Here is a 251,009-nt window from a genome sequence, read left to right as displayed (position 1 = left end):
TATAATATTGGGTGAATTAATATTTATGATTAATTCTTTTTGACCCCATATATAATCAAATAATGGTCTTTTCTTTCCTTCTTAAATCCAAAAGTATATTTTGTCTAAATAGCTATCCCTGCTTTTTTTAATTTTCTGTTTGCATAAAATAAATAACTTTTTTCATCTCTTTGACTTGAGCTTGATTTATTTTTAACTCAAAGTGTCACATTTTTTACCAGATAATGGTTTTTTAGCCAAGAAATCATGCTATGCCTTTTGATTAGTAATTTAGTGCATTTGCGTTTAGAATAAGTACTGATAGCTAAGTACTACCAATGTCATCTTATTTTCTGACACTTTCTTGTTCTCTTATTCCCTTCTTTCTCTCTTATAGCCTTCTTCTGTGATTAACAATTTTGCGTAACTGTTTGCTTTGATTCCCAGATCTTTTTCTTTTGTGTTTTTACTATGTAGGTTTTTGGTTTACTGTTACATCTTGTACATATAACATAATCATATGCCAATAACTTCATTTCATGCAAACATTACCCAGTTACTCCCTCATTTGTTTGATATTTGAGATACAATTCACTTTTTAAATTAGGTCAACAGTTTATAAAAAAATAAAAAGGCCCTCCCGTTGATCGTCGATTTGCTCGAGCGGGCCCAGTAACGTCTCCATTGGAGACTTTGTTGTTACTGTGTCTGGCATATCGAATACTCTCGGTAGCTTGCCGGGCTCTCCGAGAGGGGCGGAGGAATTGAACTCGGGTCGGCCATGTTGGCCGCTTGTAAGGCGAACGCCCTGCCCGCTGTGCTATCGCTCCAGCCCTCAACACTTTATAATATCTATATTTTAGTATCTTATCCTTCACGCTTATTTTAGAAGCAGCATCATATTACAGTATTAAAGTCATCCAAATTTCACCATGTACTTATCTTTACCAATGTCTAGCACATTTTCCTGTTTTAATAATATTAGCATTTTTTTATATTCAATATGCCAAACACAGTAACACCAAGTCTCACGATGGAGACGTTACTGGGCCCACTCAAGCAAATTGATGAACAATGGGAAGACCGTGACCATGACCATTTTAGATTGAAGAACTTTCAGTATTTTTTTCTCTCTCTCCTTTTTTTTTTTTTTGCCTTTTGGATCATACCTGGCGATGCTCATGGGTTACTCCTGGCTCTGGTAACTTCTGGCAATGTCTGGGGAACCATATGAGATGTCTGAGATCAAACCCCAGTCAGCCTCATGCAAGACAAACAAACACCCTACCCACTGTATTGGATATGCCAAAAACAGTAACAAATCTCACAATTTGTTGTGAGACGTTACTGGTGCCCGCTCGAGCAAATCGATGAACAATGGGATGACAGTGTTACAGTGCTACAATCACACTAATTTTGTCTTCTATTTGATTAAGTCTATAGTTGATGCTTTCTATTACATTTTTCAGTTATAAATTGTATCCTTATTTTTTCCATTTATTTTTTAAAATTCAATCACAGTTACATTTTTAAAAAGTGTTATGATTATACTTACTGAATTCTTCTTCTCCAGAATTTCTTTTTGGATTTTTTTTTAAAATGGCATCTCTTTGTAAACTTTGTAAACATCTTCTAAAATTTACGGTTGCTGTTAGCTTCTATTTTATTTATGTTTTGTTTTCTTTATTTCCTTGGAATTATTTCTGTCTTTTTTTTGTACCTCATTCAGTTTCTTTTAAAAGGCTGTTTCGAATTCTCTATTTGGTAAATCATAGCTCTCCTTATCTTTGGGCTCAGTTACTGTAAGATTATTGTGATCCTCTGCTGGTGTTAAGTTGCCTTGAGTTCTTATGATTCTTTGTTTCTTGGAGTTTGCAGTGCTCCCTTTGCACTTGAAGTAGCAATCAGTTCTCCAGAGCTTATTATCTTTGGGGCAGAACTTCTTGCACCACCTCTACTGGAGTGTTTTGAATAAACTGCTCCATGCTTCTTGCTCCCTCTTGTGGAAGAATTCTTAAGATTGTTGCCTTCTCTCAATGGCAATATACTGTCAAGTACTAGGAGCCCCTCCTTTGTTTTCCCAAAGGGTATATTAGAACTTCCATCTTGCTGTAGCTTTGTGTAAACTTTGCGGTCATACATACTAGATGTCTTCTAAAATTTACGGTTGCTGCTACCTTCAGAGCCTGTATGCAGGAGGCCAGTCTCAGAATATGGGGAATTGTACATCATGCACATGATGTATTGGCATTGCCTGTTAACCACTTAAGAGTTTCATAGTGGGGTTTTCCCATGGCCCACTCTGAATCCCACTATAAATCCCATTTGGGGATTAAAGCTTCTTGACATGGTTTAAACAGAACTAGTTGTGTGCCGTCCCCCTAAAACCTTCCATAATTCTTATGCGATGCTTTTTGAGACTCTAGCCATATATCCACCCCTACTCATGGACTGCTGTGGGTATGAGAGCAAGATGAGCTTCTTGGCATTAACCAACCCCTAGGAAATTTTGTGCTCATTCACATGCCATCAGTGATAAAACTACATCTCCTTCTATTAGCCATGTGTTCTACCACTTAAGACATCTCCTTGACCCTTGTGGTAATTTTTCTTATTACAGTAGCCTCCAAGGGTAATTCTATAAAACTGTCTAGTGCTCTTAAATATAAGAAAACTGTTATGTGCCTTATGGAAAATATGATGTGTTCTGAATAAGTTTTATTCAAGCATGAATTATAATGCTTTCAGTTCAATGATAATGAATTAAAAGTGACCTAAGGGAAAAGAAATGTGATCTTTCACATCAACTGTGATGTTTTAGAACTTTTGTAAATAATGTTTAGTCTTTTTGAAGAAGTTCCCATCATTCTTAGTTTTTTGGATGAGTTTTCATTTTAAAATATGAAGTGAAAATCAAATTTTGTCAACTAATTTTTTGCATCTATTAACATGATTATATGGTATTTTATGTTGCTGTCGATAAAACATTCCTGATAATATTGTAAGTGCAATACATTAATTTTCAAATGTTACACAAATTTGCATTTCTTGAATAAGCCCCACCTGATCATGCTATATTATCCTTTATACATGTTGTAGTATTTGCGTTGTAAATTTTCTTTGAATTTTTGCCTATGTGTGCATGATTGATATTGATCTATAGTTTATTTGTGATGTCTCTATCTGGCTTTGGGTTTCAAAGTCATGCCAGTTTCCTTCAGTTAGCTGAAATGTATTCCCTGATTTTCAGTTTTCTGGAAGAATTTAATTGGAATTACTAGCAATGCCAGCTTGGAGTTTGTGAAAAGTGATAGATAAAAAACAAACAAACAAACAAAAATCCTTATTTTTTTGTTGTTAGTTATTGCTAGCACGGTGGGAATCACTCCAGGCGGTGGTGGAGATTGGGGCTGCCTGAAGCCATGCCGAAGGGACACCGCAGGTAACTTGTGAGGGCCAGGGTCACTCCAGGCTGTACTCCAGGGGTCAGGGCCAGAGCCACAACCACAACCAGCAATACTGGATGAGGGTATGTAGTGCTAGGGATTCACTCATGCAAAGCATGTGCACTATCTCATAGGTCAGATGCCTGATGTACCCCTCCCCCCAATTTTATTAAAATTGACTTTAAACATATGATCTCCAAAAGAAAAAGATCAATGTATTCAATTCCATTAAAATAAAAAACTTTTTCCCTTGAAAAATTGAATAAAACAGAAATGAATTTGTGAAAACATGACTAGAGATTTGCATTTAAAATATCCAGAGAGGGAGAGAGAGAGAGAGAGAGAGAGAGAGAGAGAGAGAGAGAGAGAGAGAGAGTGCCTTCCACAGATGCAGACTGAGGTTGAGAGGTGGAGAGGGAGGTTAACCCAGGGACATTGGTGGTGGGAAATGTACACTGGTGAGGGATGGATGTTGGAACATTGTATAACTGAAACCCAATCATGAACAGCTTTGTAACTGTGTATCTCATGGTGACTCAATAAAAAATAAAATAAAATAAAATATCTTTCAAGATGCAATAATTTAAAAAAAAAAAAGAAAAGCCCAGTAATGGTGGAAAATGATTTAAATAAACATTTAACCACAAAGGGGGTATGGTGCCGCCAGCAGGTCAATCTGTACTTGTGAGGTGAGTGCATCAGCAGCCTGATGGCGCCTTCAGACTTCCAGATACCCCCAAATTGCTGCTGTGCCTTTGGCCAGACCCCAAAAACTTGGGGCAAAGTTTACCAAGAAAGTAAACAGTCAAAAGTTAGGTATGTGGGAAACACACCCACAAACCACCTCCAGCTCAGCTATATAATTGGAGTCATGGCCTTTCTGGTTCCTGATTGAACTGCTCAATGGCCATGATCCCAGAGACTCAGAAACGAATCTCGGAACCCAAAGGCTTTTGGCAGATATGCGTCTGGTCCCTGCAGTAGGTTACCGGTGCTGGGCCAACCCAGGTGGGAATAGGTTTTGTGCCTTGGCCTGCTCCCCCTTGGCAGCTCGGTGGCCATCATCCTCTAGAGGCCATTGGACAGTCAGGCTTGGGCCAGCAGTGACGAAACTTGTTGGGCCTCATGGGATGGGGGTGGAGCCAGTCCTGTCCTCCCTGTCCCAACGAGACCCCAAGTCATCGCCCACAAATGGTCTCTCAGCTCCTGATCAAACTGCTTAACGGCCATGATCCCAGAGACTCAGAAACAAATCTTGAAACCCAGCAGCTTTTAGCAGAAATGCGTCCAGACCCCGCAGTAAGTTTCTGTCGCCGGGCTACCCCAGCGGGGAAAGGATGTTGTCCCTCCGCCTGCTCCCCCTTGGCGGCTCAGTGGTACTCATCCTCCAGAGACTATTGGACAGTCAGGTCTGGGCCCGCAGTGACGAGACATTTTGGGCCTCACGGGGTCGGGGTGGAGCCAGGCTTGTCCTCTCTACCCCAACGAGACCCCAAGTCATTGCCCACGAATGGCCTTTCTGGCTCCTGATCAAGCTGCTTAACGGCCTTGATCCCAGAGACTCAGAAACAAATCTCGAAACCCAGCGGCTTGTGGCAGAAATGCATTGAACCCCACAGTAGGTTACTGTTGCTGGGCCTCCCCAGGGGGGAAAGGGTGTTGTCCCTCTGCCTGCTTCCCCCTGGCGGCTCGGTCGCTGTCATCCTTCAGAGGCCATTGGACAGTCAGGTTTGGGCCCACAGTGACGAGACATTTGGGGCCTCACAGGAGAGGGGTGGAGCCGGTCCTGTCTTCCCCATCCCAATGAGACCCCAAGTCATTGCTCACGAATGGCCTTTCTGGCTCCTGATCAAGCTGCTTAACGGCCATGATCCCAGAGACTCAGGAGCAAATCTCGAAACGCAGTGGCTTTTGGCAGAAATCCCTTCAGATTTAAGTGTTAAAATTTCGGAATTTCAAAATCACATGGCCCTACTGCAGTCACGCAACATAATATGTTATTCATAACCAGCAATAGAAAAAAAATTGTCTACTGTTGCCTTTTCAGCAGATCTGAGTGTTGGGGTAAAATTTCAAATAATAATGGTGGGTCTGGTGTCAAAATATTGAATGTAATCAAAGTAGAGAGAGAGTACTGTGGAAATCATCTGCCCCACAGGTAGGGGGAGGGTGTAGGATGGGGGTATACTGGGGATGTTGGGGGTGAGAATGGGCACTGGTGAAGGTATGGGTGTTTCATTGTATGACCGAGACTTAGACCTGAAAGCTTTGTAACTGCTCTCACAGTGATTCAATAAATAAAAAAAAAAAAATTAAAAAAAAGTAAGATAGAGTTCATGCACAATTCAATCAGCTAACCAGTGGCTGAATAAATAGCAGTACTCCTGAGGCTGGAGCGATAGCACAGCGGGTAGGGCATTTGCCTTGCACACAGCCAACATGGTCGACCCGAGTTCAATTCCCAGCATCCCATATGGTCTCCCGAGCACCGCCAGGAGAAATACCTGAGTGCATGAGTCAGAAATAACCCCTGAGCATCTCCGGGTGTGACCCAAAAAGCAAAAAAAAAAAAAAAAAAAAAAAAAGGAAAAGAAACAAATAGTACTCCTACATAAAAAATAAGCATAGGCAGTGATACCAACTGTTAGTCCAGGGAGAGAGCACCTATGGCTGCTGTGCTTGCATTGCAACCTGGAAACCTGCTTTGATCCCTTAGCATCTCTGGAAGTGAACCCTAAGCACTATACTGGGAGTAGTGCCTAAGCACCACCAGGTATGCAAAAAAGGAAAAAAGGGAAAAGCACTATGCCAGAATTTGTTAGGGAAATATAAATTACAACCATACTAAGATATCACTACAAACTTTGCTAGAATGTCTAAAATTGAGAAAGATTGGATTATGCTGGAGACAATGTTCACTCATTGAAACTCTTATAACTATGCTTTTAGAAATGTAAAGCAGTAGAATATCTTATATAAAAACAATTTGACATCGTTACTTAAAATTGAGAAATACAACCCAGCTTCTTACTCTACATCTACGTAGTTAGGTAAATAAATGCATATGCTCATAATGAAGACTTGTATTTAAATATTATATATAATTAAATATTATATTAGCAAAAAAAAGACACAACTTAAATAGTGGTCAATAGTATAAATATAACCATACAATAAAATATATTAAAAGAAATAAAATCAAATTTTGATGCATGAAAAAACAAGGATTAATCTAAACATAATTATGCCAGATGAAATAAGTCACTCAAAATAATACATGACATGTGAGACTATTATATATAGTTTTATGAAATGTGGACTTATATATAGCAACAGAGAGTAGATAAGTCATTTCCTGGAAGTGGTTTGAAAAGGAGAAGCAGGAGAGAGAAGTTATAAATGGACATGGTTAAATTTTTTTAAGTGATGACCATATTCATGATCTTCATTGTGTATGTGTTTATAAGTGTATTATAAATTTTAATATGCTATGGATTTAAATATAATCATTTATTATATATTCTCCAGAAAATTCTATTCAAAGAGAGAAAAAAACACTTTTTCACAGGAAAAAATAATCATTGCTTAAGTACAGAGGATAGGGTGCTTCCCTTGCATTTGGCCAACCTGGGTTTGATCGCCATTGTGAGTGGTCCCTGATCACAGAGCTGACCACAGAGCCAGCAGTAGGACTGATCACAGCCATGTATGGTCCAAAAAAGAAAATGAAAAAAAGAGGAAGGAAAGGCGAGGAAAGAGGAGAGGAAAGAAAAATGTTTGAAACATATTTCAAAATAATTCTAAAAATAGTCTAACTATTCATTAGAATTACAGTACTATAAAATTATTCATACATTACCACAATAATATATTCATAATACAAATAAGCCTGCAAAATGAATGAACTATGTATAGCACACAAAAACATGATTATACTTCGAAAACAATGTTGAGTGAAAGAAGCAAGTTACAGAAGAGTTTGTACAAATTCTCAAATTTCTAAAGCAGGCAAAATTGAAGAACACAGTTTAAAGACCTATATATTTATTCAGCAAAACAAAATCAACAACTCCATCCACATAAAAATTACAGAGGAGAGCAGGCTAATGACTACCTGATATACTTTGGATGGAGATCCTAAGAACGCATTGCTGAGTCTGATGATCTTCTTTCTGTGTCTTCTATATATGTACATAGATTGGGTTTTGCCATCATCATCTTCCTTATCATCATAATCACTATCATAATAGTTATTGAATTTATAAATTTATGTTTTGTAAGCTGAGTAGAAATGCACTATTTCTATTTCACAAATTCAAGACTACTAACTAGAAAGGACGGAAGAAAAGATGAACAATAAGAGGTAGGTTACAAGGTTAATGCAATTATCTACACACAAAAATCTGAAAACAAGAAACTGTTCTCTGAAAGTCAAGTGGGAAGGATAGCTATTATAACTGTTTAGAATTAAAATGAGTTTATGTAAATGTCTTGCATAACATGGCCCAAACCAACTCTATAATTCTTTAATAACTTTTTTATATTTTCTCATTAAATTCCCATTCCACAAATGCATATAAGTGGATTTAGTGGATAATTTTATATATAGTATGAATTTAGTAGGTAATATAGAATAGTAAATAAATTTTTAGTATCAATTTCAGAAGTCCAGTATTGTCCAGAGTAATCTTAAAAGGTTTCCCAATACAACATGTATTAGACTATTAAGTTGGAGCAATTAAAACTTTGATTGCAACATAATAGGGGAGAATTTCTTAACCTTTTGTATGCATAATAATCAAATGTAAGCATATAAGGACCACACACACACACACACACACACACACACACACAGTTAGACCTTGTTTAGAGGTAAGTTTTTTAGAGCCCAAACAAAAGATTCTGATTTAATAACCATTTTAAAACAAGCATTTCTAATCACCTTATAAGGTGGTTAGGACTACACAGTTGCAAACAATGATTATATGAAATTATATTTAACTGATTAAAGTCCTGGGAATAGACTGATTTAGGTTCAAACAAATTATATCTACTATATCTAATTCTTCATTTCCTAGATATAAAATATTTTGGGTCAGTCATTCTACACTTTCTACATCTCACTTTCACTTTGTGAAATGCAACTGTAATAGTTTCTATTTCATTAGAGTCTATGTAAATTATTCTGTGTTAGTGAAAATTGGTTTTGTAGCCCATCCAGCTACTTTACTCTCTCTATGGGGTTAACTCAAATCCCTGTTAGTCCAAAGTCCTTATAATTTTACATGTTTACAATTGGGTTGTATTTTCATGGACTCCAACTTGCTCTAATTTCCTTCTTCTGTGGAATTTCTGTTCTTTGTTCTCTATCTATTCAATTATCTGCCATGAATGTTAAAACAGAAGAAAATAGTTCCTTATACTTTATCATTTTTTCAGAGCAACCACATATACATAGGTGTTGCATGTAGCAGAAATTTAGCTGACAATTTAGGGGCTACATGGGAAATATTTTGCAGTCATATGTAAACTTTAGCTTCCCTCGGTTGCACCATTCCATAAATACCATGAGCCACACCATTCTTAGTACCCTGGCATACTGCTGATTCGTTCCTTTCTTCCTCTTCTCTCTCCTTCACTTCTCTTTTTCGCTCCCTACCTTCCTAAGTTACTTTGAAATTTTGCATTTATGTTTAATTAGATTTAGCAATTCACTCTTTACAATCTTAAATTTGTAAAATTATTCATAACAAACCAGCGTCTCTTATTTAGCATGATTCATAATCTCTTAAAGAATAATTATGGTTATAAATAATGTAAAATATAAACTAGACAATTCTAAGTGAATATTGAAAAATGGAGTTGCTTTAAAGAAATTTAATTTACAGAAAGGACCAGAAAGATACCTCAAAGGGCCAGTCATCCAAATTCAATTCCTGGAACACCCTGAGTACATCTTGGAGCAACCTCCAAGCACCGAGCTGCAAGTAACCTCTGAGCACTGCTGGGTGTTTACCCAGAATCAAAAAAAGATAAGAAATTTGTAATTCTCTCCCTTTAGTCCTTTATTCTACCACATTTTACATACTATTTAAATTACCTATTCAGAGATGCCTCCAGACCCCATGTCCGGCTGAACCTCATATCCGGGGCTCTGTAGAGGGTGTGGGTGAGTCCCACCACTCATCCTAACAGAGTCCGGGGAGTGTAAAACTTCGAGAACCCAATTGCCGTCATGCTCATGGTTGATCTTCACAGGCTCGGATGAGCCTTATCCATGAGTGAGTCTGCTGAAAAACTCAGGTATGCGACAGAAATATCCAGGCTCTCATGGAGTCATCAATGAGGTGACTTTCCCCCATTCCCCTGTTCTTCTGGGAGTCTGGCAGTCACGCCCACAAACTGCCTCTGACACCATATAAGCTTATTAATGGCCATGATCCAGAGACTGACAAATAAATCTCAGAAAAGATCGACAAGCTGCAGAGATGCTTCAGACTCCAAAGTCGCCATCCAGTTAAAAATTTAATTCCAGCTGTATCACCTTATTTAAAATGTTAGAATTCCTGGAGACATCTCACACTCTATGCCACTGTTGTACCAAGGGTATCACACTTTGGATTGTATGTAAGGTTGAAGGCAAAAAATCTCAATTAAAAAAATATTAGCACACAAGTATCAACCTGTAACAGGCTAGTAATCTCTAATACCAGGGCTCAATGTCTCCAGGGTGAGATACAACAATCTTCACACACTTTCTTCTAAGGAAATTTTTTTAATTATTTTTAGAGAATTATTCATAATAAGCAATACAAAATACATTAATTCGGGCCTGCTCTTGGAGTAGGCTTGGGTGGTGGTTGGGAAAATTCCAAAGAATGGTGGTGGGTGGGGCTGGAGCGGTTGCACAGCGGGTAGGGCATTTGCCTTGCATGCGGCCAACCTGGGTTCGATTCCCAGCATCCCATATGGTCCCCTGAGCACTGCCAGGGGTAATTCCTGAGCGCAGAGCCAGGAGGAACCCCTGTGCATTTGCTGGGTGTGACCCAAAAAGCAAAAAAAAAAAAAAAAAAAGAATGGTGGTGGATAAGGTATAATGGTGGTGGGTTTGGTGTTGGAATATTGAATGTAGTAAATTATTGTGAACAACCTTACAAAAATAAAATAAAATAAATTATCTCTTCAATTTTCAAGTCATAAAAATGAGAAATTATATTTAACTTTATTCACTTTGACAATGAATAATTATTTAACAGAATAATTATGTAAAGAAATTGCGCTTTCTTCTTCTTCCTTAACCTGTTTCCAAGGAAATCAGCTTTTTTGTCTTTTTGTTCAAAGAATTTCAAACGCACCCATGTGAGAAACAATAAACACTGACTTGGAACTATGGAGCCTATATTTTGGTTCTTATTTTGCCTCAGACAATTCAGCAAGTCATTTAACCTCTGTTTTCTCTATTTAAAAGAATGGGGTCAGGTATATTGGTTTTTTATTGATGCTGTAACAAGTTACCATAACTTGGCAGCTTAAAAAACATAACTATCTCACAGTTCAATACATGAATTGTCTGAGTGTGTCTCTCTTGATTAAAACCAAGGTCCCAGCAAGAATATACTCCTTTCTTGAGACTAGGAGTGATGGCTATCTTACTCTTTTCACGTTTAGCGGCTTCCCATATTCCTTGACAAGAACTTGTTTCTCTTCATCTCCAAAGTCGTCAATGATATCTAGTCCTCACATCACTGCTCATTTCTGACATCCTATTCTTCCCTATTTCACTTCTGATTATGATTGTTGTTTTGGGCGCATGGGGTAGGGTATTAAACTCTGGACTGCTACATACGAAACATGAATTCTGTCCCTTTGAGCCATTACCTTGGATTCTCTTTTCCTTTTATCTTTTTTTAGGGGATGGTGTGTTTTGACACACCTGGGGTTATTCTTAGCTCTGTGCTCAGAACCACTTATGGCAACTTATGTGGTTCTGGGGTTAGTCACAGGCAAGGCAAAAGTTCCTTGACTTTAGGTTATTTCTCTGGCCATTTTACATTTTTAAGATAGAGGTCAGATCTGTTGGGATCAGGGAGCCTAGGGACACCCCTAGAAATGCTCAGTTGGGCAGAATGCACCTGTGGTTCCTGTGCCCATCCAGCTTGGCTTCTGGAGGGCTCCCATGCTGGGGTAGAGAGCACGTGGTGGCAACTATACATGCCAGCCTGTGTTTTATCACTTATGCTATATCCCAGTCCCCCTTATTTTACTTTAAATTATCCTTAAGAGTAGATTGGGGCCATTAATATAGTCCTGGATATTTTTTCTATTTTAATAGAAATTATTAATTCACAGCCTTAGCAACAGCTAACTCAAAACCTCTATTTCTTCCATCTTTAAACTTAATTTCACTTGTCAGGCGAGATGACATTCACAAATACTGGGACTTGTGACAGGATCATCTGGGAGGAGGAAATGATTTTGCCTACTACATTAAGAGAATATTTCTGGTATATCAAACCAAAAATAAGCCTGAGCTTCTGTTTGTTTGTTTATTTGTTTTTCGAAGAGGACGGGGCCCTGTACATACTATTGACTGCTCAGTCTGTCCTGGTGAGACTAGGGTAGCCTTGTGTGGTGCTGGGAACCTAACCTGGGTGGGCTGTGGGCAAAGCAAGCTGGTATTCCTCGCTGCAATACCATTCTGGCCTAAAGTCTATATTTTTATGATTGATGAGGTCTATTTTTGTTGTTGTTATTGTTGGGCAGGGGGGTACTTTAAGGCAGTTCCATGAAAAAAAGAAATCCTTGTTTTCACTAACACTGTTCATATTCTCTATAAAGGACACTGTTTTTTTAATTGGGTGCTCAGCTTCTGTTTCATCTGTTCTTTGTACTGAGGCAATTCTGCTTTGTGGCTGAGGATTCCTTTTAGAATCTGAGCATGACTGAAACAATCTAGGTTTTTTGTTTGTTCCATTGATTCCTTCGGGGTTGGATATCAACTACTATTTCAAAAGTTCCCAAACTTATTTGGTGTGCCATCACCCTTTCAGAAAAGTGCCATCACCCTTTCTCTCAGTGCATCTTTGAGAGAAATCAATTCTTTAAGGGAATGAACAGTAAGTACTCCCAATTGCAGACTGTACTCTAGGGTACCAACATCCTGACCCCCATTATTCCAGAGTTCCCCATAGGACTGTATCACCCACTTTGAGAAACTCTGCACTCTTCCCACTTTTTCTGAACTTCCTGAGTAAACTGAGTTGGATTCTTTTACTTTCTTTTCCTCTCTACAAGTATCTTTGGGGCTGGAGCTATAGCACAGCGAGTTGGGCATTTGCCTTGCATGCAGATGAGCCGGGTTCGATTCCCAGCATCCCATATTGTCCCCTGAGCACCACCAGGAATAAGTCTTGAGCTCATGTGCTAGGAGTAACCCCCATGCAATGCCGGGTGTTACCCAAAAAGAAAAAAAAAGTCTACAAGCATCTGTATAGACTTTCAGTAAACAGTGCTACTTATATCACTTTTAGTCAATTTCTCGAATCGTCAATCTAATTTACTTCTTTCTCCACCTCAATTACTGATAGTCTTGATGCTTTTTCAACATCGCTGAGCACTACAGGTTCTTACCACACCAGTCTTCTTTACAGACTCTCCCTTTGTCTTCATTTGCCCATTTTTAGTTGCTTCTTTTTCCTTTATGCTTTTTGTTCTTTGAGTTCTCATTCAGAGTTGTGGCTTCGACTTATATTTATACTGAATTCACAATTCCAGTATTAATTTAACTTTACTTTGCCTACTGTTCATCATCCACACAGAGTTGTCACATTGCTGATTTGAACTCAGCGTAACCCAGGTAATATATTTTTCTTTGATTAAATAATCGGTTTTATTTTCTTCATTCCTGACCTGTTATTTAATTGCTCAGGAAGAAAAATTTATTGAGAGCTTCAAATATTTTTTATTTCCACTGTGCTGAGCATCTGTTGTTTTAACCTTCCCCGTATGAGTTTTTTTTCTTCTAGAAAATAATACTTCATTCATTCCATGTCAGTCATGATACTCTGCATTCTCTCTTCAGAGGACTGGCCTGGTCTACACCGGGCAATTAAAATACGTGGATAATGGGAAATAGAAGGCTTTTGTTCTTTGAGGTTACGCTGGAGGATGTATATCCATGAAGCAGAAAGTCTAGTTGGCAGAATATTGTCAATATAGAAATGTAATTGGGATAACTTAGCAAAGTCACACAGACTTGAACTCTTGAGTCTCAGCCAAAATCATATAAGAATTAGATTTTCAGGTTTCTGACTAAATACATTCTGCTATCTATTTAGTACCAGAATCAAACCCAGGGATCACACATGCAAGGCATGACCACATAGTCCTATCCCCAAGCCAATTCTGCTTCTTTGTAAGTTAGTTTACTTTGGATTTCATCACTTGCTGAAGAGCCATAACAGTCACTACATTCTATTGATTTTTATATTAAATGTCTTACATACACTTTTTTCTTCTCTCATTGTTTTTGTATAATTCAATAATTCTAGAAAACATCCTGTTATAACAGCTAGTTTATAGATCAGCTTGCTTCTAAATTATTCTTCCAATTTTAAGTAAATCCTCACTTAGGATCATCGTTTCTTGGAAAAGGCAATTTTAAGCAAACAAACAAACAAACAAACAAACAAAAACCCTATGGAATTCAAGTCCCAGAACATTATTTTGTTAAACTTAGGCTGGGATTATTTTTTCTTGTGAATTCTGTCATTCTTATAACATTATTCTAATCCATTACAATATTATAAAAAAAAAGAATAAGGAAATGTTGAGGACCCATGGTTTCCATCACACTGCTCATAATAGCTTGCTTATTAATAAAATGTGGAATCTGATTACTCTTTTCTCAAATATCTTCATGGCTCTCGATTGCATAGAGAACAGAGTCCACATTTCTTAAATATGTTGGAAGATTTTTTTAGAATGATGAGTATGATCTAGTTAGACTACCACTTGCTTATTTACTCACCTTGTTCAGAAATATATATCAACATCTACTATGTGTCAGACATCACTCAGGAAAACCAGAGTGATGACGAAACAGCTTACATGCTAGCAAGGATTACAACTTCTTTCCGCAATTGTCATGTTGTTCTTTGTTCTCAATAATCTTTCCAAATCCAATGCTTAATTCTCTGTGGGGTTGTTGACTTAACAACACTTCCCTTTATGCTTCCCCAGTGATTTGCTTGTATTTATTCAACAGAACATATTTGATTTGTCTATTTTACATACTTGTCCATCTTCTTTATACAAAAACTTCTGAGTCAGGAAGCAAATTTAATTTTTCATTGTATCTCCAAAATGCTTTGTTGCAACACACAAAAGGACTTTAATTTTATACATTCATATTTAATTGTTAAAGGATTGATAAGCATAAGTGCTGGAAAACACTAAATGTTACTAGGAATGGGACGCATGGTGGCATCTATTGAGTATCTATTATATAACTTTCTTTAGGTGCTTTTCATAGATGATTCAATTTAATCCATATAATTTCGCAGTCTGGGAAATGTAGGCAAGGAGAGTTTTACATTAAGGTCATAGTAATGGCTACACCAGAAAATCAACCCAATTTTCTGTCACTAAGGTTTAAATCCTTTTTATTTTACTACACATTCTTGCTTGTCTCTATACTATCAGGGATATGATTTTAATTTAGTGGGACAGATACACCTCTGTCAAAGTTGTACTTCAATAGTGAAAGCTGAAATTTAATGACAGATTTTTGCCCTATCTGTTTAGTGGTAGGGGATATTATAACCAGATGCTTTATAAATTTGGGTACTATTTTTTTGGTCTATGGGTACTGTCAATACTCTTATAGTACAACACTGAAATAAGGATTTAGTCATAGTTTTTTTTTTTTTTAAAAAAAACTAGTAAAAGGGCCAGGGTGATAGTACAGCATTTGCCTTGCACAAGGCCAAACCAGGTTCAATCACCAGTATCCCATAAGGTTGCCCAATGCCAGGAGTGATTCCTGAGGGCAGAGCCAGGAGTAACCCCTGTGGCCCAAAACAAAAAACAAAACAACATCTGCAATAGTAAAATCAGAACAACTGAAGTTCATAGTTTTTTGAGAGTACCTTACAATATTAAGAAAGGAAAATAAGTTGTTGGTTCTGTTCCCAGCTTTGTTTTCTCCTTTTCCTGTTAATGTTTTCAGTTTATATCCAAGTTCCTATATAAGACAGGGTACACTTCTACTCTGAGAGCATAATATTGTTCATTTTGAACAATCTATTTAAGCAGTCAATTATCTAAGTGGCTCTCTCTGCAAACGAATACTCTAAAAAGATTAATGCTTCAGATAACAAATTTGTTGTTGAACAAGGCAATTAAAATCATGCCCAACCTAGAAACTTTGTACTGTACTAGACGATTTGAACAATTATCATATTTGTAATTTATTAACTATGAAATTACTTCCTCCTTTTTGGAAGTATTATTCTGACCTTTGCCTGATATCTAATTTAGGACATATGAAAAAAATGGTGAAATATTTGGCTTGGTGAATTACTAGTTATTCAAAATAATCATAATCTTGGGTCAGGGACAGCAAGTAAAGCACTTGCCTTGCATACAGCTGACTCCAATTCAATCCCTGCCACCACATATGATCCCAAACACTGCCAGGAGTAAAGCCTCATCACAAAGCCCTAGGCACTGCTGGGTCTGACCAAAAGATTAGACAAAAGCCAAAGCAAGCTGTAATAATTTTGTGATGCAGATATAAAGCATAAACTTATTTTTTAAAGCTAACTTTCATAAGGACTGAGATTACATTAGTCTCAGACAGTGGTGGCGCACTTTTTTTTTTTTTTTTGGTTTTGTGGAACCAGATACAGAACTCAGGGATTCATGCATACAAGGCATGAGACTTAGACTGAGTCATATTTCCTGCCCAAAGCAATTTCATGTCCTCCGTATACATTTGCTATTGTAGTTGTTGAATGCTGAAAGACCTAGGGATTGGACCTATGGTATTATCACTGGAGGCCTTCAACCTGCAAGGATCGTCCTCTACCACTACTAGCCAGCCTGACCCCTGGGCATATAATTTTAAACTCTGCCACTTTACCATTTGAGTGACCTTGACCTAGTTACTTCACTTCTTTGAACTTTGTCTTATTTGTAAAATGAAGCTAACATAATATCTCACTTATTGTGAAATTTCGATAAAAACATGGCCCGTTAAGATGTTTTTATAAGGTACTAGGAAAATGTAAAGGTGATTCTTTTCAAAGTAACTACCAGCATTATAATTTTCCTTACTACACATGGATTGAATGATTTCTATTTGTCTACTTGAATGCGGTTTACAGGATACAAATGTTTCTCAAATTAATTTAATACTCTTGGCAATAAGAAAAAAGCAGGAAGAGACTATTGATGAACTTCTACATTTGCAACTCTGTTTCTGTCAGTAATAAAAGATACTTTTAAAAACATTCAGAAAAGTTTCCTTGGCTTACTTCCAGGTCAACCATTAAACACAGTGCTTAGTGCCTTGAGACACAATAAAATTTATGTGGTGCCTGCCCCTTTGGAAGTTAGCTTCTACTTGAGATCTGAAATAAATGCACAGTTCAAGGGAACATGCAACCCAAAAAAGTGCCGCACGGATGACCCGATAAACTATTTGCAAACTCAGGTGCTCTGGGACATATAGTAATAAAAACGCAACCACGGATTGGTAGTATTTTTTTTTTAATATTTTAACATCTATGTACAAAGCAACTGAATATGATGTTAACAACATTCAACATCAACGGACATTGGGCTACAACAGTAGCATTTCCCTTAATCTCCGCTCGATATGCCTGCGAAATCAATACTGCACAAATCAGTGCGGACCGCGTGGGTCACACCAAAGGGTGTGCGAGTTCAGCGTTAAGAACTCGGGCACCATGCGGCCGGCTCCTACCCGACGGCAAGGCCAGGCTGGAAAGCACGCGGGTCATCGGGCCGGATTCCCGCGACTGGTGCCGAACCAGGAACGACACCGGGGAGATCCCCTCGCGTGTGCGCGCCTACCCGACCGTGCAATTCTGTCCGGCCGGGGCAGGGGGCTGATGCGGCGTCGGCACGAGAATCCGCCGAAAGCGGGGCACACGGGGCACCGCGAGCCCCCGGCCCGGGTCTCTCGCCGCCCAGGTCAAGAGCACCGGGCAGAGATGACGGGATCCGACACGCTGACGCTTCCCAGGTCTCCTCCCCCGCTCTCGGGGACCCCTCGGCGAGCGCCGGCCCAGCAACCGCGCCCGGATTCTGCGGGAGACCATTCCAAGAAGCGCTGCCCGCCACGCCGGCCCGCAGCGCCCGCCCCGCATCCCCCGGGCTCGGCCCCCCGGGGTCGGAGCCCGGCCAGCCGGGCCGACTCGTCACTTCCGGCGCGCGCGCTCCCGCCCGGAGCGGGAGGCTCGGCCCGCACGCGCCCGCCCGCCCGTCCGTCCGCTCGCTCAGAGGGACCCGGCCGGCGCGCGCGCCCGTCCCCGGAGGCGCGCAGGGAGGGCGGGGCGCGGGAAGGGGGAGTGTCTGCCCGCCGCTGCCACCGCCGCCGCCTCCGCTCTCCCGCTGCCGCTGCTGCCGCCGGGGCTGAGGAGTTCGCCCCAGCCCTGCCCTCCGAGCCGGCCTGCGCTTCCCGCCCGGACGGAGGGCGCTCAGCCCCGCGCGAGTCGGGCAGGGACGCGGGAGTCGCCTCGGCCCGTGGAGCGGCGGGGACGGCCCCGGCACCCACCCCTACCCCCGCCCCCACCCCTTCTCCCCTCCCTGACCCCTTCTTTCCATCGCCCCAGTCATGGGGAACGCGGCGACCGCCAAGAAAGGCAGCGAGGTGGAGAGCGGTGAGTCAAGGCCGGGGTTGGGGATCGGCTGAGCGGGCCGGCGCGGGCCACCGAGCGCCACTCCAGGTCGCAGCCTCGAGGCCGCGGTTCACGGTCCAGGCCTCGCCGCGGCCGCCGGGAACCGCTCGCGGGGGGCCCTGGGGAGCGGCCGCCCGCCTCCAGCCGCTCCCCCGGCCTCCGGCGTGCGGGCTGAGCGCCCAGGGCTGGGGTGGGGTGGTCTGGGGGGGGGGGGGACAGCCTGGGGGATCGCGCTCCCCGGTCTGCCCCTTCTCCCAGGAGAGCAGGGTGGAGGGGTGGGGAGGAGACACTCATCCTGGAATACTCCCCCCCCCCCCCCAGCCGGGTCCCGATAAGGAAGTGCCCGGTAGCATCCCGGTCCTCGCTTCTCCGCTTCCCCCCCGCCGCACCCCCACTTGGGGAGCCACAGGTAGTGAGTGTGCTGCGCGCTCCCCTCCATCACCCGGGGCGCGCCCCAGCCTTTGCACTAGCCCGGGGGGGGGGGGGGTGGGGTGGGGTGCAGGTTTTAATCTCTGCACATGAGGTCAGTGCTGGGGAAACACAGCTGTGTTTTTAAGGGGCTCCCCCAGCTCTTCAGTTTAGGAATGAGAGAATAGAGGGAGATTTAAAGAGCAACTTTATTCATGGAGGGGAGCAAGGCATGTTTGCCTTTTCTTTTCTTTTTTTTTGAGCCGTTCAGGAATGTCAGTAAAACTTAAAGGTCATCTGGAACTGAAGTGCCAGAATTCGGGGGCTTTCTACTGACACCTGAAAGTGTCCCTCCACGCCCCCCCTCCCCTTAACTACCCCCCCTTAACTACCCCCCCCCCCCCTTTACACGAAACCGCGAATTACTACGGAAAATGGAATCTCTGTAACACACTTGGCGGTGTGTTCGTATGTATCAAAATTGGGTTTCCTTGCGCAGGTTCTCAGATCTTAGAGCTGAGCATGGTCTTGTAACAAGTGGTATTCATCTCTATCATACCAGGAATAAATGACACATCCTATCCCCTGGAGATATCTGAGTACCAGTTGATTGATTCAAGTTTGTGTAAATTGTATCATTGCTGTTTCTAGGACTATAACACGGTTTAAGATAATTTTGTAAAACTACCATGAGAAGCGGTTTTTCAGTGTCGATAATGCAGAAATTTGTCTAGAAGAATTTAGTCGTTCATTATGTTTAATATGAATAGTAAGATCAGGTTTTATGTTTTGTTTCACCAATAAAGTTTTGATGTTTTTTTCTTTTGGAGTTCCTGGAAAAGTTGATGTACCATCATAGAAATTATCTTTTACAAGTTTTCAGTACTTTTGTATGTAATTAAAAAAAATTGAATAAGCCAATGTAGAGTTAGAACTTCTGTCATCTAAAAGTTTTAAATTGGAAAAAACAAACATGCAGTGACTGACTATACAGAACATATAAAGAATGAGGAAAGTGCGAAGAAATATTGATCCCCGATAAATTGTCATTTTTCTCTTTTAGGTCTAAACGTTGTTTGCTAATTGTATTATAATCGAGTGCTTGCTAATTGAATTAGTGGTTTCCATTGGCCTGTACAGTGCTTACATTTCTATTTAAGTTATTTTTTTTTATTTGGGGCCAAACCTGGTAGTGCTCGGGGACAATATGGGATGCTGGAGATGAAGCTGGAAAGGGTGGTTGCTTGCCTTGTATGCTGTACTATCTCTCAGCCCCCTACAGTTTACTTTTTACTAAGATAGTAAACTCTCTGTGATGTATATATTTCTGTAAAGTTATGAAACCAATCCTTTTGTACGCAATATTAATTCAGAGTTCAAAGCTGTGGGATAATCTCGAAATAGAGAAATGGGATGGAAATTTTAAATGTTTATCTGAAAATTATTCTTGTCAATATAAGTTCCTTAAGTATGCAAGCCAGTTTTCAATGTAAGTTTAAAAACTGTAGTAATTTGAATAAATGTTGTGATATGATAAAAGAGCTAGGAATGTTTCATAGGAACCATTATTTAAAATATTCCTTTGATCTGTTTGTAATTTCACCTGGAGCAATATTATGCATACTGCTGTTGACCTAATGTAGTACATGAAGAAGATATTGCTATGTCTAAAATTTAATGGAAAAACAACTTCTACAAACTCTCCTGGCCCTGTGTGCTTTTTTATTGTTGTTTGAGCCCACGTGGTAGTTCTGGGCTATCCGGACTTACACTTTGGTGGTGCCTGGGAAACCACATGGTACTCAGGACTTGACCTGGTGCCTTGTGCATACTGGGCATTTGCTCCAGTCCCTTGAGCCATCTCTGATGCCCCTGCTCTGTGTACATTTAAAAATTATTTTCAAAAATAAATATCTTCAATAATCTGGATGCAGTTATTTAAGCTTCAGCTAATACATAGGCTAAAGAAAAATATTAAACTCTTGTTACTAAAAGTGTACTTACCCAGCCTCCCCCTTTTTTAAGCATTGGGGTCAAGCAGTGCTCAGGAGACCCTGAGGCCCTACAGGCAATTATCTGCTAACTACGGTTGAATATATGGGTCCTCAGTTCTTGGGCTCTGTGGTTCCAAGGATTGCCTAGGCCATTCCCATGATGCCCTGATACCTCTAGGGCTACCCCCAGGGAAGGGTTTTGACTGTTTCAGTGGGGAAAAAAAATTAAAACCCACGGGTGTGGAAGGACTTTATAGGTGTCAGGGCCTGTGCCTGGGGTGCTGATAGAGATTTGGGTATGCATTCTCCTTTGGCTGCAGCGATTTATATAATCGAGTTCTTGCTTGATGATCTTTTAATGCTTCCAGTATCTCTTTGCCTTCAGAACTTGAATCGAAATTAACCAAAGTTACCAATAGACTAGGTTCAACTAAAGTGCAGATTCCATAACAACATTTTTAAGGACTTACTATGTGCTAGGTTCTCTGAGCACTTTGCAAGCATAATCTCACTTATTCTTTTTTACCTCTACAAAGTAGTTATTGATCCATTCAACAGAAAAGGAAGTGAACAGCCAGAGAATCTAAACCACTTGCTTAAGTTTGCACATCTAGAAAGTCAGAGCAGCATTCATTCTTTGGCAGCCCAGTCCCAGAGCCTGAGATCCTGACAATCTCTCAATCAGTGGAAAAAAGGATTCTGAGACACAGAAATAGTTTGCTTTTGTTTCACTTTATTGTTAATATAGTAAGTTTTGATTGCGTTCAGTAGTGACTTTAGATACCATAAGTATCTTAACTGGAGAATTATTTTTCATGTATCATTTTCTGGGTTCAGTTTTCTCATTTATACAGAGTGGTTGAAAGATTGATTTCCTTTGGAAGTCCTTTCAAATTAAAACAAATGAAATTAAACTTATATACTTAAAATCCTTTACCATTTTTATTTCATTATTTTTCTTATCCTTAAATATATACTTCCCCTTCCCGATTAATAGACAATCAAAAAATTATCAGAATGTGCATTAGCATTTTAAAGGTTTTTAGAAGTTAGCATTTTGCCCTGGTTTAGAATAGTACTATCCAATCAATCAACTTTCTGTTGTGTTGGAAATGTTTCTATGTTGTCTAATGTGAAAGTCAGTGGCTGGACTGTGAATGTCGTTTGAGCGCTTGAAATGTGATTAGGTTAACTAAAGAACTGATTTCTTCTTTGTTCTGTTCTTGGTTTGGAGGGCACACCTTGTAATACACGTGTAGTATACCACCTTACATGCTTGGGAATCACTCCTTGTCATGCCCTGGGAACCAGACAGTGCTATTGATCAAAACCGGGCCTCCTGCATGCAAAGCTTGCATTTCAGTCAGTTCAGCTTTCTCTCTGGTCCAGACTGAAATTTTAACCTACATATAAACCTGTGGCTTCTTTATATAACTTACATTGTATTTGAACAGGTTTAGGACATAGCTTTCTTTGCATTTCATAAACCAATCTTTCAAAAGAAAATAAACGTATCTTTCTATGTTATCTCGATTATTTGTAGATCCTTACAGATGTGTATGTTTATGATCGAAATGCTGGATTTGTTTTATAATAGGAGTTTATTTCTTCAGCATATCTCTGAATAAGTACTTAAAAACTTAGTAAACAAATGGTCGTAGTCTGGTAATTTGTAAATGAATAAATTGTAAAATTAACTACCAAGTTAATTTGCTCATTGTACTTTAACAAAATTTAGACTTTATAGTTTTAAATATTATATATGGTGGTAAATTTGCTTTTATTGAAATTATTGTATATTTAAATTTGTAAATATTTTTTCATATTTTACTCATGTAAATGTTTTGTAATCAGAATTAAAATTTTTTATTAAAGTGTCAAATTATTGTTTAGGTAAAATGTTTATAATAGTTTTGACATTTTTGGTTTTGATATATAGTTTATCATGCCTTGCCACCACCAGAGTACCCAAGACCCTCAACCATTGTCCTTAGGTTACTTCTAATCCACCTCTAACCCCCACACCCCAGTGCCCCATGCTTGGTAATCTGAGTTTGTCATCCAAGGCCAGGAGTTTGTCATAACTCAATGCTGTCTACTGTCTATTCCCTTGTTTTGTTTCTCTATATTCCACAGATGAATGAGATCATCTGGTATTTGTCCTTCTCCCTCTGTCAGACTTTTTAAAAGAAAAATCAGCAGCACATATTTGTTCCAAATTGGTGGATTGGCAGAAGTACTTGGGGAATCTTTCTTAGAATAAAAAATACAGGAAAAGAAAAAAGAAAAATCAAAACAAGTAAAACACGTTTAGATGATAAATATATTACCAAGGTTCATTCTGTGATTAATTTTGTGCAAATTATCTACTATATCAAATCATCTCATGTTTAGGAATGATTTTCCTATTTTCCTGGTTCTCCACCTAGGGTATGGACAGATTGTTGCTTTTCATTCCTAGCAGCAGGATAATTAGAAACATGAAAGTCAGCTTAGATAAGTAAGCCAGGGATGAGTGGCAGAAGTAGCACAGGGGAAGATCTAGATAAGCCAGGATAGCTATTAGGGTCCTGTTAGATTGTCAGCAAATGGTTATAAGCTATTTTTGTCTTCCATTAAATTAATATAGCAATATGATTTATAAAATTATTGTGTATCTAGGAGAGAATATTCAGATTTATTTGTGACCAAATTTCCTTAGAAAATACATCTTGATTATTTCTAATGAAAAAATTGCTAAATAGAAAAATGAGAACTGTATGGGAGGTAAATATACCTAGGAGTATAATACTGTTCTGAGTATCTTATTTTAATTGCCCTTTTCCTCATTCATTCGTTCTACATAAATGAGCTCCTATTGTGTGACACTGAAAGACAATTGGAATCAAGATTGAATAGAACAAAGTTCTTGTCAACAAATAAATGAAAACAAATACTGTTACAAATGCTTTCATAAATGTTCAGTGAGAGAAACCAAGGAAAAGTATGGTTATTTCCTCAGGTGACGTTCAGGTTCAAAAATAACTTCAAAGAGGAGATGAATCTTTTTTCTTTTTGTGGGCCAGTTTGTGGTTGGGGACCACACTAGGTGTTTCTCAGGCTTACTCCTAGCTGCAACATAATGAGCATATTCGATGCTGGGGTTTGAGTTTGGGGTGTTGACCACATGAAAGGCAAGCTCCTTCACTCCTGTACTAGCTCTCTAGCCCCAGGAGGTGAGTCTTGATTTGAACATTGAAAATGGGAAATGTCCGACATTAGTTACAGAAGAAAGTATGTTTTAGCTAGAAGGTGAGCAGAGTGAGCAAAGACACAGAGGATTAAAATATTGTGGCATGCTGGGGGCTGGAGTGATAGCACAGCAGTTAGGGCGTTTGCCTTGCACGCAGCCAACCCGGGTTTGATTCCCAGCATCCCATATGGTCCCCTGAGCACCGCCAGAGATAATTGCTGAGTGGAGAGCCTGAAGTGACCGTTGTGCATCGCCGGGTGTGCTCAAAAAACAAAAGCAAAAAAAAAAATATTGTGACATGCTTAGGCAAAGGAAGTTACCCTTTATATCTAAATTGATAGAAGGTGGGGGTTGGTGGTAGGAGAAGAGGGAGACAATATATTAAAGGCTTAGATGAAGAAATGGCCAGAAGCCTCATAATGGGAAGAATTTGAATTTTACCCTGTGGACATTAGGGAACTCTCAGTAGGCTTTGAAATAGGGTGGAGAAATGATGACATTTGAGTTTTTGAGCTATCACTAAGTGATGTGAAGCTGAGTCACAGTGGAGTGGAGGCAGGGGGCTTAGTTAGAAGACTCCCTCCTTCCAGTGTAGGCCTTTGAGGTTTTGAAGTAGAGGAAGTAAGGATAAAGGAAAGGCCCTGAAATGTGAGAAATTTGGAAAATAAAAACAGACTGATCACGTGGGGAATGAAAAAAAGTGAATTGGAAATGACTCTGAGGTATTTTAGCTCTAGGGGAATAACAGATTGATGGCATTCAATCTTGGGTGCTTATGGCTATCTGAGAAATCATATCTGATTGGTTGTATTATCTGTCAGTTATCTTTTATTCTTCCAGCTGTTGGAGGAAAAGGACCTTGGAGAGCAAAAATATATCAAATATATCCACATCCCCCCCCCATCTATACTGTACTGTCTTTTAAAGGCAAACTGTTTGTAACTATAACATGATATAACTTCTATAAGTTAAGAATTACAGTCACTAAAACTTAAGCATTTTATTTGTTTTGAAGAGAGTAGGCCAGAGAACTAACAGTGTAACTTTTAAAGAACCAAAAACAAAATAGAAGATACATTACATTTATAATGAAACATCTTATATAAATTATTGGGTTTTATTGAGTCCTTTGGAAAGAATATTTTAAAAATATAGTTTGCCAATATAGGTTACACTAAATAGCAATTTTATTCTAGGATCCTTTAAAATAGATAATGAAAAGTTAAACTACAATCAGTAGTATGAAAAAAAGTATATTTTTATAAGGTGTGAAATTACATAGTTGTTTCTAATACATTCCATTTGCCTCACTTTAGACAAATGTCTTAATGTCTCTAAACTATGATATAAAATTGAGGGAGATGGATTAGATGAATCTACTTTCTCTTCCAACTGTATAGCCCAATGATTCCAGTATATTTATTAAAAGAGCTAATGTACAGTTAGTAAGCAAAATCTTGGACATAAATTATAGAAAGCTTTCACAAACTTGTCTGAGGAGAGAATTAAGTGACCTTCCATGTTTGAAAATATAAGGGAATGTATTAGGTAAAATTTGTTTATTCAAACCTGAAGGGAGTGTCAGAATTTTGACCCAGGTAATTTATGAATCACTGTGTTGATTTTTAAAGTGTTGGTTATCAAGGGAGACTACTGGAAATATGTAATGAAACATTCTGTTCTTAAGCAAAATCATTAGCATTTATTTTTAGTAATTTAAAAATTGCTAGAAAATGTTAATGCTTTTGAATTTTGATATGTTTTATGACCTGTCATCTCTTAAAGTTTCCAAAAATTCATGAATACGCCTTTTCCTTGCAATATTGAAGTTTATTACAGTGGTACACATTGTAAATGGTTTTTGCAATATGGAAGTACAGCTTAAATTACTTTAGTACATTTTTATATTTAATCATTATTAATGAGTTATTTAACTTCTTGACAACTGAGATGGGGAGGTTAAAGAGTTGTCTTATAGCTCATAGTTAGTGAAAGGTTTTGCTAAGTATAAACACAGTCACAAGAATGTTGTAGGAAGTATATGAAAGGATGTTTCCTATGGTAAGCATTTATTTTACTTTTCTTTTGTAATGTAAATTAGATTCCAATAATGTTCTGTATCTATGCAGATGATTTCTGAATCAAATTTGGGAATCTTAAAAAGAGAAATGCGCTAATTGACAATTCACAGTAATGAAAGATGCACTAGCATATTTGACAGTGCTGCCTTAGAAAATCCAATGTAGATTCTGTATCTTCATCTGACTTGCTGTAACCATTATAAAGTCCCACACTTTCTGGCCGTATTTTAAAGTTGTATTCTCTGTTATCAACTATATCATAAATGTTAATTTGTAAGGCAACTATTTAAACCTTTATTAAAGTTCTTCATGAGTCTGTATTCTCCATTTGGACTTTGCCCTAGGTATACTAAGAGCCATTATTTTAGGGTCCTATTTAATACAGTTTGTACAATTTCTGTGCCATACTATTGTTTGTGTATAGGTTTTTATATGAGCATAAATTTTTGTGTATTTGGGATAAATGCCCAGGAGAGCAGTTATGCTAAGCACATTTGTAGTGTGTTTGCCTTGCACATGGCTCTCTTGGCCAATCTGAGTTCGATTCCTTCACCCCTCTCAGAGAGCCCCTGGCAAGCTACTGAGAGCATCTTGCCCAAACGGCAAAGCCTCGCAAGCTATCCTGAGGTATTCAATATGCCAAACACAGTAACAAGTCTCACAATGGAGACCTTACTGGGCCTGCTCGAGCAAATCGATGAACAATGGGAGGACAGTGCTACAGTGCTACTATTGTTTTAACTAATTTTATTGTAGTTGAGGTAACATGTTTATAACAGTATTTATGTTGATGCTTGTAATGTACAAAGTCACTGCCCCTCTGCCACCACTGACTGGCCAAGATCATCCACAACTGTCCTGGTATCACTTCTAGGCAGCCTTTCCCTCTTCTGTACTCAAAAGTGTTCTTACCAATAGGTGATGTCCATTCTGTTTATTTTATATACTACATATAAGTGAGATCATTTGATGATTGTCCTCTTTAACTAAACATGGCCCCTCTAACTATCCAAATTATTGCAAAAGGCAACATTTTACCTATGGCCTAGTATTGGTCTATTGTACATATATATCATGTACTACAACTTCTTTATTCTCCCTTTTTCTGCTTATTTTTCCTCCTTTATCCTTCTGGCTGAAGTGATAGCACAGCAGGTAGGGCGTTTGCCTTGCACGTGTCCGACCTGGGTTTGATGCCTCCATCCCTCTTGGAGAGCCCGACAGGTACTGAGAGTATCCCACCCACGGGGCAGAGCCTAGCAAGCTCCTCATGGTATATTTGATATGCCAAAAACAGTAACAACAGATTTCACAATGGAGATATTACTGGTGCCCTCTTGAGCAAAATCGATGAGGACAGTGCTACAGTGCTATCCTTTATCCTTCTCCTTTATCCTCCCTTTTCAAATTACAGCTTTTGTGTTTTTAATATAGATGTTAAGAATTGGAATTGCTGGGTTATACAGGAGTTTTATTTTTAATTTTTCTTGTATGTTAAAATTTAATTTAAGTAATTTTTGGTAAGATAATTGTCTTAAAAATAAACCTATCACAAGGCCAGGGAAATAGTATAGGGAATAAGGTACTTAACTGGCACATTGATCACCCTGGTTGGATTCCCTGCATCAAATATAGTCTCTTGAGCACTGCCAGGATTGATCCCTGAGCACTGAGCCAATAGTATGATCTGAGCACCCCTAGTGTGGCTCCAAAACAGGTAAATAAGTAAGCCTAATAACATTGTTATTAAATAAATAAATTTACAATCACTCCTTTATGTCATCAATTATAAAGCCAACCCATATTTCCAAAATTTTATAGATGTTTTCATTTTGTTTTAATGACTCTTTAAAATTTTTTTAATTTTTTATTTTTTAATGAATCACCGTGATATACAGTTACAGACTTACAAACTTTCATGCTTACATTTCAGTCATACAATGATGGAGTACCCATCCCTCCAACAGTGCCCATTCTCCACTACCAATGTTCCCAGTGTCCCTCCCATCACCTGCTATTTTTAATTTTTTGAGAAGTTTCTGTATAATTTTCTATAGAGACTGATCAGTTTATATACCCAGCAATAGTGAATGAGGGTTACTTTCTCACTGCATCCTTGCCAACAATGATTGTATCCAGTCTCTGTTTGATTTTGGTTCTTTGAACACATCTAGGCCAGTGCTCAGGGCTTACTCCTGGCTCTTTTCTCAGGGGTCATTCCTGGTAGTGCCCAGGGGACTTTATGCGGAACTGAGGATTTAACTGGGTGGCTATGGGAGGCAAGAGCCTTCACCCTTGTACTATGTTGCTGGCCCTCTAGCCCCCCCCCCCCCCCCAGTCCTCAAAATATAGACCATTTGTCCTGGTCCGAGGTGATAACTCATTGTTTTAACTTATATTTCCCTCGTAAAAAGTGATGATGATTCCTTTTGATCATATGCTTATTGACCATCTATATATTTTTTTCTGAAATATTTCCTAAGGAGGCCATTGGGTTGTTGCTAGGACACAAGGATGTGGTACATGGACTCTGCCATTCTAGAGACCACAAGGACCACCTTGGTCCTTCATGATCATCTCTGGAGATAGTTGGTGGCCTCTAGGGCTACACTCAGTGATGCTAGAGGGGCTATTTGGTACTAGGAATTAAAGCTGGTTTGCTCGCACCCTTACTCCTATACTGTCCCCCACTCTGATATTGGTAAGCAAATGCCCACATAACATCAGCAGACTATTGTGGTATATGAGCTATCAATTTGAGAGAATGTTTGTACAGATAATACTAAATTTTGTAAGCCATCTCTCCTAATAAGTTAGCACCTCCATTTCTGTTTTTAAACTAAGGTAGTTTTATTTAAAGAAGTCCACTTCAGGAAATATAAGGGGAGAGAAAGGGAGAGAGATACATGTTCAAGAGAGAGAATGGGCTTCTCTAGAGTGGGAAAAGCCAGCACCTCTGTTGGCACTGAAGTAGGGGCCATCAAAATGAAACTACAGAGGAATATGAATCTTACTTTAGGATGTAGTCTCGAAGTTGCTAAGGAAGGCATAGTTCACCCATAGTATAACATAGAAACTAACATTATCATTTGTTTAGTCTTTTAGTTCTTCTTAATTGGCATCTATTTGGAGTGTCTGCTTTTTTTAAATCAGGTGCTATGTTAGTCTGTAAATGCAAATATGCAAATAAAAGTAAGAGTTGACTCTGGGCTCTTGGTTCCTGTCCTTAAGTTGGAAGACAGATACTTAGATATATATATATGATAAAATATACAGTGCTAAATGAGTTCTTGAGATTGATACTAGGGTGAAACTTCAGCATAGAAGTTTATAAGAAATAGCAATAGAATTTCAGCAGTTAGGGCTTTGCATGTTTTTATCTGAAATCCTGCTTTAAATGTAGTGTTAGTAAAAAATTTTGCCCATTTTTCTTTTGGCAAAAGAAAATTAGAATCCTTTTTTCAGGACTATACACATAAAACAGCATATAAGTATGTAATTTTCTTATATTTCTGCATATAAAGATATATGCCAGGTGTGGCTCCCAACCAGAAGGAAACAAAAGTGAAATAATAGTGCAAGAGGTAAGGTGATTGAGCTGCATGCAACTGATCCAAATTTGATCCCTGGCATCATATCCCCAGAGCCCTGCCAGGAACAGTCTTGAACATAGAGCCAAGAGTAAGCCCTGAGCACTGCCAGGTATACCCTCCACCCCCACCTTCCCCCCCCCCCCCACACACACACAAACAAAACCAGAGGAGAGAAGAAAGAAAAGAAGTTCGATCTGAGGAATTCTGTCTACACCTGCTATACCTAATTTAGATTATATCCTGAAAAGAATTGAGTCTATTTTAAGTGGAAACTTGTAAATACTGTGTGCTGAGTGGGTAGACTGTGATAGCGTTAAGATGGCTATAAATTCATAACCAGCTTTCCCCTCCAGAGACATTGTTGATGGCTTCTTCCTTTGGATTTGCTGAGCTTGTGGTGATCATTTAATTAATAAAATGAGGTGGAAGTGATGCTGGGTCACATCCAAGCCCATGCTCTTGAGAGGACTGACAACCCCTGCTCTATAGAAGGTGGGTGCTGTGTAAGATGTCCTCATGTTCAGAGTCCGCATGTTAGTCCACTTGCCCACTTGGAGGAAGAGAGTGATGGTAAGAGAGAGGGAGAGAGATTGGCACTTGACATAGCTGGCACCCAGGCTCTTGGGCCTTTCTGTTAGCCCAGACTTCAGTGAAGTGGGAACCTCAGTGAAAGCTGGTGAGATGTCTGTCTGATGCATGACCTCAGAGCAGCTGTCTTAACTGTGTGACCCACCTTGTTTAGAATATCAGCCTTTATAAAACAGAGATGAGTAATTCCTTCTCTACCTTACCTAAATTATCAAGCCACAGGAATGTTGGCAAAATAGGATTATTATTTAACTAAGTTTTGTTGTTTGTTGCGTAGTAATCAATAATTGAAACAGAAAGGAATGAGATGAAACTAAATTCTGTCACCTGCCCAACTTCAGGAAGTAAGAAACATTGCCTTTAATCATATTTTAAACTGCCTGTTTTCTTACCAGAGGACCCTCTGGGACTTGTTTTCTGTCATTAGCAAATCTGTACACACCTGCATGTTTTTCACATGGTGCAGGTTTATTTTTTCATTTCTCGTCTGAAAGTTGGGCAGTTACAGTTAGCATATCTCTTTGACTTAGTTATAGAGTAATGAAATAATCTTAGATATATCTAGTGCACTATTTTCAGTTAGGAAAAAAAGTTTCACGGCACTTGCTCTTTTGAGTTTTTTTTTTTAAAAAGAATCCTTCACACAAATGCATCAAATTAGCAGATTTTTGATAGATCATATAATACATCGAAAGTAAATAATTCAGTCCTTTATTTATTTAAGCATTTTTCAGTTCTGTAAAAATTTTTCTTAAATATCCTCCGATTATATTGTTCATTCTCTAAAACAGAATTCTACCACTGTCACTTCTTTGTTCTGGAACATCTAATATTTTTCCCCTTTTCTTTGAAACTCCAACATGACTAGAAGGACATTTGCTTTTTTGATAAAAACCAAAACAAACTCAAAAACCAACCTAGAGTAAAAATATCAAACTGCTTTTAGCAAAAAAAAAAAAAATTCATTTGTGGGATTTATGACAAAGGTTTCAAAATCACAAATCACAAATCATCCTGTTATTCGTCGATTGCCTCGAGCAGGCCCCAGTAACGTCTCCTTCATCCTAGCCCTGAGATTATATTCAAGGCTCTTTAGGAGAATGAGATCCATCATTATGTTAATCATAATGATGTTAATCATTATATTAGTCATAATCATTATGTTTATGTTAATCATTATTTTAAGGAAAAAAGAAGAAAAATACCAACACTAATTTGTGAATGCAAGTAACCACTGTTAACATCCTTTCCTTCACTGTAATGTTTTTAAAAAATATATGTATGAGTTTAATGTGTAGACTACAGCAATCAAATGGTATGCTTTTTCTGTGACAAGCATTATTATACATGCTTTAATTTGGTTTATTTCATTTATTCCCCCCTTACATCTTTATTAGGTTTGAACTTTTATTAACTTCAGTTTGAAGTGAATAAGGCAACTGGAACTTAAATCTAAATAATCTTGAATAATCTTGAATTTAGAGTGGTTTTAATCATAATCTTAAAGTGGTAATAAATAATTTAGAGTGGTAATAAATAATCTTGAATTTAGAGTCGTTATAACACTCTCCTAATCTGCCATTTGTTTTATACATCCGATTGCACAGCTAGTGGGGCATTTCCCTTGCACGTAGCCAATCCGGGTTCAATTCCTCTGTCACTCTTGGAGAGCCCAGCAAGCTACTGAGAGTATCCCGGCCAGCTACTGAGAGTATCCTGGCCACACGGCAGAGCCTGGCAAGCTCCCTGTGGTTTATTTGATATGCCAAAAACATTAACAACAAGTCTCACAATGAAACGTTACTGGTGCCCGCTCGAGCAAATCGATGAACAACGGGAGGACAGTGCTACAGTGCTATATTAATATATTAAATTTATCATAATAAAGTATATAGTGCTCATTTTTAGCTAACAGTAATCATTCTTTCTATTTTCAGTAACATCAGTAATCAGGAAATTATTTCTGCATTATGCATTCTTTTGTTTCATTTTGTTTTGGAGTCACAGCCAACAGTGCTCAGGGATTACACCTGGTTGTGTACTTAGGAATCACTCCTGGTGGTACATAGGGGTCCATATAGGATGCCAGGGGCTCAAACCCAGGTTGGTCGTGTGCACGGCAAGTACCCTATCTCTCTGGCCACTACATGTATTCGTTCTCACATGTTTGACTTACTTGCCCGGTTGGGTTCAGATTCCTATTATTAACTATGGTTAGAAAAGATATTTCCTCTTTGCTGCATAGTATTACATTGTTTGTGTTTCTTATAATTTATCCATTTTGCTATTGATGGCATATTGTAAGTTTTCATTTGGAGATGACTGTGTGAGGGGTTCTATAAACATTCTGGCACATGCATTTTTTTTTTTTTTTAATTTATTTATTGAATCACTGTGGGAAAGGTTACAAAGCTTTCAGGTTTATGTCTCAGTCATGCAAATATCAAACACATTTCCCTTTACCAATACTTATTTTTTACCATGAAGAACCCCAATAAAACCCCACCCCCCACCCCTCCCCGTCCCTGTGAAGCAGATGAATTCTAGTTAACACTCTATCTGCTTTGATTAGATTCATTGTTTCAATAAAAGATTCACCACTATTATTTAGAGTTTACCCCCCCCCCCCCCAAATCAGACATGCTGAAAAAGCATTGTGAAGTGATTTGCTTTCTACGGCTGGGTTCAAGAATTAAATGTTGGTTTTGGATTTCTGCTCTTTTACCTATTGACCCTGGAAGTATTTCTACTGAAAGTCAGATAGTTAAGAAATTGGTTTCTGTGTTCTGGAGTCCTGGCCGTGCTGGAGAGCCGCTCGCGGGGGGCAACCGGTGGCCTCGGTAGGGCGTGAAGGGCGGACCGAAACGCCCCCCTTCCCATGAGGTTTTAGTCGCCCCCACACTCCCGGCTCATACCTGCTGTCCACAAGGCTCCCATGTGGCCGCCATCTTTCTTTCCAAAGAGGAGAGGGCGAATGGGGCAACACCCTTTCCCCTCCGGCAGACTTGATGGCCTGGATCAATGCAGAGTCCGTTCACTTTTCTGCTCCAAGCTGCTGGGTTCTGCATTAAGTCCTTGTGCTTCTGGGGCCGTGGCCGTGCTGGAGAGCCGCTCGTGGGGGGCAACTGGTGACCTCGGTAGGGCGTGAAGGACGGACCAGAACGCCCCCCTTCCCATGAGGTTTTAGTCGCCCCCACACCCCCGGCTCATACCTGCTGTCCACAAGGCTCCCATGTGGCCGCCATCTTTCTTTCCAGAGGGAGGAGGGCGGAAGGGAGCAACACCCTTTCCCCTCTGGGCAGAAATGATTGCCTGGATCAACGCATAGTCCTTTCACTTTTCTGCTCCAAGCTGCTGGGTTCTGCATTAGGTCATTGTGCTTCTGGGGCTGTGGCCGTGCTGGAGAGCCGTTCGTGGGGGGCAACTGGTGGCCTCGGTAGGGCGTGAAGGGCGGACCGAAACGCCCCCCTTCCCATGAGGTTTTAGTCGCCCCCACACTCCCGGCTCATACCTGCTGTCCACAAGGCTCCCATGTGGCCGCCATCTTTCTTTCCAGAGAGGAGAGGGCGAATGGGGCAACACCCTTTCCCCTCCGGCAGACTTGATGGCCTGGATCAATGCAGAGTCCGTTCACTTTTCTGCTCCAAGCTGCTGGGTTCTGCATTAAGTCCTTGTGCTTCTGGGGCCGTGGCTGTGCTGGAGAGCCGCTCGTGGGGGGCAACTGGTGACCTCGGTAGGGCGTGAAGGACGGACCAGAACGCCCCCCCTTCCCATGAGGTTTTAGTCGCCCCCACACCCCCGGCTCATATCTGCTGTCCACAAGGCCCCCATGTGGCCGCCATCTTTCTTTCCAGAGGGAGGAGGGCGGAAGGGAGCAACACCCTTTCCCCTCTGGGCAGAAATGATTGCCTGGATTAACGCATAGTCCTTTCACTTTTCTGCTCCAAGCTGCTGGGTTCTGCATTAAGCCCTTGTGCTTCTGGGGCTGTGGCCGTGCTGGAGAGCCGTTCGTGGGGGGCAACTGGTGACCTCGGTAGGGCGTGAAGGACGGACCGGAACGCCCCCCTTCCCATGAGGTTTTAGTCGCCCCCACACTCCCGGCTCATACCTGCTGTCCACAAGGCTCCCATGTGGCCGCCATCTTTCTTTCCAGAGAGGAGAGGGCGAATGGGGCAACACCCTTTCCCCTCCAGCAGACTTGATGGGCTGGATCAACGCAGAGTCCGTTCACTTTTCTGCTCCAAGCTGCTGGGTTCTGCATTAAGTCCTTGTGCTTCTGGGGCCGTGGCCGTGCTGGAGAGCCGCTCGTGGGGGGCAACTGGTGACCTCGGTAGGGCGTGATGGCACATGCATTTTGGTGTATGCATTTCTCTTGTTTACATACTGATAGCTCATTTTCTAGTTTTCTAAAATTGTTGGTATAGTATATAGTCAATATACTAAATTGACCTTATATATAATATATATGTGTTTGTATACATATACACACACATGTGCACACACAAAACCAAACAACTACTCACTAGTTTTCTAAAGTTGTTCAGTTTAGACCACTACCAGCATTAGGTTCTTATTGTTCCACATTGCTGGTTCCCTACTCTTTTTGCTTTAACTGTTCAGCTATAACCTTTTCATAATAATAAATAAAAGGTACTCTACTGTTTGGATATGTACTATCTTTTAAAAATGCAGCTATTTGGGAGACATTTAGGTGTTTTTTATTCTTTTTTAAAAATGAATGTGCCCAGACTAATACTATTATAATTCATGAACATGATTTTATAATTGAGTGTTTGTTTCATTAAAACATGAAAAGTGTTACTATAATTTATATAACTTTAGGGGCTGGAGCGATAGTATAGGAGTTAAGACACTCATCTTGCAACAAAGATAGCCACTCATTTTATTTTTAATTTATTTTAAATTTTATTTTTATTGAGGCATGTGATTTACAAAGTTATTCATGGTTGAATTTCAACATGTGCCAACACCAATCTCTTCACCATTGTCCACTTATCTCTACCAGTGTCTCCAGTTTCCCTCCTCCCCCCCAACCTGCCTCTGGTAGGCAACTTTTTTTCCCCTTTTAGGCACTGTGGTTTACAATAATGTTACTGGTATGATTTCACACATAACACTTGACCACCTTCTACTGCCCTCTCTTCCTCCAATTCCTTCCCGCATTGTCTAGTGTTACGCTACCCATCTTAGCTCCTCCTCCTCCAGAGGCAACTGACCTTTGCTTTTTTTTTTTTTTTTTTGGTCATACCTGGCGATGCACAGGGGTTACTCCAGGCTCTGGCTCTGCACTCAGAATTAATCCTGACGGTACTCGGGGACCATATGGGATGCTGGGAATCGAACCCGGGTTGGCCACATGCAAGGCAAATGCCCTACCCGCTGTGCTATTGCTCCAGCCCCAGGCAGCTCATTTTAATTTTTTAATTTTTTTTTAACTTAGATTTATTTCACCTTTACCTATTTTATTTCAAGCAGAAGTTGAACATTTCGGCAATTTTTATACATATTTACAAATTATCTTTTTTCAGCCTGTGTCTTCATTGCCTTGTTGCTAACATTTTTTAGTATGTTATATATTTTTCCAGTTTTATAAAATTGTAAGTTTTTATGGGCTAAAATTTATATTTTATGTATTTTGTGTTTGGCATGGTGCTTTTAAAACTTGTTTATATTTCTGACTCTTCCACTGTTATCTCTTCATTTCTGTGTATGCATCTATTTATGTGGATATTTGTATTTTCTATTCTTGTGGGCTGATTTCCATTTCTACCTCTCCTGACAGGCATCATCAATAAGCCTAGAGTTGTCTCTGTTTCTGAGCTTTTCCTTTGTGCTATAATAGAGTTTCCCTCCTCTATAGTGTTTCCCCAAGTGAGTAATACCCTCAATTATTTCAAGTGCTGCTACTTCCTATTATTTCTTATCTTGTGAGCAATACATATTTCTCTTTGTTTTTTAGGCATATCTAATTTTTATTGCTTGTTTTCCCTAGGGAGTCAGATGGAGGGAATTATGCTTTGTGTTTCCCATATTTTGGTGAAAGTGGGAGGATTTTCGTAGTCATGGAAGTCAAGTCTTGGAGTTGTCATAGATTCCTTGGTTTTTCTTATTGGTGAGTGGGTCTTACCAATGATTTGTTCTCTTGCCTCTAATTTCATCATATCTAGATTACTTCAAATTCTTACTCCCTTTTTTCAGAATATCTAAGATAATTTCTTAATCTTCATTGTGCCTTTATTTTTCTAGCCATCTGCAAACTCATCTGGTTACTCCCTGCTTAGAAGTATTTTTATTGTGCTCTACCATATATAGGATAAAATGTTTATAGTATGGCATATATCGTATCGCATGATTTCGCTCTTTTAATGTATTGATTTTCCTCTTATCAGACATATTTTTCAGACACAACACGACATTATTATCACTGTGATTATATTGCTATTGTTACTGACTTTACTATGCTAAAATCAGCATTCAAAAGTACTCCCAAACACAAAAACACCAAATATTTTTTCTTTACTACTAGCTAATGATTTTAGACTCCTCCTCCTCCTCCTCCTCCTCCTCCTCCTCCTTCTTCCTCCTCCCCCTCTTCCTCCCCCTCCTCCTCCCCCTCCTCCTCCCCCCTCTTCCTCCTCCTCCTCCTCCTCCTCCTCTTCCTCCTCCTCCTCCTTCTTCTTCTTCCTCTTCTTCTTCTGAAACATTGAGGAAAATGTGCTGGGTTAATTTAAAACTAATTGAACGTTATTTTTTCTGCTACTTCCTGCCTGGATTATCTGTATTGTTAACTTTTATACACTAATTTAGTGTGGCTTATTGAATATGTTTCTTAATATCCTAATGGAATTAATGAAGAAGTATCTTAATGGAATTAACCAAAGCTTTAAATAGTATTCATATGTTATTATGGAATTCTGTAAGTATGCTTTTTTAAAAGTTATACATTTCACCCCCAGATGTTTCTTTTCTTTTTTTTTTTTTTCTTTTTGGGCCATATCTGGTAGAGCTCAGGGTTTATGGCAGTAATGGGGGATTTGGGGTAGTAGCACCATATGTGGTTCTGGGTATTGAACCTGGGTAGCTCCTTGCAATCAAAGCATGGCTGCTCAATGTACTATAATTTCTCTGGCTCCACCCATATTTTTATTTTCTAAGACTCATGCTGTTTTTCTGCTTGGATATCGCTTTCTTTTGTTTAGTTAATCCTTTATTCTATATTTTACAGCTTCTTTCAATCATTATGTTCACACAAGTGCATTTTCTGATCTTCTCTCATGAGATTAAAATCCCCAGTTAGGTATTTTTTACGGGAATAATGCCACATTTAAAAGTAGTTCCCTTTCCCACTGAAGTAAAATATCTTTATTTGTTGCTCATCATTGTAATCTACCATGCAGTATTGTATGTGGCACACTGTAAGGACTTGGGAAATATTTGCTGAATAAAGGAATATAGAGTCTGATAGGAACATAGTGTAAATCTAAAATTTTTGTTGAATAGATGCTTGTTTTTAAAATATTCACAATAAAATTGATAGACCTAAAAGTAACTGTGGAAACTATTTGTAGGATGGATTGCCACGTGAAACTTTTAGTACTTCACTGTCACTATCCTCCCATACCTCCACTACCCAGCCGCCACCACACTCCAGGATGCTTTCCGGACCCGCGCGGCTGCTTTGCGGCCGCGCGACACATCATAAGACACTAAATACCCATCTTCCGGAATTGTCGTACCATATTTGATAGGGTTCAAATATGGTAACACCTACAAGGGCGATTAGCGGTTGCCCCAAAAGCCTCTATCCCTCTCAGAAAGACTGGCAAGCTACCGAGAGTATTCCGCCCGCACGGAAGAGCCTGGCAAGCTATCCGTTGTGTATTCGATATGCCAAAACCAGTAACTACAACTGGTCTCATTCACCTGACCCTGATCAAGATCATGAACGATCGGTTTGAGGCTCTTCATGTTCCCAGAGTGAACAGATGCCATTGGGCTACACTAGCACGCAACAGGGACAAATGGAGACGTTACTGGCGCCCGCTCGAGCAAATCAACGGCTAACGGGAAGTTAAGTGATTAAGTGATCCTCCCATTGTTCACCAATTTGCTCGAGTGGGCCCAGTAACGTCTCCATTGTGAGACTTGTTACTGTGTTTGGCATATCGAATATGTCACAGGTGGCTTGCCAGGCTTTGCTGTGCGGGCGGGATACTCTCGGTAGCTTGCCGGGCTCTCTGAGAGGGGCGAGGAATTGAACCTGGGTCGGTTGGGTCAGCTGCGTGCAAGGCAAATGCCCTACCGCTGTGCTACCGCTCCAGCCCTGAGTATTTCCAATTATTATATAGTACCTTGAACTTTTAATTATTGATATCTAACTCTCACTGTACTACTTAAGCATTTTGCAAAATACACACACAATTAAATATCACTTCAGTCAGCACATCTAGTTCAAAAACAAAACACAGTATTCTTGCCTTCCACACAGCCAACCCCACCCACCTGGATCCCCAGCACTTGGTCCCCAGAGCAACACTAGAGTAATCCCTGAGCAGGATGGCCCCAACATATAATAAAATTTTGGACTTCTGTCAATAGTGGCATCCATGGTATTTGTAAAAAAGCTTGTACATAAGGACCAGGAATGTGGCTTACCCTTTGAGCATTTGTTTTGTATGTCTGGGGGCTTGGGTTCAATTCCAGACACTACAGTGCCTCCTGATACTAAGCTGGGATCACACCAACAATCTTTCCTTAGGACCAAGGATGTAGCTCAAAGTGGTGGCACACAAGCTTGGCCTGGGTTCCATCATTACCACCCATACTGCCCCACCACCTCCAGGGTGTAGCCCTGGTGACCCTGAGCAGTTGAATAGCTGCTGAGTACCCCCCACCCCCACCCCCACCCCCACCCCAAGCACAACTGGGTATGGTTCCTATCAAGAGAAAAGCAAACCGGACCAGGGAAATAGTTCAAAGGCTGGAGCCATCCTCAGCTGGCAGGAAGCCAAGACTGGCTAAGGCATGGGCCCCCAAGACCTGAGTTGGAGTAGCCTCAAGCACTGTTGGGTGTGGCCCTCTCTAAAACTCAGGAACATTTCCTTCCCATGCTTCCAAAACAGTAACCTGTCTTTGCTATAGCTAACTAGCGATTTAGAACTAAATTAAGTTTATTAACATGATGGAATATAGTAAAACTAGGAAGAGAAACTAGGCTTCTCAGCAGTTAGTTATGCAATGATCAGGTTACAGAGAGGATAGGCCCTTGTTTGATTCCCAGGACAGCAGAGTCCCTGAGCATAGCCAGAAGTGACACCCATAACACCGCTGGACTTAGTCATGCCCCCTCCAAAAAATGTAAAAATCTTTCTGTTATATTTATGGTTTAAAAATATAGAGTAGATGAGGTTCAGAGTATAGTTTATCATGGTAGAGTACAAGCCCTGTTTATGTAGATGTCCAGTCCCAATATCACAAACATAAAGTATACAATACTCTACCATACTATCATCAAACACATATTGAACAAATCTCTCTTAAAGAAAAACCAATGGGCCAGAGAGAGAGTACAGTGGATATGGTGCTTGCTTTGAATTGAACAGCTGACCCAGGTTCAATTCTCAGTAACCTATATGGTTCCCCAAACACTGTCAAGAGTGACCCCTAAGCACTGAGCCAGGAGTAATCCCTGAGCACTTCGGAGGGTGGCCCAAAATCCAGTCTAAAGAGACAGAGAAAAAAGCAAAAGTTGTAGCTTCTAGAAAAGGAAATTGATGACTTTCTGTTATACTGAGCATCTTTATATACATACATGTTGTTCTTTTGGGTTTGTTGTGCGCACACACTTGGCAGTGTTCTGTGCTTATTCATGCCTCTTTGCTTAGGGACAACTCCTGGCAGTGCTCAAGGGATCATATGTGGTACCAAGGATTGAACCCAGGTCAGCCAAGTGCAAGGCAAGCACCTTCCTCACTATACTATGTCTCAGGCTTATTTTTCTTTTTTCACAAAGTACTTCTTTGGGGGGAAAGGGTTTAGGTCACACTTGGCAGTGCTCCGGTATTACTCCTGGCTCAATGCTAAAAGGATAACTTCTGGAAGTGCTCAGAGGTCCATATGTGGTACCAGGGATTGAAGCCCAGTCAGCTCGGTGCAAGGAAAGCACCTAAACCCTCTATACTATTTCTCTGGCTCTCTTTTTGTGTGTTTTACAAAATACTTCTTTTGGAGAGGGAGTGTTTAGGTCACACCGGCTATGCTTAATACTTATTTTATATTTATTTCTCATAACGTTTGGGAAGATAGCTATCATAGCACTTCTGTTTTGCATTAGAAAAGACCGATATCTGTGAAAATTATTACAGATTAAGTACTTCAAATTTAGACCTAGGTTTACTTGTTATCTTAGAAGCAGTATCTAATAAGAAGCTAATGTTGCTTTGTGAACTTAATTCAATGACACAAAATCAAATGAAGATTATTTTACATAGCACTGTCCACTGTAACACTGTCCTCCCATTGTTCATCGATTTGCTTTAGCGGGCACCACACCAGTAATGTTCCATTGTGAGACTTGTTGTTACTGTTTTTGGCATATCGAATATGCCACGGGGAGCTTGCTGGGCTCTCCAAGAAGAACGGAGGAATCGAACCCGGGTCAGCCACATGCAAGGCAAACGCCCTACCCTCTGTGCTATCACTTCAGCCCATAATAATTGAGAATAATTATTCTCGATTATGTAAAGTAACAACAATAATTAGAATATCCATTGATGGCATTTCTTATCAGAATGGAGCTAAGTTCCCATTTCACATAGTCAGTGTCCTGGGTGGGCACTTCACAGCTATGTCTTGCCTTTGCTCCCTGCTATATTTATTACACTCTAGAGTGTACCCATCTAATAAATCCTTCTGTGCTTAAATTGATTTTGTTCGTTTGCAACTAATCACTGCACAAATACATGTACCAAGGAGTATCCTAATTCATATATCCTTCTATGAAAGAAAGATATTTATATGCATGTCTCCTAGAACTTCCAGGAAACAAATGAGAAGTACTCAGGATAGATAATTAAGCATCAGGAGCATGATGACTTGTAGAAAAGTTTTTTTTCATGGAACTCTGAAAGTGAATCTAAATCCTTTAAGAAAGGATATGACAGGAAACAATTTCAGTGCCTAAAACTGACCAAATTTATATTCAGAATAAAAAAATGTAAGTCAACAAGAAGGTAACACCTGAGGAAGAAAATTATTATGAAGAATATAAATAAATTACTGAAGATTAAATTGTGTCAGTTGGCATGAAAAGATATTTTACTTCACTAGTCAGTAAGATGTGATTTAGAATGAGCTATGTTCTTTCAGTCACCACATTTTAAAGATGAATGGGTCCAGACTGCCTAATCTGGCATACATATTGAGTATAAATGTGATAGCCACATCTGAGATGATTTATAGTTGTATTTCTTAAAACAAAATGGATATGAATTGTGACCCAGGAATTTCCCTCTAGGTTTCTTCTAAATAGATACTTATTTTTATTTATTTATTTATTTTTATTAGTGAAACACTATGAGGTACAGTTATAGACTTACAAATTTTTGTGCTTGTGTTTCAGTTATACAATGATCAAGAACCCATCCCTCCACCAGCACCCATCCTCCACCACCGTGGGTCCCAGCATCCCTCCCACCCCACCCCTCGTCCCCCCATCCCACCCTGCCTCTGTGGCAAGGCATTCCCTTTTGTTCTCTCTCTCTCTCTCTCTCTCTCTCTCTCTCTCTCTCTCTCTCTCTCTCTCTCTCATCTCTCTCCTTTTGGATCCTGTGGTTTGCAAGAGAGGTATTGAGTGGCAATCATGTTTGGTCTATAGTCTACTTTCAGCATGCTTCTCCCATCCTGGGAGGATCCTTTTTTACAGCAGTTAAGACATAATTTTTACTTATATAAAACAAATTACAATATGTTGCTATTTTGTTACAGGGTTGTTTTTATCTTGTGATCAAATGCTGAAACACTAGTTTCAGGTATCTGTCTTTGATTAAATAGTCACTATTAGAGTCTCAAGTTAAAGATGATATATTTTGCTTCAGAAAAGAATTTCTTGCTCACAGTACTCTGTATATTGAATTAGTGAACAGCAACTACTAGTGATAATCACTTATCAAGCAGTAGGAGCCATTTAAGATTCTTGGGAAATAATTGATCTCTTTATTAACCGAGATAAAAATGAACAGCATATCTTCTTTTTAAAAATCATAAAATTGAAGCTCAGAGTTTAATTCATTTATATAAATTATTAATTGACAGAATAATTACTCAAGCTCATATTCCAAAGTCTTTATGTTTCTCATGAATATTTTTTTCAAAGGTGAGTGAATGGTTAGGTACATGATTAATTTTCTTTCCATTCTGGACATTTAAAAAATTTGGAGGGTTGGGACACAACTAGCAATGCTCAGGAATTACTCCTGACTGTACACTAAGGGTCACTTCTGGAGTGCTCCAGAGGATGTATGGGATGATGAGAATCTAGTACCCTACCTAGATTCTCATCTCAGTTCTGAGTAGTTCTTTTCCCATTTATTTATTTATTTATTGTTTGGGGAACACAAACAGCAATACTCAGGGTTTACTCTGGTTTCTGCACTTAGGGACCATTCCTAGAGCTACTCAGTAGATCGTGTGGGATGCCAGGGATTAAATTTGGGTCGGCCACTTGTAAGACAAACACCTTACCCAACTATACTATTGCTCTGGCTCTCAGAAAAGTTCTTGATTGCAAACAGATGAGAAAAATGAGTAAAAATAAAATATATGGTTAAAGAAAAATAATTAATAATGCAATAATTGTCACTGTCACTGTCCTCCCGTTGTTCATCGATTTTCTTGAGCGGGCCCAGTAACGTCTCCAGTGTGAGACTTTCTTGTTACTGTGTTTGGCCTATTGAATACGTCACGCGGAGCTTGCCAGGCTTTGCCGTGTGGGCGAGATACTCTCGGTAGCTTGCTGGGCTCTCGGAGAGGGGCGGAGGAATCGAACTCGGCCATGTTGGCTGGGTGCAGGGCAAACGCCCTACCTGCTGTGCTATCGCTCCAGCCCAATGCAATAATTAATTAGTAAAAATAATTAACCATATATTTTATTTTTATTCATTTTTCTCATCTGTTTGCAGTTAAGAACTTTTCTCAGAGCCAGAACAATAGTATAGTTGGGTAAGGTGTTTGCTGAAGCGATAGCACAGCTGGTAGGGCGTTTGCCTTGCAAGCAGCTGACCCGGGCGACCTGGGTTCGATTCCTCTGCCCCTCTCAGAGCCCGGCAAGCTACCGAGAGTATCCCTCCCACACGACAAAGCCTGACAAGTTTCCTGTGATGTACTCGATATGCCAAACACAGTAACAAGTCTCATAATGGAGACATTACTGGCCCAAATCGATGAACAACAGGAGGAAAGTGCTACAGTGCTGTCCCTATACTAGTATATTGTCTATAATTACATTCATGTTGCAGTCCATATAATGAACTATTTAATGTTCCATCTTCTTAACTGTGTTATTTCTCATTATTACTAAATGTACTGTGAGTTCTCTCAGGACAAGTGATTGTAATTTATTCATTATAGCTTACCACATGGTATAAATGAGAAAATTTTTTGATCAAGAAGGTGGTGAAAGACAAATAAGAATAATTCTGGAGCAAAGAGCTGAAATGGAGACAAAAGTGTACTTATGGGTTTTATTCAAATGACTCAGACTCAACACTCAAATGTCTTTAGACTAATGCTGAACATTTAAGGGAATAGTATGTTAGGCATGAGACGGTAAGAAATAGCAAATAACTGGGGTTTACAGAAAGTGTGTGCTATTTATCAAGAAATTTATGTAAAAGAGACAGTTAAAACTACATATTAGCTTAACAAATTGTGTTTACTGACAGGATTTGCTTATGAAGGGTAGTGTAAGCACCTTGGATGCAATTCCTTAAGCATAGGCAGAAATAGAGGTGATGAACCGGCCACCAAAAATTTGCCTATTATTTGAACAGACAACTGTGTATTTTTTCTCATTTTGTAAATATTTTTAGGTGCTTTATATGTGAGGATACTGGACTACACACTTTAGGGAAGTGGTAATCTACTTAATGGTTATTTCAGAAAATACTAAAATAAGAATGGGACATTTGTCCTCACATTTTAGTCTAGGAAATACAGAAGCATTGTGATAAAAGTGTTGAAAATTTTGTCTTTACCACTTTATTTTTGTGATTGATTTCTATTTTCATGGCATTGTAGTCTGAAAAGATGTGTTATATGACTTCTGTTTTTGAAACTTTTTGAATATTTGAAATGTGCACTAATCTGTGATTTATCAAAATATGTGATTTTTCACATAGAGAAGAATGCATATTCAGTTTTGGGGGTGTGGATGTGGCAGCTCCTTTATATATCTAAATAGGTACTCTTATACATGTTTAAAAGCAAATATAAATTTTGTTAAATTGGCAAGGATGTGAAGAAATTGGAACCCTTATTCATTGCTGGTAGAAATGTAAAATGGTAGAGCCAGTTTAGAGTTTGGAAGTTTCTCAAAAATGTTAAGCATCAAATTTTCATATCTAGTAATTTAACTCTGAGAAATCTGTCCAATAGAGATATAATGCTCACACAACTCATTGTTGAATGTTCATAGCAATATTATACATAATAATACTTGTAAAGGGAAAACAAGTAACGGGAACAGAATGTGGTATACTATAAAATGTAATACAGTATTGCACAGGCTAAAGGGTTGATAAACCTCAGAAACAATAAATGGAAGAGAAATACATAAAATGCCACATCCCATGTGCCTTCTTTATATGAAAAGGAAAAGCAAATATTCTGAGACAGAAAGTAGATTAGTGGGTACCAGGGCTAGAGATGAGAATGGAAAAGATCGTTAAGTGGGCTTGAGATCCTAAAATTAAAAGTAGTAGTGATTGCTCAACTCCACAGATTTTTTTTTTAAACCTTTCTGAATTGTGCACTTAAACCTGATGGGTATCATGGTATGTAAGCTACTCTCGATGAAACAGTTTAATAATTGGCAGCATTATAACCATTGTAGCTTGAGATGATAAACTAACATTTGTGTGAATGATAACTGGAAGAAACAAACAGAGACATATCATGACATTAGGTGGCAAAAGAAAACGGAAAATGCATGCACATACAGAGAGATAGATGTGCATTATGAGCAGGGAGCTAGATAGCTCAGAGGACTGAGTGCATGCCTGAGCATCTGCAGGAGTCACCCCTGAGCACAGAACTGGGAACATCCTGAGTACTGCAAAGTGTGGCCCCAAAAGTAAAAGATTTATTATCATATTCTTTGTAATTAAAGGCTCAATAAGTGAGAATCTTCTAAATAAAATATGTCATATTGGTAAAATAACAAAAGAATACATGGATCCTGATGCCATTTTTAAAGAGCAGTACTATATTTGGTCTCTCAGGAAATATGTGTATGTTAAGTTTAAAACAGACTTGAAGACTATAATACAGAGGATAATACAGTACTTTGTGTGAACTGTTGACCCTATCCCTGATGGATTTGGTACCTGGCAACCACGTGGTTCTCCAAGCATCACCTGTCACAGCCCTGGACATAGACCTGAAGGTTCCTGCACGTCCTAGGTAGCCTGTTGTATGCTTAGGTCCCTCTACAGAACTGATAATCCATTTAGTTGATAAGTGCAGGCCCCAGGACTGGCCAGTGCATCTTGAGCTTCATTAGGAAGCCCCCTAACCCTCCTTTCCCGCCCCCCCATAAAAAAATTTAAAGACTGCAGCCAAATTCAGAATAAGAGCTGTGGAGTGTAGCATTGTGTTTGTGAGATCCTTAGGCACTGTTGAATTCCCAGCACCACAAAACAAAGAAGAGCCCCAAACACATCCATGAACAGTACTTGCTTCTAGGGTTCAGAGAAATCAGGGTGAATTTCTTATTTCTACAGCCCGGATGTGTTTTTAAATACTGCATACAAAATTATATGTTTTTAATGTACTTTTAAATTTGTATAATAAAAAAAGTAAACAGGACACTAAATTTGAAGCAATTAATTTGAAAATATCACCTTTTTTTTTAATTAGTGAAATACCATGAGTTACAGTCGTTGACCTTGCAAGTTTTTGTACTTAGGTTTCAGTTATACAATGAACGAATACCCATCCCTCCACCAGTGCCCATTCTCCACCACCAATGGTCCCAGTAACCCTCCCACCCCTCCCAACACCCCCATCCCATCCTGCAACTGTGGCAGGGCATTCCCTTTTGTTCTCTCTCTCCTTTTGGTTGCAGAGGTTTGCATAAGAGGCATTGAGTGGCAAACATGTTCGGTCTATAGTCTACTTTCAGCATGCATCTCCCATCCTGGGAGGATCCTCCCAACACCCTTACTTGGTGCTCCCTTCTCTGTCTGAGCTGCCCTTTCCCCTACCATGTGCGGTTAGCCTTCAAGCCATGGAGCAAACCTCTTGTAGCTTATCTTGACTATTCTTGGTCGTTAGTCTCCTATTTTGTTACTTTATATTCCCCAGATGAATGTAATCTTTCTATGTCTGTCCCTCTCTTTCTGACTCATTTCACTTTGCATGGTACTTTCCATGTAGTACCACTTGTATATAAATTTCGTGACTTCATCTTTTCTAAAAGCTGCCATAGTACTCCATTCTGTAGATGTACCAAAGTTTCTTTAACCAGTCATCTGCTCTCGGGCACTCAGTTTTTTCCCCCAGATTTTAGCTATTGTGAACAGTGTAGCAATAAACATAGAAGTGCAGATGTCATTTCGGCTATAGTTTTTTTGCCTCTCCAGGATATATTCCTACTAGTGGTATTGCTGGATCAAATGGGAGCTCAATTTCTAGTTCTTTGAGAATCATCCATACTGTTTTCCAAAAGGGCTGGACCAGTCGGCATTCCCACCAACAGTGAAGGAGAGTCCCTTTCTCGCCACATCTGCACCAACCCCGGTTGCTTTTGTTCTTTTGGGTGTGGGCCAGTCTCTGTGGTGTGAGGTGATATCTCATTGTTGTTTTTATATCACTCTTTCTTAATGGGGGAATAAAAATGAGAAAATAAAATCCTAAGAAACTAAAGGAATTATTTTATTATATCTAAGCTATGAAAAATAGAGAAAGTTAAAAAAAATCCAAAAAATGTCACTGACAGCCCTGTTATCCCAAAGTAGACCCCATGGAATGAGACTGTACCCTACCATCAAGGTCACTGATGCTGGAACAGCATATCAGCAATTACAGTAGTAAACCCAAATGTTCATTGACAGTGAAATTTGAGGAGCTTAAGTCTCATGTAAAATGGCATAATAGGGGCCTGAGCAATAGTACAGTGGGAAGGGTGTTTGCCTTGCACGTGACCAATCTGGGTTTAATCCCCTGCGTCCCATATGGTTCCATGTGCACCACCAGGACTAATTCCTGGGTGTAGAGCCAGAAGTAGCCCCTAAGTATTGCTGGGCGTGATCCCAAAAGCAGTAAATAAATTAATAAAATGGCTTAGTATATGTTATTTGTTAGTATTTGGTGGTGGTGGTGTGGGGAGTGCTCAGCATACTCCAGTCCTTATCACTGCTGGTGATATTGAGACAACCAAGGTGGCCAGAAATTCATTTCTAGAATTTGAGGATGCGGTGCTTCTTGGACCCTATGGTGTTATGGACCACCAGGTCCACCTAGTACTGCTCAGTGACTTTCTGGACTTCCTAGCGGTGCTCCAGAAGTCATGTGGTGCTGGAGATTGAACTTGGAGCAGGTGCCTGCCTTGAGCCTTAGTCCCTATACTACCTCTCCCAACCTCCTTCCCCACCCCAACTCGCTTATATTTTAAGTCCTAGTTTCTTAAACTTGGTGTTGCGGCCCATGTCTGGTCAGAGAACTGAATATGGGGGTTGAGAAAAATTTAACCACAGTAAAAGGTTTTTGAATGTACAGTGGCCAAAAATTAATTTGTCCATGTAATACATCCAAATGTGTTTGTCACAAAAAGGGTTCCACTTCTAATTTTTTAAATATTATGGCAGGGTGTTTAATGGGAAGAACTTAATTTACATCTGAAACTTTAGGAACAGAGAGCATAGGCAACACATTACATATTTTTCCAGCCCCTTTTATAAAATTAAGGATGGACAAATGTATTTTATAGTTTTTTTTACCTTCCTTATAAATATATAATGAGAAGGATATTTGATAAATCAGAATACAACATCCAGTGTGGTTCATCCATTTGGCTTTTCTTCACCTATATTTGTATATCCTTCTACTCCAATTTCAAACAACACAACCATGGGAGCTGGAGCATTAGTACAGTGGGTAGAGAATTTACCTTGCACGCGGTGGACCCGGGTTCAATCCCTGGCATCCCATATGGTTCCTCCAAGCACCACTAGGAGTAATTCCTGAGTGCAGAGCCAGGAGTAACCCCTGAGCATTGCCAAATGTGACTCAAAAAGAAAAAAAAAAACCCCTAATGCAACCACAGTATGCTACATGTAATCTAGTGCTCCGTAATATAAATGAAAACATATTCAACTTCTATTTAAAAGTGGATTCAGAATTTCATCATTCCCTTTAACAGTCTCTGGATGATATTCACTCTGGATGATATTTAGCTATACCACAGTGATTTTTATTTTTGGATCCTTGGTGCTGCAGAAATATATAAAAATTATATAAATTTTATATACCATGTGCATAAGTTAACCACTACTGTTACATGGTATATAAAATTATTGCTGGAAGGAAGGAAATTAATGAGTCCATGTACATGCACACATATATGCAGATGCATAGAACACCATAGTATTTATAGGTAACCGCTACAGTCTTACTGTGTTTCCTGGAAATTGAGATTATTTATACACACACATATATTATATATATTAAACTTTGCTCATAATTAGTTTATAATAGCATAAAATGTGGAAGGTTTTTTTTTTTTTTCAGTGTTCGAATCATCATGCTTTAGTTATTGGGACCTTGATAGCCTTCCTATATTGGATTACTAAAGTGACTTTCCCTCTCACTACCTAATATAGATATTGAGAGGTCACCAAAAGATGTCTTTTGTTTGGTTATCTTTTCTCCTCACATTCTACATCAAGAATCTTTGATATAATCCCTACACAAAATTAATTTGAATTAATCACTATCTGAAACCATTAAATTATCTTTTCCCCCTTTTTTTTGTATGAAATGTCTGTATGATTTTCTCAGCTTTCAAATCGAGGGTTCATTATGTGCCCTTGGTAGAAGTCGCCCTTCTGTGGGTTCTTAAGATTTTACATCACCGTACTCTAAAGTCACAGGGGCAGGAAGCTGACATTTTTCAAGTGAATAAGTAAGCATGATATTATATTTTGTTGTAATACTTCACCTATTTTGTAATTGGAGCCACCACCAGTAGTATTCAGGGAGCCTTGGAGTCACTTGAACAGTGACTAGACCTCTGCCTTTGAGGGGTTCTAATATTTTAGCTTCTTTAACTTCATAGTAAGTCACCAGTGGAACCTCTGATTTCAGTTTTCTTTATGAGGAGGGCAGCAGCTCTTTGACCACATATGACACCATTGTTTTTTTTTTTTTTTTTTTTTTTTTTTTTTTGCGAGTCCATGGGGTACAGATACATTTCCCCTTGCCTTTTGGAAGTGGAGCTTCTTCTCAATACCACATTCTGGTTTTGCCAGTATGTGAGCTATCTTCATCCACCATTTAGTCTCTGCATCTGGAGGTCTCCTGAAACAGCTCTTCTCTCTTTTAGAGTCTAGAGGGACGTTAGGCACTGTGTTATCCTCTGGAAACCTTTCATACACTTAAGGTGAAGATGAAACACCTCTACACCAGTGATGCTGAATAATCAAACCATTACTTACCTCACAGTATTTCTGTCCGGTAATCTTCCCATCTATCTCCGACCTAAGGTGGCTAATATTAGCAGATGTGGTATATAACCACCAAATTTGTCTCTGTAAATGTTTCTTTCCCCACGTGAGAGCAATTAGCACGGAGTTTGTGTTCACTTTTGAGGAATTAGTCACCAGATACAAAAATAAGTACAACGATTTTAATAAGAATAGTGTCTTAGGTATCTATTTGTTTGACCCCAATTTTCTAAGGTCTTAATACTTCACTGAACATAGGTATTTATGATAGATACTGGAAATATAAAAATAAGCAGATTAAAAAAATTAAAAATAAGCAGATATGTTGTAAACATTCACATGTAATATAAATAATAATATGACTAACCTGCCGTATATTGCACCATAGTGTTCAAATCCAATTAAAATATATGTAAAAGAATATAAGTTACACTAGATTTTGTAAAAGATTTCTATTTGCCGCATATAGTAACTATGACTTTATGAAATTTAATATATTTAATGATTGAGCATATAGTTCATTAATTTTTTTGGTGAGCTCAAATCTGATAGAACATGGGAAACCGGGGAACTTCAGTTTTTCCAAGTGGTGTAAATGGGGCAAATTTCTGAAGGGAGAATAGATTAAGTTTCTAAGTTGGTATGTGTGAATTTTATTTTTAGAATTGTATGGTTTTTGTTGTTTAACTTCTCTAGAATAATTCTTATTTTCAAAGAATTCAAAATTGTGTTTTGCATGCTGGTGTAAACTGAGCTAATAACAATAAAAGATTTTTTTCTCAATTTGTAGCTGAAGGCTAAATGGCTCCACTCTGCCACCTTCTGGCTAACTCCATATATTCATTCAAGAGAGGTAAATGTCTTCTAATTCTTACCAGAATGGTTGGTACAGGATGATTTTGTGGATGGTTGGGAGGTTGGAGATTTCCAATTTTAGGTGGGATCAGTGTAAGCTATAATGTAGTTCTAGAGTGTTTGATTTACACGTGTGTAAACTCAAATGTAACTCAAACTTCAGTGTCCAAGTTTATCAGAAAAGGATACTGCAAGATAAAACTATTCTTATCTTTTTTAGTTTCTTGACATATTAATATTAAACTTACCAAGTTTGTTACTTGTTCATCACTTTCCAGTAAAAAATAGTATTTGGAGAGTGATATAGAAATGGATATTACTGAAATCACAGTCTAGTTATTAGACAGAAACATGTTGTTGGACTTGGTAATTACTTACCAGAGCTTTAAAATGAATGGAGAAACCGTATGTGAATAGTAACCAAAATCTTACTACTTTATATCTTTCGTTTTATGATTTCACTGCATTTGTCTCTATTCAAAAGAGAAATCTTAAAGACTCAAAACTTTTAAAAAATGTACTTTATTTGGAACCAATGCGGGACTCTTGGGTGGAGGTAGGAAGAGAAGCTGAAATAGAGTATATTGTAGTTTTATGACTTTACCTGCACTTTGCTCTGGGAATGAAATGATAGTCATCTTAAAGGTAGGGTGATGTAAGGAATTATATATGCTAATTTTTCCTCAGAGGGCTAGATTTAAGGGCTGGGGAGAGTCACCCGATGAGCAGGATGCATGAGATGCATACGGGAGCCCCAAGTACATCAGAGTCCCCCCACACCATTTGTTGTAACCTACCACTCTCTTATCAAGCAGATGTATCTTTTAGACTGTATTATATAACCTGATAATTTTTCTCCTGGCAAAGCCTGGCAAGCTACCCATGACGTATTCAATATGCCAAACACAGTAAACAAGAGGTCTCATAATGGAGATGTTACTGGGCCCGCTTGAGCAAATTGACAAACAACAGGAGGACAGTGACAGTGACAGTGATATATTTTATAAGTAGATTCCAATATATCCCAGTCAGTAAGGCATATCTTTTCACAGTTTACATCCGGTATTAAGTTAAACAGGAAATTTAAAGTAAAGAATAGATAACCTCTTAAAGCAATGTAGCAGTATGTGTAAAATGGGGGAGTGCCCTTAAGGAGCCATAATTTCTATTTATGACTTATCTTTGACTTGGGACACCTGTGGTTATCTGTAATTAAACTAGAAATTAATGACATAAGGAAAGCTAGAAAAAAGGTTTCAGTACTTGAAATTTAAAGAATACATTTATTAAAAACACGCTGCAAGAGAACTTTTTAAAAATTACTTTGGGGCTGGAGAGATAGCACAACGGGTAGGGTGTTTGCCTTTCATGCAGCCAACCCGGGTTCGATTCCCAGCATCCCATATGGTCCCCTGAGCACCGCGAGGAGTAACTCCTGAGTGCAGAGCCAGGAGTAACCCCTGTGCATTGCCAGGTGTGACCCAAAAAGCAAAAAAAAAAAAAATTACTTTGAATTAAGTAACAGTGAAAAATAGAATTTGTCAGAGTCTTTGAAATTTTGCAAAGTAGTGCTCAAAGAGCAATCTATATTTGTAGGTGCATATTTTGAAGAAGGAGAACTAACTAAAATCAGCCAATAAGGTTCCATCATAAAGCAATAGAGGAAGAAAAACAGTTTAGGTTAATGTAAATAAAAGAAAATACACTATGTAAATTAGAGAAATCGGTGAAACTTAAAATGGTAGGCCTTTTAAACACTCAAAATTTATTAAATGAAAAGATTAGTAAAATTGATTAACATCAAGCCAGTATAACCAAGAAAAGAAAGTGTAATACATTAATCACCAGTAATAAAAGTAACGGCTGGAGCGATAGCACAGTGGGTAGGGCATTTGCCTTGCACGAGGCCGACCTGGGTTTGATTCCTTTGTCCCTCTCGGAGAGCCCGGCAAGCTACCAAGAATATCCCACCTGCATGGCAGAGCCCGGCAAGCTCCCTGTGATGTATTCGATATGCCACAAACATTAACAACAAGTCTCACAATGAGATATTACTGGTGCCCATTCAAGCAAATCGATGAACAGCAGGAGGACAGTGCTACAGGACAGTGCTACGGTGCTAATAAAAATAAAACTTTCAGCACTGTTGCATTCCTCATTGAGATTATAAAGCACTACTATGAAAATCTTTCGATCAACAAATTTGGTAATATATGACATGAACCAATTCTTATCATGTGATACTGTTTAGTTTTTGTAATCAGATATATTTCCCAAGATGTCATGACAATAACAAATTTCTCAAAATGTTTTTTTCATTTGTTGTTTAAGAATCATCCAAAGTATTCCTTTTATTTGTTTCATGCTTAGTATTAAGATGTCATTTCGGGGGTTGGATCGACAGTATAGCGGGTAGACTGTTAGCCTTGGGTTCAATTCCCAGCATCTCATATGGTCCCTTGAGCACCACCAGGAGTAATCCCTGAGTGCAAAGCCAGGAGTAACCCCTGAGCATCGCCAGGTGTGACCCAAAAGGCTCTCCCCCCAAAAAAAAAGATGTCATTTATGTTTGACAAATATTTTGTTCTCCACAACCAAAACTTCATTGCAAGTTTAGTAAATACAGTTTTTGCGCTATCATGATTGTTAGAAAGAAATCCATATTGCAAAATGATTCAATATCTTTTCTTTTTCCTGTCAATTTAGGCATACTAGACCCTGTAGCAAACACTGTGCTTTATTGTAATCGGGATTTTTCCATCATCTGTATAAATTGTTTACTTATTCATAACAGATACTTTTTCTAAAATATTAATATTGAAAATAATTTCTCAAATAAATATTAGCTTTCTTTTATGAAATTACTTTATACTTAATTCTAAAAATTGGTGTTCAACTTGCACATACAATAGTGATGATGAAGTAATTTTAAAGAGCCTTTATCTTGCTTGCTGCAAGTAAGCACTTAGGTCCCTAAATGTAAAAAAAAGGAGTTAATAGCAATTTTTAAAATCTAACATTCTTACAGAGTTTTATATAATGATATACTGAATTGATACAAGCTGAGGAATGGTTATCAGAAAATATAGAAAACTCATATGTACTGGTAGAAAATATAGAAGACGTAATAAGTACAATAAAAACACTATAGTTCATAACATAGTCATAACAACATAACATACATCATAACTTGTAACATATCATAACATACTCAGTCTCGAATCTGAGGTGAGGTGTTTGTGTGAGCATCTGTTGGCAGTGTGTGGCGTGATGCTTGTGCAGTGCAGACTGCACAGGTTTTGTGTTCTGAATCCAAGCTGTAGTGGAATCATGAGAGGCAACACCAGGGAGCACTGCTAGTAGCACCTTGCATTCATTATATATTCGATTTGAATTTTTTTTGGAGCGGGGGAGAGTGAGAGCAATTAGGGCATTTGCCTTGCATGCGCTGACCTGGGTTTAATGGCCCAGTGCCCCATATAGTCCTCTGAGCCACACCAGGAATAATTCTTGAGTGCAGAGACAGGAGTAACCCATGAACACTGCCCCAAAACAAAAAAAAACAAGTTTGTTTTGGTCATTATAAGTTCAAAAATTAATGGTTGGGACCAAATTTTCCTCCCTACATTGGGGTCATGACTCACAGTTTAAGGAGCTTTGATCTAAGCAGTACCCAACCATATATTGTGTGTAAGAAACCAACTTTAAATATACTGATAAAGGATCTTTTAAAGCAAGCAGGCCTTTAGAGACAGAGATAGTGGTAAGCCACATGCTTTGCCTGTAGCCATAATGTCTGCGAGCCTGGGTTGAATACCCTGAACCACATATTGTTTACTGAGTACAACCAGGATTTGCTTTTGAACACCGAGCCAGGAAGAGACCCTTAGCACTACTCGAAGGTGGTAGTACTCAAAAAATCGAGCAAAAAATAAAATAAGGTAAAATAAATTAATAAAGGAAAAGAAATAGGCAAAAAGCTGTGACTGTATATAAATACTCAGGAAACAACAGAAGGGTTGAACTTTATAAAGATATGGGACTCTTTTTTTTAAAGGGCTGGAACGATAGCACAGCTGATAGGGCATTTGCCTTGCATGCGTTGCATGCGGCCAACCCGGCCGACCCGAGTTCGATTCCTTCGCCCCTCTTGGAGAGTCTGGCAAGCTACTGAGAGTATTTCGCCCGCATGGCAAAGCCAGGCAAGCTACCCATAACATATTTGATATGCCAAACACAGTAACAAGTCTCATGACGGAGATGTTACTGGACCCACTCGAGCAAATCGATGAACAATGGAGGACAGTGCTACAGTGCTACAGTCTTCCCAAAAGCTGAATACACATTATCCAGTGCACCTGAGTCATTCTTCAAGATAGACTGCTTGCTGGGACATAAAACAAGGTCCATAAAATAAAAAAATCATAACAAATGTTTTCTCAGACCACAATGGAGGTGGAAATATATCGCAGGAAAAAAAAAACTGGGTAAGACTCAATTACTTGGAATTTAACCTACTTTTAAACAGCTGCTGGGTCAAAGGAAATCAAAGAAGTAGTAAAAAGTATCCTGGAAACAAAATGAGTGAAATGAATGAAGACGCTGGTTACCAGAAGATATGGGATGTAATAAAGTTTGTTTTAAGTTAAAGTTCTTTTCAACAAAGGCAGTAATCATTAAACAAAGAAGGTCAAATGAATCAAACTCATTTCAGCAAACTAGAAAAAGAAGAACAAAGGAAACCCAAGTAGGAGTAAAATAATAAAACTCACTTAATCACGTAATCACTTAACTTCCCGTTAGTCGTCGATTTGCTCGAGCAGGCGCCAGTAATGTCTCCATTTGTCCCTGTGGCGTGGTAGTGTAGTCCAATGGCATCTGTTCGCTCTGGGAACATGAAGAGCCTCAAACCGATCGTTCATGATCTTGACGAAGAAGTCTGACCATCTGGTAGGTGGGCGGCCATGCGGTCTTTTGACATCCCGTGGAATCCAGTCGGTAACAGCTCTAGTCCAGCGGTCGTCTTTAAATCTCATTATGTGACCAGCCCATCTGATTTTTGACACCTTGGCAAATGAGACAGCGTCCCTGATTCTTGATCATTGATGGATGTCGGAACTCCGGATTCTTTCTCTCATTTGAGTGAAACGTGATATTTGTGAATAAACGTGAATGCAACAGCTATGTGTGCCTAGGTCGAGAAGTCAACATGACAAATGACCTGGCACCCAAGCTGCGCAGGAACAAGAGAGCGGCTTGGAACGCCTTCAAGAACGTCGAAGAAATAACTAAGAGGACGAAGAACCTCTGGCTCCGGGCACATCTCTTTGATTCCACTGTTCTTCCTGCATTAACATATGCCTCAGAGACCTGGGCCCTACGCAAACAGGATGAGAACGCTATTCAGGTCTCCCAAAGAAGAATAGAAAGAGCTATGCTTGGAATAAAACTCAACAGCTATAAATAATATCACTGCATCACTGATATCCCGTTGTTCATTGAGTTACTCGAGCGGGCACCAGTAACGTCTCCATTTGTCCCAGCCCTGAGATTTTAGCAGCCTATCCTTACTCATCTTTCCCAACACTACCATATTGAAGACTCTTTCAGGGTACACAGACTCCCCAGAATTAAACTTAGTCTAGATGGGTTTCTGGTGAATTCTTCCAAACATTCAAAGAGGACCTTCCTATTTTTTTCAAGCTCTTCCAGAAAGTTAGAGAAATAGCAATTCTCCCAGTCAGTCTTTGTGGGCAGTATTTTCCTCTTAACCAAAGCAGAAACATCGCTAAAATGAAGAGAGAGACAAAAAAGAAAAACAGAAAAAAGAAAAAAAGAAAATACAGCAGATAGGGCAGTTGCCTTGCACCCGGCCAATATGGGTTTGATCCCTTGTACCACATATGGTCCCCAGAGCCTATTAGGAATCATTCCTGAGTACAGAGCCAGAAGTAAGCCCTGAGCACTTCCAGGAGTGGCCCAAACATCCCCACCACCCGACAACCAAATGAAACAAAAACTCTTCAACCCTTCCTCAATATAATGAATACATGTATCATAAATCAATAGCTAATATGATACTCTGTGACAAAGGACTGACAACTTTTTCTCTAAGATCAGAATCACAACTGGGATGTTCATTCTTACCACTGTAATTCAAAATAGCACTGGAAGTCCTAGCCACAGATATTAAAGGGATTCGTACTGGTAAAGAAAACCTATTACTATTTACATATGGCATAATACAGATAAAAAACTCCAAAAACTCCACTGAGAAACTTATCGAAACAAGCTATACAGTAAAGTAGTATGCTTCAATATCAATGCATAGAAATCTTTTGCATTTTTATATGTGAATGATGTTAGAAGTGAAATAATGTTTTAAAATTGATCGTGACTCCCAAAAATCAACTACGTAGGATATAAGAAAGAAGTTTTAGGGTTTCGTTTTCCTTTTTTTTTTTTTAGTGAAGACTTTAAGTCATAACTGATAGAAATAAAGACATGAGAAAAAGGAAACTTTCCTTGTTCCTGGGTGTAAAGAACTGTTATCACACACTATCTACACTTAATGGAATGCCAATCGGAATTGGCATGGCATTCTTCAAGCACAAATACTTCTGAAACTTGTATGGAACCACAAACTCCCTGAATTTCAAAGCACTACTGAGAATAAAAAGAAGGTGGGAGACAATACATTTCTTAATTTTATACTGTACTGTAAGGCTGTGATACTGGAATAAAGACAGATTCTCAGACAATGAAATGGAATTAAAAGACCAGGATTAAACTCTCAGATGTATAGCCAGTTAATTTATAACAGAAATAAGTGCATTACATAGGGCAAGGAAAATTTTCTTAGTAAGTGGTGTTAGCTGCATGAAAAAACTTGATCACTTGCTCACTTGACTTCCTGTTAATCGGCAGTTTGCTCAAGCGGGCGCCAGTAATGTCTCCATTTGTCCCTGTCGTGTGCTAGTGTAGCCCAATGGTGTCTGTTCGCTCTAGGAACATGAAGAGCCTCAAACCGGTCGTTCATGATCTTGATGAAGAAGTCTGACCATCTGGTAGGTGGGTGGCCACGCAGTCTTTTGACATCCCATGGAATCCAGTCGGTAACAGCTCTAGTCCAGCGGTCATCTTTAAATCTCATTACATGACCAGCCCATCTGATTTTTGACACCTTGGCAAATGAGACAGCGTCCCTGATTTCTTGATCGTGGACGGATGTCGGAACTCCAGATTTTTTCTCTCATTTGAGTGAAACATGATACTCTAAGCATAAGCATAGCTCGTTCAATTCTTCTTTGGGAGACCTGAATAGCGTTTTCATCCTATTTACATGGGGCCCAGGTCTCTGAGGCATATGTTAATGCAGGAAGAACAGTGAAATCAAAGAGATGTGCCCGGAGCTGGAGGTTCTTAGTCCTCTTAGATATTTCTTCGACCGCTCTTGAAGGTGTTTCAAGCCGCTCTCTTGCTTCTGCGCAGCTCGGGTGCCAGGTCATTTGTCATGTTGACTTCTCGACCTAGGTACACATAACTGTTGCATTCGGAGATGGTCGTTTTGTTGAGAGCGAATGGGGCGTCAGGAACGAGGCTGTTTCTCATAAACATTGTCTTCGTGAGATTCAGATGTAGTCCTACCTTTCCACACTCACGGTCAAAGTCGGCCAGCATTTGTGCCGCTTGGCTGATGTTTGGTGTTATTAAAACAATGTCATCAGCAAAGCAGAGGTGGTGTAGTTGCCGACCATCTATCTTCACTCCCATTCCTTCCCATTCCAGTCGTCGCATGATGTTCTCCCATTCCTTCCCATTCCAGTCGTTGCATGATGTTCTTGAGGGTGGCATGAAAAAAACAAAGAATAAAACCTGACCCCTGTCTCACACCACACAGGAAATGTAAATTCAGTGGATCAAAGGTCCTAATATTATACCTGAACTCATAAAATTTATCAAGGAAAATATACACAGAACTTCACATAATGATCTCAGATGAGTTTTCAATGATTCAACCTCATTGACAAGGAAAACAAACAAAATGAACAGTGATTCAAATTTAAAATCTGCACTGTAAAAGAAATGGCTAAAATCAAGAGACATCCAATTGAATGGGAGAAAATAATTGCATGTCATACATCTGGCAGAGGGCTGCCTAATAGCTAAGATACATAAAGTACTCACAAAGGTCAACAACAACAAAAATCAAATTATTCCATTAAAAAATCGAAAAAAGAGAGACCGGAACCATAGTACAGCTGGTAGTGTGCTTGCCTTGCACAGTGCTGACCTGGATACAATCCCTGGCATGCCATATGGTCTCCTGGGCATCACCAGGAGTAATTCCTGAGTGCAGAGCCAGGAGTAACTCCTGAGCATCGTCAGATGTGGCCCAAAACCAACCAAATAAGTGAAAAAGAAAAAATTGAACAGACAATTCCTCAAAGAAGAGAAAAAGATGGCTAATAGTCGCGTGAGGTGTTCATCATCATTGATTATCAGGAAATGTAAATCAAAATGACCTCACACAAATGAGAATGGCCTATATGAGTAATTCCAGAAACAGCCATTGCAGATAGGAATGTGATTTAATAATTAAAAAAATTTTTTAATTTAAAAAAACAAAGAAATTTCCATTCATTGTTGATGGAAGAGTTGTCTAATTGTCAGGTTTAGTTTTTACTTAAAAAAAAGTATAAGGACTACTCAAAAAGTTAAATAGAACTTTCATTGGACCAGTAATTTCACTCTTTGGTATCTTTCTGAAGAACACAAAACCCGGGTCTGGAGAGAGAATACAGTAGCTAAGGCACTTGTCTTGCATGTTGCTGACCCAGGTTTGATCCCTGGCACCATATATGGCTCCTCAGTACTCACTGAGTACTGAGGAGTGATGCCTAACACAGAGCCATAAGTAAAACCAGAGTACAGCTATGTGTGGCCACAAACAGAAAAATACAGAAACAAAGAGAACACGAAAACCATTAATTTGTAAAGAGAGGTGCATACCTGCAACTCAGGTACTCAAGAACAGATGAGTGGATAAAGAAATTGTGATAGTTCTTCAGTGTGGTATACTGCTTGGCTATAAGAAAAAGATGAAATCTTTCTTTGGGCTGCAACTTAGAAGGATCTAGGAAGATACTGAGCTAATTGAAATAAGTCAGAAAGAGGGCAAATACTAAATGATCTCACTCATATGAATATATGGGGTATAAATAAGCCAAGTAAGGAAATAGTGGCCAATGGAAACAAACCCTGAGATTCAGTGTATGGAACTGAACTTAAAAAAGCAAGAGGGGTCAGGGTCATGAGAAGGGATCTAGGGACAGTGGGAGAAGACTTTTTACACTCCGTGGGTTTGGTGTAGTAACATCGTATACTTAGAACGATACTGTAAATCATGGTAATAAAATTAATATCAACTTAGAGTTTCAAGTGGTAATATTAGTATAAACTTCAGAACTAAATTAAAATAAAGTTTGTCTCTACTTGTCACATCTGCTTAAAATGTCATTCAGAAGGAAATGCGTATTGCAAATAAGAAAAGATTAAAATTGCGAATGGTCCAACTGTGGAAGCCTGCCTCAAGGGCTGGGGGAGAGGGTAGTTGGGATAGAGAAGGGATCATTATCACAATCAGCTTGGAAGGGATCACTCTGGATGGGAGATGTGTGCTAAAAGTAGGCAAAGAACCAAACATGATGGCCTCTCAGTATCTGTATTGCAAACCATAATGCCTAAAGGGGGGAGGGGGGATGAGAGAGAGAGGGAGGGAGGGAGGGAGGGTGGGAGGGAGGGAGGGAGAGGTGCCTGCCATAGAGGCAGTTGGGGGGAGCAGGAGGGGTATGGAGAATATTGGTGGTGGGAATGAACACTGGTGGAGGGATGAGTGTTGGAGCATTGTATGGCTGAAACTCAGCCGTGAAAGCTTTGTATCTCACGATGATTCAATTTAAAAAGAAAAGATCAAAAATGGTGATCTATCTTCCACATTATGAAACTACAAAAAAATTAAACCTAAAAAAAAGTAGAGGCAAGGGGGAAAAATGAGAGCAGGGTAAATAAAATTGAAAACTGAATCAATGAAAATAAAACTGGCAGTTTTTTTCCAAAAAGAAACAATTAAATATCAACCAGGCTATCAAGAAAAAGAGAGAAAAAGTTACTAATATCAATAAAGTAACAGCAAATGTAAGTACAGATGTCATATTCAAAGAGTAATAAAGTATTAGAAACTACTTTTGTCACAAAAATTTGACAGTGTGTTTGAAATAAATCATTTCTTGAAAGATGAACTTTCAGTACTAATTAAATAAGGATCATTTAACTGACTTGTTGATGAAAATGAATTAATCTTTATAACCTTTTAGAAGGGACCTGTATTCCAGATTTCCTGACAGATTTTTTTCAGGATTTGAGGAAATAATATTAGTTCTCTGTAACCTTCCAAAAATAGAGTATTTTCTAATTTTTTTTCTTTTTGGGTCCACCTGGCAATTCACAGGGGTTACTCCTGGGTCTGCACTCAGGAATTACCCCTGGCAGTGCTCAGGGGACCATATGGGATGCTGGGAACTGAACCCGGGTCAGCCACATGCAAGGCAAATGCCCTACCCGCTGTGTTATTGCTCCAGCCCCCAAGTATTTCCTAATTTAAGAGACCAGTCTTAGGTCTGGTGATAGTACAGTGGGGAAGGCGTTTGCCTTGCACACAGTTGACCCGGGTTTGATCCCTAGAATCCTATATGGCCCCCCAAGCAAGGCGAAGAGTAATTCCAGAGTGCAAATCCAGGAGTAACTCCTGAGCATCTCTGGGTGTAACCCAAACAACAACAAAAACAACAAAAAGACCAATCTGATTTAATTGATAAAATCATGTGGAATTGTATGTGAAAATAAAGTTACAATATAATATCTCCTGTAAATATATATGTAAAAATATCCATAAATTGGATTCAGTAGTGTGTTAAAACTATATACAAATTCAAGAGGTGTCAATTCTGAGAATTTAAGATTAGTTTAGTATTTAGAAATTAATCAATAACTATACCTATAGAAGTGGGCTGGAGCAATAGCACAGCGGTACAGTGTTTGCCTTGTGCGCAGCCAGCCCGGCCAAGCCGGGTTCGATTCCTTTGCCCCTCCCAGAGAGCCCGGCAAGCTACCGAGAGTATCTCGCCCGCGTGGCAAAGCCTGGCAAGCTCCCCATGACGTATTCAATATGCCAAACACAGTAACAACAAGTCTCACAATGGAGACGTTACTGGGCCAGCTCGAGCAAATCGATGAACAATGGAAGGACAGTGACAGTGACAGTGGACCTATAGAAGTAAAATCAGATGATGTGATTCTATTCTTTCAGATGCTAATTTCAGTTTAGTATTAGATAATCGTTCGATTCCTCTGCCCCTCTCGGAGAGCCCAACAAGCTACCGAGAGTATCTTGCCCGCACAGCAGAGCCTGGCAAGCTACCTGTGATGTATTCGATATGCCAAACACAGTAACAACAAAGTCTCCAATGGAGACATTACTGGGCCCGCTCGAGCAAATTGATGAACAACGGGAGGACAGTGACAGTACATTAGATAATTAATATTTAATATGTTCTGAGAAGAAAATGTTTCAGCTAGGAACATAAAGAAACATACTTGTACCAATAAGTATTATCTACCAAAAATATTTATTTGATTTTAACGCTACAGCTAACATAATTAATGGTGAGAAACTGAAAACTTTTTAACATCAGGAAGGATGTTCATTTTCAATACTCAAAATTGTACTAAAAGATACTGCCTTTTCTATGTGGCAATAAAAATAAATAAAAGGCATGGAGATTTAAAGGGAAAAAAACCCAAACCAAACAGTATCTGTTCAAAGGTAGTTGAATTGCTAATAGGAAAATCCCAATAAATCTCTTTTTTAAAAAAGGGGCTCCTAGGATTTAGTGAGTTTGGCAGATTTTGAAGTGTACAGTTAATATTTAAAAGTGTCATATTTCTATATAGTAGAACAATTATAGCACTGTAGCACTGTCCTCCCATTATTCATTGATTTGCTTGAGCGGGCCCAGTAATGTCTCCATTGTGAGACTTGTTGTTACTGTGTTTGGCATATCGAATACGTCACGGGGAGCTTGCCGGGCTCTCCGATAAGGGCAGAAGAATCAAATCTGGGTCTACTGTGTGCAAGGCAAACGCCCTACCCGCTGTGCTATCACTCCTGCCCAAATTTACCAACATAGTATGGTTTAATGAAATAATTAACACATTGATCAGTGGAATAAAAAGGAATTCCTAAGTATGTTCTCTCACTCAAATATGGTTAATTGAATTATTGTGAAGATACAGAGGCAAGTTAATTGTGAATAGAAGTAAATTGTGATAAAATTATCATGGAATACTCCTCAGCAATGAAAGTGAATAAACTCTTTTTTTTGCTTTTTTGGGTCATTCCCCAGCGATGCTCAGGGGTTACTCCTGGCTCTGCATTCAGGAATTACTCCTGGATATGTGTTTGGAGGACCATATGGGATGCCGGGGATTGAACCCGGGTTGGTCACGTGCAAGGCAAACACCCTAGCCACTGGACTATCACTCCAGCCCCTGAAAGTGAGTGAATTTTTGAAACACAGAATATGGATTACTCAGTTGCTTCATATGCTAATTGCATAAAATCAGTAAAAGTTCGAGTTCACTTAAAACGTTATTAATCCATTTATAATATTTTAAAATGGTAAAGCTGTTTTAAAATCTTTATGTGAAGATCAGTAGTCATGTCCATGTCATTTGCTGTTTACATGAACAAAATATATTATTTGCATATCCTACTTTTAGAGTTTTCTTTAACCTTCAAACTTTGAAGTACATAGATCTACTTGGTTTCAGTATAATTGTAAACATAAAGGTGGATAATAAAATTGCATGGCTAAGATATCACCATCTTGCTGAAATGAAGTAAAAACATTCTTGTAGGAGATTCTTAGACTTTGGACCAATCCAGCCTCTTACTATCCTTTCATCCTCACTTTCCTTGTTTGAAAAATACTGCATTTGCAAAACCTTATTTTGTGGTAATGGCCATTTTGCACTGGTTCAAGGAGCCTTGACTTAGACATTGGAAGACCAAGATGATTTGGGGCAAGTCACTTATTGTTTATATTTGGAAAATAATTAGCCAGTGAGAATTGTTTTGTATGCTATAAAGTGCTCAATAAATTTACATATTGTTACTATTAATATAATAAATTTGTTGTTTTATAATAATCATAGAAGCCTCAAATTTTAAAACCAGGGCAGAATGAATAGTGATTTTACAATCTTAAAACAAATGCAGAATAACTTTATAACATCATATGTTGATTACTCTAGTATTATTATACATTATTTAATTAGGTTATAGCATATGAAATATGCTTTATATTTTTGGGTACATGGTTAGAAGAAATACAGTCCTTAAGATTGGTTTAATTTTGAGCTTGTTAAGGATGTAGTTGTTACTTTCTAGCAGTAGATGCCAGTAGAGTTCTTTAATAAAGATTAAATCAAGTACTTTCATAGCAGCAATTTCATGATCATATTACCATATATAGAAGCATTGTTCTGAGGAGTAAAGAATCTTTCTTTAAGGAATTTTTAGTATTAGAAATAGATATATTTAAATAAGGGGGAAAAGATTGCAAATGCATGTTTGCACCCGTTAAGCAATATTTGCTTATTTTTTTCCTTTTATGCTATACTAATTTTGTTGTAAAGATTGTGCTTTGTTTTAAGTAAGTTAATGCATATTTTGTAGCGATCTGGACTATCTGCACTAGACTGAAACAGTAATGACTATAAGTCTGGCTAGACAGCTCTCTCTATATGTTTGTTTTTGTTTTGGGGCCACACCTGGCAGTACTTAGGGGTTAATTCTGCCTCTGCTCTGAGGGATTACTCCTGTTGGTGCTGTATGGAATGCTAGGGATCAAACCCAGGTTAGCAGTGTGCAAGGCCAGTGCTTTGCCTGCTGTACAATCTCTGTGGCCTGTGTTATGATATTTTTACCCATTTTGCACAGGAATACCTGGAACATAATATTTGGGATAGGTTAATATATTGAAGATGAGTGATTGGAAGGAGTGACTGGAAGCAGCGAAAAGACCTTTTATTAGAAGTTCATGTTTATACTAATAAAATAAGTGAAAATGGAACTCAAGCACTGAATTTTATACCTGAATATAGAGGAGTCTGCAATATTTATAATATATTCTTCTTTCTGAGTATGAACATCTTAGTGCTTGCAGATAATTTACAAATATGAACCTGTCTACAAGTAGAGACATTTCAATTATTTAATGACTCAAACCTTGTAAAAAATGAAGAGCCACTTTCTTCAGCTCTACTATATGATATAGGCATCACATTTCTGAATTCAGGTAATGCAAAATTTAAGAAATTTATAAACAAGAAAATTTAATAGAAACTAAAAGATCAGTGCAAACAGAGAACTTTTATTTCCCTAGGAAGTATGTGGGAAACTTTAGTAAAGACTCACATTTATGATGAGTCTTAAGGATGAATAGAATTTTTCTGAAGAGAACAAGTCAAATAATTTAGAAAATGAGTTCACTTCTGCCCATAGTCAATTCAAGATCTACAAGTGTTTGCTAAAGAGTATAGACACTTTATTCGATGTTTGTTTTGTATAAAGCACTGTCAAAAGATAAGCAAATCATTATTGACATACCAATTCTTATATGCAAAGGTGCATATTCATATTTTGAGTCGCCTAGATATTGTTGCATATTTGTTGAGATTGAAACACAAGATAAAACCAAAGTGAACAGAAATGAGCTGGCAAAATGTACTAATATTTTGGGTGTGTGTTGTGTTCTAATATAATTACACTGTTTTACATTATTGTTCCTATCCTATTTGTCAAGAAGCTGGAACTCCTTAAGATTTTTCTTTTAATCAGATAGGCACTATTAGGATATATTTTTTAAAAGGCTCTCTTGCCCCATCCCTACTTTTCTTACCGTTATTTAGAACTTCCGAAACAAAACCGTACAAATTTTTTATCTTTTAATTAAATATTAAAAAGAAAGTACTCAAGTCATTGTTGCATGTCATAAGTTATCGTGTGTGTGTGTGTATGTGTGTGTGTGTGTGTGTGTGTGTGTGTGTGTGTGTGTAAATGGATGAGGACATTATTTCAAGGAGGTCTTTCTAAGTGAGAGTACTAATTCAAACAATAAGTTAACTTTTAGTTTTAAAGTAGTTAAATTTTTAAAATGAATGTATCTCAGTTAACTAGAGCTTTTCATCTCTTGATTTAAATTTCTTGCTGTGTCTGATTTTATTAAAAATTTTGTATGTACTTTTTTCTATTTTAGTGTGTTTAAAAATGTAGTGTTTGTAGGCACTTGTCAGCAATTTTGACAAGTCATATTGACATGCTTATTTTTGTAGTTCCGGTATTTATTAGAATTAAGTTAATGAGTTAGCAACATTCAGTTCTTATTTTTGAGTTCCAGTTCAGATTTTTTTTCTTAGTTATAACATATTTCTTACAAGTTTTGCTTTTCAAGTTTTGAAATATCCATTCCGTACTACTTTTCATTGAGAAGTTAACTACTTTTAAAGATTCATAAAATCTGTTTATTAGCTGATTTCCTGGAAAAGACAAAACCCAACCTTTTAAATATGCTATGTTTAGAGAGTGGTTTGACCTTCTGCTCTTTGCATAAGGTTGTAATATATGTTTAACTGGTTTTCCTTTTATAAAAATTTGTCAGCCTGCTCTCTATATGCAAAACTGTCGTTACTCCGTGTATTTACAGTAGAACATTATTAAGCCCAGAGCCTTTGAGATAGGTACTACAAGTCCTTAAATTTCCCATCTTTAGTTGACTTTTAGTTGACTTGAAGAATTTTGCTAAGAAAGCCTCAGTAATGTACTGTTTTATATTAACAGGAAACAGAACAGCAGTAGTGGTTTGAATACCCTGCAAACAGGAAGTTTGACACATGCAGAGCTCTTAGCTTCTGTTTAAGACGTTGTTGAACTCCCTTCTGGAAATTCTTTTTAGTTACTTTAAAGTGTAAATACACATGAATGGCAGCTTATAGAGAACTGCCCTGTAACCAGTGTACGGGGACGACAGCTCTTCAGAAGTTGGAAGGTTTTGCTAGCCGATTATTTCATAGACACTCCAAAGGTACTGCACACGATCAGAGAAGTACTCTGGAAAATGACAGTCTTCATTTCTCTGAACATACTGCCTTATGGGACAGATCAAGTAAGTTTTCTGTGATACATTTTAATTAGAAGCTAAAATGCTAATTGAAGTTTTAAAACTAAACATAAAGGACTATGTTTTGTTTGTCTTTTTATGATTTTCCCACTGCAAGACGAAGTTGGAAAAAGTTACACAAAAACTTCATTATAGTTTAGCCAAACTGTGTTTCTTGTTTTATCTTACAGGATTATTCAAATTAAATAACAGAGGCCAAAGAACATGTACAAAATTCTTGCATCATTTCCAGGGTGTGCTCCTGTTTCTGCTTTTATAGAAAAAATAAATGCCTAAACTTTAAAAACAATGATTACTTACTTTTAAAATTTTCCTAGACTTTGAAAATGGCAAAGAGACTCTTGAAATTGCAGTCAGATTTCTGTTATGTTTTCCATCTTTTATTTTTACATGTGCCCATGAAAACTTAGTTTTATAAGCAGTTTTATAATATAAAAACATAGTATAATTACTCTATCTAGTTTGTATGCTTATAACGTATTCTATACTTTTAAAAGTAAATTTTATGTTATAATTGGTTAAAGGGAATTATTTATGCATATAACACATTCTTTCCAGGCATGTTAAAATATTGGACTTTTTTAAAGTTCAAATGTATCCAAATGTATTACTGCTTTATTAAAATTGTGATACATATGTACATTATGTGTATATATGTCCAATTTTGGTGGCATACATTTTACAAGATAAATTCACAGTAAACAGTACCAGTGCCTCCATTTCCACCATTCACCTTGGATCCTCCCCAAGGTACTTTTGTATTCTGATTAAAGGAACAATAGAATTGCCCTTGGAACTCTTGCCCTTTTTAGTGTGTTTATTTGATCATCAAATAGTTCCAGGTTTTGTCTCTGTTTATAAATTCCATTATGGTTGAGAAAGAAAACTCAGTGTAAGGAAAAAGATAAGAATACATGTATATACCCTCATCATGTTACTGAAGGGAGAAAATAAAGAACATGTATTTGTACAGTTTTTTCCACTCTTAATGTTTTGACTATAATTAATCCTTTACAATATTGATGGGTAAGAAATCTCAAATATCTTCAAGGTAATAAACTGTTGGATATTGAAGTAAACTCATTATTAAAATTTATGCAACTGAAGTTTGCTGTTCATTCTGCTTTGCCCTATTTTGTTAAATGACTTCCGAAGGTCTTCTCAAAATCATTTTCTGCAACTCAGAGCTCTTTTAATTAAAACTTAAGGGAAGAAGATAATGATGTATTCCTATTTTATCAGTTCTTTCAAAGAGTAGATTTTGAGCAGGTGTATCTCAAATTGATATCATGGGCATTTAATAATTGGCAAATATGTATGAACTATATCCATCATTTTCAAAATCTAATTTTTTAAAACTTAGAATTTAGCAATAGAAAATAATATTTTGAGTTGTAATTTATTTTGGAAAAACAGATAAACTGGTAAGAATTTTCTTTCATTGTAGTGTCACAGAATTAAATGAATAGGATCATTGTACATAAAATTAGGTGCAAACCTTGTAGTTCTGAAATAATAGGAAGATATGCTTTAAAAACTGACCGAATGTTCATGATTCAAGTATTTTCCCCTATTTTTCCTCTCTTTAATTCTCCCCAAATATCAAACACCGTTTTATACATCTAATGATCAATGTGGTGAAGATGGCATTCTAATTTCATATTATGGAATTTGGTGATACTGAGGAGAAAACACTACTACAACAAAAACAGGATTATTTCAAAATTCATGGTTTATTTTTCTGTTGAAAACATAAACTTCTATTCATTTGTAATTTCTGGGGAGAGTTTTGACTGTGTGATTTTTTTCCCCCCCGTATACGCCACTTAAACATTTCTTAAAGTAGTTTTGCTTGTGTGACTTGTTTGACAAGGAAAAATGAAATTAATTCCCATGATAACAAACATGGTTAATATGCATATTTCAAGCACTGTTATTTTAATATATCACCTTAACTCAAACTGCATGTTATTTTTTTTAAATTAGATTTATGAAAAAAATTTTAAAAAATTAGATTTATGGAATTTTAAGTGAAGATGACCAATTTAGGCATATATGAAATGTAGGAAGATTTAATCCCAGTTTGTTTCTTCTCCAGTGACAGTAAATACAGGAAGAAATACAGAATAAAGGCCACAAAGTGGTTCCCAGATGCCTTTAATGTGTTTCATCTTTCACTACTAAATTAAGTAACAGGAATTCCTGTTTGGTGTTTTAAATACTTAACTGATTTCATGTACATATAAATGCATGAGTTCAAAAGAAGAGCATGGAGGAATTTTTTTTTCTGATCCAGAATGAATGGGATTATTGACATTCATTGAATTCTCTTTCTAATAAAGTTATTATGGTTAGTCTTTAAATCTTTCATTGATTGTGAATGGTGTGTTTTTATACACATTTTGAGATTTTATAATTCTTAACTTGATTAAAGATTGGCATTTCAAATCTTGAATTTAAAAAGATTAATGACTAATTTTAATATTATTAAGGATTCAGTAGGCCCATACCAGGAAACACTTTACTATGCTTATTTCTCATGACTTCACTATTTTTCTGGCACATACAAATCTATATTTGTATAGCTTCAGTTTAAATACTGTGTTGAACAAGTAAGCAGTTTAGTTTTGGATTTCTTAAGTACAATCAGATAGAGTGGCTATAGTGTCCCACTTTATCTAGTCAGTTTTACTATTATAAAACTGTACATTCATTAAATCATTTCATTTAAATGCTATTTTATAATTCACTGAATTTGTCCCTGGTAACTTTTAAGATAGGTAACTTTTTACTTTAGATAATTTTTCTTCCTTTTGAGAATCTACTGTATCATAGCTTACTATAAAAAGGCCCTGGGAAAAGTAAGATCTCATTCGTATCCTCAAAAGAAAGGATTGGAAGAGTACACATATAAGTAGCATAGCCTTTAATGTATGATGAAATAGTTGCTTTAAGATACAAAACTGGAAAAAAAAAACAACCTTAAGAGAACTTAAAAAAAATTCCAAACAATTTAAAACTAACTTTGCTCTGGGAGTTCAACATAAGAAGATAACAGTAGGGGGCTGGAGCGATAGCACAGTGGGTAGGGCGTTTGCCTTGTATGTGGCAAACCCAGGTTCAATTCCCAGCATCCCATGTGGTCCCCCAGCACTGCCAAGAGTAATTCCTGAGTGCAGAGCCAGGAGTAACCCCTGTGCATAGCCGGGTGTGACCCAAAATAAAAAAAAATAATAATAATAAAATTTTTTAAAAAGAAAAGAAGATAGCAGTAAAGGGCTGATGTGACCAGAATATTGAAGAGGTATTAAAAATTTTAAGATCAGAGGAGAAAAGTATTTTTCATTTTATTTTTTTATATTTTTGGTTTGGGGACCTCACCTGATTGTGGTCATAACTTACTCCTGACTGCAGTAAGGAGCAGATGTGGTGTCAGAGGTTGAACCCAGGTTGGCCACGTGCAAATCAAGTACCCTACCTGCAGTCCTATCTTTCTAGCCCCTTATTCTTTATGTAAAAAGTTTCTTAAACTCTGTGCTACTGGACAAATGGGGGCTTGGTGACAATGGCCTGCAATACTTGGCCCAGTGTGCAAGCATAATGCTTTGATGCTAGAAGAACTGGTGAGAGGAAAATATGTGTATATTTTTTGGGGGGTTGAAGGCCATCTAGGCAGTGCTTGGGGCTTATTTCTGTCTCCTGGTGGTGCTCATGGAACCATATGCAGTGTCAGGGATCACACTAGGGTTGACCATATGAAAATAAAGTATCCTACCTTCTGTACTATCTCTCCACCCTGGGAAAATATTTTTTACAAGAAAGTAGCAGGTATGATATATAAAAATGAGATTTATAATTGAATTAAATTATAGTAAGGGGCTGGAGAAATAATACAGTGGATAGGGTTCTTGCCTTGAATGCAACCAACCTGGTTGCTTCTGTCCCTGACATACTAACTATGGTTCCCCAGCACTGCCAGGAGTAATTCCTGAGTGTGGAGACAGGAGTAATCCCTGGTCATTGCTAGGTATGACCCAAACAATAACAGCACAACAACAACTATATTGTGTGTGTATTGCAGATATAATCTTTGAAAGCTTCCTGTGTGTGTGTGTGTGTGTGTGTGTGTGTGTGTGTTTTGCAGGTATGATCTTTGAAGCTTCCAATTAGAATTTTGGAGTAGACCAAGTGTTCTCACACTTATTTGCCCTACCACTCCCGTTTCATAAAACAACAACAGCAACAGAGGTCAATCAGCTCTCCCCTGGATGTCTCTTCTTGAAGTTAAAATAAACAATAACAACAACCTCAGAACACATACTAACCATACCTGAGGCTACTACTGCCTCTTGGATGCTTCCAGAAATCCCTAGAGGGTGCTCTCACCCTCTGTAGTAGATTGGGGGGTGACAGTGAAGTTTTTATAAGTAGAAAACAATATATAATGTAACCTACGTAAAAAGAACCAGATGATTTTTACATTTGGTTGTTGTTATTTGCTTTTTCATTTTTATTGATGTTCTGTAATTTATAATACTATTTTATGGGTACAATATTCCAGTACCACACCTTCCACCAGTTTCAACTTCCCTCCACCCCAAGTTCCCTCTCCCGCCTCCACTGTTGCTTCCCCCACCCCCTGGGTAAGCTTAATTTTGTAGAACAGCTCTCAGAATCTAGTCCGAATGAGAGGGACAGATACAGAATGATCAGGATATGAAAAAACATAGTAAGAAAGTAAAAAATGGCCCAGAACTTTTACTTTTAACTACCATAATACAGATGAAATATACTTGCTTATATTCCAAGGCAATGTGTGTAACTCTTGTATGTATTTGTTCTAAGTACTTACTTAGAATTAAATACTTTGGTGGAGGGCACTGCTAAGTGGTATTCAGACCCTCCTAGCAATTCTCAGACCAGTAGATCAGCAGTTGAGAGTGAGGGAAGGAGTATGTAGAGCTGCTCAGGTGCTGTGGATTACCTGGGTCACCCTGGTGGTGACCAGGGCTTCTTAGAGGTTCTTAGAGGGCACCTGTTGGTATTGATGGGCCTCCATGGCTACTCCCAGAGATGCTTTGGGGACCACGTGGTGTCAAGGATTGAATTGGGTTTGGCAGCATAATAGGCTTACCTTCTGTACTATCCGTCCTCAGACTTTTGATTACTATGAGAATATGACAACTGATAGTCAAGACACTGGATTTCCTTTATAATAAATAAAAGTGCTTGTTGGAGATGTCTCTTCTGTAATAATTCCTTGTCCTATTTTTTAACCAATGGTGAGATTTGCTCAGCCTTAAGAGCTGTGCTCAAATAGTATCTCTGACAAAATCACCAAGTCATTCTATTTCTGTCTTTTATCCTTATTAGAATTCCAGATCTCTTCCTGTGTTCTCATATTATGTTATACTCACTTGTATTATGGTTTATTTATAGTTTAAAGTTCCATTACTTTGGTTACATTACATTTGTCCTTAAATTACCTATCTCCCCATATTTGACTTTAAACTCCTAGAAGGCATAACATTTGTGAATTCATTTTTATATTGAAGCATAGTTCTCATTAAATGTTGTTTGTTAGATTAAACGTTAAATTTCACTACAGTCCTACTCCAACAAGCTTCCTTTAATTTTTCTGTTACAATTTTTGTAATATATTTAAAAGGCCTGGGCCTCTTAACCAAAACCAGTAAAGTGCAAGTGACCCTGCTAGATTTCACAGCCTAGAAACACTGAGCTTTTCATCATAATCTATGTTTTTTTAATCACAGTTAATAAGGAAACATCAGCACTTTATATTTAAACTAAGTTATTGAATAGTCAAGTTAGTTAAAATTAGAACTTTTTTTCCATGGGTTATTTAGCAGTGCTTGGTACTGTGTCGAGTACATAAGAGAAGCAAGCATTTGCCTGTGCTTTGCAACAGTAGCTATACTATCAGGTTAGAGAAGAAGGATGATTAATTTAACACTTTAGGTATCTTACAACATAAACTATAGTTCCACTTCAGCAGCATTAGGATCTCATGAGGGGCTGTTAAGAGGGAACGACAAGGGGTCAGTGGTGCAGGAGGGAGGGAAGTGGGGTGCCTCGTTATTTGGAGCACTTGCTTTGTGTTCAGGAGGCTCTCATCCATCCTCAGCAACCCAACCCCAAATTAGGTGGGAGCCATTTCCTGCACTAAACTAGAAGTAGCCAGGTGTGGGCACCAAAAATCTAATCGTGGGCCCTTCCTAGGGCCCCTAAGTCAGAATCATATTTTAACAATACTATGCAGCTGAATTCACATTGAAGTTTGTGAAGCGTTTTATTTTCTGATTACCAAGTAATAGATTTTCATTGGAGAAAATTTGAAAATCATGGGAAAGACCAAAGAAGTAAAAATCACATATAATCTGACTAAAAGAGAGCCACAATGAACACCTCCGTGTATAAAGTCTTTGTGAGTTGACATACTTTTCTCTCAGCCCTCCAACATGGCTCTTCATAACACTTTTACTCTTTGTAAAAAAAAAAAATTTTTTTTCTGGGACTGGAGAGATAGTACAGGGGAAAGGACACTCACCTTGCACACCAGGTTCAATCTCCAGCACCCTATATGGTTCCCCAAGCACCTCCAGGAATGATTTCTGAGTGCAGAGCCAGGAGTAACACAGGAGAATCTCTGGGTATGACCCTAAGACAACAACAAAAAATATTCTAATATAGCTTTTAATACTGTTGCTTTATATGCAGTCTTAGGCATATACTACAATTTATTTAAGAAGTTATTGGATATCTAAATTGTTTAAAAATTTTGTTGCTATATATTTTAAAACTGTAATAAACACCCTTGTATTTAAGTCATTGTGCATATCACTATTTTCTTATTTGGTAGGACAAATTTAAGAAATTATTATGAACATTTGTGGTTTTTATATTAAATCATTGCATCCATTGTGTGTTTGTGTGTGTGTGCGCGCGCGCGCTTTTGGAGCTAATTTTTTTCAGTATTTAGAGAAAATGTGTTTAAATTCTCTAATTGTTGCAACTTTGTCATTTATTAATATTTATCAAATTTTCCCACTTTGTAAAACTTGACAGTTATTAGTAACAAATGACAGAAATTTTTTTAGTTCCACTAAATTGTTCATTAAGTTGTTCCACTAAATAGAAAATTGTCCTAAAGTAATTCTTGGTAACCAATATAATATCTAACTGGGTTTGAAATTCAGTCATATTATGAAGTACATCCATAATCCTGCATGTAGTATAGTGGGGACATCTACTACTTATGTCTTATGTCCCCTGGGTAGAATATTTAAATTATCATAGAAAGCATTTTTTTAAATATGTCAGGCATCATTCTAAACACACTGCATTTTTCATTTTGCATAATCCTTAGGAAATCTCAATAAGGTAGGTACTATTATCTCTTCTATCTTACATATGAAGAGATGGAAGCATTGGGGTAAAGTATTTTCCTCCAGGTAACGTATATATTAGATGAAATTTAAACTAGTCAGTTTTGATACAAATCCCAGGCTCTTAGTCATTACTATGCAAAATCTTTCTCTGTGTATATAAGAATAGGTCTCCGGTTCCATCAAAAAAAAAAAAAAAACAACAAAAAACAACTTATGTTTTAAGTTTCCTGTTATGTGCAGAAACCAAGTACATATAACTGAGGACGCAGAAGACAAGGTGGCCAGCCAAAAAATTTTAGAAATGATATGACAACCAAAAGTTACAGGTCATAATTTTGAGGACACAATGCTGTAATTCTGAATATATAAATCCCCAAATATCTAAAGTATTAAATTCCAACGATCATTGTATGACTGAAATGCAAGCATGAAAGTTTGTAAGTTTGTAACTGTACCTCACGGTGATTCACTAGTAAAAAATTTTTTACAAAATTTAAAAAATAAAGTATTAAATTCCCCGAAATTGCAGTCTTAAAAGATACGTAGCACTCTAGCATTGTCCTCCCATTGTTCATCGATTTGCTCGAGTGGGCCCAGTAACGTCTCCATTATGAGACTTGTTGTTACTGTGTTTGGCATATTGAATATGTCACGAATAGCTTGCCAGGCTTTGCCGTTTGGGCGAGCATCTCGCATCTCGCCTAAAAGATCAAAATCCTGAAAATGCAATTCTGAAAAAGATTTATTTATTTTGGTTCGGAGGCCACACCGATCTGTGCTCAAGATTACTCCTGGCTCTTTGCTCAGAGATCACTCCTGGCAAGTCTTAAGAGAACATATGAGATGACAGGATAAAACCCAGGTCAGTTGCATACAAGGCAAGCACATTTCTGTACTCTCTCTTTGGCCTTGAACAAAACATTAAAGATAATTTTTATGTAGGTGTCAAGCCTAGATTGCAGACTTCTGTGTCCATGCTTGCATTGTAGGAAGCTTGGCAGTGTTCAGGGATCACCAGTATTCAGATGGTGGTGGTGAGTGGGTCCATGCTGTGCTAGAAATGGAACTCAGGGCCACACACATGTTAGGTATGTGCTGTGCCTCTTGAGCTACCTCCTGGTCTGGAAAAAAAATTTTTTGGGGGGTGGGGGTGTCATACCCGGTGATGCACAGGGGTTACTCCTGGCTCATACACTTAGGAATTACTGCTGGCGGTGCTCAGGGGACCATATGGGATGCTGGGACTTGAACCTGGGTTGACCAGGTGCAAGGCAAACGCCCTACCTGCTGTGCTATCGCTCCAGCCCCAGGGGAAAAAAAAAGTTTATTTTTAAGGAATTATTTACATGTTTTGCTTTTCCCAGCAGCGCACAGGGCATTTGGGGTTACCGTGTAGCATATATATGGTGCTACTATGACCTGGATTGTTGGGTCTACTCTACTTGGGAGTGTTCAGTGACAGACAGACTTCAAAGCCTCTGGCTTACAAGGCTTGCACTCTTGCCTCTTGAGCTATCTCTGCCCCTCCCCTCTGTTTACATTTTTAAAGAGGTATTTATTTTAGAACCACATAAAATCAAACCACAGTACCTCATAGGTTTCTTGATCAATATTTCAATCAGGAGAAATTTTTATCTTTCACAAATACAGATATACAGAGAGAACATCTTCGTTTATTGAGGGCATTTCAGCATTTTTTACATATATGCATATGCATCAGGCTTACACCGAAAGTGTTGTGTTAATATACTTTCACAATCAAATTTAAAATTTTAAAAAAGTAAGAAATTGGCACTACACAGTTTATACCCCCTGTTTTAGAAATAATAGAAAGATAAGACAGAGCATAGTGAATTACAAAACATTGCTGACAGTTTTAAATAGTGGGGGAAACTACAAAAGTCAGACAAATAAACAAAAATCTAAAAAAAAAAATTTGACATGAAAAAGTATGTTATAGGGATAGGTTATAGGCAACTGAATTGAAGGAACTCCCTAAGAGCTACCAGTTTCCATGATCATAAACTTTATTTCAGAGGTTTTATTGCAAAATTTTTGGTTTTCCTAGGAGAGTACACTCACATTTATTATCTATGTGGAACTTCATTTTTTAAATTCTTCATTTACAGCAACATGAACATTCAGATTTTCTTTGCTAGGTTTCTGTGGTGTTTGGAAAAACAAATCCATTCTTTATGATGCACTCATATACAAATTTGGCAGAAATCAGGGTTATAGTACAGGAACACCTTTGTGTAAATGTCTTATCGCCCCTGTACACAAAGTTCTTTTAAACTGTCGGTAACTTGACTGGCTTTTTGGAGCCAGTATGACTTTAATTAATAGAAAGTTTTGGGAATTTTATCAGCTGGTAAGAGTGCTAATGCAGACAAAATGAAACTTTGAGGGACTTCCCCAGCGTTGCTGGAAACAGCCAGGGTTCCACTCCACACGGTGATCAAACTTGGGGTCCTTCGTGTGTTAGCCATGCCCTTTGAGCTATCTCCTCAGCAAATAACACATTCTTAAATTGAAGTTTTTATCACTTCTGTTTGCTATGACCCTCTGATATCTGAATTTTCTGAGGAATGCACTGCATTGTCCTCCCGTTGTTCATCGATTTGCTCGAGTGGGCCCAGTAACGTCTCCATTGTGAGACTTATTGTTACCGTGTTTGGCATATCGAATACGTAACAGGGAGCTTGCCAAGCTTTTGCCATGCGGGCAAGATACTCTTGGTAGCTTGCCAAGCTCTTCGAGAGGGGTGGAGGAATCGAACCCAGCTCAGCTGGGCCAGCCTCTTGCAAGGCAAACGCCCTACAACTTTGCTATCACTCTGAGGAATATTGGGCTAAATAGAATTTTAAAACAATCTATTAGTAACTTAAGTATTCATTTCGAAGCCTTGATCATGCTTATTTCTGAATCTGTTGTTATAGATTGAGGAGTCCATTGAAATTCTTTCTGCAAAGTGCACTAAATCTTCAGTAAACATATATATATTGCTTCAATTTTTCTAAAAGTAAATAGTGAATAAAAACAGTGGGAGCAGTTTCCAAAGTGCTATACAGTATCCAAATTGGAACGTATGTTTGTTAGTTTCTGTATTAGTGTGGTGTGTATATGAAGTCTGTCTGCAAACACTGTTAGACTACCAGGAAGTCACTGGTTTCGAAGGTCACTCAGCTTATCTATATCTATACCTATATCTATATATATAATATCTTTATATATATATGCATACACACATATACATATATAGACAAACACTATGTTGAAGTCAAGAGTGATACTGTAAGTAAAGAGACAAAACCCAATTAATAATTTGAGAACACATTAAAAAAAATCAGCTTTTTTATTTTCAGCTTTCAGGATTTCAGTAATTAATCAGGATTGTGGGGGTTCGAATTGTTTCTTTCAGAATGTTGATGGGTACCACATCAGAAAAAACCTAATAAACCAAGACTGAGGAATGATGCCTTCTTTGAAGGCAAGAAAATTACTTAAAAGCCTTAAAAGAATGGCCACTTTTTTCTCCAAGGCTTAGTTATATGACAAATATGATATTCTTGGAAACTAATTTAATACCCTTATTTTGTATATCAATATAAGAATAATTTTTATTTAAGTCTGATAATTCATATTCTTGATTTATTAGAAAAATGGGTTCCAACATTCCTTCCACTACTATAGAAGGAAGAAAATAAGGAGCACTGAATAACTATCCTCTTTATTCAGGATTCTTACCATTTCCTTTGATCTAGCCTTTATTACTTCTAGTATTTTATCTACTTTACTTCTGTGGGCAGACACTGAGTTTGACTTATACATCTCACCAATAACCAATCCAGATTCTCCTTTCCTCATTGATAAAGGTTCTTTAGTTTGCCTTCCTAATTCACAGGCTGTGGATATTATCACTAAAATTCATGTAAAAAAATTCTAGGAATTCTGAATCTTGGGAAGGATGAGATCTAGGTTTAAATCAAGCCCATTTTTCTCCACTATGTGCAAAGCCCCAAGCAACCTTTTCAAAAATTGAAGTAAAAGTTACATACCATAAAGCTCAAGTGTACAACTTGATGATTATTCATAAATTTATGTAATTGTGTACTCATCATTACTATTCAGTGTTGAACATACCAGTGCTTCCAGAAGTTCTGGTGTATCCTCTTGCAATTAGTCTCCCTTTCACTATAGCCTCAGACAAACTCTGATTTGCTTACTGTCCCTGTAGATTTCTTCTTGGGGACATCTTTTGTAAATGCAATTATGCAATATGTAACCAACTTTTTTCTTGCATCTTTCACTTAGAATAATGTTTTTGAGATTCACCTATATTCTAAAACTCACCAGAAGTTAGTTTCCTTTTGGTTCCTTTTAATTGCTGAATTTTGTTTGGGATGTTGTTTATACCATTTTCTATTCAGATAATTCATGAGATTAGAATTATTTCTGGTTTTGGTTATTTGGATTTATATAATGCTGCTGTAAACATTTGCATTCAAGTCTAATTAAATAGGTCTTTTGCTTTTTCTTAGGTAGATACTAGGAGTAGAATTATTGGATCATGTGAGGAAGTTTATGTTTATTCTTACGGAAAACTTCTAGATTATTTTCCTAAATGATTTTGCTGTTTCATAATCCTACCAGCTATAAAAAAGGTTCTGGTTCCTTTGTATCTTTCCTAGTAGTTGATATTATCTATATTTTTTGCAGCTCTTCTGGTATATGTAAATTGTATTTAATTGTGGTTTCAGTATGTCTTTATCTATAACTGTATTGAACATGTTTTCTTGTCTGCTTATAGTTCTTTTGTGACTTTCAAAATTGATTTTTCCTTATCATAAAGTCTTAATGTTCTTGAAAAAAGATCTATATCTTCTGTAAAAATACATAAAAACACATATTTTTGAACACATACTCTTTGCCAAATACAAAATTTGCTATTTTTTTCCCTCCCAGTATGTGACTTGTCTTATTTTCTTAAATGCTGCCCTCGTTGGAAAACACACATTTGTAATTATTAGTAAAATTTATTTTATCATCTGTTCCCTTTGTGGATTGTTCTTTTAGTAGTAAATCTTGAATCATTGCCTAACATAAGGGGGAAGTTTCCCCTTTTGTTTCTGGTGCAGTTACTAGAAGATACATACACTTGTTTGTGGTGTTTGAATTAACTGTGGTACTTGCCAGTGGTGCTCACACATTGTACTTGCTGGTGCTCACACATTGTACTTGCTGACAGTCACACTTGTTTAGTTGTGGTGTTCAAAAGTATTCTGGTTGTGGTGCTCACTGGGATTATGGGACTCTGTGTCTTTAGCTTTGCGTACTGTCACAGTGCTGATACACAGTGCTGATACAGTGCAAAGAACAGAGCCTCTGAGACTGCTCTCATGGCCTGTGGGTGGCACCCGGAGCCAGACACTTGCTGGTAAGCCAGACGCTCGCTTGTAAGGCAGAGTCACTTTTAGACATTGAGCTCACTTCTGAGCCCAAAGATACTAATATTAATATCAAACTAAATTTTATCATAAGGCAGTTTTATTATTTTTACCTAGGAATCCTTTCCGGAGTTTTTGTATGTGATGTGAAGTATAAAGTAAACATACCACTTAATAAAAATGTATGTGGATAATTTTATGTGGATATTATATTTACTATACCATTTGTTGAAGTCTTTCCTTTATCCATTAAATTAAATCAATCCCTTTATCAAAGTCAGTTATATATACATATACATGTATGTATGCTTATGTGTGTATATGTATCTTTATGTTGTCTTCATCATTCTTCATCATTGTAACTTTGAAGCAAATTTTGACATTAAGTCGTATAAGCCGTCCAGTGCTGTTCTTTTCCAAAATTGTTTTAATTATCTTAAGTCCTCTGCATTTATATACATTATTCAGCATAAGCTAATTAGTTTCTAAAGAAAAGCCTGTGAGTGACTCTTAGAAATTTTATTTTATCATAAAATATAAGATCAGGATTCAAAATTTGATGACATTTAAAGGTATAAGGGACAAACAATCCAAACTGAATTATAAAGTAACCCCACTCATGTCCAGATGGTAATCCTAGTAGAAATCAAATTCTCAGCAGTGAACAAGGTTTTTTCCCCCTCAAACTAAAGTCATACAGAGATTAAAAAATACCTAAATAAATAGAGAGAGTTCATGTTCATGGATCATAAAATTCAGTATTAAGATATTATTTCTTTGGCTGGAGAGATATCACAGTGGATAAGCTATTGTCTTTCAAGTAGCAAACCTGGATTTAATCCCCACATCTGGTCTCCCAGACCCCTCCTGGGTCTGAGCACTGCTGGGTATGACCCCAAAACCAAGACAAAGAAACAAATGAACGATGTCAATTCTCCACAAATATAGATTCATTACAGTCAACAAATGGTTTTCTTTATTTTATGGATTTAATAGATTCACCATTTTTAAAATTTATTTTAGTTAATTTTTAAATTATAGTATAGATAACTGGTAACAATAGTGTTCAAGTCTACAGTACTGATATACACCAATGGTACTGCATCCTATCACCTCCGAAGTACCCTTGATCCTCCACCATTATCCCTGTGTCACCTCTATCATTCTGTATGCCTTTAATATCTCTTATCTTGCATTATATTGTTCAAAACCTCTAGTAAACATTGCAGAAAATTCTACTTTCAGCACTTTGTACTCTCTCTCTCTCTCTCTCTCTCTTTCTCTCTTTCTCTTCCCGCCCCCTTTCCGCACACCCACCCTTATTCCTCTCATCCGTTGCAAACAAGTCTCTTCTACCATAACTTTTGGAGAGGATTATTCCTACATGTTGGATTTGGTGGAATGCTGCTTCTGCATATTTTAAAATAATAATTTAGTGAGTTTTTTATTCTATTAATGATAGATTACATTAATTGGTTTTCAGTGTTAAGCCAAACGCCCCTTTCTGGGCTGCTTTTTGTATACTGCTGGATTACAGTTGCTTAGATATTTACATAAAGATTTTTGAATTGTGATGGTTACGGTGTGTTGTCTTCTTTCAGTCTTTGTCTAACTTTGGTATCAAAGCCTCAAGGAATAAATTGGGAAGTGTTACATCCTCCTCTGTATTCTAAAAACATTTGTGTAGGACGGTTTGATATTTTGAATATTTCATAGAGTTTCCCAGTGAAGCCATCTGGACATGAGTTCTGTTGTTTTTAGTGTGTGTGTGTGTGGTGTGGAAGAAATTTTTTAATTACTAATTACCTAATCTTTCCCTCTTAGCTAGATTTTTGTTTTTAGATTTGTTTTTATTTTCCGATATTCTGTTATGTTTTTGTCTAAATCTAAATTTTTTTAAAAATTTCTCTTTTTTCTATTTTATCTGTTATCTTCTATAAATACATTAGTTTAAAAATAATACTGTCTTAGAATTTTCTGGTACCAGTGGTGATGCCATCATATTATTCTCAAATTTCTAACTGATACCTTTTTTTGTTTTACATTTTATTGTTTTAACTTTTGATTGGTTTAGCTATAGAGCTATTTGTTATTTTCCCCTTTGTTTTTTCCTATTTTTTGTTACCTTTAATTTTGCTATGATATTTTTGGTTTGAACTTAATTTGTTCTTTCTTTAGTTTCCTTAAGAGGATGTTTAAATTCTTAAAGCCCTTTCTTCTTTGCTATTGTAGGTGTATAAAGCTATGAATTTCCTTTTAAGCCTTGCTTTATCTACATACCAACATGAATTTCTTGTGATAACTCCCACCCCCAATCCAGTGAAAAAGCTTTTCTAATTTCCCTTAAAATTATTTTGTGATTTAAATTAAAATATTTGGGATTCCCCTGTATTTCTCACTGTTGTTGGTGCGTAATTTACTTCTACAGTTATCACAGACTATATTTTAAATTATTTTTCAGTGCTTTAATTTATTTTATATTTTGAATTATAAATTGTAAAAATATTTAAAATTATTTTTCAATTGAAATTAAATTTCGGTTTAGTCAATTGAAATTGTTACATTGCCTAACTCATAATTGATAGGAAGACTTTCCAGACATGCTTAAAAATAATGTGAATCCCATTGATATTAGGTGTTATGTTTTATAAGTTATTCTGTTGATATTCACTTTTTCTGTATCCTTTTCTGATTTTCTGTCTATATGTTATTTTCTGCAAATTATTGAGAGGGAAATTCCCCAACTACAAATGTTTTGTTACCTGCTTTTTCTTTCAGTGCTATCAGTTTTGTTTTAATATTTTGAGGACTCTAGCTCAGTGCATATATGTTTCTAACCCTTAAATCTCCCCAATATGGGTTATCATTTGTTATAAACTGTCCTTTCATACATACAGTAATATTTCTTGTCTTAAAGTCTGTTTTTTTCTGCTCTTGTTAAAGCTAAAGTGTGGCTCATATGGATATTGTTGGAATTTGCTCTTTTTATTCAGTCTAATATTTTCTGCACTTTGATCTATGCATTCTGTTAATCTTTAATATAGTTATTGGCATGTTGGTTTTACATCTTTGGTATTTGCTTTCTGCATGTCTTATTGTTGTATGATTAGTTATTCTTTTCATCTTTTTTTGATAAATGTTAGAGGATGCCATTTAATCCCCTGCTGATTTTTTTTTACTTATTTAAAGTATTTTTTTTAAACAGTTACTTAAGAGGTTATAACAAACACTTTGCCTGATCACTTTCTACTTTAGACTTTAAATATTGTAAAATGGCTATTTTGATTCAAAATGAGTTCTTCAATTTTGTTGTTTTCACAATATTATAATTTTTTAAATAAATGCAACATTGCAGTGTTACCACTTCATGCACTTTTAAGTCTTCTAAAGAAAATAAAAGAATAAAAAATATGTGTTTTGGGGACAAAGTGATAGTACAGTGATTAAGGCACTTGCCTTACATGAGGCCAAGCCAGGTTTGATCCCCAGCACCTCATGTGATTTCCTAAACTCAGTAGTAGTAATCCCTGAACACAGAAGAATAAGCCCAGAGCACCATGTGTGTGTCTGTGTGTGTGTATGCATATATATGTATTTGTGTTTATAGACTCTGATTTCTATATATGCTGTTTTTAGTATTGTTCATTTTTATGTGTATTAATTTCCTTTAAAACTGAAGGACTTAATATTTTTGCTTTCAACAAATATCTGGGAATGTTTTTATTTCATGTTTCTGAAGAGTGGTTGTTGAATGGATAGAGAATGTTGTGAACAAGTTTGCTTGACTTTTTCTATAGCACTTAGCATTTATTGTCCCGCTGCCTTCTGGCCTCTCTTATTCCTGTTTAAAAAGTCACTAATTGTACTTATTTTCTCTATTCATCCTTCTTCTCTTGTTGTTTTCAAGTTATTCTTGTGATTTTGTCTTTTAATAAGCTGACAATTATGCATCTTGGTATAGATCTTTTTTTTTTTTTTTTTTTTTTTTTAGTTAGCCTGGACAGTGCTATAGTACTACAGTCAACCTGGATTAGTTGAACTTCTAGGATCTAAATGTGATTTTTTTTTTTTTATTAAACTGTTACTTTTCAACCTTTATTTCTTCAAATATTTTTCTTTTTTTTTTTAACTATCCCCTCTCCTAAAGTTCCCATTGGTGTAATATTGGTATCCCTGCTGTCCCACAGGTATCTGAGGTTCTGCTAATTTTCTCCCATTTCTTACTCACACTGAACGATTTCTATTAATCAGTCTTCAAGTTCACCTCACTCTTTTCCCTTCAGATCTGCTGTTGATTCTATGTGACTTTTTTTTTTCTTTTTGGGTCACAGCCAGTGATGCTCAGGGGTTACTCCTGGCTCTGCACTCAGGAATTACTACTGGTGGTGCACAGGGGACCATATGGGATGCTGGGAATTGAACCCAGGTTGGCCACGTGCAAGGCAGATGCCCTACCACTGTGCTATTGCTCCAGCCCCTTTATGTGACTTTTAAGCTTTGGTTATTGCACTTCCCAAATCTATACATTTTCATTTTTAGAAGTTTTCCTTTCTTCACTAAATTTATTTTTGTTGTATCATTGCCATCATATTTTCCTATAAATTCTCTAAATACAATTTCCTTTCATTTTGTATATTGAAAATAGCTGTTTTGAAGTCTTCTTTGATAAGTGTTATATCAGGATCCATTTAGAAACGTCTGCTAAATGCCCTTTTTCTTTTTTATAGATTTTATAATATTTGTCAAAAATTTTTGTTTCTGTATCAACTCTGGACTCTAATAATTTTTTCTTCCTAAAGATTGCTTTATTCTTTTGTTTTAGTAACTTCCTTGGTCTTAATCTATGTAACTTCTTTCTAATATGGTGTCTTACTGCTGATTTTTCTGTAAGGATTGCTGTGAGTCATCTTACTCAGGGATTGATTAGGGATTGTTCTCAAACATTCTGAGCCAAATTATGGTGATGAATCAGTATGTGGATTTGGGAGCACATTTGATCCTCAGGCAATTTTCAAGTGTATTCGTTTTAACTTTCTGCTCTGTCCTGGGTCCCCTCCTATCATGGAAATAGCTTCCTAGTCAACTAGAGATATGTGGAAAGGGTGTGTAAGTTTCTTTTATCTCTCTCGTTTTCATTTCCTTTGTTGAATTTCTTGCTAGACCACCAATCCATTTTTTGCCCTTATCAAAGTTATAATTTCAGATAGCAAAGCTAGATACTTTCCCTTTTCATTTCCTGCATTTGACTTTTTTTGGTTGACAGCATCACTTATGTGGTTTGTTTTGTTATGTTTTGTTTTGCTTAGTGCCTTGTCTCCAAATAAGTCAGCACTCTAGCAGAAAAGTTGTTTTGTGGTATGGTTGCACCACCCTGGTTAGAAGTGCTATTCTGGTAAGCCATAGGGACTAGGAGCAGTCCCTAACATGCATATCACAGACTGCTGCTGTTCTTATGCAAAATTCAGCAGTTTTCATGAAAAAATGCTTCCCAATTTATTGTTTATGATGTCTGGATTTCCACAAGTCATCTCCATGAAGTCATGCTTTTGACAGTCTTTTCAGCTTTCTGTTTGTTTCTTGGGCAGAAAACTTGTTGACTTAATTCAACCCCAACAACCAGAAGTCCTGCCTCACCTGGCAACTTTTAAAATGGCAAGTTCACTTGCTGAAGTTCTTAAGGAGGGCGTCCTTCTGTTGATCCTTTGCACCATCTTGGTGCATATTTTGGGTCTCTTGGAATCAGAACAAACAGTTGGCAGTGCCCTCCAGGCTGCCCACCTTGCTAAACAGTTTATCTTAATCCTGTCTGATGTGAGAAATTTCATGCTTCAGTGATGGTTGCCAGTAACTGAAATTGTGAACTCCCCTGTTGAAAAACGACGTAAATGGCATCTGACACTGTTGCTGATGCTGAATTTAATGGACGCTGATAAGTTATTTATATTTCTTTATAAATGAAGATATGCATACATATGTACTATATATCTTAGTATTTTTGTCTTTTTCATAATACAGAATGTTTAAATGGTTGGCAAATGTGCTGCAGTATAGCTTCTGGCTCATGAAAAATGAAAGCTAACAGTGATCTGGGCAATAAGATTCATCGCCAATAGTCACTAGCAACAGCACACAGCATTTTAATATCAGTGAGGTCCACAGCTAGCAGTAAGAGCTCGTGTAATTGAAAGACGTTTAGGTGCAATCATTCTGCTGTTTGTTCCTTGCCAGGTTCAACATGGGATTGTGTGAGTATTTGAAGAAAACAGCGGGTTTTTTTTTTGTACCTTTAAAGATATAAAAGGGGTTGATAAGTGCCTAGATTTAATTAGTGTGGTAATTTTAAAATCATGTGGCTCTGAAATAAAAAGGCATTTTATTTCGTTTGGTTGATTAAAGCTTTAGAAAAGCTACTCCTTGGTTACAAGTGAACCGATAATTCTCGTCTAATGTTGCCGTGGTAACAACTCATGCTGATATAATTGAGAACATCTTATACATCCTGGTTCGAACATTTTCTCCCTGCCATTTTGAGTTGTGCTAGTGGTATATGAAGGAGGCTAGGATCACTAGCTTAAGGGAAATTAAATCCTGTTAGACAGTTCTCTGGCATTAATCTGATATTTACTAGTGATATCTCATGCTGGGCAGTTGTACTTTGCTTCACCGGCTTTCTAAAACAAAAGAAAGCTCTTTTCATTTTCACTGTGCTGCTTGTTCCAGTGTATGTGTTTACACCATCGGTTCTTCTATCTCTAGAGATTAGCATAACTCCCTTTGCTGTTGGATTGTTGTTTTGAGCAATATGTTTTGGAAAGGTTGGTTTTCATCATGAGTGGTAAGTATGCTCTCTGAGACTCCATAGCTATGTATTTTAAAAAAATATTTAACTAGAAAGAGGAAAAAATTTAAGGGGCAGTTGAAACGCCAGAGCTAGAGTGAATTATATTTTGTGTTGATGGTTTTGCATTTAGGCGTTGTAGTAAATTGCTTTTAAAATCCATTAAGTACTGCAAACAGTACAACAGTTAATAGTCGATAACAATAATCAGCTTCTAATTTTCTCTGTGGGTTAATTGTATTCATTATGTACCGTTTTTATGAATTGTGTTATAAATTAGTAAATAAAAGACCTACCATGATGAGAAAGGAATGTTTGTATTATCTAATTCTAAAGATACTTGCTTGAACTTTCCTATGATCAGCTTTATCATTTTGATGTCAATTTTTGTTAGCTTCCTTTTGATTATATAAAAATACTAATCTCGAAGATGCTGCCACTATTTTGTTGATTTCCCAGTTGCTTTTACTTGCAATTCATTAGGAAATAAGGATATAATGGTGAAATAAACATGCATATTGGTTGTGGAGGCTTTGTTAAAATTTTCCAGAAATGATTCTTTATGAATATGATGTTAGAATAAGTATATTTGTAATGGTTTCCTTTTTATTCTTATGATTTTTTTCTAAACATTTCCAAAAAAGCTTTTGAAAAAATCTACGACAGTATATACTGCAGTTTATTATAAGGCAAAAGCTGTTCACTTTAAGCCAAACCTGCTGCTAAAAATAGACATCCTGTTATTAGAGTGAGAAATATTTGCTTAGGGCATAATTCATTAGCATCTTTTTACTTAACTTTAAAAATAAGAGGATGTTTATCAGTTAGCCTTTGAATCAGATGTATGTTTAGAAGTGTCATATTAGTTTTTATGATAAGGTAACAGTCGATAATTTACATTTAAAAGACTTAGAATTCAAAATCTGGTAGTTGCATTTTTGTTGTTTTATGATAGAAATCAAAATAAATTAACCCTTTATCCTTAAGTGAGAAAATCTATTATTGCTGATAACTAAGTTTTCTCCTACTGCAGTACATATAAGCCTCGTCAACACTGTAATATGCTTGTTTATAGAATGATATTTGGACATTAAAATACATTTCATATATTAGATAAGAATTCATTGGATTTCTATTTCCCTGTTCTAGAAGTAGCTATATCTTTTTCATGTAGCATCTTAATTTGGGGCTAATACTATTGATTTGGTATTTCAGTATTTAGAATTTCCGTGGATATAAAAACTGAATATACCATAATCTCAGATTTAAGGTAGATTTATTTGAAATCTGCCAATGTGTTTTTTCTCTGGAAGTTTGCAAAATAATAAAAAAATATCGGTAATTGCAGTCATTTTCTAGAAGTTTTACAATTGAGTATGTTGGTTTAGGTAAGAAAAATTGTTGCTCCTTCTCATGTTGCTTTTTTTCATTAAATTATGTATTGCCTAGGTAATATTTGATATATTTAATTATGTTGTTCTTCCCTTATAGCCTTTTTTAAACACCAGAATCCTAGCAATCACAAATATATTTTCTGACTTTTTCGGGATTAAAGAATTTCAACTAACCTTACTCATGTAGTTAAACTATTGAGACTTTTCAAAATGTAGAAAATTGTGTGTGTGAGTGTGTGTGTGTGTGTGTGTGTGTGTGTATGTGGCTTATTTGTACAAATGAGCAAGTGCTAGATCTTTTTAAATTAAATCTGTAGCTATATATGTGGCATTTATATGTAAGTGGTATTTTTTTCGAGTTAAAAAAGCCATTCCTTTTCCCACCCCCTGCCTATTAGATGTTAGCTTTCTCTGGGAATCTATCTTTGGCCCTCTTTAACACTACGTTCTCTCAATGATCTCATCCATGCCCACGTCTTCACTTGTTACCTGAACATCCAATTAAATGTGAATTTCCTCTAGCCCTTCCATATCTTCCTTTTCACTAATTCTGTTTTTTGTTAATGATCCCACTGATCATACAGGAACTTAAAACAGAATCCTTGTAATCACTCCTAACTTGCTTCTTTCCCCCTAGATAAGAATTTAGTCACTAATGTCTATTGATCCCACCCACATCAAAAGTACTTCAGAAACCACTCAAGTTTGTCCAGTCTTAGTAATATTTGACATGCTTTCTGTATCTTTTGGATTCTGCTGTTTCTGTAGTCTCTCAACATTCAGCTTTCTGCCCCTGTCCAGACCATTTTTCATGCTGCCATTTTAAGAATGCAGATATGCTCATTTCTTAACCTGACATGAAAACTTTTGCTTCTTATGGCCTCTAAGATAAAACTATTAAACTCCTTAGTCAGAGTGCAAAATTGTGATTTACCTTTCTTAAAATTTTGCATGTTTTTCATAAAATTTTAATCTGCAAATACTATATGTTCTTTCTTATTGCCTTTCCATAATTATGTTTAATGCAAATTTGGAAAATCATCTTTTTTTCTATCTAGTAATGACTATAGATTTAGGTGATTCCTCTCTACTCCCAAAGTAAATATGTAAACTATTATAATTTATTTTATTATATCAAACTTATGTATTTTTATGTTAGTTTTCAGTCTCCAGCATTTGAACTAATATAAAGGAAGTGCTGTGTTCATTTGTGTATTTCTGATAATTAACCTAGTGCTCCATAGTAAGAAACTCATAAATTTCTATAAAATGAATGAATAATTTGAATTTTTCTTTTATTATATTTGGATTTTTTCAATATTAATGAAAAATATCTGGCATGTGCTACTTTGATTTGGGAAGGGGTCTTGTACTTATCAGTATATAATTATCACTACTTTGTCAAACATTCTGATGTGATGTGACTACTTACTAATCTAGATGTGGTTTGAGAGATGGTCTCCTAAGAAAAGCTACCATTCTACTGTGAATTGTACCTGAGCTTTCAAGATGCTAATCGAAATATAAAAATTAAAAAAACTTATTCTTGTTGAAACAGTTTATCATTTCTGGAATTTGAGAAGAGTACTTTATGAGAAATATACATGTCAGAATGATTATCAGCCTACAGAGTTCAGTAGTTTCATTTTGGTAGCTTCTCTTCCCCGGCAAGCTACCGAGAGTATTCCATATGCCAGACACAGTAACAACAAAGTCTCCAATGGAGACGTTACTGGGCCCGCTCGAGCAAATCGACGATCAACGGGAGGGCCTTTACCTTTACTCTTCAAGGAAAAGAAATTAAAGTTTCATCCTCCCTACCTTGAAGTGATAAGAAAGACTGGTTGGAATAATGGAAGATCTCTCACCTCTGATTACTTTCGTTCTAAGATAGCTATGGTGAAACAAACAAGATTTGTTGGCTACTTTAAATTTAAAAAGTAGACTTGTTCTACATATGGGATATTTCCTCCCTAATGCGGTAGGCATTACCACTAAGCAAGGAACTTTGTAATCTTGATTCCACTCCCATGTCTGAAAATTATTGGATTGTTTAATGATGTAAGCATAAGCCACCTAAACTATCTGAGAAGTTGTTTCTACCTTATTCAGATCAGTGATGACAAAAGCCATTATTTTTTTAGAGCATTCTCTGAATGAATAAACAAAAAAAGAACAAGAAGCCTATAAAAGATTATTTTCCAATAAAGGATAAAATCATAGCTGTCATGAGTACAAAAGGCAACTTCATGTAGAAAATATTTATATGGGAGGGTTTAAGAATAAGTATGGATAGTATAATGTCAATTTTTTTTAAAAAAATGAGGCAAGTACGAAATTTATGGCACAAGACATGAAAGATAAAAAAATCAAGATACTAGATTGAAAGGGGAGTTAAATGGAAGCAGGTTATAAACAAATAAACATGACATTGCAGGATATAAAACTGAATTATAAACAGTGAAATAAAATCAGCTCTGCAAAAAATTAATTATGCAAAACTTATCTTGATCAAAACCAACCAGAGTATTTGGGGGAATAGAATGAAATTTATGAGGTAAAATATACGTTAGCTAAAAATAGAAACTACAAATTGGTAAAGGTAAATTGAATGAATACAATTCTCATAAGAACAGATAATAACTGATAGAATGGAAGCAATAATAAATATAATTCAGGAAAACTTCTTAAAGAAAATCTGTCTGTAGATTGAAAGAAATCATGTTTTGACAAAGGCATCAACAACCAAATACATCCTAATCTGAGTTTCAAATTTCTTTGGTAAAAATGAATTCCACAAATAATCAGATTGCATTACATCATATACCTGTGCACAGAATTTTTCTGCTTAGAATCTCTTCTGATCCTTGAAACCCCATTTTCTGAGAACCACCAGGAGTGGTCTTTGAGTATAACTCCGGGAATAAGCCTTGAGCACTGTGAGTTGTGCCCAGACCCTCACTCCCCTCCCAAAAATGTACTAAAATTGTTACCTACACAATTTGAAAATTGCTCTGGAACAAAAACTGATTTATATATAATATCACCTAGAAAATAAAATATAACAAGTATCCTTTTAAATGAATATCTGAGTGTACAAAATGATAATCAAAAACTCCAATATAAAATATGAAATGAAAACCGGAACAGGAAGAGGTAGCTACTTGTACTGCCTTGAGATTTTCATACCTTGTTACCAAAAGGGCGTTTCTTTGAAAAGCTTCAAAGAATAATCCATACTACTTGGGATTTCTTAGACCCCATATAAAATCTGGAATCTCAGAGAATGATAGATCCTCAAAGGAAGGTACAGTGGAATCTTATGTTAGTAAGAGTCCACTAACATAAGGAGGAGAGAAATTTATCATTCTTGGTTAGGATCCTGGGAGATGAGAGAGGAAGTATATGTTTATGCGGAGTTATTTGTCTTGTTAGCTTGCAATCAGATGCTTCCTCGCAGGTGGATTTTGATCTGTTGTAATTGTGTGGTCTAAGAACTGCCAAAAACATAAAGTACAGTATTCTAAAATCTAAGACTAGTAACATATACTGACTGCAAGGCAAGAATAAACATATACCCAAATCAAGCCATGAAGATCTCATGGAGTAAGCCCCATGGAGCTTTTGAGTTTAATAGAATGCATCAAACATGTGTGCGCGCACGTGCGCGCACGCACACACACACACACACACACACATACACACCCTACTACAAATGACATTCAGCAGACAACACAATTTAAAGGTTTGACCCTTCCAAGAATGTGAGAGAATAGGACTGTACACTTAAGTTGTTTCATTTATCATTTAAAGGTAATAATCAAGTAAACATAAACAAGAGAAAAATTATCTATCTCTAATAAAACTTTAAGTTATTTTTGTAAAATGAAAAGGCCAATTGGAACAATAGGTCTTTAAAATATAATCATAGCTAAAGTTTTTACTCAAAACTCAATAAAATTAAGAATCTGGTAATTTTCTTGTCAAGTTCTAAAAAATATTCAAGGAACAAAAATTGCAGTTTTGTACAAAATCTTTCAAAGAATTGAATAGAAAAAAATATTTTTATATTGAGTCCAATATAGCTTGCAGGTAAAGTGTGAAGAAAGAAAATTAGTAACATTTTCTTCAGAAAGTTTTATTGAGATTATGAGGGTCATTTCTCAGCATTGCTAGAGGTAGGAGTGGGGGTGGAGGGGCGGGGTTTGGCAGGAATTAGGGTCATATGTAACAGTGTTGAGTGGGATCTTGCAGTGCTAGAAATTAGGCCCAGGACCTTGTACAGATTAGGCATATATTCTACTACTTGATATACCTACCTGAACTCTAAAAATACTTTCCCTAGATTAGGAAAAGGAAGATGTTTATAATAACCTTTGCAGAAGAAGATGGAAGGAACAGAATTGTCATTATTCATAGATGATGTGAGATTGTCTACATAGAATATTCAAAAGAATTTATCAGTGTTACTTTAGAATTAATAAGAGAACCCGGCAAGATTGCTAGATATAATAAAATTCATATATAAATAGTAACTCTTTGCTGTACTTCAAGGAACAAACCAAAAGGCAACTTAAAAACAATCTCTCTATGGGGCCGGAGCGATAGCACAGTGGGTAGGGCGTTTGCCTTGCACGCGGCCAACCTGGGTTCGATCCCTGGCATCCCATATGGTCCCCCAAGCACTGGCCGGAGTAATTCCAGGAATAACCCCTGAGCATCACTTGGTGTGACCCAAAAAGCAAAAAACAAACAAACAACAACAACAAAAAACAACTTCTCTTTGACATTCACGGTCACGGTCCTCCCGTTGCTCATCAATTTTGCTCGAGCGAGCCCAGTACCATCTCCATCGTGAGACTTTGTTGTTACTGTGTTTGGCATGTCGAATACATCACAGGTAGCTTGCCAGGCTCTGCTGTGCGGGCGAGATACTCTCAGTAGCTTGCCAGGCTCTCTGAGAGAGGCAGAGGAATCGAACTCGTGTCAGCCATGTTGGCTGCTTGTAAGGCAAACACCCTACCGCTGTGCTATCGCTCCAGCCCTTCTTTGAAGTTAAACTTGAAAAAAAAAACCTAGTAATCTAGTAAAAGAGTAATAACACTTATAAAGGAAAAATCATAAAATAATACTGAGTTATAATCTTTTAAGAGATTTCATGCCCATTAGAATAGGAAAAAAATTCAAAACTCTTAATAACAGATCTTGTTGAGGATATGGAGTGTCAAGGATATGGTAGAAATATACACTGACATACCATTTACTCATCCATTTATTAAAATCTAATGAAGTGAAAGTATGCATTAGCCTATCATGTAGGGATCCATTGCTAGCACTATGCTGTTTGGCAATAAGATAGAATGTTTGAGTTTGCAACTGAATGGTAAATCTTCGGTATATGCTTATGACATATATAATTTTGCTTTGAGACAGAGGCTCAGTGAACAATAAGGGAAGAAAAGTGCATTCAAAGAGCATTTCAGCAGTTGCCTAGGAAGCCATTAGCTTTATGACCATAAATATTGCTTAAGTCTTTATTACAGAGCTCTGTGGGGAATATTTTCAATCAAACATGATTCTTTTGGCATAGAAAATCCAGAATATCCATAGATAGGGATCAAATTGGTGGGAAAGCATATATGTGATTAGTTAGGAATGAGTATATGCACAGTGTATCCATTTGTCCATGCAGATACCAGTCAAGTTAATGCTCCTTTCTATAATTTTATTATACAAATGCATATGTCTCAAAATTTTTTAAAATATTTTAACAGCTTGGTGCAAGTTATTCAGTTATACTCTTCACTTGTAACCAAGACTTGACAATTAAAAAGATAAGCAGAAGAAAGACAATAAAATAAATATCAAAATAGGATAGACAGATTAAATTTCCTGTTAAATTTCCTAGTAAAGTGTGTCTTCGGTAAAATAAAAACAATTGCTCTTAAGATTAAAAAGTTACATAGGGGCTTAATGGCTCTAAGGTGAAATACAACAATTTTCACAAACTTTCCTCTAAGGAAAACTTTTTGATGATTTTTAGTGGATTATTCATAACAGGCAATGCAAAATAAATTATTTAGCATCTGCCTTTAGCGTAGGCTTGGGTGGTGATGGGAAAATTCAAAATAATGGTGGTGGGAAGGTGTAATGATGATGAGATTGGTGTTGAAATATTGGGTGTAATAAATTAGTGAACAACTTTATAAAAATTAAATTAAAAAAGATTAAAAAGAATATATTTTGTTGACAGAAAGAATATATTTTGTTGACAGTTCAGAGTAGGGCTTTGTTTGATATGCATATATATGTATTCTTTTCTCCAATGAATTTTTCATAATACTAAAATTTTTGAATGCACATGCTCAATTTTTTGTTCTGTTTATGTATGTAAGCATATTAATGAACATACATGGATAGATAATTTCTTTTGAGCATGTTATTTTATGTGTTAATTTTTTATTGAATCACAGTGAGATACACAGTTGCAAAGGTTTTCATGATTGGATTTTAGTCTTACAGTGTTCCAACACCCGTCCCTTCACCAGTGCACATTTCCCACCACAATGGTTTCAGTTTCCCCACCACCACCCCCATGCCAGGCACTTTTCTTCTCTCTGGCTCTCTCTCTCTATCTCTTTTTATGTGTTATTTCATCTGTTTAACTTAAACCTTTTGATGCAAATCAAAGCATGCAAATCATCAAAAGCATCTGGTAGGAAACCACTTTTTTTTTTCTTTTTGGGTCATACCCAGCAATGCACAGGGGTTACTCCTGGTTCTGGACTCAGTAATTACTCCTGGTGATGCTCAGAGGACCATATGGGATGCTGGGAATCAAACCCAGGTCGGCTGCGTGCAAGGCAAACGCTATCATTCCAACCCTAGACAGCACTTTTTTACAGAATAATTGTTACTTTTGATTGTTTTAAATTGAATTTTTAGGAGTTGCTTTATGGCAACTCAGATGTTTCATATTTTGTTTACTTAAAATGTTTTTAGACAGTGATATGCAGGGAATTTTTAAAAATTACAAATGTAGCATACTGAAGAGGTAGGTGTTTGAAGTAGCAGTATCGGAAAACAAACTACATTCTACTAGATTTATACTTTTCAGAGGCTTTGGAAGTAATTGTACTGTTCTGTTATCTGTTGATATAACATGGTATTTTTATGGGTAATTTACCTTGAATTCCACCTGTTTTGTGCTTTGATATATACAACAACTCCCAAATAGAATAGTACTTTTAATGGTAAAGAAGAAAAAAAATAATGTAATTACAAAAAGATTAGGGTGCCCAGAAATTATAACCTGTTCAGTATTTTTAAAAGCTGTTATCACCCCAAAAAAGTATTGTTAAGGAAAAAAAAAGAAAAGTTGCTTACAGCATCTTGCTCTTTCCATGATAGCTCTCTCCCCTATTCCCTGTATAGATAGCTATCCAGTTTAAAATATTCAAATCTCTGATTACCATTATTCTGCCTTATTAAAGCTCACTCACCTTATTCTTAATAAGAGATATTGCATATTTCTCAAAACAAATGAAACCCAGAATTCTAAACCACTAAGTTTACTTGTCATCCTTCCCACTCCGCAAAACATCACGACAAATAATTGTCTCCATGATCACGCACTTTCTTGCCTTTACACTTCACTCCCCACTGTTGCTGTATATTTATACCTTGTGCTCTAGTTGTTCTGAGTCACATGCTGTTCCTGGATAAACAATGTTCCTACCTCCAATCCCCTTATAAGAGTTCATTCCAAACTAGAGTATCTTCTCCCTCAACTTTATCTGCCATAGGACTGTAGCCCTCAAATTTCAGTAAATGCAATGCTCTCTATTTTACCTTATCTTACCTGACCTTACTAACTGAGAATTTTCTCTTTCAGCCTCTCATAACACATTCTGATTTGCTTAAATGCTTACTTGTCACATCTCTTCAAAATGGTTCATCCATCTCCTTGTTATCTTCATATTTCCTTATTTATGAAGATACGGTTATTCTTCATGGTATTCCCATATTCTGGTTAAAAAGTGTTTAATAAGTTAAAAATCCTTAAAGCTATGTCTGGAAATAATGTTATGTTTTTCAGACACTCTCTAATACCTTTTCGAAGAGAGTCAGCAAAATAGATATTTCATAATATTTTCTCATAGTAGGGATTTGAACAGAAGTCTAGAAGATTTTACTCCAACAGTTTCATGATATATATTTCAATAGATACTTATTTAATCTATGCAGTATATATTGTTTGTGCAATTGCGATGATGAGTTTTCATTATTTAGTTTAAAAGGAGAATTAGATACTGGATGATCTCATTCATCTGTAGAATATAGAGAGACAAAGTAAGACAATAGTATCAAACAATGACATATCGTTGGTTTTGGATGAAAAAATTATAACAAACAGTGGGGGCAACATGTAGGATTGAGAATGAAAATCAGACCAGGGGTGACATTAGGAGAGGGGTACAGGGTTATAGGCACTTTGTTGGTTGTAGTGCACTGTAGCATTGTATGTCAATACTATAAATTTAAACACTATTGTAATCATATATCTAAACTATAATCAAACATTTTAAAGAAACATTAATTTTAAAATAAGAGGAGAATTAGGACATATTGATTCTGTTACTAAATAATAATTATGGATTTTCTTTATCATTAATTTTTAAATGCCCTACTTGAATATGTACAGATAATTGAGTTTCTAAAGTTGTTTTGTGCATAATACTCAGCAAGAGATGTGAATAGGTGACCTCATGCCAATATGTTGTCTTATTAGTGTCATTTAATTATGGTTTAATTTTCCTTTTGGATGAAAGTTTGTTCCTCTTCAGAAGTTTCTGTTAGACAGCTGCTTTTTTAGCATAACAAATGTTACCTTGAAAACTTCTTACTTGGTTGCTTTGCAAACTGGTATACTCTACAAAATTACATTTTTATAAAGGATAATGAGCTACATAATAAGTGGAACAAAGAATATGTATAATTTTATGTTAGGTCTAGATTTTATTTTTGTTTCTTGTGTGATAGTGTAGAAAAAAAAACAAATAAAATGCAATGAAATAGTGGAAGTCGCACAGGTATCCAGAAGAAAGATTAATCCACAGCACTGAAATAACCAAAGTCACTTAATGCTTTTTAAAAGAAAATATACTACTGTCAGTTGTGAATGGAATAACTCATAACCTTCATTGGTATTCACCATAAAACATTTACATTTAATTTTGTCATGTTTTTTGTTTATCTCCATTTTCTTTTTTGACATCCATTAAAGAAAATTTAGAATTGTCCTTTTGTTATCAAAAAAGGTGTAAAGCAGGGGTCACATTTGTCTCATTTCAGACTGGTGAACTGAACATGTAAGTTGTAGTGGTCAGTATAGTAATAGATTTCAAAACTTTTTTGAAAATATGAATCTCTTTTAGGAAATGGATAGAAGTATATTATAACAAAACCTTTTTGTAACATTAGTAATCTATTTTATCAAATATTTTGTTTAGCTAGAATCAAAATTGCAAAATAACTAAACTTACTAAAAATAGTTAGGACAACATTCTTATTCAGTATAAAATTAGCTGAATAACATGGAAAAAAAGACATGCAAACCTTGAATTTTTGTAAATTTTCCTAATGTTAAAATGAAATTTGTAACAATCTTTTAAACTTTTCCCTTTTTACAAATATAATCAGAAATAATTTGAGAGTGATATAAATGAAGTTGTGTTTTTATGTTATTTTAAAATAGCAAGTTGTCTGTTTCTTCTTTCTTTATCTCATGAAGGTTGATTAATATTCCTACAAACAAACCCAGTATTAACAGAGACCTTTGGTTTACTCATTTATTTAGAATGCAGTAAGATAGACTTGTTTTGTTTTGCTTTGTTTGGGGGCCACACAGCAGTGCTCAGGTCTTACTGCGGGCTCTGTACTCAGGTATCATTCCAGGCGGGGCTTAAGGGACCATATGAGGTGCCAGGGATTGAACCTGAGTTGGCCTTTTGCAAGGCAAATTCCCTACCTGCTGTGCTGTTGCTACAGCTCCAAGATAGATTTAAAAATATACAAAATAAAAAGAAAGTAAATTTATTTAGAATATAATTATAATTAAAAGGAATACAGAAGTAGAAATTGAGTTAATTTTTGACATGTCCTATTTCTGTATCATTTATTTCATTTATCATTTATTTCATCAATACAGGACAAAAATTTTTTAAAGCTTTTATTGGGTTCCCCCCCACTGGGTGAACTACTAATCATTTTTAGATATTTCAAGATAAGTATCTAATAACAGAGCTGTAATAGCATAAACAAGAAATATTAGAATCATTTATATATTTCAGGTGCGACAAATTGCAAACCTCTGAGTGTTTCAGGATGTCATATGGCCTAAATGGTTAAATATAGGCATGATATATGGATTGGACCATAAAAAGAAAACTGAAAAATTGTGACCCTCAGTTTTATGGGAAATGTGGATTGAACAGGCTTATTATATTTGGATTTGACTGACTCCTCCATCATTTATTTTATCAACACCTTATGTCACTAGAAATAAATTTTTTTAAATCAGAGAACATTTAGAAAACTAGATTCAGTACTGTCTAAAAATAATAAAATTGAAAACAGATGTGGATTGCCTGTGTTATTTATGATCCAGCAAATTGTGGAATTTGTTTATTTATTTTTGATATTTATAAGATGTATACCTTGGCTTATTTAAATTTTTTACTAAGGTTAACTGGGTTTTTGCATCTTAATAGCTGACGTATAAATCTGAGATATTATGCATATCTTTATGTGACAGAAAAAAAGGTTTGGGGAACACATTTCTTCATGGAACTTTTATTCGTTCATTGATTCTGTGGTTTACAGTACTGTTAATAATGGTTTGTCCTGCACATAATTCTAACACCACACCCACCACTGGTGTACTAACATCCCTTCCCCAAGGACCCCAACATACCTTCCCCTTAACCCCCCACCATCTCAGTTGTATGGATCAGTTCTCTCATTTTGTTACCTTTGGACCTTTGTTGCTTCCTTGCTGTGTGTCTTTAGGTATCACATGAGAGAGAGAGAGAGAGACAGAGAGAGAGAGAGACAGAGAGAGAGACAGACAGACAGACAGACAGACAGACAGACAGACAGACAGAGATCATTCTGTATCTATCCTCTTCCTTCTCCATTCAGCATGATATCCTCTAGTTCCATCCATGTTGCTGCAAATTTTATGATTTTGTTCTTATAGCTGAATAGTATTCCTTCATGGAATTATTTAATGACATTATGATCAGTGTAGATCTTTTATGCTAAAGAGGATTCGATCTGTTGAAATAAGTGACAACTCTTTTTGTGGGGAGGGACAAGAGGTGCCATACCTGGCAGTGCTCAGGGTCTACAACTGGTTTTGTGCCTGGGGATCAGTCTTGATGATGCTCAAAGCACCAGATCAGGTGTTGGGGATCAGTATTTTGAAGAGTTTTCTTCTGAAGAGTACCTGAACTTTTTTTCTCTAGCTATTCACTAAGCAGGGAAAAGAAAATTTTTCTTTTATCTCCAAGGCCAGAGCAATAGTACGTTTGGTAGAGCATTTGCCTTGCATGGCCTACAGGGTTCCCTGGCATCCCATTTGGTCCCCCCAAACCCTGCCAGGACTGATTCCTTAACGAAATCCGGGAGTAAGCCCCAAGCACCAGTGGGTGTGGCCCCCAAACCAAAAATAAATAAAATTTTCTTTCATCTTAATGCATTTGGGGCAAATGTTGCCAATCTGTTCTTTAATAACTTTTTGTCAGCAGCAGACTCACTTAGCAGGAGAGACTGAAAATGTTCTCAGTGTGTGTTTCTCTTTCCCTGAGTCTTTTACTTATCTCCAAATCATCTATACTCATGCAGGCATCTGGAGAGTTTATCTCCAATATGATATGCAAGTTCTTTAAATAGAAGTTATCTAAATATATTTTTCCAAAGAAATCAGATATATTTGGGGGAATAGAGTTGCACTTAGCAATTGCATATGTTTTTAATTTATTTTATAGCTGACATTCCCAAGTCCTGCCATGTGCACATAACTATCCTCCATACTCCCCTCCCCCGGTCTAACTTACCAAACCACTCTTCTTAAGGTGTGAGTAGTACATTGAGAAATAGGATAACTTACTCAGTCATATTGAACTCAAAGAAAAGAATTTTCAACCTTCAAGTAACATTTCAGGAAGAATTTGATCATATTTACATAAGTAGGTGTGGTTGTTTGATTTATTACTTCGGTGGATGAAGTTTCATAACATCAAAAATTCTTATTTTTACAATTATTTTTCTCACTCTCACTGCCACTGTCACTGCCCTCCCATTGTTCATCGATTTGCTCGAGTGGGCCCAGTAACATCTCCATTGTGATACTTGTTACTGTGTTTGGCATATTGAATACATCATGGGTAGCTTGCCAGGCTTTGCCGTGCAGGCGAGATACTCTCGGTAGCTTGCCAGGCTCTCCGAGAGGGGCGGAGGAATTGAACCTGGTTCAGCCAGGTCGGCCGTGTGCAAGGCAAATGCCCTACCCACTGTGCATCACTGCAGCCCCTATTTTTCTCAAATATACTAAAATAGGTAATGTGAGAGTATTTCACAGCAAAGTACCAATGGCAGTTTAAAGTAGTAAAATAATGTTTTCAGAAATGCTTACTCTGTGTAAAAACTGTCCGCTTAGCCAGGGATATAGACCATCATGTGTGAGTATGTGTTTGATCCCAGCATTGCAAAAAAGTAAAAATAAGATCAAGCAAAAAAATATATCTGATCTTGATACCTACATTCACCATTTTGAAATCACTAGAATTCTAACAGCTTTTTTAGTTGTAGCTGTATTTTTCATAATTGCCTCACTGGACTTAAAGAAGGAAATTAATGTGTATCCTTATTTTAATATGGTCTTATTTAAGAATTTGTGAGCCCTCCACTTTCATTTTTAATTTAGTCTTAATTGTTGTCATCATCTTTGCTTATATTATTAATGAGCTAAGTGCTAGTATGCCACTATCAGTTTTCCTTGAATAGCTTTTTGCTATTTGACACTATTTTTTAAAAAAATTTTTACTAGTGAAACACCATGAGGTACAGTTGTAGACTTACAAATTTTTGTGTTTGGGTTTCAATTATACAATGATCGAGTACCCATCCCTCCACCAGTGCCCATTTTCCACCACCACAGGTTCCAGTATCCCTCCACTCCGCCCTTCCCTCCCAACCCACCCTGTGGCAGGGCATTCCATGTTTTTGGGTGCTGTGGTTTGCAAAAGAGGCATTGAGTGGCAATCATGTTCCGTCTATAGTCTACTTTCAGCATGCATCTCCCATCTTGGGAGGATCCTCCCAACACCCTTTATTTGGTGCTCCCTTCTCTATCTGAGCTGCCTTTTCCCCTAGCATGTGCGGCTGCCTCCAAGCCATGGAGTGAACCTCCTGGTTCTTATCTCGGCTATTTTTGGGTGGTAGTCTCCTATTTTGTTACTTTATGTTCCCCAGATGAATGCAGTCTTTCTATGTCTGTCCGTCTCTTATTGACTCATTTCTCTTAGCATGATACTTTTCATGTAGTACCACTTATATGTAAATTTCATGACTTCATCCTTTCTAACAGCTACATAGTACTCCGTTGTGTAGATGTACCAGAGTTTCTTTAACCAGTCATCTGTTCTCGGGCACTCAGGTTTTTTCCAGATTCTGGCTATTGTAAACTGTGCTTCAATGAACAGTTTGACACTATTTAAGTTTTGTTTTCTCTATTTGGAGATTTAAATGTTAAAGAAATAAAATTTTTATAAAGAAGTCAAAATAAATGTTTCTTATATACTCAGATTTTTCTTTGACAGGTGCTTTTAGAAACAAAAATACATTTTGTTTATGTAATTTCATATCTCTGAAATTTTTTCTTCTATGTTTTCAATAACTTGAAGTCTTCTTAAAATAGAAGTCCCTATAAATAAAGTGGAAGAACAATGAAAAGTAGATACTTTTTTGTGATTCATAATTTAAGAGACCTAAAAATTTAATCTACAGCTCTAGAAAAGTAATGTAGCTGTTACAGGTCACTGTATAAATATCTGGCTACGAGTTGCTTTACTTTTATGTACATTTTTAAATTTGGAATTCATATATTTAGTTTGGCTCCAAATTTAAAATGAGATTTTTAAGACGTTTGGGTTTTTTGTGGGGTTTTTTTTTATCATTGTTTTGTTTTTTTAAGTCTTTGTGGGTGTCCTTTATGTAATATTCTGTTTATCCCCCTTTCCCTCTGCCCTTTGGGAGACAGACAAATCTAATAACAAATCCCATCACTGAAAATAGACCTTTATCAGAGACAATCCAACCTTACATGCTTTAGGGGTTTTCAGTTTTTAATGCTAAAAGACTCTTGATACCACTGCTGGCCTCTCTTCCTTAGAAAAGAGAAATTTTTGTAAAAATTCTAGCGAAGGAAAGTTTTCTTTCTTAGAAAAGGATTTTTTTTCCCTAGATCAATTTATAGGTTCAATTTTTATCAGGCATTACTTTCAGGATCAGCATTTTTGTTATTAGATTTGGAGTTATCAGATTGGTCCCCACATAGAATAGTACCAGAGATTTTCAGAAATTTGAGAAACATTTTGTTTCTTTAGGGAAAGAAAACAGTTCATTAGTGTATCACAGCTATCAGTATATATGCTTTGTGATTACCATAGTTACCATAAATCTGTTTTTATTTTTAAGTTTTTTTGTGTGAAATGTAATCATTTTTACAAGAAATTTTTTTGTTTGTTTTTATTTTCAGTGAAAGAGTTTCTAGCCAAAGCCAAAGAAGACTTTTTAAAAAAGTGGGAAAATCCTGCTCAGGTAAGAAATATTCAAAATTTTTTATGATTTGAAAGTAAACTTTTAAGTAAAATCATGATTTTCAATCAACTAATTTGCATTTTTAAAAACTTTAATTTTAAAAGAACATTAACAAATGTAAACTTAACAGGCATTTCATCACAACATTTAAAATTATTAATAATTTCATCACAATCACAATCATCCTGTTGTTCGTCGATTTTCTCGAGCAGGCACCAGTTACGTCTCCTAGCCCTGAGATTTTAAAAAGTACCATATTCAAGGCTCTTTCAGGGTTAGGAGAATGAGACCATCATTATTACTGGTATTTGGCATATTGGGTATGCCACAGGGAGTTGTCAGACTCTGCCATGCGGGCAGGTCACATTCGGTAGCCTGCCAGGTTGTCCAAAGCAAGAATGAGATAATAAGATGTCTCCAGCCCCCGCACCTGGCTGTCCTGGCCAGGGCCCCTTAGAGGGGGGTGGGTTGAGTTTCCCTCCCTGCCCCGAGCAGAGCCCCGAGCAGAGCCCCGGCAGCCGAATAATTTCATGTATAACTAATATAGAAAGGGAACTAATTTTCTATATACACCTGATTATAAATTTTGATACTGATCCTAAGTTGCAAACTCTTAACATTTTCTATTACTATAATAGTTTAAATTATATTCTATTACTATAATAATTAAAATATTTCTTTGCGATGCCACGCCACTGGCCGAGCAAGTGAAAACAGAGATAGATAAATGGGACTATCTTAAACTAAGAAGCTTCTGCACCTCCAAAGAAACAGTGACCAAAATACAAAGACAGTCTACAGAATGGGAAAGGATATTCACCGAATACACATCTGACAAGGGGTTGATATCCAGGATATACAAAATACTGGTTAAACTCCACAAGAAGAAAACATCCAACCCCATCCAAAAATGGGGCAATGAAATGAACAGAAACTTTCTCAAAGAAGAAATCCGAATGGCAAAAAAGCACATGAGAAAATGCTCTACATCATTAATCATCAGGGAGATGCAGATCAAAACCACAATGAGATACCATCTCACACCTCAGAGACTGGCCCACATTCAAAAGAACAAAAGCAACCGATGCTGGCGTGGTTGTGGCGAGAAAGGGACACTCCTTCACTGTTGGTGGGAATGTCCACTGGTTCAGCCCTTCTGGAAAACAGTATGGACGATTCTCAAAAAATTAGAAATTGAGCTCCCATTTGACCCAGCAATACCACTCCTGGGAATATATCCCAGAGAGGCAAAAATGTATAGTCGAAGTGACATCTGCACTTGTTTGTTCATTGCAGCACTCTTTACAATAGCCAGAAACTGGAAGAAACCTGAATGCCCAAGAACAGATGACTGGTTAAAGAAACTTTGGTACATCTACACAATGGAGTACTATGTAGCTCTTAGAAAAGATGAAGTCATGAAATTTACATACAAGTGGTACAATATGGAAAGTATCATGCTAAGCGAAATGAGTCAGAAAGAGAGGGATAGACATAGAAAGATTGCATTCATCTGGGGGATATAAAGTAACAAAGTATGAGATTAATACCCAAGAATAGCTGAGATCAGCACCAGGAGGATTACTCCATAACTTAGAGGCCAGCCGGGTATCCTAGAGGAAAGGGCTGTTCAGATAGAGAAGGGAGCACCAAATAAAGGATGTTTGGAGGATCCTCCCAGGAGGGGAGATGCATGTCGAAAGTAGACTATGGACTGAACATGTTTGCCACTCAATGCCTCTTTTGCAGACCACAACACCCAAAAGGAGAGAGAGAACACAGGGGATTGCCCTGCCACAGAGACAGGGGGGATGGGGGGATGTGGGTGGGAGGGATATTATCCATGGTGGTGGAAAATGGGCACTGGTGGAGGGATGGGTATCTGATCATTGTATAATTGAAACCAAAGCACAAAAAATTGTAAATCTACAACTTTAAAAAAAATAAAATAAAGGGAAAAAAAATTAAAAAAAAAATTTCTTTGCATTTTTTTCTTAAAACAACTGGGATCCTGTTTTGTAGTTTAAAATTCTTTTTTGTGTGAGGAGAGAAGGAAGAGACTTTTCAAGCAATGCTCTACCCACCGAGTCTGAGAGTTTTAACGCTTGGGTTGACCATATGATGTTGGATGTTGCTTAGGCCCATAGTGCTGGGGACCGCCAAGGCTGAGGTGGGGAAGCATCTGGTTCTGAGCTTGAACCTTCAAGGATTTTGCTCTGGCCCTCAAACTCTCTTCCCACCTACCCTCTTCCAAATTCTCAGCCACAAAAAACTTGCCTATGAACTGCATACTTACCCATAGGGACTTTTTTATAAACATTTTGGTGTGGTGAATGGTATACAGTTCAGATACTTTGCACCTCACTTAAGACCTAAAGCCTCTTTTTGTTTGCTTTCATTAGGGAGCTACATCTAACGGTGCTCAGTGGCTACTCCTGTCTGTATGCTCAGGGGATCATGTGCAGTATCAGGGATTGAAATGGGATTGGCCACATGCAAAGGAGCATCTTAACCCTTGTACTATTTCTCTTGCCCTAAAATGCTATTGTTTTGGGGTAATACATATAGTGATATTCAAAGGTGACTCCCTACTTGGTGCTTGGGGGTCACACTAGGAAATGCTGGTTGGGGAGGGTTGAATCTATACCTCCTACATGTAAAGCATGTTTTCCAGCCCTTTAAGCCATCTCCCGAGCCCTGCTCTCAAATTTTTCTTGAAGCTATTCTGATTAGTTTTAGTAGTAGATTGGTTTGAAAATATTTTTTCTTGTGACAATAAACTTATTCCAAGTATTTTTTCCTTAAAGAACATTTCTACTTTCAATGTGGTAACATTGTACCCCTAAAATATCCACATATTTACACATTTATGAACCAGAGTTGCATCAATTAAAAAAATTTAATTCTATTAAACTTTATTACCAAGATTTAGAGTATGACCTATGTTAAAATGTACTCATTCAAGTAATTATAAGATGTTACACATTATGTTAACATGATACATTAAGGGCAGTGATTAAGATATTTATCTGAAACGCTGTAACTAGCAAAAAGAGATGCTTGGTGAATTATCAGTGATGTTGTTTTCATTGCTTAATTGAGAACCAGGTTAAACATTTTAATACACCTAATATTGAAAAGCCAGAATTAAGTAGGAATGCATATATTAATTTAATCCTAATCATAAGAATTCTTCATGCACTGATATAGAATACCAGGATAATTTAAAATAATGGGAAATGTGGAACTAAAATGACTACTACAAATTTTATAACTAGACATTGAGATTTGCTTGATTTCTCTGTAATGATTCATAGGAAGCTATGCTGTCTGCAAAGCAAGGTTTGATTTGCCAGGGAGACAAAATCTGACTACCGGAAATAGCTATTCTTCTCTTACATAAGAATTTTACTGCATTGCATCACAATTTTTTTTTTTTAGTCTTAAACACTGTACAACCTGGCACTTGGAAATAATTTTTCCAGGATTTTCAATGGATATTCTTTGCAATGAAAGCCTATTAAACAAATGGAACAGCAATTACTACTTGTTGCTATTTAGTGCATAATTTATTCTTAGCAATTTTTGTTTTGTTGTGGCTGCAACAAATTCAATAGATTGATGCTTCCATTTTTTTCCTTCTGTGCTATAGTCAAAGCCAAACAAAGATCTTTGCTCATAACAAAGCATCTATTCAGACAGAAAAAGAGACTGATTATTGTTCTAGGACTCTGATTTTGCTTATCTTGACGGGAACGAGAAACATTTCTTTTCCTTAGTTACTGTTTTAGGTAATGTTGGGTTATTGTAACATCAGCAAGAGAAAATCATTAGGATTTATTATGCAATTATTGTCTAGTTGTGTATGTTTGCATAAAAATAGAAATGAAGTATGACAATACTTTCTTCAAGTTAACTCTAATGAAAAGGATTTTTAATTTCTCAGCTTTTTGTTCATTACAGTTACTTGCAAGTATATTAATTTATAAGGCTCCCATGGTTGGTTTTGTCAATATACTTTTGGTTAATCTCTAATTATTAAAATATGGTACTAATTTATTGGAAGTTCAATACCAGAATTCATTTTATAATATGACTTTTAATATCTGAAGCTTTTATTTCTATTACCAGTATATTTTTTTAAATAGAATTATCTTCTTAAATATAAATCCTTTCTTCAAAGGAAAAATAGAAGCAAAGATTAACCTGGAATCCCAGTAATCTTGTAATATTTTTAAATATATAATTTTTTTCTGATATTACTTAACCTATTACATCGCTGACAGTCTTCTGATGGGATTTCTGGTTTTAAGTTATTTTATTTTTTCATGTATATGTAGAATAATGCTGGACTCGAGGATTTCGAAAGGAAAAAGACCCTCGGAACAGGTTCATTTGGAAGAGTAATGCTGGTGAAACATAAAGCCACTGAACAGTATTATGCCATGAAGATCTTAGATAAACAGAAGGTTAGTGTATTTTTATTATGTTCATGAAGGGTAAAATTCGGTTTTATCAATTAAAGTATTAGGCAGATGGTATATGACTTGTCATTTGCTTTGTCAGATAATTTTATTGTACTTAATTTTCATTTGGACTTATTGTTATAATGTGACACATAGTAATTTCAGTTTCTGGTTTATATTATTTATTTTAATAATTATCATAAATATATGTATGTGTATTTATTAACATAGGACTGAATTTAAGATGTAAAGAACAGAAATCTATAGATCACATCCTGCCTTGTAGAAAAATGCAGGAGAGTACAGAGGGTAGGGCCTTGCTTTGCACACAGCTGACTCAGTTTCAATCTCTGTCACCCCTTACAGGTGCTATGCCCTGCAAAGAGGAATCCCTGCACTCGGGGATATTTTTGTTTGTTTTTGTTGCCACACCAGCTGTGCTCAGGGCTTACTCCTGGCTCTGTACTCAGGGATCACTCCTGCCTGTGCTCAGGAGACCATATGGGGTACCAGGGATTGAATCTGGGTCAGACACATGCAAGGCAAACACCTTATCCACTGTACTATCACTCTAGCAACTAAGAGTGATCTCTGAGCAAAGAGCCAGAAGTAAGCCCTGAACACTGCCATGTGTGGCTCAAAAACCAAAAAAAGAAAAAAAAGTTTAAGTTTTTTAACTTAAAAATCCATGCAAGAAGTATCATTTGCCAGCACCACACACATGGCATAGGGGAGTGTGTGATGATAGATGGCTGGTCTTCCTTATAAATAACTCACCTAATGTTTGCCTTAAAATATGTAATTGTTTGTAAATGTTTTTAAATCTATAAAAAATTAACAAAATAGGTCATGAACTTTGAAATGAAACATGAATAGGTCTATTTATTAATTTTATAGCATTAGGGATGCTGCATTACCAACTTTTGAGAAATACTGTCCTAATCTAGAGTTAAATGGAGCTAGCACATGGGCTTAACTTTGTAAATTTTCCCACTTCAAATGTTTCTGAGTATTTGTCTCCAAGATCTCCACTATCTTTGTTAGCTGTTCCTCTTAAGACCTAGCTGAGCTCTTAATTTTAAAAATAAGTTATAGTTACAAGTGACATTTTTGGGTTGGTTTGGGGGCTAAATTTCACAGTGTTCAGGGTTTTCTCCTAGTTCTATGTTCAGAAATCACTCCTGGTGGAATTTAGGGGACCATATTAGGTGCAGGGCATCAAACCCAGATCAGCCATGTGCAAGGTAGACACCCTACCCACTGTACTATATCTCTGACATTTTTATGCATTTACTTTATACCAATCACTTACATAGATATTATTATTATCAGCATTTTCTAGAGTGCCTAGATGCTATGTACTAGACCTGATGTAATCATTTTCTCTGAACACTTAAAAATTCTCAGTTGGCAATTATTTATATCTTATTGTCCACATATTAATTTTTTATGTTTCCAAATAGATTTTTTGCTACACAAAAGCACACACTTTCTTGTCTTTACATCTATTGCACCTATTTTTATACTTTACATTTGGTTGGTACTCACTTTTAAAATAACTAAGGCTAGTTACTTTTCTAATGTACATATATTAGATATATTTCTATTTTTAATTGTTATGCTCTCAACACAGATAGTTGACTTAGAATTACAGTGTGTGAAAGCCTTCCTTTTTCAGTTTTCATTACTTCCTCACAGACACTAGGATTTCAACTCTATGAAATTCTGAAAAAGGCAAACTGTAGTCACTGAAGAAAGATCAGTACTTGCCTGGAATTAGAGGGGAAGGAGGGATGAGTAGATGAAGTCCAGAGGATTTTTAAGATATTGAAATTACTCCATATGTTATTGTAATGTTGGGTAAAAGTCATTATACATTTGTCCAAACCTCTAGAATGTACATCACTGAATTAATATTAATTATAGTCTGTGGGTTAACAAATATACCACTCCTCTCTGATGGGGAATGTTATTAAGGGGAGGGGCTTCACATGTGTGGCAGCGGGATATATGGGACATTTCTGTGGCTCCACTCAGTTCTACTCTGAACCTGGAACTGCTAAAAAAAGAAATGCCTATTTATGAAGTAACAGTTATCCTTCATCCGTGATCAAATATATTATGATCAATTTGGTCTAATATTTCTTTGTGACTAGTTAGAATGTGGACTGTAGTGGTACAACCACTTTATGTTACAGATAAACTAAATTTCAACATTTGAAATATCTCCAAAGTTAAAACACTGGTCAAATAGAAGGTTTAGATTAAAATGCAGATTTTCTGATTTTTAATTATCATTTCCTCAGCATTATTGTATGCTATAATTTCATACTCTAGTACTTGGATTATAAATCAATTGTCTTTTCTATTCATGTTCAACTTCCTGAATTCTGTGACTCCCTCTCATTGACATTAATCCTCTAAAAAGAAAAAAAATGTGATCTTCAAATGAGTTACACATATAGACATTATTTATGTTTCCCTAAGATCACCTTTTTTAAAATTCAAAACAGAATCACATGTGGGATAGAATTACAGTCTTGCAGTCTTCATAAAATCAGGATAAGTCACTTTCTCCAAAGTACCTGATTGAGTAGACATTCACAGGAAAACTCAATAACTCATAAATGATCAATTGTTTTGAAAAATAGTCTTTTTTTGCCAGTATCTTATGTGTCATCATTGTGTGACTATACAAGTGGAATTGTTAGAATTTGTTCTTAGATTTATTCAGGTTTTATAAAATTACCAATTTTTCTTTGTACCATTATTTAATTATTAATAATTAAATTAATTAAATTTTAATTATTTAATCATTTAATAATTTTATTATAACTTTTCCCCTTTCATCTTTTTGCTAACCTTCTGAACATGTAAATCAATATCTAGATATTTTAGTGTTTTATGTCATCTCCTTCAGTAAGCTATAGGCATTAGAAGCTACTTTGTATTTTTTTTCTTTTTGAGTCACACCCAGTGATGCACAGGGGTTACTCCTGGCTCTGCACTCAGGAATTACCCCTGGCAGTGCTTGGGGGGCGGGAAGGGGGGTGACCATATGGGATCCTGGGAATCAAAACCAGGTCAGCTGCTTACAAGGCAAAAGCCCTACCCACTGTGCTATTGCTCCAGCCCCTAACTACTTTGTATTTTCTTATATTCTTCAGTAACTGATTGAGTCTATTTCTCAATTTCACACACCCCTATGAAATTTGTGATGTTTCTTTTATTATTTAATTTTTCATTTTAGGGCTTTCTGACTCTGCACTCTGGGATCATTCCTGATGGGTTCAGGGTACCATATAAGGTGCTGGGGATGTAACATGGGTTAGACCCATGCAAGGCAAGCACCCTACTTGCTCTACTATCACTCCATCTACAGCGATGCTTCTTTTTTTAAATAGATTTTATTATAGTATAGATAGTATGCTAGCAATAATATTTGGAGTGTTAATATACATTACTGTACCCCACCAATACCAGAGTGCCCATAACTCTCCAAGTATTTAATAAGCTTTATAATCCAAGTCCTAGGTTTTGTCATTGTCACTACTGTCTATTCCCTTGTTTTGTCTATATTTATCTCTATATTTTTTGTCTGTATATTTTATGAGAGTGAGATCATCCAGTATTTGTTCTTCTCCTTCTAGCTTAATTTTGCCTCACATGATGCCCTCCAGTTTCATCCATGCTGCAGCAAACGGCGTGATTTTATCTTTTCTTATAACTGCATAATATTCAGTGTTTCTTGCTTCTTGACTAAAATAGTTGGCCTTTTTTTAGAGACAAACTTTAGTATTCTCTAACTATTTTTATTTGAACCCGATAAACCTAATTGATAGTGAATATTGTCAGTCTTAACCCAAAGCAAGCAATTTTACTTATCTGAGTTCATTATTACAAGGAACACATTTAATTTTTCCCTTTAAAACTATAGGAACTAATTTTTTTGCATTAAGTATATTCACTTTTCAATTACAGGTTGTTAAACTGAAGCAAATAGAGCATACTTTGAATGAGAAAAGAATATTACAGGCAGTGAATTTTCCTTTTCTTGTTCGACTGGAGTATTCTTTTAAGGTAAATTTTGCTAATATCCAAACACAATATTTTCAGTCTCGTATATTTTAAGTATATGGTTAAGTATAGGATTCTAAATCTGATGACAAATACATGGTCATCATTATCATTATCTAAACCCGATAACATGTGAACAATATTAGTGAACCAAACATATGTATCTGTAGTTTATGTGATTAAATCCTTTAAGCGTATTTTGCTTTATGTATTTTCAAAGATGAAATAGTTTGAATCTCCTTAGGTAAATTGTTAATGATAATGCTTAATTCTTCAGGCAATAGTATTATAAAATTTAAAAGCCAACTTATTAAAATCCATAGTGATATTTTATTAAGTATTTTTCACACTTAGGCAAACAAATATATCCATAGCAACTTTCCTTCAACTTTTTGAAAACTTTTCCCAACTTTTCTGCTATAGTCTCACCTTGTGGTTTTATATGATGCAGAGTGAATATTTGACTATCTGCTCAAGTCTCTTACAAAGTTTCACAATATTTAGATTTCAGCTTTTTAGAATAATTCTAGACATTTTCTGTAATGTTGATTTGTATGAAACATTTCAGTCTTTTTATTATTTTAGTCAAATCAAAACTTCTATATTTAGGATGATAGAAAAATTAATGATTGATGATCATTAGTCTTTTTGACTCTGTGATACATAAGGAGTAAATGTTTTTTCTAACAATTCCAAGTTGTTTTTAACTTGGTTATTCTTTTTCATGCATTAAAGCATTAAGTCACTGCTACACTATTTAACTGTTAAAAAATTGTTTTCTGAAAGAACAGCCAAAGTACATATCCTAATTTGTGGCAAAAATACTATGATGGAAAAAAAATATTTGTAAATATCCAAGTAATTCAAAGTTAGATCATTTTCCACTTATTCTCTCTTTCTCAATGTTAGTAATATGTCGATAAAATATTTTTCTATCATTTTCTAATTGAATATGAAGATACCTTAAAATATTTTCTTAAGAAATAACCTTGACTATATAGTTTTGATTTCCCTTTTTACTTGCTCACAGGATAATTCTAATTTATACATGGTTATGGAATATGTTCCTGGGGGAGAAATGTTTTCACATCTAAGAAGAATTGGAAGATTCAGGTAATGAATACTTTACACTTCTCAAATCTTTTTATGTTGTATTTTTGCTTCAAAATAAGCCTGTTACTGTGAATAGTAAATACTTATTGCATTATTTAGTAATATTTTAACAATATGAATGAGTATATAAAAACAGTAGTAGATACATCATATTCTGTGTTTTAAAAATCAAAATGCTAGAGACTGATTTAATATTTCTCCACTGATAGGAATTATGAAAGTTCATTATTTGAAGAACTTCCAGGAAAAAAATGTAAATATACCAGTATTTACTGAATAAAATTAATAAGACAACTCTAGGGAAAAGGCTTATTTTTCTTCTTTAGGATAAAGATAAGAAAAATATTTACAGGAAAGATGATAATAATACATCATGGCAATGATTATGAAATTTTGTTTTGATCTAATAAAATTATCCTTACTTACAGTTTTCACTATGTTGAATTTTTGAAGTACTTATCTAGGGTCAGAGATATAATATGAAGCTTAAGGCACCTGTCTTGCATGTAGCTGATCCCAATTCTGTCACCGCATATGGTCCCCTACTGCCAGGAATGTTCCTGAATTTAGAGCATGGAGTAAGTCCTGAGAACTCCTGCGCATGGTCCCAAATTTCCCTCTGCCCATAAATATAAATAAAATAAATATAAATTAATCATATATTTTAATTTTAAAGGAATCTGTGCCTTAATAATACTAACATGTCCACATAGGTAATTTATATTAATTTTTAATTTATTATTGAGGTAATGATTTGTGACTGTTATCTATTTTGGGGTAATAATTTTTTGAGGGTCACACCCAGCAATGCACAGGGGTTACTCCTGGCCTGCACTCAGGAGTTACATCTGGCAGTGCTCAGGAGACCATATGGGTTGCTGGGAATCGAATCCGGGTCAGCCGTGTGCAAGGCAAATGCCCTACCCGCTGTGCTATCACTCCATCCCCATTGGGGTTACAGTTTTACAATTCTTCAAAATATGTTACCATACCACATCCACCATCCAAGTAGTAATATCCTTCCACCACAATCTATTAGACTTTACTTATGTGTGATACTTGTTTCATTTTCATTAATAAGCATTAATGCAATAATGTTGAACCAAACGTAGATCCAGCCTCATTCTGTACATTGTAATTAAACATAAATTTGAGTTCAAACTGACCTGATAATAATTTGATTCTTAAAGATGATGGGTAAACTTGGATTAATACCAGGCTATATTCAGTAATGTTATATTTAGTAATGTTGATTAGAATTATTTTACTTACCAGAGGGAAATTGTCTGCCATAGAGGCAGGGGAAGGGGTGGTACAGGGGTGGGAGGAGGAATACTGAGGACATCGTTGGTGGGTAACATACACTGGTGGAGGGATGAGTGTTCGATCATTGTATGACTGAAACTCAAACATGAAAATTTTGTAACTGTAGCTCACAGTGATTCTATTAAATAAAAAAAAAAGAAAATCTTCTGACATATCAAAAAACATTATTTTACTTACCTGAGACTAAGCAAGAATTTGTTGACTTGAAATGTGTCAAGAAATATGCTAAGGCAAAGTAATTTCTCTTTGTCATTGATTTGGTTTCTCTTTCTGTTGTATTGTCTTTAATCACCCCTTTGTTCAAATAGGCCAGAATCCTGCATAATGATGGTTCAGATTTTTACATTGACATCACGATCAGGATCATCCTGTTGTTCTTCCATTGCCTCGAGCAGGCACCAGTTACGACTCCTTCCTAGCCCTGAGATTTTAAAAGAGCCATATTCAATGCTCTTTCAGGGCTAGGAGAATGAGACCTATCATTGTTACTGGTATTTGGCATATTGAGTACGACACGGGAAGTTTGCTAGACTCTGCCTTGCAGGCAGGATACTTTCAGTAGCCTGCCGGGTTCTCCAAAGTAAAAACGAGATAATATCGAACCCGGGTTGGCCACGTGCAAGGCAAACACCCTCCCCGCTGTGCTATCACATACATATACATAGACATGTCATTCATAAACTGGTCTTCAAAAATATGTTTTAAAAATGTGGTTGGGGCAGAAAAGATAGTGTATAGTAAGTCACTTGCATTGCACACAACCAACCCAAGTTTGATTCCGGCTCCACATATGGTCCTCCAGGTTCTGCCAGTAGGGATCCCTGAGCACAGAGCCAGGAGTAAGCCCTGAGCTAATTGAGTGTAAACCTTCCCTACAAAAGAATCAGTCTATTTCTGTGATTACTTTTTCCTTTGTGACTAAATTATATACAGGAAGAAAGCAAGTTTGCATGAGACAGTCTTTTCTTACCTTTCATATCTACTGTGTATATAGATTATTATATATTCTAGTCAAAATGTTACAGTTGAGTATGTATTATATATAATATAAATAATATATATCACATATGTCTTATATTATAGTTGAGAGGTTGCTAGTTCCTACCTCAGAAACTTTGAGCCAGTAAGAAAACTAAATTATTGATTTGCATGGCTTCAATCAAAATCAGTTAAGTAATTACAACTCTCCACGTTAGTGTGGAAGAAGTATAAAATATTGAGTGTGTCTTATGTATATGAGGATAAATTTGTATTGTGTGTTGCAATTCTTTTTTTTATTTATAGATTCATAGGCAAATTAGGAAGACTTTCTAGGTCATATGTTTTCATGGTTAGGGATAAACGTCTCAGTGACCTTAAATCTTCGCTTACTGTCCCTGTCAAACAACATATGGGATAGAATTATTTCAGTCTTAAGATTAGTCTGAAACTGGAAGGGCTTGGAAAAAATGTATGCCCAAAAATACTTTTTTATAAATTTATTTATTTAAAATTATTTACAGAACACCTGAAATATACCAGACTGGGACTAGGAAATACTGTCATTTCACAGAGAGCAGCATAATATACTTGGGTTGGGGTGGGGATAGGGGGAGGAATTCTATTTCTGGTTCTGCCAGATAAAACTTATGTCAACTGTCTTGAGGGAAATTCTATTCATAGTTAAGGTTGTTCACTGAGGACACAAATCTGAAAGTCACTGTAATTTGTCAGGCAAATGATCAGAATTCAGCGTATAAACCAGAAGGTGAAACTGAAGTTCAAATTAAAAAGTTAATACATTCTTTTAGGTAGTTCTGCAAATGTAACATCAAAATTGCACAACTCTATCAATAGACAATAGATCTGACCTTCCATTGCAACATACTGTTACCTATCTTTATGTATCTTTGTGACATCATAGTAAATTTGAAAAGTTAAAAACCAGGTTTATATCAACAGTTTCTGGATAGGATTATGAATACTCTAACTCATCATTAATACTATATTTTTCTATAGTAGATATTAATTTCATAATGAGAACAATTTAGATAAAATGTCAATAATTTTCTGCTTAATGCACTTATAGAACTGCATTTCACCTAAAGTGAAATTCTTTAAGCACTTAAAATCTGTAAGAAAGGTGAATAGACTGCCAGCACTAGCAATGGCCCTGATAAACTAATGTACATATTTTCTTTTGAGTCTTCTTCAACATCAGATATAAAGACAACAGTGTTTTCTAATATGGCAATGATAATTTAAAATAAGATGACAATAGCATATTAGAGCTTTTTGAATTTGATTTATGGAGATTTAGTAAATATTTGAAGCTAACAAGATTCTTTAAACTTGTTTAAAATTAATTTTTTTCTAATAATACCTCTGCAACATATTGTTTTGCATGAGTTTTTAATTAATCTATGTTAACCCATTTTACAAAATAATCAATGTTTTGTATTTCTGTAGTGAACCTCATGCCCGGTTCTATGCAGCCCAGATAGTGCTAACATTTGAGTACCTCCATTCGCTAGACCTCATCTACAGAGATTTAAAACCTGAAAATCTCTTAATTGACCACCAAGGTTATATCCAGGTATGACTTCAATTCTTTATATATGTTACTTGAGAAAATAATGAATTGTATGCATTTAATGGTAACTAAAAATGATACCTATATATTTCCCTTTGAATGAAATCCTTTACTTCTTACTAATATCTTAAACTGAGCTAATTGCTCTGCTAATTGTTAGGCTTTTACAGAAATCTAAAAACTTTTTATCTTAAGTAGAACTTGTTTATTTTTCCCATAGTCTATGCCTGTGAACTGTGAAAAGGTTCCTGAAGAAAGACACAGTGACAGCTAATTTGTGAGCACTTATTTAATGTCAGGCATTATTCCAACTATTTTACATGTTTTGGTGCTAACTGGGCTAGAGCGATAGCACAGTGGGTAGGGCGTTTGCCTTGCACGTGGCCGACCTGGTCGACCCCAGTTCGATTCCTCCGCCCCTCTCGGAGAGCCCAGCAAGCTACCGAGAGTATTTAGCCCGAATGGCAAAGCCTGGCAAGCTACCCGTGACGTATTTGATATGCCAAACACAGTAACAACAAGTTTCACGATGTTATTGGGCCCGCTTGAACAAATCAGTGAACAACGGGAGGACAGTGACAGTGACAGTTGGTGCTAACTACACTGTGAAGTATCAGGACTACTCTCATTCGAAGGCTATTTGAAACTAAGGGACAGACAGCAAGGTTGTAAAGGGAGTAAAATCAGAGTTGAACCTGAAAGTTGCGTTCCCTGACTCCATGCACATTAACATTGTAAATGCATCATCATAGGAGCCCCCAATACCAATGCTGGGTTGCCGGCACTACCTTCTTTCCACTTCTGCAATTAATAAAGTAGTGATTTTTAAAAGGTAAAGGTAAAGGCCCTCCCATTGATCATCGATTTGCTCAAGCGGGCCCAATAACGTCTCCATTGGAGACTTTGTTGTTACTGTGTCTGGCATATCGATTTTTGCGATTCTCATGACGTAGTTATAGCAAGAAACATGCTATGTTTACCGAAAAATCACTATCTTATTTTTTATTACAAACTATTTTTACCGTTTTGTGTTTGAGACCAGGAAAGATCTGCAGTGTGAGTTGCCTTAACCTGCATTCACTGAATAGTGACCTTCATGGATTCTTCTCTATTTCCTTGACTTAATTTTGTTTTCATGGTTTTAATTTTAACACTTACTTTTAACTTTCAGCTTAGGTAGACCTCATCTTCAGAGGTAAAGTTATAGTACAATAATAAATGTTCACAAATATGTTTTTATTTTATAGGTCACAGACTTTGGATTTGCCAAAAGAGTTAAAGGAAGAACTTGGACATTATGTGGCACTCCAGAATACTTGGCTCCAGAAATAATCCTCAGCAAGGTATATTTATAATGTCATTGTATAAAAAATAGAAATATAAGACATGCATCATTGTGGGCTTTTCTAGATATAGTTTATCTAATGTTTTACTTAATCTAAATTATTAGTGTAAATATATTAATGCATGATTACGAAAATTTTATTTATTATACATTATTCACAACATGAAGCCAAAGGTTAAAGCATAGTTGATGTTCATGTCTTTTAGCAAACACAGTGTCATTCTTACTACATTAGTCTCTTTCCTTTTAAAAACATATATAAGCAGGAAAAAGGAAAGAAAATCTATATTACATATGCTATATATTATATATTTATATTACATATTTAATAATAATATATCATATAGTTATTATAGCTTAATAATAAACCTTTGGTAAAGCCAAAATTTTGACCTAAGCCTGCAATGTGGGGAATGCTGAAGATAATTAAAGAAGACATTTGAGGACAGGCTAAAGGAATAGCTAGAACACAGCTTATCTTCTTTATAATTGAAATAGGGTGTTTTTGTTGCTTTTTTTTTTTTTCCAAACTCATCTTCTCCATAGTTGAGATCCAGGGTGTGTTTGGGTTTTTTTTTCACATCTTTTTTACCATTTTATCCTGAGCAGAGTTGATAAACTTCACGTTTTCTTACTATTTTCTTAAATAATGACAACACTGTCCTCCCGTTGTTCATCGATTTGCTCGAGCAGGCCCCATTTTTTTTTGAGACTCGTTGTTACTGTGTTTGGGCTGGAGCGATAGCACAGCGGGTAGGGCATTTGCCTTGCAAGCAGCCAACATGGCCAACCTGAGTTCTTAAATAATACTAATTTATAATTTTAGTGAGTATATTGTGGCGAGGGGGAACCCAAGGTCAATTAAAAATAGCCTTAGAGTTGTGGATTTAATTTGCAAAATGTTCTTTATAAATGTTCTTTCTTTTCATTGTATTAAGCCTATACAAATGCCACCGTTATTTTTTATGTACACCTTTTAGATAAGAGAAACAAACAATACTTAAATATTTATATTAGTTTCTAAATTAAGCTAGTTTTCAGGGAGAGCTTTGAATATGTCCCAATATATTCAGTCTACTGACTCCAACAATATAGCATATATTAAAGTCGACGCCAGTATTTACTATAAAGTTCAGTATCTACTATTTTGGCTAAAAGCTTTGGACCTTTCTGAGTTTGCCCTAGAAAATCTTATTCATAGGATTATAAACATAGAATGGACCTTAAGAGGTTATTTGACCCAATTCCCTTCCTTTTGTCGAGCAGCAACTAAATTATACCAACTAAATAAGGGATATTTTATTACTTACAGTATTCTTAATGATTTTAAGAAGAAGGTTGAATAGTATTTCCTGATACTGGATTCCAATATCTGGAAATTCTCCATTTTTTAATTTAAATCTAACCTGATTTATTTTGTTCATTTTAAAACAGTCTCTGAAATAGATGCTTAGCAACTGCTTTAAAATTTTATATGGTTGAATTGTATTTTGAAATTATCTGTCATTTCATTGCATCTGAGTAAATGAATAACTGACATTTGGTGCTGATCTGTCTCAGGGCTACAATAAGGCAGTGGACTGGTGGGCATTAGGAGTGTTAATCTATGAAATGGCAGCTGGCTACCCCCCATTCTTTGCAGACCAACCAATTCAGATTTATGAAAAGATTGTTTCTGGAAAGGTAAGGAATGTTTTATTGTTGCCTTTATTATTTATTTATATATATAAATTTTAAACTTAATAGATTGAAACCATTTGGTATCATCAAAATATTACTAAAAATTCGAAAAATATTGGAGTACCCATAATTGCTGCCTTTGTATCCAGTGTTCATTGAAAATAGCAGTGTAAATAGGGTCAAGAGAGGTACTACAGTAGGTAGGGTAGGGCATTTGCCTTGTACACGGCTTCTATCCCCACCATCCCATATGGTCCCCCTAACACAACCAGGAGTAATTCCTGAGTGCAGAGCCAGGAATACCCCGTGAGCATCACTGGGTGTGGTACTCTCCATTAAATAAATAAATAAATATTGTTATTGGTCTCAATAAAAGGGCTGTTTCACAAATTAATTAACAAATTAATTTCTACTTTCTATATGTGTTGCCCATATAAAATACACCATCATATTCCTAATTCCACATATTCTTCAAATTAATAAAAATTGTTATTTATGTGTATATCTCCATAAGGAAGTTTTAAGACTTTTATATTCTTTCAATCTTTCACAAAAGACATTTTGTTAGAATTATGTCATAACATCACCAATTGAAAGTAAATATAAAATAGATAAAATAATTTAAAACATAAAAATTCATAAAAATCACGTAAGCAGTTCTTATTGACTTTATTGAAAATCTTATTGATTTTTATTATTTCCCTTGATCTGCAAATATGTGACCGTAATTTTCTTGCATATGAGAATATTTTGTCTTACAGTATTAGATGTTTGCGTCTAGTCCATATTTCTTCTCTCTTTGGCATGACTTTTCTTGTGACTGCAGAGTATGCCATTGTGCATATATACTACAACTTCTTTATCCATTCATCTGTCACTGGCGATTTGAGTTGTTTTCATACTCTGACTTATACTGAGGGCTACAGTGAGTATAGATGTGCATATATCATTTCCAAATCAGCGCTTTGTGGTTCGAGGATAGATGTAAAAAGTGGAGTCTATTGGTTTTAGAAAGAGCAAGGACATCTTTCCTCCAACAGTGGGAATGGGAGATACTTGTGTAATAAAAATTTTTAAATATAAAAAACAAAATAGCCTCCAATGGGAAATATTTTGATTGGGGTCATTTTTTTCTTTCTTTCCTTTTTTTTTTTAATAAAAAGGCTTTAAAACAAAAATGGGAAAAAAAAAAAGAGTGGAGTCACTGAGTCATTTAAACCACATCCCTGCAAAGACTGGTTGTTTTCTAGACATTTGATATACGCCATTTCATTGCTATAAGATATCTTATTTTCATTTGCATTTTCCTGATAATAATTGATTATGCACACTTTTTGTGAGTGCTTATTAGACATTTGCACATCCTCTTCCTAGAAATGTCTTTTCATTCCTCTCCCCTTTTTTTGATGAGGTCATTTGCTGCTGAACTTTGTATGTATACTTGGATATGAACTATATCTATTTATATAAAGTTTACTTTTATCTGATCCTTAATTCATAATAATTACTCTAAAAGTCTGTCCTTATTCCAATACCAGACTATTTTGATTACTCACGCTTTATGTGGAAAGTCAGAAAATGCAGTAACACCAAACTTCTGTTTTCTCAGATGGATATTTTGGAAGTTTTATGTTTCCATACAAATTTTTGAAGTGTTTATTCTAAATCCTTGAAGAATGTCATTCAAAAAATTATTTATTATATTCCCATAAAATAATGGGAATTGTACTGAATCTATGTGATACTGTGGGTAGGATGATGATTTTGACAATATTAATTCTTCCTACCCATGAACATGTAATATTTTTCTATTTCCTGCTACCCACTTCTATTTTTTTCATAAATGACATAATTTTTAAGGTATAAGTCTTCCACAACTTTTGTTAATTCCTGTCTATTTTATGTATCTCATTCTCTTCTAGCCCATTGCTTGCATATAGAAATACCACAGAATTTTGCGCATAGATTTTGTAGTTTGCTACTTTGCTGTACTGTTTTATTGCTTTTAAAATTTGTAGTGGAATTTTGGGGTTTCTTTGTATATTATTTTGTTGTCTGATGGTTTGACTTCTTTCTTTTTTTTAACCTAATTTCTGTGGCAAGAATTTTCAAGACTATATTGAACAACAGTAGTAAAGGGACATGCTAGCCTTGTGCTTAATTTCAGAGGAAAGTATCAATTTTTCACCATACACTGTGAGGAAGATTCTTTTTTTAAAATTTAATTTGCATGTTTGATTTTTTTTATAAAGTTGTTCATGATGAATTGTTGCATTCAATATTCAACACGAATCTCACCACCATTGCACCTTCCCACCACCATTACTTCCAATTTTCCCAACCACCCCTTAAGCCTGTCCCTATAACAGGCTTGGATAATTAATTTTATATTGATTGTTATAAATAATTTGCTAAAAATATCAAAAATGTTTTTTCAGAAGAAAGTATGTGGAGATTGTTGTATCTCACCGTGGAGCTATTAAACTCTCGTATAAGAGATTACTAACGTTGTTACAGATTAAGCCTTGTGTTTTTATTTTATTAATCGAGATTGGTTGACTTTTACTTTATATCACTTTCCTGATTTATCACTGATGTTGAGTTGAGTTTTAGATGTTTTTGAATAGGGTGATGCAGCTCAAGTGAAATTCTTTTTTTTTTAAATGTAGGAGTAACTGCTATTTATTCATCCACTGATTAGCTGATTGAATTGTGCATGAACTCCACCCTACTTTTTTTTTTCATTTTTTTATAATTTTATTTATTGAATCACCGTGAGAGCAGTTACAGAGCTTTCGGGTCTAAGTCTCGGTCATACAATGAAACACCCGTCCCTTCACCAGTGCTCATTCTCCACCCCCAACAACCCCATTATACCCCCATCCCACACCGTCCCCCTACCACGGGGCAGATGATTTCCACATTATTCTCTCTCTACTTTGATCACATTCAATATTTCGACACCAGACCCACCATTATTATTTGAGATTTTACCCCAACACTCAGATCTGCTGAAAAGGCAACAGTAGACAATTTGTGTTCTATTGCTGGTTATGAATAACATATGATGTCACGTGGCTGCAGTAGAGTCATGTGATTTTGAAATTCTAAAATTTTAACACTTAAATCTGGAGGGATTTCTGCCAAAATCTAGATGGTGACTTTGGGTGCTCCTGATGATTTAGTAGGGTCCAGAAGCATCTCTGTAATTTGTTGATCCCTTTCAAGATTTATTTATGATTCTCTGGATCATGGTCAGTTTATGAGCTTACATGGCACTAGATGCATTTCATGGGTGAGACTGCTAAGGCTTCCAAAAGTACAGGGAGATGGGGGTAGGTAGCCCATCCCCAATTCTGTGAAAGCCTGGAGATTTCAGTAATAAAACCCACACATCTGATTTTTTCAACAGGTTAATTTCTGGATGAGGCTTGTCCTGAACAGTGCAGTCTAGCCATAAGCTTGGTGGTGATTGTGGATTGTGGAGGTGTTTGGCTGTAGGGGCTCAGTTTCAGTGTGGGTGGGTGGGTGGGTGGTGAGCTAACCCACCTCCATCCAACATGCCTGGGGAGACTCAGCCTGGTGTGGAGTCTAGAAACATCTCTAAAATTTCCTCTGTCCCTATTTTATTGAGAGTTTTTTTTTTCATGTGTATCACTGTATCATACTGTCCTCCCATTGTTCATCTATTTGCTCGAGCGGGCCCAGTAACATCTCCATTGTGAGACTTTGTTACTGTGTTTGGCATATCCAAACACAGTATGTACGTCACAGATAGCTTGCCAGGCTTTGCCGTGTGGGCGAGATACTCTCGGTAGCTTGCCAGACTCTACAAGAGGGGTGGAGGAATCAAACTCGGGTTGGCAATGTTGGCTGCATGCAAGGCAAACACCCTACCCGCTGTGCTATCACTCTAGCACTTTCATGTGTAGATGTTGAACTTTATCAGATTTTTCTGTACCTACTGCTGTGATCATATGGTTCTTATATTCCCTTATGTTGAAATGTTATATACCTTAATTTTTTCACATACAGTAAACCATCCTTGCATCTATGAAATGATCCCACTTGATTGTAGGATATGATCTTTGTAATATGTTGTTGGATTTGGCTCACTAAGATTTTTTTGAGTATTTTTGCACCAATGTTCCACCAGGGATATTGACTGCAATTTTTTTTAGTCACATCTTGCTCAATTTTAGGTATTAGAATAATGTTGGCTTCATAGAAATTGTTAGCATTCCTGTTCAATATTTTGGAAGACCTTAAAGAGTATAGTATCAAACTTCTTTGACCGTTTAGTACAACTTACTAGTGAACTTGTTTCCACCATGTTTTTATTCATTTGGAGGTGTTTGATTACTGATTCAGTTTTCTTATTTATAATTAGTCTGTTCAGAATTTCAATCTTGTTCAATCTTGCAAAGCTATATCATTATAAAAATTCGTCATTTTTTAGTAGTGTAGTTTTTGAGCTTTGGTATTTCTGAAGTGTCTTTTATAATTTATCCTTTTATCTGGTTTACTTGAGTTTTCTCTTTTTTTTTTCTTTGTGACCCATGGATTTGTCAATCTGATTTATTCTTAACTTTTCTTCTTTTTGGGTAATACCCAGCAATATTCAATTACTCCTGGTGGTGCTTGGGGGACCATATGGGATGCCAGGAATTGAACCCAGGTTGGCCACATGCAAGGCAAACGCCCTACCCACTGTGCTATCGCTCCGGCCCCCCAATCTGATTTATTCTTTTAAAATCACAGGTCTCAGTTTTATTGACCTTTGCATTGTTTTCTTTGTTTCTATATAATTGGTTTCTGTTCTAACATTTTTATTATTTCTTCTTTCTGCAAACTTAGGGATTCATTTGTTATTACTATTTTAGTTTCTCAAGTTGTGAGGTTAATATTGATTTGTGCTTACAAGATAATCTTGTAAGATTGTATTACTATGAGCTTCTCTATTGATATGGCTTCCTCTCTGTCTTGTAAATTCTAATAAATAGTTTATTTCTTCATTCTTATTCATTTGGAGTAGTTTATTTCTTTGTTGATGTCCTCTTTGATCCATTTAGTTCTGTAGCATTATGTTGTTCACTTTCCAAGTGTTGGAGTTTTCTATCGTGTGTGTGTGTGTGTGTGTGTGTGTGTGTGTGTGTGTGTGTTTAATTTCTACCTTCATAGCCTTGTGGTCTAGAAGTTATATAGTATGATTTATGTCTTTGTAACTCTACGGGTACTTGAATTGTGTTCCAACATATGGCCTGTCCTGAAAAATATTTCATCTGAACTAAAGAAAATGTTCATTTGGCTTTTAAGGGATGGAGAGCATGGATATATCAATTAGTCCAATTTCTTCCAATTTCTCATTTAAGTCTTTTGTTTTATTACTAATACTCTGTCTACTTTTTGTGTTCAATGGTAAAAATGGTGTGTTGAACACTTTCTTTCCTATTTTGTTGCCATCAGTATACCTTTCTAACTCTTTGAGCAGTTACTTTATCTTCATTAAGTGCTTATGTGTTAACAAGAGTTATATACTCTTGTTTGAGTGTTCCTTTGCCTAATATGTCATGCCCATCACTATACCTTATGATATTCTTTAACTTGAATGTTGATTGGTCTAACATATACAACTGTACCTGCTTTATGTGAAGTCAGTTTTGCATATTATTTATCATTTTACAGTGATTTTATTTTCTAAAATCATACTGTAAAAATTAGAGGCATATGTGATATATCAAAGTAAAAATTGAATGCATATAATGAAGTGATTAGTTCAGTATAGTACATATATTTGAATATTAGATTGCTTAATACCTTCTCTATTACAATAATTTAATTCAAACTGATATTTTTAAATGCACAGGAGAGATGATCAATCAGCTTGCTAGATTCTCACCTACTCATATTTTGCCTTTAAAAAAACAGAGGAGGTGGTATTTAAATGTCAAATTATTCATGTTATTAAGATTCAGGTTTAGAAATACATAGTTGAGATAAAAAGTTTTATACTTACATTAGCTATATCTCATTCTAGCATTACATACTCTCAGCTTATATACATATGTATATAATCTTATATACATACATAAGTTTATATGCATACATATATATCTATATGTATATATTTATGGTTATCAAATTCCATGCCTTAGTACCATACACTGTGGGAAGAACCAGTTGTGGTTTTCTCAACAACTCTATCTGGTAGCATGAGTCTTAGAAACATGAAAGTTAATATTGTATTCAGAGTGAAATTGCAAATAAATCCATTGTGTGACAGTTGCTGTGGAAACTTGAGCATCTTTGACTTACATACTTTTTTAAAAGTTCTTAGTTGAATATCAAGTAAATATTATCTCAGTTTTTAAAACTAGGGTCTGTCCCTAGCACGGCATAGGGTCTGAGGCCACACCATGTGGTGCCAGAGATCAAATTCAGGAGTATTTCACATGGTGGGCATTTTACTTTGTTTTTTGGTGGGGGAAATTTGAGGGGAGCCACACTGGTGACTGACTCCTAGCTCTATGCTCAGAAATTACTCCTGGTGGGCTCAGGACCCCATATGCGATGGTGGGGGTAGACTGAGTACAAGGCAAGTACGCTACTCACTATATTATCACTCCAGCCCTCACATCTCTCATGAGCACAAAAAATATACAAGGAGACTCTGCCCAATATAAAGTTGTAAACATGAATACACAAGACTGCTCCCATTTTTCCTGAAGAGTAACTGCATTCACATGAAGGGTAATTGATGAGCAGCCAACCGGCTCTCTTCTTTTTATATTGAGAATCCACAAGCCTTTCCTCTTTCGGTTGTTCTCTAGAACTCGTAGAATGCAGCATATTGTTGTACTCAAGAAATTAGTCATGAATTCCTTATAATGCAATAGCATGCTTTCCATGTAAGAAACCTGATAGTACAAGGATATAAAGTTAAATCAGTGAAGGCAAAAAGTACATGGGGAAAAGTCCAGGGAAAGCCCAGCTTTCAAGAGTTCTTTCCCAGTGGCGTCACAAGGAACATACTTAATTTCTTCAGCAACAGCAGTTGGCATTATGGGTGAACGTTGTGTATTCAAGAAGATCATTAGAAACTTAGCAGCCAGAGGTTTTATTGGAGTCATACATATGCCCCCTACATAGCACCTACCAAAGTCCTAGACTCCCACAACAACAGCAAGATGTTCAGCAAAATCTATTTTATTTGTATAATAAGTGAGTCACATATCATTTAGTAAAATTTCCATTATCAGTATGAAACCTGTTTTATTCCAATTCGTGGATTCCTGCCTAGAGTCAAGTTCACAAGTGGGTCTTTTTTTTTTTTTTTCTTTAGTGAATCAGCATGAGGTACACTTACATACTTACAAACTTTCGTGTTTGCGTTTCAGTCATACAATGATCGGGTACCCATCTTTCCACCAGTGCTCATTTACCACCAATGATCCCAGTATCCCTCCCCCCCACCTCCCCCACTTCGTCCCCTCCCCACCCTGCCTCTGTGGCAGGGCATTCCCTTTTGTTCTTTCTCTCCTTTTCGGTGTTGTGGTTTGCAATAGAGGTTTTGAGTGGCCACAGTGTTTGGTCTATAGTCTGTTTTCAGCAGCTCCCAACCCAAGTGGGTCCTCCCAGGACTCTTTTTTTTTTTTGCTTTTGCTTTTTGGGTCACACCCAGCGAAGCATAGGGGTTACTCCTGGGTCTGCACTCAGGATTTACCCCTGGCAGTGCTCAGGGGACCATATGGGATGCTGGGAATTGAACCCAGTCAGCTGCATGCGAGGCAAACGCCCTACCCACTGTGCTATCACTCTAGCCCCCCTCCCAGGATTCTTTATTTGGTGTTCCCTTCTCTATCTGAGCTGCCCTTTCCCCTAGCTTGTGAGGCCAGCTTCCAAGCTGTAGGGCAAACCTCCTGGTCCTTATCTCTTCTACTTTTGGGTCTTAGTCTCCTATTCTGTTACTTTATATTCCACAGATGAGTGCAATCTTTCTATGTCTGTCCCTCTCTTTCTGACTCATTTCAACAAGCGGGTCTTTCTGAAGGAAGCAGTTTCTGCTGGAGATGCTCAGGAGACCATTTGATGCTGGAGATGAAAGTCAGGGCTCCTGCATGCAAAACATGTGCTCCAGCTCTTTAAGCCACCTCTGTCTCTTTCCTAGATAAATTCTTACAGAGATTTTAGATTTCTTAGAACTGTAATTAAATAATTTAGAGAGATAATTTCTAAAAATGGATTCCAAAGTGCTTGTTACGGAAGTTATCAGGTAATGGTTGATTGGTGGTTTGCAAAGTCCTTTTGAATCATTTAAGCACAGTAAACTGTATCTCAGTGTATAAAAGATAATGTAACTAGTTGAACAAACTTGTTAATTATTAATTGCAGGAAAACAGCAATAAAAATTTTCCTTCATTAAATATCAGTGTTAGAATTTCTTTTATTAAGCTGAGGAAAGACAAATTAGATTTTGATCTTATTTCTAAAAGAAGAAATTTAAAAAGCTCAAATGAGTTACTCATTTAAATCAACGAGTACAGGTAGCATAATATCATAAGCAGCTTTGCTTTTAGGGTATTAAATTTCTCTTAGTTTGTATAGAAAGTAATAGGCAGTGCTAAAAGCAAAATATGTAAAACTTTATAATTGGTTCAGAAAGCGGAATAAATATTCTCTTGAGTATACTCAGTTCAAATGAGTACAGAATATCATAGTTGGTTCAACACCTTACATAATGTAATTTGAAAGAGTTGCTTAAACTATTAGCAGTATTTGCAGTGCTGTTCTTATTTAACAGGTTAATAGCCATCTAGATTCCCCGCACGCTGTCAAATATAAGTACCATAAGAGGTGGAGTAAACATTTTATTCTTTGAATTAACAGGTAGAGTATGAGACAAAAAGAAAAGAGGAACTTCCTGTACTCTCCAAATGACTTCTCCAGCGCAGGCTGCCCTTGGGGTAGTCTGGACACATAATAGATTTTGTTTTTCTCCAACATTCTTCCTTGATTCAAAAATTTGGCTTCAGAACAATATTTTAATGGGAAGTTTGGGAAATAGAACAAATGTATTAGTGCCTAAAAGATACCAGACATAGATAAAGGCAGTTTCACAAAGTTTCCTAATTTCTTTTCTATCTGCCAGGGGAAATATACTCCCATTATTTTACAGATTAAGTCACTAAGACTCTGTAAGGTAGAGAGATTTACCCCAAAAGCACAGAATATCTGTACCTGGAACTGTGACGAAAAACCATATATTAGCTTTGTAAGAAAGTTTAAAATGATAAAGATACTCATTTTTTTTTAATTTAAATTGCTCATCCATTCTACATGTAGGTAAATCAAGATTCAAAATTACCCAAAGACAAAAGGTAGTTTGCAGCAAAATAAGAAATGGAATCTAATTCTATGATTCATTCATTTCTTCTCTTCAGTAACTTCACGTCTTAGTTTCACTCATAACTGAGTTTTCCTTCTCAATCTCCTAGGACTGCACCTTTTTTCTTTTTATTTATTACGCTTTCTTCAATTGTGGTCTCATCACCTGACTTTTGATGCCTGTTAACCCAAACTCATTTTTTCCACTCCATACATGACTCCTGAGTCAATTACACTTATACCCAACTTTCTCCCTGAGATCTCTACTCTGATCTCTTAGAAATATTTCAAAATAAACCTTTCTAAAACCAACGATCTACTTTCCCCTACAAATCTATTCATTCCTTCTTTTGCCTTCCTATCTGAGCTCATCTCTCTTCAGTTAATTAGGCCAGGTTTGTTGGTGTTTTGATCACAGTACTGATGCACAGAAAAAAACATTTGACTCTATTTTTAGAACATACACAAAATTCAGCCTGTACCATCTTCACCAGTGCGGCTCTGTTTGTATTACTAGAGCGTTATATTTTTCCTTATGTTAGACAAAGCCTTGCATTTATAAGGCTCTAGTACTAGTACAGCAAACATCATCATCATAAGAGCGATAGCACAGCGGGTAGGGCGTTCGCCTTACAAGCGGCCAACATGGCCGACCCGAGTTCGATTCCTCCGCCCCTCTCGGAGAGTCCGGCAAGCTACCGAGAGTATTCGATATGCCAGACACAGTAACAACAAAGTCGCCAATGGAGACGTTACTGGGTCCGCTCGAGCAATAAAATTTAAACCAGATTATTTTACTTCTGGGCTGCAGAGATAGGATAGTGGATGAGGCACTTGCTTATACATGGCTGACCCCGGTTCGATTCCCAGTACCACATAAAGTCCAGCAATCCCTGCCAGAAGTTATCTCTTAGCTCAGAGCCAGGAGAAAGCCTTGAGCACTCTCTGGTATGGCCCCCAAACAAAACAAAGCAAAAAAAAGATAATTTTATTTCTTTTAGAACCTTGCAGTCACTCCTCATTTTCTTCAGAGTGAAAATAAAAGAACTTACATTGCAAGTTTGGGGATGAATGTTAAGATTAAAACATTTATTTTTAGAAGACTTCTTGTTGCTAAGTTACTATTTATTTTCTGTCTTTCACACAAAAATAAACTGTGTGAAAGCAGGAATTTTTAACTGATTTTGTTTTGTATTCAAAGCGCATCAATGCCTGTACCTAGTTGAATTCAGTCAGTGTTTTTCCAATTTTAATTTATGTATTAATTAAATAAGGAGCTGGACAAACTGGCAGGCTACCGAATGTAACCTGCCCACATGGCAGAGTCTGGCAAACTCCCTGTGTTGTACCCAATATGCCAAATACCAGTAACAATGATGGGTCTCATTCTCCTAAAGAGCCTTGAATATAATCTCAGGGCTAGGATGAAGGAGACGTTACTGGGGCCTGCTCGAGGCAATCGACGAATAACAGGATGATCTGTGATCTGTGAAGGAGCTCCTATATATGCCAGACCAGATCTCTGTGCTGGATATAGCAAATCATCAAGAGTCTCTCCCTTCATAAAGTTTTCATAAAGTAGATACCTCTCTCAAATATATTGATTTATTTGGTCTTTTGTGTCTTTAAAGCATCTATATTTACTTTATAAATCATTACAATTTTAGTATATAACATATTGAAACTTTGTCTCTGTATCTATATCTCATTGTAGGATAGATTTATTCTCAGCTGGAGCAATAGCACAGTGGGTAGGGTGTTTGCCTTTCACGCAGCCGACCTGGCCGAGCTGGGTTCATTTCCTCCATCCCTCTCGGAGAGCCCGGCAAGCTACTGAGAGTATCAAAAGTATCGAGCCCGCTAGGCAAAGCCTGGCAAGCTACCCGTGACATATTCGATATGCCAAACACAGTAACAAGAAGTCTCACAATGGAGACATTACTGGTGACCACTTAAGCAAATTGATGAACAACGAAAGGACAGTGGACAGTACTACAGTGGATTGTTAGGGAATTTAGCAGTAAGATGGCATCAAAGGTTGGAAAAGAATTTTAGTTAGGAAAGAAAGGGGAAGGACCACATACACACCAGAAAGCATATATTGCACCAACACCATTTTTTTAGTACAGACTTTTCTTTTATGTTAAATAATAACAGTTGATAATGACTTGTATCCCAAGATATAATGATTTTATATAAATTCTTTTCTATGTCTTGCTTTTTATAGCTATTTTCATGTTATGTTTTCTATTGTAATGTGACAAAAAGATGTAGGAGCTAGGAGAATTAAGTTATATTCTCAACAATGCCATTGAGCTCATTTAAATTATATAAACCCAATAATTTATGGCAAATTTAAACTACTTGAACTCACTGGAGCTCAAGTTTTTTATCTTTGAAATTTTGGTTTAGAACAAATTAAATTATGCATCTTCTAGCTCTAATATTCTAGAATTCTGATTTTGCTCTTTTCAGCAATGATAACTGAATATAGTAATAAAATATTACCCTCTTGATAAAATTTTGAAAGAAAAATAAGGTAGTCATTTTTTCTGTGATGGAAATTCTTAGTGTCTCTGTGTGGAATTCAAAACATAATTTTGTTTACTTTCTGACTCTTATTTATTTCTGTTTGATGAACCAACATGGTTGTTGGAAACTGAAAGCTCAGTCAACAAAAACAAATTTATTTTTTTATTATATTTTAGAATAATCATGGATGAAAACCATTCACAGTGATTCTCATTTGTGTATTTTTAAAATATGCAGATCCCCATTAGTAATGTGACTTACTTTGAGAGTGTGAGCTACTTATCAGGATATCTGGGGAAGAAAGGTTGTACTTTATATGTTTTTCAAAATAATTGATTTATTTTGATTCGTGTGTTTTTCATGTGTTGTATTACACATTACCTAGAATTCAGAAGATAATTTGAATTGAGTGCATTTCTATCATTCTGCGCATCATGAAGGGAGAATAATGGGCATATTACATTGAAGAGTTCATACAAACTATTCTAAACATAGGTCTATTTCAAGTAAGTTATTTTTTCTGAAATCTAAACTAAGTCAGAATTTAACCACTGTATATACAAGTTTTATTTTTAAAGAGTGTTTCTGAATACCTCACATTTTTTAGTTTTTATTCTAATTTGGATAAATAAGAAATGTTTAGCAAATATTTCTTAAGGGAAGATTTCGGTCTTGGAGTGACAGGGATGCAGAGGATCCAATACTTGCAAAATATTGTCTTTCAATCCCAGCACCTCATGATTCTCTGAACATTGCAGGACTCATCTTGTGAGGCCCCAGACCACCACTAGTATGGCGCTGGTAGCTCCTAAGCACTTCCAGGATGTCTCTGAATGACTCCCAACACTCACCCAGTTTGCCATAAATGACTGGTTGTGGCCCAGGACTCCCAATACCATTTGGAAGAGCCCCTACCAGTCAGCAATGCCCAGTGTGTGTTCCTGACTGTGTGCTCAGGAGCAACCCCTAGTAAGAGTCAGCCTAACTCTAATCAGGTTACTGAATCAAGAAAGCAGCATAGGAAGAATGATAATTATAATCATCAGAGGGGTCATGGAGACAACTCTAGTGGCAGTATGTGTCCCCAGCACCATACCACGAACTCCCCCTTTCAGCTAGAACTGTATTCTCTTGCACTGTTGGGCCTCCACATGCCAGGAGTGCCCTCCATTCCTTTGAGCTCTCTCCTAGTCCAATGATGATTTTTTTTTCTTTTTGGATCTGTCTTAGCAGAGAAGATAAAATTCCTATATAAAGTCATGAATAGAATAAACCACATTTTGAGAAACATTTAGAACAGAGTGACAGTCAGATGACTGTGGTTATGAATATAGCTTTGCATGTTAATGATGTAATTTCTACTTTGGGAACATGGGAATGTATATAAATATGTTGAGCTTTTTGAAAATAAAAATATAAATTAGTTTCTATATGTTTAAAGACTGTATAATAAAGAGCTATCTTTGTAAGGACGCCAAAGACTGGATTTCTAGTTCTCACTCTACTTTGAAGTCTAATGATTAGAAAAAATTAATGTCTCTGATTCTGAGTGTCTCCACCTTTAGAATAGAGTTAATGCCATACTTATCAAGTGTGTCATATACAACTAGAATGTAAGCTTCATGAACTTTTTTGCTTGCTACTGAATATTTAGCATTGAGAACAATGCCTGGTATATAGTAGAACATCAGTAATTATCAAAAGAATGAACTACATTATTTCAAATAATATAATGCCTTCTGGGAATATAAAAATAGCACAGTACCTTCCCTTCAGAAGTTCTGTCTGGGGGAGACACACATATGAATAAACACTATAAATGATTAAATGGATGAATGTATTGTGAAAATCAAGGTAATATACCATGTACCATACAAGCAACATGGTGCAGGTTGCATTTGCAAAACAAGGTATTTCATATAAATCTGTTCTTAAGGACATAATTCAGTTCCCAGCACCATATGGCCCCCAGCTACCAATATAACCTAGATGCCCACCAAGCACTAAGAACCCCTTATTGCCCCTTAACACCGCACGTGTGTCCTGTGGCCTCTGAATACAGTCTAGCTGTGTAGCCTGAGCCAGTCTGAGTTCCCAGGACCCCCAAGTATTGCTGGATGTGGTCTTTATTTAAAAATTGATAAATAAAAGTGAAGCATGTTTTTCTGAGGTTTTGTGACCAATGTAAAGGTAAGGCCAGGCTGTCCACTGTCCTCCCATTGTTCATCGATTTTCTCGAGCGGGCCCAGTAACGTCTCCATTTTGAGACTTTGTTGTTACTGTGGGCTGGAGCGACAGCACAGCGGGTAGGGCGTTTGCCTTGCACGCAGCCAACATGTCCGACCCGAGTTCGATTCCTCCGCCCCTCTCGGAGAGCCCGGCAAGCTACCGAGAGTATTCGATATGCCAGACACAGTAACAACAAAGTCTCCAATGGAGACGTTACTGGGCCCGCTCGAGCAAATCGATGAACAACGGGAGGACCGTTGTTACTGTGTTTGGCATATCAAATGTGTCACGGGGAGCTTGCCAGGCTCTGCCCTGCGGGCGAGATACTCTCGGTAGCTTGCCGGGCTCTCCGAGAGGGGCGGAGGAATCGAACTCGGGTCGGCCATGTTGACTGCGTGCAAGGCAAACGCAATACCCGCTGTGCTATCGCTCCAGCCATACCCTCCTGACCTCGCCCAATCTCGTCTGATCTCAGAAGCTAAGCAGGGTCGGGCCTGGTTAGGCCAGGCTACTCCACAGAATTGTGTTTAGTGTGAATGAAATGAGCCCTCGATATTCATAAAAGAAAAATAGGACTAGAATATAAATGCACATATAAGTCCTTCTGTTGATTGTGGATACAATGGAAGAAAGCAACAGAATTGATTGAACACAGTTGCAAAGGATAGTGGGATGGTGACAGTAATGAAAGAAAAGAGTAAGGAGGCAGAGATGCTGCAGTCACCCCTTAGTTATAAACATAGTCTTGCAATGATACTCCTAGTAAGAAAGAGTGAAAACTTGGAGTTAGATTGCAATAGAGTTAAATAAGAAGTGTGTTTAAATGAAACAAAAGAGAGACCTAAATTTCTTTCAAATACTACTTGACTTTGTTGATTGCCTAATATATAATGTCAGTTACTGGAGGTGTTTTATTTATCTTTAAGGTTGGTAAACTATTTGTGACCTCATTGTGATTTAGATTAAAAAATGCTTTTAAATTGACCTAAATAATTTATATACCATAATTTTATTCTGTCTGTCCCGTTGTTATTCTCCCGTTGTTCATCGATTCGCTCGACCGGGCCCAGTAATGTCTCCATTGTGAGACTTCTTGTTACTGTGTTTGGCATACTGAATACTCTCGCTAGCTTAAGCCAGAATTATACTTAAAACTCATGCACCAATAAATGAAAAATTGGGTTCCCGAACTGTGAAAAGCAGTGTGCAGTGTGGGTTTTTGTAATCTTTCTTGTTTTTTTTTTTTTGTTTGTTTGTTTGTTTGGTTTTGGAGGATAGGGGCAGGAATAAAAGAGGATTGGGCCATACTGGGTTGTGCTCAGGGCCCTGTGCTAGGGGGTCACTCCTAGTGGACTTAGAGGACCACATTGGGTGCCACGGATTAAACCAGGTTAGCTGTGTGCAGGGCAAGTGCCATATTCTCTCCAGTCCCTTTTATAATCATTTTTAGATTTTCTTTTTAATCTTCTCTTCCGAATGAGTATACTGATTTCTTTCTAATGATACTTTTGCTGTTTAATAAATTTAAGCTTGTGTGACTGCAAGCAGGGGTTTGTGAGATACAAGGATCTCTCCAGAATATTGAGCCATCTGACTTTGCTCCTCATGTATTTCTAGAAAAGGGTCCAAATATGATGTATTTTGCCTGTTTACTAGGGTGGAGATAGGGGTGTCTCAGGGGGTGCTTAGGGAACTGTGCAGTACCAGGAGCTGAACCAGGCAATCCCTTTTGCAGAGAGTGCTCCAGCATCATGAGCCTTATCCCTGGTCCTGAGGAAGGATCCAAATTTTAAAAGAGGGTTCATGACCCAAACGTGTCCATTAGAGAACAGTTCTAATTTATTCATCCAAATTTTATTTGTAACTGTTAATGAGGACTAAAGTTAAAAGTATTTGGAAACAGTTACTTCATTTCCTTTTTTACATTATGACCTTAAAATATCTGGAAATATAAACAAAACTACCTTGAGTTTGGAGGCTGGGACAGTAATACAGTGGGTAAGGCACTTGGCTTACACGCAATCAATCTGGCTTTGATCCCCAGCACCACATATGGTTCCCTGAGCCTACCAGGAGTGATTCCTGAGTACAGGGCCAGGAGTAAACCCTGTGCAGTGCCAGGTATGACCCTAAAACCAAGAAAAAAAATACCTTGAGTCTTGCTGACAATGTGTTTCATCACATGGCATGTTTGTGCAGGTCAGATTCCCATCACACTTCAGCTCAGATCTCAAAGACCTTCTACGGAATCTGCTGCAAGTGGATTTAACAAAGCGCTTTGGAAACCTAAAGAATGGTGTGAGTGATATAAAGACTCACAAGTGGTTTGCCACCACAGATTGGATTGCTATTTACCAGAGAAAGGTAAGCCTCCTCTTTCTTTTTTTTTTAATGATAATTATCTTTTCTCCTTGATAAAAGAGAAAGCTTCTGTTCCATTTTGACCATCAATCTGATATTTCCTTAAGTTTTTTTCTGATCAAATTCCTTACTCTATGCAATAATATCATGGTAATTATATATTACACAATGTTCTGAACAAGCCCAAATTTTAAAAGTGATGTGAAATCACATTAGAAAGACAAAATGGTTAACAGAGAAATTGCCTGACCCTGAGTTGGCACACAGCCATTTTTCATATGTAGTTGCTAGATCATCAGATTTTTTTTTATCTTAAGCTTTCTGTGGAATTTGCAACTAATTTTTAATTTAGTATTGCATGAACCACACTTTTTTCACACTCCTAAACTTTCGCGAGTTCTCCCCTTGTGTCTGACTTTCTTCATTTGCATACCAGCCATATTTCCATCAATAGAATATTCGACTTAATTTTGTATTTTCTCTGATAGGTTTTCTTCCTTATGCACTCATTGAGTGGTTTTAAAATACTTCACTGAGAACAGGGAGACTTACCTTACTCATTTTTATGTTCTATCATTTGAAAAGAGCCTGTGTATGTTAGTGTTTGCTGAATTGCTTACTTAGAATTGATCTTTCTTCAGTTATGACTTCTATTATTCATTTGAAAATTAATTTGACATTAGTAATAGAAATAGGGCATTTCAATGACTGCCTTCTGAAAAGTCAAATAAAATGATCTGAAATTATTACTGTTTTCTTTTTAACACTTACTCATGTAGTCATTCTTCAAATAATTATCTGATGCCTTCTCATATGTTTATTATTCTGCAAGGTGCTGAGGATACAAAAATAGATAAAATCAATCTTCTTTCTCTTCAGATGAAACTTATAATTTAGGGGATAGAGAAGCAAGCATTAATCATGAACATAAATGTGAAGGTAGTAATGAGGAAAATGTGGGAATCAGAAAGAATAAATTGAGTTTTGGAGGCTTTTTGTTAATTTTTTGCTGTTGTTTCACATTATCTACTAAAGAAATTTTTAGTGTTAGAAATTCAGACAACATGAACAAACTTAATCTCTAGTCTTAGTTTACACCATAATAAAATGGATAACAAACCTCAGCTGAAAAGTAGCTTACTTAAAATAAATCGCATTTGGGGGCTGGAGTGATAGCACAGCGGGTAGGGCGTTTGCCTTGCATGCAGTTGACCCAGGTTCGATTCCCAGTATCCCATATGGTCCTCCAAGCACGCCAGGAGTAATTCCTGAGTGCAGAGCCTGTACATCGCTGGGTGTGACCCAAATAAAAAAAAAAGAACAAAGAAAAAATAAATAATTAATAAATAAATAAATCTCCAAGTTATGATAATAGTTTTATATTTTAATAGTAGACATCACTTCCACTTGGTAATAAAGTGTAATAGTAAGTGATTTGCTAAGCCAGAGCTCCTTTTTCTTTTATTTGGTTCTTAAATTCCCAGTTAAAGCTAATTTGTGTAAAGTATTTCTACCCTGTATATAGTTACTATTTTCTTCTTCTTTTTTTCCATAAAACCCAAATTTCTAGTGTTTGAAGACTTACTGTTCTTTTTTTTTAATTATTATTATTAATGAAACACCATGAGGTACAGCTGTAGATTGACAATTTTTTGTGCTTGGGTTTCGATTATACAATGATCAAATACCCATCCCTCCACCAGTGCCCATTTTCCACCACCATGGATAATATTCCCCCCATCCCCACCCCCCATCCCACCCTGCCTCTGTGGCAGGGCAATCCCTTGTGTTCTCTTTCTCCTTTTGGGTATTGTGGTCTGCAAAAGAGGCATTAAGTGGCAAACATGTTCAGTCCATGAAGACTTACTGTTCTTAATGCATTGCAATCACGTAAGAATTTCCATTGACCGAATAGGGAAATGTAAATGTTCTAATTATTATCTATAGTTTTCTAATTTTTATTTTTTATTTAAAATATCAAATAAAGTATTAAATATTTTTAAATACATAAAATAGAAAATATACCAGACTAAAACAGTGTAACTGCAGTTCATCTTCCCCACTTCACAACAGTGATTCAAGAATTCAGTAAAATTTATAAAACATAACTATTATTATGTGTCATATAGTTAGAAACAAGGTACACAACAATTTAAAATAAATATTTTATATTTTCCTGTTTTGATTTTAATTTGCTTGCACAACTGGAGTAATTTATTTTTAGCAAAGAAAGACAGTTCTGTAATCTTTTAAATAATCCCATGGGGACAGGTTGTACAATGTTACCATTATGCCAAAAAGAAAATCAGCACAGAAAATTTAATCACTTTAAGCATATTCAAGCAGGTGTCATTCAGAAAAAGTATTTGATCCTCCATTCGAGATTCTCTTTCAAGATGTCTGACATGGTTATTCCAGTGAGCCTCCAAGTAGTTAACATACATCGATTCATAGGCTTTTCATACCATCTGCTTAACAATTAGTCAATTGTCCTCTAGCATTTGTTGAATATTTCTTACTTGGTTCTTACTTGAAATCCCACTTTTACTAATATTAAGTTATTGATAACTTTAATCTCTCTCTGAACTTTATCTTATATGACTTATTGTCTGTTTTCTGTTGCTTATGCATATGTGGCAGCAGATATCAAACCCAGAAAGTTATGCAGATTTTTTATTAATGCAAAATACACATGAAATAAAATTTGACTATTTTAGCCATTTTTAGGTATATTTTACCTGCAAGTGGTATGAAGTCTCTTCATGTTGTACAATGAGTACCACCTTGTATTTCCAGAGCACTTTTCATAATGCAAAACTAAAACTCTGCCATTAAACAACAGATCCCCATGACCTCCTTCCTCATCCCCTGGCCAGCACCTTCATACTGTGCTCCCTTTTTTTCCTAAACTCCCTTTTCCTCCCACCTACAGTCTATGGCATGTGTTAATATATGTTCATTTTTAACATAGTCAAATTGGATCATTTAAATTTCTTAGAAAGTCATCCTATCTCCTATGATGCTTCCTTTTTTTGTGAAATTATATTTGCAGTATTTAACTCTTGTATTGGTCTTTCCAAACACATGTATTTGATTCTTTTATATTAATTATGAGAGAAACAAAATCCTGAGAGTTCTTTATAATAAAAGCATTAGGCTTCTGAATTTATTCACTTATTTTCTGTCATTCTGCAAAGTTTTAGAGACTTACTTAATTTCTTTCTTGGAGTTGTTACTTAAACTTATGTTGTGGCTATTTTTATGGATGTGTTTGCCTTCCTCTCACCAATTTTTCATTGATTCTTTTATGTCTTACAACAGTGATTTTAGAGGGCAAGGATATCTCTTGCCATTTAAGTATTTACAATTTGATTTTATAATAGGTAAGACAATGATGAAAATAATATTTAATGTAATAAGATTATTGGGAATTCTTGTCTTATTCCCTTTATTAGTATTTATTTATTTTAATGGAATTTATCTCCCTTTTCTTCTCTTTTTGTACTTCTGTTGCAGGGATGAGGGATCACACAGTTGGTTGTGATGTTTGCACTTGTGCTTCCCAGGGTTGTACCCTTTCAATATGCTTACACACTTTTAGTCCTGACACTTATTGGGCATCACTACTTGAGTTGCAGTGCTCACATATACTTGTCTATGCTGAACAGGAGCTAATGAAATCGCATACTTCAAAAATCATGTTTGCCAGGGATCAGACTTTGCCTCACAGTTGAAGATTGTCACTTTGCCATTAAAACATCCCTGTCCCACCCCCAGTTCCTGTTTTGAGTGGATGTGCCTTCACGTTTTATTGCCAGATAGCTGTTTGTCTTAGATATGTATTCTTGATTGGGTGAAGGAAAGATAATTTGATTCCTACTTGACTGTTTTATCTTCTTTGGCATGTTAGTATGATACAGTGTGTCAGTTAGAGATCCTCACATCTGTAGAGTGAACACCATTATTTAATCATGAGGCATCATCATCTTAATATCTACATGCAGTCAGTTGCTAAAATTTTATTTAGGATTTTCCCTTCATAATCTAGGAGTGATAGCACAGTGGTAGGGCATTCGCCTTACAAGCGGCCAACATGGCCGACCCGAGTTCGATTCCTCCGCCCCTCTCAGAGAGCCCGGCAAGCTCCCGAGAGTATTCGATATGCCAAACACAGTAACAACAAAGTCTCCAATGGAGACGTTACTGGGCCTGCTCGAGCAAATCGACGATCAACAGGAGGGCCTTTACCTTTACCTTTACCTAATCTAGGGTTTTAAAATTTTTTATGAGAACAATCACAAATCACAAATCATCCTGTTAATCGTCGATTGCCTCGAGCAGGCCCCAGTAACATCTCCTTCATCCTAGCCCTGAGATTATATTCAAGGCTCTTTAGGAGAATGAGACCCATCATTGTTACTGGTATTTGGCATATTGGGTACGCCACGGGGAGTTTGCCAGACTCTGCCGTGTGGGCAGGCTACATTCGGTAGCCTGCCAGTTTGTCAAAGTAGGAATGAGATGTCATAATAAGATGTCCGGGTTCCGGGAGCTGGTTTTTATAGTCTCTGAGTCTTGGCCGTTGATGGGATTACACGGCTCCAGGGGGCCAGTTGGTGGGTGTGACCCCCGCCTACTGGAATTTGGAGGATCTGGGTGGAGGATGCTCGGCCCAAATCCAAGTAGGCTTGGAGATCTCGGCCCCGGAACCCGCGTGACTTTGTCCCTCTACCAGTACCTTCATGTGTGCGGAGAGTGGTCTCAGCATGGTGGTGGCTGGTCCTGGAGGTCTTTGGCTGCCAGAGGAGCCCTGGTCGGGGTGGAGAGGAAAGCTCGACCCGCTCCCCTCCAAGGGGTCCCGGCGAGCGAGGACAGTCAGGCGCAGGGGCAGGAGACTGCACTGTTCTCTTCCGGGAGCTGGTTTTTATAGTCTCTGAGTCTTGGCCGTTGATGGGATTGCATGGCTCCAGGGGGAAAACAATAATATTAATAAAAATTTTACTGTAGTACTGTAACACTGTCCCATTGTTCATCCGTTTGCTTGAGCGGGCACCAATAACGTCTCCATTGTGAGACTTGATGTTACTGATTTTGGCATATCGAATCCGCCACAGTAGCTTGCTAGGCTCTGCCGTGCAGATGGGATACTCTCAGTAGCTTTCCGGGCTCTCCGAGAGGGACGAGGAGAATCGAATCTGAGTTCGGCCTGTGCAAGGCAAACGCCCTACCCACTGTGCTATTGCTCCAGTTCCTGTTTCATGATTTTTATACTTTGAGAAATTTCAGAAACATCTCATTTCTTGAACACTACTTTTCAGATTTTTTGCCGCTCTTTGAGTCAACTTTAGAAATTTTAGTATTTGAGGGCCATAGCTATAGTACAAGCAAGTAGGCCCTTTGCCTTGCATGCATCTGACCAGGATGTCATCCTGGAACCCTATATGGTCACCCAAGCCCACGACGAGTGATCCCTGAGCACAGAGCCAGTAGTAGGCCCTGAATACTGCTGGATGTGCCCCTCCCCCCCAAAAAAAGAAACTAATGTTTCTACAAAATTACTTATATCACTGTGTAACAAGCACTGTTCATATTGTCTTTATTGTTGTTATTTATTGTTAATGCTATATTTAGATGTATTTGTCATATTTACTTGAAGTTTGTCCACTTCATTAATATTTTGAAGATTTAGAATATAGGGGCCAGAGAGATAGTATAGTGGGTAAGGTGTTTGCCTTGTATGTAGTCAACCCTAATTCAATTCCTGGCACCATATATAGTCCCCTGAGCCTCACCAGTAGTGATCCCTGAGTACAACCAGTTGTCGCCCCCAAACAAACAAATAGAAATAGTTCAATACTTTAACATAGCCACTTAATATAATAGACCTAGTGGTTCAAATATGGTAGTAAATTTGAATAATTTTCATAGTTTCTTTTTCAAATTGTATTAAAGAACCATAGAACCATTATATAAAAAGTCATTGAGAAGAGAATTTTAGACATAGAATGTTCTAGCACCAATCCACCACCAGTGTCTATTTCTCTCCATCAGTGTTCCTAAGTCTGACCCTTCCCCCACCCGTCAGCTTGCCACCTGACGGATACGTTTTAAAGTTTGGTTGTAGTTTGGATCTTATATTTTCAGTGCTGATAACTTTGTGTTTTGGATATATAGCTCTGACACTCCTCCACATTACTGATGTATCCAAGGCCCTTGATACGAGTGCTCTTGTACAATAAAATAGCCAAAGGTATCAAACAGAAAGATAATTAAACAGCTAGGAGTGACCTAAACATTATACTGCAGTCGGTCCCTAGAACAGAGATTCCCAAATACATTTGACCTACTGTCCCTGTCCCCACCCCCAACCCTTTGGGGGCATTATGGTTTGCAGTTCAGGTACGGAGAGGTTATTGTATATAGTCCCTGTCCCCTTTTCAAAAAAAAAAATCACCCAAACCTTCTCCCTTCACCCTGTCTTACTGGAAACTTACATTTTTTTACACGAAGAAAAGGAAAATTCTCACCAGTTGTACCTGAGACTGCTAACTCCCACCCCTGGATCCCTTCACTGGCCCACTATGTGAAAGTGGGAAAGGGGTGCAGTATCACCCACTTCAGGAAACGCTTCTCTATCATGATGGTCTCAAAAGGTGTGATCACTGCCTACTTGTAAAGACAGTTTTATTTGCTTCATTCATTCTTCTGCTTAGGGGCAAAGCAGCTATCTTCTTTTCTTCCTTCCTTCCTTCCTTCCTTTCTTTTTTTCTTTCTTTTTAAATTTTATTGAATCACCGTGAGATAGTTACAAGCTTTCATGTCCCTCTCCCTCTCCCATTCTCCTTCCCTCTCTTTCCCTCCCTCCTTCCCTCTCCTCTCCCTCTCTCACATCCTCCCTCTCTCCCTCCTTCCCTCCCTCTCCTCTCTCTCTTTCTCTCTCTCTCTCTCTCTCTCTCTCACCCCCACTCTCCCTCTCCCACCCCACCCCCAACCCTTTGGGGGCATTATGGTTTGCAGTTCAGGTACGGAGAGGTTATTGTATATAGCCCTATATATCAGTTCTTGTCCAGAATGATTATTTCCAATTATCATTGTCATAGTGGTCTTTTTTCTGTCCTATCTGCCTTCCCTAATTCCTATCACTTGTGGCAAGCTTCCAGCTGTAGACCAGTCCTCCTGGTCCTCACTTGATCACTTGACATCCCGTTATTCAACGATTTGATCGAGCAGGCGCCAGTAACGTCTCCACTCGTCCCTGTCACGTGCTAGTGTAACCCAATGGCGTCTGCTTGTTCTAGGAACATGAAGAGCCTCAAACCGATCATTCATGGTCTTGACAAGAAGTCTGACCATCTCATAGGTGGGCAGCCACACGTCCTTTTGACGTCCCGTGGAATCCAGTTGGTAACGGCTCTAGTCCAGCAGTTGTCTCCAAAATCTCATTATGTGTCCAGCCCATCTGATTTTCGACGCCTTGGCAAATGAGACAGCATCCCTGATTCTTGACCATCAATGGCAATTGGAACTCCGGATTCTTTCTCTCGTTTGAGTGAAGCATGATACTCCAAGCATAACTCTTTCGATTCCTCTTTGGGAGACCCGAATAGCGTTCTCATCCTGTTTTCATAGGGCCCAGGTCTCTGAGGCATAGGTTAATGCAGGAAGAACAGTAGAGTCGAAGAGATGTGCCTGGAACCAGAGTTTCTTCGTCCTCTTAGCTATTTCTTCAACGCTCTTGAAGGCGTTCCAAGCCACTCTCTTCCTCCTATGCAACTCAGGTGCCAGGTCATTCATAATGCTGACTTCTCAACCTAGGTACACATTACTGTTGTATTTGAAGATGTTCGTTCCATTGAGAGCGAATGGAATGTCAGGAATGAGACTGTTTCTCATAAACATTGTCTTCATGAGATTCAGCTGTAATCCGACCTTTCCACACTCATGGTCGAAGTTGGCCAGCATTTGTGCCGCTTGGCTAATGTTTGGTGTCATTAGAACGATGTCATCAGCGAAGCGGAGGTGTTGTAGTTGCAGACCATCTATCTTCACTCCCATTCCTTCCCATTCCAGTTGTCGCATAATATTCTCGAGGGTGGCACTGAAGAGTGGTCCTCATTGGGCATTAGTCTCATACAATTTTTTTTTTTTTTTTGCTTTTTGGGTCACACCCGGCGATGCTCAGGGGTTACTCCTGGCTCATGCACTCAGGAATTACTCCTGGCGGTGCTCAGGGACCATATGGGATGCTGGGAATTGAACCTGGGTCGGCCATGTTGGCAGCGTGCAAGGCAAATGCCCCACCCACTGTGCTATCGTTCCAGCCCCATATACAAATTTTTTATATCCCACTGATTTCATCTTTTCTTACAGCTAAGTAGTGCTCATGTATATACTACATCTGCTTTTATTTTTTAACATTTTATTGATATAACATGGTTACAATAGTGTTATGGTAATGTTTTTACTATGCAATATTACCACATCTCTACAACCAAAGAGATTTTTCCTCTTGCTGTCGTCCATTAAATATCTTAAATTTTTTTACATTTTTTAAATGTCTTTCCTTCCATCTGTTATTGCTGATGACTTAGAATTTGTTCTTGCATTTGCTTGTGTAGTTCCCAGCATTCAGAATTCTATTGCTGTGACTTGCTATTATATTCTTTAGCCCCTTGATTCCCGTTTGTAGGCATGCATCAATTCTTTGAGTTGCTTGAATTAGTCTTCCAGTGCTTCCTTAATGTCCATGACCATGGTGTATTGTTTTGAGGTTCTCCTCTACCAGGATTGAGGATTTTGATGAACTTCAAGGTTTACTTGTGCTTCCATCCCTGTCAGCCGGTGCAGCTTAACTCCTTTGTTTGCCCATTGCCTTGAAAGTTTTGTGGGAGCTCACAGTGTAACTCCAGATACCAGATCTTAGTGTTTATCCTATATGTTGTTTACACTATCTGACTATTGTTTTTGCCTGTTATTATTCTTTTTTTTCTTACTATATGCACTGTCTTGTAAACATATTTCATCAGGCTAGGCAGGGGAGGAGCTCGGTCTTCTTTTTATAGGTGGGGACTTTTGTTGGGGTCGTCTGGCTCTAAAATGAGACCCTGTGGTTTCTTAACAGGTCTTAAAATGTGTCAGGTGGTTGAAGGACAGCTGTGATGTTGCATCTTATGCAGCCATGCACTTCAGGCTGGGCTCTGGTCCGGCTAAGGGACCACACTTCTCCTAACTGCTATAGCGTAATAGTGTAGGTTAAACTTGGATATCATGGTACCTCCATTTTTCCCCCCTAAGGATAGTTTTAGCTATTTGGTGAGTTTTGTGGTTCTGTGTACAATTTCATAGATTTATTTCTTGTAGAAATCCATTAGATTTCGATGTCATTGTGCTGGGTCTATATAATGCTTTGTGTGGGCCTGTCATTTTCACAAAGTTTATTCTTGTAATTCTTGGTTATGGAACATTTTCCCATTTTCTTGAATCTTCTGTTTTATAAAGTTCTTTTGTTTTGCTTTTGCTTTTGGGTCACACCCATCAGTGCTTGGGATTTATTCCCAGCTCTGTGCTCTGGGGGTTGCTTCTGATCGTCCTTGGGGGACCATGCAGTGGTGGGATTGGAAAGCATGCACTCAGTCCTTTAAGCTGTCTCTCCTGATTTTATAAGGATCATATTTTAAATAATGAAAATTTTTGATTTATGATATAAGGAGAATAATGTTTACATTTCACATTTAACAATTCTAATTCTCAAAAGAATGTTTCAGCTTCCAGACTTTTTTTTCTTTTTGGGTCACACCCGGATTGCACAGGAGTTACTCCTGGCTGGGCACTCAGGAATTACTCCTGGTGGTGCTCGGGCGACCATATGGGATGCTGGAAATCAAATCCAGTTTGGCCGTCTGCAAGGCAAACACCCTACCCGCTGTGCTATTGCTCCAGCCCCACTTCCAGAATCTTTGAGACCCCAAACTTTAAACAGAATATAGCTGGAAATTAAAAAGGAGAGGAGATAAATAAGTTTAGAGTTATCTGTAGCCTTAGAAGAAAGAAATTAAGGAAAAGTGGGATAGAAAATAAAGGTTTAAAAAATAAAAGCTGATAATAGTGTTTTAAAACTCTCAGCATTTGTTTTTCCCCTTTCTTATTTTCATATGTGTGGTTTTTCCAGAACCCAGAGCAAGTAATTCAGTTCTGATATTATTGACCTAGAAAAAATGGGCAATGCCTCAGATTTAGGAACTCAACCTTATAAGACTGTCTCCATCACAACTTCAGACATCAGTTGTGTTGTGATCTTTGCTTTTGACTGACTGGCTATAGATAAGAGGTCCCACAGCCCGTCCTGAGACTGGAAGAACTTGCTAGAGTGGCTCAAGAAATGTGGAGAAGCTTTGCATATTAAATCATACCACTATGAAAGGGTAATTCATGAAGACTATATGTAACAGATGCATAGGATAAGGCATATGGAAGACTTGGAGCTTCTCCCTCTTTCCAAACCTCTCCTCCCCAGATCCCACATGTTCCCCACCTGCAAGTTACCAGAATCCTATCCTTTGGGAGATTCATTATATTGTGCATGATTGAATAACGCTCTAGGGTGTCACAAATCACCCTGTCATACTTACCCTTTTATCTCATTTATAGGTTGAAGCTCCATTCATACCAAAGTTTAGAGGCTCTGGAGATACCAGCAACTTTGATGACTATGAAGAAGAAGATATCCGTGTCTCTATAACGGAAAAATGTGCAAAAGAATTTTGTGAATTTTAAGGAGGAGCAACAAGAAGATATCAGATGTCACACTCAATCTTTGCACTCTGTTGAGAGATAAGGTGGAGCGGAGACCGTCCTTGTTGAAGCAGTTGCCTAGTTCCTTCATTCCAGCGACTGAGTGAGGTCTTTCTTACCATCATCTGTGTGTGCACTCTGCATCCACCAATGTAACAAGGCACCGCTAAGCATTGTCTGTGCCATAACACAGAACTAGACACTTTCCTGCTTCTCTTTGGTTTGTCTTTCTCCTCTCCTCCTACATCCATTTCTTCCCTTTTTCATTCTCATTAATTTTTTTCCCCAACCAGTGCTCAATTTTATTTTATTGGTGTTTCAGATGGGCAGTGTTACAGCTCTATGATATTTGAAGGGAAGTGTTGCTTTTAGTAGTTCTTGCCAGTATTTTTGTTGGTCAATGGCTTGAAGATATACATTCTAATGATTTTTTTTATTTGAGTAGCTCAGACCCAATTTTGCAAAAATTTTAGATAGTTTTTGAAGGCAGAATGTCTTACTACAAAGGAAGTGTACACAAAGTAAACAATAAATTTCTCAGAGCTCACTGTTCTGGCAATAAATTGGAATATGCTAATATAGAGAATAGCTAGATTTGGCAATTTGGATTCCTCTAGATCAGAGTTCTTTTTCCCCTTACTTCCTTTTATATCATCCTCCTCTTGAGTGACCAGCCTGTTCAGTGTGACAATTGTGTCTCGTTTATAGAAAGGAAGGACTAATGAAAACGATAATCATGAACCAGATTCTTTCTCTTGGTACCAGCTTTTCTGTCGGTATTAGGGAAGAGTTCAAGATTTATAAACCTAACTCTTCTGTAAGGATTTTAGCCAGTATTTTTTAATAGAACATGACTAATAAAAGTGACAAATTTTAAATTTTCTCAAATAATCCTTATTGTACGCTTTTTAAAGGAAAAGAAACTAAAAAAGATAATTAATGTGGACAATACTTTGTTAAGTTAAACAGATAGCTTGATTCTTGAAAACCTGTAGACATGCTCCTCTTTAAATGAGGCTTTTTGTTTTCCGTTGCTTCGCTTTCTAACAGTTAAAAGAGAAAGAAGTTGTTGCCAGGTCATTGACTCAGTGTACTATATTTGTTAGCATAAGATAGAGGCACTGTTGCAACTTCTGCTTTCAACCTATGCCTCATCAATGAGGAAAGGGGACAAAGTTTATAGAACTGCCACAATTGTATTTTAATTTTGTGGTGTGATATTTTTAGATAAGTCATAATTTCTAACTGTTTCCTTTCAGTAAACAGAATGTATGATCATGCAGATACAAATTTAGCATCTGAGTTTAGGGTTTTTTTTATATACTTTTTTTTTGCCAACTGATTTAACAACATTGCTGTCATGTGGAAATTTCAAGCACTTTTGCACATTTAGTTCAGTGTTTGTTGAGAACCAATGGCTTAATTTCGTTTTCAAAATACTTTTTTTTTTTTGCTTTTCAATCTTCCCATCTAGTTTTATTCCTATGTGTCAGTGACCTATCTTAAAACAACACACCAAAACATTTTCAGACAAACAGCATTCATTTTTTATGATCAATTTACATGCACATAAATGGAATTGTTTTTAATCAAATTGATCTTAATGTATATAAACATTTTACTTGCTTCATTATCGGTGCAGGTAGGTCACTGACTCTACTTTTCATCCATACTACACTCTTGTAAAACCTTTGAAGACATTGAAAAAGCCTGCCTGAGATGTTCTCTGCATTAATCTGTATGTTTTTGGGTTGTCAAGTGTTTATGCATGGTTTTGTCACTTAAAGGCTGATACTGATTTCAGTTGGCCCACCTATATTTAAATTGTGCAAGAATAATATGAAATACTTTGCTGTATCAAGTTTTAAGTAACAAAGATATATCATCATGTTAATAACTTTCAGACATAATTTGTATAAAATATTTTCATTCAATTTTTGTATCTCATTTAGACCCCCCAGACATGCTGATCATGTATTCTATATGTAGCTGCAAATGCTCTGGTAGTTTTGTTGTATATTATTGTAAAATTATTTTAATAAATCATGGTAATGATGATTTGTTACATTTTAATTTTCAGGAATTAAAAGGATGTCTGTGGATCTTTTCTTTTTATGAGCTTACTTCTGCCCATCACAACTTGCTATAGAGCCCACTTAGATAGGTTGCCCCTAGGCATACGTCGGTATTGAGAGCTGTTCAGCCACATTATTTTACTCACTCTTCGAAGGACATGAGCAAGCTTTCATACATACTAAGGGAGTCTTATTTACAAGTCAAGTACACTGAATTAACATATTTCAAAAGTCTTTCTTAAAACTCCCAATTTTAACCACAATCTAGCCAAGAAGAGAAGATCAAACTCTTGACAAAATAAGTGACATGAATCAGTATTTCACCACACATTCCATTATTTGAAACAGAAGAAACAATGCTTTAATGAGAAAATACTAAGGAGATGAGATTGTAGAGGACGGCACCCTAGACCGATAATCAAGGCATCTTGAGTTTCAGCCTGAGCCACATGCACCCTCAGTGTGTGGCCTTGGTCGGGGTGCTTAGCTATAAGAGGAAACATTTGCTTTAAGCAGTTTCTAAGGCCCCTTCTAAATTTCATACTTTGTGACAAGATTCCTTTTATTTGTCATTTTGAAGGGAGAGCATACTTTGAAGTAAGTTTTGGTAAGGTGATACTTTAGGGCATCTTTCTTCTTATACAGTGTTCTTATAAATCTTTGAATCTCACCAGAACCTTCTGTCTTTCCTGATTCTGTTTTCATTCGCTGATGCTAAATATCCAGATAATATCAAACTATCAACCTACCAAAAATGATACTGTGGCTTGTGGGTATTGCTGTCTTGTTTTTGATATGTTCTTGTGTTGATTGCCCATTGGCCTGAAATACTCATCGTAAGCCTAGAAAAAGAAAAAAAAACCCACAAAACATTTTCCTTTCCCACTGACTTTTTTTCTGCTTGTGTAAGAATCAAATGAAATTATGTATGTGAAAGCACCTCGTACACTGTACCCTATCAATGTAAAATGTTAAGGTGTGTTGTTATTTCATTAATTACTTATTTGTTTAGAATGGAATTTCCTATGCACTGCTGTAGCTAGGAAATGCTGAAATCAGCTGTGTTTTTTAATTAATCAATACTACAAAATTAAAGTATCTTCAAAGGATAAAACCATTTGTTGGGTCTTGAATTCTAGTTGGTGTTCTTTTCTCCGGGCATAATTGTGTGAGAAGATTTACTTTTGTCTTCAGAAATGAATTTCACTTTAACCTCCATTTGTTTTACCCATGTTGATTTGTGTGTTTTTATCGTTGCCCTTTATCTCAATAAGAAATATTTGTAGGCAATTTTATTAATAGCTCCAGGCTGGAGCGATAGCACAGTGGTAGGGCATTTGCCTTGCGTGCAGCCAGCCAGGCCAAGCCAGGTTCGATTCCTCTCGGAGAGCCCGGCAAGCTACCAAGAGTATCTCGCCTGTGTAGCAAAGCCTGGCAGGCTACCTGTGACATATTCAATATGCCAAACACAGTAACAACAAAGTTTCACAATGAAGACATTACTGGGCCCGCTTGAGCAAATCGATGAACAATGGGAGGACAGTGTGACAGTGTTTATTAATAGCAGTCTTTATTGCAATGATTATTACTGCAAACATTTATGAATATTGATGCATTTTATGTCATGGCACTTACTATTTTAATATCAGTGCCTGTTTCATTTTATCACAACCAGCACTTTCTGAATTTCAGTAATCTCATTTTATTATATAGTTAATTTTAAAAATATCTTCACTCTAAAGCCATCTTTATTTGAAATCCATAATTTTTCTTATGCAACATATTGAATATGAAGTTAAACACTTTGTATTTTTCTTTCCTGAAAGTTTTTGTATGTCTTAATAGCTTTTGTACCGTCTAATAAAGGCTAAATTATCTTTAATTGAAATTCATATATTAAAGTCTTAACCCTTAATACAGTGATGGTAGTTGAACTCAAATGGGCCTTTAGAGAGTTAATAAAGTAAAATGAGTCCATATAGATGAGTCTTAATCCAGTCTGTCTGGTATACTTACAAGAGAAATTTGGACATGAAAAACTCACAGACTGGGGCCAGAAAGATAGTACAGTGGATAGGGCACTTGTCTCGCACACACTGACCCAGGTCCAATCCCCAAAATCCCATATTGGTCCCCTAAGCATTGCAGGAGTAATAACTGTAGAGCCATGAGTGACCCCTTAGCATCGTCAGGTGTGCCCCCCCCCCAAAAAAAAACAGACCCAGGTAAGACTATATGACAATTTCAGAGAAAGAAGGCCATCTACAAATAAAGAGGAGAGGCCTCAAAAAAAAAAAGCCAAACTTGTTGGACCAAAGCAATAGTACAGTGGGTAGGGAGTTTGCCTTGCACACAGCCAACCCATGTTTAGTCCCCGGCAATCCATATGGTCTCCTAAGTACCACCAGGAATAACTTCTGAGTGCAAGCAAGGAGCAACCCCTGAGCATTGCCAGGTGTGAAAAAAAATCAGAACCTTGTTGAAACTTGATCTTGTGTTTTTAGTTCAAGGACAAAAATTACTTCATGATTGTTGAAGATACTCTGTAAGTGGTGCTGTTAGGACAGTCCTAGCAAATATCCACACTCACTGAGTATACTCCTTTAGAGTACTCTTTATTCCTGTAATGAAAGATTTGCCTTCATTGCACTTCACATGCTTTATATCTTGTCAAAACCAAACTAGTTTTCCACAAGGGTAGATAAATACTAATGTGGTCACAAATCTCAATGCACCTGCTCTCTTCTTTCCTGGAATGCAAAAACAAGAAACAGCAGCCACTGAGAGTTTGAAACCACTTCTAATTCCTGGTCAGGCTTACCAAGATATTCTCTCAAAAGCAGTGTTCATATTGAATATTTCAGACCCATTGAATCTGGAATTTTTGTCATCTCTTTATTGTGAAACAATAAGAAACAATTTTAAAAAGCGAGACACCCAGAAGAATGGCCGAGATTAGTACCAGGAATTTTACTCCATGACTTGGAGGCCAACCACACATACTAGGGGAAAAGGGAGCTCAGATAAAGAGGAGAACACCAAATAAAGGTGTTGGGAGGATCCTCCCAGGATGGGAGAAGCATGCTGAAAGTAGACTATAGGCCAAATATGATTGCCACTCAATGTTTCTTTTGCAAACCACAATACCCAAAAGGAGAGAGAGAGAACAGAGGGGAATGCCCTGCCACAGAGTCAGGGGGGGATGGGGGGGTGAGAGGGATACTGGGATTCGTGGTGGTGGGAAGTGGGCACTGGTGGAGGGATGGTATTTGATCATTGTATGATTGAAACCCAAGCACAAAAATGTGTAAGTCTGCAACTGTACCTCATGATGTCTCACTATTAAAAAATTAATTAATTAATTAAAAAGTGAGATCATGGGGAAGGTGGGGACAGAAAGGTAGTACAGGGCTTAAGAACACGTCTCATATACAGTTATCCCCAGTTCCATCCCTGACACCAAATGTTCCTCCAAGCATCACTGACAGTTTACTGAGAATCTCTGGGAGCCCTTCATTGCCCCCCACCACCACCTTGCAGTGTAAAGAGTGAGGGTAAAGCATTGCTGAAGAAACTCCAACTTTGTAATATACTTTGTAATATATGTCACAGCAAATACCGTCTTGTGTACTTCTCTATAGCTACTGTTAAAAAAATCACAAACTTAGTGACTTAAAATTACATAATTGGGTCAGCGCAATAGTACAGCTGGGAGGGCATTTGCTTTGCACGTGGCCAACCTTGGTTCTATCCTCGGCATCCCATATGGTTCCCTGAGCACCACCAGGAGTAATTCCTGAGTGCAGAGCCAGGAGTAACCCCTGAGCATCACCAGCTGTGACCCGAAAAGCCAAGTAAAATTTTTTCAAAATTTTAAAATAATTTTTAAAAAATTACATAAGTGATTACATAATCTTCCAGCTTTGAGGGTTTGAGAACCAATATGAGTCCCATTAAGTTGAAATCATGTCAACATGGTTCTATTCCTTTATGGAGGCTCTAGGAGAGAATCTGATTTATTACCTTCCCTAGTTCTAGAGCCTCCCATTTTTTATTTACTCTCGACCTTCTTCCACCTTCAAAGTCAGCAGCAAGAAGCCAATTCCCTTTTATGCTGCATCAATCTTAAACTTCTTTCCTGCTTCCCTCGTTTACATTTGAGAATCCTTATGGTTACATCAACCCACCCGAATAATCCAGAGCACTCTTCCTATTTTAAGTTTGTCTGATAAGCATACTTGATTCTTCTTTACCATATAACTGAATAACATGTTCTAAGGACTAGAACATAAATATCTTTGGGACAGTGAACATGATTCTGTCTACCACACTTTTATAGCATTTTTTAGGTGGAAAAATATCTGAAAATGGAAATAGAGATCAACTTTTCACAATTCAAAGAGAACAAATTTAAACTCAGATTTTGCTAAAGCAAAATATTTAGCATACAGTAAGTACCAATACATGATTACAGCACTCAACTGAATTGTAACATTAATTTAGAATGCCTTGAAAGATAATTAAATGGCATGATTTATCAGAAAATAAACTAAAACCACAATTAAATATTGCTGCACCCCAATAACTTTAAAACACTGATAATATGTGGGTCTGGAGAGATGTACAGGGGACAAGGTGCTTTTCTTGTAAGTGGCCAAACCTAGTTTGATCCCCAGCACCACATACCACCAACCCTCCCCCCTACACACACACACACACACACACAAGCACCAACAGTAATGATCCCTGAGCACTTCCAGAGTGTGGCCCCCAAACAAACAAAAATACCTAAGACCAAGTGTTGGTGAAGAAGTATAACTGGTCGGGCTGTAGTGATAGCACAGCAGGTAGGGCATTTGCCTTGCACGCAGCCGATCCAGGTTCGATCCCCAGAATCTCATATGGTCCCCTGAACACTGCCAGGAGTAATTCCTGAGTTGCAGAGCCAGGAGTAACCCCTGTGCATTGCAGGGTCTGACCCAAAAAATAAAAAAAAGGGGGGGGGCAAGTAGAGCTGGAACTCTTATGCATTGCTAATGAGAATAGAAAATTTTATAGACGCTTTGTTGTAATAGGAAAGAACATGACTATTTGTTATTAAGTCAATCATTTACTTACTGTACTATACACTGTAGCTTTTCTACTTTTACATATTTACCCAAGATGAGAAAAACTTCACACAAAGGCAAGAATGATTAGAGTAACTTTATAACATTCTCAAACTGAAAACAGTCTAAAAGAACTTCAGCAGATGAAAGGATAAACAAATCATGCCTATGTACATATACGGTAGAACATTACAATATTATATTGTAGCACTGTAGCATTGTAGCACTGTCCTCCCATTGGGCCCAGTAATGTCGCCATTGTGAGACTTGTTACTGTGTTTGGCACATTGAATACATCACAGGTAGCTTGGCAGGCATTGCTGTGCGGGCGATATATATATAATACATATTATACATATTAAAATATTACAGTGGAGCATTACAATAAAAGGAAACAAACTACTGATGCAATTAGCAACATAAATTTGTCCAAATGGCATTTTGCTTGTATACATTTGTCAACACATATAGAATCGTATCTATTTTATGATCATCTAATGAGCTCATCTATCATACTCTACTTAATACAGGTTTTTTAATTACAAATGAAAACAAATTTATGAAAATACATGATTGTAAAATAAGGTCAGTGTTCTGGAAAACTATTGTTCAAAATAAAGAGAAAAATCAGAGAAAATTTAGGAAACATGAAAGTTAGATGCAAGAGACATAATTGTCTAGAAGTTCTCAAAGGAAGAGACACAAAGTAAAAATGATACTGGTTTTAGATTATTGCAATTTTTTAATTTAGATAATCCAGACAAGCCATTATTGCTTTATAAAGGGAACTTCATATCCAGATAAATTGGGAAGTGGGAAGTGATGGCTGAAATCGAAAAGTAGCAGATAAATGTATTCAGTGTTTCCTGCCTGGCCCTCCTCACCCCCCACCCTTACCATCTGTAGTCTCTATTGTCTCAACTCCTGGACACTGCATGTCTCCAAGTTCCACCTGGTAAAAGTGAAAGGCAAAGACCAGGGGGCCCTGACTTTGGGACCCCAAGTCTTTCTTTACCTTCCTAAACCTAGGCTGATAGCACTGTGTGGTTACTTCGCCATCCTTAATATTTGCCTTTATTTGGAGGATGGTTTATTATTTTTTTAAGTAATGATATGATCAGCTTTTCATTTAAATATGTGAAATCCAGCTCTTTGAGTCTCTTCTCCCGTGATGTGTATCACCAACATCTTCTCTGAAATCTCCTCTGTTGAAAGGCTGGATACTCACTGATAGCCCACTAATGTATGTAAGGGTCCTAGCCATCACTAGAAGAGAAGAACAAAGGTCATTCTTACTGCTGCTATGAGAAGAAATAATGGTGAACTAAAGACCTTTCCATTAAATGAAATGGGAAAATTTCTGAGCAGTGGATGTTCAATAAGAAACTTCTAAAAATAGATAAACTTTCCAAAAGCAAGCAAATAGTTGCAGAAAGAACAAATAGTGCCTGGAAGTTGTGTTTTTTGGAGCGATAGCACAGCGGTAGGGTGTTTGCCTTGCGCGCAGCCAGCTCCGCCGAGCCGGGTTCGATTTTTCCGCCCCTCTAGGAGAGCCCGGCAAGTTACTGAGAGTATCTTGCCCACACGGCAAAGCCTGGCAAGCTCCCCATGGCATATTCGATGTGCCAAACACAGTAACAACAAGTCTCAAAGTGGAGACATTACAGGGCCCGCTTAAGCAAATCGATGAACAACAGGAGGACAGTGCTACAGTTCTACCATATTTTTAAACTAAGGTAATATTGACTTACAACAGTTTTAACAGTACAGTTCAAATATGTTAGTTTCTGGGAGATTTGAAGAAGAAAACCTCCAAATTAAACATAATTAGGAATAAGAAGACACAGAAGAGCTTCTAAAAATTAGAAGAGAATTCAGGTTAGGCAGAAGTTTTAAAGATATACAACATCTCCTCTTTTCTTCATGCTGTCTTCCCAAATACATAAAATGTATAAATTATGTATATAGACGATCACGCTCATAATCATCCTGTTTTTCATCGATGGCCTTGAGCAGGCACCAGTAACGTCTCCTTCTTCCTAGCCCTGAGATTTTTAAGAGCCATATTCAATGCTCTTTCAGAGCTAGGAGAATGAGACCTATCATTGTTACTGGTATTTGGCATAATTGAGTACAACACGGGAAGTTTGCCAGACTCTGCCTGCCGGGTTCTCCAAAGTAAAAACAAGATAATAAGATGTCGCACAGCCGCAAATGCGCCCACATGCTTCTGGAAGCTGGGTTTTATAGTCTCTGGGTCTTGGCCGTTAATGGGACTACCTAGCGCCAGCGGCAGCTGGTGGGTGTAACACCTACCTACTGGAAGATGGGGGATCTGGGTGGAGAAGGCCCAGTCCTGATCCGAGCAAGCTTGGAGATCTCAGCCCTGGGACCCGCATGCCTGGGTTCCTCTGCGGGTTCCTTCATGCGTGAGGCTTGTCCGGACATGTGGAGAGTGGTCTCAGCATGACTGTGGCTGGTTCTAGAGATCTTCAGCTGCTGGGGCTCTGCTCGGGGTGGGGAGGGAAACTCAACCCACCCCCCTTCAAGGGGCCCTGGTGAGGACAGCCAGGCGCGGGGGCAGGAGACTCTGTGTATACACACACACACACACACACACACACACACACACACACACACACACACACAAAATTCAGTGTTTCCTGCCTTGAGGAATGTATATCTTTATGTCTTGAGGGATACACCTACCTGTGTTCAGGAACTACTCCTGGCTCTCTGCTGCCTTAGGGTCACTTCTGGTGATACTCAGGGAACCATACATGATGTTGGGATCAAACTTGGATCTGCTGCCTCCCAGGCATTATTTTACTCTCTGTAAGCATATGTTACTCTCTGTACTATCTAAAATATTTTTTCAAAACTTAGATTACTATATTGTACTAAAAAATCCTCTTCAAAAACCAAAAACAGAATGGAAAAATCACAGCTATACGTGAAGCCTGAAGTCCCAGACTTACCAACACACACAGATGTTTGTTACAATGAGATGATGAAAGCGAATGCATTAGAAATCTTTGAAAATTCATTTGAGATGAATATGAACACTAAGAACAAAAATGCACTATTGGTATCCCTGAATAAAGAAATTAATGGATGAAATAGAAGAAGTAAATACGCCTTGTAGAAACTTTTTGCTTAAATAAAGGGAAAATATATGTTGATAAAATTACAGTTATTTAGAAAAAAACTTCACCCGGGGCTTTTAGAACCATGCCAGACCCTTAAATTTCAGTCATTAAAACATTATAAAAAATGTTTGACCTCCCTGGTGGAGGTAGAATCAGATTGGCCTCAGATGTCACCACAGCAATTCTCAAAGATAAACAACAATGAAGTAATAACCAGTGAAGTCCTGGAGAAAAGAAACTTTGATCCAAGATTATTCCAGGTCAAGTTGCCTTTAATTTAAAGGAACAGGACAGGTTTCTTTCAATAACTAATTATTTTTCCATTTTTTTCCAAGGCAGCAACATAGGACTGCAGAGAGCTTCTCATGCTGCCCTGTCTCTTCCTCAGCCCTCCTCTTCAATTTGGAAAGACTGTAATGCCAGGCACTAAATTTACAATAACTAGTTGCAACAGCAAGTAGATGCTAATTGGTAGGGTATAGTTCAGAACTCCTAACAGTGAATGCTATGCAGTGAAAAGTACTTAGTCCAAGTTTCATAAATTTGTTTTTTATCCTCAAGAGTTTAAATCTATATACTATATACAGTGTAAAATAAGATACAATGTAAAATATGGTTCTGAAACAAGATGCATATCCATTGCCCAAATGACAGAAATTAAATGAAGAATAAACAGATAAGGGGAGCTGGAGCAATAGCACAGCAGGTAGGGCGTTTGCCTTGCACGCGGCCGACCCGGGTTCGATTCCCAGCATTCCATATGGTCCCCTGAGCACCGCCAGGGTTAATTCCTGAGTGCAGAGCCTGGAGTAACTCCTGTGCATTGCCAGGTGTGACCCAAAAGGCAAAACAAAACAAAACAAAACAAAACAAAACAAAAGAATAAACAGATAAGTATCCGAGCTGGAGCAATAGCACAGCGGATATGGCTTTTGCCTTGCATGCGGCCGACCTGAGTTCAATTTCCAGCATCCTATATGGTCCTCCGAGCACCATCAGGAGTAATTCGTGAATGCAGAGCCAGGAGTTACCCCCGAGTATCGCTGGGTGTGACCCAAAGAGAAAAAAAAACAGATAAGTGTCCAATTTCACTAAATGGAAACTCAGAGACATTGTTAATGGAACTAAAAAGGTGTGTGTGTCTGTGTGTGTGTGTGTTTGTGTGGGTGTGTCATTGGATATGATACTAAGATGCCACTACAAGAAATAAAGTGCTGGGGCTGGAGCGATAGCACATAGTATAGTGGGTAAAGCGTTTGCCTTGCACACAACCGACCTGGGTTTGATTTCCAGAATCTCATACGGTCCCCTGAGCACCACCAGGAGTAATTCCTGAGTGCAGAGCCAGAACTGACCCCTGTGTATTGCCGGGTGTGACCCAAAAAGAAAAAAAAAGAATGAAAGTGCTATTAGTAATTGAAAACTGGGGTGTATGGTTACCATGGAGTGGCATGATATAAAATTTAAAACTTGAAAAAAAAAACAGCAGCAACAGATAAATAACAAAGTCACACAATTTATTTCAGAATCCACTTAGAGAATATGTGCCTCCTTTACTACAACCTTCATTAGTCACTTTATTAATCTCACATCTTTCTAACCTAAACCCTTACCCTCTTACTAAGAGAGGATATAATGAGTTTTTAAACTAGTGAGTTAAAGCATAATCAGTTTGATAAACCAAGCAGCTCTTTTGGAATATTTTTAGTCTCAGAGAATCTTCCCTTAACCTGATTCCTTACGTGAGAGAATGGGTCTGCAGACTGGAGTGGGGAGGGTTAACCTGTGTGCCCTTGTAACCGTGAAGGTAGATCCTGCCTCCTGCTAGACCTTGCACTTGACTAGCCCTCCTGCAGTTTCTTAGGTCTCGCCTGTTTCCACTTCATTTCTCAAGCTCTTGCATACACTGGGCATGACTTTAGGCACAAATCTATCATCTGCTCTTTCCCATAAGACAGCCCAGCCCTGGGGGCTGGAGCGATAGCACAGCGGGTAGGGCGTTTGCCTTGCACAGGCCGACCCCGGGTTCAATTCCCAGCATCCCATATGGTCCCCTGAGGACCGCCAGGAGTGATTCCTGAGTGCAAAGCCAGGAGTAACCCCTGAGCATCGTCAGGTGTGATACAAAAAAAAAAAATGACAGCCCACCTCTGTTGAGTTTTCCTCCTCTCTGTTCACAGCTATTTTGTCCACATTAAACACTGACTCCCCTTTTGCCCACCCTCTTCCCTCACCTATAGAAATTCAGGGTCTCGGTAGTTCTGAACACACAGATTGTTGTCACTGTATCACTGTCATCCCGTTGTTCATCGATTTCCTCGAGCAGGCACCAGTAGCGTCTCCATTCGTCCTAGCCCTGAGATTTTAGCAAGTGCCACATTGGAGGCTCTTTCTGGGTCAGGGGAATGAGACCCATCATTGTTACTGGGTTTTGACATATTGAATATGCCACGGGGAGCTTGCCAGACTCTGCCATGTGGGCAGGATACACTCGGTAGCCTGTCAGGTTCTCCAAGAGTGAGAACTAGACAATGAGAGGTTATGCTTCCAGGAGCTGGGTTCTATAGTCCCTGGGTCTTGGCTGTTGATGGGAAAACATGGCGCTGGGGGCAGTTGGTGAGTGTAAAACCTAGCTACTGGAAGATGGGGGATCTGGGTGGAGGAGGCCCAGTCCCCATCTGAGAAGGCTTGGAGATCTCAACCCCGGGTCCAGAGCAGAGCCCCAGAAGCTGAAGACCTCTGAAACCAGCCACAGCCATGCTTAAGACCACTCTCTACGTGTTCAGATGAGACTCACGCAAGAAGAAACTGGCAGGGGATCCCGGGTGTGCGGGACAGATCGTTGTCACTGTTGTGAAATCTCAAATGCTATCCTTGAAATATGAAAACTTTTTAAATTGTTTACTGATTCATCATTGGAGCATGTGGAGAGTGGCCTTAAGCATGGCTGTGGCTGGGTTCTGGAGGTTTTCTGCTGCTGGGACTCTGCTTGGGATGGGGAGGGAAACTTCACACCTTGATATGTGTAATATTCTCACCATTCCTTCTAGGTTCATTTCTCCCAAGCCCCTCCTATTTTCCTTCTGATACCCACCACAAATTTCCCCAAGTGTAGGTGTTAGTTTTGTCGTTTTTCACAAGTTTGCAAAGCTCCTCCTGAGCCAAGCAATCAATCTCTTTCATGAAATTCTTCAGTGACTTGCAGCTGAACACACTTTCTTGGGTGGGAAAGGGGAGAAATGGCTGCTCGGCCCCACAAGCACAAAGGGAGTATGTCACTTGTGCTCAGGGGACCATATGGGATGCTGGGAATCGAACCCGGGGTCGGCCTGTGCAAGGCAAACGCCCTACCCGCTGTGCTATCGCTCCAGCCCCCAGGGCTTGGCTGTCTTATGGGAAAGAGCAGATGATAGATTTGTGCCTAAAGTCATGCCCAGTGTATGCAAGAGCTTGAGAAATGAAGTGGAAACAGGCGAGACCTAAGAAACTGCAGGAGGGCTAGTCAAGTGCAAGGTCTAGCAGGAGGCAGGATCTACCTTCATTGTTACAAGGGCACACAGGTTAACCCTCCCCACTCCAGCCTGCAGCAGCCTGGAAGTCACGGAGTCAGAATTGCTGACATGCACGTATGTGACCATGTCTGCACTAACACAGTGACCTAGTACCACTCTTTCAAGTTTCTATGTTACCAAAGAGCTGTTAATTCTGCGGACAGCAACAGGGCAGAAATAGACCTTTGTATCAGCCTGCAACCTCTTCACCTAATGGGTGTTGCCTGATGGTCTGGAGGTTGGCCAGTTGGCCTGAGAATACTTAGGATATATTAGCCCAATAAGAATATATATGGGATTGGGGCTGGAGTGATAGCACAGCGGGTAGGGCGTTTGCCTTGCATGCGGCCGACCCAGGTTCGATTCCCAGCATCCCATATGGTCCCCCAGGCACCGCCAGAAGTCATTCCTGAGTGCAGAGCCAGGAGTAACCCTTGAGCATTACCAGGTGTGACCCAAAAAGCAATATATATATATATATATATATATATATATATGTGGGATAATATAATGGCTGATTCTGGTCTACAAGCAGAAAAATTGGATATATAGCTATTTTCCTATGTCAGCAGCATGGAATGAACATAGATATAGTATAGCACTGTAGCACTGTCCTCCCGTTGTTCATGGATTTGCTCAAGCGGGCAACAGTAACACTGTGAGACTTGTTACTGTTTTCGGCATATCGAATATGCCATGGGGAGCTTGCTAGGCTCTGTTGTGCAGGCGGGAGACTCTTGGTAGCTTGCTGAGCTCTCCGAGAGGGACGGAGGAATCAAACCTGAGTCGGCCATGTGCCAGGCAAATTCCCCACCAAATGCCCTATACACACCTACACACACACACACACACACACACACACACACACATATATGCTTAGAATAATATCTGGTCCTTTCTTCTACTTCCAGTAAATTATTTGACCCCACTGATCCTCATTTGTCCCACTTGTAAATAGCACTGTAGCACTGTCCTGTAGCACTGTCCTCCCAGTGTTCATCAATTTGCTGGAGAGGGCCCAGTTATGTTTCCATTGTGAGACTTGTGACTGTGTTTGGCATATGAATACATCACAGGCAGCTTGCCAGGCTTTGACATGCAGGAAAGATATTCTCGGTAGCTTGCCGGGCTCTCCAAGAGGGGTGGAAGAATCGAATCTGGGTCGGCCACGTGCAAGGCAAACACCCTACCGCTGTGCTATCACTCCAGTTCTCTTGTAAATAAGAGCTTTGAAAATACAAACAGAAAATTAAGGGGCCAGAGAGGTAGTAGGGTGAGCAGGGCGCTTGTCCTTACACACAGCTGAGTTGGGTTTGATCCTGGGCACCTCTATGTTTCTCTGAACACCTCTAAGAGTGATCTCTAAGCATAAAGCAAGGAGTAAGCTGTGAGTAACCATGTGTGGCCTATATGTAATTTAATTAAATTAAGTAAAATTAAAACAAGCAAAGAAAGCATCTAAAGCAACTCACACCCATACTGCTAGCAGATAAACAGGGAATGCTACTTCTCCCTTTTTTCCTTTCCCTAAAGGAACAGGGGAGATGATTCACCCACAGATGCAGAAAGAGAGAAAGCCTCAGGCACGAAAATAAAGGTGATGCCTGGAGTTTCTTAACTGCCTGGGAGTCAGCCTCACTATCACTGAGCTGATGGAGGGACCTTGGACCTGCCCTTAAGGCTGGTGTTCTGCCCAGCACTTCCAGTCAGTCTCCAGGCCTGGCTGGCGCACTCTCCAGGAACACAAGGACCCCTTTGTGCCTGTTCCTTTCCATTTTTAGAAAGATGACTAATCCCCTCTCTGTCTGAGAGAGAAATGCTTTGTAAATTGTGGTCCTTGCCCAGACCTGTGACTATCTAGCAAGAGCCTGCCAGGTTCACAGGACTGTGGTACTTCCTGTGATGGCATCACCAGGGGACTCAATGGTACAGGCTGGTATAGCCTCCTCGTGTGCAGGAAAGTCTTCACACCTGGACAAGAGAGCCCCAAACCACCACCAAAATCAACACAGCTAACTTGCTCCATTGTTAGCCCTTTTGGATGAAATATAAGCCAAGGTTTGCTATTTTGTCTGGGTCAAGGAGAAACATCACATTCTTCTAGAAAGGAAATGAAGTGGCATTTCTTGGCTGCCAATTTTGAATTCTGCATTTTAAATCATTCCAACCATTTCTGCAGCTGGCGGAAGATAGGAACTTATTTGAAAAGAGGAATGAGAAACTCATCAAAGAATTACAACTCCTCGGGGTAATTTTGATCATAAATAGGACAGATGCCATCTGTCTAACACTGGTTGCTTCATTCACTCATTTGTTCATTCAGAAATATTATTATGAGTGATGTGAGGGACCCATGTTAAGTACTCGAGATGCAAGATGACAAGACACAAATATGACAGGCAAAATATGAACAAATAATTAAAGATTTAAATAAGTACTTATACTATTCAGCTATAAAAATATGAAATCCTGCCATTTTAATGGCTGTGGCTAGGTTCTTCCTGAAATAAGTCAGATGGAAAAGGACCAACACTCTATGATCTCATTCACATGTGGAAGAGAAACAAAATCAATGAACAAAACTAACAACAACACAAAAAAAGCCTCTTAGATTAAAATAGCAGAATAATGCTTATGAGAAAGGAAGAATATTCATGAATCATATAAAAAGTGGGGGAGGCTAGATTATATGGTATAGAACACAAACCAGACATTTTGATGGTGATCATGATGTAGCATATACCAACATTAAAAAATTTATAATGCTGTACAATTTAAATGTATGCAATGACAAAGACAAATATCAATTAAATTTTGAAATATTAAATAAATTTAGCAAAAGAAGTCATGTCAGGGGGCTGGAGCAATAGTGCAGTGGGTAGGGCATTTGCCTTGTATGCGGCCGACCAAGGTTCAATCCCAGCATCCCAGATGGTCCCATGAGCACCACCAAGAGTAATTCCTGAGTGCAAAGCCAGGAGTAACCCCTGTGCCTTGCCGGTGTGGCCCAAAAATAATAATAATAATAATAATAATAATAATAATAAAAAGAAGTCATATCAGGCAGATGAATAAAACTACATAAACACACACACACACACAAAATGCATTAACAAATCAAAATCACAGGGAGAGACAGGAGAAAGGACAACAGAAGTGGGAAAGGAGTCAAGGGAACATCCCCCATGGGATGCCAGGGATAGAACCGAGGTTGGTTGCATGCAAAGCAAGCGCTTTACCCACTGAACTCTCTCTCTGGCCCAGAAGTCCCATCTTTCTACTGTGGGAAACCCAATGACCCCTGCAAAAAAAGAAGAGGAAGAGGAGGAGGAGGAGGAGGAGGAGGAGGAGGAGGAGGAGAGGAAGAAGAAGAAGAAAGAAGAAGAAGAAGAAGAAGAAGAAGAAGAAGAAGAAGAAGAAGAACAACAACAACAACAACAACAACAACAACAACAACAACAACAACATCAACAACACTCATGAGATTCCAATTTGGGCCCTGAGGTCTCAGTTTGCAAACACAAGACCTGAGAACAATAATAAAGGAGACTACAGCATCCAAAATGCCTCCCCAAAATAGGCACATCCAAATCCTCCATACAGTTGCAAAGGGACAGCAATTACAAGCAAGGTTAATCATCAGTTAACTTAAAAAAGGGTGAGTGGGGCCAGAAAGATCTTTGACACACCTGTCCTACATGCAGCTGACCAGGGTTTGATCCTTGGTCCCCACACCGTCTGGTCTCAGAGACTGCTAGGACTGAGTTCTTAGCACAGGCCCAGGAGTAGGCCCTGAGCATTGTTAGGTAAGACCCCAAACCAAAATAAATAAACAAATATAGTGAAAGTATGCCTCTGTAAGTTCAATATAATAACTGAATCTTCAAGAGCAGAGCAGGAAGAGGGAAGAGCAGAACAAAGTGACTGAGCATGAAAAAATGTGGGTCTGAGGTCACAGGCTTTGAAGATGGGTAATGGAAGCATTTTAAAAGTGGAAGAATAGGGGTTGGCATGATAGCACAGCGGGTAGGGTATTTGCCTTGCATGTGGTCGACCTGGGTTCAATCCCTAGCATCCTATATGGTCCCCTGAGCACCACCAAGAGTAATTCCTGAGTGCAGAGCCAGGAGTGCAGGCTCAGAGCCCTGAGCATTGCCAGGTGTGACCCAAAAAGGGGGGAGGGGAGAAAGAGACATAGAAAGAGATGTGACTACAGGCGCCTAGTCTGACTAATACAACTGGTTCCAAGAAGTGGGAAAGGGTAAGTTGGAAAAGGCAGCTCTTAGAGTTAAACATTAACAACAATAAACTCTTTTTTTAATTAAAAAAAGAAATTAAACAACTCTGTGCACATTTTCTTGTTATATTGGTGGAGTTGTAATGTTCAATTAAGACATAGTACAGTGGGTAGGGCATTTGACTTGTACACAGTTGACCTCAGTTCGATCCCCAGCATCCCATATAGTTCCCCAAGAACCACCAGCAATAATCCCTGAGTGAAAAGCCAGGAATAATCCTTGAGCATCACCCAGTATGAAGAAAGAAAGAAAGAAAGAAAGAAAGAAAGAAAGAAAGAAAGAAAGAAAGAAAGAAAGAAAGAAGAAAGAAAGAAGAAGGAAGGAAGGAAGGAAGGAAGGAAGGAAGGAAAGAAAGAAAGAAGAAGGAAGGAAGGAAGGAAGGAAGGAAAGACAGAAAGAAAGAAAGAAAGAAAGAAAGAAAGAAAGAAGGAAGGAAGGAGGAAAAAGATATCTGGACCTTCCACTACTTATCCCATCATCAAAATCAGCCAGAATGAATCCCCAGTGTGACAAAGTGCCTTCTTTCATAACCCCATTCCCAAAACAATCTTGTAGAAGTTTTTTTTTTTTAAAAAAATGCACTTATAACCAAATACTGGGGATAATAAAGATTTGACCCAGTCCAGTATCCTAGGAGTTAACCCAGGAGACAAAGCTCTGAAAATTACTAAGCTCAGAGAGAGTATCAACCTGGGCAGAGAAATGAACCATAGAGCCAACCTCCACTTAGTATAATTCTGTAGATCAAGATACCACGCCAATATGACCCTCCCAGGGCACACTGGATGCCAGAGTCCTGACCAAACTTGCCACATGGGGACAACTACCAAGGATAAAGATAAGAAGAAAAAGTTGGGTTACTCCTGCTCCAGTGCAAGAAAAGAAGGGCAAAGTCTCAGTTATTGGAAAACTGATTCAAACAGAACTTTGAGGAGAACTGAAGAGCCCTGAGGTGAATTACAGGGGGTGGGAACTGGGAGGTTCTTCAAGGCCTCCTTCTTCCTGGGAGGCAAGGGGTCCCTCAGCTGTGTGGAGAGGAAGGGGCAGCCCTGGAGGAGTGCTGACCACCTACTTTCCTGTCAGCGATAGCAGCCTGACAAAGAAGGAACCGTAGAAACAACTGCCGAGGAGCAATGAGTTAAGATGCTGCTTTTGAAAAGTTCAGAGGAAATGGGAAAGTAGGTCGGGGTGCTAGAAAGAAATGCCATAATGAAGGAAGATTTTGAGTCTGTTTTAAGATTAAAGGGATTTGAACATATATGCTATCTGAGAAAGGGAGAGGCTTAACGCAGAGTAGGAAAGTGATAAAGAGGCAAAGTGGAAGTGAGGTGAAGAGATAGAATCATCAACTCCTGTCACAGAAGGGCTTAGTTAATAAATAGGATCACTTACTGTGTGCCACTCACTGTCTTGAGTGCTGGTCCTGAACAACGCAGACAGACTAGGCCTTTCCTGACATTTGCAGGGTGAGTGTTTTCTGTTTTTCGTAGTTTCAAGTGACAGGAAAGAAAAACTAAGCTCAGATATAGCTGCCTACAGCAACTCAACAAAATGTTTTAGTATTTTTATCACCTCTCTCTCTTTCTCTCTCTCTCTCTCTCTCTCTCTCTCTCTCTCTCACGCGTGCGCACGCACAATTTCACTTTGCTCAGTCAGTATGCAAGATGTTGACCTTTCTGTTCATTTTAATATGGCCTGTAAGGCTTACAGCTTCTGTAAAATAAAAAGTCAACCTCACAATGATTCTGCCAAAAGTTTCTGCATTCCCAGTCTCAGTTCTGTGTCCTTCCTGACCTATTAACTGTGGCTAAGGATCTGAGTATTTTCATTGACTCAAACTGTCCAGTTCTAGAGCAGGTCTTGGGGGAGGGTAACATGCCAACTCCACAGCACTGACTAAGAATGGAAAGTGATGCTTCCACAAAAGCTATGTGGGTTTCCTAGCCAGGAGAGGGATCACTGGGGAGGAAAAAAGAATAGGAGTCAACTCCAGAGGGATTTCCTTTGAATAGGAGGAAATACCACTCATGTCTTCAGGCTAAAGTGGGGAGGAGAAAAGGATTGGTGACAAAACAGACAGCTTTGAAGATGCAGGGAGAGGGTGTAGGAAGGAGTCAATAACTAGCGACATGGGTATGCTCTGAAAATCAGAGGCCAGTGCTTTTGCGGAGAGGATTTACAAGGGAGAGGCTACTTAGATGACTTCCAAGAAAGTGTTAACATTTGGAAGACACGCTGAAGAGACTAAGAAAAGGAGCTCACCCACAACCAAGATTATGAAGGGTTAAGTGGTTTTGGAAGCCATTCGTTTGCTCTAGCCCTAATCTGCACAGTTATACAATTTTCTCCACAGGCTAGGTCTGAATAATGATAGCTTTGGTCATTTGTGTCAAAAGATCCAGGGAAGAGGCCAGTTATTATGCCCACTCTGAGATATTCAGCACATCCCCTCTCAAGCAGAGTCCTACTAAAGGGTCCCTAAGCCTCCTAGGAAAGTGGAGAAGATGGAGTGAGACTGTAAGCTACAGTTCAGGTTGTAGAAAACTCCTTTGCCTTAGGAAACCACCACCAAAGTCTAGAATCTCATCTGGTGACCCAAAATGCCTCAGGGTGTCTTGTTCCTTATACATGAGGCATATGTAGGACATGTATCAGGACCCTGCCCTCTAATTCTGGATCATACAAGAATGGACCTTTGGTGTTTTTCTTACTTTATTTATGTTCATTAAAAGTTATTTTCCCGGGGCTGGAGTGGTAGCACAGCAGGTAGGGCATTTGCCTTGCACACAGCCGACCCAGGTTCGATTCCCAGCATCCCATATGGTCCCCTGATCACTGCCAGGAATAATTCCTGAGTGCAGAGCTAGGAGTAACCCCTGTGCATCGCCAGGTGTGACCCAAAAAAAGCAAAAAAAAATGTTTTTTTATTGCTGTTTGCTAAAGTTGGGCTCACACTTCCAACGTGGTGCTAGCACACTCAGTCACAGCCTATACCCTAAGTTGCTCTGGAGAACACACACTATTGTGGCAGCAGAGCAGCAAGGACAGTGCTTGGGTCGTGTGTACTGCCTTGGGATTAAACTCTTGGCCTCATGTTGGCAACGCAGGCTTTTGAGCCTTTGAGCCACTTCCCCAGACCCAGAATGAGCTTTTCTAAGGCTTCTCTTGGCACTTAAGTTGTATATCCCCTTTAAGCCTCTCTCCTCATGTTGATAAGATGGCTATTAATACCTGAGCTTTATAGAAGATACCGAAGTTTGCAAAGCTGATAAACATGGCCAAGGTGAGACAGTCACAAGGGCAGGATTTGTGCCTGTGAAGACCATGCGTTGTGCTTTACCTTCCTGTTTTCTATCATTGGGAATGCTGGAACACTGCACCTCAAATGGAATCCAAGATTCCTGGAGGGCCTCAGCTATTCTTTCAAGGTCAACGAGACTATTTCTCTACTTCAAAAGAGTGGAATTTGCTTGAGCTTCAGCCACTGGGCTGGAGAATGGTGTTTGATTGTGGGGAGAGAACTCTGAGCCCTGAGCAGGAATAGAGAGGAGCTTCAGGGAGCACATCTGCCAGGGTGGGAGTCGCCAAGGCCACCCAGCTAAACACAGGAGTATCTTTGCCAAGGATGTGTCTGAGAGGGACGGCTGCTGTGCCCAGCAGACCAGAGGAGGCATGTCAGCTGCCAAGTGGAAAGAAATCAAGGACAGTAGCCATTAAAGCGGAGGGAAGAGTCTTCACTGGTCTCCAAAGGACAAAGTCCAGGGGCTAGATGCTTTAGTTCTTATATTAGAACCCCCACCAAACACAATGCACGTGTCATGCAGTCCCAGACTTGTTTCCAGAACTAGGGCACCCTGGAAAAATGAGTTAAGGGTTAGCACTGCATAGGATATTACATTTAAAAATGACTTCCATTTAAAAAACATTAAAAAATCCTTTTACTTCTTCCAAAGACACTCTGGGAGGTATTAGTAAACCCTTTTTATCAAGGAAGAAACAGAACTCAGAATTTAGAGTGATAGGCCACACAGCTAGCCAAAAACCAATCCCAGGACCTTCCTGTCCTAGGATAGTTGTATAGAGTCCCAGAGTCAGCACGAAACACCTTTTTCAGCAGATTGGAAGAGACAGGCCTAGAGGCCAACTGCCATTCCCTGAGTAACCTAGTGACTTCTCTCTTCATCTGGACAGGACAGCCAACATTTCACAGGGAATATTCTATGAAAAGTCACACTGTGGACAATGGTCTTTAATGCTTCCTTTTCAGTTGATGGAAGTTTTCTCTGAGTCCTGACCAGATGAGCGCCCCTCCCCCTTAAAAAAAACTTGTCTTTTGCTCAAATCGTTGTAGGTAAGCATAGGTAATGTGAGCGGACTACTAACCCAAAATAATCCCTCCATTACTCACCTCCTAATAGGCTAGTCTGATACAGAACAGGGAGCCAACAGTCAAACTGTCCAGAAGGTACCTGCAAGGATTCAAAGACAACATCCCATAGAAAATTCTGAGGAATCTCCCAGAAACCCCCACAACAGTCTCTATTTTGATTGAGGGTTGCACACACCACTAAGAAAAGACTCAACCTAGCTTGATGAAGCTGTTGGACCATGTCTTTTACTTGGCCAGTCCCCTCTGAATTCTCAGACTGTGGGCTAGAGGAAAGAAGCCTCACCGTGGTTCCTTGGTTGCTCACCACTCCGCACTCTTTCCCAGTCAATACGTGTCACCTTCTTCCAAGTGTTTGGCAAGCATTCACCTTTGGGTCCTCCAGGGGTCCGTGGCATAAGAGTAATGAAGATAGATTTTGGTTTTGGTAATAAAAGGAAATAAAATGAGACTTTGGAAAGCATCACATATAAAAATTAGGCCCGCATTTAGTCCTTCTAGGCAGTGCCTCTCAGTGCTCTGTATCTAACCAAGCTTGAGATGAAGCAACAGGAAGGGGGAAAAGCTAGCAGGCTGGTATGATTTATGTCTTTACTGGTTCTTTTCACAGTATTAAAGAAAAATGTTTACCTAGTAGTCCATCTGAACATACAGAAGACAGTTAAGACTATTAAAATTTAAAAAAAATATCAGATTTCTGACTCTTCCAAACCAAAAACCCTGATTACAAAATGGATCTTTCTCCAAAGATATAAAGTGGTCAATAAGAACATGAAAAACTGTGCTTATCACCAATCATTAGGGATATGTAAATCAAAATAAGGAGAAATCATTCAGACTCGATTATAGCTATTATAAAAAAAAAATGTCAACTATTACTTAGTATGTGCTCCAGGGAATACAAATGGAATTCCCACTGAAGAAAAGAGCATGGCAGTTACAAAATAAAATAAAATAAAAGGTTGAGTAAAATGTGACCTTTTAGCAGCTCAAAGTCTGGATAAACATCCCAAGTAATTCAAAACAAGAACTATACTATGTTTACAATTATGCTTACAAAGGATGATTCATAAAAACCAAAAGACAGAAACAATCCAGATATGCAATGAGGGACAAGTAGGTAAGCAAAATGTGGGCAATACAGACAACCTTTAAGGAGGGAAGTTTGAATGCATGCTGCAACAAGGTCAGACCTTGAAGACATTGTATAAAATAAAATAAGTCACAAAAGGAAAAAAAAGGTCTAATGCAATCTCTAGGAGGCACCCAGAATAATGAAAAAAAAAAAAACAAATTGCCTGGGATCAGGGAGAGAGGAATGGGAAACTATAGTTTTGTGGGTATAGGATTGATATGTGTGAATATGAGAAAGTTCTAGGGGTGGATTGTGGTGATAATTATGCAACATGAATGTACTTAATGGCATCCAGATGCTCACTTTAAATGAGTAAATGACAAATTTCATGATCCTTATGCTTCGATGCGATAATAAATGTTGTGTGAGGTGGGCGGGGAGGCCGTGCAGCAGTGCCATGTCAGCAGTCTCTTGGGCAGCAGAGGGGGCCTCTGAACAGGGCCAAGCATGAACTTCAATTCATCGCTAATTACTGTCACCACAGACTTGTCAGCCATAAAATCTCCAAAATACTTTTTTTTTTTACTTTTTGGGTCATACCCAGTTATGCACAGGGGTTATTCCTGGCTCATAAACTCAGGAATTGCTCCTGGCAGTGCTCAGGGGACCATATGGGATACTGGGAATCGAACCCGGGTCAGCTGCATGCAAGGCAATCGTCCTACCTGCTGTGTGATTGCTTCAGCCCCTACAGAATACTTTTTAAAGTGAAAAGGACCTATGTAGTAAAGGGAAATAGAAATAACAAAGTTTGGCAACTCCGGGTATTATATCTGGAATTACTACCTTCCCTGGAGAGGTTCATAGACTATTAACTGACTAGGAGAGATGGCCCTCATGGACTCTGGCCCTGCAGGTTCCAAGCAGTGCTGCATTCTTCAGTTCCAGCATTGAGCCATCTTGCACAGTTTGCTGAGGATCACTGGTGGTAGCCTCTGGCCCCTTCGAGTACTGCGTGAGAGATACCTCCCCTCCAAATAAAGTCAGCTCTATGCAAGAGAATGGGCAGACAACCCAGAGACTAAGAGTGTGTGACTTCCAGAAGACACATTTGATATGGGGCCGTTCTCCAAAATGCACAGAAAGTGCTTAAAACCAAATAATAAAGAAACAACTCAATTTTAAAAGGACCCTGGAGTAAAGACCTTCACAGGTATCTTGTGGAAAAGATAAATAGGTGGCAAATAAAGAAAGTGAGTTCTTTTTTGAAAAAAAAAATGTTTTGCTGTTGAGGTCATGATGTTATAATAGTGTTCATCTCATGATTTTGGTGTTCAACTTTACTGCCCCTCAACCACCACCACCAAGCACCAAAATGCCAAATGAGCTCTTTGTTACAAATACCGGAGAACAGACTGTCGCCATTCCAGGAAATATCTATATAACTCTGAAGAAATTAAGTTATTTTGAAGGCCCCCAGCGGAGCCCCACAGAGGAACTTAAGTGACATTGGTGAGAAACTGAATCACCTTGGGAAGAAAATAAGGAGGCTCTGGCTTTTCCTACAGTGGGGAGACAGAAAAGAGACAGAAAAAAGGTTCCATTCACACTCTGCAGCCAGGTGCAGAACAGGATCAAGGGATCACTGCACTTTCATTACAAGATGAGGTCTGTGTTTGTTCATGTCCTTGTCAATGCCATTGTTTGGAACAGCTCTCTCTGTGAAAGCTGACATTTCCTGGGTAAAAAGCATGTCACAGGGTTCAGGTAAGGCTGTGTGTTGCTTATTCAGTAATTCAAGCCCCAAAAGATGCTCATTCTTAAGAGAAGTCGCATTGAACTTGAGTCCTATACAGCTGCTTTGATTCAGCAAGTCTCAATATCTTAAAATAAAATTTCATAAAAATTGGGGCTGGAGTGATAGCACAGCAGATAGGGCATTTGCCTTGCACGCGGCTGACCTGGGTTCGATTCCCAGCATCCCATATAGTCCCTTGAGCCCTGCCAGGAATAATTCCTGAGTGCAGAGCCAGGAGTAACCCCTATGCATCACCAGGTGTGACATAAAAAGCAAAAAAAATTTTTTCACAAAAATTTTGGATGGTATATATATTTATGTCTCTGAAAAAGGAATATTCAGCAGACTGATTGTAAGAACTAAGTCTTCCAATTACCAAAACAAAATGTCAGATGATTCGTGAGACCTACGTGTGATATTTTAAAGATGCAATAAAGCCATTTATACTTGATCCTCTCTGTCTAAAGGTCCTGTGTCTGTGGATTCAACCCACTGAAGAGTGAAAATATGTACTGAAAACCTCTCAGACAATGTTCATTTCAGTAACATCATACAATTATTTCTTCAATAGGCAAAATATAATATAGTAGAATTATAGACAATTAGAGAAAACTTGAATTGTGCAATAAAATATTGCCACTGAAATCTACCGCAGGCAGCTTCTGCTAATGGCCTATGGGAAAGTCCATAGGCTGAGCCTATAAGGTTTTCATGGCTGTCCAACTAGAGACTAGCTTGTCTATGGACTGACTTCCTTCTCCCCAGAACATATTTTTCATTGCTCACCATAAATAAAATTTATGGTACTGATGTGCTAATGTGTTTGATAAATCTTGGTAGAATGAGTATTTGACTTTATTATTGTAGAATTCTTGAGATAAGGATAGGCTTCCTGTTAGCCCATTTTTACACAGTTCATACTTTTCTTAACTCATTTGGTTTGAAGTTGGACATTTTTGTGTTAGCCTAAAGTATATTGATACATTCTGAAGTACCATATGAATTGCTAACTTGAACTGAAGAAGTCTCACAAGCTACTTCCTTTTATTTAGCATACATTTTATTAAATGAAAAAATAAAATTCAAGACATTTTATTTTATTTGGGGGGAGAATGTTGGGCCACATTGTTGGTATTCAGGAATTCTAGATCTGTGCTTAGGGGTCACTCCTGGTGATTTGGGGGATCATATGTAGTGCCAGTAATTTAACCAGGGTTGGCCAAGTGCAAGTAAGTGCCTAAATCCTTCTACTATATATATCCCCAACCACTAAAGCAGTTTTAGTTTTAGTCCAGGTTTGAAGATTTGCCATTGGTTTACAATCCTTTAAGATTTCAGGTGGACAGCTTTATGTATCTATGTTTGTTTTGTTTTTTCTTTTTGGGTCACACCCAGCGATGCATAGGCTTTGTACTCTGGAATTACTCCTGGCAGTGCTCAGGGAACCACATGGGATGCTGGGAATCGAACCCGGGTCAGCCACGTACAAGACAAAAGCCCTACCTGCTATACTATCACTCCAACCCAATGTATCTATGTTTGTATGACTTCCACCATATCTGCTACCAAATTTCGAGTGCCGTCATACTGCCAAAATGACCACCTCTCACCTTCCCCTACCATTCCCTCAGGTAAACACCGTCTTTTTCACTCTAAAAGTTATTTTTGTTGTGGTTTACAATATTATTAGTTTTTCATATGCCACACAAATGAAACCATTAAGTAATTTCCCCTCAATTCCTGGCTTATTTTGCTTAGTATAATCCTCCTCAAATCCTGTACAAGTCTCCAAAGGCATGACTTCATTTTTTAAAATAGTTTCACATTTCAGTTGATGTACCACAACTTCTCTATCCAGTAATGTAAGTCACAAAGCCTTAGTCAATAAAACGTGCTTTAAAAAATAAAATAAAATAGAAAAAAAAAAAGTTAAGATGTATGTTCACGAATCAGTGAGGGCCAAAAGACAAGCACAGATTAAGCCCCTATACTGAAAATTTCACTACGTTTGGGGTCTAAAGGGATCAAGAGGAAGGATGGTCTGAGAAGGGCCAGGGATCAGTTCCGGGAGAAGGAGCTGACCACAAACAGAAACGGGGTGGAACAGAAAATTCTCTGATGGACAAAGCTAGTTGGGTCACTTCTGTGGACAAACTTCTGTGGATCATCAATCACTTTCTTACTTCTCTTGTTTCAATAAGCTCCGTTGCTTGGAAACTCAGATAAAATGTAGTGTGGGAGCATTGCAAATCAACCTATCATAACCTACCATGCCCTGTTTTTATTACCTTTAAGTCATTTCAAGGTGAAAGTCTATATTTAGTCTTGTCATTTACTTTCTCGGGGAAATTCCAGACAACTTTAGAGAAGCTGTGCAGCTTTTCTTGTCTGTGGGTGGGATCCTGGGTTCCCACACTTGAATCTGCAGGAAGTTGAGCTTTGGAAGTCAGAGTGCCTCTAGGACAGTGAATAATCCAGGAGCCATTTATGAAATCATGCCTGATGATCATTCTCTTTAAATTTCAGAGTACAGTTATAGATATAGAATCATTATTTTTTAATTTAACTCTTACATAATGAATCACTGGTAGCCTGTTCCATACCAATTTGTCTGCCATTGTGGAAACTCTCTTTAAGAAAAAGACATGATCTGTCTGACATCCCTCATCCACCCACGTCTCTTCCTCCTTTCTCATGAAAAATGTGTTCTGATTAAACTCCCTTTGCATCAGTCTTAGATTTGAAAGGCCATCTGGCTATGCAGGATGCCGCACTTTTACTCTGATATGTACCTGAACATTTTCAAAGTGAATGGAAGCAATCCTTAACATTTTTCAGTAAGAACAAAAGCTAGAAAAGAGTTATAGGAAAAATCTAACAAACAGTGCCATTAATAGGACAGCATATTTTTAACAGGATGAGGACATTTGACTCTTCCTCCACTGCATACGTAGGTTCTTGACTTTCTTTCTACTTTATGTATTTGCTGTCTCTCACAAATGAGGTTGTAAATCATTCACATCACCCTAATACTGCTGCAAAAGTATATTTCATTCTATGTAGCACACTGAAGCAACTGCTCAATTAAGGAACAAGATCTGAAGCTGAAGATATGGATTGATAACTATGCCTATCACATAATTGTATAACCTTGGGCAATGTTATTGACACAAGCTTAGCCTGTTCCCTTATTCTTAAAATGGGGAAACGGTAGTGCCAATCTAGTTTTTTTATTGGCTAAAAAAAATAGCATTGTATATGTCAGGAGGTTAATGGGAGGATGAATAAAACAAAGTATATGGAAGAGGCTTAGCATAGGCTGGTGAACAGAAGCACTCAAAAGTGATAGTAACAAGGCTGGTGAGTAGTACCAGAATGTCAAATGAAAAACAATGTTGAGTTTAGGCTGAAACATAGCATCAACACTGAATGAAAAGATTTCTCTGACCAGAGTGCATAGTCTTTTCTGGGAATGTTTAAAAGGCCCTGCTGCTGTTGGTCTAAATTAAGTGTATTCTACTCTCCCCACCCACAAACTTTCTCTATCTGAATTTTCCATGGGTAACTCAGACTCAATTCAAGTTTAAGCATCAACTTTCATTCATCTCAACTCAACCATGTTCTTCTATCTGTATTTATTTAATATCAGCTGTTAATCTGCAAACTACCAGCTTAACAAATATCAAAGATTTTCTTTCTATCCTCTGCCTCCCTTAACATTACACCTTATGAATATCATGTGACTTGCTTGTCCTTCACAATCCTTTCTATTGTTGACTGATATGAAGTCTCATCTTCGCTTTCTGTGCTAGCTCAGCCTTTATCCCTAATTGCTTTTCCTTCTGCTTCAGACTCCATAATCCTCCATACACAGTGTTCATTCTAAAAATCAATTTGGTCATGTCACTTCTCTGAAAAATTCCCAGCACTAGGTTTCTATCAATAAAAGGATTATCTCCAAATACTTTGGCCAAGTGTGTAGGCTTTCCCAGGTCAGCCTCATCCCAGACAACCCTTTATGATTGCCCTACATTCTAACAATGGGAAACTCCACAATAATCCAAACAATACTATGATAGCCTGACCCCAAGATGGCCCAGTGATCCCCACCTCCTGGTATTCATGAAGGTGTGAAATCTACATTGTACCAGATTTGGTGGAGGTAGAATAGTAGAAATGGTGGTATGTCACATCCAAGATTAATTTTAAATGACTAACTTGTTTCCATCTTGGAGTGTTCAATATTTCCATATTGGACTGTCTTCTCTACTTTCCTCCTATTAAGAACTCCAACTGTGTAGTCATGCAAGTAACCCTTTGGAGAGGGCTATAACCAATGTTTTATTATGTAATAAAATATAATGACTTCCTTAAAAAAATTCCTGCCTAGGTGAAATTTACTCATTTCTGCAGATCCAGAGAGTTAAAAAATTTCTAGAAAATTTTTAGATCTAGAAAAAAAAGATCAAAGACTTGTCCTGGGAGCATTAAAGAAGATTATTGGTTATCTCACTAGGATAAAATAGAGTATGTTTCTAGAGTAAACCCATCTCTCCTTCCATATATATCTTACAAGAGACATGAAAATGTGACAGAGTGGAGGGAAAAAAACACAAATATAAGTGAGGGTTTGGAATTGAAGTGATGACACCTATATTTCTGGTCTATAGTATTTGAACTCTGTGCCAGGCTGTTTTCACTCGTGGCTCCCCAAAGAGGGGCGGGTGAGAGCCCTCCCCGCCCCAAGGGAGCCAGCCCCAGCAACCTACCTCCACTACCCAATTCTCGCCATGCTCCAGGCCACTTTCCACACTCTTGGGCAGAGCCTCACATCACATATGAGTGAACATATTCCTGGACACATCATAAGACATTCCTTACCCATTTTCCATAATTACCACACCATATTTGATGGAGTTCAGAAAGTAGGCAACAAATCATAGATGGAAATATATATATATGCCTCTCGGAAAGCCCAGCAAGCTACCAAGAATATCTTACCCGCGCGGGCAGAGCCTGAGAAGCTACCCATCGCATATTTGACATGCCAAAAACAGTAACAATAAGGGATCTCATTTCCCTGAGCCTGAAAGAGCCTCCAATATGGTAGCGTTGGGAAAGACGAGTAAGGAGAGGCTGACAAAATCTCAGGGCTGGGACAAATGGAGATGTTACCAGTGCCGACTCATTAAATCAATAAACAACAGGATGACAGTGATACAGTATTAAATATTACTTAAAGGTTCATCTATGCTTTCCTGAACCAGCTGTGAGACCCTGAGAGTCATGTGTCTTCAGTTTTTTCAACTATACAATTAAGTGGTTGATTAAAATTGTATTCAACAAATGTTAGTTGAACACTGACTATGTTTCAAGCATAATTCTAAATTTTGGGAACAACAGTTTAAAATAAAACCATCTGCCCTTGTGGATTCTAGAGGGGAAGTTATACAAGCAAAGTAAACATGAAAATGCATAATATGTTACATGGTAACAGCTGGTATGGAAAAGGATTGAGGAAAAGAATTTAGTGAATACAAAAGTAGAGATGGGTGAAGAATTCATTTTTCAGGAGGACAATCAGGAAATTTTCATGGAGAAAGTAAAATTTAAATATGATTCTGAAAAAGTTAAAGAGAAACAACATGTACTTAATTGCAGGGAAGAAAGACTGGAGGCATGGTATATGTCTACGTCTGAGGAATTGCAAGGAGGTCAGTGTGTCTGAACTGGAGAGAGCAAGTGACCATATCAGGAAAAAGACACTATTGGTCAGTCCTTTTCAATAGATCAAGTCATAAATGTGAGCCATATATAAGAAGTACTAAGTACTAATGAACTAGTGAAATTGTAATAAGATATCTTATGTTTCAAATGTATTAAATATCATAATTTCATTATATAATAGAGTGAGTTTATATCATTTTTAAGTGCGTTTATCAAATCCCAGTGTATATTTTACAAATCAATTGAGACTGACCATATCTCAAATGTGTAACAGACACACATAGCCTATGAGTATATTATTTAACTCATAGTATTCTACCAGTTTTTGTAAGATTATTGGAAGTTACTCTGGAGGAAACTGGGAGCTATTAGAGGGTTTTGAACAAGAAAGCAACACAATCAACTTATAATTTAAAGGAACACTTTAGGAGTCAGAGCAATAGTACAGTGGTGAGGCACTTGACTGTACACCATATGGTCCCCTGAGCCCTCCAGGAGTGATTTCTGAGTGCAGAGCCAGAAACAAGCCCTGAACACCACCAGATGTGGCCCCAAAACAAAACAAAACAAAAGGACCACTTTGATTGCTGTATAGCTTTGGAGGCTTGGAGAAAATCAGGAAGAACAGATAGGAGGCATTGGTGGTACTGCAAACAGAGCTGAACAGTGACTCTCACAAACAATAATGGTAAAGAAATGGGTGAACTCAGAGCATACTTTGGCAATGTTGTCAGTAGGGTTTTCTAACTGACTGAATTGGAGATGAGATTAAGAGAAGAGATAAAAATAGGATCATGATAATCAAACTTCAAAATGTGCCCATTGAATATAAAGTAACAAAATAAGAGACTAACACCCAAGAATAGCCAAGATAATTACCAGGAGGTTCACTTTATGGCTTAGAGGCCAGCCACACATGCTAGGGGGAAAGGCAGCTCAGATAGAGAAGGGAGCACCAAATAAGGGTGTTGGGAGGATCCTCCCAGGATGGGAGATGCATACTGAAAGTGGACTATAGACTGAACATGATTGCCACTCAATGCAAACCACAGCACACAAAAGAAGAGGGAGAACAAAGGGGAATGCCCTGGCACAGAGGCAGGGTGGAATGGGGGGGATGAGGGGAAGAGATATTGGGTTCAGTGGTGGTGGAGGATGGGCGCTGGTGGAGTGATGGGTACTCGATCATTGTATAATTGAAACCCAAGCACAAAAATTTGTAAGTCTACAACTGTGCCTCATGGTGTTTCACTAATAAATTTTTTTTAAAATGTGCCCATTAAGGAGGCAGGCTGGGGTGATGAAAAGAAAGAAACTTGGGGACATTGATGGAGAGAAGTTGGCACTGGTAAAAAAAAATGGAAAAAAAATAGATTAGTGGGAAAATGCTATGAACGCATCTGGGTTTTAACTGCTTGATCAAAACACCTAACTTTTCTGAGTCTTCATTTCAAAGAAAGGAGGCCCAAGTAGAGACCTCATTTCAAGGAAAGGAAGCTCAAGTAGTACCAGATCTGCTAAGGGAAGACTAGTGTGATTACTGAGAAGCCAGCAAGAAGGGAAGGAGTAGGAGAACATTTAGTTAAAAAAAATAATGGGTGGGGACAGGAGCAATAGTACAGTGAAAAAGTAGGGCAAGCAGTCAACCTAGGTTCTATCCCCAGCATCCCATATGGCCCCCCAAGCACCATCAGACGTAATTCCTGAGTGCAGGGCCAGGAGTAACCCCTGAGCATTCCCAGGTGTGATGCAAAAAGAAAGAAAAAAAGGTAATGCGTGGTGGACCTTAAGAACTATATTATTTCACACAAAGTCTAGATTACAAAAGCTTATGCCAAAAATTTGTTTCTTTTTTCTTTTCACTTGCATTAATATATTCACTACAAATATTAAGAGTGTTGATACTTTGATCAAGAGAGTTCATTTGATTTGCTCAAATGTAAGAACGAAGCCATTCAGAGGATGAACTGCAGGTCATATCAAAGTTTAAACTCAAGTTTCCTTCAAAAGTCCTTCCTTACATCTTCCATGGCTCTGCAATTAATTTTGTATACATTGGTTGACTATTCTTTTCAAATTGTATAAGCTTTAGGAATGTCAAAAAGTAGATCTCTTCTACTCAGGAAGACTATTTCATTGGTACCCCTTAGGAATAAAATAGACTTGAGTAAAAGTCATAAGCGACCTGGCACACCTGTCTCTTAAACACATCCAAACTTTCATTTATGCCACAGGAAAGGCAGCCAACAAACACAACACAGCTGCTGTTCTTTGGAAAGACAAAGTTAAACAATGAGAATTATGCCAGCAGATTTATCTTTGTCCTTCCAAATCAGTTTGATTTTAAAATCAGTTGGTTGCTTTTTAAAATTAGAGTTTTCTGGGCCTTCCCCAGTAGATCTTTACTGATTTGGGCTCAAGGGGCAGAACCTAGGAATTTTAATAAGGAAGCTCTATGGTGAGCACCAACAGATTAGGACTTCTACAGCAAAGTATTGCAGTACTGAAGTGTAACTCTGGGAGGAGGAGCTGCCACTGTCCCAGAAATGGATGGGTGAGTTTCTGTGCTATTTGTTGTTGTTGAAAGAGACACTTGATCCAGGATTATAGTCTGTGACACTCTTACTCTACCCTCCAAAGTGCACCCAGTGAAATCAATGTCCAGCATCAACTCAAAAACACTAGATTGAAGTTAGAGGAGATGGATTCCAACATGCTGCCTTAAGGAGGCCTCCAGGACATTCTTCAAGGAGTACTGTTATCTGTACCTCTGGAGACCTGCATTGGAGCATTTCCTGGACTTTCCCTTTCCAAATCAGACATGAGTCTAACAAAAGTACAAGGAGAGGCTAAGAAATATGGACCCCAGGACCTCTGCATACCCAACAGAGATGCCAAGGAATGAAGCCAAAATTTCCTAGCCAATAGAAGGTGACCTCAGGGAAAATTTACCCTGTCACAATCATATAACAAGTTCACTTTGCTCTACGAACGGATGAGGCCAGAACAGAGCATGAATGCTGAGAAATGGGAATGGAAGGAATTGCAATGACAACTTTGTGTCCTAACCCTGTCCCTTCCTAAAGCTAACCCTATCTCTCTCCCCACTCACTGTATGGTATGGATTGTCCTTTTGACTTAAGACAGTTTGAGTTGGATTTCTGTAACTTGCAGGCAATTTCTAACAAAAACATTCTGTAGGTAATCCAAATTATGATAGATGTGCAAATGTACAGACAGAAAATTATCATAATAATTATCAAATTTGAAAAGTCAAATTGAGGAATGGAGAGATAGTGTACTGAGTAGAGTGTCTGCCTTGCACACAGCCAACCCAGTTATATCTCTGGCAACCCTTATGGTTCCCTAAGACCCCTAGGAATGAACCCTGAGCATCGAGCCAGGAAAAATCTCTGAGCACTATTGAATGTAACCCAAACCTACTCCCTCTCAAACTATATTAAGCTGCAGAATAGTACTTTTGGTAGCAATCTTTTTGTGTGCATATAATGCATTTTATTTGTGATACATGGATTTAAATTTTATCTAATTTATGGAGACATTACTGGTGCCTGCTTGAGAAAATCGTTGAACAACTGGAGGACAGTGACAGTGACAGTGATCTTAATAAAAATCTAGAGAACAACAAAAAGAATACTAAACATTGTTAGGAGAAGGTGGGATCAGGACATACTTGGAGTTCAGAACTGATGGTGAGCATTTATTAATTTCATGGTAAAAAATAACTCAATGGAGATGGAAGCAACCTAAGCATCCATCCATGAATGAATAAGCAAAGTAGTTCTAGTACATATACATGTATATAATATGGAATTGTAATGAACAAAAACAAGCCCTATCATTTGTGATGGAAAGACCTTGAGGGCATTATGTGAAGTGTAGCAGGCAGAAAGCAAAACAAAACAAAACAAAACAAAAAAAACCCTGCATGATGTCATTTGTATGTGGAGCAGTGCCTAAAAGAAATAAAGTTCAAATCAAACTCAGATAAAAAGAAATACCAGATTTGTGTTGATCGGAGGTAGGGTATGGAGTCAGAAAAAAATGGATGAAGCTCATTGAAAAGTACAAACTTACAGTTATAGGACAAATGAAGTTACAACTTAAGGTAAGGTATAAGATAAATGAAGTTATGTTTACACAGTAATGGGAAGCACAGATTTTGTTAATACTGCTATATGAAAAGCTTAAGAGAGTAAAACATAAGGTGTCTCATTGCAAGAGAAAGCTTTTCCTTCTCATTTTTTGCGGCTATATGAGATGGTAGAGGTGAACTAAAGTTACCGTGGTGATCATTTCACCGTATCCGTTAGTCAAATCATAATGCTGTGCACATAGAGCTCATATTGTGCTGGATGTCAAATTAAGAAAACACTAAATGTAAAAAAGAAAAGGGGAATTAATTATCAATTAGCGACCCAGTTCTCTCTCCTTGGTTTTCTTGGTAGAGAAGAAATAGATTTAGAAGCCGAAAATAAAATATATGCTATTAAGCTAATCAACACACTATGGATAGAAATAACATGTCAAGGGGAAAGAGGCAGATTTAGTTACATACAGGTAAGAGAGTTTTCATCACACAGACTACAATGCCCAAAGCCTAATCAATCGATAGAAATGTAAAAAGAGCTGAAAAGCAATCATCACTGCTGAAATCTCATGGTTTGGGGGAGGTGATGGTGGTGCAGAGGAAGTGGGCGGTGAGCACCGTGGAGGAGGGGAATCCTCAGATCATTTCTTAGAGGTGTGGACTGAAGCCTAGGGGCCTGGCCAATCGGCTGGAACACGGTGGAGGGGTGGTGGAGGACTTGCAACCTGACGGCTTCCGGTGTCCTGGGGTGCTCGGTGGAAGGGAGGAAAGGAAAGGGCAGGAGGGAGAGGCTCCAGCAGACAGAGAAGCGCAGCAGCAAGTCTTGGCAAGCTGAAAAACGCTAACCCAGAGGGAGAACCATGTTGTTGTATATCACTGGAGACAACATAATATGTACGTGTGAATGTGTGCGTGCGTGAGCGCGCGTGTTTCCTCTGATTTAAGTTATATCAACTTCCAGACATTATTATTATTTTTTTAATGTATAAATCTCTTGAGAACTTGCAGTGTTCACAAATTTTGCTAAAACGAACGTGTTGGGCTGGAATCAGAGAAGGGCCGCTTATTTTTAGGACAAATATACCAAAGCAAACACGAGGTGAAAAGGACTGAGTCAGAGGCAGTAACCGCTTCTATTTTCAGAAACCAGCGGCTTTGGACACAAACCAAAAGGCAGGCGGTAAGCGCCACTGACGCGGCAGAGGAGTCCCACATCAATCTCTGGGCACAGCTGCGCGCAGAGATAGCAACTTTCTCTTTCCCAATTCAGGAACTAAGATAAAACTCGCCTGACCACTCAGTTCTGCAAAGAAAACTGTACCGGTGGGCACCCTGCCTTTGAATTGAAACTCTTTCTGCCCCTCCTGGTTCTGAAGATTTTCTCTACCCAAATCAGCCTGTCAGCCCTGCTCTGTGTTCAGGAACTCTCCCTTCTCAGCAGCTATATAGAGGTGTGGGCACAATCCCAAAAGCCTGACTTCAGTTTGGCTTTTTCTTTCTTGTAAACATGAATGTATGGCCATAAGGGTATGCCATCTATGTCTAACTAACATGGAATGTGTAAGCTCTAATATCAAGCACGGAAGAGAGTCAACTTGGACATGTTATGATGTGAAAATGTGTTGTGATAGAGACCTTACTCTCTAAGCCTTGGTGTTGTCAGCCTAAAAATGCTGCTGAAGACTTTTGGAGTTGATTTGGGAAGCAAAAACAATGTGGGTGAGCTGTCTAAAACTGCTGGATGGATCATATTGATTACTGCTATGACAGTCTGTTAGCGGTCATGTCCCACGTGTTGAAACTTACAATGTAGTGCAGTTAGCATCATGATAAATGCAAGCCTGGGACAGCAAAGGAGAGTCTTCTAAGCTCTGTTTCCCAAGCAGGGGTCATACAGTCTCCTGTGGACCCCTAGGATGTTCTAGGGTGATCACAAGGGGGGCTACAGCACAGTGTCTGGGGCTAACCAATAGGACAGAGAAGAAAGAAGGTTGGAAAGGGGCATGGTTGGAAAAAGGTTAAGAAACAGTTCTCAATCATTATTGGGGCATGATATAAAGTTACAGAACTTCAATGCAAAGATACAAATGAGTTCAATGAAGATAGCAGGCTGAGTGTTTCTGGTCAGAGAAAGCAGCCATGTCCTCAGGCACGGGGGTGTAGATACCACTGTGCTTGACTCAGGAAGAAGGTGTCAGAAAAAGGAAGGTTATGATACAAAGGGATGAGAAGGCACCAGAGCCAAACGCCAAAAGAATATTGTGAGCTAGACTAAGATACTCAACTTCCACCTTAAGAAGAGACATGAAATATATGAAATAATTAAAAAATAAGAGCACTATTGAAAAGAAACCCATAGTATGTGGCTAATACCCAAATACATTAGGAAAACCGGTGAAGAGGACTGGCCCATGGCAGGACCCCTGCCACAAAGGGGGAGGGGAAGTGCAATTAGGACAGCGAAAGGATCACTACAAAAATGGTTGGGAATGATCACTCTGGACAAAAATTGAATGCTAAAAGGAGGTAAAGTGATATACAATGATATCCTTTCAGTAACAATATTGCAAAGCTATATTCTGGTCACTTTTAGTTTTCTTTTTGCTCCTATTTCTGTAAATGTTAAATGTCCAGTGCTTATAAAACAGCATAAGATATTTATACAAAAGCAAATTTTTATTATTATTATTAAAAGTACTTTTGCAATAATATTACAAAAATATTATTAAACAAATCCAGTAAAATCACCATTCCTAAGCACTGTAATTGCCTATGAAGTTCTGTTAGTGTTTCCATAAAACTTTTTGTGCCTCCTAAATTGAATCCTAACCCCAAATATGATGGTGTTTGTATCAAGAACTTTGGGAGATCACTGGACAAGAAGGGTGGAGCCTTCATGAATGGGATCAGATCCCTTCAAAGGGTCCCAAGGAGTCTGGTCCAATCTACTACATGAGGACACAGGCCAGGAACAAAAACGGGCGCTTCCAAGACACAACATCTGCTGGCTCTTTCATCCTGGACTTCCAGTCTCCAGTACTGTGAGAAATAACGGTAAATCTCCATAAGTGCTGTATATTGCTGTGCAGCTCAAACAGCCAAGACAGTGCTCCTCACCAGTTTGTACAAGCAGAGGTAATAGGAGCACTGAGTTGTATGTCATTCCTTCATTGCTATCTATCTATTTTGTTCATATCACCACTATCTTTCAGCAGCATCTGGTACTTTTAAGTTTTTGAATTTTAAATACATGAGATTATAATGTATGCATCTCCCACTAGCTTTTCCATTCAATGACAGGACATGTTCATCCAGGAGCCTCTATTTTCTTCATTCCTCTGATGCTTCACTCTGTTGCAGTACCATTCTCTGCCTATTGTCAATAGATCTACTCTCCCTACTGATGACTTGAATTATTTCCAGAGTCAGTGACTCTGAACAATGCTTCCATAAATAGCCTTACATCTGACTCTTGTTGCCATTATGTAAGAGTTTCTCTAGAGTATTGTTTTAACTTCCTCTTGCTATTATAACAAATTACCTCAAATGTAGTTTGTTCTGGGACTGGAGCAATAGCATAGTGGGTAGGGCATTTGCCTTGCACACCGCAGACCCGGGTTCAATTCCCAGCATCCCATATGGTCCCCTGAGCACCGCCAGGAGTAATTCCTGAACACAGAGCCAGGAGTAACCCCTGTGCATCGCCGGGTGTGATGGAAAAAGAAAAAAAGTAGTTTGTTCAGTGGTTTAAAACAACACACATTCATTAGCTCACAGTTCTGAAGGCCAGGAGCCTAAAATTGTATTACTGGCTTAAAATAAAGTATTGGCAGGGCAGTGTTCTTTCTGAAATTTTAAAAGAGACTCTTCTTTTCTTCTTTAGTTCCCAGAGACCGGTCATATTCTTTGGTTCATTGCTTTCTTCTACATTCCATTCTGAAATTGTTGGTCAAGTCTTTCTTATGGTATTTTGTCTAGATCTTCTGCCTCCCTCTTTCGCTTTTTTACTATGGAGTTGGGGGATGACTTAGGGGACACACCTGGTGGTGCTCAGGGATAACTCTTAGCAGGGGTCAGGAGAATCAAATGCAGTAACAAGAATCAAGTATGAGTGACTAGGTGCAAAGCAACCACCTTACACTTGTATACTCTATCTCTCCAGCTCTTGCTCTTTCGCTTTGAAGGTCTTTTAGCTAGGAAAACCTCCTCATTTATGTAATATTTTGAAGAAAATATGGTGAGAGGAGAGAGAGAGAGAAAGAGAGAGAGAAGCATCACAAGTTGTGATCCGGCTGCAGAGCTGTCTTCTGAATGCTCTTTAGCTATGTAATCTAACATATTTACATTTACAGGTTTTAGAAATTAGGACATGGGTATTTGACGGGTATGTAGTGGAGGCGAGTGTACTATTCTGCCCAACACAGATCTGTGTAAAATTGTTGCATAACAAATCATATAGATCTTAAAATTTACTTTTTAATATAAATTTCTTTTCCAAAACCACACTGACTCCAGCAAAACAAAAGAGTTGATTTTCCGACCCTTACCAACACAGCCAGCTCAGACTTCTAAAATTATCACAGTCTGGTGGGTCTAAAACTGTATCTTAGGGTTTGGATTTCAATTTCCTAGTATTGAGATGGAGTATTTTAATGTTTATTGACCATCTGAGCTTGCTCCTCTAGGAATTTTTTTTCCTACATGGCTGCTAGGTTTTTTTTTCTTGAAGTTTTTTCTTTATTCTTCTATTTATGAATTTTTCGGGCCAGTTTAGTGTATTTGACATTTTTTTAAAACCCTCACTTATACTTTATTTTGATGAATGAAGCTTTCTCATTTTAATTGTGCTCAAGTTCATTCAAACATTTTCTTTATAAACTGCAATTGATTTGGTTTGGTTTGGCTTGGGCCTTACACCTGGCGGTGCTCACGATCTACTGTGTCGTGATCAATCTGAGCAATTCCGAGAAGGAAAGGTGAGCAGTGCAGTCCTGGGGATTGAACCTGACCTTTTCACATGTAAAGCCTGCACTCCAGCTCTCTGAACTACCTTCCCAATCCAGAATTACCTTTTTTTGTTTGGAAAATTATTTTTTGCCCTATTTGTTTTCGGAAAGAATTATCTACATTTCTTGCAAAATTTTTTAAAAAGTTTTTTCTTTTGCATTTTCTCAGGTCGTTAACCCACCAGAAATAGATATATTTTGACATGGTGAGCGGCAAAGATGTAATTACAGTACATTCCCCCACCCCCACCCCATATGGATAACCACTTTTCCGAAAGCCAATTATACTTTCTTGCACTGTCACTTACATAGTTTACTAAGTCCACTAGTTTTCATAGGTCTATTTCTGTGCTTTCTGCTGTATTTAATTTGTCTATTACCCCCCTCCCGCTATTGGACTAGAACAATAGCACAGCGGGTAGGGCGTTTGTCTTGCACGTGGCTGACCTGGGTTCGATTCCTCCATCCTTCTCGGAGAGCCCGGCAAGCTACCTAGAGTATCCCGCCTATGCGGCAGAGCCTGGCAAGCTCCCCGTGGTGTATTCGATATGCCTAAAACAGTAACAAGTCTTATAATGGAGACGTTACTGGTGCCCACTCGAGCAAATCAATGAACAATGGGGGTGACAGTGCTACAGTTCTACTATGCTAATAGCACAGCTTTCAGTTACACACCTTTGTAATACACCTTGCCATTTGACCAGTCAAATCTCTATTCTTTGTTCTTTTACAATTTCTTAGATATTCTTCACCTTTTATATTTTCATACATTTTAGACTCAGCTTAAGTCCCTTAAAAACCCGTTGAGATTTTTATTACCACTATGACTGACTGCCCACAATAGATGTGGTAGAATTGAAGTATTTATTGTAATAAATTTCCTTCATAAACCTTTTCTGTTTACTTAGAAAGTCTCTAATACTTTCAATTATGTTCTGTGATCTTTTCATAAAATTCTTGAACATAGTTGGTGATATCTATTTATAGGTATATGATATTTTTTTCAAATAATATAGTTTAAAGTAAATTTTCTTCTCTTTGATGATTATACTATAGATTATTAATCAAATTTTATTATGCATTTAATAATATCCCAAAAGTTTTTGTTTTCTATTTAGACAATACTTTATTAAAAATTTTTCATTTTCATCATCCTGTTATTCGTCGATTGCCTTGAGCAGGCCCCAGTCTCTTTCATCCTAGCCCTGAGATTATATTCAAGGCTCTTTAGGAGAATGAGACCCATCATTGTACATTGCTATCGAATGTAGCCTGCCCACAGGGCAGAGTCTGGCAAACTCCCCGTGGCATACCAAATATGCCAAATACCAGTAACAATGATGGGTCTTATTAAAAATAACAATGCTTTTACTGTAACGTTGATATTTAGTTTCTTTCTCTTTTTTTGATGAGAAAGTTTACAAATAAGACAGTAAACATTGCTTCTCAATCCCATCTTATTGGGAATAAAAGAAATCTTGGGAAAAAATTTTAAAAAAGGAAACAATTTTTAAATACATATAAATATATATCTATGTATAGAAAGATAGATAGATAGATGATAGAAGATATATAGATAGATAGATAGATAGATAGATAGATAGATAGATAGATAGATATCTTCAACTATAGATATTGGAAAAGCAGGAACCCTGAATTCCATGATAAGTTTTCAATGATTAAGGGCATTTTTAACAAATAATCTCCCCACTGCTATCTATTCAGTGCTATATCTATTCACTGCTATAAATCCTGGCTACAAATGGCTATAAATCTATTTACTGCTATAAATCCTATTGTATATTAACTATACTAAACTTATACTGTGTTTTATCATTTATTTATGACATATAATCATATGTTAGTTCAATTCTTATAGTAGCGGAGAGGCATGATCTGTTTTGCAAGTTCTCTAGACTAATATCTCAGACAAGCTCATTTATTTCATGTGAAAAACATATTCCCTCTGTTAAAACAACAACAAAAAACCCAGATCTGTTTCAGATATTATACACTTGGCATGATGATAAGCATTCTAGGCCTAAATCTCAGAAATGGCAATGTTCACAAGGAAAGTTTACCTTACTAATCTTTGAAGGTTTTTCTTGAAAGTATATGGAGCCATCCTCAGTACCAGCACATAAAATCTACTATAGGCCCTTATCAAACTACTGTTGAACACATACTAAATGTTAGTCTTGAGAACTAACATTTGTGTAACTGTTGAGTGAAATGAAATCTAGTTCTATAAATTTCCAAAGCATATGAAATCAAGCACCACAAAGTGGGTGTCTTAAAGCAAATGTGTTCATTCACAGTCTGGAGGCCAGGAGCCTGAAATCAAGGCATCTTCAAGAAGCAATCTCTCTCTATACATTTAGATCCCCTAGGGCATTCCTTGACTCTTCCTGCTTCTAATAGCCACAGGTATTGTAGCAGCCCAATTCCAGTATCAATGTCCATTTTCCCACTGGGTGTGCCTGCATCTTTAACTGTTTCCTTTCTGTGTTTCTCTTCTTACAAGAATCCCAGTCTTGTAGCATTCATACCCTTGCTTTACTCCAGGATGACCTCATCTAAACTAATTATATCTGCCATGACTCTTTTTCCAAAAAAGACTACATACTGGAGATGAGGACTTCAACATAGTTTTGAAGAGGGGAGCATAATTCAGCCAGTAACACTATTTATTCTTCCAAAGAGATGGTTTAATCTTCCAAATACACTTGCTGCATACTTAGAGCCACAGGAATGTCTTTGGACTGTTTTTCAATACCAGGTTTACAGCATTCATTGAGCAATACCCTAAGTGAATGTCACTATTGTATGTACAAATCAAATTCACTTAAGAACCCTGATCCTGTTTGATTCTTTTTTTCAGAATTTTTACCAAAAGTCACCCCTGAATAATGGGTAGATCTCCCATTTGAATACTCTTCATAGCTTGCTGTGCTCTCCTAGAGGGGCAGAGAAATCAAACCCAGGTAGGCTGCATGCAAGGCAAACGCCCTACCTGCGACGCTATCACTCTGGCCATTTATATTGTAAATAATTTTAAATAATTTTAATTGCTTATTGTATTATTGGGGCTGGAGCGATAGCATAGTGGGTAGGGCATTTTGCATGTGGCTGACACGGCCAACCCAAGTTCGAGTCCTCTGCCCCTCTCGGAGAGCCCGGCAAGCTACCGAGAATATCTCGCCCACAGGGCAAAGCCGGGTAAGCTACCTGTGACGTATTTGATATGCCAAACACAGTAACAAGTCTCACAGTGTTACTGGGCCCGCTCGAGCAAATCGATGAACAATGGGAGGACAGTGGCAGTGATTATCATATTATAGGTCACTATTAAAAATATAGGCAATTGTGGGTTGGAGATTGAATGGACAGGGTGCTTGCCTTACAATTCTATATAGTCAGTCCCCTGAGTCCTGCCAGGAGTGATTCCTAAGTGTAGAGCCAGGAGCAATCCCTGAAAACTGCTGAATGTGGTCCAAAATGAAATTTAAAAAATGTAGGTAATTGGGTCACACAAATAGTCCAGGGGTTAAGACTTAAATGCACTTCACACCCTACCAAGGCCACAAGTTCCCCCCCTCCCCCCCGCAACCCCCCATGAGGGCTCTCCCACGGCCATGGCCCCAGAGGCACACGGATCTAATTCAGAACTAACTCAGCAGCTTGCGGCAGAAATGTGAATGGACTATGCATTAAACTATGGTGCCGTGCCCCGTCCCCCAGCCCCCCAGGGATAGGTTGCCTGTCTCTTCCACTTTTCCTCCCTGGCAGCCCAGTGGCTGCTGCTTCAGAGCTTATTGGAAGTCAGGTATGAGCCAGCCGTGATGGGGCAACTGCAACCTCATGGGATGAGGGCAGAACCTGCAACGTCCTTCACGCCCTACCAAGGCCACGAGTTGCCCCCCTCGAAGTGCTCTCCACTACGGCCGTGGCCCCAGAGGCACACAAACCAATCTTGGAATTTTCTGGCTTTTGGCAGAAATCCCTCCAGACTTAATTAGTAAAATATAAGAAATCCAAAATTGTGCTGCGGCTGTCCTATATCATATGGTCTGCATAACTAGCAACAGAAAACAAATTATTTCACAATGCCTTTTCAGCAGTTCTGATTGTTGGAAGGAAATTCCAAATAATAATGGTGCATCTTTTGTCGAAATAATGAATGTAATCAAAGTAGAGAGTTAAGTAGAAATCATCTGCCTCACAGGCATTGGGAAGGGTGGGAAGGGGGGTAATTGGGGTTCTTGGTGGTAAAAAATGTGCACTGGTGAAGGGATGGGTGTTTGATCATTGTATGACTGAGACTTAAACCTGAAAGCTTTGTAACTTTTCTCACGATGATTCAATAAAAAAACAAAAAGACAAATGCAGCCAACCTCAGTTCAATCCCTTGTACCATATATGGTCCCCTGAGTACTGCTTGGAGTGATCTCTGAGCATAGATGCTGAGAGTAAGCCCTAAACACCACTAGGTATGATACAAACTTCCCCTCACCCACCCAACATCCAATACTCTAGTTTGCATTTTATGTGACTGATTCAAATGTATGGGGGGAGAGCAAAACAGAAAATCATTTCACTTATTTCTGAGCAAATCAACCAGATCTCACTCTCTTCTCTTCAAATATTAGAAAGAAAGGAAACAACAGGGAATTAAATAACAGTTAAAAAAAAAGATAATAATAAAATTACAGAAAACCAAATTGAAAGCATCAAGGAGCGTACCTTTAAAGAAAGAAATTTTGACATGAAAGCAAGTTAATCACATGAAATTAGTGGCAAATGACACAGAATAAAAGTGATCAAAGAGAAGATGAAAGATATGGGCAATAGACAATGGAGAGCCTCTAAAGATGTGAACGAATAAAGAGAACTGAAAATATACATATATATATATACATAATAGAAGAATTTTCTTAAATAAAGATTTTAAAGTTACACTTTGAAAGAACTATCCATATTCCAGAACATTTAATGAGAGTATTTTTTATAGAACTTTAAGTTTTAAAAAAGTGCTATAGTCTTTTAGGTAGAGGTAAAAGAGCATATTACATTGTTAGCTACTAAAACAAAATGGAACAGTGATAAATGAATATTGAAGGAGTAGATTTTTATATAAGGCCTATGTTTCTTAGACAATAAAGGCAAGAAAATTCTCAAATATGTACAATAAAAATAACATGTATGCACTTCTGGGAAATTACCAGGAAAATGATCAACACAGTGAAAAGATGAGTTACAATAATGAACTCATGCATAAAAAAGTCACAAGGAACAAAATGTTTGGCCCAACAACTTACTATATTTATATATAAAATAATATTAAAATGATTGGTATTTTAAGCCATAAAAATAAAAGAGAAAATCTATATCCTATAAAGAATGATGTTTTGGTGATACAAACTGGAATAAGAATCACATTAACCCTCCAAACTGAGATAAAGACGGGAAGAAAGTGGTTGGCCTAAATAAATAATTTTATTATCTTTCAACATTTTTCTAAGGTAAATTGAGAAATATAAATGTACAACTTTTAAGTTAGCAGAGTATTAGGTAGCTTTGGCTTCCAGTGGCACCCAACTCCTGTATTCACGCCTTGATGAGCAATCTGGTTATGATAAATTACCTCTAATAGAGAGAATGTGGCACAATAATAGATTTCACTACTAAAATTAGGCTATAAAAACTTTTTGTGATGCTTACATTTTATCTGTGACTCTTTATGCACATTTGCTTTCATAAGAAAAAAAAACAAACCTCACACATTTAGCCTACCTGAATTCTCGTTCATGGCGAGAAGCAGACTCAGCATCCCATGAAGTAAATCTGAGGATGAACTGAAAGCAGTTCAAAAATCCCCATGTCAAGCCTTGAGCTGAAAACAGAGCAATACCTAGCCCAATACCTTGGTCACAGTCCTGTCAAGCTCTGAAAAAGAACATACCAGGATTCCTGACCCACAGAAAGCACAGGAAAAAAATGTAGATTATTTTAAACTTGGGGATAATTTGTTACATAGCAATATCATATAAGAAAAGATTTTTAAAAAATGAGTAATGTCAAGAACAGAGGATGAAGCAAAAGAGAAAAACAAAGAAATGGTAATGACTCAAAATAAAAACAGATATTACAGATAAGTTTAAGCATATTGATTTTAATAACTTCAAAAGGAGGGGTGTCCTCAGGGAAGGTTCAGTATCTAAAAGCACCTGCCTTGAAAGCTTAAGGCCTCAAGGTTTATGAGGTGATAGTGCTGGACACATGAGTTCTAGAAGCTCTGTTGTTTGAAACCCCTGGTATCACAACAATGTCAAATTCCAGCACACACCAGGTGAACTGTGTTGAGCACAGCTACAGAATGCAGGTGAGTATGGTGTGAGTCTGGTGAACATCTGTGCAAACAGTAACCAAAGTGTGTGACTCTCAGGGAGTACAGTCAAGTACGCAATTGGCACGGCCAGGTATATACCTTGTCCTAATCATCCCCCAAAAAGGGAGGTGAGAGAGAAAATTTTCAAGAGAGAGAAAGTATAAATTTTCATTGTTTGTTTTGGTTTTGGCTATACCCAGTGGGGCTCAGGACTTCCTCATGGCTCTCTGCTTAGGGATCACTCCTGGTGATGCTCAGGGGACCAAGTGTGGCATGGATTGAATCTGGATTAGCCACAGGCAAAGCAAGCACTTTGCTCATTACACTATCTCTCCAGTCTGGGCGATTCTGTTTTATTTTGATTTCCTGGGTCACACCTTTTTAAGTTTAGTGCTTACTCCTGGTTCTGAGCTCAGGGATAACTTCTGATGGGCTCAGAGGATCATATGGGGTACCAGTCAACAAAATTGGGTCAACCATGGTCTGACCCCTATACTATCTTTTCTATCCCTATTTTTGATTTATTTAAAATAAAATTTTTATTGAATCACTGTGAGATACACAGTTACAAAGTCATTCATGATTTGGTTTCAGTCACCTATATAAAATAAATAAATAAATAAATAAATAAATAAATAAATAAATAAGATCTTGGGACTGAAGCAGTGGGCAGGGCATTTGCCTTGCATGCAGCCGACCTGGTCGATTCACAGCATCCCCTCTGGTCTCCCTGACTTCTGCTAGAAGTGATTCCTAAGTGCAGAGCCAGGAGTAACCCCTGAGTATCTCTAGATATGACCCAAAAAGCCAAAAAAAGAAAAAAATCCAACAGAACAGATATTCACTTTCCAATGACAAAGAATATATAGCCCACAGTAATATTGTTGCTGGTTGCTTCAAGTACCAAATAATATAACATTAAATACTTCAAAAAGCAAAATTTCAAGACTTTAGTAAAGATAAAAGAATTCCAAGGAGATCTGGTGAAGTTCTTTCAGGTCTTAAAAAAATGAGAGGTTGTAGAGATAGTACAATAGGTAAAGACTTGTATATGACTGACCTTGGTTCAATTCCAGGCACCACATATGGTGCTACATGTTACCCAGGGAGTAATTTCTGAGCATAGAGCCAGTAATAAACCCTTATCACTGTCGTTGGGCATTATTCCCAAACAAAAACAAGAAACTAAGAAAAATATATACATAGAGGATGTGAATAACCTGATCAAAAAGATTGATGATGCTTTTGATGTTATCATCATAAAAAAGATTGATGACAGTATTGTTAATACTAGATACTAAATACTCAATTAAAAAATTATACATACATATATTTTAGCCTGTAGTACTTATATTTTACATATGTGTGCAACATTTACAAAATGAAATATGTACAGGAAAGAAATATACAATATATATCAAACTTTTAACAGAAAATTTTATAGGAATGTGTTGTAAATTTTTACCTATTCTTTATATTATTTACTTATATTTATTTTGTTTAAAATATTATTCTAATGTAAAAATATATAAAATATGTCATTTATATATAAAATTATGAATCAACACAAATTAATTAAATGTTTAATTTAACTAATTCAATAAGAACCAAGGTATTATTTATGATTTTTTAAATTATGCTAGTATTTATTTCTGGTTTTATAACTTTTACTACATAATTTTATTTCATTAAAAATACATTTAAAAAAATTTTATTAGTGAAACACCATGAGGTACAGTTGAAGACTTACAAATTTTTGTGCTTGAGTTCAGTTATACAATGATCAATTACCCATTCCTCCACCAGTGCCCATTTTCCACCACCATGGGGTCCCAGTATCCCTCTCACCCCCCACCCCCGACCCCACCCTGCCTCTGTGGCAGGGCATTCCCCTTTGTTCTTTTTCTTCTTTTGGGTGCTGTGGTTTGCAAAAGAGGCATTGAGTGGCAATCATGTTTGGTCTATAGTCTACTTTCAGCATGCTTCTCCCATCCTGGGAGGATCCTCCCAACACCCTTTATTTGGTGCTCCCTTCTCTATCTGAGCTCCCTTTTCCCCTAGCATATGTGGCTGGCCTCCAAGCCATGGAGCAAAATTCCTGGTATTAATCTCTGCCACTCTTGGGTATTAGTCTCCTATTTTGTTACTTTGTGTTCCCCAGATGAATGTAATCTTTCTATATCTATCCCTCTCTAACTCATTTCGCTTAACATGATACTTTCCATGTAGTACCACTTATATGTAAATTTCATGACTTCATCTTTTCTAACAGCTGCATAGCACTACATTGTATAAATGTACCAAAGTTTCTTTAACCAGTCATCTGTTCTTGGGCACTCAGTTTTTTCCAGATTATGGCTACTGTAAACAGTGCTGCAATGAACAAATAAGTGCAGATGTCACTTCGGCTATACTTTTTTGCCTCTCTGGAATAAAAAATACATTATTTTTAAATATTCCATTTTCTTATCTCTCTAGAGTTTTCCTAAATCATTCCATTGCACTTCCTCCTTATAAGAACTGTTTTATTTCCTTCCAAGAATAAACCTGAAGTAGTTCCATCTTTTCTAGAATGTTAACCTATCAATTCTACTCTCTGTTCTGAAGTTTCATGTACCTGTTTCCAGTGACTTCTTCATCTACAAACTTAGTTATCTCCTGTTCCCAGTAACAGAATTCCTTCACTTTAACTCCTCCTGAGGCCCTTTATCAAATTCTCTATGGCATACTCAATTTGCACAATAACAAGCCAACTTCCTCTAGACATACATTTTATTGAATCAATATTTTTTATGGGCCTGTGACGACCAATACACCCATAACCCTTCAACTCTGTCAGAAGACTAACTCTATAAGAAAGGTCAAGGCAGAAAACACTACACACTCCAAGTACATCACACCAGCTCCTCTCCTGGGAAGAGTCATGAAAAAACAATGCTTCCAGGCTGATTTCTTCCTTCCCTGACTTTCCACATCCCATCAATGTGAATCAAGACCTCACCTGATTCTCAGGCCTCTTCACTTCCATCTACAGAAACCAGAAACCCACACATTCATCCCTGCTCTCCACTTTTACTGTACTTTATATTTTGACTCTGCTGACATTGATTTCAGTACTTCCTTTACTCTTGTTTATGATAGACATCATTAGGAGTTCCAAACTCCAGGTCCCACCTGAAGTCTCTTTACCACATCCCCTTATCTGCCCCCATTTCCAATTCTACCCAATCTTAAAATTTCCCCTGCACTCTCTATAATTTATCATTCTTCTCCCACATCTCTTCATTGCATCACTCTGATGCAAGCCACTACTATTTCTGCCTGATTTGCTGTAATAGCTTCTTAGCTCTCTGGCTTCTATCTTTGTTTGCTATTTTGATAGAGTTACAAGAACAATCCTTTAAATTATTCCTGGCCATGTCAAAATTCTGTGACAGCTGCTATTTAATTTTTGTGAATTTTCATTCCCAATCTTATTTATCCTGCATCTTTTTCATAGCACTGATCACTTTTTAATATACCAACTGTCCAATTTAGTTTATTACTTATCATCTGCCTCTCCCACATACACATTAAATGGGCAATAAACATTTTTTATTCATTCAGTGATGTTCATCAAATACTAGAATGATGCTTAGAACATAGTAAGCATGTAAAAGATATATGTTGAGTGAAAAAACAGTAATCAGCTTTGGCAAATAATTGCCAATGTTAACAATGCATATGGAATATGACCTTTTTATCATTATGAAAAAAGTGATAAGATACTGTCAAATCTAATTAAAAATAAGTCGAAGCTGTGCCTTAAATATAATATAAAGGAACAAGCCAATGTGTGGCTCCATATGGAACTGTTGAGGCATTCCTAAAGTAGAAATAGCCAGATGAACTTGCAGGTGTTTGCATCCTTCTGTGGACTTGCCATGAGATGGAAGCCCAGTAACTGACTGTACTACTGATTACTGCATTCTAGAAAAAGTCAATATATCTTAAAAATATTCCACTTTTAAAAGTCACTTATCTAAAAACTGGTTAACTATTTTTTTTAAATGGGACAATGTTTTGCTCTGTAGCATTGTCTTGAGCATTGCAAGATGTTTGACCAAGTGCATTTTTGTAGTTCCCCATTTACAAGTATTTTGACAACTCTAATCATTCTGATAAGTTTTTAGAATAACCTCTGGAGGAAGTTCCAGCCCAGTAGTCTTGATCTTTAAGTCCAGTGGTTTCTTTGCTGTTATCATAGATTATCCTTTGTGAACTTTGGCTTAGTCAAGAGCTCCTTGTCAATTCTTTCCTCCCTGACTTCTCAGATCATTATGTTCCTGTAATTTTTCTCTTTATCTTGCCTAATTCTCCTAATTCCTATCTAATATTGTCAAACTCCCCTCAGCTTGCCTCCTATCTTTCCTACTTTTCCTGTCTCCTCATCACACACTCTTCAGCAAACTTTCCTAACCAATTGACTCTCCAATTATTTGCATATGATATCCAACACACACTTGCCGATTGTCACTTGGTCATTTATATATAAAAAGCCACAGTTACTCAAGTCCAAAACCAAATTAGTCATCTTTCTTCAAACAAGTGTATTATATAAGTGGCACCTATTGATGTGACTAGGAACATTGTCCACTTAATCTAGAAATGACGACTGTCTGATCTTCATTCCTCACTATTTACTTCATTAGACCAACTGTCCTGTCCAATCCCTCTAAAATGTCTCCAATCTGCTTCCTTTGGAAAGTAAACTATGATTACCTGTAATATAGCATGTTGTCAAATTTCTCAATTTCCTACATTAATTTATCTTTTGACAACTCAACAAAAGAAGTTTCTATAATTGATAGTTGTATTTACTAGCAATAAAATATTATGCACTGTCACTGTCCATTGTCCTCCCGTTGTTCATCGATTTGCTCGAGCAGGTACAGTAACGTCTCCATTTTGAGACTTGTTGTTACTGTGTTTGGCATATTGAATACCTCACGGGTAGCTTGCCAGGCTTTGCCGGGCGGGAGAGATACTCTCGGTGGCTTGCCGAGCTCTCCGAGAGGGGCGGAGGAATCGAACCTGGCCCAGCCAGGCTGGTTGTGCACAAGGGCAATCTGGCTGCGATATCTGTCGCCCATTGATCGCCAGGGCTGATCTGACTGGCTAGGCGGGTGTCCCCTTCCTCCCTTACCTCTCCATGGGTTGAAGAGGATGACCTTCCCCGAATAGAGAAAGACCGGTCTTTGGTCAAGGGTATACGAGTAGCTGTGCTCCCTTGCCAGAACCTCCAAACAAAATATTATGCAATACTATTTATTATATATAACATGTTTATACTGATTATAGTGTTTATCATACATAAGCACTTAATTAACATTATACCTAAGTATTATGCAACAGGTACTACACTGAGTGTTTTTCAACTCCATTAATCTGCATAGTCACATCATAATTTAGGAACTATTTTAAATTTTTAAGGTGAAACAAAAACGGACTGGAGAGATTAAATTATTTTCTTAAGATCATGCAGCTTGCTTGGAAGTGACAATACCAGGATTCCATGTCTATCTGACTTTTAAAATCCTTTTTGTTCTTGCTTTTTATGTTCTTGATACAACTAGTCATACTGCTTCTAGTCTAACCATAACCCCATAACCTTCTACTCTCTATCCTGTCAGCATTTTTTTTGTGTGTGTCACACCCGGGGATGCACAGGGGTTACTGCTGGCAGTGCTTGGGGGGCCATATGAGATGCTGGGAATCGAACCCAGGTCAGCTGCGTGCAAGGCAAATGCCCTACCTGCTGTGCTATCGCTCTAGCCCCAGCCTATCAACATTTTTATCCTCCTCTATCTCTTATCCACGTACCACTTTTTTATATTGCTTCCAGTCTGATCAATCTTCTATAAGTAAAACTCATTTTTATTGTTTTGCTTTATTGCAATTCCTAGGCACTGAGCCTTTGCAAATTGAAGGTTGTGGCCACCCTGTGTTGACCAGCATCATTTTCCCAGTAGCATGAATTTAATTTGTGTTTTATTTTTGGCAATTACTATTATGAATCTGTTGTAGTGATCTTCGATGGAGTCATTACAGGTATTGGAGGCACCACAAACCGTACCACATTAGCAAACATGATCAATAAAGATCACGTGTGTACTAGACCTCCACCAATTTGCTGATCCCCTGTCTCCCTTCCTTCAACCTTAGATTCCCTGAAGCACAAACTTTTTGAAATTAAGCCAGTTAAACCATTATAATAGTCCTAAGCGTGCAAAGTGAACAGTAGAATTGCATGCCTTTCACTTTAAATCAAAGGCTAAAAATGATTCAGTGAGGGAAGCATGTCAAGAAGCTAGTATAGGCTAAAAGCTAGATCTTTTGTTTCAGCTAACCAAGTTATTAACGCAAAGTAAAAGTTGAAGGAAAGCACTACTCAGTGAGCACCTGAATAGATAAGGTAAAACAGCCCCTCATCATTGATGTGGAGAAAGAACTGGTCTGTATGGAAAATCAAATCAGTCACAATATTCTCTCTGACCAAAACCTAAAACAAAGCAAGGACATAACTCTCCTCAATTTTGTAAAGAATGAGAGGAGAGGAAAAGGAGAGAAGAAATATTTGAAACAGCAGAGATTGGTTCATGACATTTAAAGAGAAATGACACTTCATTTCATATAAATGCAATGTGAAGCAGCAAGTATTGATCTGGAAGCTTCAGAAAATAATCCAAAAGACCTAGTTAAGATAATTGATAAAAGTGGCCACATTAAACAACTGCTCTTTCATGGGGGCAAAAAAGGCCTTTCCTGGAAGAAGGTTCCATCTACGAATTCCAGCGCCAGACAGAAGCCAAAGCCTGGTTTCAGAGTTTCAAAAGACAGCCTAGGTCTCTTGGATCTCTTGATAAGGGCTAATATGGTGGTGATTTTAAGCCAAAGGCAATATTTACTATTTGAAAATTGTATGGCACTTAAGAACACTGCTTAATCTACTCTGCCTATGATTAATAAGCGGAATAGCAAAACCTGTATGACAGTATGTATATTTTTAACCCAATTCATTAAATAATTTAAATCCATGAGAGACATTCAGAAAAAAAGAAGATTCCTAAGAAAATATTACTGATCATTACCATGCACCTGGTCACCCAGAGCTCTGATGAAAATAGCAAAGGAGAGGTGTGTGTATGTGTGTGTGTGTGTGTGTATGATGTGTCTGGTTTTTTTTTTTTTTGTCTTTTGGGTTTTCTTTTGGATGACAACTAACACAACATTCATTCTATAACCAATAAATCAAGGGTAAATTTTTACTTTCAAGACTTACTATCTAATTTGTTTAGGGTTACATCTGTCATACACTTTTTGGTTGGATCAGGGAAAAGTAAATGAAAAAAATCTTTGGACAAGTTTCACAACTCTAGATGACATTAAGAATTTCAGTGAATTATGGAAAGAAGTCAAAAAATCAACACTTAGAGGAATTTGAAAGCCTCCTGAATGGCTTCTAGACATTCAAGAAAGATTTTTATGGAGGAAGATGTGGTGGAAAGTTAAGTAGACTCTCTCCAAGCAAAAATATCATTTGCTTGCTGAAGGCTCAGATGGTGATTAGCATTTTTTCAGCAATAAAATAGTGCTTAAACTAAGGCATATACTTTTTAAAAAAAAATACTACATTACATGTTGAGCAGTCTATTGTATAGTGTAGACATAGCCTTTACATGTGGTGTAACTTTTCACTTGACTGTAGTGGTCTGGGTATGAACCCCAATTTCTCTCTGGGACACACCTGGATTCAGCCTCTAGAATGATTTCATCAACCTTTTCTTCTCACTCCCTGACTCCATAGGATCTTTGCTTTCACTGCCATTGTTTTGTAAGGATTTATTAGTCATCTCTTTCAATAAAAAGTCCTTCAGTCGCTTCCTGTTTTGCTGAGCCCAATGTATCATCAGCATCCTCCTGCCCACCTCTTCCGACTGGCTAAGAGAAGGGTTCAAGAAGGAATGGACTGTGCAGAAACGGCTTTAACCTTGGTAGATTCGAATACAAACCCAAAACAAAGCCCATGAGTTTTTCACTACACAAATGACTATTATATTATAGTTATAATGTGATGTACCAATGCAATTTAAAGTGTTTTTGCAAACTATAAGGAGCTTCGTAATCTGTGAAAGTGAGGTGTGATTAATATCCACCCTCGCTTTGTCTGCCTAGGGCTTTAACTAGTTCTTTGGGGGAGCAACCGAAGAGTAGGGGTTCCAAAAACGTGTGTGCTCAGCATGAAGGGAGAGTCGGAGCATAAAAAGAGCTCTGTCTGGAAATCACTGTGATCAAAGCCCAGTTTAAAACTTCATTAGGGTAGCTTTGCCGCAGAAAGATGGGAACAAAATGGGTACCTGCTTAAAACCCACTTCTTTAAAATATCCCTCTAGAAGAGTCTTCCACACCCGATCGCAGAGCCCTTGGAAGGGTGATAGGGGGTCGCAAACATCCTCGCCTAGGCTCACAAGGTCCCTGCCCAAGAGGCTGTCGGTGCTGGCCGCTTCGCCCCGGCCCCGCAGCCCAGGACTACAAGTCCCGACATGCCCCGCGCCCGCCCCACCGCCAGATCGGCGCGGGGGGAGCCGAGTGTTCGGCTGGTGCTGCAGGAGCCCTGGGGACTGGCCCTGTCCTCCCACCTCTCCTGGCTGGAAAGGAAACGAAGAAGAGCTCACATAAAAGCAGTCCAGCCTTCCCCCCGTTTCTGCTGCAGCGTCCGGTGCCCCTGCAGCTTGTTGCACCCACGAGCGTGGAATCTTGTCCACCCGGAGTGGAACTGTGTGTGTGTTGGGGGGGGGCAAAAAATGTGCCCGCCCCCACCACGCCCCTTTCCAAAAACCGATCTTCCCCCCCCACCCGGAGAATCCCCAAAACAAACTCAAAGTGGAACGGATTCTTCCAGCGAGTCTTAGCCAAGAACTTTTTCTCCTTCCAGCTGCGGGTGCAGGAAGCAACTCGGGGTTCCTCCCCGCCCGCGCCCGCGCGCCCCCTGCAGGCCGTGCCCCTTCCCGGCGTCCTGGGGCTTCTTGGAGCCGGCCCTGCCCTCGGGAGGCTTCTCCAAACTTCAGCATCCCAGCTGGTCCAGGTGTGTTCACCGTGTTGAGGGCTGGACACTCGTAGGGGCGGGGCGGGTGGTTCCTGGGGGGGTGGCGCTGACTCCCTGCGCTGATCAAGGAAAGAAACCTCTGGAACACTAGAGATTCCCGCCTTGCCTGACCCATCTGTCCTGTCACCTGGATCTTCCCTGGGTGTGCATGGAAGTTCGGATGTCCAGGCTCTTCAGAAAGGTGCACGAAGTTTTCAGTACATTCCACAGGATCCATAATACTATACGCGCCATACCGTAGCCAGTGTCTCACACACGCCCACACGTTTGGCCTCTGCTTCACACTACACAACACACACAATTTTGTTAAAGCGGAGGGTCAATAGTTTGCTGGGGATCAGGAAGTGGGTCAATTCTTATATATCAACTTATATCCACAAATTGTCAGAAACTAGCTGATACATGCAACCTATTGTCAGATTTTAGGACGTCTTGGTGATCCTTATTTGTTTTGTTTAAAAAAAACAATAGATTTTCTATAATACTCTCTGAAACCCTTCTTATGTAACAGGCAAAGTGGGTTTTTTTTTTTTATCACAAGCAGCAAAATAGCAAGGTATAGCCTTTTCTGTATGTGAAAGAAATTCTTGGAGAAACATCACAAAATCCTTCCTTCTGTGTTAGGTCTAAGGAGTTGGATGAAGCTTTTTACTTATTTCTTAAGCCTCTCTCCTTGAACAGTGGTGGGCTGAACTGGGCTTTGTTCTGAGGATGGCCGGGTAGAGCTAGAGCACCTAACTTCATTCCCCTCCCTTGGCCCCAGGACTCCCAGCCCAGCCCACTTCCAAAGGAATTTCCTTAGAGGTCAGTTTAGGAATTGCAGATCCAGCACAAAAGCCCTCCTGGGGGGAAGCTGACTGGGGGAAGTAAGGGGACGTCAGCCACTCTGTGGGGGGAGGTGTGGAGCTGGAACCCTTTATTTAGCAGTATTGTAAATCTGATGAATACAGAAGGTAAAAGAATCATTAGGAATTAATGGTGCAAGAGTTTGCTTTAGAGGAGTCCATCATTTTGTAAAAGACCCACCTGTTGACAACACACTAAAAAAACCGCTTTGCCAAAATACAAGTACTTAGAATTAAATAACCCCTTATTTAATCTTCAAGAAGGTGAATACTTTCAACATTACTAGTATCTTCTAGTATCCTTAAAAATGGCTCAAGACGAGACAATTTCTTCCTTAATTCAACCTGCTGCATGATAGCAGCAGCTATATATTTTTTTCTAGGTTCTCTCTAAGGAAAGAGAGAATTTATTGTATTCTCTGCCATATCCTGAGTGATTTTGTTGTCATCTTGATCTAAAAGTGTCCAAATACTGATTGGTGTTTATTTCAGTGACAAGCTTGCATATCTCCAGGATATACCCAACACATTTTTGGAAATGGAATGTTTCCCTGTTACTGGCCAAGTACGACAACTGTCAGATTTATTAGGGTAACTTAATCCACATATCATGCCAGTCTCTTACTCCCAGTTTCCTGAATTCAGGGTTCAGAGTGGTGGAGATTATGTGAATCTGGTGGTGGGCACTGTATCTTTTCTCTATATGTAACTTAGTACCAGGTGCACATTGTTCATCAGTATTTGGCTGTTGAATTATGTATGTGATTATATATGTAAAGTACAACTGGAATGAATGGTTAAAATATGAAGCCTCCCAGAAATAACTATTTTCATTTTTATTTTGTAGGATAAGGATTTTCCCATTTTGAATTTTTTTCTAACATCATCCAGTCGAATAAATGCCAAAATAAAGAATGTAGGCATTCTCAGGAGATGGGGTCATCTATTTTGCATCCTCTCTGAAATGTTACTTTCTGCATAATGAAGTAAAAGGATTTCTTGGGGAGTGGCGCTTTCTTGATCCTCACCAGGAGATTACTTAAAAACCAGCTCCTGGAACTTTGTCCACAAGTCTCTCTCAGGAAAAATTGTCACACAGAACTGCAGCTTCCGAGTGTTTCCTGGTTGTAGCACAGAAGCACTGGATTCTTGCCCTTCTTTCTTCCTTTGGAGAGAAAAAAGAAATAGTTTGAAACATGTCACTTACTCTCAGAACAACAGCAAAGACATGTCCTACAGTCATAGAGAAAGGGAGAGAAAATAAGAAACTATTGCCATGGCTTGTTTTCCTTTTTATTTTCCCAGACAGGTGCAGAGAGAATTCTGCAGTTTGGATAGTCGGGATTCGTCTACTCCCACTAATCGTGCTGAAGGTAGTTAGCGAAAGTGAACGGGCACACTGTAGCTTTAAAAAGTCAGCCATGAACCAGAAGGCAGTTGGTGCAGCTTGTGTGTGATTCCTAACGTCATGTTGGCTGAGAGCCAGCCTGGTTTTATTTCACTGTGTCAAATTGTACCTCCTTATTGAATTCCTTTGCCAGCCTACTTTGTGAAAGAAAACATTGGGGTTTCTTTGGCTGTTCTTGATAAGCCTATAAAAAATGACATGTTTTAGTTGCTTCTAGGTAGGTTTTCTTTTTGCTCTTCCACAAAAAAAAAAAAAGAAAATAGTAGTAATAATAATAAGACAATGTAGTGTGGTGTTGCAGAGTAGCTGTTGTTGAGTGTTTTGTTTATGTTTTGTTTTGTTTCTGAGATGCTTAGAAAAATGGTGAATGTGTAACAGTTTCCAACTGAAGTGAAATCATTCCTTTGGCTTGGAGCAGCAGCACTATCTTCTGTCTACTCTGTAACCGGTGTGTGAATGTATGTTAATATCTCTGTATATTAAATGTTGCATTTCTCTAAGAATGATCGGAGTGGCTTAGCAACTTGAAGTTGGCGTGTGTGTGTATCAGGGGTGAAGATTATCCCACACTTAACAGTGTTATTTGTTAACCAATTACTTTCTCTAACAGTGATAAAAATCTGGTGAATATACTAAATGATGTACTTGCCATGTCAGAGTAATCCCTAGAGAAGGAGTGCTGAAGTATAAAGTGATTTGGGAGGAAATGTATTGAATTTATAGCTTCAGCTGTAAAAGAACAAGCAAGCACGGTTCAGAACTATTTTTTAAGCAGTTTTGTTCATAGCTTTTTTAAAAACAAATCTTGTTAGTTGCATATTAATTGTGGATGGTTTTTTGTTTGTTTTTTGTTTTTTTCACAGTCTTCATCCTACTAAACAAAAAGACAAAGTGATGGATGCTACTATATCTCCTTGATTGCTTTGGTGATTTGTACATAAATCTGATGAGTTGCCTATTCTTCTCTCTTTATGCGCGCACACACACACACACACACACACACACACACACACACTCGCACCCCTCCCCCCAGGGCTTTCTGTGCTAAGACTGACATTTTTGTGAGTGTCCAGCCATCTCATCGACAGGTTTTTGAGGCTTTTGCTGAGAATCTGTGTGGTAGGGGAATACTTGCTGACAAAAGCTTTAAGTGCCCCTCTGCACTGCAATTAAAAAAAAAAAAAGTATAGGAGCTGGGGGAGTAAACAAAAAAGAAAGAAAGAAAGAAACCCAAGCAAAAAGACAAATTCAATAAGGATAAAGAAATTACGACCCATGCTGAGAAAGGGCAGAAGAGGGTTCTGTTGTTCTTGACTTTGACTCATTTATGAGTTGCAATGTCGTAAGTGAGAGCTTGAGCTTGGCACCCAGTGGAAACTGTGCCAGTTCACACAGCACTTGTTTTGAAGGAGGATTCAATTTCATTTGCAAATGCTTATTGTCAAGGCAAGGAGTGCCAGTACAGATGAAAGCACCCCAATCATCTCCGGTTCTTTAGGTTTAATCACGTCTCGCCAATCGCTGAGAGAACGGAAGATTTAAACAAACATACGTGAAGTGGGGTGAAGCTGTAAAAGGGACCATTATGTTTCCGATTCAGAATCTATATTCTCTCACTTTCTAAGAATTAAACACAAGCTTTTCTCCCTTATTGATTAGTTGCTGAAGTAAAGGAACTGTGCAGCGTTCCCATGCTATCTGTTGACATGGAAAACAAGGAAAATGGCTCTGTCGGTGTAAAAAAGTAAGTGAAACTGCCTTGTGAGTTCTGCTTCTGCAAACAGAGGGACTTGGTTTCTATTTTTATACTTACTGCTTATCACTACAATACACTGAGGGTTGTCTTGATTGGTCTACACTGGCCACCAGCTTCCCTTCTCGCCCCAGTCCCTGTACCCTTTTTTCTGTATTTCCATTTCTCAGACATAGAGAACTCAGACTTCAAACTATGTAAAAAGGGTTAGCTTTGGAAAAGGAATGGTTGAACATTTAAATCCTGCATTCTGTATACTGAAACAAAAGCACCCCAAAACATATTCTGCCTTGCAAATCTATAGGCTGCAAGAATGGGGGCAGAAAAGAAAGTTCAAATCTTTTAAAATAAAATCATTACTCTCAGAGCTGAGAGCTATAACAAAGAAAGGGAAAAGCTTGAGTTAGAACTCTCTAAGTTTAGCAACTTATCAGTCCTGATTTTCTGAACTGATGACTGAGTGTAAAACATTTCAGTGTATCTATAGTGTTCTATTTTAATATCTGTCCTGACATTGGAACCCTGACTATGTTTGTTGTGTTACATGTCTGATTCTTTTAAATCGGAAAATTAATTTGCATATTCTGAAATGGGCTACATAATTCCAAACAATTCATAATGTTCATCTGTGAGTGTATGAGAAAAAAATGTATTTCTCATTTAGGAGTTATCTTGAAACCAAATTTTGATGATAAGGAGCAAGTTAGTTCCAAAAGAGTATTATGTTTCAGCTTTTTCATATCACTGAGTTTAAAATGAGCCTGAACTTGAGTTTAAGAGGAAAGCAATTAAATGTAATCCCAAAGAAGCTCTTCTGTGTCAATGGGAAAACAGTGTACCGTATGGTTTGTGAATTGAAAGTATATTTTGCTTCCCAGAAAAGTTATATGCAAAAAAAATCAGTAAAATCTGCTTTTTTTTAAAAAAAGCTCTCAGGTGAGTTATGTGTACAGAGCTGGGTGACCATTCTTGAAGTTCATAGTAGGTAAATTAGGGGAAACAGAGCATTTTTGTACTTAGGCATGCTGCCACCAATCAATATAAAATGAGTCTGCCTGCAGTGCTCTGAGCAGCCGAGGGACATTCCAGGTTTTGTGTTGGACTGCCCAGTGTGGTGGGTGCGAGGCTCTTTACGTATCTATTAAAACTTAAAATGTGACTAAATTAGCTGATAGACTGAGTACCTAATTTTACTAATTTCAAAAGCTAAGGGATATGGATAAATAGTACAGGAAATGAGGCACTTTTCTTGCATGGCTCAATGATCTACTACAATACGCTGCATTCTGTCTGCTGAAACAAAAGCACCCCAAAACATATTCTGCCTTGCAAGTCCATGGCTACAGGAATGGGGACAGCAAAGAAAGTTCAAATCTTTTAAAATAAAGTTGTTACTCTCAGAGCTGAGAGCCATAACATAGGAAAGTTCGATCCTGGCACCCCATTTGGTCTCCCAAGCCTGCCAAGAGTGATCCTTGAGCACAGAGCCAGGAGTAAACCCTAAGTACCGCCAAAGGTTGCTCCAAACCCAAATCCAAACAAACCAAAAACACATTTAATAGCTTTATTGAAATGTAAATTGCCTGTGTTTAAATTTGATACATTTTTATGTTGGCATGTACCTGTGCCAACATTATATCACAATTAAGGTCATTCGTTTTCCCCAAAGTTTGCATAACCTTTCTTATGCCCTTCTTTGGTTCTTCCTGCCTTCTATTCCCAGGCAATAACAAGTAGGCTCTCTGTCACTATAGTTTAAATTTTGTAGAATTTTATCTAAATGGAGTTGTTCAGATTTTACCTTGGGAAGGGAGTTTTGTTCTGGTTTCTTTCAACCATGGTAGTTGGCTTGGGGGGCAGCCGTTATAGTGTGTGTTAAGAGTCCATTACTTTTTATTACTCAATAATATTTCATTTAATGAATATATAGAAGGTCATTGAAGAATATCCTTTCCTTCAAAGATATTTCATTAAAGCATAGATGAGAAAAGAAAATACAGCCCTGGCCAACATTGAATGAAGTGCATTATTTGAAAACCTGTTTTCATTGCATATCATTTTGCTTAAAGCAGCTATTTCCAAGAGCCAATGGACAAAATTAAATGCGTGCTTATTGTACAACAATTTTTTATTTGTCCATCCACTTTTTTGATACGCATTTGGGTGTTTGCATTTGGGGGATGTTACCAATAAAACCTTCTTAATCATTTGTGCACAAGTCTTTGTGTGGTCATATGCTTTATTTTCTGTTGGATAAATATTTAGTTATGGAAAGGCAGGGCTGGATAGTATGTTTAATTTTTTTAAAATTTCCATACTGGGAGCTGGAGTGACAGCACAGTGGATAGGGCTTTTGCCTTGCAAGCGGCCGACCCAGGTTCAATTTCCAGCATCCCATATGGTCCCCGAGCACCATCAGGAGTAATTCCTGAATGCAGAGCCAGGAATAACCCTTGAGCATTGCCGGGTGTGACCCCCCGCAAAAAATAAAAATTCCATGCTGCTTTCTAAGCTAGTTGGTCCTTTTATATTCCATCAGCATTGTCTGAGCATTTTATTGTTCTAATTCTCATGAACTTGATTTGATTCATCTTTTTCATATAAGACATATTAGGTTTGTTTTTTATTTATATTAAATCATTAATTAGTATGATTAATTAGAATAATTAATCCCTAATTATTCCGTTATTGTCTTTCTTGTGCTTATTATTAACATATCTTTTTAAGTAAGGTATTATTCAAATACTTTTTCTATATTTTTTAGGCTATCTGTTACTGTATGGAGAGTTTTAGTGTATTTTTGATACAAGTTCTTTGACACATAAGTGACATACTATTTTCTAATGTTATGTTACTTGTATTTTCCTTCTGTCTACATCAGTATCATTTTTTTCAAAGTGCAAGAATTTTTTTGTTGGATGTCCACTGATTTATTTTTCATTTTATGGATAGTGTGTTTAGTGTTAAACCTAAAATTAAAAAATTTTAAAAAACTTGCCTAAAATTTTGTTATGTTTATTTAGATTTGAGACGATAATTTTTTTGTGGGGTGGGAAATGGAATTTGAATCACATCTACTGGCATATGATTTTTTCCTTATCATTTTATTTTGTTTATATGTTGAAGTGTTATTTTTAACATTTTTTATTAAAATTTTTTTAATAGTGAGACATCATGAGGTACAGTTGCAGACTTACACATTTTTGTGCTTGGGTTTCAATTATACAATGATCAAATACCCATCCCTCCACCGGTGCCCATTTCCCACCACCACAGATCCCAGTATCCCTCCCACTCCCCATCCCCCATCCCACCCTGCCTCTGTGGCAGGGCATTCACTTTTGAACTCTCTCTCTTATTGGGTGTTGTGGTTTGCAAAAGAGGCAATGGGTGACAATCATGCTTAGTCTATAGTCTACTTTCCGCATGCTTCTCCCATCCTGGGAGGATCTTCCCAACACCCTTTATTTGGTGTTCCCTTCTTTATCTGAACTCCCTTTTCCCCTAGTATGTGTGGTTGGCCTCCAAGCCATGGAGTAAAATTCCTGGTACTAATCTCGGCCATTCTTGGGTGTTAGTCTCCTATTTTGTTACTTTATGTTCCCCAGATGAATGCAATCTTTCTATGTCTATCCCTTTCTTGCTGAGTCATTTCGCTCAACATGATACTTTCCATGTAGTACCACTTGTATGTAAATTTCGTGACTTCGTCTTTTCTAACAGCTTTTCTCCATTGTGTAAATGTACCAAAGTTTCTTTAACCAGTCATCTGTTCTCCGGCACTCAGGTTTTTTCCAGATTCTGGCTATTGTAAAGAGTGCTGCAATAAACAGACAATTGCAGATGTCACTTCGACTATAATTTTTTGCCTCTCTGGGATATATTCCCAGGAGTGGTATTGCTGGATCAAATGGGAGCTCAATTTCTAATTTTTTGAGACTCGTCCATACTGTTTTCCAAAAGGGCTGAACCAGTCGGCATTCCCACCAACAATGAAGGAGTGTCCCTTTCTCACCACATCCGTGCCAGCATTGGTTGCTTTTGTTCTTGTGGATATGGGCCAGTCTCTGTGGTGTGCAGTGATATCTCATTGTGGTTTTGATCTGCATCTCCCTGATGACTAATGATGTGGAGCATTTTCTCATGTGCCTTTTAGTCATTTGGATTTCTTCTTTGTGAAAGTTTCCATTCATTTCATCTCCCCATTTTTTGATGGGGTTGAATGTTTACTTTTTGTGGAGTTCAACTGGTACTTTGTATATCCTTGACATTAACCCCTTATCAGATGTGTATTTGGCAAATATCCTTTCCCATTCTGTAGACTGTCTTTGTATTTTGGTCACTGTTTCTTTTGAGGTGCAGAAGCTTCTTAGTTTAAGATAGTCCCATTTGTCTATCTCTGTTTTTCACTTGCTTGGCCAGCAGTGTGACATCTTTGAAGACACCATTAGCTTCTATGTCATGGAGGGTTTTGCTAACTTTTTCCTCAATGTACCTTATAGATTCCGGTCTGATGTTGAGGTCTTTAATCCACTTAGATCTTACTTTTGTACATGGAGTTAGGTAGAGATCTGAGCCCATTTTTTTGCATGTAGCCGTCCAGTTTTGCCAGCACAATTTGTTAAAGAGGCTTTCCCTGCTCCATTTCACTTTTCTTGCCCCCTTATCAAAGATTAGATGCTCGTATGCTTGGGGGGAGATGTCAGTATATTCAACCCTGTTCCATTGGTCTACAACTCTGCCTTTGTTCCAGTACCATGTTGTTTTAATTATTACTGCTTTGTAGTAGAGTTTGAAGTTAGGGAGGTTGATTCCTCCCATTTTCTTTTTCCCAAGAATTGCTTTAGCTATTTGTGGGGGCTTATTGTTCCATATAAATTTCAGGAGTGTGTGCTCCACTTCTTTGAAGAATGTCATGGGTATCCTAATAGGGATTGTGTTGAATTTATTCAGTGCTCTGGGAAGTATTGCCATTTTGACAATGTTAATTCTCCCGATCCATGAACAAGAGATATTTTTCCATTTCCTCGTATCCTCTTTTATTTCCTGAAGTAGCATTTTGTAGTTTTCTTTGTACAGGTCTTTTACTTCCTTAGTTAAGGTGATTCCTAGGTACTTGATTTTCTGGGGCACAATTGTAAACGGGATTGTTTTCTTCATGTCACTTTCTTCTCTTTCACTATTTGCATATAGGAAAGCCATGGACTTTTGGCATATGATTTTTTTTCTTTTTGGGTCACACCCAGCAATACACAGGAGTTACTCCTGGTTCATGCACTCAGGAATCACTCCTGGCGGTGCTTGGGGGACCATATGGGTTGCTGGGAATCAAACCTAGGTCGGCTGCATGCAAGGCAGATGCCCTACCCACTGTGCTATTGCTCCAGCCCCTGGCATATGATTTTTGAGCTAATTTTTGTGTATGTTTGATCTAAGGAATAAAGTTGTTCAGCATCATTTGTTAAATTGTTTCTGCACCTTTGATGAAAATAATTGATTTTTTTCTGTGTGGGTCTGTTTCTGGACTTTTTTTTCATGACATTGTTATTTTTGTATGTATTTATGTTAGATGCTGTGCATTTAACCTTGTTGGACGCTAAATATTTTTGTATTCCTATAACTACTTTTGGTCTTTGTCCTAAGATGTGCTTAAGTTACTTGGAAACAAGTATTTGATCCTTTCAAGTCTTATTTTTACATCTTCTTTACCTGAGCAGTGTTTAATCTAGAGTATTTCCTTCCTACGTTGAGATGGCATCCATGTCTGTACACTGTTTTTGAGTGTGAACAAGGAGGCTTTTCCCTCTCACAGGTATTAGTATAATTTTTCTTTTTTGACTCTGTGCCATCTCCTAGCATTGTTTTAATTCTTCGATATGGTAGTTTGCATTTTTTGTTTTTCTTCAGGCTCAGTTTTCTCCCCTGTATGAAGTAACTGGTACTTTGATGAGTACATGATGGCAAGCTTTGTAGCCCTCCAGAGTCCCTCTGTGCAGTTCCCTTCTCTCTGAGACACTGGCTGTGAACAGCTTTAAATCTGCTGTAGACGCTAGGTGGAGGGAAACCTCGTTTCCCTCCCTCCAAGATCATTATTCTTCAATACCATTGAATGCATTTAATTTACTGCACTTAAATCTTGAGTACCATCTTGAGTACCATTCTTGCATGTATTTTAGTTGAGACAGAAGAATAAAATCTGGGTCCTGGTACCCCTCCTTGACCAGAAATAGACATCCTTTTAAATTTATATAGCAACAAGTAGCTTGTAACCAACATGTTGGATGAGGTAGAGTTAGATTTTAATACAGATTCTCCCAAGTCATAAAAAAAAAATGTCTCAAGACTGAGATTTACAAAACTAAGGTTTATGGTTGTTTCCATTTTATTTTCCAGGCATAGAACATATAGCTGCTTGACTGTGTGTGAAATACTACAGTGTATAGCTACTTCGAAGGGTTCTTCCCAGAACCTTAAATAGGAGGCCCTATTTTCTGACTACATGTACTTGAAAAGAGTTTGAGTTTCACACAGCTACTTTTTTATTGAGTTCTTACAGTATGCCTAGTGCTTAGTGTGAAATTTTTTATTCTTCAAAGTCATGTATAGAGGTGTGCATTATTTTTTCTGTTTTATCAATAAGAAGGGGCTGGAGTGATAACACAGCGGTAGGGCCTTTGCCTTGCACGCAGCCAACATGGCGGACCCGAGTTCGATTCCTCCGCCCCTCTCGGAGAGCCCGGCAAGCTACCGAGAGTATCTCGCCCGCACGGCAGAGCCTGGCAAGCTCCCCTTGACGTATTCGATATGCCAGACACAGTAACAACAAAGTCTCCAATGGAGACGTTACTGGGCCCGCTCGAGCAAATTGATGATCAACGGGAGGACTGTGACTGACTGTGATCGATAAGAAAACCCAAGCTTTGAAAGGTTAATGACTTTCTGAATGTTCATGCTGAAACATGCCTGGCTGATTTAAGTCTGGCTCTGAAGTCCAAGTTTGGTTTTCAGTGAGGGCTTCCCATCACTACCACACAAAGATGACTCTCACTGCAGTGAGACTAAAAAAGCCCATCTTTCATTTGTCTTCAACATTTGTAGATAGGTGCGAACAGTAATAGGACCACAATTTAACATAGAGTACTTCTTTTCCAAAATGCTTTTTTCTTATAAGAACAGAATTGTTTCAAGTCTTTCCTGAGTACATTAAACTGGTAGTGTTCTCAAACATGAGTTTGCATTGCTTGTGGGTCCTGTTAAAATACTGATTCAAAAAAACTGTCTATCCACAGTTTCTGAAAATGATTTACACATGAACACATGCCATTGAAGAGGACATATATGTGACCAACTAGCATATAAAGAGATATTTAATATCAGTGAGAGTTAGAAAACACAAATCGATATTATAATTTGCTCAGCAAAATTTCTTAAATTTGACCATAGCAAACACTAGAGAACTATAGATTTGTAGGCTACAGAGCTTATGAGGTTGTAAATTGGCACAGCAACTTGAAAAATAATTTGACATGATCTTCAGGACCTCATAATAAAATATATTATAATTCAGCACCACCAGTTTTGTACAATAGTACCTCCCAATGGAAATAGCACCTAAATTTTGAAATGTCATTTTAAAACATGGAATTATTCTCTTTTTTTTAGTGAAACACCACGAGGTACAGTTATAGACTTACAAATGTTTGTACTTGGGTTTCAGTTATACAATGATCAAGTACCCATCCCTCCACCAGCGCTCTTAATAATATATTGTATCCTTGACTGACCATATCCAAAATGCTATTATTTTAGCATGCAATCAGTATGAGCTATTTCACATTTTTAATTAAACTTTCTAAATCCATTGCATATTTTATACTTATATCTTAATTCAGATATAAAATTTTCATTGGAAATATTTTGTCTGCATTATATTTCATGAAATATATAATTTAGCAGAGCCTGGCAAGCTATCCATGGTGTATTCAATATGCTAAAAACAGGAACAATAATGGGCTTCATTCCCCTGACCCTGAAAGCGCCTCCAATACAGCGTTGGGAAAGATGAGTAAGGAGAGGCAGCTAAAATCTCAGGGCTGGGACAAAAAAGAAGTTGCTGGCGCCTGCTCAAGTAAATCAATGAACAATGGGATGACAGTGATACAGTGATACAGTGAAAATATATAATTTATCACATAGCCCAATAATTAAAAATCCTTAAAATGCTATTATATAAGTACCATAAATTATTTTCATATACTGTATGCCCACATATTGGCATGACTAGTTTATTTTTTTAAGAGTCATTGCTTTAACTTTGAAGCAGAAGCATATCAATTTTAAAGCTATAGCAGTCCAAATAAAACATATTCACTATGTCAATTTTCTTAACATTGAATATAAATGGGGTATCATACATATATAAGCAGATATCAGTTTATTAGTGTCAATTATTGGGGGTATTTTTAAGGGGGGTGCACCCAATGCTTGTGCTCTGTATTGTGCTCTGTAGATTTTTTTCTGTTTTTCCTTTTTTTGGGTCACACCTGGCAATGCACAGTGGTTATTCCTGGCTCATGCATTCAGGAATTATTTCTTGTGGTGCTCAGGGGACCATATGGGATGCTGGGAATCAACCAGGGTCGACCGCGCACACAGCAAACGCCCTATCCACTGTGCTATCACTCCAGCCCTTGTAGATTTTTTTCAACACAGTGTTTTGTGGAAGTAAATTTAAGTAACAGATCAGATTATTTTGGGAGAATTTTAAATTTAACATTCATATCGTAATGTGATACAATGTGAAAATTTATCTCTTTACCATTTTTGTCTTGATTAAATATTTGGAAAGCCTTCTTAAGTTATTTCTTTGAAGGGGGAGAGGCTCTGGAACCATACATGGTGACACTCTGGGCTTACTCTTGGGACCATTCAATCATCAGTACTCATGGTTCTCAGGGGATCATATGGGGTGCTGGGCGCGGAATTGGTGTTAGCTTCATGCAAAGCATGCATCCTATCTCTTGTCCTATTTTTCCAGCTCTGACTTCCTTTAGTTTTAATAAAATATTGAATGTGATTTAACAATACATTAAACCCTCTTTTTAACACTCACACAGCTCTTTCATGACTTACCCAACAAGCTACATCAAGGAATACAGATCATTAAACATATTGTGTTTTGTTTCTTTTCACAGTTTCAGTCAGTATCTGGTATTGATCCACAGCATTTGCAAATATGTAGTGAACAACTTAACAGTGTAGCTTTTGTTCATTTACTCCTAATCCCCGCTCTTTTGTGGTATCACATGAATCAGCAGCAGCTTTATGATATTTATTCCTTGAAAGCAAGGAGGTTCCTGGTTGCTCCCTTCTCATTATTCCTCTCTCATCCATTCCATCCACATCTCCCAGACCCTACAGCTACCCTGCCTGATGACCTGAATGCAGTGAGTGATAATTCTTGGGATACTGTTCTTTCCAGAAACAGTAATTTGGAAAGTTTGATCTTGATCGTGAAATACTTCTTCAGTAAAAGCAAAAGAAAATAAAATGACACATTTTGAGGGTGGGGCACACCAGGCTATGTTCAGGGGTTTCTCCTGGCTCTGCATTCAGGAATTACTCCTGGCAGTGGTAGTGATCAGGACTTACTCCTGGTTCTGTGCTCAGGAATCACTGTTGATACTACTGGGGATCAAACCATGGTCTGCATTGTGCAAAGCAAGCACCTTAAGCCCTATACTGTCTCTCAGGACTGATAACAGGTAACTTTTTAAGAAGGAAGGAAATGAAAAATGAGAGAGGGAGGGAAAGAGAGGAAGAAAGAGAAGAGGAGGACAGGAGGAAGGAGGGAATTGAGTCAGTAATTTAAAACTTCACAATGACCTTTTCTACTGAGGATCTGATGCTTTAATGTTTGGGAGGGGTATGTCAGTGCTGTGCTGTATGGTTTACTGAATATAGATAATCTATAAAAGTATGTTGGGTTCTGGAGTGATAGTACAGTGGGTAGGGCATTTGTTTACATTGCACATGGCCAATCCAGGTTCAGTCCCCAGCATCCCATATGTTCCCCCAGCACCACCAGGAGTAATTACTGAGTGCAGAGCCAGGAGTAACCCCGGAGCATGGGAGCATCGCCAGGTATGACCCTCTGCCTTCCGAAAAAGATAGCTTGTTACTATAATTGAAATACTTTCTTTTTCTTAGTGAAGTTAAAATTTCTACTGTCTGTTCTGATGTGTGGCATATTACTCTACTCCAGTTACCATCATGAAATACTGAAGACAGGGTGACTTAAACAATAGAAATTTATTTCTCACACTTGTAAAGACTGGAGCGATAGCACAGCGGGTAGGGTGTCTGCCTTGCACGCAGCCAACATGGCCAACCCGAGTTCGATTCCTCCGCCCCTCTCGGAGAGCCCGGCAAGCTACGGAGAGTATTCGATATGCCAGACACAGTAACAACAAAGTCTCCAATGGAGACGTTACTGGGCCCGCTCGAGCAAATCGATGATCAACGGGAGGGCCTTTACTTTTTTTTACTTTACTCTAAAGACTGGGACACCAAAGATCAAGGTGCTGGTGGCATCAGTTCTCCAAGGTGAGAGCTACCGCACCCCTCCCTTTGCTCCTTTTCCTGCCTCTGTCCTTCTCTTCCTGCCTTGTGACTGGTGGCCTTCCTTTGTGTTCTCATAGTCTTCCATCAGTGCAGGTATGTGGCCCTTCTCACAATGTCAACAATCCCATCAAATTAGGACCCCACCTTTATGACCTCAAATGACAAAACCTAGGATGTTGCCCAGGGATTTCAGTACAAACTTCAAACAGGAAATAAGCTTGGAAAGTTATCTTTGAGTCAGATCTATGAATAGCAATCTAAATAATTTGGAATATAAAGACTTGGAAGAATGATTTACTTTGTCAGTGCTTTTACTTCTTGTTTTTACTATATTCAAATGTAGCCAACTCTTATTTACCTGACTACTCAGATATTGAAAATGTCCTCTCAAGAATATTTGAATCTTTTTTTTTTGCTGGAAGCTTGTCTTTTAGCCTTATAATTTGTTGAGATGAAGGGAGAGGGAAAATAAGGTAAAGGTAAAGGTAAAGGCCCTCCCGTTGATCGTCGATTTGCTCGAGCGGGCCCAGTAACGTCTCCATTGGAGACTTTGTTGTTACTGTGTCTGGCATATCGAATACTCTCGGTAGCTTGCCGGGCTCTCCGAGAGGGGCAGAGGAATCGAACTCGGGTCGGCCATGTTGGCTGCGTGTAAGGCGAACGCCCTACCCGCTGTGCTAAAGAGGATAAAATTAAAGGTTACTTTGTTATTTGATTGCTTTATTATTTAATATATCATAGGTAAGTTGATCTTTATTAATTTATTAGAATTAAAGTCATATTGCTTATATTAGCCTAACACCATCTAGGGAAAGAGTACATTCATTTAATTTTTGAAAAAAAGGCTTTGGGTACACAACACTGTAGTGTACTTGTGAAATGTGATGCTGAGAATTAGCTTTTTAAAAAGATATTATGATAAATATATCACCACAAACTAAAGTAACTCCTGTTCCAGTCTCTAAGGTAATTTTGAAACAGAGAAGCAATTAATGGGTAAAATAGGGTTTTGAAATAACAAGTTATATTTATCCAGAATATTCATTTTTCTCATTAACCATCAATCTACAATGTCATATCTTTAATAAGTACCACAAAAGATTTACATACTCGTGTTAGAAAAAGTTGTGACCATTTCTACCTGCCTTCACTAATACTCAAAGGAAAATGAAGACGTGTTTGTTCTTAAAATTTTAATGTGCCAAGATGAAAATGTTTATAAGAAGGTCTCAGTCTGTATCTATTTGTCAGATTTGTTATTTACTGTGTCTCTCTTGCTCTCTTTAAAAGTGAGGTGATTGTTTAATTAAGGGATAATCATTTCCTAATCTAAATTACTCATGCATTATATGACTTCTATCATACATGATGTACCTAATCATATGCACAAGGACTAAAAGGTGACTGGGTTCAATGGAAACATTGATTTGATTAAACAGTGAATTGTAGATAAGTCCTTCCATTTATTTCTTGCTATTTTTTATAATAAGATACCTACATACATATTTAAAGCTTCTGTGCATGAAAAATATTTATCGTCTCTCTGCATGATATTCTAAGAAGCATTTTGCTATGATGACAGCAAATTATAAATATCAAATGATGATGAAATCTTTATATCTGCCACTTCATTTCATCAGTGCAAAATTAGCAGCCACGATGGGAACCACCATCTGGGAGGTGTTTTAAACAGTGTTGTTTAAATTCCTTCTGGAATTTGACAAGCACGTTAGAAGAGACAATTTGGAGAGGATAAACCATTTATAAGGGAATAAAATCTCAGTTTGACTACAAATACCAGTCCCTGAGGAGATATGTGACTTTCTCTGCAGAGACTTGGAGGGGGAGGGGAAATGACACTTAAAGACACTTAAATCCATCCTCTAAAATGTTCTCATGTCAGATATTATCCAGACATAGCTCTGTGACCCCTCCCATCTTTCCCCACACCCTGCCAGCCCCTACCAGCTTGTTTCTGCCTAGAATCATCCCCAACTTTCTCCTTAAAACTGCTGCTAAATCCTCAGGAAGGGACAGGCGAATTTCTTCATCACAACAACATAAATGGCCTTGAAGTGGTGATATGTGTCAGCACATAGCTATCTCCGCAAGCATCCTTCTCAGAGCCTAGCTTGGGGTATGTTGAGAGGAGTAGTTGCATGGAAAAATTGCCATGGAAAATCTGTGTTCGAGTCAGGGAGAGCATGCCAAGCTATAGCCACATGCATCCACAGCCACAGTTGTCCACATCCCAATTCCAGTCCACATTGGAATCAGTTGTTTCCAGCTCCACTTCCCCTTCCAGATTGCCAGCACCTTAAAGACAGGGACTATGCTCTTCTATCCTTGTAACCTGCATCTTTCATAGCACTGTAGCACTGTCAACCCATTGTTCACTGATTTGCTCGAGCGGGCACCAGTAACATCTCACAACAAATTGAGACCTGTTGTTACTGTTTTTGGCATATCAAATATGTCATGGGTAACTTTCCAGGTTTTGCCATGCGGGTGGGATACTCTTGGTAGCTTTCCGGGCTCTCTGGCAAGAAGGGAGGAATCAAACATATATAATATATATATACATATATATATACATATATATCAGAGCGCACTTAAAATAGTAGTTCTTCTTCCTCTTCTTTCTCCTCCTCTTATTCTTCTCCTCCTTCTCCTCCTCCTCCTCCTCTTCCTTCTTCCCTAGTTTCCCTGAATTTTATTTCATTTCTATTATGGTAATGCTAAAGCCAAATCCAGAGATATGAAGGAATCCCCTTTCCATTGCGCTTCTGTTCTTCATGGTATATTGCATGAAGTTTTGCATTGAAGTTGGTTTTTTTTCTCTGCTTCATAGCTAGGTTTAGAACATTTTTCAGAACTCTGCAAATGATGATATCACATCCCAGCAGAGTAGGTATCAGGGAAGCATGATGACAGTGAGGGATACTTCTTTGTTATTACTATTGGATATTCTTTGGTCGGGGTCATGGGGCCACATTCAGCATGTGGATAATAATTTTTTTAATAAATCAAGTTTGGGTGGCTGGAGATACGGGTTAGAAGAAGACCACTAGCCTTACATGTGAGGCCCTGGGTTCAATCCCCAGTATTGCAACCTCAATCCCTCAAATCTATTTTTTATTTTAAAATAGTTAAAGTATGACCCCCCTCTTGGAGAGCCAGGCAAGCTACTGAGAGTATCTCGCCCACACGGCAAAGCCTGACAAGCTCCCTGTGATGTATACGATATGTCAAACACAGTAACAACAAGTCTCACAATGGAGACATTCCTGGACCCCCTCAAGCCAATCGATGAACAATGGGAGGACAGACAGTGCTAACGTATGGACTCAGGAAGATAGTTCAGGAATTAAAAAACTTACCAAGACTGATCTCAGTTCAAATCCAACACCACATATGGCCTCCCCAAGCACCTCCAGGAGTGATCCCTGAGCACAGAGTCAGGAGTAAGCCCTGAGCACCACATGTGTGGATCCAAAACAAAAATAAATAAAATGCATAGTTTGAAAATATTAGGGTTAAAATAGATCTTTTACTTATTAAATGTTAGAGGTACATGTGTGTTTTTATATGCACACACATACACAAATACAGTTGCATGCATATATAGGCATGCAATGTTTATAGATACACAATTTTTAAGCCCCAAAGAAAAACACTTATACCTAAATGTTTTTAAATGAAATGCTTTATTGAGAAATCTTTGGTCATGCGGACTATTGTTTACTCACTTGTTGGCTGGCTTTTTGTGGAGGAAGGACAAAGCAATGCCATCCTACAGGGTATAATGATTATTTTCAACTTTTTCCACATATTGAACTCACCACTAGTTTAGTCCTAGACCCCATTGTCTTCTCCTCTCCAAAGGTTTCAATCGCCATCTAAAATGCCTTGTCTTCCAAATATGTCACTCGAGTCAGTCTAGACTCCTGAGCTAGATGCCTGTCTCATATTAGTTTTCTGCTTGGGTAGAATTGTTGCTCCAAATTCATTGTGGATAACTAACTCAGGGGTGGGTGTGAAACTGAAGTGAAGTCCAAGCCATGTCCCTCTCCAACCTGTGTCTCCCCATCAATAACTCATGAATATATATATAACTCATGAATATATATATATAACTCATGAATATATATATATATATATATATATGTTTGTATGTGTGTGTATTGCTTTTTTAGGTCACACCCCATGATGCACAGGGCTTACTGCTGGCTCATGCACTCAGGAATTACTCCTGGCAGTGCTTGGGGGACCATATGGGATGCTGGGAATCGAACCCGTGTCAGCCATGTGCAAGGCAAACACCCTACCCGCTGTGCTATCACTCCAGCCCCACTCATGCTGATATTAAAGTTTTGGTTCTGTGGATAAATGTCATGTAAATCCACATGCTCCTCTCTTTTTCAGAGTCACCACTCTGTAGTTTGAGTGACCAAGATACCTTGTTTGGATAAGTATAATAGACCTTTTACTGGTCCTTCTCCCCAAGGCTCCCTTCTAACACTCTAAAACATGTGAATCTCATCAGGCCACCGCCTTTACATATGATCATTTAACAAGTCCTTGCTGTTCATAGATAATGTCTGTCACAGATCCTGAAATAATCTTTCTCTGACTGCTTTTGCCGCAAAAGTAACTTCCACAGGAAAGACTACCTAACCCCAGAACCAATGCAGCACTGGCGCAATGCCCATCCTTCCACAGTGTCCAGATGCACATTTAACTGTGTGGTTATGGCTCACTGTAGCTCCAAACAATACGGTCATAAGCGGAAGCCCTTCCTTAGTCTTATTTGCTTTACTTACCAATGAACACTTACTCTTTGCTGGAAAGCTAAGAGAGGCTTTGTGCTCCAGGACCTTCTGAGCCACATTAAGCTATTTGTAATTTATCATCAAGGCAGTGAGAAGTTTGAAGGATTTTAAGCAGAAGGAACTATATTATCAGATTACACTCTGGAAGAACTGCTTGGAAGAGACATAGAAATATCCTCTTGAATACTCCTGAAACTCAGACATGAAACAGAATCATAGATCCTTGCCTTTGTTTCTCTCTCGTATTTCTTCTGTCCCTACTCCTGAAACCCAGTGAGCAAGTTCCGAGTGCTTGGTCATCATCTAATCATCCGAGGATTAATTGAAACCCTACTAATGTGCTTGACACAAGGAAAAATTATGAAGTCCCGAATATGTGCACCTCCTGCTTTGGTGCAACCTAGAGCACCAGTTTTTCATTGTTGTTGTTTGTTGGGGACCACACCCATTCGTGCTCAGAGCTTACTCCTGACTCTGTGCTCAGGAATTACTCTTGGTAGGCTTTGAAGACTGTATGGGATGCTGGAAATTGAACCAGGTCAGCCATCTGCAAAGCAAACGGCCTACCCAATGTACTATCTCTCTGGTCCCTCGCAGCAGTTGGAGATATTATCCAGTGGGTAGGATGCTTGCTGTACAGGCAGCTGGCCCAGATTCTATTCCATACACCATCCATAAGCACCACCAGAAGTGATCCCTGAGCTCAGAGCCAAGAGTAAGCCCTAATCACAGCAAATGTGACACCTGCTCTTCTCTAAAATATAAAGGAAGTGAATAAAAAAGAAAGGGGAGGGGCTGGAGCAATAGCACAGTGGGTAGGGCGTTTGCTTTGCACATGGTTGACCTGGGTTTGAGTCCCAGCATCCCATATGGTCCCCTGAGCACCGCCAAGAGTAATTCCTGAGTGCAGAGCCAGGAATAACGCCTGTGCATCGCCGGGTGTGACCCAAAAAGAAAAAAAAAAGAAAGAGGAAAGAAAGGTCTATAGAGAACATTATGCAGAAGGCCTGGTGGTGGTGATATAGAAGTATGACCATCATATGCCTGAGTCACTAGGCCTCTCTTAATATAGTCCGACTTAATTCATCAGTACATTATGAATTACCTTATATCACAGGCTTAATGGCTTATTAGGAAAGCAGTGATTGAATTAGTGAGAGCATGGTCTTCTGGAAACACAAGATCTTCATAAACACAAGTGATTATGGCCCCAAGGAACGTTCTGGGGATATGGGCCTCTGAGACAAGAGAGGACTTGGGTTGAAACCTGCTGACCTTGGCTGCCATAAGCAGCAGGTATGGCTTCACTTTCACGTGCTCTGCTGTGACAGTTGTCTCTGGATCTGTTTTGCAGTTCCATGGAGAATGGGAGACCACCTGATCCTGCAGACTGGGCCGTGATCGATGTCGTCAATTATTTCCGAACAGTGGGATTTGAGGAGCAAGCTAGTGCTTTCGAGGAACAGGTAACAGCATCCAAAGGAACACACAGTGGGCACAGTTGCCTCTCTTTGCCCCAAGGCCCAGATGGGAGAATGAAAAGAACCAAAGCATAGAGCGGGGGCCAGTGAAGCTCTCTGAATGTCCTCTTCATGGTTATTTCAAGTCTAAAACCTGAGGGGCAGAGGCAAGGTAGAAAGAGTGATGATCCACTAAGTCTTTGCAACAGAGAAATCTATACCCAGAAATGCACTCTCGGCTTTAGAGGAAGGCTGAGCTCAGGTACATGTGCATCTTCTGAAAGGCCAAACAGCTCCACCTCCAACACAAACAAACAAAGGAGCAGAAAAAGAGAAGGACAGAAGAAGCAAATCCAGTGGAGACAGGTAGCACTATCTACTCTTGGGCTCACCAAATCTACTTTCAGACCTTCTCAAATTTGACTGCCACATGCTCAAAAAAAAGCATTGAGTTTAAAGAGCAAAGGTTGTTGGGGGTAAATTCTGGTTCTTCTAACTATGGACTCCAGGCAAGTTACTGCATTTTAAGACTTCATTTTCAGAAAGGGCTAGCACTGTTGGATCCCTGGCACCACAGAGCCGAAGTAGCCCTACTGGATGTGCCCCCCCCCCCCAAAAAAGTTGTGGTTTTCTAAGTTCTCCTTTTACTATTGTAGTATTTTAGTATAAGTGAAAGAATCATAAACAGACCAAAAAATTGTGTGTTGCATCTTCCACATTTCCACACACATACAAATTTTGTCATTTCTTACACTTTCATGGTGGATTCAGATTATTTATCATATAATATCATTTGTGATTTAATACCTAGCTCTCTTTTAACCTGCACATAGCTACACATATATATATCTATGTATACATATATGTATATATGTGTGTGTGTATATATATATATATATATATTGCTTTTTGGGTCATACCCGATGATGCTCAGGGGTTACTCCTGGCTCTGCACTTAGGAATCATCCCTGGCGGTGCTGGGGGACCTTATGGGATACTGGGGATCCAACCCAGGTTGGCCGCGTGCAAGGCAAACGTCCAATCCACAGTACTATTGCCCTGGCCCATATATATATATATATATATGTATATATATATATATATATATATATATATGCCAAACATAGTAACAACAAAGTCTCCAATGGAAATGTTACTGGACCCACTCGAGCAAATCGATGATCAATGGGAGGGCCTTTACCTTACCTTTATATTTAATTCAGAAAATTTTCCAAAATGGTAAAATAAATCGGAGAGCCTGGCAAGCTACCAAGAGTATCCCACCAGCACGGCAGAGCCTGGCAAGTTCCCAGTGATGTATTTGATATACCAAAAACAGTAACAAGTCTCACAATGGAGACGTTATTGGTGCCTGCTCGAGCAAATCGATGAACAATGGTAGGACAGTGGTACAATGCTACAACCACCAGAATAACTACAGTTAGAAAGACTACAGGCAGAACAACCATACAGTTTACATTGTTGGTGGGAATTTAAACAGAACACCTACATGTTATGTACCCCATCATCCCCCCAATTTTTTCCTGAATATTTCCCCCAAAAGAAATAAGGATATATACTCACAAAACTTGGTACAAAATTATCCGTTGGGAATTTTATTTATAGTAATCCAAAACTAGAAGCCTAAATCTCCATCAAGAGGAGGATAAATACACAAATCTTGGCATAGCACACAAAGGAATACTACCTAGAAATAAAAAGGATTGGACTGCTGATATTTGTTGGAGGTTGAGTGAATTTCAAAACATCATACTGAGAGAAACTTTACATAAAAAGAGTTCATAGTGTAGGCATTCTTAGTTCTTTTCAGTTGCTATTTAAAAAAATACCATAAACTGGGTGGCATCACTTATCACTTAATCACTTAACTTCCCGTTAGTCGTCGATTTGCTCGAGCGGGTGCCAGTAATGTCTCCATTTGTCCCTGTCGCGTGCTAGTGTAGTCCAATGGCATCTCTTCGCTCCGGGAACATGAAGGGCCTCAAACCGATCGTTCATGATCTTGATGAAGAAGTCTGACCATCTGGTAGGTGTGCGGCCACGCGGTCTTTTGACATCCCGTGGAATCCAGTCGGTAACAGCTCTAGTCCAGCGGTTGTCTTTAAATCTCATTACGTGACCAGCCCATCTGATTTTCGACACCTTGGCAAATGAGACAGCGTCCCTGATTCTTGATCGTCGACGGATGTCAGAACTCCGGATTCTTTCTCTCATTTGAGTGAAACGTGATATTCCAAGCATAGCTCTTTCTATTCTTCTTTGGGAGACCTGAATAGTGTTCTCATCTTGTTTGCGTAGGGCCCAGGTCTCTGAGGCATATGTTAATGCAGGAAGAACAGTGGAATCAAAGAGATGTGCCCAGAGCCGGAGGTTCTTCATCCTCTTAGCTATTTCTTCGACGTTCTTGAAGGCGTTCCAAGCCGCTCTCTTCCTCCTGCGCAGCTCGGGTGCCAGGTCATTTGTCATGTTGACCTTACGACCTAGGTACACATAGTGTTGCATTTGGAGATGGTCGTTCCATTGAGAGTGAATGGGGCGTCAGGAACGAGGCTGTTTCTCATAAACATTGTCTTCGTAAGATTCAGCTGTAGTCCTACCTTTCCACACTCACGGTCAAAGTCGGCCAGCATTTGTGCCGCTTGGCTGATGTTTGGTGTTATTAAAACAATGTCATCAGCAAAGCGGAGGTGGTGTAGTTGCCGACCATCTATCTTCACTCCCATTCCTTCCCATTCCAGTCGTCGCATGATGTTCTCGAGGGTGGCACTGAAGAGTTTCGGTGAAATGGTATCACCCTGCCGCACCCCTCTCTTGACATCAACGATCACTTCTTTGTAGAATGGTGAGATCCTGGTAGTGAATCCGCAATACAGCTCACGGAGGATCCTGATGTATTGGGCTTGAATGCCCTGATTGGCTAGGGCTTCAATGACCGCTTCCATCTCAACAGAATCAAAGGCCTTCTTTAAATCAATGAACGTTAAACAGAGCGGCATCTTGAACTCCCGAGAAACCTCAATGAGCTTGGTTATTGTGTGAATATGGTCGATGGTGCTGAATCCTTTGCGGAACCCTGCTTGCTCGCATGGTTGTCCTTCATCTAGTGTTCTGCCAATCCTCTTTAGGATGACTCGAGTGAACAACTTGTAGATGACAGACAATAGGCAGATTGGGCGATAGTTGCCAATGTCATGGATGTCTCCCTTCTTGAACAGTAGTACGGTCCTGCTGGTTTTCCATTGGGACGGAACCTTGCATTCAGACAGATAGCGAGTGAAGAGCCGAGCCAGTGGATTGATGAGTACTGATGGCAGGTTCTTCAGGTGTTCAGGTCTGACCTTGTCTGGGCCGGGTGCTGTTTGTTTCTTTATCTACGAAATGGCGTGTCGGATTTCGGAAGGGAGAACGTTGGGAATGACATATCCATCCTATGGAATTTGGTATGTCGGCAAGTGGACATGGCTATCGAAGAGATTTGAGTAGAAGTCATGGATAATCTTCTCCACTGCCGTTCTGGAGGATGTGATGGATCCATCAGGACATCGGAGGGCAGTCATCTTGGTCTTGTAGTTGGCGAAGGACAGGCGGGCATTATGAATACTTTTCCCGGCTTCTGCCGCATCTACCAGTACTTCTGCTCTTCTCTCTTTGAGGTCTTCCTTGATCGCATCTCTGCACTGCTTTGCGAGCTCGGACATTAGCTTGCGGTTGCCTGAGGCATGCGCCAAACCACGCTGGTGAATTAGCTCAAGAGTTTTCGAAGATAGGTGATCTTTTGTGGCTATCTCTCTCTTGGCGTTCCTCGCACATTCATGGAGGTGCTGAACCAGTCGATCGTATTCCTCGTCAATGTTGTCAACAATGGCATCTTCCCATGCTGCCGCAATAGTACCAAAGAGTTCCCAGTTGGTGGTCATTCTGGGAGTTCTCTTCTTAAACTTTGCAGCCCTTTCTCCCTGCTCTGTGAAGTAGAATTTTGCATGAAGGAGACGGTGGTCCGATCCCGTTCGAAATTTTGGGACAACAGCAACATCGGTCAGGCAAAACTCTCGATTGAATATGATGTGGTCTATTTCGTTGTGGAATCGTCCACCGGGAGACTCCTATGTCCAACGTTTAGATTCTGCCTTCTGGAACTGTGAGTTACCATGAATGGTCTTGGTCGACATGATGAACTCAGACAGTCTCTCACCCTGTTCGTTCCATTCTAGGCCATGGGTCCTGATGTGAAGTTCTTCAGCTGATCATCTTGGTCCTATCTTGGCATTAAAATCACCCACAATGATCTTGTAGAAGGTGTGGTCTTCTTTATAGAACTTCTCTAGCTCCATGTAGAACTTCTCGATTTCTCTTTCTCGCGACACATCATAAGACACTAAATACCCATCTTCCGGAATTGTCGTACCATATTTGATAGGGTTCAAATATGGTAACACCTACAAGGGGGTTTAGAGGTTGCCCCAAAAGCCTCTATCCCTCTCGAAAAGACTGGCAAGCTACCGAGAGTATTCTGCCCGCACGGAAGAGCCTGGCAAGCTATCTGTTGTGTATTCGATATGCCAAAACCAGTAACTATAACTGGTCTCATTCACCTGACCCTGAAGGCTTCACCGACATGGCAGCACTGAGAAGGATGAGAAAGAAGAGGCCGACAAAATCTCAAGGCCGACCTAGGCTGCCACAACGAAGGAAGACAAAAATGATCGTCTGTACTTTCAATGCACGTACGCTAGCATCAGATGCATCCATCGAGGACCTGATGGTACAAGCACGAATGATCAAGTACGACATCATTGGTCTGACCGAGACAAGAAGGCACGAATCTCACCATGCCGTTTTCGACACTGGAGAAGAATTGTTCCTCGGAACATGCGATAAAAGAGGTGTTGGAGGGGTCGGTGTCCTTGTCAACACAAACTTGGCCAAGAGCATTGATTCATTCGAATGCCTAACAACCCGAATCGGACGTTTACATTTGAATAGATGTGGCTCACTGCCTACGGTTTCTATCTTCGTTGTCTACGCACCAACATCTCATTATGATGAAACTGGGTGGCATATAAACAAATATTTATTTCTTAAAGTTCTGGAAGCTGGAGACCCCAAGATTAAAGCACCAACAGGTGGGATGTTAGATGAGGGTCCACTTGCTAAACAGCTTCTTTATTGCTGTTTTCACATGGGTCATGTGATGGTAGTGCTCCCTGGGGCCTCTTGGAACCAGGCACTAATCTGAGGGCTCTTCCTTCATTTCTTAATCACTCACAATTTCCCCAAATACCACTTAGTGGTCAGGTTTCAACATTTGTACTAGGGGGTAGTACAAATATTCAGACGAAAGCAGTTCTATTTAGGTAAATATTGAGAGCCTCCATTTGTTGGGAAAGACGAGTAAGGAGAGGCTGCTAAAATCTCAGGGCTGGGAGGAATAGAGATGTTACTGGCCCCATCCAGTAAATTGATGAACAATGGATGACAGTGATAACAGTGATACAATGATTGAGAACAGGAAAATGCATCAATGGTGGGAAAGGTAACAGTGGTTGCCTGTGGATAGTGGGAGTGAAGAATGAGTAAAAGAGGAATGAGGGGACTTGCTGGTCTTCTGTGTCTTGAGGTTCCAGTTACAAGTATATGTATTAGTCACTGCCTATGCACTGGAAACAGTTCAGATTTGTGCCTTGGGTAAACTATAAATTTTACCACAAAGGGCAAAGAGCTAAAAAGAAAAATCAAAATCAAAGTGGCTTGCAAGTAGAAGTATTTAGCAAGAACTGCACTGATGTATATAAATTTTTTTCAATTAAAAATGTTATTGAGGCACCATGATTTATAGTTTTCTATAGTTGAGCTTTGAAAATACAATATTCTAGCATTAATTTTACCACCAATGTCTATACAATTTTCCTTGAAATGCATTAGAACATGGTTGTTAAATTGGACAGAGGAATGAATAAGTCACCCACACATATATGACATAAATGTAGGAGGTAAAAATCACAAGATCTAATTGGTGGGAATATGATATTCATTATACTTACAACATTTTGTTTGAAATTGTAGTAAAATTGTCAGGAGGAAATGGGTCAGGTTGGAAAGCCAAGTCCAATCAACTGCAACATTTCTTTAATAGTATGATGTACACTAGTGTCACTGCAACTGAGCAAGTAATTTATAACATTAAACTTAAATAATATTGTAAAAGATTAACAATAGCAACAACCAGAAAAATAAAAACCTTTTCTGAACTCTCTTGGCCAGATTCCTAGCTCCGTTTAGAGATTCTTCAGATTGAACTTTTGCTCAGACCTTTCTGAGATAGGTATCTCAAGTTGGAATGGGGGAACTGCTCTTTGGGCCTCTTGGATTCTGTGCAGAACCTCAGGCCAGAAACTTAGATAAACTCTGAGCTCTTCTTCCTTAATATAACATTACTCTAGATCCAGAGACACACTGAGGCAAAAGGAAACACTCTCTTGTGAAGCATTACATTCAGAAGATGCTTAAGAGGGGAAAGGAATGTCATCATATTGTTGTGTTGAAGCCCACAAGTCAGGATTCAGAACTATAAAAACAGTTCTACCTTCTACCGTGGCATCATCTCATTTCTATGCCTTTTTCTGTTTGACTCACATATTTGGAACAGAGATGAAGATGGTGATGGAGATCTTTTCAAATTCAATCAATACTCCTTTTGTTTGTTTCTTTTTGTTTGGGGGCTACACCATGTAATGCTTAGGGTTTATTCCTGTCTCTGCACTCAGGAATTACTCCAAGTGATGCTTGGGCAGAGGTGGGGTGTATGGGTTTGGGAGATATGGGATGCTGGGAATTGAATATAGGCCAGCTGCATGCAAGGCAAACACCCTACGCGCTGTACTATCGCTCTAGTCCAAACATAGAAAAGTTTTAAATGGTACATTTTTTGTGGTATATCCATGGATCACAATTAAATTTTAAATTGTACTGCCAGCCAATGGGCTGGAGTGATAGCACAGCAGGTAGGGCGTTTGCCTTGCACGCAGCCGACCCGGGTTCGATTCCTCCACCCCTGTCAGAGAGCCTGGCAAGCTACCAAGAGTATTCCATTCACATGGCAAGGCTGGCAAGCTACCCGTGACATATTCAATATACCAAAAACAGTAACAGCGAGTCTCACAATGGAGACATTATTGGTGCCTGCTCGAGCAAATTGATGAATAACAGAACAGTGATACAGTGCTATAGTGCTACTGCAAGCCAATACAATAGTGGAAAACTTAGAGCAATAAAATATTCAACTGTTTCTTCAAATTAATGTGAAGGGATTAGTTATAAGAAAGATAGGCATATCTTCCTTTAAGCTGTAAACATGGGTAAAGATGTGTACAAATATAACTGATTGCCTTTGTCCTCAGGGGCATTAAAGAAGTTTCTGACAGTTTCCGTTCCTTTGCTAAACAAGAGACAAACACCATAAAGTGGATAGAAATGAATCGAGGTTTAATAAGACTGTAGAACAGAAAACTCAGGGTTTAAGAATAGCCACCACAGAAAACTGGAGTAAAAGCTAATGAAGGAGCAAAACAAGCTGACAAAAAATAAAAAGGAATTATTTCAACGTTCCACTGACCTGATAGATACACATATCTAGATACACATGAGAAAGCAGCTTCCATTTCTTATTCAGGTGAAATGTCTTCAGGTTTGGCTTCTATGAAAAATAATGTGTCAACCACTATAAAACTAGGAATAGAGCTTCCAGTTGACTCATTAATCCATTTCTTGTCATCTACACCAAAACACACACACACACACACACACACAAAAACCTGCTTTGCTTCAAAAGATATATACATATTTGTGTTCATTGCAGTATAAAGTATAAAAGCCAGGATTCTGAAGCAACCCAATGTCAACAAAAAATGAAGGGATAAAGAAGTCATGGTAAACATATACAATGGAATACTACTTTAACCCCTTGTCAAATGTATGACGTGAATTTTTTTCCTATTCAACAACTTTTTTTTCCTTTTAAATAGTAGTTTCATTTGTTATGCAGAAGTTTATTAGTATTACGGAATCCCAATTATTACCCTTTTTTTGCCATTGGAATCTAGTTGCCAAAGACATCATTGAAGTTGAGGTTCTGAAAAGTTTTCTTCTCTATTTTATGGTTTTCAGTTTTATGTTAAATCTCTAATCAATTTTGACTCGGTTTTTGCACGTGGTGTGAGACTGTGGTCCGAATTCACTCTTTTCTATGGCTCTCTAGTCTTCCCCGAACCACCTGTGCTTATCTGTCCCAGTGTTTTTCACCAGTAGGCAGGCAAGAATAGCTTAGCATAAGCTGACAATCATTGGCTGATGAGTGTTGAGCTCATAGTCACTCCACCCACAGTGAGCTGAAGAGGGCAGGGTGAGACAGGGGCATCTTACAGCAAAGGAGAATTTCTCCTGGAGAGGAGCTTTTGTTCAAGGAGCCATGTCATAAGATTCAATGGGGCTTGGTATAGGCTTGAGTAATTTATCATCTTCCTCTCCAAAGTTACATGGAAAATTCTCAGAAAATAAAATCTCTGCAAACTGGTAAGGAAAGGCCACCTCTTCAAAATGGTGAATTATTACAAAGTACTAGGAGTTCCTCAAGATGCATCCCTCACTGATATTCAGAATGCTTATTCCTGGTTGTCTCATCAGGTACACAGAGAAAAACAAAATAATAGGAAGTCAGCTGAAGAGAAATTCAAAAAAATAGCAAAGGCCTATGAGGTCTTGTCTGATATTCAGAAACGCATTAACTATGATATGTCCAGAAGGAGGCACAGCAAAAGGGAAAATGGAGAAGACAGAAAACACTCGAAGGAGAAAGTGTTTGAAGAGAAGTCGCACTATGACTTGCCAGATGTCACTGAAGCTGAAGACCTTTTGGATGTTAATAGTTCCACTGGCCAAGTGGCATATGCCAAGAAATTCCACTCCCCCTTCTTTGATTTAGCGACCATATCAGACACAGGATTCTCTACTTTTGTACCTTGCAGACCCAAGCCACGTCCAAATACTTCTGGGACATTAGTACCTTTTGTTAGCAGTGGAATGAAAAACTTCAGACTAATCACCACTTGTAACTTGATAGTAAGTGGCAAGAGAGTTGTTACACAGAATGTCCTAGAAAATATAAAAGGGAATACCAAAGTAGAAAGAGAAAACCTTTTTCATCAGGTTCCTCCACATCATCAATAAGTTGCTGCCACTTTGTTCTTTCACAGGGAGATTTTCCCTTGAGACTGGTAAGTCTGATGTTGATCAAGAATTTTACTTCCCACGTGTTACCTCAATACTCCTTTGGGCTGTGAAGTGCTACCATAGTTCCTTCATATAGAAAAGGAAAGAATCACTTGGCCCAGGCCCCTTTATTGCTAAGCAATAAAAACTGCCTTGTTCCGAAACATGTTTATCTACTGAGCTGTAACTTCCAAGTATTTTACTAATTTAGTCTTAGGTCCAGGATCATGCCCTCATTGGAAAATTTAAATCTGTCATCTCTAATCATTACTTTAAAGCATGAGTACTTATTGAAACTTAAAGTATGCCAACATTTTAAATATGATTGCCTAACAGGATTTTAATTACCTTTATGTAAAGACAGAATCACTGTAAGTAGTTTCAATGAAACTTAACACATGCTTAGCATATAAATGTAAACAAGATTCTAAGATGTGAATTACCTTTTTGTTTATATTTTAATCATGATGTACATGCAAAATCAAGAGACTTTTTCTGTTTCTTTAACTGGCTCTAGTCACACCCTTTATTTATACTGAAAAAAAGAAATGGGGTTCAGAGGAATTATTCCTTTTGAAAATAATCTGCATTAGAACTTCTGTCTGCTATTAGATAGTTCCACTAAGAATTTCCAGTACACAAAATTCCAAGACAGTTCCATTGGAATTTACAGTCTCAAACTCATGAGTACCATACTCTAGTACCACCAACAGATAAAATTTAAACTCCTTTTGCATCAAAATCTTTTATAGAAGAGTTGTGTGACAAATGATTGACTGCTTGATTTTTATTATGATTATAGTTTAGGTGATATGTTTACAGTATTGTTTTGATGTTAATAGTTATAGTGACACATCGCTACTGAAGTCCCAGAGATTATACCTATGTCCTTAACGTTATTTTGTTTCCTTGCTTTTTTTGTCCACACTCAGTGGTGTTCAGGGGTTACTCTTGTCTCTGTACTCAGGAGTTTCTCTTTGCAGTTCATGGGGTACCCTGGGATGCTGGGGGTCAAACCCCAGTCAGCCATGTACGAGGCAAGTTCACTCCCCATTATACTATTATACTTTAATGTTACTTTTAGTCCCTCTCTTTTTTCCAGTGCTGTACCCCCTCTTCTTTTGTGTAATCTGGATCAAGGGTTGTCATTGCTCAACACTATTTTCTTGTTTTCTATATTATAGATGAGTGAAAATAAAGTATATTTTTTCAGTGTAAATTTATGAGACAAATGTTTATGTCTTTGCACTTTTTAAATGTGTAAGACTTTTAAAACTCTGATCGGAATATTCTTGCCTCCTTTTGACAAAGGGTAGTTTTAAGACATGTAACATACTTTCAGAATGGAAGCAGAAGACATTTGGAACCAGAATACATGCCTTTTTGAAAAAATGTTTTAACCTATACATGTTTACTTGTAGTTATTCAAAGCTTCATATAATGTGCTAAGCTAGATGCCTTACATGAATTATTTCAAATATCAAGATGCTTTAGAAGTTCGTTTCCAGCTTACAGTTGAGGAAACTGAAGCTCTTTGCCCAGGATCACCACAATACCACACACAGTCAGTTGGAAAAACCAAATTCACATTGAGATTTGCCTGACTTAGACGTTTGTTTCCATTAGCCAAATTCTATTCCTGGTCTCAGCTGATGGTTCTTTTCAAATGATGGCTTAAAAGAAAAGTTTCGTTGCAAGTATGAGATATTCATTTCAAAAGATAGAAATAATGCGGATTTCCAGATTGAGATTTGTCTAATCAACCCTTGTCTGAGGTGAGCTGTATGTAGTCTGGCTACTGAGTAAAGAGAAAATCAGACTGGAGCCTGAAACAGGATTTCCCTTTTTGTTGCAACTAAATTCCAAATTTCAGCATTTTTTTCACAAGACATAACTTGGCTCTTGACAGAAATGCTGAATTGTGGGAGGAATTTTTGCCAGTAGGTTCTTTTTTTAAAAAAATTCAGTTAGTCATGGAAGTTTTTTGTTCAGAAAGATGGAGAACAGGAAAAAATACTTTTAAAAATGGAAACAGGCACATTTTCTCCTGCCCCTTTAATTTTTTTCCTCTCTCCTTTCTGAATAAAACTTTCAAAATAAAAATTAAAAATAACAAAGCATTCCAGTGAGTCAACATTCATGTGTGAAATGGAGCATGAGTTTGTAAATAACCCACTAGCCATGTTTTTTTGACCTCACAAGTCCTTCAGAACCATTCCTGTGTCTTCTCAGGGGTCAATGGCTGCCCTATATTCTCTCTTCCTTAAAAGCACTCTTTGGGATTACTAGCTGCCTAAACAAAATGAAGAGTTTTAGTACTGAAAATTTAATTTCTATATCCTTAAATATTTTTCTTTTTTCCCTTATGAACCAATGCTTTTATAGTAGCTTTTTTTTTATATGAATAGCTATGAATAACTGTCTCTGACAAACTAATATTGGATGTTTTGTTTCCTAGTGTATGACTAGTATATACTTTATTTATACTATATAGTAAAGTAAAAAAAAGTGTGGAGCGATAGCACAGCGGGTAGGGCATTCGCCTTACAAGCGGCCAACATGGCCGACCCGAGTTCGATTCCTCCGCCCCTCTCGGAGAGCCCGGCAAGCTACCGAGAGTATTCGATATGCCAAACACAGTAACAACAAAGTCTCCAATGGAGACGTTACTGGGCCTGCTCGAGCAAATCGATGATCAACGGGAGGGCCTTTACCTTTACCTTTTATAGTAAAGTAAAGTAAGTAAAGGCCCTCCCGTTGATCATCGATTTGCTCGAGTGGGCCCAGTAACGTCTCCATTAGAGACTTTGTTGTTACTGTGTCTGGCATATCGAATACTCTCGGTAGCTTGCCGGGCTCTCCGAGAGGGGCGGAAGAATCGAACTCGGGTCGGCCATGTTGGCTGCATGCAAGGCAGACGCCCTACCCACTGTGCTATCGTGACATAATATCACGGTGCTCCCGTTGTTCATCGATTTGCTCGAGCAGGCCCAGTAACATCTCCATCATGAGACTTGTTATCGTGCTTGGCATATTGAATACGTCACGGGGAGCTTGCCAGGCTCTGCCGTGCAGGCGAGATACTCTCGGTAGCTTGCCGGGCTCTCCGAGAGGGGCGGAGGAATCAAACTCGGGTTGGCCATGTTGGCTGCGTGCAAGGCAAACGCCCTACCGCTGTGCTATCGCCCTAGCCCCATGACATAGTATATACAACACATATACCACCATATATGTATGTAAGCTATTTTTCCTCTTTTTCTGGTTAATAAATGGTTGGTGATTTACAAGTAAAATGAGGACTATGGTCCTGTCAAAAATTAAACATAAATTATTGTGTGGGCTGAGTTCTATATTTGCAAGAGTGCTGTCTTATAAAATCCTGCCAGAAATCCATTATATGTACAAATCAAGGAGAAAAAGGAGAAAAAATTTATCTAAGGTCACAGGTCAGCCGGTCACCTGTTTCCCAGTGCTTCCCACCCCTCTCCACTGAGGCAGTCAAAGCACATGCCCCCTTGATGATAGTATAGAAGGGAGTCAAAATGTTATACAGTTTATCTAGATACTGCCCTCTTGTCTGTTCATCAGTGAGAAAGGTGGACACAGACGTGGGTGGAATCATGTGGTAATATATTTACCATGCACATCTCTTGAACCCACGTCTCCTAAAAATCAGCTTAGTGTTTTTTTTCTCAAGTAACAATAACAAAAATAAGTTTTGGATACAGAATGATAGCACAGTAAATAGGCATTTGCCTTGCATGCTGCAGACCCAAGTTCGATCCCCAGCACCCCACACGGTCCCCTGAGCCCTCCAGCAGTGATCCCAGAGCACAGAGTCAGGAATAAGCCCAGAGCAACACAGGGTGTGACCCCCCAAAATGAAAGTTTCATTCTTTTTAGGACTTTCATCTGGAAGTTCTAAACTACTATTTGTTTGGGGGTTCTCATCTCTTTCTTGAGAAGTCATTTTTACTTCAACTTTAAAAAAAATGCTTGTAGTTATCAGAATAGATATCATCAAGATAGAGTCATCAGGATAACCAGTATACCAGATTGTGCACCCAAATGGTTTGGGGAATGGTCTCTGAGCAGGATGTGGGGGGGATAAGGGCTTGAACTAGACCGAGCCCTGCACCTCACCATCTTATTTTGAATCTTGAGTGGCAATTGAGAAGGAGAACAGTGGGGTCCTCAGCTGAGATAGCAATTTTTGTTTTCAGACAGGATGGATCTCCTTTCAAAGGTCAGGAAAGACACTGGGCAGAGGATGAGTGCTCATTGCAGCAGCACATATACATCAAGGATAAGTCATTTTCTGACACAATGTGGCCACTCTGATAGAATCCAGAAAGCCTAGAACCCCTGTTCCATTGATGGAGTCACTTTCTTCAAGTAAAAATACTTCAAGTAAATTCTTCGAGTAAAACAGAAGAGGGTTATAGAAAGGACACAGGTTTTGCGTGTAAGCAAAATCTATGTCATCGTTTTGTAACTTCCTGTCCTAGGGTTTAAGAAAGCATTTCCCATCCATCCTGATTTATTGAATTGTTTTAGAAATTAAGTACACAAAATGTCTGCATATACTAACATTTTATGAAGGGAATGTGTCATTTCTTGGGAAAGCAACAACTTAAGAGGGTGTAGATTTCAAGCTCCAAGTGTGCCATCAGTTTTGTAAGATGTAACATTTGTGACATGATCTTAAAATCAGCCTAGGATTGCACTTAATCCAAAAATAAAAGTAGAAGAGAACAGATAACAAATATAAGACTTCCATATCCCCCCCACCCCCCATTTTGACACCACTGAAAATGTAATGTTTTTAGCTTACGGACAAGTCAATATGACCTTTTCCTTTGAACTCTTTTTCTTCTTTATTATCCTTCAGCTTTTGGACTCACATGTTGGCTTTAACCTCTGCTTCCATTACAGGAAATTGATGGAAAATCCCTGCTGCTGATGACAAGAAATGATGTGTTGACAGGACTTCAGTTAAAATTGGGGCCTGCTCTGAAAATCTATGAATACCATGTAAAACCTCTGCAGACAAAACACTTAAAGAACAACTCTTCATAGTCCAGTCAAATTGGGATCTTAGATCTCAAAATATACATGATAATATAATTTAGTTTCATGTGCTGAAACTTTGTAAATAGAATGAATACATACATGTCTATATGTAAAGAATTTCAATCAAATGAAACGTTATCCTATTGGATAGACTAGGCAATTCGTCGTTTGACCTGAATTCAGCTAGTAGGAGCAAGGGCCATGTATGGACAGGATGCTTTTCCTTGAGTTTGTCACATAGAATTGTCTTTGGCATAACCACCCCTCCCCAGAAAGGTTTTGAAATCATCAGTGCTTTCTTCGTAGATTGTTTCCCATGATCCTTAAAAGAGAATTCACTGAGATGATCATCTTTCTGTTACAGAAAGAGAAAGCCTGAAAAAAAATCAGTGGGGAGGAGGATAAAAAGAAAGGGTGTTGTTGGAATGTCTTTGCTCCTTGGTGCTTGTATTATTGGGATGGAATTGCCGACACCCTTTTTAATAGAGGGTCCTCCACTTGACCTTATTAAGGTTTCACTGGGATATGCTGCAATGTTTGGAAGGAGTGTGCATCATGACCCCTTCATGAGCAAAACTATAGCTCTAAAAAAAGATATTGTATATTGGGGATATCCATCCATATTCAGCCACCTTTCACTTGGAGTAATGGTATTTTCTGCATAGAGTTGCTTTGAAATTGGATCTTTGTTTCTGAAGAAAGTATTTCTTCACCTTATGGTTTGTATTTATAATCATTTGATTCTGAAGAAATTTGTCAAGTTAACAGATCAAAAATCTTCTTAATAGTACAGAATATTTTTATACATATATTCCTTCATGATGTGTAATATTTTTTTAATTACCCTGATGCTTTGTTTGATTTTTGGTTTGAGTACTTGATTTCAAGAACTTGGTAAGGTGGGCTTGCTACATCTCTGTTCAAAGAGACATTTGTTTGACCCTCATGTGTTTCAATGCCTTGTTGAATTGGTGCTTTGTGGTCTCAATAAAGCATTGCTTCAGTTTATTCCCTGCATAGCTTTGATCTTTTGCTATTTGGTAACATTAGGATTAAGAATTAATAACTGACCTTACCACAGCAGGAGTGATGAGAGGTTGGGGGAAAACCCTAATAAATGATGGAGGAAAGCAGGCCCTCAGGTAGAGGGTGTGGCATTTGGAATGTTGTATGCATGAAACCCTATTATTAACAGTATTGTAAATCACAGTGCCTTTGATTTTGGAAATTTCAAAACTAAATGTGGAAACAATAGTAACAAAAGAAACTGCATACTCTTCTCAGGATTTCCTTTCACATCTCCCCATCCTCCCTACCCCCGTAAAATAGACACATATAATTCTCAAAAGAAAAACATCATGATCTCTCCTTGAGATCATGGAAAGTTAATCCCTTAAAAATAAGACCAAAATAAACAAAAGACTAAAAACCAGCTGGAGAGGAGGAGAAATAAAAAGAGCGTGGAGGGGGAGGGGTTGGCAGTATTGTGTTCCCCTGGAATGCCTTTAGTGCACACACTATTTGGCTGCTACTGAGTTTGGTAGCTCTCACAACATGGTCCCACAAAGACCCCAGGAAGGAACCTTGATGTTTCTGGACACCACTGGGTATAACCTGCCACCCACCTTCACCCTGAGCATCGCTAGGGTAGCCTTTATGACCTCCGCACTGTTAGGACCAAGCATTGAATTCAGCTGGGTTAGCTGAATACTGGGAGTTGTCTATAGGCCCATTAGCATTATGTGGGAAACCCCCATTCAAAAAACGAAAGCCCCAAACCTTCAACTTGCAATAGCCAGGATATCAAATATCCAATAACACAAGTATCCAATAACCTAATAAATGGGTAAAGAAATTGTGGTGTATATATTCATAATGGAATACTATGCAACTATAAAAAATGAGGGATTCAAACTGTGTACAGTAATAAATATGGAAATACAGTGTCATTTTAAGCAAAATAAGTTACAAAGAAAATGACAAATATCAGGTGATCTCACTCATCTGTGGTATACAGAGAGACAATCTCAAACGAGGCCAGATCCTCTGTTTTACATGACAAATATTGTTAACGATTACTGGGGAAGGGAGATTGGAGAATCATACTTGAAATGACATAGGGACAAAGAGGGAGGGTCATGGGCACATTGGTGGTGGAACACAATTAACTTTGTACATCAATACCATAAACCTTAATACTATTATAACAACCTAAGATATAATAAAATTTTAAAACTTTGAGATACAAATGTTGGGGCCAGAGAGGTAGTACAACAGGTAGGTCACTTGTCTAACATGTGGCAGCCTGAGTTCCATCCATCCAGTTTCACATATGACTTCCACTTCACTTCCAGGAGTGATTCCTGAGTGCAGAGCCAGGAATAATACCTGAGAATCACTGGGTGTAGTCCCAAAACAAATACAAACCGAAAGAAATGGAATTGTCTAGGGGCTGGAGTAATATTCTAAGTGGGCAAGCTGCTTGTCTTGCTCATGACCAAACTGGGTTCAATCTCTAGCATTCCAGACAGTTCCCTGAGCTCCACTAGGACTGAACTCTGCATGCAGAGCCAGGAGTAAGCTCTGAGCACTGCCGGTAAGACCCAAAAAGCAAAAAATTTACAAAATTTTTACATAAAAATAAAAACTGAATTTGTAAAGTGGCTTCATTCCTTCCCCTAATCCAACATTTCAACAATGATGTTTAAATTGTTATTTTTAGGTGTCATTTCAACAAAGATTTTTTAAAAATTTACCATAAGTGGAGTCATGTTTTGGGGGAGGATTGTTTGGATCTAGTAAATTCTGATGAAATATCTGGCCCTTACCTCAGGAAAAAGCTCATATTCCTATCTACAAAACTCCTCAGATGGTGTCCTTTCTGAAGCTCCACCTCCTCCCCGCTCATGTTAATAGTCACTGTTTAGAAAATATTGCAATTTAGTTATCCTATGGAGATAATTTCTCCAAAGAATACAGTCTGAATGTGAGTGGGGAAAAAATTAAAAACATAGGAAATAGGACAGTGGGGATCAAAATTCAATCCCAGCACTGATGGAGTATGTGATAGTTAAGTAATGCTTGTTATGCAGGATAAGTTATGCAGGGAAAGGAAGTGACAAAAGTGACTTGATCTGTGTCCGTTCCCACCCCCATTCTCACGACTTACCAGAGGCAGCAAGTAAGAGGAAGTGGCAGAATATATTTTAGCACTAGGGAAGTGATCGTGATAAAATGTGAAATCCACTCCTACTGGAAACTGGTGGGAAACAAGAGACAAGAGCCCAGACAGAAGGAAGAGGAAATAAAGCTAGTCCTCCCGATGGAGTTTCTCAAAAGGTAAAATCTTTGAGTCCACTTAATACAGCAAGAGGAGAATGTGAGGACCATTCCAGCCCTGCCTCAGCATGGCTACCAGCTTCCTCCTGTGACCCTTCGGAAAAGGTTGGGCTGAGTGATAAGCACCGTCCTCATCTCTACCCTGCCAGCTAACAGAAACCAGGTAACCAGGTAAAAGAAACCAGGTAACAGCTTTCTTCTTTCTATAAATGTCCAGACAGGGAGCCTGGGCTGGTTTAGCTTATGAGACATGATTTGGGTCTCAGTCTCTTTCTATCATCTCGCCTTGTCATGCATGGCATTCATTCTCAGAATTATTTCACGACTCAGGGTGGTGGCTTTACCTTTTAACATCACCACGTGAATGGGAAAGGAAGGAAGGAAGGAAGGAAGGAAGGAAGGAAGGAAGGAAGGAAGGAAGGAAGGAAGGAAGGAAGGAGAAAAGAAAGGAAAGAGAAAGAAAGAAAGAAAGAAAGAAAGAAAGAAAGAAAGAAAGAAAGAGAAGGAAGGAAGGAAGGAAGGAAGGAAGGAAGGAAGGAGAAAAGAAAGGAAAGAAAGAAAGAAAGAAAGAAAGAAAGAAAGAAAGAAAGAAGGAAGGAAGGGAGGGAGGGAGGGAGGGAGGGAGGGAGGCAGGCAAGCCATCAGCACTTGAATTCCAAACAGTGGGGTATCTTTAGTTGTGTTTTTGTGAGGGGAGAAGCCACACTTGTCCGTGCTTGGAGAGCTGTCCCATGGTGCTTCAGGGACCATATGGTGCTGGGCCTCAGACCCAGGCCTCCCACATGCAAATACTACACTCCAGCTCTTTGTGCCATCTCCTTGACCCTTTAATTTATTTTTTCCCCTAGTTTAACTTGCACTTATACTCCCTGTAGTATCTGAATTGTTTGAAAAATCCTAATCACCTCCCACAACTACTGGAATCTTTAGTCACTAATCCTAACATAACTACGCTTCAGACCTGGACTGCTTTAAAAATGTTTGTCAAAAAAATGCCCATCATTTTGTCTGCCTGAGGCAGGGAGTAGGTGGGAGATGGGGGGGTTACTGGGGACATTGGTGGTGGAAAATGTGCACTGGTGGAGGAATGGGTGTTCAATCATTATATGACTGAAACTCAAACATGAAAGCTTTTTAACTGTATCATGATGATTCTATAAGAAAAAAATTTTTTAAAAAAGCCCATCAAAAACAAAATCCGGGGGACTGGAGCAATAGCACAGCGGTTAGGGCTTTTGCCTTGCACACGGCTGACCCAGGTTCGATTTCCAGCATCCCATATGGTCCCCCCGGCACCACCAGGATTCATTCCTGAGTGCAAAGCCAGGAATAACCCCTGTGCATTGCTGGCTGTGACCCAAAAAGAAAAAAAAATAAAAGAAAAAAAAACCGGAGAATCCAACTATTCCTTGGCCTCTGTTGACAGCGTTTAAGCAAAATTAGCAAATTAAAGAGCCAAGAACCCCTCCCAACCCCTCCGAAGGCCAGAAAAACAAGCTGGCTGATGAGAGAGGCAGGCCTGAGTTGCCTTGGCAATAAGGATAACAGAAAGCGCCTTCGCTCCCCCCTGTCCCGCCCCCAAAGCCGGGGGCAGGTGATGTGATCAAAATAGTCCGAAGAGAGAAGCTGGAGGCACTTGGAATGCAGCAGGTAGGCAGCTTTTTTTCTCCAGATAGTATAAAACCAGAGTTCTTGGTTTCTTTTCAGATCACTCGGGATTTCAGGGTTTCTATTAAAGCGATCAGGATAGGCAGCCAGTAGACAGACAGGAAAGCACTACGTGTCTGTAAGGGGAATGAGCTTGCTCTGGCCTCAATACAGCTGATGTAGAAGCCTTTTATGCTGAATTTGTTCTCAACCATAGGACCAGACAGGACACCAGGGATTCTGAAAAGCAGTGGCCTCTCCACCTCTCCTTTCCCTTCCCCACATTTGGAGAGACTCCACAAAGGAGACAATGATTAGAGTAAAAGACAAAGTCACAAATGGTTGCTTTTCAGAGGAATCTCACCTAGAATGTTTTCTTTTAGCCAGTGCAGTAGGTGTGTGCTTTGTAATTTCTCTTTCTTTCTTTTTAGGTAAGGCAGGAAGTTCCTGTTTGGTTTTTTGTTTGTTTGTTTTGTTTTTGCTATTCATTCCCCTAATATCAAGGCACCAGTGTGTTTCCAGATCCTGAAGATATTTGAAAGTTAGACCCCTGATCTAAAACAAAAACAGTGAGAGCCTCCTTAAGGTAAGTGAATTCAAGAACTGGAGGTTGCAAGTAGAAGGAGTTGAAAGGAATGAAGCTGGCATATTGCACTGGAATGTGCAACAGATCTCAACATCACTTTTGATACTTAGTGGGTATCAAGAAAAGAAGACTTAATTTGTAATCGTTTCCTCATTTTGGTCCTCCACAAAACTCTATGACTTCCATTTTGTATCTCTGAACTTAGAGTGTAAGCTCTGTTGGGTGTACACACTGTCCTTTCATTGCTTTAGTGAAATATGTCCTTGAAGGAATTTAATCTGGAAAGCCACAGTTGCCCAGTCACTCCCATATTTGGAAGCCAAATGCAAAGAAGTACTTACTGCTGGTGATCCATCTGCTTTTCACACTCATTGCAAATGGCATCTGCAGGGGTCAGGTGGGTGCAGAGCCGTTAAGTGTTTTCTGTATTGAGGTGGAGGATAAGTTAAATGTGCAAAGATCTGGCTTCTGCAGGACAGATAGAACTCTTAGAAGGTAACTAGTGAATTCTACTGCTAATCCAGGAAAAGAAGCCACAGGAAGGAGAATGAGAGCAACAGATGCTAGCTTCATGCAGTACCCCAGGGGCAATTCAGTAGTCTGGGTACCACTTCTGGCTAGTAGAGGTAAGACTGTACAGAAAGAAAGAAACCAAAAAAAAAAAAAGAGATGATATCCACATTCATTTGGGTGACTGTGGTTGTCTTAGGACCTTGCAAATCTCAAACAAAAGTGTTATGTCAATGCTAGCACGGAGGCAAGGTGATGGAGTAAGGCACGCTTTTTTTTTTACATTTTAAAATTTTTTATAAAGTTGTTCACAGTAATTGTTTACTCTCAGTATTTCAATGGGCTGGAGCGAAAGCACAATGGGTTGAGCACTTGCCTTGCATGTGGCCGACCCAGGTTTGATTCCTTCATCCCTCTCAGAGAACTTGGCAAGCTACCGAGAGTATCCTGCCCGCACGGCAGAGCCTGGCAAGCTCCCCATGGCATATTCGATATGCCAAAAACAGTAACAAGAAGTCTCACAATGAAGATGTTAGTGGTGCCCACTCGAGCAAATTCGCGAACAATGGGAGGACAGTGCTACAGTGCTTCAGTGCAATATTTCAACACCAATCCCACCACTGTTGCACCTTCCCACCACCACCACCGTTACTTGGAATCTTCCCATCACCACCTCAGCCTGCCCCTTAGGCAGATGCTACATAGTTTATTGTGCTTGTATAGGTGAGCCAGAGGTGGTTTGTGAGCATAAATCCCACATAGCTAACTTTTGGCCATTTAATTTCTCAGGAAACTTGGTCCCCAAGTTGTTGGGGTCTTGCCAGAGGCACAGCAGCAATTCTGGGGTATCAGGAACCCTGAAGGCACCATCAGGCTGCTGATGCACTCACCCCGCAGGTACAGGTACCCATAAGCACCCCCGCTAAGGCACAAGTTTTGGCTGCCCATGTATAAAACTGAGAGTTGAGGCTCTCAGTGAGGCAGGGTATTTGGAATAAATCATGGAAATTGGGATACCAGGTAATCTCCATGAAGAAAATATACCCCTCTTGTACATACTTTGAAAGTACATGGACACAGCCTGGAAGCTGGCCTCACATGCTGGGGGGGAAAGGCAGCTCAGATAGAGAAGGGAGCACCAAGTAAAAGGTGCTTTGAGGGCCCTTTCAGGATGGGAAATGTGGGCTGAAAGTAGACTATAGACCAAACATGATGGCCACTTAATACCTGCATTGCAAACCACAGCACCCAGAAGGAGAGACAGAGTAAAAGAGAATGTGCCTGCCACAGAGGCCGGTGGTGGGGGGGGGGGGGCGGCGGGGGAGGTGAGTGGGAGATGGGGTAGGGGTGGTGGGAGGGATACTGGAAACATTGGTGGTGGAGAATGTGCACTGGTGTGAGGGGATGTGTACTCGATCATTGTATGACTGAAACATAAGCATGGAAGTTTGTAAATCTGTAACTGTATCTCACGGTGATTCGTTAAAAAATATTTAAAACTTTTTTTAAAAAAGAAAGTACATGGATAGAACTAGCATCTCTGTGATAGCAGATAGGAAAAAGTGGTCATTGAGTTCATGTGTGGATGGTACAACAGACACTTATTGCCTATGAATTTGCCCATGTCCCAAAGAGCCAGTCCTACAGACAACAAGATAAAGAAGATAGTTCATACTATCACCAAGGTGCATTCTAAGTCACAGAGATGAGAATCTTCAGGCTTCCAGGAGCGTTAGGTGAAACGACCAAAGAAAGCTGCAACAGGGCACCAGCTTTGCCATCTATGGATGTGTCAAGGCAGAGTTGTCAAGTTAAATTTCTTCTTTCTGAATGAAAGGTAGCAGAGTCAATAAATTGTGTTTTATTTTCTTTTTTATGGATTGCATTCCATTTTCTAGACACTTGGAAATATGTGATTTGAAAATGATACTATAAATTTCATGGGATTGCAGGGACACCCAGGGAGCAGAGGCACATGCCTTGCATCAAGGTGCAAGAACCCAAGTTCCATCCCAGCTCCATATGGTAACCCCTGAGCACTGCACATATAGTCTTGGAGGCCTCCAAGCACCATCAAGGTGGTCCTCTGTGGCCTCCAGCACCACTTGACCCAAGCAGTGGTGTTTCAACGGACTCTAATTTTGGTCCTTCAGGCCCAGTTGGCCAAGTGTTGCTAGACACCCAGAGCACTGTTTAGGAGTCTCCCTGCAAAAATAATAAAACCCATATAACTACAAACATATTTTGAGATTTTAGACACCACATAAATTTACTGACTCAATACCATCCCTGTCAAAATTTCAGTGATATTTTTTCCGGTTCCGCCCCCGCCCCAGTCTGTGATATTCTTCAAGGAAATAGAACCAGCAGTACTGAAATTGAGGCAAAGTAATCCTGAGAAAAAAAGAATGGCAGTATTATGCTTGATTTTAAACTATACTACAAAGTTATGGAATCATAACAGTAAATTATTAGAATTATAGCACTGTCCTCCCGTTGTTCATCGAATTTGCTCGAGCAGGCACCAGTAACATCTCACAACAAATTGTGAGACTTGTTGTTACTGTTTTTGGCATATCAAATATGTCATGGGGAGTTTGCCAGGCTTTGCCCTGTGGGTGAGATTCTCTCGGTAGCTGGCTGGGCTCTCCGAGAGGGGTGGAGGAATCGAACCCAGTTTGGCCACATGTAAGGCAAACACCATACCCGCTGTGCTATAATAAAAGTAGATAAAAAGACTGGAGAGAGTACACAAGAGGGAAGACACTTGCCATGTGTGCAGCTGCCTGGGTTACAATCCTGGTTCGAATCCCAGGAACCACATATGATTTCCTGAGTATCGCCAGGGATCACCTCTGAACACAGAGCCCCAAATACTCAGGGAGTGTCCCAATCTCCCACCTACCCTCATGAGCACAGAATTGGAACTAATGCCTGCCTTCTCTTCCCCCAAAAATGTTCTCATCATCAGGTAAAAATTTATGAATGGTAGTCAATATAAATTAGACTTATTAATCATTTCACAATATACATATATATTGAATCATTAATTTGTATACCTGATACTAATAGTTTTATATGTCAACTAATCTTTCTTTTAAAATGATTCTTTAAAAATAACAGGTTTGGAGAGAAACCCAGCAAAACTCTTCCCACAGCAAACAATCCCTGCCTTTAAAATTGAGTACTGAGAAACATATACTCTCCCTGGGGAGAATCTGCAGGTCAACAATCAAGATACATCTTGATGCTGTCAGTGGCAGCACTGGGCTGTACCACATAGATGCTCTTTTGGGTCCAGCCTCCATTTAATTGCCAGGAACTTGAGTAAGTTGCATAGCTCCTTGGATCACTGGTGCCTTAGTGCAGATATAGAAACATAACAAAGCAATACTTTTGTGGGCACTGTCCAACCAAATATATAATGTGAGTCACTATATGATTTGACTTTTTCTAGCAGTTTCATTTTTTTAAAAAAGAGGAATATTTAGTAATATTTAACCCATTATGCCATTTCTGCATAAAATAAATATCAGTTAGTAATGATATACTTAATCTCCCTTTTTTCATAGAGTCTCAAAATCCTTGGTGGGATTTATACTTCCAGCTCATCTCAGTGAACTCATCTCAATTCTGTGTCAGTTAGATTTACTTTCATTGATAACCACATCACAGTGACTTAAAGGAGACAGAATGACTCTAACATGTAGGAAAGGACTAGAGAGTGCAGGAGTAGAGGTGCTATCCTTCATGCAGCAGACCCTGGTTTGATTCTAAGTACTCTATGTGCTGCCCACCCCCAAACATTGCTAGGGTTCACTCCTATGAACAGAATCAGGTACAGCCTCTGAGCTCTTCTGGGTGTGGCCCAACTTCTCCCCCCCCCCCCCCCACACACCACTACATAATTTCTTTAGCATGTAGATGAAGTCTGAGGGAAGAAAAGAGTTAAAACTTGCTATAAATACTCCTTAATCTTTGGATCCTCATTTCTTAGCACGTTGCTCCACCATCCTCAAAACATAACTTCCTATATTGAATCAACTTTCTAAATCCCAATTGCATCCCAGTCAAGAAGAAAAAAGAGGGTATCTACTATGAGAAGTTTGTCTATCCATACTTCCATCTTTTTTCATAAGAATTTGGTAATTTATTCAAATAGAAAAAGGAGCACCAAATAAAGGGTGTTGGGAGGATCCTCCCAGGATGGGAGAAGCATGCTGAAAGTAGACTATAGACCAAACATGATGGCCACTCAATGCCTCTTTTGCAAACCACAACACCCAAAAGGAGAGAGAGAACAAAGGGGAATGCCCTGTCACAGAGGCAGGGTGGGATGGGATGGGGGGATGGGGGGTGAGAGGGATACTGGGATCCGTGGTGGTGGGAAATGGGCACTGGTGGAGGGATGGGTATTTGATCATTGTATAATTGAAACCCAAGCACAAAATTTGTAAGTCTACAACTGTACCTCATGGTGTCTCACTAATAAAAATTAAAAAAAAAAAAAGAATTTGGTAATTTAGGGGCTGGAGCGGGTAGGGTGTTTGCCTTGCACACGGCCGACCCGGGTTCGATTCTCAGATTCCCAACATCTCATATGGTTCCCCAAACACCACCAGGAGTAATTCCTGAGTGCATGAGCCAGGCGTGACCCCTGTGCATTGCCAGGTGTGACCCAAAAAGAAGGAAAAAAAAAAGGAATTTGGTAATTTAGCCACCAAACTTCAAGGGAGATTGGGAACTATAGTCTTTATTTCTGGCTGCCAAATATTCAGCTAAATGGCAACAGGAATTTGGATATTATGAGGAAGCCAGAGATCCTTCTCTAAGGATTGAGTTGATGGGGGACTGAATTAGAGAATTAGAGAATATGATCCTCCTGTTCTTTAAAAAAATATTATTTATTGCTCTGCTTTCACTCTGTTTTAAGCCCAGCCTGGTTACAGAATTAAAAGTTACGTGCTGAACCTAATACTGCTCCTTTGTTGTACCCAATCACCGCTGAAACATAAAACAATTCTTTTCTTAGGACCTTGGATATTGGGTGATAGATACTGGGTGCTTTATCCTTTTGTTGTTGTTGTTGTTAGGTGCTTTATCTTAATCAGGACATATGAGAGAAAAAAAAACAGCACTGATTAAGATCCATTCAAATATTGTTGTGCTGGGTTAAGGGAAATGTGCTGAAGAAAATGCATGCAAGTTTTTATTGACTCCTAAAGAATTGTCTAATCTATGATAAATATCCAATGACATTCAAAATGATTTTGTGACACTCCTGAAGGGGACATTTTAGATACTTTTGTGATTTCAGTAAAGACATGTGGAGCAATAAGAAACAGCAAAGTTTTTACTTTAATGAAAAAGAAAATGACAGATCTGCATTTGTTAGCTGAGTCAATATCAGTCCATTTCATTGTCAATTTGGGTAGATTCTACAATGAACCTTTAATGCTAAGATGACTTCCCTCAGCAATCAAAATGTGTGTAGGTTATTAATTTGTCTTCAGTAGGATGCACAGGGAAAATACAGAATTGGCCTGATCCATAAGTCCTTTCAAAGAAAATCTGAAGCTATGAATACACAGCTGAGTAGGAAGGGAGCACTGAATAGGAGCCAGGAGATCTGCATTCTGGTCCCAAGTTTGCTGCTGATTTATTTGCAAGCCTTTGCACAAGATTCTAAATCTCTCTTCCCTCCACTGCCTTCCATATAAATTAAGCAAGTCTATCTAGAATTTTTTTTCAGCACTCAATTTCTATGATTGTCTAAGAACTGATTTGAGTTATATGTGTCAGTGCTCTCATCCACCATTCAATTAAGACTCACAGCGTTGTCATGTTCTACAATGTCATTTCCCCTTCCTAAATGTTCCAAGATTAGGATCTGATTATGATTCTTAGCTGTGCAGTGGGCTGGCCACAGCTGTTTTTCTTGAGTATTGTTGAGTTTGCTGATTGTACAACTCCATATCCTTAAGTTTGAATTACTTTATATACTTAAATTTAAATTACTTTCCTTTGGTGTTAATGCCCTTCCTCTTAAAAATAAGACCTCTCTGCAATCTGAGTCTTGAGTGGAGGGGATTGGAAAACACCAGTTCCCAAAGTAGATCCTGAGGATGAAAAGAAGTGAGGTCATTTACCTAAGAATAGTAGATACACAGGACAGGTAGATTGCTCCATTGCTGGAAGCCTGCCTCATGAGCAAAGGGGAGAAGGCAGATGGAATAGAAAAGGGATCACTAAGAAAATGATGGCTGGAGGAATCGGTCGGGATGGGAGATATGTGCAAAAAATAGATAAAGGACCAAACATGATGATCTCTCGGTGTCTGTATTACAAACCATAATGCCCAAAAGTAGAGAGAGATTATGGGGAATAATGTCTGCCATGGAGGTGGGGGGCAGGGGTGGGAAAAAGGAGGCATACCAGGGATATTGATTGTGGGGAATGTGCACTGGTGGAGGGATGGGTGTTTGATCATTGTGTGATTGTAACTCAAACATGAAACTTTGTTACTATTTCATGGTGATTCAATAAAATTTAAAAAAAAAAGAAGTGAGGTCATTTTTATTTCAACTTTTCTGTTACCAGTCCCAGTATTCTAGCTTT

At 38.3% G+C, this 251,009-nt stretch overlaps 2 protein-coding genes across 5 annotated transcripts; both read left to right on the top strand.

Moving 5' to 3' along the window:
• The first annotated feature begins 17,998 nt into the window (after positions 1 to 17,998).
• PRKACB (protein kinase cAMP-activated catalytic subunit beta) lies at positions 17,999 to 149,170 on the top strand. Of its 4 annotated transcripts, none has more exons than XM_056123664.1 (10): positions 17,999 to 18,334; positions 103,275 to 103,336; positions 107,677 to 107,805; positions 111,784 to 111,882; positions 112,910 to 112,992; positions 116,767 to 116,893; positions 118,138 to 118,233; positions 119,796 to 119,918; positions 136,260 to 136,424; positions 147,069 to 149,170. In XM_056123664.1, the coding sequence occupies exons 1-10, from the start codon at positions 18,289 to 18,291 to the stop codon at positions 147,192 to 147,194; spliced, it is 1,056 nt and encodes a 351-aa protein (XP_055979639.1). In that variant the 5' UTR covers positions 17,999 to 18,288; the 3' UTR covers positions 147,195 to 149,170. The 4 variants fall into 4 exon arrangements, with proteins under 4 accessions (XP_055979639.1, XP_055979638.1, XP_055979640.1 ...); XM_056123663.1 differs by lacking the exon at positions 17,999 to 18,334 and adding an exon at positions 67,167 to 67,350; XM_056123665.1 differs by lacking the exon at positions 17,999 to 18,334 and adding an exon at positions 86,352 to 86,466.
• Positions 149,171 to 202,467: 53,297 nt separating this feature from the next.
• Positions 202,468 to 239,308, top strand: SAMD13 (sterile alpha motif domain containing 13). The gene is made up of 5 exons (XM_056122859.1): positions 202,468 to 202,704; positions 202,787 to 203,009; positions 206,943 to 207,027; positions 223,846 to 223,957; positions 238,172 to 239,308. Exons 1-5 carry the CDS (start codon positions 202,468 to 202,470, stop codon positions 238,313 to 238,315), a joined length of 801 nt encoding a protein of 266 aa, XP_055978834.1. The 3' UTR covers positions 238,316 to 239,308.
• Positions 239,309 to 251,009: the final 11,701 nt, after the last annotated feature.

This window comes from Sorex fumeus, unplaced genomic scaffold (assembly GCF_029834395.1).
Source record: "Sorex fumeus unplaced genomic scaffold, SorFum_2.1 ptg000047l, whole genome shotgun sequence".
In the NCBI taxonomy this organism is placed as follows: Eukaryota; Metazoa; Chordata; class Mammalia; order Eulipotyphla; family Soricidae; genus Sorex; species Sorex fumeus.
This window is presented reverse-complemented; position numbering and strand designations above follow the sequence as displayed.

Excerpts from the sequence above, each read along its gene's own strand:
- SAMD13 (XM_056122859.1), top strand. The coding sequence starts at position 202,468 with ATGCCCCGCGCCCGCCCCACCGCCAGATCGGCGCGGGGGGAGCCGAGT. Across the intron at positions 203,010-206,942 it reads CAGCATCCCAGCTGGTCCAG|TTGCTGAAGTAAAGGAACTG; the intron begins GTGTGTTCACCG and ends CTTATTGATTAG. Across the intron at positions 207,028-223,845 it reads GGCTCTGTCGGTGTAAAAAA|TTCCATGGAGAATGGGAGAC; the intron begins GTAAGTGAAACT and ends TCTGTTTTGCAG.
- PRKACB (XM_056123663.1), top strand. The coding sequence starts at position 67,167 with ATGGCAGCTTATAGAGAACTGCCCTGTAACCAGTGTACGGGGACGACA. Across the intron at positions 111,883-112,909 it reads GACTGGAGTATTCTTTTAAG|GATAATTCTAATTTATACAT; the intron begins GTAAATTTTGCT and ends ACTTGCTCACAG. Across the intron at positions 136,425-147,068 it reads TTGCTATTTACCAGAGAAAG|GTTGAAGCTCCATTCATACC; the intron begins GTAAGCCTCCTC and ends TCTCATTTATAG.